The 268,637-nt window shown below is 42.9% G+C and overlaps 2 protein-coding genes across 4 annotated transcripts; one reads left to right on the top strand and one right to left on the bottom strand.

Moving 5' to 3' along the window:
* Positions 1 to 22,037: 22,037 nt before the first annotated feature.
* LOC129704700 (rab GDP dissociation inhibitor alpha) lies at positions 22,038 to 68,165 on the bottom strand. The gene is made up of 11 exons (XM_055647999.1): positions 67,779 to 68,165; positions 50,922 to 51,029; positions 49,144 to 49,243; positions 47,310 to 47,444; positions 43,616 to 43,814; positions 39,381 to 39,512; positions 36,337 to 36,436; positions 32,793 to 32,964; positions 29,633 to 29,777; positions 27,812 to 27,866; positions 22,038 to 26,646 (listed from the first exon to the last, which is right to left on the bottom strand). The coding sequence occupies exons 1-11, from the start codon at positions 67,821 to 67,823 to the stop codon at positions 26,497 to 26,499; spliced, it is 1,341 nt and encodes a 446-aa protein (XP_055503974.1). The 5' UTR covers positions 67,824 to 68,165; the 3' UTR covers positions 22,038 to 26,496.
* Positions 68,166 to 70,905: 2,740 nt separating this feature from the next.
* prkar2aa (protein kinase, cAMP-dependent, regulatory, type II, alpha A) lies at positions 70,906 to 263,578 on the top strand. Of its 3 annotated transcripts, XM_055648002.1 has the most exons (17): positions 71,038 to 71,197; positions 74,456 to 74,548; positions 84,599 to 84,726; positions 89,165 to 89,255; positions 91,420 to 91,537; positions 95,105 to 95,177; positions 125,692 to 125,939; positions 157,805 to 157,840; positions 193,400 to 193,455; positions 197,909 to 197,992; positions 213,558 to 213,664; positions 228,450 to 228,603; positions 243,536 to 243,637; positions 246,340 to 246,414; positions 249,842 to 249,907; positions 251,070 to 251,208; positions 256,061 to 263,578. In XM_055648002.1, the coding sequence occupies exons 1-17, from the start codon at positions 71,075 to 71,077 to the stop codon at positions 256,192 to 256,194; spliced, it is 1,827 nt and encodes a 608-aa protein (XP_055503977.1). In that variant the 5' UTR covers positions 71,038 to 71,074; the 3' UTR covers positions 256,195 to 263,578. The 3 variants fall into 3 exon arrangements, 2 of the variants coding, with proteins under 2 accessions (XP_055503976.1, XP_055503977.1); XR_008724761.1 differs by lacking the exons at positions 125,692 to 125,939; positions 157,805 to 157,840; positions 193,400 to 193,455; ... (6 more) ...; positions 251,070 to 251,208; positions 256,061 to 263,578 and adding exons at positions 96,509 to 96,618; positions 98,297 to 98,421; positions 99,806 to 99,921; positions 114,280 to 115,907 and having other exon boundaries at positions 70,906 to 71,197; XM_055648001.1 differs by lacking the exons at positions 125,692 to 125,939; positions 157,805 to 157,840; positions 193,400 to 193,455; ... (6 more) ...; positions 251,070 to 251,208; positions 256,061 to 263,578 and adding exons at positions 96,509 to 96,618; positions 98,297 to 98,421; positions 99,806 to 104,240 and having other exon boundaries at positions 70,907 to 71,197.
* Positions 263,579 to 268,637: the final 5,059 nt, after the last annotated feature.

The following is a 268,637-nucleotide window of genomic DNA, read 5'->3' as shown; positions in this document are numbered from 1 at the left end:
AATTAAGTATACATGTAACATTAATTTGTGGATCGGTAGTTCTTGCCATTTGCTGGAGCAAAGTTTGTTCAGTCATTGCAAATGCTCAAACACACTGTACTTATATTTTATGCTCAAGACGAAGCATAATTTCCATGTCTAATATGATTAGCCATTGAAGAGATCTTCCCAACTTTATTTTCCACTTCTCTCTCACCAGCATCTGATGTACAGATACAACACAAGGATGACATTTTCCACCATCCTCTTCCCTCTTTCCTGTACAACTTCTATTGAATTTGCCCATTTCCTATACCACTGTAGACAGAAAATAAACCATTGTTATCAGGGACGATATACTGACAAATAATTTTTGACTTTTATAACTCTTGTCCACTTGTACGGACACGTCAATTTTGGAATTGCAAAACATGTTTAAACGTTGTACTAGTGTAGCACCTCCAATAGTAAATAACAAATAAGAGCTTGAGTAACACAGGTTGGGAAAAGTCCCAGTTGAATCCCAAACAAATCCAAATAAAACTACTCATAGAGATTTTAAATTTGAGGAACAGACATTGCTTAAATTGCTACGTTTTTCCTGTGGTAAAAGTGATCTCAGAAGTGTGCATGGACCCCAACTATAATGCTTGTCCCAGCAAATGTAAGCTAATGATCAATGGTTAGACTTATGCCCAGAACGTATTGCTTTGGCAACGTACACAGACAGAGAAGATATTGATAGGGGATTAATCGAAGAGGGACAGACCTGAAGTGAAGGAAAGGAAAACTGTCCAGAAAACCAAATAATAGAAGCTGGATGGCACTTTAGTAGTTTTATGCTGAGATAACCAGATTAACAGCAAGTACTACAAGTACCCGTTTAAGTTTTATTTTATAACTCATGAACTAACAATCTTGTACCTCATGGCACATTTCTTACCTCAATATTTTTTTAATCAGAAGAATTACCAGCATGTAAATTCTCCAATTATATCTGTATAATACTTATCAGGCTGTTATCAGGCAACTGAACCATCCTATCACCAACTCAAGAGCGGTTCTGAGCTACCATCTATCTCAATGGAGACCCTCAGACTATCTTTCATTAGACTTTACTGGACATTATCTTGCACTAAACATTATATCCTTCATCCTGTATCTGTACACAGTGGACAGCTTGATTATAATCAAGTATATAGTCTTTCCGCTGACTGGTTAACAAGCAACAAAAGCTTTTCACTATACCTCGGTACACGTGACAATAAACTATACTACTGCGTAGCCCTGCGTAATGATATTTGGAGGCAAATTCTTTAACTCGCTCAATATCATTAAATGAGTGGTTGCAAACAAGAACTATCAGTGGAATGAGAGCTATGGCTATTCCCAAACTCAATTCTAAACTTCATCAAATGCAGTCCATTTGGTTTTAAGCTGGCTGATGTCTAGCAGAAATACAGACCTGAAATCAAGGCTTTGATCCCAATGATTAGAAGTTAGAGAAATTCAACTCAACAAGTGCAATACAATGAAGAATAGGCAACAAACTATTATTCCACCGGTTAATCAGCTGTAAGCAAGATATGGTTATATACTTTGTATGGGAGAGATAAGATACACAACTATACATGTTTCCTGTTCCTCTAAATTTCCAAACTGGTGTTGTTGTTTTGTATGTGTTTGTTTGTTTGTGTCGTCTGTGAAAACCCCACAAAGATCACTTTCATGAGAGAGGTACTCATTATCAGACATACGGCACCTCCAAACATCGTTCCGGGTTGCTACGTTTTTCTCACTCGCTGGATTATTTGGACATACTCGTCGGTGGGGCCGTGGCTGTGTTCAAGGTCTTGAGACGGAGGAGGAGAACCCGTGGGAAGCGCTCTGGAGCACTCACCCGAGTCTGGCGATGAGGATTACGTGCAATGCTCCAGAGTATATTCCATGCAAATCTACGTTCTCTCAACAAGTGGACGAACTGCAACTCCTGCGCCAGACAAACAAGGACTTCTCTCGTGCCGCTGCCCTGAGCTTCACGAGACCGGGCTGTGCGAGTCGACCCCGGACAATGCGCTGCAACTGACTGGCTTTCAACTACATAGAGCGGACCGCGAAGCAGAGGCAACGAGAAAATCAAGAGGCGGTGGAATATGCTTCTATACTAACCAGGACTGGTGCAGTGACATCACGGCACTATCAAACTTCTGTTCTCCCAATCTAGAATCTTTCTTTATAAACTGCAAACCCTTTTATTCTCCGAGGGAATTGACCTCTTTTATTCTCTCGCTGGAGTTTACAATTCCATGCCCCCCCCCCACCCCCCACAAACAGCTTGCGTACGTGAGGCGCAAATGCAACTCGCTGACCAGGTAATGAGGGTAGAGAGGGACTTCCCGGACTCCATGGTCATTATTTTGGGAAACTTGAATAAGGCTAACCTCAGCCAAGAGCTTCCTAAGTACAGACTTCATGTTACCTGCCCCTCCAGAGGGGAGAGAATACGCGATCACTGTTACACTTCAATCAAGAATGCATATCGCTCTGTTCCCCGGGCGACTCTGGGTCTCTCTGATCATTGTTTAGTTCATCATATTCCGACCAACAAACAGAAACTAAAATCTGCTAAGCCTGTGGTCAGAACAACGAAAAGGTGGACAACCGAGGGCATTGAAAACCTACAGTTCTGCTTTAACTACACTGATTGGAATGTGTTCAGCGAAGCAACCGCAAACCTCGATGAGTATACAGACACTGTGACATCATATGTCAGCTTTTGTGAGGACAGTTGCATTCCCACTGGGACCCGGATCTGGTTCAACAACGACAAGCCCTGGAAGCAGAACTCAGACAGCTCCGCCAGTCTAAAGATGAGGCCTACAGGAGCGGGGATGCAGACCTCTACAGACAGGCCAACTACAAGCTGAGAAGAGGAATCAGAGCTGCCAAGGAAAGGTACTTTGAGAAGTTGAGGAGCAAGTTCTCAGCTAATCAGAATCAAAGCCCTGTCCCACGGTACAAGTTCATTCCAAGAGCTTTCCCGAGTTAAAAAAAAATCCAACTCGTGGTAAGCACGGAGAATGAACGTAGCGGGTACGTCGGAGCTCTGGGATGTCACTTAGCGGCTCATAACGCTAACGGCAGGTACTCGGGAAGACTCGCTAATGGCAGGTAAGCACCGGAAGACTTGTGAAGATTTTTCAACATGTTGAAAAATGTCCACGAGAGCCCCGAGTACCGACGAGTGGCCATTACCGTAAATCTCCGAGTTCGAATCCGGGCAAACTCAGGAGAGCTCTTGGAATGAACTCGTACCGTGGGACAGGGATATCACACTTTATTCGCCAAGTATGTTTTGCAACATACGAGGAATTTCATTGGCCAGGTCAGTCATAAAATTAAAAGCAACTCCAAAACACATTTTAACACAGTGACTCCTACACATTCCTCACTGCGATGGAAGGCGAAATAAAGTTCAAGTCCTTCCTTTGTTCTTCCTCGGTCGTGGGCCTCGAAACCTCCATTGTTGAGACGATCTTGACTCCCGTAGCCAGCGGCATTCAGGCCCTCAGCATCGAGGCGATCTGCTCCTGCATCGGGGACTCTTCTTCAGTTTGAAGACCACTCCCTCCGTAACTCCCTGCTCAATTCTTCCCTTCCCACCCGCAAGGGCACTTTCCCTTGCAACCGCAGGAGATGCTACACATGTCGCTTTACCTCCCCCCTCAACTCCATTCAAGGACCCAAGCAGTCGTTCCAGGTATGACAGAGGTTCACCTGCATCTCCTCGAACCTCATCTATTGCATCCCCTGCTCTAGATGTCAGCTGATCTACATCGGTGAGACCAAGCGTAGGCTTGCCGATCGTTTTGCCGAACATCTCAGCTCGGTCCGCATCAACCAACCTGATCTCCCTGTGGTTCAGCACTTCAACTCCCCCTCCCATTCCGAATCCAACCTTTCTGTCCTGGGCCTCCTCCATGGCCAGAGTGAGCACCATCAGAAATTGGAGGAGGAGCACCTCATATTCCGCTTGGGCAGTCTGCACCCCAGAGGCATGAACATTGACTTCTCCAATTTCCGGTAGCCTTTGTTATCTACTCCCCTTCTCAGCTCTCCCTCAACCCTCTGGCTCCTCCTTTTCCTTTCTTCTTCCCCCCCCCCACCCGACATCAGTCTGAAGAATGGTTTTGGCCCGAAACGTTGCCCATTTCCTTCGCTCCATAGATGCTGCCACACCAGCTGAGTTTCTCCAGCACTTTTGTCTACCTTCTTCACTTTGGAAGGGCTTGTAAGAAATATCCAGCTACAAGAGGAAAATCCCCAGCTCCTTGGACAATCGTCAGCTGACCAACGACCTGAAAAAGTTCTACTGCAGGTTCGATAAACAGAAACTTAACCCTGGTACCTCCTCCCCTCCCCCACCAACATTTCACACCTACTTACAGCCTGACTCCAGTCTGCAAAAAACTGGGCTCTCATCCACTACCAGCCCCGTCATTGCTGCCCAACATCAATCTGGCCACTTCTCCGTCACCAACAATAGAAATTGAGGAGGTGGAGAGCCTATTCAGAAGACTGCAGAAATCTCCAGGATTGGACAATGTTTCCCCATCTTCCCTCAAGCTCTGTGCCGAACAACTGGCACCGGTCTACACGGACATTTTCAACCAGTCCCTGCAAACCTGTACTGTCCCTGCATGCTTCATAGTCTCCACTATTGTCCCTGTACCCAAAAAGACAAGGATTACTGGTCTTAATGACTACAGGCCTGTCGTACTGACCTCTGTGGTCATGAAGACCCTTGAAAGACATGCTGGCCAAGCTGAAAAATATCACGCACCCCATGCTGGACCCTCTGCAGTTTGCATACCGGGCCAATAGATCAGTGGATGACACAGTCAACCTAGGCCTGTACTTCATCCTCCAGCACCTAGACTGGAATAGGGGAGGAATCTGCCAACAGACAGGAAGTGGCACAGTTGGCCTTCTGGTGCCTTCATAACAACCTGGGGCTCAATGCCCTTAAGACTTTAGGAGAGCTCCCCCTCCCCTCCCCCCACTAACAATGAACAACATCTGTGGAGTCTTTTAAGTTCTTGGAACCATCATCTCCAAGGACCTGAAATGGGGGGGGGGGAGGGGGTCACCATTGACTCCACAGTCAAAAAGGCCGAACAGAGGACATACAATTCACCAACGAGTCGTCCCTCTTTTCTCCGGTCCTTCAGCCTTTGTGGGCCGGGAGTGCCTCTGGCGTGGGAGATTAAACACCTCCTCTTTGCTGGTCCTTTGTCCATCATATATTGTTAAACTATCTCCTCCTTCCAGTTCCCGGTCTTTGGGGTGAGTGGGAGCTGAGCCTTGGACTCACTCCAGTTGGGTTCCATGGCTGGCTGCCTGTCGGGATTTGGCAACTGTCCAAACGGACCCATGTCCCCCCTTGTCAGTGATTCGGGGCTGAGGTTGGAAGCGCTTCCCCTCGGCAGGCCATAGTCCGATGGTCTTTTGCTGTCCAGAAGTGCAACCCAATGATCCATTTCCGGAAACTCCTGAGTTTCTATGTTCTACTACACTCTGCAGAGCACCACCCAATTACTGTGCAAGACCTGGCCAAGTTTAGCTTACAAAACGCAACACCTTGCACTTACACAAGTTAAATTCTATCTGCCTTTTCTTGGTACACTTCACCATTTCATCTAAATACTGTTAAGGGCATAGAAAGAAGGTGAGAGGGGATAGGCTTAAAAAGGACACGATGGACAACTATCTATCCAGAGAAGATAGTGGGTATATGGAACAAGTTACCAGAGGGAGCAGTAGAGCTGTAACAATTAGTTTTAAAAGATTTTGGCAGTAGGAATAAAGGCGAAGACTATTTTCTAAGTGAGAAGAAAATCCAGAAATTGGAAGTGCAAAGGGACTTGGGAGTGCTGGTGCAAGATTCCCAAAAGGTTAATTTGGAAGTCGAATTGGTAGTAAGGAAGGCAAACACAATGCTAGCATTTATTTCAAGAGGGCAAGAATACAAAAACAGGGATGTAATGCTGAGGCTCCATAAGGCGCTGGTCAGGTCACATTTGTATTGCGAGCAATTATAGGCACCATATCAGAGGAAGGATGTACTGGCTCTAGAGAGGATCCAGAGGAGGTTAACAAAATGATCCCATGAATGAGTAGGTTAACACATGATGAGCATTTGAGAGCACTGGGCCTGTACTCACTGGAGTTTATAAGGATGAAGAGGGTCACTTATAAGGATGAAGAGGATCACTGAAACGTACCAATAGTGAAAGGCTCGGATAGAGTGGATGTGGAGAGGATGTTTCCACTAGTGGGAGCATGTAGGACTAGAGGTCATAGCCTCAGAATTAAAGGATGTTCCTTTAGGAAGGAGATGAGGAGGAATTTCTTTAGACAGAGGATGGTGAATCTGTGGATATCTTTGCCACAAAAGGCTGTGGTGGCAAAGTAAATGGATATTTTTAAGGTAGACATAGATAGATTCTTGATTAGTACGGGTGACAGGGGTTATGGGGAGAGGGCACGAGAATGGGATTTGAAGAGAGAGTTAGATCAGCCATGGTTGAATGGCGGAGTAGACTTGATGGGCCGAAGGCCTAATTCTGCACCTATCACATGACAGTATGACCTTATTTGAGCAGGTACAAGGATAGAAAGCATTTAGACGGATATGGGCCAAACATAGGCAGACAGAAATACCTCAGATAAACATCTTTGACAGCTGAAGAACTTGTTCCCATGCTGAATAACCATTATTTGAACCCAAATTATTCAATGCTCATGGACAATGGTCCCAGCCTGATTCATGTCAAGCCTTTCGCAGCACAACTCCCTCATTCCCCCCGACTTTCAAATTATACCATGATTGCTGGGCAAGGCAGAGCCATAATCTTGCCTCTGGTCCACACCCTCCTTACAACACAAAGTAAACACCTCAACTAATCACACCCCAAAGCAAAACCAACTGAATATTGTCAAACATGTCAAACATAGCTGGGCTGAGAATGCTCGGATTATTTAATGTTTTCAGTGAAATTAGCCGATTTTATAAAATAAAAAGAGGAAGAGATTGTGATATGAAGAATTCCAATCTCTAAATGTGGAAAAGGTGATGCAGAGATTGAGTGACTATATTTCTTCTGTTCAATATTAAGTTGGAGGCTGTACATTTTTTTCATGGCTGTCTGGCAAATTCCCATGTTCTGCACAAAGCAGTATGGATGACAGCAATTGTTGGCGATGAGGAACCAAGTCCTCAATGCTTTTATAAGCAAAGTGCTTGTCCATTTTCTAAGGTCATGATACAAATTAAGTCTGTAGGAAGGAACTACAGATGCTGGTTTAAATCAAAGGTAGACACAAAATGCTGCAGAAGAAAAGGTGACGTTTTGGGTCGAGACCCTTCATCAGACTGAAGGGTCTCGACCCGAAACGTCACACATTCCTTCTGCTCAGAGATGCTGCCTGTCCCTGAGTTATTCCAGCATTTTGTGTCTACATACAAATTAATTCAGTAATTCCATATTTAAGTTTCTTGCATCCAGAATTCAAGTCAAAAGCTGCTGCTCCGACAATTTTAAACAAAAGTCAGAAATTGCTGCAAATATTATTTCTAATCTGGTCACCAGAAAGGCATGTTTCAATACAACCCAGGAAGGAATGTGTACAAATTATCCTTGCATTGACCTTGGCTGGGAATCTGCCAAAGCTCCAGTGCAGACATGGGGACTGGAGATAATAAAAAATGTGCAAACATTAAGTTGAATTGTGACAGGGTAAAAAAATTGGCAGCGGTTGCAGGAAAAAAAACAATAATTGGGCAACACATATTTTACCTCAGAGGATCACCAACCCTCTGAGCACAAAATTCAAGACTAATGTACTGCAGTAAACTGATGGAAAAACCATCAACCCAAATCTTCATGTGTAGGGAGGAACTGCAAATGCTGGTTTATCCCAAAGATAGACACAAAGTGCATGAATAACTCAGCAGGCCAGGCAGCATCTCTGGAGAAAAGGAATTAGTGACATTTTTAGGGTGGAACCCTTCTTCAGACTGAAAGAAGGGGGGGGGTATTGTAGGGGTGAAAAGGCCAAAACAAATCAGGGCCGGCGACAGCAAGGGTGGAGCCCATTGTTGGGTAGGGGAGAGGCGATAACAAAGGGATGCATAGACGCAAACAATGAAACTGGTTGGATGACTAGGGTGGGGATTGGGGGAGGTGGGAGAGGGATTGCGAGAAATCATTGTTCATACCGCCAGGGTGGAAACTTCAAAAGCAAAATATGAGCTGCTGTCCCTCCGATCTGTGTGTGGCCTCACTGTGGCAGTGGAGGCAGCCCAGGTCAGAAAGCTCAGTAGGGAAATGGGAAGAGGAATTGAAATGTTTGGCAACTGGGAGATTGTGTAGACCAAGACCTGAGTGCATGTTCATCAAAACGATCGTCAAGACTGGGCCTGGTCTCGCCGATAAATAGGAGGCCACACCCTGAACAATGGATACAGTAGTTGAGGATGGAGGAGATGCAAGTGAGCCTCTGCCTCACCTGTAAGAAACATTTCAAATCCCCTTCAAGTTGTGCCCAGAGATATTGACAGTAGGTCATGACTGGTCTGATCAATTATTTGTCATGGGGTTAATCATCTGAAGGTGTCAGAAACATGGCTTAAGGAGGAGTTGGGTCATGCACTGGGATCAAGCAGAAACTGGAATTACAGCAGTCACCAGAGAATAGTGTGGACACAAAAAGCTGGAGTAACTCAGCGGGTCAGACAGTATTTCTGGAGAAAAGGAATAGGTGACCTTTCAGCTCGAGCCCTTTCTTCGGACTGAAGAATCTTTCTCAGCGAGTCTTTCTCAGTGCTGCTCTATGTGGTGCAGCTGTGGGCTCTGCATCTCCTAAGCAGCCTCACGGTTTACCTCAAAATCACATTTCTGTGGACACAATCTCTGGAGAGAAGAGGGGAAAATGGATCTAACATGGTCCTCTTTGCAAATGCTTCCAGTGCGTGCAGCTGAATCAAATTTTGCATAAATCCATGAATGCAATTAAGCCAAACTCAAGTACAAAAGGTAGAGCAAAAGGAAAGATATAGAGTACAGAGATCAGCATTGGTGAGATCACACTTGGGAGTATTGTGTATGGGAAGGATGTGATTAAGCAGAAAAGGCTGAAGAAAAGATTAATCAGGATGTTACTAGGACCTGAGCTATGAGAGACTGATACATTTTCTCCATGGAGCGTAGGAGGCCGAGGGTAACTTATAGAGGAATGCAAAGTCACAAGAGGTATTGATGAGTGGCCACAGTCATTTTCCCCAGGGTGGAGACATTTTACATTTTCAACACACAAGTATAATCTTTACTAACCCAATCAAAATTGAATCATGCTAAATAGTGATTCTAAAACTAGGATTGAAAATCTATTACGAATACAAAATACCCAAGAAAATGTTATATATCATTGCAGCACTTCATAAAGAAACCCAAAACATTACTGGCTCAGTTGATTAAAAAAAAAATGGATATTAGCTTGTAGTTTTGCTGCATTCTCTTAAGAAGAGGAGCGAGAAGCAATGTTTACAGTGCTTCAGCAAACCTGAAAACAACAAACTATTTGGCGCAATGTAGAAGGCCACAGACAGAAAATAAATCTTAGAACAAAGCACTTTTGCTCTTACCCTGCACAGAATGTGCCGAGTTAGAATAACTAATGATGTTGGGTCTTGCCACAGTTAATCCTTGTCTGTATTAATGCTGTTAATATTGTTTTTATTGCTGCAGTCACAATGCTTAAGGCATCAGAAATACTAACGAGTACGTTGGGTCTTTGGATAGTAGCAATAAGTTATTTCATCACAAGTCTTAATGTTGACACTACATTATTGGATTTAATGGATGGTATTTTTAAGCCTAGCATTGGTTCACATTAGTACTACATTGTTATACCTAGAATATTGTTTTAATTTCTGGTCAACATGCTATAGAAAGGATGTGATTAAACTGGAGTGTGCAGAAAAAATTCACCAAGAAGTTGCAAAGACTGTAGGACTTGTTATAAGGAGCAACAGGATAGGCCAAAATTGTTTTCCTTTCATAATATTCCATATCTACCGCTAGCGAGCATTACTATTACAGGTCCACCACCCATTTTCCAGCACCCTTGGGTCCAGAGCCTTTCCTGATTATCCATTTTACCAGACCAACAGAGGCCACAGCCTTGGGAGGCCGATACTGGCCTGTAAAGTAGGCCATGGGAACGGAGTTCCAGAGTCCTGGCCGCAGAGGGCAAATTTGACCCGCCAATCGGCTGGAGGTCTCGATGACGTTGAGATTGGCCGCCTCATCTGGCCTAGGCATCACATTTTCGAGGGCCTTCTGGGAGGAGGGGGCATGGATTTTGTCCGGATTAGAGGAGTGCCTGGACCATTAGTTGCTTGAAAATCGGTTGTGTTACATTGTGTTACACGATTCTGGCAGCAACAACAAGGACCCTTGGAACCTATCAAACGTGCATATGAAGAAATGTGAATAAAGCATTCGGTTTTCTAAATAAAATGCCAGATTGCTCAAGTTTACTTCCCTATCTTTTCCCCAATAATCCTTCATTCCCTTCCTAATTAGAAATCTTTCTCAACATCAAATATACCCAAGGTTTGCCCGCACAGGCATTTGTGGTAAGATGTTCCAAATACTCAGCCTTCAGCAATGTCTCTTTGTATCTTAAGTAGGCACCCATTTATTCTGAGACAACAGGACACAAAGTGTTGGAGTAACTCAGCAGGTCAGGCTGCATCTCTGGAGAAAGTGGATGTTTTGGATTTGGATCCTTCTTCAGATTGATTGCAGGAGGACAGGGTGGGGGGAGGAAGCTGGGAGAGAGCTTGGTTCTGGATTCTCTCAAGTGTGGAATATCGCAAACTCATGAATCTTAGGTTGCACGGTCAGATCACCTTTCAATTTTTTCTAAAATTCAATGATGACAGAACTCATTCAACCTTCCCTCGCCTGACAATTCCCTATATACCCAGGAGCCTCAATGTAATAATCATTCCTGATATAGAGGCCATTCCCTACACCTATAATGACTAATCACAGCATCGTACATGAGGGCTCACAACTGCCACACAGTTGAAGCAAGACTTCCTTAAGCCCCTGTCCCACTTACGTGTTCTTGGCTCGCTAATTACGCGACCCATGGTTGCGTTGAGGCGCGACGGTCCCCCGAAGGTCGCACGCGACTTCATGAGTCCGCACAGCCGCCTGGAGCGTGTGACGTCATTTGAAGATGGACACAAAATGCAGGAGTAACTCAGGGGGACCGGCAGCATCTCTGGAGAGAAGCAATGGGTGATGTTTCGGGTCGAGACCCTTCTTCAGTCTGAAAGAAGGGTCTTGATCCAAAACATCATCCATTCCTTCTCTCCAGAGGTGCTGCCGTCTCCGCTGAGTTACTCCAGCATTTTGTGTCTATCTTCAATTTCCTTGGGAGTAGAAGTGGGGGCGGATCCAGACCACAACGGCTGTGAGCCCCAGGTTGAGTTCGACGATCGTATGCCTGCTTCTGCTGCTGTTAGAGGTGAGACATTGCGTCGCGCCAGGGTCTTGGGCCTGTCCACTTTGGCCGTCAGTTACGCGACAGGCCGGTGGCGAGCGAAGATTTTGTTTGCTACAAAATTTCGGATAGCCACGCGATACCGCGCAAAACTCCATACCCCTCCGCGCTTCTCAGTGGGACCGGCCCCGCGCGCCCACATGATGCCTGTGTGCCTCAACGCGACGATGAGGTTGTGTAATTTGCGTGCCAAGGACACATAAGTGGGACCGGGCCTTTACTTTCACACTTCAACGTCATGAAATAAAGGCCAGCATTCCAAAGACCTCCCCAGCCCCCAGCTGCACTTATGCTATAGCTATCTGCAATTTTCTTTAATTGAAATAATACTATTCTTTTGTTCTACCTTTCAAAATGTACTAAACATTTCCCTCATTTGACTATTTGTCAAACTTTTGCCCACTCACATCACTGCAAACCTAAACTCTTAGTATCTTCTTGCTTTTTCTTTGTTCTAATTAAGATATGAAAATAGTTCACTCTTCTCTGATTAACAATGGACCCAGATATTGTTATTTTCGTTAAAAGTTGGAACTATTTGCTACATTGATTAGAGCAACTATTAACAATGCTGATACCCCAATTTATTCGTTCTCTGGCAGTATAAAGAAGGCCTCCTACCCAGAACATATTCTATTCATGTTCTCCAGAGATACTGCCTGACCCGCTAAGTTACTCCAGCACTTTGTGCCTTTTTATTCGTTATCCCTGGGTTTTTAAAGCTACCAGTATCTATCCTTCCAAGTGACAATTAATATTGTAGTTGATACAAATTTTAGTTGCTTAGGTTAGGCATAGTAGAGATGTTGTCAACACTTCTTATTCTGGTTAATCTTTATCAATAGTATTTCGGCGAGCAGTGTCACAGCTGATATGGCTGATGCCTCACAACACCAGATACTCGGGTTCAATCCTGACCTCCAGGTTCAATCCTGACCTTCTGGTCTGTGTGGAGTTTGCATGTTCTCCCTGTAACTGCGTGGGTTTCCATCAGGTGCTCCAGTTTCCTCCCACATCCAAATGACATGTGGGGTTGTAGGTTAATTGGTCCCTGTAAATTGCCCATAATGTGCAAGAGATGGATGTGTAGATGGAATAACATAGAGCGAGTGAACTGGCGTTCAATGGTCGGCATGGATTCAGTGGGCCAAAGGACCTGTTTCCATGCTGTATCTTTCAATCAATCAATGTTTCTGGTGCCTATTACTCTAATCAATACCCGATACATTATTGTTCTGCATATTAGCTGAACTAAGTATAAATCTGGTCCAATACAAGTTAGTAATTCTGCTCATAATAGAATATAGATACCAATAGAAATTTAGTCAACTCGAGTTAGTAATAAAAATTTGGTCAATGCAGGTTAGTAACAGAAATTTGGTCAACACGGGTTAGTAATGTATCTGGTAACAACAAATATATTTCAATAAAAATATGGTTAAGATAAATTAGTAATGTTGTTGGTGATAGAAAATATACACCAACCTGGTTAATCCTGGAAACATTAACTAGTTTAGATTGGGTTAAATGGTCACGTTTCTGGTGCCTTGTTTGATCCCGGGGAGGGGGAGGGGGAGGGGGTTAACTCGCTGCCTTTCGGCCTGCCTTTGGTGTTGCCCTAGTTAGTGATGGTGGCGCTGGCCTGGTTGCTGGTAACCAGCCTGCTCCCCTCTCCTCCACTCCGGGCCTCCCCCAGTGTGTGTGTGATCCGGGGAGACGCGGGGGCTGCACTTACCGAGCTGCGGCGTGGGCCTGCGGGCGGGCGGGGACGGGTCCGGGCTCCGACTCCACTCGTGCGGCCGCCCTGGAAACGCAGCGCGAGCGGAACTCGCCAGCTCTCCCTCTCCTCCTCCTCCTCCCCCACTCGCTCTCTCCCGTCACTTCCGGGGACCGCCGGCCGGAAGTGACACGCATGCGCGCACGCCGCGGGTCCATAATCTTTGTCCATGATCCACTCTTTGGATCCAAGTGCATGCCCGGTATCGCTGCAGGTGCTCCACGCATTCACCCCGGTTACACTGTAAGCATGCAGCACAAATTCACTGCAGGTCCATTGCTGCAGCCCAGTATCACTGTAAGCCCATTAGTGCAGCCTGGTCTCACTGCACGTCCATGCATGCCGCACAAATTCACTGCAGGCCCATGCATGCCGCACAAATTCACTGCAGGCCCATGCATGCCGCACAAATTCACTGCAGGCCCATGCATGCCGCACAGATTCACTGCAGGTACATGCATGCAGCACAAATTCACTGCAGGTCCATGCATGCAACACAAATTCACTGCAGGTCCATGCGTGCAGCACAAATTCACTGCAGGCATGCATGCATGCACAAATTCACTGCAGGTCCATGCATGCAGCACAGATTCACTGCAGGTCCATGCATGCAGCCTGGTCTCACTGCAGGTCCATGCATGCAGCATTTACTGGTCTCCCCTCATCCTCGAACACTCCAGAGAAAACAATCCAATTTTGGCCAACCTCTCCTTGTAGCTATACCCTCTAATCAAGGCAGTATTCTGATAATTATCTTCTACGCCCTCTGCAAAGCCTCCACATCCAATAATGCTGCGGCCAGAACTGCACATAATATTGCACCCGACTATATGTCAGGTCAGAATAATGCAACCAGTCCAGAAATAGTAAAGCAATGCATGCAGCTTCTTGCCAGTGATGCATGGGTATCAGTTGCACCGATTCATTCATCCCAGCTTCCCTTCCTCTCTAAGGCAAGAGAGGGAACTAGCACTCCCTCGACATCCAAGGCCTGCACAGTTCTTCCAGATCATGGTCATAGAGCGTGAAAGCAGGCCCTTCAGACAACTTGCCCAATCCGACCAACAAACCTCCATCCACACTACCACCTCCCTGCAATTTGGCCCATATCCGTCTAACTCAATCCATGTATCTGTCCAGATGTTTTTTTTAAATGTTGTGATAGTTACTGTCCCAACTACCTCCTCTGGCAGCTCGTTCCATATACCTAACACCCTGTGTAAAAAGTTGCCCCTCAGGTTGCGATTTAATCTTTCCCCTATGAAACCTATCTTAAACCTATATCCTCTGGCTCTTGATTCCCCTACTCTGGATAAAAGACTCAAAGCATTTTCCCTATCCCTATCATGATCTTATACATCTCCCATCGGGCAAAAGGTATAGAAGTGTGAAGACACACTCCTCCTGATCTAGAGTTAGTTTTTACCAGCTGTTATCAGACAACTGAACCATCCTACCACAACTAGTGAGCAGTTCAGATCTACTATCTACTCATTGGTAACCCTCAGACTATCGTTGTTCGGACTTTACTGGCTTTACCTTGCACTAAATGTTATTCCCTTTATCCTGTCAACTGTGGACATTTGTATAACTAGGACGACACAAAGTGCTGGAGTAAATCAGCAGATCAGAAAGCATTTCTTGAGAATTATGGATAGGCGACGTTTTGGGTCAGGACCCTTCTTCAGACAGTTACAAAGTGCTGGAGTAACTCAGTGGGTCAGGCAGCATTGCTGGAGAACATGGATAGTTGACATTTCGGGTCGGGACCCATCTTCAGACTATTTAAATGTGTGACCCCAAAGACAACCCCTGAGTGAAGTCTGAAGAAGGCTCCTGACCCGAAATGTCACCTATTCTTTTTCTCTAACAGTGCTGTCTGACCCACTGAGTTACTCCAGCAGTTTGAGTGTATTTCGGCATAAACCCGTATCTGCAGTTCCTTCCTAGTGAAAGATTTATTTGCTTCAGCTGGGGCTCAGCATTGGCCCGGACTAGTTGAGTCCACTGTCCCTGCCTGACTGGCTGATTGCTGGGAGGACTATCCGAAGGTCACTGTAATTCACTGTCCCAAATTGACTCTGATGGAATGCTGCTTGGTTGCATGCGTCACTGAGCTGCAGTTCAACAGGCACGTAACTAAGATGCATTGAAACGACTCTGGCACCGGAGTCGTCGTTGGGAAACACAGCTGTTGGAAGATGGTATCCCGACAACTGTGCCTGTTAAACTGCAGCTACACTTGATTACAATCGAGCTAACCACAGTGTACTGATACATGATAAAGGGAATAATGTGAATAACATTTAGTGCAAGGTAAAGTCCAATCAAAGGTAGTCCGAGGGTCTCCAATAAGGTAGGTAGAAGCTTAGAACTGCTCTCAAGTTGTTGGTAGGATGGTTCGGTTGGCTGATAACAGCTGGGAGGAATCTCTCCTTGAATCTGGAGGTGTGCGTTTTCACACTTCAATACCTCTTGTTCGATCGGAGAGAGGAGAAGAGGGAATGGCCAGGATGTGACTCGTCTGGTGGCCTCCACATATGCTGGTAACCTTGCCAAGGCAGCATGAGGTGTCAATGGAGTCCACAGTTCTCTGCGGTCTTGGGTGGAGCAGTTCCCAAACCATTTGGTGATGCATCCTGATAAAATGCTTTTTACTTGGTTCTTTGGCGTAAACCTTCATCGCCTAGGGCAGTGGGCTGATTGGTGGAGGATGTTGGTCTTGTGGGTGGTTTTTTTTCCTTAACAAGAAGCATTTATGACATATTCATAGTTTACAAAGTAATGCATTAATTAAAACTGCGATTCGTGCAGTTTGCAAACATCGACTGTCAGATGACAACATTGTTCACCATATCCACGATGCACTTGAGCCCCCGTGGTTTCCAGCATTCACAGAAGGCCCCCAATGTCCCCCTGAACAGTGCGTGCTCCCTCTCCAGAGACACTCAGCCAGGGACGTGGGCCCGGAAGAGGAGCTGGCAGTCAACTCAGGCAGAACCCTCGACTGCCCGCTGATTTGGACCTGTGAATGGCCATCTTACCCAGACCCAGGAGCAAACCAAGGTTTAGACAAGGATATGGATAGGAAAGGTCTAGAGCGATATGGGCCAAATGCGGGCAAATGGGAATAGATTAGATGGGGCTTTTGATCGGCATGGACAAGTTGGGCCACTGCATCTGATTCCGTGCTGTATGACTAAGTGCAAGGTGGTGCACTTTGCCATTAACTGACAATGGTAGGAGAAAGAATTGGAAGGTATGGGGAGCATACCTGAGAGAAGGGCCTCTATGTACAAAGTCACTGAGGTAGGATGCAGAAGGAAGCTGACATTTTATTGAATCGTTTTAATTCGTGAAATTCAATTACATTTGTAAAGCTGTGAATACTTTACGGCCAAACCCAGCTCCAATTCCATTGACAAGTTTGCAGATGACACGACCTTGGTGGGTTGAATCATGAACAACGACGAGACGGAGTACATGAAAGAGATAGAGAACTTAGTGACATGGTGTCATGACAACAAGCTTCCCCTCAATATCAGCAAAATGAAGGAGTTAGTTTTTGATATCAGGAAGTGTTGTGGAGCATACGCCCCAGTCAGCATCAATAGTGCGGAAATGGAAATGGGTGAGAACCAAGTTCCTTCGCGTTAATATTACCAATGATCTGTAATAGATTAACCATACTGATACGATTGCCAAGAAGGCTCACTAACGCCTTTACTTCCTGAGGAGACTGAGGAAATTCAGCTTCTCTCCAATGACTCAAACTTCAACAGATGCACCATAGACAGTTATGGTGTTGGGGTGCATCACAGCGAGGTTTGCAACAGCTCTGCCCAAGACCACAAGAAATTACAGAATGTTGTAGATGTAGCCCAGTCCATCACACACACCAGACTCCCCACCATCGACACCATCTACACTTCAAGCTGCCTCTGAAAAGTAGCCAAAATAATCAAAGACTTGTTCCAACCCCGTCATTCCTTCTTGAAAGTGCGCTCCACCAGACGTGGAAACAGCTTCTTCCTCTCTGTCTGTATGTTTTACCTGTGACTGTGTGGGTTTTTGCTGAGTGCTCTGGTTTCCTCTCACACTCCAAAGATGTATAGATTTGTAGGTTAATTTACTTTGGTAAATTTGTAAAATGATCCCTAGTATGTTGGATATTGCTTGTGCATGGGATGAACGCTGGTCGCACGGATTCAGTGGGCCAAAAGGCCTGTTGCTGTGCTGTATCTCTAAAGTCAAACTGATGCGGTATCATGCTGAGAACTATACCCTGCACACTATATCTTGGCAATACGCATTTCACTACACCAATTGGTGTATGTGACTAATAAAGAACCTTTGAACCTTTCCCTTTGCTCTATCTACTGTACTCAAATATGAATTGATTGTATTTATGTACGGCGTATCACCTTTGTTTGGATAGCATGCAAAATATAGCATGAATACCTTGGTACACATGACAATAATAAACCTAAACATTAATTTTCAACTGGGCAGAAGGAAGAGGCTATGCTGAAACAAGAACAGCTTGGGAGAGTGACGTCAGTGATAAGATGGGGAGAAACAGTGGGGGAAAGGCTGCAAAGAGGTGCAAGGGGGATGATATTTTATTCATTTGTTTTAAATAATGAAATTCAATTACATTTGTAAAGCTGTGAATACTTTAATTCATCAAACATTAATAAACTGTTTCCGTGCTCTATCTGTAAAACCAAACTAAAACAGACTGCAGATGATGGAATATTGAGCTGGGCCGAAGGGCCTGTCTCCATGTTGTTTAGTTTATGACTCTAATCACTTATCAGTCAGCTTCTGTGGCAATGCAGCATATATATTGCACTCTCCTGTCACGCAAGGTCAGGGTAAAGAAGGCATGTGCAAGGAAGCTCAATAAAAAAAACAAGCCCATGACAAATTAGCTGTCTTCATTGTCAGGGATGGCTGCTTGGCAAAACTTCTTGCAGCAACTATTTGAATAAGCAAGATGGTTCAGCTGCCTCGTCTAAAAATAAAATGACTGAGGAAGGCATTCAACGCAGCTGAGGTTTTAGCTCCTCAGAAACACGCCACTCGATAGGTCAGTGTGGCACTGAGGAATTTGAATTGTCACACTGGGGAAACCATTGTCACAGGTTTAAGATAAGGTAGCGTAAGTTGCAGGGCAGGAGCCAAGGAAAATCACTCTCTGGAACAAATCGATGGAATGCGCAGCTGAGAGGACAGATTGAGCAGCAGGTTTTATGCTGAAAACATACAAGGAGAGAAGCATCACCAACTAGAGAGCCGTCCTGACCTACTATCTTCCTCATTGGAGTCCCTCGGACTATCTCTAATCAGACTTTGTACGAAACATCATTCCCCTAATACTGTATCTGTACACTGTGGATGATTGCAATTGATTGTAATCATGTATAGTCTTTCCACTTACTAATAGCCTGCAACAAAAAAGCTTTTCACTGTACCTCGGTACACGTGACAATAAATTAAATTAAACATTGGGCCTTAGGGTGATGACTGGGACTCGTGGGAGTTTGTTTACAGGGATAACACTGTCATGATCGGTTGAATGGCTGCTGTGATTCTATCAAAGTTATTTATTTTATCGAATTTTGTGATCACTTTGCTCATGTATCAACTTCATGTTGGGAAAAACATCTATTTCTCACTAAGGTCAACAGCGACAGCAACACACTCCCCAATCTGAACGGCCAGAGACAACTTCACCTGTGGAAGGGTCTGCCTGTCAATGATAAGCCTCATCAGCCACAGCAGGAAAACAACCACAGATGAAATATTCCCCTCTCCAAGTAGGACAATGCCGCACCATCATTTCTCACGGATAGACAGATGCCAACCACAAATTAAGAACAAAGTTCGTCCAGTTGTGTGAAGATTTACCAGCTCATATCCCAACCAGGCCTATGTCCGTGCCCGCGTGTCCCTGGAGAGGGAACACGCGGTGTCCACGGGTCTCTGGAGGCCTTCCATGAATGCTGGTTGCCGCGGGAGGTCGAGTGCATTATTGATAAAGTTGGCGACATATCAATTTGATGACTGTTTGTTTGTAAACTGCCAATATAGGCAGCCTTTGATCGTGTTAACACTCTGTATGTTTGTTTTTGTTTTCTGAATAGAAGTATTTGTAAACAAAAGAACACCTCCAAGATGTCACGGGCAGCACAATGGCACAGTTGCTACCACACAGCACCAGGGACCCAAGTTCGATCCTGTCCTCTGTGTGGAGTTTGCACATTCTCCCTATGACTATGTGGAATTTCTTCAGGTGCTGCAGTTTCTTCCCACATCCCAAAGACATGCTCGTTTGTAGGTTAATTGGCTTCTGCAAAAAAAAAAGAAAAAAATTGTCCCTGGTGTTTAAGAATTAGTGTAAGAGTGCTCGCCGAAGGGCCTGTTTCCACGCTGTAACTCTAAATTAAATTCATGCTGCCACTGTATTCTGACAGGAAATTGGAGACAGGCCGCAGAAAGTGTTTTTGTAAGTAATCCTAGCTCAGGTGACCTCCTTGACTTCTCTTTCATTTCACCCAATTAATGCATCACTTTATGTAGGGTCCTGATGAGCATCTGGAATATTATGCACAGGTCTAGTATCTTCCTGTGACCGCATGGGTTTCCTCTCACACTCCAATGACGTACAGGCTTGTAAATTGTCCCTATAGTCTATAAGGTTATCAAATGTTATTTTTATTGGTCAGTGTAGTGAAATGGTTCTTGCCAATGCAGCACATAAAGAAAGAATACAGACATAACAGTAATAAAGAAATTTAAACATAAAAACATCCCCCCACAATGGTTCCCATTATGAGGGAAGGCACAAAGTCCAGTCCCCATCCCATGTCCACCCATAGTCGGGCCTATTGAGGCCTCCACAGTTGCCTTTTAGGAGGCCCGATGTTCCAGGCCGTTCTCGCCGGGTGATGGTGCTCCAGCGTCGGGAGAATCCTCTCAGCGGCTTGGGAACCCTGGAATGGCCGCTTCCCTTACCGGAAACCGCTGCTTCCGAAGCCAACAAGGCCACGCCGGATGGAGCTCCAACAATAATAATAGTGTGAGAGTACAGTACTCGCTGGTCGGTGTGGACGCATTAGGCTGAAGGGCCTGTTTCCGCATTGTACCTCCAAAGTCTAAAAGTTGAGAGTGTAAATAATAATAATCATAAATTTTATTTGTGTGCGCCTTTCAGACATCTCAAGGAATTCACCTTACACAGCTAAAGCGCGCCAGCGTCCACTCTCTCTTCAAGCCAGGACAAAGACTAAAAATGTTACAAAATACCTGAATCAGAATAAAGCTGTTTGGAGGGGGCGGGTAAATACTATAAAGACATCACATTAACGGAGAAAAGACCCGGTCAAAAGCTTAAAATAGTAGAGTTCGCAAGCTTCAGTCCAATAACAAAAAATCAAAAACACAATGTGAAGAGAGAGCAGCGGCAGCTAAAGCGCACCAGCGTCCGCTCTCTCTTCAAAGACCCTCTTCACGGAAGCCATCTTGGACAAAGACTAACAGGATTACGTTACAGACAAAAAATCATCCCCCCCACAATGGATACCACTGTGGGGGAAGGCACAATGTCCAGTCCCCAACCCGAAGTTCACCCAAGGTCAGGCCTATTGAGGCCACCGCAATGGCCTCTACGGAGGCCTGATGTTCCTGGCTGTTCTCACCGGGTGGTCTTGCCCCGGCGTCGGGAGAGTCCACTCAGCGGCTGGGCCACCTGGAACGGCCGCTTCCTGACTGGGGACCGCGGCTTCCGAAGCCAACAGGGCCTCGTCGGTTTGGAGCTCCCAGGCTCCCGATGTAGAAATCGGTGCCGCCCGCTCCGCTCCGCAGACCCACAGCCCGGTGTTGAACTCGGCGGTCTCAGCTCACCGGAGCTTCAGCGCGTCGATCCAGCGCGGCGACCCAGGCAAGGCATCGCCCGCTCCGCTCCACGATAGCGCTCCAGCGCTGTGCCGCCACCGAGGCCGAGGTGCTGGGCGGTCCCCGCCAGGAAACGGCGCTCCAAGCACGCTGGTAGGCCGCGAGGACGGGTCGACGGGCAGCCCGGAGAAAAAGCTGCCTCACCGACCAGGTAGGGACCTAGAAACAAAATTGCCCCCTACCCCCCACATTTAAAAGTCCATTTCTCCAAACGGACGAGACACAGGACTAACTAAAAACTTTAAAAAAAGCTAATTAAACGGACGGCTGCTGGTTAGCAGCCGTTCCCCAAGATGGCTCCTCCCCTTCAATGTAAAGAGGCACTGGATTGATTCCTGGGATGTAGGGTTTGCTGCGTGAGAGGAGACAAAGCCTTTAGAGTTTAGAAGAACAAGATGTACACTCATATTCTACTTGGGGTAGCTTACAACCCAACAGTATGAATATTCACTTATCCAATTTTAGGTAACATCTAACCACCAGCAACTGTCTGCAGCTATCAGGCAGCAACTGTCTGGTGCTATAAGACAGCAACTGTCTGGCGCTAAGGCACAACTCTCCTGCTGCGCCGCTGTGGACAAATTAATATGGAAATAGTGCTTTGTGTTAAGGCTTATTAGGAAGTGGAATGGTTTATTATCATCAGGTCAACACATTAACAGAAATTATAGAAACAGCTGACTTAGTTTTAAATACTTTTAATATTTGATAATTTAGATCGGGATAGGAGAACGTTCTCAGGTTTTTCTTACAACACAGTGTTTACAGTACAGAACAATACACAAGCCATCTAAGACTGGCATTTCTACATCAGAGAGCAACAGTGGACACACAGCAAGCATGTATTCCAACAGAACTGTTAGAGATGAATGTTAGAAGTTGGTCAATAGCTTTATCGTGTTTATAGCAGAACAATCTTTAAAATTAATGAACTACAAACTCATTGACTGGGCACAGTAATCACACAATTCTGGCCGTCGATGGTCTCACCCTAATGTTTCCTCTGCATCATCATGGTTAAGGGTCCCAATAAATCAATAGATATATGCACCACCGTCCACACAGCATCCAGCCACTCCAAGGAAATCCCAGACTTAAACACCAGTCCGTGTTTTTTACCAACTCGGGCGCAGCATTGGGAAGGTAAGGCGGGTGGAATGGTGGGGGGGGGGGGAAAGAGAGAATAGTGGTCCTCCGTTCATTATCTACATGGTCTCGGTTGCTACCTACTTCTTATGTTGTGTCAATATAGAGACATAAGTGACTGCAGAAGTTTACAGTAAATGACGCAAAGGTGCTGGAGTAACTCAGCTGGTCAGGCAACATCTCTGGAGGACATGGAAAGGTGACGTTTCAGGCTGGGATCGTTCTTCAGACTACAATCAGTCTAAAGAAAGGTCCCGACCCAAAGCGTCGCCTATTCATGTTCTCCAGATATGCTACCTGACCCGCTTAGTTACTCCAGCATCTTTGTGTCTCTTTCTGTGTCAATGTAGTTTTGCTCCCTTGTCAGACTGAAATGCAAGAGTAGGTTGCTCATACCAGCGTCAACTGAAAATTGAAATGGAGTGGGGGCATAGAAAAAGGGGACAGAGGCGTCATGGTCCAGAATTTATGCAGCAAGGAATTTCCTCCCAGTTAAGCAATGTTGTGAGAAGTACATCATTTCTGACACTGTTCTTTGGCCCTGTTTACATGGAATGTCTTTTAAGACCACAACATATCCCATCGATATTCCAGAAGCAATACATGAATTACTGAGGGAATCACTATTATATAGGCAAAACAAAACAGTTTGAGACACAAGCACAATCCCACAAAGAGTAAACTCACAAGTCACCAATGGATCAGATTTTCTTGTGATGGGACAGAACATCAGGAACTCCACAACTTGTCTCCAGGTTGGACTACAGGACTTTGACAATATTCTTTGACTACCCCATTATGTAGCTCCGGGAGATACATAATCACTCTGACAACCGGTTTAAAAAGTAGTTTTGTTACGTGTAACAATCTATTGGGTATTATTGTGAATTTGTAGTGGTGGTATATGGTAGATTTATTCTCAAACTCTCAGCAAGATTGGAATTAGTATAATTATGCTCCATAGAGAAATGCAAGATGTTCAGTGACATCCAGCCTTCAACGTGAAATTTCACCTGTTCTCTACTGGGGCTCGAGTCTCCAGAGGTGAAGATGAAGCAAGTCTTTGTCAGCAAAGCCTCAGGGTAGGGCAACTCAGGTATACGCAAGACTAGAGTGGTTAATAAAATTACTCAAGCAGTGATATTTTTGGCCTACTCAGTACGTTAACTGGAACAAATTTAGAACTAAATATCAACAAGATTTTTCACACTAACAGGATAAGAGGAATGAAAAATTAACTCTTTGGAAACAGTTGACATGCAACAAGTAAAGCCTTTGTCAGAATGGATAACCTTCCAAAAGGACAATCTCAGTCCATTCTGCCCACCAAGCCTGTGCTGACCATTGACCACTCATATACATTAATCCAATTTTTATTCTCCATTCTCATTAACCGCTTCCAGTATTCACCCAGTAACCCACACCCAGGGGGAAATTTACAGTGGCGAACTAACTACCGACATGCAAGTTTTTAGTACGTGGGAGGAAACCAGAGCACCCGAGCAAAACCCACATGGTCACAGGGAGAACGTGTAAACTCCACACAGACAGCACCCGAGGTCAGGATGGAATCCAGTCTCTGACACGGAGGTGCCATGGGTCTACCAGCTGCACCACGGTACTGCCCAGTATTTGGAATAGGTGTCAGGGAGTTGAGCTTTGTTGGTGTCTATCTGCACTGGTTGCATGTTTAACTTCGGGCAACTTCAATAAAATTGAGATCTCTTTCAACTTAGTCTTCAACCAATTCATTTTGCACTTTCATTGAAAAGTTACTCCTATGTGAAATACTTCTCAATGTCCAGTTAATGCATTTTGTTCAAGTCACTAGTTTCTCATCTGCCTTGTTAATGTGTCGTTCTTATTTTGGCATGATGCAAAAGTGACCATTTTGCGTTCAACTTCTGAATCCAAGTTACTGACAGGAAACAAATACTCCAAATCCTATTCTAACCCAGCTCCTTGGAAAAAGTATTCATCGTTTCTTCTCAGTCCATCAAAAAGAGGTCCCCAAGTTGCACGGACAAAGAAAAATATACAGTTTAGAATTTACAAGAATAAATCAGCCTAATCCTTTTCAATTAGGAAATCAAACAGAGAACCCTGCAACTAATCAAGACAGCTGACAAATAGTGGAGGAGGTGGATGATGATTCTGTCACAAGAATATTTCGGCTTGTATGTGTGCACAGATTCCAAGAGGACACAAACAAAGCAGAAATAGTTAAAGCTAACCGAAGGTCCTCTGGTTAGTAGACTGGTGTGTGGGCATAATTAAATAACTAGTCAAATGTCACTTCCAACTTGACACTACAGGAGATGCAAGGTAATGTATGTGCATGGAAGTCGGAGTATACACCGCAAGTAAAATGCAAGCTCTCAGCTATAAGGCAGTAACTCTCTCTAAAGGACGAGAGACTAAGGAGCTATATCCACACACAACTACTCAAATCCAGTTATATCACATAATAAACAAGATATTTTAGATCTTTTTAAATTAAACAAGTCTGCTTGCTCTTTCACATGAGAAAATGTTTCTGCCATTGCGTTACAAAAATTAGTCGATTTACAAACTTCTTTGGGATCTAGTTTCTGGAACCCCCAACAACTCTCAAGATTCTAGAGTCTTTTCATCCTGCCTGTTTGATTCAGTCAGACTAGCTTGGTAATGAACGGACTCGAAATTTCTAAATTAAAATTAAACCGTGCACAACCAGTGCTTAGCCAATTTGTTTTTAATAATATAAATAAATTAACAAAGAAAACAAAGAACAAAGTGTTTTTTTGACTCCTCTACTAGGACATAACCTATGGGCTATTTGCACACAAGGGCAGTCCAAATAAATATTTTTCAATCTATGACAAAAAGCAAAAGTAATATTAATAATCTAGCATTATATCGTTCAGTCCTGGTGTGTTGAGTTGCAGAGACTTGTGTAACTTCAGAAGAACACTGGAGCAAACTCCTTAAGAACTAAGAGCTTTCCAAACCTTCCTCAGTGCAATTCTCTCAGGCAGCTGCAACTTGCGTCCTGGCTCAAATTTGCTCAGGGAGGAGGAGGGGTGGGGGGGGGGGGGGGGGGGGGGGGGGGGGGGGGGGGGGGGGGGGGGGGGGGGGAGGGGGAGATGAAGAGGAGGGGGGGGGTGGAGTGGAAATGGAAGGGTTGGCCTTCCTTCTTGAACATTAAAATGACAGGAGAGAGCCACTATCAAACGACTGAAGAAATCCAAGCCCAATGCTTCAGAAAGTGCCCCTATAAGCAGCTTCCTTTGTTAACATTACTCTGCTTCTTTCTATCACCACGTGAAATCTGGGCAGAGGTGAAGGGGTCGGTTCTGACCTCCAAAGGTGATGTAAATTAGAGGTTTTTTGCAATAAATAAAAAAGTGACGCAGCACGGAAATGGTCCCTTCGGCTTACCGAGTCTATGTCGATTATCATTGAAACTAACGCAACAATGTTTTCTTCCACAAATTAGGCAAAGTCACAGAATGCCAATGGTTAATAGGATTCATCTGTGGAGTTACCCATGTGTTTGAAGCACAGGGGAAAAGGATGCCTGGTTTGTCAATTCATTTTCCATTGTGTGTTGTGCGTCAGGTTAGAGAAAACTTACGGCAACAGCATTCATTGGAAGGGATGAATTTTACACACAGGCAATTACCTTGCATTTAGTCAGTGAGAGACCTGAGCTTTGTATGGCTGGGTTTTAAGCCTGATTTCACTGTAATAGCATCACTGATATATGATACCCACAGATTATTTGAACAGGATTTCACTGGTCAGACTAAACTTGGAAGCTTGACTCATTTTCCCCTTGCCCCCCCACCCCCAACCTGAAAAGAAGAGGAAGATTTGAAAATCATCAAAGAGGCAGGAGATTCTTTGGACAACTGCACGTATCTCTAAATAGCAATCTAGCCCACTAATAGTTTGGTCAGTATTCTCATGTGAAAGTGCTGTTAAAGAAGAGAGCATGGCTTGGCGTACATGGATTACACATCCTCGCCGAACACGTCGTTCTGTTTGCGTTTCATATTCTCAAAGTCGAAGTCAGTGCCCGTCATGCGCTTGTAGATGCTCTTGATGTCATCGCAGGTCGTCTCGAAGTGGGTGGTTGCGTCGTAGGAATTAGAGATAAAAATCTGAAAGCAAAGTCAAAGGGCAAACATGAGATATTCATGCAGATGATGGAATCTGCAGCAAAAACAGAAACTGCTGAAGAAACACACTTTCTTTCTCAGGTTGCACATTCCCTTATGACGCACTAGAACATTTGGCCCATCGAGTCTATACTGGCTATCAGTGCAATCCCCAAGCTTCCCACTTATCCTTGTTAAGTATTCTCCCCACATTCACATCAATTTTACCTTGGTACTACCATTAAGCTACACACGAGTAGTAATTTACAGCTACCAGTTAACCAAACAGGTAGCTGCAACCTAATCAAGCCTAACGTACATCTTTAGGACATGGGAGGAAGCTGGAACACCCGGGGAAAATTCATGCGGTCAAAGGCAGAACAAGCAAATTCCACAGGGACAGCACTAGTTCTATCCTACACACCATGGACAATTTACAGAAGCCAATTACCCTACAAACCTGTATGTCTTTGGAGACAGAGAACCCGGAGAAAATCCACGTGGTCATAGGGAGAATGTACAAACGCCATACAGACGGCACCCAGAGACAGGATTGAGCCCAGGTCTCTGGGACTGAGGCAGCCACTGTACTGCCCCACAGTTGTAAGGAACTGTGCAAACTGTGGTGAGGTTGCTTTTGCAGACCTTCTAAACAGAAAGGAAAAGAAGAACAGGAAACATTGAGGGGATTTCAGTGCCCGGGATGACTGCAGAGAAGTCTTCATGATCAAACTGGTGGCTTCTCCACGGTAGAGGACAGGAGATGGGAGAGCCTTATCAACCAAGAAATACTTGCCGCTTCAGATAGCGGAACCTGGGTTTTCCAGTTCGACAACTGATTTTAACTCGTGTAAAAAGGATAAATTCCTGGCACCATTACAAAAGCTTCATCTAGACTAGGGAGTTCCAGCAAATTTGAGTTTAGTTTATTGTCACATGTACCAAGCTTTTTTGTTGAGTGCTATCCAGTCAACAGAAAGATTATGCATGATACAATCAAGCCGGCCGCAGTGTACAGATAAGGGACAAAGAGAATAACATTTAGTCAAGATAAAATCCAGTAAAGTCCGATTAAAGATAGTCCAAGGGACTCCAATGTGGTAGATGGTTAAATTAGTAAAATTATGGAAGAAACCCAATTTAATTTATGTAACTATCACCTCCTTACCTGACTTGATTTTCCATCATCTGTCGGCTGATACAAGTCACTGATTGAAACAAACCTGGAAAGATAAAACCCAAGCAGAGGTTTTGGATGTCAAATTAAACTAAACCTTACTCAAACAAAACATAGAGCAATCTAATGCCTTTAGCATACCAAAACAGTGTTTCAAGAACCATTAAAAAAACAAAATGTGTAATAAATCTTATTGGGGGACATTCGGACAGATGACCAAAAGATTCTAAGAGTTAAGCTGAGTTTAGTGTAGTTTATTGTCACGTGTGCCGAGGTGCAGCAAAAAGCTTTTCTGTAGCATGTTATCTAGTCAGCAGAAAGACTGTACATGATTATAATCAAGCTGTTGTGTACAGATACAGATACAGGTGAAAGGAAATAATGTTTAGTGCAAGATAAAGTCTTGTTAAGTCCGATTAAAGATAGTCCAAGGGTCTCCAATGAGGTAGATGGTAGCTCAGAATTGCTCTCTAGTTGGTGATAGGATGGTTCAGTTGCCAGATAACAGCTGGGATGAAACTGTCCCTGAATCTGGAGGTGTGTGTTTTCACACTTCTGTACCTCTTGCCTGATGGGATTGAGGAGAAGAGGGAGTGACTGGGATTTTAGTTCTTGTTAGGAGAAAAGAGGTGGAGATGGAGAACCTCGGTGCATATGTTATCGTCTCTTGTCATAGGGCAAACTTTTCATTGCTTGAATCTAGCTACTGTACCTGTACTGCAGAGTAAGCAAGTAAATCCTCTGTGAGGTCAAGTGACATGGTGCCCCACATGTGATCTTAAAGCACTGCACTTCCTCCGAGATTCCCTTGTTTTGGTACTTTAAAAAATCTGACAATTCCTGTACCTTTGCAATGAAAAAGCAATGCACTAATTAAATTTCTGAAGATGGGTCCCGACCCAAAATGTCACCTATTCATGTTCTCCAGAAATGCTGCCTGACTCACTGAGTTACTCCAGCACTCTGTGTCTATTTTGTAAACCAACATCGGCAGATCCTTGTGACTAGTTTAGTTTGGAGATACAGCTTGAGCACCCGGTGGAAACCCTCATGTCCCAGGGTGAACGTGCAGACTCCCATAATTTACTGCAACTGTCCATCTCACATTTTACTATATAATACATCTAAGTGTGAACTTCTTGCCCATTTACCCAATTGTCTACATTCCTCTGCCTCCATTTTACAGCTCACTCTCTTACCTCACTGTGTTGGTGGCGAGGCTTTAGCTGGAGTCATATAGTGTGGAACCGGGAACCTCGGCCCAACTTGCCTACACCGACCAACATATCCCATCTACACCAGTCCCACTTGCCTGCATTTGGCCCATATCCCTCTTAACCCGTCCTATCCATGTACGTATCTAATTACTTCTTAAATGTTGCGATAGTTCCTGCCACAACTACCTCCTCCGGCAACTCGTTCCATACACCCACCACCCTAATGGGAAAAGGTTATCCCTCAGATTCCTTTAGTTTAGTTTAGAGATTCACTTTATACCTATGCCCCCTGGTTCTCAATTCCCCTACTCTGGGCAAGAGACTCTGTACCTGATCTATTCCTCAATCTGGAGTCGACCTTGAGAGGTTGTTTTCACTCGTAGGGCGTTAAATTTAAAATTGTCAATCACAACTCCAATAACTATCGATGGCATCTCTTTGCCCAAAGGGTGGTGAAAATGTGTAGCCCATCCAACTAATTGTGAGGTCGAGCATAGTGCATTTAAAGGAGAGCACAAGGAACAGGTAGGAGAAATCCAAGGAATTGTGCAGAGATCTAAGGAATGCTGCCATCTCAGATAGAGAAGTGCCTTACGATTTGTCGATAGGTTCCAGAAGATCCAATGCTGGCTGAACCTCTTTCTCAGGGTTGTTGGTCTCCACAGTGGTGCTAACAATGGCAACATACTTCCCTTCAGCTGCCACGTTGTGTGTGTATGACATGAGGCAAACATAGATATCTGAAGGAAAAATAACTTGGTTAATAACTTTTCCTTATATTTCATGAAAACACAGAAGAAGCAAACAGCGATCATTCCCAACTTTTACTACATAGAGTGGATGTGGAGAGGATGTTCCCAAGAGTTCGAAACAGTGGCGTAGAGGGCAGCGCAATAGTTGAGTTGCTGTTTTACAGTGCCAGAGACCCAGGTGCGATCCTGACTACGGGTGCTGTCTGTACGGCGTTTGCACGCTCTCCCTGTGACCGTGTGGGTTTTCTCCGGGTGTTCCGGTTTCCTACCACACGCCAAAGGTTTGTAGGTTAATTGCCATTGGTAACATTGCAAATTGTCCCCGTGTAGGATAGTGTTAGTGTACGGGGTGATTGCTGGGCCAAAGGGCCTGTTTCCACACTGTATCTCAAGTCTTTATAGTCTAAAGTCTAGTGCGAGAGTCTAGGACCAGAGGGCAAAGCCTCAGAATAAAAGGACATGCCTTTCGAATGGAGACGAGGAGGAATTTCATTGGCCAGAGAGTGGCGAATCTGTGGAATTAATTGCCACAGACAGCGGTGGAGGCCAGGTAATTGGGTATTTTTAAAGCAGAGATTGAGAGGTTCTTGATTAGTAAGGGCATCAAAGATTATAGGGAGAAGGCAGGGTAATGGGGTTGCAAGAGACACACACAAACATATCACAAAGGCGGGGACCAGGGCAAGCGGGGGAGTGGTGTCTAAAAATGTCCCACAGTGCAAAGCCAAGACGCACACCGCGATGAACAGGAAGGTTGGCGCTGTAATTAAGACAGCTAAAGCACAGTGTATGGTAAGTCCTTTAAAAGAGAGGGGGAAAAAGGGGGGGGGGGGGTGGAGGAATGGAGACATCCTTTAAGAAGCCAGAGATACACGGCTGTGAAGTTCGATGGACTTAACATTACTGGTCAGTTCCTTGGTTCTGAAAACTACTGCTTACCTTTTTTTTCCCCAATGAGCCAATTAGGTCAGCACCGGTCCCAACCTACGAGAACCTCCGACCTCCTGGCAACCCACTAGGACCTCCTTGCGACCCACCTACGGCTCGAGAATTCACGATACTCTCCTTGGTCGGTGGGAGTGCTGCAAGACCGCTGCCCTGCCAGCAGCATGTTCGTTATTTCTACTTTTTTTGTTTTAAGTGCGTCCAAATGTTTTGTTTTAGTGTCTTGTGTGGGGGGGGGGGGGGGGGGGGGGGAAAAACCGCTTTCGGTCGCCTCCTCCACGGAGAGGCAACTTTTTCCATGCCGCCTCCCTCGCGGCCTAACGCTATGGATTGGAGCGGCCTTTCCCGGAGTCGGGCCCAGAGTTTCAGCGGCGGGCGCAGCATGGACTTTTCATCGCGGAGTGGGCGAGCCTTTACCGGGCTCGCCAGAAGGGAGTCCTCTGATCGGCGCAGACTGCTACATCCTGAAGCCGCGGTCTGCTGAGCTTCTCCCCGCGGGCGCGGCGTCCGGAGCCTGGGATCCCTCGTTGGGGAACTCTGGAGAAGAGCTTAGACCGCCGGCCCGCGGCCTATAACATCCTGAAGCCGTGGTCTGCGTGACTTCTAGCTGTGGGCGCGGCGTGGACTTACCATCCGGAGCGGGATCCTTTGCCGGGAATAGCCAGAGAAGAGCTCCGACCGCCAGCCTGCGGCCTACAACATCCTGAAGCCGCGGTCTCCTGTAAGAAACTGCCGATTCGGGACCTCCAAGCCGCGCAGTGTATTCGACCGTCCCGACAAGAGGGCCTGTAAATCCAGTGGCAACTGCGGAGGTTTATGGGCCCCAACCACTGGTGAACAATGAAGGAGGACTGACTGTACTTTGTGCCTTCCACCACAGTGAAGAGTGTTGTGGTGGAAGTTAAATCTTACTGTGTATTGTGGGTTCTTTTTTTAATTGTACCACTGCTGGCAAATTAATTTCACTGCACTTATATATGTATGTGACGAATAAAACTGACTATGGTGACTTCATTCTAGTCGCATCTAATTTTTCAACATGTTGAAAAATTCTCGGCGACCATAATGAGGCCCGACTAGTTCCCAAAATGTGGGAACTCCTCGCGACCATCAAGGCAACCACACGCGAACATGTGGCGACCGCCTAAAAAGTTGCCTAAGTGGGACAGGCCCATTAAGCAGGCACCAGTAATCCTGTGACTACCCAAGGTGGACGATCCTCATGTTTAAGCCAGGAGACAGAACATTCAATTGTGTGGAGTGAGAATTGGAGACAACTTAAATGGTGATGACTGATGACCCGCTAGGTCCCAGACTCTTCATCGTTATTCGCTCTCATTAACTCATGCAACGAGGATGAGACAGACTACCAGAAATTTCTCACTTTGGTGTGTGTGATATCTGAAAATTAAATCTTTCCTACTGCACCATTTACTCAATGTGATTTTACTGGGGCTTTCTACTTCAGTTTAATTTGGTATATAGAGCACAGAAACCGTCCTTTCAGCCCACAGTCATCTGTCATTACAATGACTATTGAAGGAATCTCTTTACCCAAAGAGTGGTCAGAAGGTAGAGTAGGTATGTGGATAGGTAAAGGTTCAGAAGGATATGGGCCAAACTTGGCCAGCTTGGAATGGGGCATCTTGGTCAGCATGGACAAAGAGCCTGTTTCTGTGCGGTATGACTGTATGAGCCCACGCCGACCATCCATTATCACCCATTTACACTAGTTCACCATGTTATCCCACTTTCTCATCCACTCCCTACACATAGGGGCAACTTTACATCAATCAATTAACCTACCAATCCTCACGTCTTTGGGATGTGGGACAAAACCGGGGCACCCAGAGTAAACCCACACGGTCATAGGGAGAACGTGCAAACTCCACACAGACAGCACCCGAGGTCAGGATCGAATCCTGGGTTGTGGTGCTGTGAGGCAGCAGCTCTACCAGCTGCGCCACTGTGTTGTTCTTCTGCCACAAAAATGGTGTCTAACTCATGCATATCCCTCTCCCTCACACCAGATGCAATTGATATTCTGTTAAACATTACCTGACTTCCTGTTGACCTGCATCTGTGGAATGATAATCTGACAGGAATTACAATCATTCGTGTTTTTGATCGGATGGCTGAGAATGCAGATGACCCTAATGACCTTTCCGACCTTCTTCACCAGCTTGGGTGCGTAGCTGGGATCACAGATCAGCTGCTTGCAACGAGCAACCTGACAATGTAAAAAGAAAGAAAAAGATTTGAAAAATCACATTCCCAAAATGAGTAACCTTGATATTAAAGCTTGAGCCAGCTGCCCTAGTACCGTGAAGAATGTTTATTCTCTTTAGACTTTAGAGATACAGTGCGGAAACAGACCCTTCAGCCCACCGAGTATGCGCCGACCAGCGATTACCCCTTACACCAACACTATCCTACACACTTGGTACAATTTTTACAACTCACCCAAGCCAACAACTAGAGAGCAATCCTGAGCTATTATCTACCTCATTGGAGATTCTTGGACTCTCTTTGATCAGACTTTATCTTGCACTAAACGTTATACAGCTGTACATGCTTTTCCCTTTATCATGTATCTATACATTGTGGATGTGTCAATTGTAATCATGTATGTCTTTCCGCTGACTGGTTAGCACACAAAAGGTTTTCACTGTACCTCGGTACATGTAACAATAAACCAAATTTACGGTATTTTCTGGCAACAAAGACGCTATTTTTTGGGGGGGTAAGTCTTCGACACAGGTGAGTCTTCATTGCCGGGAAATATGGTAAATCAATTAACCTTCAAACATGTACGACTTTGGAGTGTGGGAGATAACCGGAGCACCCAGAGAAAAACTACGCAGTCACAGGGAGAACGTACAGACTCTGTACAGACAGCACCCATAGTCTGGATTGAACCCAGATTCCTTGCACTGGTAGGTAGCAACTACCCCAACGCCACTGTGCCGCCCAAAATATACGTAATAAAGAAAGCATGAGAAGAGTTATCAGAGTGATTCAGCCTGAGCAGCTCCATAACAGAGGACTCTCCGATTTACGGGCTGCTCCGAGGGACACACTTGGAGATGGACATCAAGTGCTACTTCGTTCTTCACTGGCTCGTCTCCAGTTGGTTCAGAATGCTGCTGCTCGCCTTTTAACAGGGACTCGAAAGAGGGAGCACATATCGCCAATTCTGGCCTCCCTACACTGGCTCCCGGTGCACTTTCGGGTTCATTTTAAGTTACTGTTATTTGTTTTTAAATCTCTGAATGGGCTCGCCCCGCCTTACCTCTCTGAGCTGCTCCACCCATACACTCCTGCCCGGTCCCTCAGGTCAGCTGGTCAGCTGCTCCTGGAGGTACCGAGGTCTAGTCGGAGGCTCAGAGGGGATAGAGCCTTCTCTGTTGCTGCTCCGGCACTCTGGAACACCCTGCCGCTGCACATCAGACAGGCCCCCTCACTGTCCATCTTCAAATCCAGTGTTAAAACACATTTGTACTCCCTGGCTTTTGACCATGCCTGAGGCTTTGCTTCTGTTTGTGGTGTTTTTGATGTTTCTTTATTTTACATGTCTTTTCCTACTATTTCTTTTGATTGTTATTTTTGGTGTGTATTAACTTTTTTGTCAATGATTAGTGATGTACAGCACTTTGTTGCAGCTATGTTTGTTTTTAAAGTGCTCTATAAATAAAATTATTATTATATTATTACTGGACGATCATCAACTCGGTGAAAGACAGGTCCGCCCAAAACATGGTGGCCTTCCAACCACAGCGAGATGTCCGTCAGGGCGTATTGCCGACTGGCTCATTCCAGACTGCAGGAGTACATGCCGAGGGACTGTCGATCGGCTTTTGCATGTTAGCCGATTAGAGTGCTTGTTAGTAGTAGCCCTGCCTAGTACATGCTTTGTAACATTAAGAACTCGCCTACGTCAGGCAGTAGATGTAGCAGATCGGACATGTAACGTACTGCATATCCAATGCTGTAAGTGTTTAATAAAGATGTGTTGTATCTTTATATGTGTACGAGTCCGGTAATTACAGGACTTACTGAAGTTCTGTGCAGCAAACGTCAAGGTTCTGTGTAGTGTTCTTCTGCTGCTGAACACTGAGGGCCAGAGTCCAGTGGGGACACTCCTCACACAAAGGAAGGGATACATTCCCCAAGGGGCTACATGAGGCAAGGCTGATTTGTTTAAAGATCGGTTCAAACATGACAGTATTGAATGTATAGACACCGAGTATGTCTGAAGTGTTTTGCATAGTTTTTGTGCAAATATTTTTTATTCCGAATAAGGTTTATGGTTGGGAAAAAAACATTTGGAACTGTTGTGCTGAATTCATATTTACACATCTTCCTGGATATAACATCCACCTTCCTCTTCATACCCCTGGTCCCCTTTGGCCCACCTGGACTCACATCTATTTTTCCCCCACCTTCACCTACATTCCTTCCTCTAGCTTCACTATACACAACTCTTCAATCCTTTCTCTCACACCTTCTGTATTTTCATCTCTGATCTTTGTCCAACCATCTGCCTATCAAATGACCCTCCCTACCTGTGTGGGCCTATTGCCTGCTGTGCTTTGTCCTGCCTTCCGCTCTGCCAGCTTTTCTGCCCTCAGCACTTCCCTCTCCCTTCAATCAATCTGAAGAAGGGTCCTGAACCAAAATGTCACCTATCCACATTTTCCTAAGATGCAGCCTGACCCGCTGAGTTACTCCAGCACTTGTCTTGTTCACTTCTACATTAGAGTGACATTACTGACAACTGGTGAAAAGTATACTTATCTTTACTCAAATTCTTTAGACAAACATTGCTACGATGAGCCACACAACTCCATTATTTTATATCAGGTAACTATCAGATGGATTATAATTGTGTAAATAACTAATTTCTATATTTGCAGCAAACTTTGTAATTTGCTCAGTTTACAAAGTCCCCAAGAGGTTATATGCCAGCAATTGTCACGCTGTTGTTAAGGTTACACCAAGCACGTCAAAGAGAAAGGATCCACTGGAGAAAAAAAGTCCATCCACACTTGTTCTCACATATTTCACTGTAGCTGTGTGACAGGACGTCATCCCATGAAGGTTAAAAGCAATTTATATAAAAAGGTTAATATGCCAAAGACAAGATTCATGTTCTGCAAGAAAGTAGAAACAAGCACAGAAGACAGCTGCAAACAAGCGTAGTAAAAATAGACTTGGAAAGAGAGCAAAAGAAAAATGGCTGGAGAAATTCAATAGATTTTGACGTGTACGAAGGAACTGCAGATGCTGGTCTAACTCTCAGTCTGAAGCAGGGTCTTGACCCGAAATGTCGCCCATTCTTTTTCTCCAGAAATGCTGTCTGACCCGCCGAGTTACTCAAGCTTTTTGTGTCTATCTTCAATAGATTTTGCTGCAGTCTCGACTCAAAACGTGGAACATCCTTCTGCCTCTACAGATGCTGCATGACCTGCCGAATTTCTCCAGCAGTTTGTTTTTGCTTCAGATTGCAATATCTGCAGTCCCTTGCATCTCCGAATTTGAAAGTGGGTTTCAACTTTGTTGGGAAGAAGCAATTCTTGAACCTGGTGGTTACAACACTTACCTCCCCTTCAGACTTAACACCAACCACACGTCCCTTCTCGAACACAATCTCATCCACCAATTTGTTGAGCATGTACGTGCCCCCATAGATAGCGCTCAGTCTGTTTAAACAAAGCGTGAAACAAAGACACGTCGTAAGCAAACCTTCTGAGGGAAAGTAGTCGATAACTGAACATCAATTCATCTCTAAGTCGCGAGCACTGTAACAAGACTGGCGTTAGATAGTAAAATTATATGTTCCACCATCAACCAATGCTGAACAGTGACTAATCACCGATTTTCCAGCACCCTTAGTTCCAAAGCCTTGCTGTATTAGCTGTTTTGCCAGACCAACAGAGGTCACGGCCTTGAGGAGAATCATGATAACACCCTGCAAAGTCAGCCCTGGAAGTTGGCTATGGGAACGGAACTGCCGACTCTGGCCGGAATACCAAAGCCCCAGCTGCAGGCGGAATATTCGATCCGTTGATCGGCGCGGATCAATGAGGTCAAGATCAGCTGCCTTACTCGGCCTAGGCGCCAACATTTCAGGGGAACATTGGGGGGGGGGGCGCCAACATTTCAGGGGAACATTGGGGGGGGGGGGGGGGGGGGGGATTTCAAGTGAGCTCTGGTAATTCTTTCCGGATTAAAGGAGGTAGCGGACCACCAGTTGCTGCAAAAATCGGTGGTGGACCTGTATGTAGAAAAATAGCATGACAATGTACAAGTTCTGAAGAAGGGTCTCAATCCAGAACTTCATCTGTCCAGCACTTGGTTTCTTCACCACCCATACCACTCCCCTCCACTCCACAAAATTAGTTGATACAGCCCCACGTGATTATTGATCCATCTAGACTGAAAGAGCTCACAGCCGTACACATCTGGCCATGCCAAGTAATAACCTTGTAAATATTAATGTTACAGTGGAAAAATACAGGTTTTTCTGGAAGCTGTACACCGATACACGTTGTACAAACAGCTGGCGGAACTCAGCAGGTCAGGCAGCATCTGTGGAGGGAAATGGATCAGCGATGTTTCAGGTTGGGTCCGCTCTTCAGACAGATCCTTTGTCATAGACTTCAATCTGAAGAATCGTCCCGACCCAAACAGTCATCTATCTTTAATCGGACTTTACCTTGTACGAAACGTTATTCCCTTTATCATGCATCTGTACACTGTTGATGGCTCGACTGTAAACATGTATAGTCTTTCCGCTGCCCAGTTAGCATGCAACAAAAGCTTTTCACTGTACCTCGGTACATGTGACAATAAACTAAGCCTGACCAACTGAGTTCCTCTTCATATTTTGCACTTCATATTTTGCTCAAAAGTCCAGCATTTGCATGTTCATATATTTCCAATTACAAAGTTTGCCAAAACAGATGCAAGATGCACAGCGCAAAACTGGTTGCAGGAGCTCTAAAATTCCAATTTGCAGCAGAATTTTATCTATCTATACATAACTAAAACTCTGAACTTGTGCTTTTCCGGTTTGCAGGGTTTTTCTATTTGCGCAAATATGGCAAGGGAGAACGCTATGATTTTTCGCCAGGTTACTCACCGTTCTCCTGTGCTGCGAGTGCAACAAGTTTCGTTGCGATCGGTGGTATATTGTAAAAGTTAGAGGTTTAAAAATCTTAAAAACTGCACGTGCGCAGATTCCTTCAGTCAGCGCCATGCAGATTGGTCTCTTCTCTTGTCAGCCAATGCCACGGCCGAGGTGGCGATGGCCTGTCCCCCCTCACTCACAAACTCCTCTCTCCCCTCCTCACAATAACTTGTCTATATATAACTATACATGTTTACAGTCGTCTCCACCACCATCAGCGGAGGTCGCGGGGGGGGTGTTTCAGTGGAGGCCCTGGTCCCGTCTCTCTCTCTCTCTCTCTCTCTCTCTCTCACCCCCCTATCCCCCGCCCGCATTCTGCGGCAATGGTGGTCCCGTCTACCCGTCATTCTCGGGTCCGTCTCCTCTGCTGCCGCCGTTACGGTAACTCACCCTCACGGCCTTCTCGGAGGAGATGTTCTCCACCAGCTCATTGAAACACGTGGTGTCCACCGTGACAAACACAGACTCCATCCCCCCCCCCCCCCCCCCCCCCCCCCCCCCCCCCCCGGCAGCGAGCAGGGTTCCACTTCGTCTCCTTAAAATATTAAATTTTATTTTCAAAACAGATCACACACTGGCTTTGTTTATGGAAAAAAGAAACAACAGACATTGTGGGCTGAAAGGCCTGTTCCTATGCTGTACTATTCTATGCTCTGGCCTCCATGCATGGTTCTGATCGGAGTGGTTGCTGCTGTCCCCCCTCGACCGTCCAAGGACCCCAACAGTCTTTTCAGGTGAGGCAGAGGTTCACTTGCACCTCCTCCAACCTTATCTACTGTATTCGCTGTTCCAGGTGTGGACTCCTATATATCAGCAAGACCAAGGGCATGCTCGGCGATCGTGTCGTTGAACACCTCTGCTCAGTCCGCCTAAACCCACCTGATCTCCCGTTCGCTAAACTCTTTAATTCCCCCTCCCTTTCCCACCCTGACCCGTCTCTCACTCTGACAATGGAGGAGGCAAATTGGAGGAATAGCACCTCATATTTCGCTTGGGCATCGTACACCTGAGCGATATGAACATTGACTTCTCTGACTTCATGTAACCCTTGCTTTCCCTCTCTCTCCATCCTTCCCCCTTCTCTGACCAGTCTTACTGTCTCCGACTACATTTTATCTGTTTGCTTTGTCGTTAACTTCTCCCAGCTAACAATTCTAAATTTTCCTTGATCGTCATTCCCTTTATCCCATTTTCACACCTTATAGTTCTTTATCTATGTATCTCTCTCTCCCCTGACATCAGTCTGAAGAAGGGTCTCGACCCGAAACGTCACCCATTCCTCCTCTCCAGAGATGCTGCCTGTCCCGCTGAGTTACTCCAGCATTTTGTGTCTACGGTTGCTGCTGAAGGTCCACCTGGTGGCCTAAATCTGAATTGCAGAAATTTGTGTCATTACACTGTGGAACCCACGCCTAGACAACACATGTAACACATTCTACAGGTGCTGCAGTTACCTGGCAAAGCCTTGAGGCAGCTCTCCCAGTCCATAGAGTGGATAGAGGTAAGGACTCTTGCTGTACCGAGCCAGCGATTCACTGTACAATTTAATCCGATTGATAGTATCCAGGCATGGTTGGTCCATGTAACTAGGAATAAAAAGAACAAGGTCAAATAGCTTTCATGGCAAATATTAGAGCAATGACACAAAGTGTTGGAGTGACTCAGCGGGTCAGGCAGCATCTCTGGAGAACATGATTAGGTGACAAATTGACTGATTGTAAGGAAGGGGCGGGGGCGGGGGGGGGGGGAGAAAGGGGTGGATATTAAGAAATTTTGTTTTTGAAAATGAAGGTACATATTTCCTTGTTAAATTAGTGATGAAAGCACCAACGGCAGGGGGATTTTATCTGTGCATTATATGGGGAAATTTACAGATGATAATTAACCTACAAACCCGAACGTCTTAAGGATGTGGGAGGAAAAGGAGCACCAGGAGGAAACCCACGAGGTCACAGGGAGAATGTACAAACTCCACACAAACTGCATCCAAGGTCAGGATCAAACTATGGTTGCTGACAATGAGGCAGTGGCTCTATCACTTAGGTGACAGCAAATCTTTCCAACCCCAAGGACCATGGATGTAGTGTTGCCAAGTGTATTCAAGGCTCCAATTGATAAAGTTATGGGTATTTCAGAACAAATTAAATTAGCCGGTAAAATGGAACGGAGTCAGAGCATCAACTGTAGAATGTTAGAATAGAGTCATGGAATAGAGTCTCCTTCTAGACTTCTGTTGGATCTACTGAATCCCACGACAAAAAGCAAAGGACAAACGACACTTAGCTAAACCAGACACCTTGTGTCACGTTTATTCTGGAAGCCCCTTTTACGTACGTTCTCACCAATCATAACCAGTGTGCAGACAAGGCCAATTAGTGCGTCTAATCTTGGACTTGTTTTGAGCTCTTGTGGCTGGACCTTTTTGTGTGGCAGCTGGCGAGTCGCAAGCGGTGTCAGGCTGTATACAAAACAAACGTGGGCGTGAAGGTGCCACAGCTCCCCCCTCAGCCACAGAGTCATACAAGGTGGCGACTGCCTGGCTTTGTCCTGCCCCGTACCGGTCTGGCGGGTTGATTTTATGGCCCGATCTTGTTTGGTACTGCAGTGTGGGAGGTCTTTGACAGGATGTGTTGGGGTCTTGTACTTCGCCGGTTCGATGGATGAGGTAGTAGGTTGGTTTTCGTCGTATGCTGGCTAGTTGAAATAGATCTATCAGGTGTCCCTGCACCCGAGTAGGCATGCCGCAGAGAAACATCTGTTTCCAGACATTGCCGTCAATCTTTTCGTCTCCCGCTAACATGCTCCAACTCCGCAGCATTTGTGATGGCCTGATATCGCCGAGATTATCATCTCTCAGCAGCTCCGAAATGTGGGCTTGCTTCGAGGGCTGCGTTCAGATTGTTATAAATCTGAACAGATTTTAAAAAGTCAAACTCTAATAGCCAGAAAGAAAGTGTTCCAAATGGCCAGCAAATTTGTAAAAGTTACATCTTCAGCATAATGAATACATTTTACAATTACTTTTTTTCAACAGGATAGCGGATTTAAGCAGGTCGTATGGCGTCAATTCTTCAAGATTAAAGAGCACGTTGTCCACTTCCCATGCGATCTGCTCTGGAAGACGAGCAGCTAGGAACCCAATGTTGGCTCGTGACATTGAGGGTATTGAAAACCACGCTCTCACGTTGGTTGTAAAAAGAGTTGGGACGTCGAGTTTTACTTCCTCGACTGACACTGTCACTTTTATAGTCATTCATTTTATGAGTAAGTCGAAGTTTGCGTGTAGCAACGGAGTCACCAGTTGTAGGATCTACTGAGTCGAGTTCCACGACAAAAGCAAAGGACAAATGACGTTTAGCTGAGCCAGACACCTTGTCACGTTTATTCCAGAAACGCCTTTTACCTACATTCTCACCAATCATAACCAGTGTGCAGATAAGGCCAATTAGTGTGCCTGACCTTGGAGTTGTCATTGAGCTCTTGTGGCTGGACCTTCTCATGTGACAGCTGGTGAGTCGGCAGCGGTGTCAGGCTGTATGCAAAACCAACGTGGGCATGAAGGCGCCACACTTTGATGTGTGTGTGGTGGAATCTTTCATATCCATTGGAATTAGGAGTCATGTCCATTACCTAATATCTTATAATAGGAGTGGCTCAGCTGATAAAGCTGCCACCTCAACTCCAGAGACCCGGGTTCGATTCTGACCTCAAGAGCTGTCTGTATGGAGTTTTGCACGTTCTCTGTGACCTAATGGGTTTTCTCCCACATCTCAAAGATGTGCGACTAGGTTAATTGGCCTCCAAAATTGCCATTAGTATGTAGGGAGGGATCACTAAAGAGGGATAACATAGAACTAGTGATCGACGGTCACCATGGACCCGGTGGGCCGATGGGCTAGTTTCCATGTTGCATTTTTCAATCTTCTCCAGCTGTGCGGTGATGAGGTAATCAACGCTTCAGGTCGTTCTCAAGGAGGTTCAACTATTATGATGTACTCAGAATCCTGATAAATTATTCAACTTCATAACCTTCCATGTTTAAAAATGAATTGTACCACATTAATGGTGGTACAGTGGCAGAGTTGCTGCCTTACAGCGCCAGAGACTCAGGTTTGATCCTGACTACAGGTGCTGTATGTACGAAGTTTGTATGTTCTCCCTGTCACCGCGTGCGTTTTCTCTGGGTGCCCCAGTTTCTTCCTACACTCCAAAGACGTACAAGTTTGTAGATTAATTGGCTTTGGTTAAATTGTAAATTGTCCCTATGTGGTACAATCAATTTTTAAACATGGAAGGTTATGAAGTTGAATGTGTAGCATAATGCTAGGGAGTATGGGCTGGTCACTGCTCATCACTAATTCCGCTGTATCTCTAAAGTCTAAAGTAAAGTCTAAACCCAGAACAGATATAGTCACATCTCAACAACGTGAAGCATTTAAATGGAAAGGTGGCCCATTAGATACAGCCACCATAGTCACTTTGATGTTACTATCTTGACAGCCAGCAACAGATGTAGGCTTTGAAGCAAGTTCTTATTCCGATCCTCAATGGATGAAGAAATTTGACAAGTGAAGAAAAGGGCAGTCACTGTAACCTAGGAAGAATGTGTCTTTGCAGCTTCAATTTAATTGTCATACAACTTAATTTAATGTTACCAGCAACCTTGGCAGTGGATTATTCATACTGCACCCAAGTGTGTGTTCATTACTATATTGGAGTGCCTGCCAAATTGTTTAATCATTGAGATTAAGCACGAAATAAAGTCATCCAAACTATGACAGTGCTAGCTCTCCAGTGGAATTATTGACTCCAATCCAATTTCCTGTCCTTACCCCTTTCAACTTATTTGTGTATTCTAAGTTACCGAACCCTACTTTCAATGCCATTTTTCTGCCTCCAAGTAAAGTACTCCTTGTCCAAATGAAGGCTTGTCCAAATGAAGGGAACAAGGGCAACAAAAACTGCAGTTGCTGCCTCACAACACCAGAGACCCCTTGTTCGGTCCCGACCTCAGATGCTGCGCATGTGGAGTTTACACATTCTTCCTATGACCATGTGGCTTTCCTCCGGGTGCACTGGTTTCCGTCCACATCCCAAAGAGATGTGGTTTATAGGTTAATTGGCCTCTGTAAATTCCCCTTAGTGTGTAGAGTGGATGAGAAAGTGGGATAACTAATGTGGAACAGATGTGAATGGGTGATCAATGGCCGGTATAGACTCAGTGGGCCTAAAGGCCTGTCTCCATACTATATCCTTAAACTAAGTATGTCGAAATGATATTTACCGCAAGACCTCCAGTTTTAAAGCTGCTTTGAAACCACCCATTGTTTTAAGTAATACTTCGAGACTCATATGTCACTTAAAATGAGTGATAATATTGCCAGCAGATAATGAGTACCAGAACAGGAGAGGGGCAGACTCACATACTCTTAGAGTTGAAATAATTCCTCATTATCTACCCAATTTCTGACTCTCAGCTTCCTCATTTTGAATCTGTATCTCTTGGCTTTTCTGCATTTTACTACTCAAAGTGAATAATATAGATGCAACAACTTAATCAAACATCACACAGTTGGCAAATTCAATAGACTACCGTGTCTTTTTTTAAAGAGATAAGTGAGATGCAGAGAGAAGTGTTTTGGATAACTACATTTCCAGGAGTTATATATAAACATCAATGATAACGCACTCATCTGTTCTATAAAGAGCCAATGCATGTCCTGTGAAGTCAATGACATCTTGCCCCAGGTCAAATTTCTTGTAGACTTCTCGCATCGTGGTCTTCTTCGGCTCAATGCCTTGATGAGTTTTAGGGTCGTTCTCATCAAAGCCAACAACATATAACAAAAGTTTTCGGAAGCGACGTTTTTCAAACATGCCCATAAGATCTGAAGAGGAAAATAAAAATAGAGTCAATATTTATTGATACGATATACACTGTTTGATTACCCTGCTCTCTTCTCTCTCCCAAATCAGACAATAGACAATAGGTGCAGGAGTAGGCTATTCAGACCTTCGAGCCAGCACCGCCATTCAATGTGATCATGGCTGATCATCCCCAATCAGTACCCCGTTCCTGCCTTCTCCCCATATCCCCTGACTCCGCTATCTGACCGAGTCCTATTTAGCTCTCTCTTGAAATTATCCTGAGAATCGGCCTCCACCGGCTCTAAGGCAGAGAATTCTACAGACTCACAACTCTCTGTGAGAAAAAGTGTTTCCTTGTCTCAGTTTTAAATGGCTTACCCCTTATTCTTAAACTGTGGCCCCTGGTTCTGGAGTTCAAAGGGTTCTCGATGGTCATGGAAAGATGACAAGATAGCAAAGCAACAATTTATATACTTCAGAACTTTAATTAAGGGAGCATCATCCTTCTTGTTCACAAAGCTGGAACAAAATCAAACTGCAGATTCGCATTTGCCTCCGATGACGTAAACATCAGTGTTTTCACATTATTTACTTACTTTGCACACAGTAAAATTAGCAAGTCATAAATTATCTTAGAAATAAATGAAAACTTTATAAAATTATGTGGAATTCAGATCTGGACCCAAAAAAAACAAATAATACATTTCTCCCAAGGGCAAAACAGTAAAACCAGGTTCAATAAGCTTTCACATCAAGATTCTTTACTCTATTTTCTCCAATACACTCTCCTACGGGGCAGCATGGTAGCGCAGTGGTAGAGTTGCTGCCTTACAGTACCAGAGCCCCGGGTTCGACCCTGAGTACAGGTGTGCTCTGTATGGAGTTTGTAGGTTCCCGCCGTGACCGTGTGGGTTTTCTCTGGGTGTTCTGGTTTCCTCCCACATTCCAAAGATGTACAGGTTTGTAGGTCAATTGGCTTCAGTAAGAATTGTAAATTGTTACTAGTGTGTAGGATAGTACTAGTGTGTATTGGTGGTGTAGGTGAAACAGTACAGGATCAGCCCTTTCGACCCTCAATATCTTTGCCGAACATAATGCCAAGATAAACTAATCTCCTTAGCCTGCATGTGATCCATTTCCTTCCATTCTCTGCATATCCACATACCTATGTAAAAGCCTCTTAAAGACTGCTATCGTATCTGACTCCACCCCAGACAACATACTCCAGTCACCCACCAGCCACTGTAAAACAAAACCTTCTTCATACATCTCCTTTAAAGTTTGCCACTCTCACCTTAAAGCTATGCCTTTGCTATAGTGAGAATGGTTAAAGCTACAGCATAGAAATGAACTGAAGAAATAGCAACAGTCATGGCATAAGGGATGACTTTAAATGGGAACATTTAAAAAAAAACTAGAACACGAGATAAAAGAAAATTCCCATTTCTAGAAAAAGCAATTTTATTCGTGTAAGCAAGAAGCAATTAAGAGAAAACACTTAAATAAAATGGGGCGGGACAGTGGTACTGCTGGTAGAGCTGTGCCTTGCCTGTTCAATCTTGACCTCGAATGCTGTCTGTGTGGAGTTTGCACACTCTCCCTGCGACCATGTTGGTTTGCTCCCATGGGTTAATTTGCCTCTGATTAATTGGCCTCTGTAAATTGCCCCGAGTGTGTTGGGAGTGGATGCGAAAGTGGGATAATATAGAACTAGTGTGAACGGGTGATTGCTGGTCAGTGTGGACTCAGTGGACCGAAGGGCTCGTTCCAAGCTGAATCTCGAATGTAAACCAAAATAAAGGCAAAAATAATGTCAAGTGGTAAACAGCAAATTATAGGCACGTTTTCTATTCCCAAATGTAGCTGATCATGAACAAGGAGCATGCGAGTTGGTTATCACACTGCGCTGGAAATGAGAGTACAGAGATTGATCAGGATATTGCCTGGATCAGTTAAAAGGAGAGATTTTAGTATTGTTGAGAAATACAGCGCAGAAACAGGCCATTCGGTCCACCGTCCGAATCAGCATTCCATGCACTCTAACACATCCTACACACAATGGGGACAATTTAACCAAGCAAATTAGTCTCCAAACTTGTATATCTTTGGAATGTGGGAGGAAACCAGGGAAAGCCCATGCAAGTCACGGTTAGAACAAACTACAGACAGACACCACCCGTAGTCAGGATCAAGCCCATCTCTGGCGCTGCGCCATCGTGCCGCCCCTCTGCTAGGTGCTAGGCTTGATAGGCTAGGTTTGTTTATTCTGCAGCAGAAGGGTCTGAACGATGATCTGATGGAGCTATATAAAATGTTCCCCTCCAAGAGGATGAAGAGTGTCATTGATTAATTGCCACGATATCCAGTTATATAATATGCATCCTATGTTCCGTGCGCAGATAATCACACTCAGAGAAACTCATCGCCAGACACATGTCCAAAAGAAACAAGACTAAAAACAAAATGATTCGGGCAGCACAGTGGTAGAATTGCTGCCTTACAGTGCCAGAGACCCGACTTCATTCCCGACTACGGGTGCTGTCTGTATGGAAATCGCACGTTCTCCCAATGACGACGTGCATTTTCTCTGGGTGCTCTGGTTTCCTCCTACATCCCAAAGACGTGCAGGTTTGTAGGTTAACTGACTTCTGTAAAATTGCCCCTCGTGTGTAGGATAGAACTAGTGTACGGAGTGATCGCAGGTAGAAGCAGACTCAGTGGGACAAAGGGTCTGTTTCCACTCTGCAAGTCTAAACTAAAGTACTCAAAGATTCAGGAGGCATCATTGGAAAGAACTAACATTTTACAAAGGAAGAATTAAAAGCAGGCCATATTTCCAGCAGTTCAAAACAAAATGCATGCAACTGCAATCCAAAACTTTCACCTCCCAATAGACAGCACTCAGCTGACATCCCAGTATAGACTGGGTGCTGGTGACCCTGCATTCCTATGTTTGATCCCATGAGCAGCTTGTAACCTATCCCCAGGGTAAGACAGACAAGAGTGAGATTTCATTGTATTTCTGTTCAAATAGTTTGTCGGGACACAGCAAAACGCAAAGTGCTGGAAGAACTTTTCGGGACTGGACTCTTCTTCAGACTCATTCTGTAGGGAGACTGAGGCCGCTTAAGTAAGAACTATAATTTTAATACTTTGAAGACCATTTCAAATGAAAACCCACTACAAGGGGAAGGCGGGAAGCATGGTGACGCAGCAGTAGAGTTGCTGCTTTACAGCGCCACAGAGCCAGGTTCGATCCTGACTATGGGTGCTATCTGTACGGCGTTTGTACGTTCACCCTGTGCGGTTTCTCTGGGTGCTCCAGTTTCCTCCCACACTACAAAAACATACAGGTTTGTAGGTTAATTGGCTTCTGTAAATTTTCCCCTGTAAAATAGTGCTAGCGTGCAGGGTGATTGCTGGCCGGCGAGCACTTGGTGGGCTGTTTCTGCGCTGTATCTCTAAAGTCTAAATGGACAAATATAACAAACAAGTTATCATGTGCTATTACTCACCAGTAGCTAAAGCTTCAGTCTCCGTAGAAGGGACTTTGTGGATTTTCCCCATTTTGTAGACAAAACTTCCTTCTACCACTTTGAAGTCTAAGTAACGGGTGACCTCTGTATAAAGCAGCATCTTAACAAGCTGTCCTATAAAACATCAACCAGAAACTTCGTAGAATATGCAAGATAGCCGAGCAACAAACCGAATATCCAAACCAACTTCATGGTGATATGTACTCAAAGATTACATATTCAAAATGACCTTGCGGAGACAAATTAGGATTGGGAAATTTGGGCACCAAAGATAGAGCTGGCTCTCGGGACAGAGAATCAGAGTTAACTTTGCAGTCAATAACCTTTCAAACAACAGAACATCCAATGAAATGTCAGTCACATGAAACATGAATTTTTCTGATTTTATTTCAGGTATCTAGCATCTGCAATTGAAACAATGATCATTGTCCTCAATTCATTCACAAGGTAAGCAGTGAAGGCAACTGTGTAATTCCTCCTGGTATTCAGATTTCTTTGGGTTCTTGATAGGGTGGAGGTTCATCAGACACTTCCTCTCAAGAGAATACCAAATTAGGGTTCACTTCCCCAAAACATCATCCCTTTATGGCAAAGTTAAGGTAAAATATTTTCCCTCTCCCTTTGGAGAACAGGTCTCTTCCAGAAAGGGTAGAGGAAATAGAGTTAATATTTTTAAGGCAGGTGGATAAGCTTCCAAACAAGGACTAGTCTCACCCCGTCGCTCCCTCTTCTCCCCGGTCCCATCAGGTAAGAGATACAGAAATGTGAAAACGCACACCTCCAAATTCAAGGACAGTTTCTTCCCAGCTGTTATCAGGTAACTGAATCATCCCATCTTCAACTACAGAGCTGGCGTGACCTCCATCTACCTTATTGGAGCCCCTCGGACTATCTTTAATCATACTTTACTGGACTTTATCTTGCACTAAATATTATTCCCTTTATCCTGTATGTGTATGTTGTGACGGCTTGATTGTAATCATGTATAGTCTTCCTGCTGACTGGATAGACACAACAAAAAAAAGCTTTTCACTGGATCTCGATACACGACACAATAATAAATTAAACTAAACTAACCTAAAGTGAGGGGAGTGAAAGGTTACTGTGAGTTAACAGGATAGTAGAGTTGAGGTCACAATCAGATCAGCCATAACTTATTAAATAGAAAAAGATAGCAGGACTGCGTGGACTAATCATGCTCATAATTTGTCTGGTGGCTGCACTGAAGCTGAGACTGTTCCCTCTGCTGCTGCACTGTAATCTCGCAAATTATGGACAGATTTGTGACATGCACTCAAGACTACATTCTATTTTTGTCCCCAAATCACTTCAACGGAAAATAATGTCTTGTCCCACATTATAATGAATCCCACACCAGACACACATACATTCACAGGGGTTGTGTTCAACAGGGCGACACAGTGGCAGGGTTGCTGCCTCACAGCAGCAGAGACCTGGGTTCCATCCCGACTATGGCTGTTGAATTTGTACGTTCTCCCTGTGACCATGTGGGCTTTCTCCAGGTGCTTCAGTTTCTTGCAACAATCCAAAGATGTGCAGGTATGAAGGTTAATTGGCTTCAGTAAAATTGTAAATTAGCCCTCGTGTGTAGAAAAGTGTTAGTGTTCAGGTGATTGCTGGTTGGTGCAAACTGCCGAAGGGCCCGTTTCCACACTGTATCTCTAAATGGATTTAACCAGTTGTATCCCTGGCAGTATTTCAAATCAATGTGCCCTTCACTGATTTCCATACTAGAATGGTTTTTAAATGCAAGTTCTAAATGATGTTTAAAAACTTCAATAAAATGTATTACCATTTGCCATGAGGAACTTGGGTATCAAATCGACATTCCAGTCCCTGCCTCTTCCCATGGATTCTGGAGGACCACCAGCAACTTTGAACCTTTTGAAGAGCTAAAGGAAGAGAACATTTAGATTTGTTTATTTGGTAGCTTTTTACATCCAAAGGCCAGCTAGTTCAATTTGAGGTCTACCCTATAAATATATATTGAAGAATTAATGTTGCAACAACTTACAATTCACAAAATGCCTCATAATTAAACATAATCATGTTTGCAAAATTGGAAATGAAACATCTAATTTTGTTCATGGGATGGTGCCTCCAACAACAATTTGAAATACAAAGTTCACCTTTGTCTGAAGAAGGGTCTTGACCCACAACATCACCCATCCATGTACTCCAGAGGGGCTGTTTGATACGCTGGACTGCCAGCCAGACCAGGTCGTGGGATCAACCCAAAACCTTCCGCTGCTAAAGTGAAAGCATTATCGTTCAAAATTGTCTGTTACTGCAATGGAACCATGTCCTGTAACTTCAATCTTGCCATTGTGTGCATTTATCGAACAAAATGCCACACTCATGTCAATGGAAGAGGAAGATGAAGAAGAATAGCTCTTTCAAAAGCAGTTCCAGTTTAGCAAAGTGCAACTGGGATTCTTTTCTGCAAATGGTACTTCAAGCTGCATCAATAGAGTAAAGCAGGATGCCACTGGCTTCAGGAATGACCCTACCCAAAATGTTAAATCTTCCCTTTATAATTTCACTTTGCTTCCCACCTACCACTTATAGTCACGCCCTGCAACTCTTCATTCCGCTTAGAAGGTTTTGGTCAGTTACTGCAGCCTGTTCAACCTGAACATCACCCATCTCATCAGTTAGAGTGCACTCCTGACCTTCCATCTACCTCATTGGAGACCTTTGAGCTTTCTTTCATCAGACTACAATGTTACATCTGTGCACTAAATGTTGTACCCTTTATCCTTACACTGTAGATGGCTTGATTGTTTTCATGCATAGTCTTTTTCTGACTGGATAACACACAAACAAAAGCTTTTCACTACATTTTAGTACACATGGCAATGAAAAAAAAATTACTGCAAAAGAGAAAATCTTATCTCCCTTCTGCCTCTTTTGTCAACTACCTGATGTCTATATATTCTAATTATTAGCCTTGCTACCACCATCGATCTGTCATAACTTTAAATCATTCTATCAATTTTCTTAAATTTTCACTGCTATAAATGAGGAAGAAAACACCCCCAGCTTCCTCAGTCCTGCCAGATAACATAATACTCTTATCCCTGGTCTCTGGCACAATTCCTCTGCATCTTCTTCAATATTTTGGCATCTTTATGAAATGTGTTTGCCCAAAATCTATCCCTCGCTCTGTCCGAAACAAAGTTTTAATAAGATTTGGCACTTTGGATCCTGTGAGCTTAGGACCCCTTTCAATGTCCTGCCATCTTAATAGATTGTTCTCTGCTCCTCATCCTTGAGTAAATTGAGTTAAGATCCAAAAAAAACTATCATTATAGTCCACGGTCAGAAATGACCCACAATCTTAATGAATGGCAGTGACGTCTTAAAAAGTATTTAAATAGTCTATTTACATTTTCTTGGACACTTTTCTTTAAACTACATTACTAATTTCTATAATCTAAACAGCTGCAATGCAGGAATTGCCTGTACTGCTATACCACACATGCCTGGCATTAATATGGCAGTTGCTTGCCAGTTAACCACACAGACATTCCCATGTTTCTTATCAACCCTTTAAAAAAATGCACTTACTTCCTCCAAGGGCGTAATGGAAGCACTTTCCGCTCCATAGTAGGAATTTTGGTCCATATGCAACACCTTTTTCCCATTTACTGACATGATTCCAGATAAGATACATTCCTTCAAAACAGACAGATAAATTGGGATCAAACATTGGAAAATACGACCGCTTTTAAGTTAAATTGAGATAGGAGAGATAAAAGCAAAATAATAATTTAAAAAATTGGTTGTATCATACCTTTGCACAATGCAAATTACTTTACATTCAATTGGTCATTCAACTATAGGTATCTCTCCAGAGATGCTCCCTGTCCCGTTGAGTTACTCCAGCATTTTGTGTCTATCTTCGATTTAAACCAACATCTGCAGTTCTTTCCTGCACAACTACAGATATGTTCATTTGTGACTTTTACCCAACAAGCAAAGAAAGAAAACTTGTCGCGAGGAATGCATGAGACAACAGAGGTCTTACAACATCTTATATCTACTGGTTCCATTGTTCAAGGTGTGGACTCTAATACATCGGCGAGACCAAACGTAGACTGGGCGATCGTTTCATTGAACACCTTCGTCAGTCTGTTTGGACCTACCTGTTCTCCTGGTTGCCAAACACTTTAATTCCCCTTCTCATTCCCACGCTGACCTTTCTGCCCTGGGCCTCCTACATGGTCAGAGTGAGACCAAATGCAAATTGCAAACAGCACCTCATATTTTGCTCGGGCAGCTTACAACCCAGTAGTATTATATTGATTTCTCTAACTTCAGATAACCCTTGCATTCCCTCTCTCTCCATCCCTCCCTCACCCTTCGGACTAGCTTCAAAGTTATCTTGGTGAGTCTCATTGCCAGCAATTTGTTTTCACTTAGCCCACAGCTAATGACGGCCTGTTTCCTCTATATTACAGTCTATCTCTCATTTCTCTTTACCCTGACTGTCAGGCTGAAGGGCCTCGACCCAAAACGACACCCATTCCTTTTCTCCAAAGATGCTGTCTGACCCGCTGAGTTACACCAGCTTTCTGTGTCGATCTTACAACATTTGAGGCGAATTCAAACTTGCACTCCAAAAAAACGGAGCTGAAGGAAATATTCAATTAAAAAAAACCTAATTTGAGCTTTTACATTTGAAGATATTTGGAAGCACTACACTATTATATTTTCCACTAAATTAATTAGCATTCATTACCCACATCTCCAGGTGCGGTGGTGGAGGCAGATACGGTAGGTCATATCAGAGGAGCAGAATTAGGCTATTCAGCCCATCGCGTCTACTCCGCCATTCAATAGTAGCTGATCTATCTTTACTCTCAACCACATTCTCCTGCTTTTTCCCCCCATAACCCTCGACACCCTTACTAATCAAAAATCTGTCAATCTCTACCTCAAAAAAAATACCCAATGACTTCACCCCCACAGCCATCAGTGGCAATGAATTCCAGATTCACCACCACGTAGTAGCATTTAGGAGGCTTTTGGATAGGCACATGGATATGCAGGGAATGGAGGATTTGGATCATGCGCAGGCAGAGGAGATTAGTTTCCTTTGCATCATTTTTGGCCGAAGGACACATGGCTGAGTTGTGCTTTTCTATAAGAAGGGTCTCGACCCGAAATGTCACCCATGCCTTCTCTCCAGAGATGCTGCCTGTCCCGCTAAGTTACTCCAGCATGTTGTGCTTTTCCATGTCTTGTTATATCCATTACTTGGAAATGTGCTTAAAGCACATCGTGGACCTTCAGAAAAGGCAGACATGACCTTGAATTAATGTTTCAAATTAAGTAAGAAAATTAACGTCTGCCGGGATTGTTGTGCTGAGACTCAGCATGGACTCAGTGGGTGACCTTTGCATGTGTCATGTTAACTATGGTAAAATAAAATGGAGGAGTAGATGTGATGGGCCGAATGGCCTGCTTCTGCTCCTCTGACTCATGAACACAACAGAGCTAGCAGAAATCAATACGACACCTTCTTTGGATAAACAACAGTAATGTTGTGGAAATGGACAAATGTCTGTCTCCCTTCCAAAATGTTCATTCATTACTTTTCTGCTGCAGGCATGAAAGTTTCAATGCAATTTGCTGAAATAACCAACTTTTCTTCACTCTTTCACCCCTTCCACTCCTAGGGCCTTCTTTTAAGTCAATTAGGATCTGTCAAAACATTTTTTTTTAAACAATAAAATGGCTGAGAAATGGGTCATCCAAAATCTGAAACGGGCAGCACGGATATTTTACATTGGACTCACCACTGAACTAATTCTGGAACACCATATACTGTGTTGACAAATCCATTGTTTCAATGTTGACCCGTCCATTGTGTTCAAATACAATGGAAAAACAGTTTCAATAAAAACTTGCATCACTGCATGCCTTAAAATGATATTCAAATAGGTCACATGGTGGCACAATGCATTCGTCCTTCAACGTACTGCTTCTTGCCATTACATGATAATTGATCAGACTCAAAAGGTGACATTTTCACTGCCATGAAGAGCTCTAAGACAGTTGTGAAAGACACAACTTGTGAAACAAAAACTTTGGAAACATGGAACTGCAGATGCTGGTTTACGAAAAAAGTGGAGTAACTCAGCGGGTCAGGCAGCATCCCTGGAGAACATGGATAGTTGATGTTACACAAAAAAGCTGGAGAAACTCAGCGGGTGCAGCAGCATCTATGGAGCGAAGGAAATAGGCAACGTTTCGGGCCGAAACCCTTCTTCAGACTTGGATAGTTGATGTTATGGGTCAGAACCCTCTTCAGAATGAAGAGGGACCCCAATCCAAATCATCCCCTATCCATGTTCTACAGAGATGCTGCCTGACCTGCTGAATTACTCCAGCACTTTATCTCTATTTTTTTCCCCCCACTTTGTTGTTCTCTCTTTTCCGTCAGTGTTCAATCCAAGAGGCAGTATTTTGTTGTTATTCTGGCCACTGCCCTGGTCATTTGGCAAAAAAGAAGACAAGGGGAAGTGAACAGTGCTCGAGAGAGACACAGTTAATGCCCAGAATTAAATCAAATTTGTTTTAATAGCAGATTTCAGATTAATCAATTTGTGGAAGAGTATAGCAAACACGAACACATACAATGCAAAACCCCATTCGTCATAAAGATTTTATCTTACAGGCAAAAGTAGCAGATTCAAGTGACTTGCATGTCAGTGTATTTAGAAAATAGAAGCGGTCCTGAGAAGCGGCACAAACAAAAAGCTGATGTGATTATGATGCAGTTAATAACACCAGCTGTTTGTAGTGCTGACCTTTGCAACTCACTGAATGAAGAATAATCTGCCACCACTAAATTCCTTTCAAGAAAGTCACCAATTTCCAGTACACCAGATTACTTTACCCTAAAAGGAATTTTCCCCTTTTCTAGTGACTTTTTAAAAAGGTGCTGATTACTGGAGTGCACCCATTAACGGAGCAAACGCCTTCTGCCGTCTTTTTCAGCAATATAGGTGGCGCAGTAGTAGAGTTGTTGTCTAAAACTCGCCCCACGGTACAAATTCATTCCAAGAATTCTCCTGAGTTTGCCCCGATTCGAACTCGGAGATTTATGGTAAGAGCCACTCGTCGGTATTTGGGGCTCTCGTGGACAATTTTCATCATGTTGAAAAATCTTCAAGAGTCTTCCCGTGCTTACCTGCCGTTAGCAAGTTTTCCAGAGTACCTGACGTTAGCGCTAAGAGACGTCCCCAAGCTCCGACGTACCCGCTATTCTCCGTGCTTACCATGAGTTTGATTTATTTTAAACCCGAGAGAGCTCTTGGAATGAACTCATACCATGGGACAGGACTATTACAGCGCCAGAGACCAGAGTTCGATTCTGTCTATGGGTGCAGTCAGTATGGCATCTGTACAATCTCCTTGTGAACTTCATGGATTTTCTCCGAGTGCTCCGGTTTCCACGCGCATCCCAAAGATGTGCAGGTTTGGGGGTTAATCAGCCTCTGTAAATTGCCCCTAGTGTGTAGGATACAACTAGTGTGAATGAGTGATCGGTGGTCTGCATGGACTCGGTGGGCCGAAGGGCTTGTTTCCATGCTGTATCTCTAAACTAAATTAAATAGAGCACCTTAACAATGATGTTAAGATTAACAAGGATGTTAAGGTTCTGGAACCAGAAATGTTGGCACACTATTCGACTTCCAGGAGCATTATTACCCATTTGAATCCATTTGCAATATTTATTCATACAATTTCATAGATTCAAATTCTAGCAAAATGGTGACAGACAGTTCAACAGTGGTCATGACCCGAAACGTCACCAATTAGTTTTCTCCAGAGATGCTGCCCGACCTCCTAAGTTACTCCAGCACTTTGTGTCTATCTTCGATGTGAACCAGCATCTGCCATTCCTTCCTACACAAGACAATGACATTTCTTTAAACAAATGTCCTCATATCTTTGATACCCATAATCTACAGCTATTACAAGGGAACATGAAATGCATAAAACATATTTGCTGAGGGCCAAGCATACAATAGTAGTTCACACCCAAGACATTCCAGCACACTATTGATATATGTAAATACTCCTTTCATCAGTCAAGAATACAACAGCCAAAAACATTTTATGAGCGTCCAATTTTCTTGTTGACTGAATTGACCACAGACGCCAACATGGTTATAGGATCACAATAGGAGATGCATGCAAGATAATACAAGTACATGAAACATGATTTAGGACTGCCATGTTACAAGGAAACAACAGGGGAAGATTACAAAATATGAGCATCACAAGAGTACCGTTTTGCCATAGTGAAAACGTGGACACGCAACAGTTTGTGATACACATTCTGAAGGAAAGATGCCAAAAATGAAGTCTCATCCTTTTGGAACCCCCAATTGACTGGTAGGCTTTTAGCCAATTAGCTACAATTAACAGTAAGTCAATTTTTTTTTTAAAGCAAATGCTGGAAATTTTAAACTAAAAATCAGATAATGCTGGAAACTCAGCAGATCAGGCAGCATCTGGGTAAAGAGAAATAATTCACATTGAAACCAGTTGCTGGTTTAGCTGTCAAGAAGATTTCTTGAATCTTCCAATTTTTTTTTTGTACATTATCTGTAATCCAGCTTTAAATAATCTGCTCCCTCCACAACACAGCAGAGTTAATATCATGTACGTTCTACACAACTTACTACAGTGACTTACCAAGATGTTATTGACATCATGTCCAAAACCAGCAAGTTTCATTTTCCACCACCAAGCTGCCATTCAAGTCACACACACACATCAATGAATCTAACTTGCTGTTCCTTCAACTCCGGGTCAAAAATCTTGGAACTGCCTACCTTCCACACTGCAATCATAACAGCTTCTCACTGCCTCCTTCTCAAGAGGAATAAAATAAGAGCAATAATTACTCTCCTTACTGTCTTAAGGGTTCTTTTATCTTCTTTTCAATTCTGACAAAAAGTCTCCAACCTGAAATGGTGACTGCTTTCTCTTTCCTCACATGGCCACCTGGCCTGCGATTTATGACATTTTCTGCTTTTGTTTGTTTTCCAACATAGCGATAGAGTCATACAGTGTGGAAACAGGCCCTTTGGCCGAACTTGTCCACACTGACCAACATGTCCCATCTACACCAGTCCCACCTACCTGCGTTTGGCCCATATCTGTTTGTTTTTTTTGATTTTCAACAATAATTGTTGATCTTGATAAAGTTATGCAGTTTCTAAAATCAAGTAGTTATAACAAATTTCTGGCAGATACAAAAAATATAGGCTGCAGAAATCCTTTCCTTTATGGTTAAGCAGCAGGCATTCAAATGTGTCTGCCTTTTTTTTATATTTGTAAAAAAATATATATACGTGATCACAAGTTACATTGTTGGTACCAAAGATCCTTCATCTGGTTTAAGATCCTTTATGAGTGAACATGTTACTCCTTAGAATTCACTACCTCAGGGGCAGCTCAGTGGCACAGCAGTAGAGTTGCTACCTTACAGCGCAAGAGACCCGGGTTTGATCCTGACTACCGACGTTGTCTGTACGGAATTTGTACGTTTTCCCCACGACTGCATAGGTTTTCTCCCACACCCAAAGATGTACAGGTTTGTACGTTAATTGGCTTCGGTAAAATTATAAATTGCCCATCAAGTGTGTAGGATAGTGCTAGTGTACGGGGTGATCGTTGGTCGACATGGACTCAATGGGAAAAATGGCCTGTTTCTACGCTGCATCTCTAAAGCCTACAGTCAAGCAATTGAGAATTAGATAATGCGAAACATGCTGCCAGGAGGCGGTGGTTGAGGCAAAAATAATAGTGGCACTTAAGAAACTTTGCATAGGCACATGGATATACAGGGAATGGAGGAATATGGATTATGTGCAGGTTAACGAGACTTGGCCTTGGCATCATGTTTGACGCAGACATTCTGGGCCGAAGGGCCTGTTCTTGTGCTGTACTGCTCTGTGTTCTACGAAACAGATACTAATGAGTCAATTCTGACGCAGCAACCGATGTTATGAGGCAAACAAACAGTGAACTCCTGCCTAAATCTCATCGCCAAACAAGTTCCTTATGTCATACTGCAGAGCTTCGTGGCCATTTTCCTCTCTAAACTGTTGTACGAGATGTGGCAATCATGGTTGAATCTGGTCATTGGAAATTAATGCGGCCACAAAGATCTCGGTGACACAGCAGCTGGTACAACGTGGCCGCCAAATTCAGACAAAAATACCAATGGTTTCTTGACAACTCAAATTATGGCACATTTGTCCGAGACATGACTTCAATTAAAACGCTTACTTTGGAGGGAAAAAACTGGAATATCCAATAAAAAGGTTTAGGTTGTAAGACTTAAAACACCAGTAAAAAACATTTTTGAAATCTTATATAAATGCTAAATTTGTTTTGTTCAGATCCTTTGAAGTGGTGGTTGTGAATGGTATCCATTACAATAATGTGGAATGTAACTTTGCAGTTTGTAGCCCAAGCGTGCTTAATGTAAATACATTTTCCATCCCATTCTTACCATAACCCATCTGCCCTTTCCTTAAAAAAATATAAAAGGCTGCAGATACTAGAAATGTGAAAGCATAACAGAAAATGCTGGAAACACTCAGGTCAGCTAGCATAAATGGAAAGAGAAAGAGCCCATTGATTGTTTCAAGTCAGAGTATGTCCATCATTTTCTGATTCTTCCATTCCTCAACTTCTTTCTCACCATTTCATGGAATAATTGAGCAATTCATATTCACTTGCAGTTTGCACAGCAATTCCCACAAGTAATAAATACATTTTTCTTGCACTCTGCTGCTGCCAGTATTCCTGTCCTCCCACCCAGTTTTTCCATGCCCCATCACATCTGTTCAGACTTTCTATAATTGTCTCCATTCCCAGTGGCTGACGAGGCCCTCAACTATGTCCAATCCATTTCCCACACTCCCTTCCCTCTGATCCCACCAGACCCAGAAATGTATTTCTGTATTCAGCCCACAACCCAATAGCCTCCATATTCATCACATGGGCAGCACAGTGCCACAACAGTAAATTTGCTCCCTGACAGCACCAGAGACCAGGGCTTAATCCTGACTACACGTGCTGTCTGTACGGAGTTTGTACGTTCTCCCTGTAACCGCACGTGTTTTCTCCGGGTGCTCTGGTTTCCTCCCACACTCCAAAGACATGCAGGTTTGTAGGCCAATTGACTTCTGTAAATTGTCCTTAGTGTCCAGGCTTGAACTAGTGCACGGATGACCGTTGGTTGGCATGGTCCGGCACACCTCCAATGCCATGCCACCATGAGACGCATCTTCTCTCTTTCTTTTTCAATATTCTGAAGCGATTGGTACTTTCAGTAAGTTCAGATTCACTCTTCCATCTCAGACTTCCCGTACAACCACAGGTGATGAAATGACAAGGTCTCAACTCCACTCTTCTGACTACTTATGAGCCCAAATACATAGTGCTGAAGCTGCACTGAGAGCAATTTATATTACACTATTTATTGCTCATAATGTAAAGCCCTCTACAAAGGAGATCAAATACAGTTTTGCCGACAACTTTGCAGAACACATATTCAGTCCACAAGTGTGACCATTAGCTTCTGGTTGCTTTCACCTTGTTTCTCCATCCTCTCTAGTCTGACCTTGCAATTGCTGCCTATTTCACAATATGAAAAAGTCTCATGCAAGCTTTCTCAGTATCCAGCCAGGCACAGTTTAATCTTCTGAATTCAATGTTCAACATTTCAGACAGTGTTTCTAGCATTTAAAAAATTTTTCTTCAATTATTTTAGTGATAATTCCCTTTCCCATTTTCACACCTCATCCAGACTGACCTTTTGTTTGGGAAGGAATTGCAAACGGTGGTTTATACCAAAAATAGACACACAGTGCTGGAGTAACTCAGCTGGTCAGGCAACATCCCTGGAGAAAAAGGATGGTTGATATTTCGGATCAGAACAAGGGAGCCGACCTGAAACGTCACCTATCCTTTTTCTCCAGAGATGCTGCCTGACTTGCTGAGATACTCCAGCACATTGTGTCGATCTAACCTTTTGTTTCCTCACTTACATCTTTCATCTTTACCAGCATTCTTTTTGTAATTTAATCTCCGACCTTTCACTATCCTCACCATTTTCCCCTATTTCCTCTCTTTCTCTGCATTTGTTCATTGCCAGTTGTTCCCAACTTTAGAAAGAACCTTACTTTTAGACTAGAGATACTATGGAAACAGGCCCTTCGGCCCACCGAGTCCACGCTGAGCAGCGATCACCCCGTACAATCACACTATCCTACACACTAGAGACAATTTACAATTTTACCGAAGCCAATAAACCAACAAACCTCTATGTCTTGGAAACTGGAGCACCCAGAGAAAACCCATGCAGTCACTGGGAGAATGTACAAATTCCATACAGGTATCAGCCTTCGTCACGATTGAACCCAGATCTCTGGCACTGTAAGGCAGTACTTTACCGTTGCGCCACTGTGCCGCCCGAAGAAGTGATGATGAATCTGAATTATAAACGGTTCCTCTCTCACAAATACGTGACCTGCCAAGTACTTCCAGAACTTACTGTTGACAATTCTGCATTTACACTTTATCATCTACCGTAATTTATCGTCATTAAAACTTGACAAGAACCACCACATTAAGACTAAAGAGTAAAAGCATTATTAAAATAGGTTTTAAACACATTTTTAAAAAGCGGAATAAATGTGACCCAGATCTAAGGGAAGCAAATTGATGCTTTGAGCCTCGGTAGATTAAGAAATATTGTGGTAAATGTACTGGAAGGGATTGGTTGTCGGAAGGAATGGGAGCAAGATTTAAAACATTCTAGGAAGATTAAACACATACCCAAACGTAGCTTAACTAGGAACAAATACAGCTTGGTGTTGATGGACTAGCAGGTCTTGATGAGAGTTAGAATAAAGGACAGTTTTGTTGGCTTTTCAACAATGGAACGAAAGTGCCCAATAATGCAAAGTATTTTCAAAAGGTAACTGAGTTTTGGCACTAGAGCTGAAGCAGAGGCTGAGTCTGGTACAAAACTCAGCATTTTTTAAAGCCAATACATAGAGCTCACAATTCATTTGGCAGCCAGAAGTGATGAGGACTTCAAACTGCCGAAATGAGACTCTGTCAGCCACGAGACAAATGGGTGGAATGAGAAGTGTCGCATTGCCACTTTGGTCTTTCCAATATTTAATTGGAGGGAAATTTTACTTATTTGACAATTATACACACTTGAAAGAATGAAAGAAAAGGTGGTGACGGATCTACATGTCACCAACATACCAGGTGAGAAAAAAAGGAAAGGGGACAAGGATAGATCTTTAGGAAACACCAGAGGTAACATTAATAGAACAGGATTACAACATCAGTTTTGGCTTGCTGACATTGAGGGAGAGGTTATTGGCCTGACACTATGTCACAAATCACCCCGTTTCCTTCTTGTACTCTGCCTTGTCAATGTTGGTGGTCTGGCCCACCACAGTGGTGTCATCTGCAAACTTGTAGATGGAAATAGAGCAGAATTTGGCCATTCAATTGTGAATGTATATGAAGTTCAGTAGGGGACCGAGAACACATCCTCGTGGAGCACCGCTGTTGAGAATTATTTTGGAGGTGTTGTTGTCACGCATGCTCAGTGATTGTGGTCTATGGTTCAGAAAGTCAAGAATCTAGTGACAGAGTAGGGTAGTGAAGAATGTATTTGGCATACTGGTCTTCATCAGTCAGGGAATTGAGTATGTAAGTTAGGACATGTTGTTATTGTTGTAAAAGACTTTGGCAAAGCCTTACTTGGAGCATTGCATTCAATTTTGGTCATCCTATGAAAGGAGAAATGCCATTAAACTGGAAAGAATGCAGAGAACACTTCTGAGTATATTCCCAGGATTTGAAGGTCTGAGGTGTAGGGAGAGGGTAGGTAAGCCAGGATTGTATCCCTTGGAGTGCAAGAGGCTGAAAGGTGACATGATTGAAGTGTATAAAATCATGAGGTGGTGAATGCACAGTATTTTCCCCAGGGTTGGGAAAATCAAGAACCAGAGGTGAGAGGAGAAAAGATTTAATAGAAACCCAAGGGGGGGCAATACATACAGAGGATAGTGGATAAATGTCTCTTAAATGTTGTTATAATTTTTCTCAATTAATTTAAATTTGTTTTTAGATCCTTTTGTATTAAACCGATTTTATCATATCAGATGGAGCTTATTTTACGGGGAAAATGCTGATTTATTGTGACTTGTTTAGAGATGTTTTACTCTTGCTATAACTGCAACCCCTGTCAATGGGTTACACCTACAACTCTCACAATTGCGTGAGGTCAATGACGGCAAGAATTAATGGAATGCTTACACATGGGAGACTAGGAGGCACTTCCAGACCAGAGCATAAGAAAATCTTGTGTATAAATGGGATGCAAGAATTGCATAATGTCATCATTGTTCAGCAATCTTCAACGGTAACCAGGACTAATGTTCCTCAATACAATTCCAACATTTGAAACGCCCATTTGTGACACAGTCTGACGAGACAAGATTTTAAAAACAATCAATTTTTTCCAAGGATAGGAACCGCCTCAGTGGCAAGGAACAGCATCCCCAACTCAGTACCATGCTGAGCCATGTCACAGAACATTTAAAGCACAACAACATTGCTGCAGACTGCAGTCAAATATAGGCCACACAGAACAAGGACACTGCATTTCTTTCCTTAAAAATCAGCAAATTAAATTAATACAGTTAGTCTTACTGGGTGTGGGGAAAGCATCAAAAAGCATTTTTCCTGAGAAAGATGGGCATGGATTTGACCCGCTGTGACAGTTGTCATGTAGAACAGAAACATCGAGAGGTTGCAAATTAGGCCATTTGGTCCTTTGAACCTGCTCCACCATTCTATTCCTTATGTTAGCGCATGGTCAATAGTTGGCACCCCAAGAACCTCCCATTTAATCCCACTCAACATTTCCTGTCTGTCAAATAATTTTCAATCCATGCAGTTTACATTATCTCCAATGCCATATTTAAATCTGCACATTACCCTCTTATATTATTAATAAACATTTCATTGTTCCATTTCAGGGCATATGTTAATAAAACACTCTGATTCTCTTTTAAAGAACTTGATCAAAGGCCTTCCTAAATTTTAGCTATGTTGCATCAACTAGTTATCTCTTAAAAAAAACTCCAGTAGGTGTGCAAATGTTATTTCATAAATCCGTTCAACGACTTGAGAAGAAAAAAAACGATGGAGATGGGCAAAGGCATCAGCAATCCAGATGAATCTTACACCAACCCAGTTGTTTCACAATCGTCATTACTCACTGCTTTTTTTCCCTGGGTTAATAACCATTTTCCATTCACCAGCTCCCATGATGGAATTTGAACTCTTATCTCTGCATGATTAGTACTGTCCTCAGGAACACCAATTACGAAGTCACTATATTGTTGACTCATCATTCAAATTTGGCACATTGTGCAATCACTGCAAATTTAACTGGGATTATTTAAAACTGGCAACATTCTTACTAATTACACATGAGGAAGTCACTGCCAGAATATTTTAGCTGTGATAATTGACAGTAAAAAAAAGAAAATTCTGCTGTCCTCCTTTTATTCCTGAGAAGGTAAAAATATCACATGATTAACATTGCTCGACACGCATCCAGCTTTTTCCAGATTTAATTCCCTCCCTGTTTCAGGACAATAAAACCCAGAAGGAACGTAGCTTTGGTTGTTTATTTTCCACCACTCCCTAAGAGCAGAAAGCCCGGGACCCTACGACAGCTGACATGTCCACAGCAAACGTGGGATCAAGGAGGTCAAATTGATGAAAAAACCATCAAGCCTTCAAGACACGTTGTGAAACTAGAGAAGGGCAAATACGTGGGTGTGGTCAGTTTGTGGTTCTCTTTCTGGGCTACGTGACAATAGGACTCCATCAGCAGCAGCAAAATGGACATTTCTGCAGACAGCAACCTCATGGCTGATATATTCCCCATTCAAACATTACTATCAAACCTGGGTCAATAAAGAGTGAAGAAGTGGCTGACAGGCATAGCACCAGGCACAGTGAAGATCATGAGATGACAGCCTGGGGAAACTGCCAGGCAGAACCTTCCTCTGCTTGGGCAGTGACTCAGGAATGAAATGACGTTTTGCGAGTTCTGAAGTGGCTAACAAGGTAAATTTGTGAAATCCAGCCAATGGTGTAGGTGTAGGACACATGTCAGGTGTGTGGCCTGTTTGCGAGGTACTCCACTCCTTCTGCAGATCCTCAGTGTGCTCTCATAGATGGCCGCAGGTTGCTGACACCATCCCAAAGCACGTGGGAATACAAGACTACTCAATGCTAAACAACAAAAAACAGCACGCGATAGATGCAGCTATGCAATCCTACAATGAAGGATCACATCAAAGCTCAGTAGTCACACCACTCCTATCTTTTGAATGGTGGTAGGCAATAAAACAGCTAATGGGAGAATATAGCATGGAACAGGACCTATGTGAAATGAGCCAAACCAACCAAGGACGCCCATGTCAGGTGTGGCCTGTTTACTTATCCAATCCTTCCCAATTGCCTGGTTTGATCTCATATCCGTCCACAGGTTTCCTATCCACATCCCAAAGCAAAAGTCTTTTAAAAGATTGGTATAGCTCCTGCCTCAAACAGCTACTTGTGATGCAGCTTGTTACATCCTACAATGAATCCTCACATGAAAATCTGTAGTCCCTCAGGTCCTATCTTTTGAATCTTAAGGCCTCACATCTTAATCTATGCACTCAAGTTCTTCACTTCCCTACCCTTGAAGATAACCCCTCAATAACATCCTAGCCTTCCCAACCTTTCCCTATGACTCAGTTCCTCAAGTCTTGGTAGCATCTTCAAATCGTCTCTGTACTCTTTCCAGCTTAATGGCATCATTGCTATAGCTGGGTGACCAAAACTGAACACAATACTCCAAGATTAAATTTCATACAAAGTAAGATAAATCGAATGTGGCCAATTAATGCCCAATCAACCTACCCTCAATCATCAAAGTAGCAGTGTTATCAAGTGGGCACTGACTTTCCAATAGCTCATTCATTGATACCCTGTTTGGGTTTTCCTAGGAGCACCTAGCTCCAGAACTTCATCCGATCGCAGACCAAACAGGTGAATTAAGGAAGCATGGCAAGAGACTGCCTGGACATCTAGTTTAGTTTCATCAAATCTGGCATCAAGAAGTGTAGGGAAGAACTGCAGATGCTGGTTTAAATCAAAGGTAGACACAAAATGCTGGAGTAACTCAGCGAGACAGGCAGCATCGCTAGAGAGAAGGAATGGGTGATGTTTCGGGTTGAAACGTTACCCATTCCTTCTCTCCAGAGATGCTGCCTGTCCCTCTGAGTTACTCCAGCATTTTGTGTCTACCTGGCATCAAGGAGCCCTTGTAAAATTGAAGTCAATCAGTATCAGAAAGCACACCATGTTTGGCAGATGGCAGTCAGTCATCCTAGACCCACAACATCACTGCAGGAGTTCCTCAGAGCCGTGTCCTTAGCTCAGCCATCTTCTGCTGCTTTCTTCCACAAGGTGAGACATGTTTAGTTACAGTAAAGTTAAAGTGTTATGGTACATTAAAAAGCTTTTGTTGGCGTGCTGGCCAGTGAAAGAAGACTGTACATGATTACAATCAAGGTATCCGCAGTGTACAGTTAAAGAATAATGGCTACAACAAGATAATGTTGTTTGATGATGACTGCACCACATTCTATTCGATTCACAAATGTGCAACAAATGATGCAACACATGTGCATGGTAAGTAACATTCATGTAACTTAAGCGTCGGACAATGACGATGTCCAATCAGGGATAATCTAACCCATTTACCCCTGACTTTCAAAGACATTATGTTTAAGATGAAACTTCAGATGTTGGAAAATCGAAGGTAGACAAAAATGCTGGACAAACTCAGCGGGTGAGGCAGCATCTATGGAGCGAAGGAAATGGGTAACATTTCGGGTCGAGACCCTTCTTCAGACTTCAAGACCCTTCTTCAAAGACATTATGTTCAGTGGAGCAGCTGGTAGAGTTGCTGCCTCATGGCACCAGAGACCCTGACTTCAGTCCTGACTTTGAGTGCCTTCGATGTGGAGTTTGCATGTTCTCCCTTGACCAGGTGGGTTTATTTTCCAGGTGTTTCGGTTTCCTCCCACATCCCAATGATGTGTCAGTTTGTAGGTTAAATGGCCTCTGTAAATTGCCACTAGTGAGTAAGAAGTGGTTGCAAAAGTGGGATAACATGGGACTAGTGCAATGGTCGATGTGGATTTTGTGGGCTCAAAGGACTCTTTCCATGCTGTATGTCTAAACCATTTTCATCGCCATGTCCCCCACCGGGTGTCATCATTGACCAGCAACCCATGGACTAGCCATTCAAATACCATCGCCACAACAGCAGGTCAGAGACTTGGTATCCTTGACACAAAGCCTTTCCATCTGCAAAGCACGAATCAAAAGCATGATGGAATACTCTCCATTAACTTAAGTGACAACATGAACAACTCACAAGCTGCTCAAAACCCTGCAGGACGCAACATGGACTGATCATGGACTGCCCAGTCCATCACCGATACTGACCTTCCCACCATAGAAGGGATCTACAAGAGTCGCTGCTTCTAAAAGTCAGCCAACATAATCAGAGATCCGCGCCACCCTGGCCACACTCTCATTTCCTTCTTGCCATCGGGAAGAAGTTACAGGATCCTGAAAACTGCAACATCCTTCAGGAGCAGCTTCTTCCTAACAATCATCAGGCTATTAAACACCACAACCTCCAAATAGGCTTTGAACTACATAGACTGGGGGGGTTTATTTTTGACTTTGCACTATCATTGGATTGTTTATTTGTCTGTGTTAAATATAAATATTCAACTTGTTTTGTTATTTATTATGGGGGGGGGGGGGTTTAAACCAAATACAATGTTTATCTGTTGTGCTGCTGCAAGTAAGAATTTAATTGTTCCGTTTCAGGGCATATAACAATAAAATACTCTTGACATGAGTGACTCTTGAACAGTTTGTTGGATTTGCCATAATCATTTATTTATATAAATCTATAAATTTATTCCCTCCACCATTGGTCACATTGGCTTCAGTGTACATCATCTTCAAAATGCACTGCATTTATTTACCTAGGCTATTCTACCTGCACTTGCCAACCCACTCCCTCTACTGAAGAAGTAGAAAGGAGGAAAGTGTATAGGGACATTACCTCCTGGTATGAAGAAGGGTCCCAACCAAAGACATCAAATATCCATGTTCTCCAGAGAAGCTACTTGACCCACTGGGTTACTTTAGCATTTTGTGTCTCACCTCCTGTGAGTTCCTTCCAATTTTCACTTCAATCTCACTGAATATATCACCCACCCTTCATTATCGCTGGGGCTAGATCCTGGAATTGCCTCCTAAACAACAAGAATACCTCCAGCACAAACTTTAGATAATCATCATCAACTCCTCAAGGGCCATTAGGTTTGGGAGAATAAAAGTCAGAAATGCCTCGGGCAAGAAAGTGAATTTAATGCCAACTAAATGAATAATCCAATGCAGCATGATAGATATTATAAAACAAGGATGAAGACTTTAAAATTTAAGCACATGGAAAAAATTGATAATGATGAACAAATTTATTGAAGACTTGACAAAATTATTTTTCCTGAATATTTTGGTCACTGATCAATCAAAAGCAAAATAAGTATTCAGTGGTTTTATTTCTCAGATGTCATTGAATTATAATACCAAATACAAATAATAGTCTTGTTGATTTATGTGATAGGATAATCCAGTTTGATAGAAGCTTGCATAGTACAGTAAAAATGCTAATAATTTGAAGTTAAAAATTGTGAATTTTAAAACTGATATACAGATTATGAAAAAAAGTGATCCATCCTGTATAAAATGAGTATAATTCAGTATGTTTAACCTTTACATACTAAAGAAAAATATCAAATGTAAATAACTACGTAGATTTCTTAAATGTTTTTATAATTTACCACTGTAGGCAACACAATTCATTATAATATTGGGTTTCACATTCAATTTTGACTCAACAAACTGTTATCGCTCATCAGGCCTTAAAGCTTTTTATCCTCCCTTGTCACTATAATAATTTCAACCTTGGTAATATGATTATGAATGGCTAAAGCATTAAGATAATGTAATCCAGTTACATTTTTTTCTTAAACAATCCACAATAATAATGATTTTTCTTAAGCATCAGATTTTCTAGTGCTATTCTAAGCATCATTTTGCTTGCTCGCAGTACCCAGGCTATTTACAATCCTCCATACATCCCTGCATCTCCCCCACCCACCATCAAATATTAATACCAGTTTTAATTATTGACACAAAGCTTACCTTTAGTCCAGTCCCCAGGACAATCACATCATATTCTTCATCCATTGCTGTTCAGTGGTTTCTGAGTATTTATTTATTGCCAAAATACACTAATTTGATGTAAAGGCAAAGGCTCAACCTCCCCACTGACAGGTTGGAGCAGCTCACCACCGCAAGACCACTTTCAAAGGTACCATGTCTATGCGCCCCAGAAAAAAAGTTCTGCCCTCAACCACGTCGTTTCTACTGTTCTCAAAATCGATGATTTTATTTCCCGGGGCTCATCGATTTATATCGGAAGGATTTTCGAAGTTAAAGACTGAAGGAGATTCAGGGACCATGTCTAAACTAGCAATATCTCCCACCGCCTGACATCGGCGCAGTAGATAAAGTAGTGCCAACATGTCCTCCTCCATCAACTGCCAAGAACTGGAAAAATCGCATTGCGCATGCCTGGCGTCGTCAGGCATTCCGGGAGTTGTAGTCTAGCGAAAGAGTGAGTTTGCTGTCCGATTCTGCGCAGTGTACATTTGGGCTGCAATGCAGCATGGAAATTGTAGTCAGACGGGAAATTCAAGGGTTGAATACAATAAAGTGAAGTTATTATGATATTATTTGATAAAAGCAGAGGACTGCGTTGGAATCCTACTCTAGAACACGAATGCAAGCGGCTGAAGGAGTGCTATACTTGAAATATTAAACTACCACCCAGCTGGTCTCAGCTTAACATAGAAAACGCGTTGTTCTGAAGAACAGCAATTGGTGAAGGAGTGCTGGAGAAACTCAGCGGGTCAGACAGCATCCCTGGAGAACATGGGTCATAAATAACCCTTCTTCATGTACATATGACAATTCTAAACTGAATTAAACTATCCATGTTCTCCAGAGATGCTGTATGACCCGTTGAGTTACTCCAGCATTTTGTGTCTTTTTCGGTATAAATCAGCATCTGTAGTTCCTTGTTATTACAATAGGAATTGGTGTACTGATTAAAATGTATCCGACAAAGAACATTTCGAAATCCAACATTTCGAGTCGGGACCCTTCCAAGCTCTGCACATCCACTGGCAGCGTAAGTGAACAAATACCAACATTTTCTGCCATGCATAGAAATTTGTCCCCAGCATTGGGCTTGTCATTACACTCAGTTTTGATGAGCAGATCACATCATTTGAATGTTGGTTCTTATAATTTGAGGGGGTTATCACTCAAAGCAGACACTCTGAGTTCCAATATGTTAATAGGTCCCCCAATGGACAGAAGAAATGATGCAAAGGTGTTTTTAATACTTCTGTCCTACCCCATAATATTATGAGCATCTATCAAGTCACCGCTCCATCTCCCTCGCGCCAGTGAAAGCAAGCCCAGCTGATCGATATCTCGGCCTCCCAAGTCCGTGACCTCTGTTAGTGCGGTAAAAAGGATAATCTAGAAAGGCTCTAGAAACAAGGGTGCTGGAAAATCGGTGGTGGACCTGTAGAAGGAATAGAGTGAGCCAGAAGGGGGTTGTAACCTGAATGTTTCCAATGTCGGAGAACCAGACCCCCCTTTCACCACTCTTTCCACTCACCTACCCCTATCACCTAGTTCCTTTCACCTCCTACCCCTCCCTACACAGAGTTCTCCAATAAAACATCTGTACATGCTAAAAATCTAGCATTAAAACAGGAAATGCCAGATAGACTCACCAGGTCAGGCTGCATCTGTCCAAAGAGAAATTTTAAACAAACTTTTTCTAGTTTTTCTTTTGGAATATCAAATTTTAAAAACAATATAGTGCACAAAAATATCTTATTAATATAATGTTATGAACTGAAGACATACTGGTCTCATGACAATAATGCAATTTTGGAATTGCTATAAGATATTATTACATTTAGTTTACTTTTAGTTTCTTGACACGTGTACCAAGGTACAGCAAAAGCTTTTATCTTGTGTGCTACCCAGTTAGAGGAAAGACGATACATGATCACAATCAAGCCGCCTACAGATACAAGATAAAGGGAATAATGTTTAGTGCAAGATGAGGTCCAGTTCAGTCCAATTAAAGATAGTTCGAAAGTCTCCAATGAGGTAGATGGAAGGTCAGGACTGCTCTCGAGCTGGGAACAAACTGTCCCTGAATCTGGAAGTAAGTATATTTAAACTTCTGTACCTCCTGTCTGATGTGAGAGTGGAGAAGGGGAAATGACCGGGGTGAGACTTGATTATGCTGTGGCCTTGCTGAGGCGGTGTGGTGTAAATGGAGTCAATGGATGGGATGCGTGATGGTCTGGACTACATCTAAAATTATCTGCAATTTCTTGTGGTCTTGGATGGAGCTGTTTCCAAACCATGCAGACCATCCCAATGGAATGCTTTCTTCGGCACATCTGTACAAGTTGGTGAGAGTTGTTGGGGACATGCCGAACTTCCTAAGCCTTTTTGGGAACTACAGGTATTTGTGTGCTTTCTTGGCCAGTGCTTCACTACAGCTGGTCCAGGGCGTTGTTGGTGATATTTACTCCTATGAACGTGAAACTTTCAACCATCTCTACTTGGGCACCGTCATTACATACAAGGGTATATGTACCGCTTTGTTTCCTGACGTCAATCAAAATTAGCATAATTTATCAAAATTAATTACGATTGATTTCAACCAAGGGAATCTTGTTTCATAGGGACCTTGTGAATTAAAAAAAAGTTTAGAGCTGGAAAGGGTGCGAAGATTTACGAGGATGGTGCCAGGACTCAATGGCTTTTGCTAGAGGGAGCGGTTGAGCAGGCTAGGACTATTCCTTGGAGTGCAAGAGGATTGAGGGGTGATCTTATAGAGGTGTACAAAATCATGAGAGGAATAATAATTGTCTAAACGCACAGATTATCTTGTCCAGAGTAGGGGAACCAAGAACTTGAGGACAAAAGGTTAAGGTGAGGGAGGGGGAAATGGAGGGGCAACGGGTGGTGGGTATATGGGACGAGCTGCTGGAGGAAGTAGTTGAGGCAGGGACTATTTCAATGTTTACTAAACATCTAGACAGGTACATGGATAGGACCGGATTAGAAGGATATGGGTCAAACGCAGGCAGATTGGACTAGTGTAGATGGGGCCTGTTGTTCGGGGTGGGCAAGTTTGTCCAAAGGGCCTGCTTCCACGTTATAAGACTCCATGCGTCTAAAAGATCTTAAAATGTGAAATAGTGAGCCGAGGGGCGGCTGCCGCTGATCGGGGGAGGTATTGGAGGAGGGACGTGGGTTGACGTGACGGCGGGTGTTGCAGTGAGAGGTATCCGCCGCCCGAGGTGCTAAGGTCAGCTCCGTCAGCCCGTTCACCCACCATGTCGGCGCAGGACAAGCCCGGGTCCCGGCCACAGGCCGTCAACCCCATCAAAAACTTCTTCGCGGGCGGTTTCGGCGGCGTGTGCCTAGTGTTCGCCGGACACCCGCTAGACACCATCAAAGTGAGTCCGCTGGCGGGGATATTCCACTCCCCCCGACACTTCTCCCCTCTGACACTCCCCGTGTCCTCCACTCAGCCCATTCCTTTAGCCATGGCTCCCACCCCCTTCCTCCCGGTGCCCCCCACTATCCTCTCCCTCCTGGCGTCCCCTACTTTCCCCTTCCCCCTTGTATCCCAGTCTCCCTGTCCTGTTTTCCTCAACCCCTTCCCCTCCCTCGCACTTACCCCTCCTCCCGTATCCGCCACTCACCCATCCCCCACTCGCCCCACCCGTGTCGCCCACTCAACCCACTCCCTCGCCCCCCGTGTACCCCGTTCAACTCCCCTGTCCCCCACTAAACACCCCCTTTCCCCGAGTTCGCCAAATTCCTTCCAAAGAAGGATGCAAAGTACTGGAGTAATTCAGCGGGTCAGGCAACATCTCTGGAGATCTCTGGAGAACATCTCTGGTGATGTTTTCGCTCGGGATCCTACTTCAGACTCATTGCCTTCAGGTTTCAATCAGCCTGAAGAAGAGCCCTGACACGAAACATCTCCTATTCATGTTCTCCAGAGACGCCACTGTTACTCCAGCACTTTATATTCTTCTTTGTAAGCAAGCAGCTTACAGTGCCCTCCATAATGTTTGGGACAAAGACCCATCATTTATTTATTTGCTTTTGTACTCCACAATTTGAGATTTGGAATGGAAAAAAATCACATGTGGTTAAAGTGCACATTGTCAGATTTTATAAAGGCCACTTTTATACATTTTGGTTTCACCATGTAGAAATTTTAGCAGTGTTTATACATAGTCCCCCCATTTCATGGCACCATAATGTTTGGGACACAGCAATGTTATGTAAATGAAAGTAGTCCTGTTTAGTATTTTGTTACATATCCTTTGCATGCAATGACTGCTTGAAGTCTGCGATTCATGGACATCACCAGTTGCTGGGTGTCTTCTCTGGTGATGTTCTGCCAGGCCTGTATTGCAGCCATCTTTAGCTAATGCTTGTTTTGGGGTCTAGTGCCCTTCAGTTTTCTCTTCAGCATATAAAATACATGCTCAACTGGGTTCAGATCGGGTGATTGACTTGGCCACTCAAGAATTGACAATTTTTTAGCTTTGAAAAACTCCTTTGTTGCTTTTGCAGTATGGTTGGGATCATTGTCTTGCTGCAGAATGAACCGCCGGCCAGTTTTGAGGCGTTTGTTTGAACTTGAGCAGATAGGATGTCAAGTCCAGTCAAGAGAGTTTATTGTCATGTGTCCCAGATAGGACAATTAAATTCTTGCTTTGCTTCAGCACATCAGAATATAGTAGGCATGAATACAGAACATATCAGTGAGTTCATATACCATTATATAAATATATACACACATCAATAAATAGCAGATAAAGTGCAAATAAACAGATAATGTTCTATTAATGTTCAGAGATTTGTTTCAGTTGAGTTTAATAGCCTGATGGCTGTGGGGAAGTAGCTATTTCTGAATCTGGATGTTGCAGTCTTCAGGCTTCTGTACCTTCTACCTGAAGGTAGCAGGGAGATGAGTGTGTGGCCAGGATGGTGTGGGTCCTTTATGATACTGCCAGCCTTTTAGAGGCAGCGACTGTGATAGATCCCCTCGATGGTAGGGAGGTCAGTGCCTATGATGGACTGGGCAGTGTTTACTACTTTTTGTAGTCTTTTTCGCTCCTGGGTGCTCAAGTTGCCGAACCAAGCCACGATGCAACCGGTCAGCATGCTCTCTACTGTGCACCTGTAGAAGTTAGAGAGAGCTCTCCTTGACATACCGACTCTCCATAACCTTCTCAGGAAGTAGAGTTGCTGATGTGCTTTCTTAATTAATTGCATCAGTGTTCTCGGACCAGGAGAGATCTTCAGAAATATGTAAGCCCAGTAATTTGAAGCTCTTGACCCTCTCCACCATCGATCCGTTGATATAAACGGGACTGTGGGTCCCCATCCTACCCCTTCCCAAGTCCACAATCAGTTCCTTGGCTTTGCTGGTGTTGAGGGCCAGGTTATTGTGCTGGCACCATTTGGTCAGTCGGTCGATCTCACTTCTATACTCTGACAATACTCTATACTCTGTCTATACACTTCAGAATTCATTATGCTAATGCCATCAACAGTTGTATCATCAATGAAGATACGTGAGCCAGTACCTTCAGCAGCCATACATGCCCAGGCCAGAACACCCCACCACTGTGTTTCACAGATGAGGTGGTATGTTTTGGATTCTTCTCTCCTGCATACTTTGCTCTTGCCATCACTCTGATATGTTAATCTTCGTCTCATCTGTCCACAAGACCTTTTTCCAAAACTGTGGTCGCTATTTTAAGTACTTCTTGGCAAACAAACCTGGCCATCCTATTTTTACAGCTAATCAGTGGTTTGCATCTTGCTGTGTATTTTGTGTATCTTGCCTCCGTATTTCTGTTCATGAAATCTTCTGCAGACAGTGGTCATTGACAAATCCACACCCGACTCCTGAAGAATGTTTCTGATCTGCTGGACAGGTGTTTGGGAATTTTTCTTTACTATAAAGAGAATTCTTCTGTCTTTAGCTGTGGAGGTCTTCCTTGGCCTGCCAGTCACTTTCCGATTAGTAAGCTCACCAGTGCTCTCTTTCTTCTTAATGATGTTCCAAACAGTTGATTTTGGTAAGCCGAAGATTTGGCTGATGTCTCTTAACAGTTTTATTCTTGTTTCTCAGTCTCATAATGGGTTCTTTGACTTTCATTGGCACAACTTTGGTCCTCATGTTGATAAACAGCAATAAAAGTTTCCAAAGGTGATGGAAAGACTGGAGCTAAGAGCTCTCTTATACCTGTATTAAGGAGGCATTTAAACCCACCTGAGCAATTACAAACACCCGTGAAGTGTATACACAGAGTATAGACTGTTGTCAGAGTATAGAAGTGAGATCGACCGACTGACCAAATGGTGCCAGCACAACACCTGTGAAGCCATGTGTCCCAAATATTATGGTGCCCTGAAATGGGGGGAACTATGTATAAACACAGATGTAATTTTTACATGGTGAAACCAAAATGTGTAAAAATACCCTTTAACAAAATCTGACAATGTGCACTTTAACCACATGTGATTTTTTTTCTATTACATATCTCAAATTGTGGAGTACAGAGGCAAATAAATAAATGATGGGTCTTTGTCTCAAACATTATGGAGGGCACTTATGTCCCAAACATTATGAATTGCTTGTTTCCACTTATTCCTTTCTCATTTCTCAATCCCATTGTTGACAGGTGCGGTTACAGACGCAGCCGAAACCCTTACCTGGCCAATCTCCCAAATTCACAGGCACCTTTGACTGTTTCCGCAAGACCCTGGTTGGAGAGGTAACGTGTTGTGTTTCTAGCAAAGACAAATACACAAATAAAAACAGAAAGCATTGGGAGTAACTCTCAGGTCGGGCGGCATCAGGGAACTAAAGAGCTGTTAATGCTCTCAAAGGTAGACACAAAAATGCTGGAATAACTCTGGAGAAACTGGAGAGGTAATGTTTCTGGTTGGACTGTCTGAAGAAGGGACCCGACCCGAAAAGTCAACTGTACATTTTCTCCAGAGATGCTGCCTAACCCACTGAGTTCCTCCAGCATTTTGTGTCTGTCTTTGGTATGAACCAGCATCTGTAGTTCATTTTTATTGCTGTTAATGCTCTGGGTTGGTCATTTTTCATTCGAGCTATGGCAAGTTTTATAGACGTTGAGAGAGTGGGGATGGTAGGATAGAACAGAAAGAAGCAGTTCTTCATGTTCGGGATCCAGGCATCGCCAGCCCATGTCTGAAATGGTGGAAGATAAGAATGATGTTTCAATGATAAAATGATTCTGCATGGTAGGCTGCTCTGGAGGGTTAGGTTGCATGGGATCCAGGGAGAGTTAGCCGACTGGATGGAGAATTGGCTTCAAGGAAGGAAACAAAGTGTGTTGGTGGAAGGTTGTTTTTCAGACTGGAGGTCAGTGTCTCAGAGATCAGTGCTGGGCCCATTGCTGTTTGTGGTTTGTATCAATGATTTGGATGAGGTTCAAGGCACGATTAGTAAGATTGTGGATGACACTTAAGGGTGGTATTGTAGATGATGGAGATGGTTATCAAAAATTACAGAAGGATCTTGATCAGCAGGATGTGGGCTGAGGAATGGGTAGGGGAGACACTCTTGAAAAGTGGGGATGTTATGTTGCAGTTGTACAACACGTTGGCGAAGCAGCATTTGAAGAATTATGTTCATTTTTGGTCGCCCTGCTAAATGAAGGATGTCAATAAGGTGGAAATAGTGCAGAGATTAACGAGGATGTCGCCAAGACTTGATGGAATGTCATAAGGGATAGGAGTAGAATTGGGCCATTCGGCCCATCAAGTATACTCGGCCATTCAATCATGGCTGATATATCTTTCCCTCTCAACCCCATTCTCCTGCCTTCTCCCCATAACCTCGGACACCTTTACTAATCAAGAATCTATCTATCTCTGCTTTAAAAATATCCACTGACTTGGCCTCCACAGCCTTCTGTGGCAAAGAATTCCACAGATTCACCACCCACTGACTAAGGAAATTTCTCCTCATCTCCTTCGTAAAAGAATGAGCTATAGGGAGATGTTGGGCAGTCCAGGACTTAATTCCTTGCAACACAGGAGGCTGAGTTGATCTAATGGCGATGTATAAGATCATTAGTGGAATAGACAGGGTGAATGCACAGAATCTTTTATCCAGAGTAGGGGAATTGAGCTGAGGTTTAAGGTGAGCGTTGAAAGATTGAATAGGAACTTGTGGGGCAACTTTTGCATTCAGATGATGGTGAGTATATAGAATGAGCTACTCGAGGAGGTAGTTGAGGCAGGTAAAAGACATTTGGACAAGTATGTGGATGGGAAACATTTAGAGAGATATGGGCCAAAGGCAGGAAGGTGGGATTAGCGTAGATGGAGCATATTGATCGGCATGGTCATGTTGGGCCAAGAGGCCTGATTGCATGCTGTATGACTCTATAACATGATGTTGACGAGGGTTAGTTAGCAAATTGGATACAAATCAGGCTTGGTGTTGGAGGAAACAATTGGTGGTGGCTTGTTGTTCCAATTTGAGGCTTGCGACCAGTGGTGTGCTGTCGGGATTAGTGCTTGTTTGTCACATGTATTAACAATTTGGATTAGAATGGAGGTGGCTGGGTTGATAAATTTGCAGATGACCAAAGTTTGCGGGTGTGGTGAACACTGAAGATGATCTCGCAATGTGATACAGGTCAAGGTGAATTGCAGATGGAATTTAACTGTCATCATTCAAATTCAAGACAAGTTAACCTGCAAACTTGTATGTCTTTGCGATGTGAGAGGAAACCGAAACACCCAGAGGCAGCCCATGCGGTCACAGCGAGAACGTGTAAACTCCGTACTCGAGGTCAGGATCAAATATTAAGGACCCTTATCACCCATCACACCACATCGTCTCCATTCTGCCATCTGGGAAGAGGTACAGGAGCATCAGCTGCAGAACCAGCAGGATGATACACAGCTTCTTCCCACAGGCAATAAAACTGGTTAACGGACTGTGTCCCCTCCCCATACATCAACACACATCTAACCTCGCCCATACTTTGACTGCTAGACACCTGTCAAGGCAAAGCCACTGTTCGGTCTGAATGTCTGTTTTTAGTTCAATTTTGAGGTCTATTTTAGATATGTTAATTTTAAAGTCGTATGTATTTATTCTGCTTTTATTAACTGCACTGACAGGAACTGATGAGAAACAATTTTTTATTTCTTCTGTGTATGTAAGTACTCAATGAAATGACATTAAAGTAAATACTGAATACGAAATACTGATACTGAATAGGATCGAACCAGGGTATTGCACTGGGAGACAACAGCTCCAGTAGCTGTGCCAGTATGCTGCCCTATTTAGATGGATAGGCTGTGCCAGTTCTCCATGAAGTAAAGGAGCTGAAAAGTGTAAAATAAGTAAATAAAGAGGCAGAGTCAGGGTAGATAACCAGCATCTGTTTCCCATGGTAATTGTGTCTAAATGAGAGCATAGGTGTAAGGTGAGAGGGAGGAGGTTTAAAAGGGATCTGAGAGTTAAATGTTTCGCACTAAAGGGACTGCGAACATCAGTGACTGGCTCCCTAAAAACCGTCAAGTTGTATGACACTCCACGTCACCCGCCTTCACAACACAAGAAGGTTACACCGAAGTATAATAATCACTTTGGAAATTAATTTATCTACAATAAATCTAAGGACCAATACATTTTTAATGGGTAAGTCGGCGCTTTATATATCTGCGTCACCGGCCGTCACCGGCAGGACAGCATACGTCAGCGTGTGATAGGGCGCACAACATGATAAGACACCCAGATGTCGCCTGAAGATTTTGAACATTCCAAAATCCAGGGGCGATGGGGAGGCACCGCGCGTCACTACATGCTTCACCCCGACCACGCCGCGACAACCTCTTTTCAGGCCGACACTGAAAATGTCGTGCAAGTGGGGCAGGCTCTTAACTAATTGGTATCTGGAATGAGCTGCCAGAGGAGGTGGTGAAGGTAGAAACAGTAGCAACAATTTGGAGGCATCTGAGTAGGTACGTGAATGAGCCGGGTTTAGAGGGATGTGGAATTATTGCAGGCAAGTGGGATTGCATGAAACATAGAACAGGAGCAGCTCTTCAGGCCCACAATTTCCATGATGCCAAATTAAACTAACCTCTGCCTGCATGTGATCCAGATCAATTAGCATGATCCCGTATGATGGTTGGCAGGGATGTGGTGGGCCAAAGGGCCCGTTTCAATGCTGTGGAACTCTGACTCTAATTACTGTTGAAAATGGGAAACAAAAACTAAATACAGAAATTTTGAAAACAAAAGTGATGGAAATTAATTCCCTCAAGCCACAGGACGGATAGTAAAATCAGCTTTGCTTATGTTGACCGTATCCCAAAAACAATAATTAAAATGACAGTCTCCTGTACAGTGTTTCTTTACCCATTGAAAATGAGTCCCAATGGGTGCAATTCTTCTTTGGGTGTGTTTATTGCCAGCTCTCCCAGCTTTTGAACTATAGATCCAAACACTGAATGTTTGCAGAGCTGATTCTTGCACTTTAACTTTGAAATGCTGAGAGCCAGGAATCTTGATCCCAAGCTGAAGGTTAGGTGAGCCGTAATTCTCCATGAAAGTTCTGTTTAGTTTGCACTTCGTGCCAAGGTCTGAGGGAAGAAAAGTTGCTCCCTTGGCAGCAATGCCAGTTGCGGTGGGGTTGGTGGAAGTTGGGGAGGAGGGGTAAGTTTCCTGCTGATCGTGAGAAGGGGGTCTTGGTTACATCGGTAGTTATTTTCTAATTAGTAAGTGCTGAACGACAAAGATTTTGTTTTCATTAAAGCGTGAGTGCTGCCTGGCTTGCGCAAGTAAAAGTGAACGAGCTGCAATGTGGGTGAGAGGTTAAACCGCGAATGACACATTCTGCTGAGTCCTTGGAGCTCAAGAACAGAGTTAGCACAGCTTTATCGAGAAATGTGACCGGGGACAGATTTTGAAAACAGGAAAAAGGTGGAAGACTATTAGTGATGGAAAAACTGGCCAGTCTTGATTGTCATTGGACAGTGAAAAACCTGTGAGGAAGTATCGGCCACTTGGAACTTGTGGCTCGAGGTTTCAACCCACAGGGGAGCACAGTGGCACAGCGGCACAGCGGGAGCTGCTGCCCCATAGCGCTAGAGACCCGGTTTTGATCCTGACCTCTTGTGCTGTCTGTATGGAGTTTGCACGTTCTCCCTGTGATCCTGTGGGATTCCTCCGGGTGCTTTAGTTGCCTCCCACGTCCCAACGAGCTGGTTTGTGGGTTAATTGTCTCCCTGGAAATTGCCCCTGTTTTAAATGAGTGGATGACGAAAGTGGGATAATATTGAACGAGTGTGAATGGGTGATCGATAATCAGTGTAGTGGGCCGATGGGCCTGTTACAATGCTATATCTCTAAACTAAATTAAACTCTCCTTATACCCTAAGCCCTTTAAACCACATAATATTTTGTGAAGTGTGTAGAAAGGTACTGCAGATGCTGGTTTACCCCAAAGACAGAGACACAAAATGCTGGAATAGCTCAGAGGGACAGGAAGCATCTCCGGAAGGAATGGGTGACGTTTTGGGTCGAGCCTCCTGTCACCGAAACATCACCCATTCCTTCTCTCCACAGATGTTGCCTGTTACTCTAGCATTTTGTGTCTAAGATTATTATAACCTTTTCAACATCCTCTCCTGCTTGGTGGGCCCAAGGGCCTATTTCCATGCTGTATCTGTACCAACCAACCTCCCTTCCATTGACTCAATCTACACCATGCTGCCGCATCACGGCCACAAGCATAATCAAGGATCAGTCTAACCCCGATCACCCTCCTCTCCCCTCTCCCATCAGACAAGAGGTACAGAAGTTTGAAACCGCACACCTCCAGATTCAGAGACAGTTTCATCCAGCTGGTTATCAGGAAACTGAACCATCCTATCACCAACTAGAGAGCGGTCCTAAACTACCATCTACCTCGTTGGGGGCCCTCGGACAATGTTTAATCGGACCTAACTGGACTTCACCTTCTTTAGACGTTATACCCTTTATCCTGTATCTGTACACTGTGGATGGCTTGATTGTGATCATGTATAGTCTTTTCGCTGACTGGATAGCACATAATAAAAAAGCATTTCGCTGTACCTCGGTACACATGACAATAATAAAATTAACTATCAGGATCTTTTCATCAATCAATCACGACAAGCTCAATCACCATTATCTCTGATTCTTCCGTTACGATGCACCTCAATTCATGCTGTACAGAATCCTCTTGGTCTTCGGTGTTAGCCAACCAATATTACTATAAATACCCTTCATTAAAGCTGTCCTCGAAACTTTTCCACAGTTCGTGTGCTCCAAGGCTACTATTTACCTTGTATCAAATTATCTGTCTTTCACATCAGGTTATACAAACAATCAACTTGTACAGTACAGGTGTTACTGCTGTAACACGACCGTTGCATTCCTAGAAAAGGCAATTGTGTCAATGAGGATGGGGGGGGGGGGGGGTAATTTTTTGTCAATTTCAATGACCTCCCGCAGTGAAATTGACAGATTCTGTCCTCAAGACAAAACAATGTCTGATTGCTGCAGGGAGGTTACATGGTAACAGTTTTTTTTTCACTTGTAATGTTTAAATCCTTTTCTTCTTGTCAATTTGTAAGGTAACTTTTAAGTGTTTCTCTAGCTCTTGATCAAAATAATATTGATTGGACTGCGTAATGCTAGCTTACAGCATTATATGTACTAGTTTATATTAAAAAAAGACTTGTTTACATGTCCCTGGGAGCACTCAGCAGGTCAGGCAGCACCTGTGGAAGGTGACAGTTAATGTTTCACAGTTAAAGGAAAGACACAAAGTGCTTCGGAAACTTGGCGAGTCAGGCAGCATTTCTGGAGAACATGGATAGGCGGCTGATTATAGTAGTGGGGAGTAAGCTGGATGAGAGATGGGGGTGGGAAGTGATAGGTGAATGCTGATGAGTGAATGTGGGGGGTGATTGGTAGCTGATTGGACAAAGACCGGAGATGAAAAGGCAAAAAGTGTGAGATAAGGAGTGGCCTGAAAAGTAGTTGGGTGAAAGAGAGAAATGGGTTTCACATCCAGGTGGGGCACAAGGAAGAGAAGGCGAAAAAAAGTGTGCGAGGAAATAAGGACATTTTGCAGGTTACTCACTTCAAATTGGAGAATGCAATGTTCATGCTGTTGGGTTGTAAGCTACGCAAGTGGAATATGAAGTGCTGTTTCTTCAGTTTGGGTGAGGTCGCACTCTGGCATTGGAGGAGGCCCAGGACAGAAAGGTTGGTATTGGAAGGGGAGTTAAAGTGGTTAGAAACCGGGAGGCACAGCAGGCTTTGGCGTACTGAGCATAACTTTTCGCGAATCGGTCACCTCGTCTATACTTGGTCTTGCCAATGTAAAGCCCACATTGTAAATACTGAATGCCATGGATAGAAACATAGAAACATAGAAATTAGGTGCAGGAGTAGGCCATTCGGCCCTTCGAGCCTGCACCGCCATTCAATATGATCATGGCTGATCATCCAACTCAGTATCCCGTACCTGCCTTCTCTCCATACCCTCTGATCCCCTTAGCCACAAGGGCCACATCTAACTCCCTCTTAAATATAGCCAATTAACTGGCCTCAACTACCCTCTGTGGCAGAGAGTTCCAGAGATTCACTACTCTCTGTGTGAAAAAAGTTCTCCTCATCTTGGTTTTAAAGGATTTCCCCCTTATCCTTGAGCTGTGACCCCTTGTCCTGGACTTCCCCAACATCGGGAACAATCTTCCTGCATCTAGCCTGTCCAACCCCTTAAGAATTTTGTAAGTTTCTATAAGATCCCCTCTCAATCTCCTAAATTCTAGAGAGTATAAACCAAGTCTATCCAGTCTTTCTTCATAAGACAGTCCTGACATCCCAGGAATCAGTCTGGTGAACCTTCTCTGCACTTCCTCTATGGCAATAATGTCCTTCCTCAGATTTGGAGACCAAAACTGCACGCAATACTCCAGGTGTGGTCTCACCAAGACCCTGTACAACTGCAGTAGAACCTCCCTGCTCCTATAACTCAAATCCTCTTGCTATGAAAGCCAACATACCATTCGCTTTCTTTACTGCCTGCTGCACCTGCATGCCTACCTTCAATGACTGGTGTACCATGACACCCAGGTCTCGCTGCATCTCCCCCTTTCCCAATCGGCCACCATTTAGATAATAATCTGCTTTCCCGTTTTTGCCACCAAAATGGATAACCTCACATTTATCCACATTATACTGCATCTGCCAAACATTTGCCCACTCACCCAGCCTATCCGTCACCTTGCAGTCTCCTAGCATCCTCCTCACACCTAACACTGCCCCCCAGCTTAGTGTCATCCGCAAACTTGGAGATATTGCCTTCAATTCCCTCATCCAGATCATTAATATATATTGTAAATAGCTGGGGTCCCAGTACTGAGCCTTGCGGTACCCCACTAGTCACTGCCTGCCATTGTGAAAAGGACCCGTTTACTCCTACTCTTTGCTTCCTGTTTGCCAGCTAGTTCTCTATCCACATCAATACTGAACCCCCAATGCCATTTGCTTTAAGTTTGTATACTAATCTCTTATGTGGGACCTTGTCGAAAGCCTTCTGGAAGTCCAGATACACCACATCCACTGGTTCTCCCCTATCCACGCTACTAGTTACATCCTCGAAAAATTCTATAAGATTCGTCAGACATGATTTACCTTTCGTAAATCCATGCTGACTTTGTCCAATGATTTCACCACTTTCTAAATGTGCTGCTATCCCATCTTTAATAACTGACTCTAGCAGTTTCCCCACTACCGATGTTAGGCTAACTGGTCTGTAATTCCCCGTTTTCTCTCTCCCTCCCTTCTTAAAAAGTGGGGTTACGTTTGCTACCCGCCAATCCTCTGGAACTACTCCAGAATCTAAAGAGTTTTGAAAGATTATTACTAATGCATCCACTATTTCTGGAGCTACTTCCTTAAGTACTCTGGGATGCAGCCTATCTGGCCCTGGGGATTTATCGGCCTTTAATCCATTCAATTTACCCAACACCACTTCCCGACTAACCTGGATTTCACTCAATTCCTCCACCTCCTTTGACCCGCGGGCCCCTGCTATTTCCGGCAGATCATTTATGTCTTCCTTAGTGAAGACGGAACCAAAGTAGTTATTCAATTGGTCCGCCATATCCTGGTTCCCCATGATCAACTCACCTGTTTCTGACTGCAAGGGACCTACATTTGTTTTAACTAATCTCTTTCTTTTCACATATCTATAAAAACTTTTGCAGTCAGTTTTTATGTTCCCTGCCAGTTTTCTTTCATAATCCATTTTTCCTTTCCTAATTAAGCCCTTCGTCCTCCTCTGCTGGTCTCTGAATTTCTCCCAGTCCTCCGGTATGCTGCTTTTTCTGGCTAGTTTGTACGCATCATCCTTTGCTTTGATACTATCCCTGATTTCCCTTGTTATCCATGGATGCACTACCTTCCCTGATTTATTCTTTTGCCAAACTGGGATGAACAATTTTTGTAGTTCATCCATGCAGTCTTTAAATGCCTTCCATTGCATATCCACTGTCAACCCTTTTAGAATTAATTGCCAGTCAATCTTGGCCAATTCACGTCTCATACCCTCAAAGTTACCTTTCTTTAAGTTCAAAACCATTGTTTCTGAATTAACAATGTCACTCTCCATCCTAATGAAGAACTCAACCATATTATGGTCACTCTTGGGGTTAGAGGAGGTGTAAGTGAACCTCTGTCTCATCTGGAAAGGTTAATCCAAGGACCACTCGGGTCCTTGGATTAATGTGAGACGGGTGTTAACATCTCCTATGGCTGCCGAAGGAAATACCTGGGGCAGGCGTGGTTCATGTGGGAAGGATCTGTGGAGGGAGCTGTCTCTGCAAGAAGTGGAGGGAATGAAGGATCCTGACCCGAAAAGTTGCCGTCCATTCTTTCCACAGATGCTGCCTGACCCATTGAGTTATGCCAGCACTTTGTGTTTTGCTCAAAATTCTAGGATCTGCAGTTCCTTGTGTCTCCATTGTATGTGACAGACTGGGCGGCAGAGTGGTGTAACTGGTAGAGCTATTGCCTCACCGTGCCTTGGGTGCTGTCTGTGTGGAGTTTGCACCTCCACCCTCGGGGTGCTTCGGTTTCCTTTCACATCCCAAAGATGTGCAGATTTGCAGGTTAATTGGCCTCTGTAAAAAAACAAAATTTCCCCTTATGTGTAGGGAAAGGATAAGAAAGTGAGATAAACATACAACTATTATCAACGGGTGAAGAATGGTTGCCATGGACTCGGTGCGCCGAAGGTGCTGTTTCTGTGCTCTGTATCTAAACTAAATCTTCAACTGAAATTCCTGTATGGGGTAATTGAGAGTTTGCATTTGGGTGGATATTGACCAAGTCTTGATGAATTTAACCTAATTTTAACCAGTTAAAAGAAACCCATCCAGTCTTAGCACTAATTTCCAAATGTTTCAATTTTATGTAAAGTTGGCGAATATAATGGTAATCAAACGATGTCTGAGCTCACTTCACAATGTATGCAACTCATGAGTTACATCGTTATAGCAAGCTCTTTGCAGCCTCCATTTCCATGATAAAATAGTGATGTCATTAATACCCATATTGAATCCTGATATCAAATTGTGACCAAATCATGTTGCCCTTGTGAGAAATGTCTGTAGACAACTATGTGAATCCTCAATTGGAATTATAGTCGCAATTATCTTGAGTGACCTTAAACTTCAGTTGAAGTTGCAGCAGTGTGTGAACTATGTGCTCTTGTGTTTTCTTTCAGGGTGTGAAAGGGTTATACAAGGGAATGGCTGCCCCCATTATTGGTGTAGCGCCAATGTTTGCTGTCTGCTTCTTTGGCTTTGGCTTGGGCAAGAAACTGCAGCAGAAGCATCCTAATGACATCCTCACGTGAGTATGTTTTCAGAGCAGGGCGTGTTTTGTTTTAAATTGCCTTCACAGAATTGTATAGCATAGAAACAGGCCCTTTCAGTCTGTGGAAGGATCTCGACCTGAAATGTTACCAATTCCTTCTATCTTGAGATGCTGCCTGTCCCGCTGAGTTACTCCAGCATATTGTGTCCATATCTTCGTTTAAACCAGCATCTGCAGTTCCTTCCTCCATCTCATCCACACTGACCATGATGCCCATCTACACTAATCCCATTTGTGAAATTAATAGTACAGCATGGAAATGGGCCCTTGGACCCAACTTGCCCATGCCAACCAAGATGGCCCATCTACGCTAGTCTCTCCTGCCTGTGTTTGGCTCATATCCCTCGAAAGGCTAAAGGACACAAAGTGCATGAGTAACTCAACGGGTCAGGCAGCAAACTGGAGAACATGGATAGGTGACATTTCAGGTAGGGACCTTTATTCAGACCTGAAACGTCACCTATCCATGTTCTCTAGTGATGCCTGACCTGCTGAGTTACTCCAGCACTTGGTGTCCTTTTGTGTAAATCAGCATCTACAGTTCCTTGTTTTTACATTGCCCCACTGAACCTTTCTTATCTGTGTACCTGTCCAACCATTAAAGTAACAGAAATGGGCAAAATTAAACTCTAAAGGAAACTAAAAATGCTTTAAACCATGCAAGCGGAAGTCAAGTGTTAGGTGTTTCATTGACATATGTACTGAAACAGATAAATGAAAAATTTAAAATATTCGATACCCAGATGGTTGTTTGGAAGAAGCTGTTCCTGAACCTGTATTATTTGCCTTTGCCTTGATCCTGTGCTCTTGGCCTCTGGTCCTGCAAGATATTATCTCTAGTGGGGAGCTATTATTGGAGGACCATGTCAAATACTAGAAGGCAAAGCTTGATGGTGAGAGGGGCAAAATTTAAAGGAGATGTGTGGGGTAGGTTTTATTACACTGAGTGCCTGGAATGTGCTGTCAGGAGTCGGGATAGAGGCAGATGGGACAGTGGCGTTTAAGAAGTTTTTAGATATATACATGGAAATGCACAGATGGATGAATGTGGATCGCACGCAGGCAGTTATCTTCGCTTCATGTTCAGTGCGGACATTGTGGGCCGGTGGGCCTGTTCCTGTGTTGATGGTTCCATGTTCTGTTGAGCATAGGTTTCAGTTTCTTGAGGTGGGAAACGGTTTAGTCCCCAGTCATTGGAAGAGCCTCTCGTGTAAATGTGGACATTAAGATCAGTTGTTATAGGTCAAGCAATGGTTGCGAAAGTACTTCAACAAAAATCATTGTTTTTGACGGGAATTATGAGTTGAAAAGCATCTATTGGTGGGTTTCAGTGTTGTTGGACACGGCTCCAAGCTTTTAGACCTTCCAATGAAATAGACACAGGACGTTTGCTTATTAAGGGGCTATTTTTCCCACCAGCCTAACTGACTGGACCTTTAATGCACAGTGGGGCTTGTCGTCTTCATGTCTTTAGTGTTGCGACACATCAAATCGCCTCAAATGATAAACAACTGTAAAAGTGGGAGGCTGCCAGAGGAAATAAATCAAAAATGTTTTAGATTGAATCTATGTAAATCTTCCCCCTCCCCCATAAATGCATTGGCTGCTCTGATTTGTTGAACTCTTATCTGTTCCTGGACTTTGACAGTCATAGGCAAGCGGTCAAGTAATTATTTGATTGTTTAAAATAAGAGAATGGTTGAAGACTTTCTCGACTGGACGTGCACATAATGACCCATACTGGTTCTGATTCACTCCGAATGGGCTTTCAGTAAGGGATAAGTGTCTGTCTGTTTGCTCGTCATGTTTTGCGCATATCTCGCGCCAATGTTTTCCTTGCAAGGCTTACCGTTCCAAAGCATTGCTAAGCAACAGTGGACTGACGGCAACTGTGGCCCAAATTAACAACTAGATAACAAAGCAAGGTCTCAGTGGTACAAATCACGCCATCCTAACCTCCTACACAAAAAAATGCTATACCTAAATGGTGATTTGCAGCCACTTGGGTATTTAAATTATTTCTGACATTCCATCGTAAGCAAGACATTTTATTCTGTCTTTGTCTCATTTCTTCCACTGTTTAACATCCTTTCCTCGCCTTCCTCCAATCCCCTGTCTCTAGCTCCCACTGTCTTGCGACCACTCTGCTGCTCTCTAAACCCGTCTCTTCACATTCCTTTTTCAAGGTATTCATTTCTTGCTGGAGTACTGGTTTGGGAATAATTTTTTTTGCAAGTTACTGTGTACAATGACAATGTGTTAAACGTATTCATTGACAGTCTTAGGATCTAGTCATGTTTTACGCAAGAATGATATACAGGTCCACCACCGATTTTCTGGCACCTTTGGTTCCCAAACCTCTGTGGATTATCCATTTTGCCGGACCAACAGAGGTCATAGTCTCCGACAGGAGTCCAAAGGTACCAGAACGGTTCACCTAGGAGCCAGTATACTGGCCGGAAAATTCTGCCATGGAAGTCGGCTATGGGAACGGATCTGATGGCTTTGGCTGGGCCGGAGTTCCAGAGCTTTGGCCGCAGCGGGCAGAGTTGACCAGCCGATTGGCAAGGAAGTCCAGGCCTAGGCACCACATTTTCAGGTGAACTTCCAGCGGGATTTCAAGTGTGCTCTCGTAATTTTGTCCAGATGAAAGGAAGTGCCGGACCACCAGTTGCCGGAAAATCGGCGGTGGACCTGTACTTGAGAAGTTGCTTTCTTGATTTGAAAAGTCCAACACTGATCAAACCACTCTGAATTCCAAAGAATGCTTGAATCCCACCCACATGATACATCTTGCAGCCTGAGCGAAAATCTGCACGGATTTGTTAGCTGCAGCTACCTAAGTTCCAACATGTCACTCCCATAGCCTGCACCCTCAGTGACCTGTCTGTCAGTGGTTTCATTCAACTGCAGTGAATTTTAGGGGAGCCAAGACCCTCTGCAAGGATGTTGTCATCTATCCTTTGATCAGGTATCCAATGATGTTATCAGCTATTATCTTAAGCACTGATAGATTCATCGGGAAATTGAGGCGAGTGGTACAGAAGTTTGAAAACGCATACTTCCAAATTCAGGAACAGTTTCTTCACAGCTGTTATCAGGCAACTGAACGGTCCTGTCATCAGCTAGAGTGCGGTCCTGACCTCCCATCAACCTCATTGAGATCTTTGCTCTATTTTTAATCAGACTCCAATGTTTTATCTTGCACTGAATGTTGTGCCCTTTATCATTTGTATCTGTAGATGTCTTGATTTTACTCATGTATGGTCTTTTTTCTGACTGGATAGCTTGCAAACAAAATCTTTCCACTTTCCCTCGGTACACGTGACAATAATAAACTGAACTAAATGTACCCCTTCTGAGCTTGTCCCATTTTCTAGCATTTGGCCCAAACCCCTCTAAACCTTTATTATCCTTGTACCATTGGTGTCCAGAGATATCCCGTAGCTGAGGAAACAAAGGCTGGTGGCCTGTGGTGTTTTGGCGAGAGTTCTGTCGTTTTTTTTTGTTGTGAATTAAGCAGGCAGAATCAGCCTTCCATTCAGCACTGAGGAGCAAAGGTCCTCCAGTTACTTGACCCAAACAACTGTTGTTCATGTGAGGTCCTCGGCCTCGAGATGCAACATGTGCATCATGGGCAGCACGGTGATGCAGCAGATCGAGCGGCTGCCTCATTTTCCCTGTGACCGCGTGGGTTTCCTCCGGGTGCCCTGGTTTCCTCGCACATCCCAAAGACATGTGGGTTTGTCGGTTTATTGGCCTCTTCAGATTTCCCCTACTGTGTGTAAGGAGTGGATGAGAAAGTGGATAGCATTGAACTAGTGTGAACAGGTGACCAATGGTCGGTGTGGACTCGGTAGGCTGAAGGGCCTGTAGATGGATGGGAGAGGAGAGGGACATGAGTTTGCTGGTCAATTAAAACATCCAAGGAAGGCAGACACAAAACGCTGGAGTAACTCAGAGGGACAGACAGCATCTCTGGAGAGAAGGAATGGGTAACATTTCGGGTCGAGACCCTTCTTCAGACGGCGATGGCTGGAGGCCCGCTGCAGCCTGGGGCTTGCCTGGGACGGGCAACGCTCATAACAACGAGAGCGCAGATTGGACTTCGAAAATAGCGCCAAAACCTGGGACACCTTTCATGCGGACTCAGTGGACTATTTCTGTACACTTGTTAATCGGGAATGTGCTTGGGTATAGCAATACTCTGCTGGACTGTATGTAAGAAACTAATTTCAGTGCATGTGGCAATAAAAGCAGCATTGAACCATTTATGTGCTGAATCTCTAAACTGAACTAAATATGTCTTTCTAAACTCCCTGTATCAATGAACACATGGGAAATTTACTGTTTGTTATTTCTCAAGCAAATGGACAGGTTGACTGCCTCTCTCTGTTTGCATTGTCTTGCTCAGGTACCGCCAGCTGTTTGCTGCTGGGATGCTCTCTGGAGTCTTCACCACCGTGATCATGGCCCCAGGAGAACGGATCAAGTGTCTTTTGCAGGTAAAATTAGAGGATTTCTTCATCTGGTCACCAAGATGAAAGCCTAAAATATCTATTTTAGAATTGTTAGCGTTCTGTTGTTAGAGTGTCTGGTTGCAATGCGACGTTCCTTCTTGAGTTCCCTTTATCAGATCTAGTCAGTTCTACTGTAATATTAAATGTGCTTCTCCCTCTCTCTCTCTCTCCGCAGATGCTGTCTGACATGCTGGGCATTTCTTCTGTTTCCCATCTGTAAAATGAACACTTTCCCCAGACACCGCCTGATCTGCTGGTCATTCCCAGCAGACTTTTTGTTTTTTGTGTTGCATTTCATTGCTTTTATATCCCTGAATCTTAAATATCAGAAGCATTAGGCCAGCCTACCCTAGCCCAATCAGAGATATTTCCTTAGTCCTTCCATTCCCTCACCTATCCCCTGCCCCCGCACCTCCACCTGTAAATTTAAGATCTCGTGAGATGGGCAACGTTTAATAGGAATCTGAGGGACAACTTTTTCACTCAGAGGGTGATGGATGGGTATATGGAACAAGCTGACAGAGGAGGTAGTTTAGGCAAGTACTATAACAACATTTAAAAGATGGTACCCAGATAGGAAAGGTAAAGAGCAAAGTGGATCGAACCCGGGCAAAGTTTCGATGGGGTATCTTGGTTGGCATGGATGTTGGACCTATTTCCGTGCTGTATGACTCTAGAAATTGTTTTCTTTCTTTCTCCCAGTTCTTTTGAAAGGACCTGAAACATTAACTTTCTGTTTTCTCTTTCACCCAGATATTACCTGACCTTGTGTTTTCTTTAAGTTTCATTAAGTCTAGTGCTGCAACCAAAAATGAATTCTTGCATCTTCAGATGCCATCTAAGACGATGGTGAAATAGTGAAATGCGCAATTTGAAATGTTCTCTCTGCACCAGTGGTCGTTTGGTACAAGTGTTGTTGCTATTTTGCGTCTATGTATTTGTATGTGCGCTGTTAGATTAGGAGTTGGAACACACGCAAACTTGTGCTGCCTCGGCTTAATGACATTAAGGACAATTGTTATCGGTTGTCTGGCAACCTGGTGCAAACCAGCAATCAAACATGGGGCCCATCTGTTCAGAGCAACTCTCACATCCCTTTAGCAACTCTTACAGAGCAGGGATCTTTTAGTTTAGTTTAGATATACAGCACGGAAACGGGCCTTTCGGCCCACTGAGTCCACACCGACCAGCGGTCACCCATACGCTAGTTCTATCCAACACACTTGGGGCAATTTTTACAGAAGCCATTTAACCTACATACCTGCACGTCTTTGGGATGTGGGAGAAACCCAGTGAACATACAAACTCTGTACAGACAGCACCCATACTCAGGATCGAACCCGGGTCTCTGTTGCTTTAAGGCAGCAACTCTCCTTTTGTACCACTGTGACTTATTTGCCCTTTGTCTGCTTTGGATTAATTACCACCAGGGGGCGTTGATCGATGGGTGCCTCGTCTTTTTCCTTCTTTGTGTTTTGAGTTCGTTGTAAAATGTATGTTTTAGTTTATCTTTAGTTTTTTGTGTTATATGTAGGGCGGGGGAAACTTTAAAAAAATCTCTTTCCACAACAGAGATGCAACTTTTTCCATGTCGTATCTCCGCCAACACTGTGGCCTAACCTCGTGGAGCTGGCGGCCTCTTGCTGGGACCTCAGGAGCTCCAAACGCGGGCGCCTGCGGACTTAACATCTCGGAGCTGGCGATCCCTTTGCCAGGGATCGATCTCGGAATCTGCAGCTGCAGGAGCCTGCAAACTTTAACAACGTGGTGCTCGTGGTCCCTGGTTAGAGATCAACTTTGGGAGCTCCAGGCCGCGGGAGCTTCGACCGGCCCGATCGTGGAAACTTCCATCGCCGGCTGCGGGAGCTTCATTCGCCCTGACTAGATGGTTCGAACTCCCCCGACCGCGGGAGAAAAGGAGGAAAGAGGATTAAACTTTATTGCCTTCCATCACAGTGGGGAATGGGGAGGAGCCGCTGTGGTGGATGTTTATGTCAAATTTTTATGTAGTTGTGTGTCTTGTTGTTTTTTGGTATGACTGTATGCAAACCAAATTCCTCGTATGTTGCAAAACACACCTGGCTAATAAATTATGATTATGATGATTAATGTTTTCCTTATTTCCAATTTTTAATATACCTATTGTTAGATTCAAGCATCAACTGGTGCGACCAAGTATGCTGGCCCCTTGGATTGTGCAAGCCAAATCTACAGGACATCAGGCATTCGGGGCATCTACAAGGGGACTGCCCTCACCCTCATGAGAGGTAACTGAGAGTATTTGTATTACTTTCATGTTCATAAGTTCTAAAGCAGAATTAGGCCTATCATGTCTACTCAGCCATTCATCCATGGCTGATCTATCTTTCCTTCCTAACCCCATTCTCCCCATTACCCGCCCACACATGTACTAATCAAGAATCTGTCAATCTGCCTTAAAAATATCCATTGACTTTCAGACGATTGATTCCAGACAGCCGTCTGTGGCAATGAATTCCACAGATTCACCACCCTCTAACTAAAGAAATTCTACCGCATCTCCTTTCTAAACACCCTTTTATTCTGAGGCTATGGCCTCTGGTCCTGGACTCTCCCACTCGTGGAAACATCCTCTCCACATCCACTCTATCCAGACCTTTTACTGTTCCGTAAGTTTCAATGAGGTTCCCCTCCTCATCCGTCTAAACTACAGCGAGTACAAGCCCAGTGCCTTCAAACGCTCATCGTACGTTAACCCAATAATTCCTGGGATCATTGTCGTAAACTTCCTCTGGACCCTCTTCAACACCAGCACATCCTTCCTTGGATACGGGGCCCAAAACTGCTCACAAGTACTTCAGCTTATCCTTGTCTATTACTCAATCCAGATGTTACCATTTTCACTCTGAGACTATTTTATCTTAAATTAACCCTGATCCTGCCAGGGGTGTTGGAAGAGGCAGATTTGATTGTGGCATCAAAGAGGCTTTAGTCAGGTACATGGATGTGGCATATGTTGAGGTTTAGAGATGCAGCACGGAAACAGGCCCTTCGGCCCACTGAGTCCATGCTCACCATTGAGCACCTGTTCACACTTGTTCTATGCTATCCCACTTTCCCATCCACATATTAGGGGCAATTTTTAACAGGCCAATTGCCCTTCAAACCCACACATCCTTGGGTTGTGGGAGGAAACCCATGCAGTTACTGGAAGAACCTGTAAACTCCATACAGACAGCAGCCGAGGTCAGGATCGAACCCGGGTTCCTGGCGATGTGAGGCAGCAGCACTACCAGCTGTGTTGCCCAAATGCCCCTTCAATGAAATTGAAATTGTTACAAATGTTACTTCATGAATTTGTTTTGTTGTTGAACTTATTGTTCTATTTATCATTGTCATGTATGCTGTTTACTTTGAGTTTCATGTGAGCAAAGAATTTCATTGTATATGCCAGTAAACTCATCAGAATCTTTAGTAATTCCATCAGTTGCCTTATAGTTTAAATTTGGCCATTGGGCCCCATTGGGAGTATTGCATGCAGTTCTGGTCACCCCATTACAGAAGGATGTGGCTTTGGAGACGGTGCAAGAGAGATTTGCCAGGATGTTGCCTGGGTTAGAGAGTATCGGCTGTAAGTAGATATTCAACAAACTTGGATTGTTTTCTCTAGAGATTTGGAAACTGAGGGAAGTCCTGAGGAAGTTAATTAACTTAGCATCGCTATTGTATATTTCCCCAAGGTGGAAATGCCCAACACAAGAGGGCATATGCAGTTTTTACGTGAGAGGGGAAAGTTTAAAGGAAATGTATGAGGCAATATATATTTTTTAAACCCATAGAAAGGTTAGTGTCTTGGAATGAGCTGCCAGGGATTCATACCGCTACCCAAGTGAAATATGAGGTGTTTCTACAATTTGTGTGTGGCCTCATTCTGACAGAAAGCCCAGAGGCCTAGGACAGAAAGATCAGTATAAGAATGGAAGGGGAGTTAAAATAGTTACTGACTGGGAGATCCAGTCATCCATGGCAGCGAGCGCAAAGGTTCAACGAAACGGCCGCCGTGTCTACGCTTTGTGACGCCAATATATAGGAGCCCACATCGGGAACACCAGATGCAGTAGATAAGGCCGATGAGGTAAACACAAATCAATCGGACGAAGGGTCCCAACCCAAAAGGTCAGCTATCCATATTCTTCAGAGATACTGCCTGGCCCGCTGTTACTCCAGCACTTTGTGTCTTTTGTCGGTGAAATAATAATTATAGTTTTGATCAGTTCTTGCTAGTTGCTGCTGTTTTACGCAGATCGCTTCATTGTTAGCTTGCAGACAGATTGTAGGGCTTGCTGTTACCTTGGCAATCTCCATTGGAGTGATAGTTACATGATACAATCCATGCTGCTTTCTGGTATTTGGTCTGAACTTAAAAGGATTCCAGAATATATCTCGCGAAGCAAACACACCATCCATTAATAGACACAAAATGCTGGACTAACTCAGCGGGACATGCAGCATCTCTGGAGAGAAGGAATGGGTTCAATCTATTAACAATTTACGGGAAAAGGTACAATGCAGAATAAAACATACTTATGTTGTGGTTACGTTTAGAAAAAAAAAGTAACACGTTCTACCATGTTGATTCAACAAGAAGTAATTTGAAAAAAATTAAGAACTGAGACTTGCAACTTCTCTTGCTACTCGATTCCACTGTGCCGCCTTGTTGTCCGAGCAAAATCTTGTTCAATATGAGCAAAGCGTGCAAAGTGTTGGAGGAACTCGGTGGATCAGTCAGCATCTGTAGAGAGAATGGACAAACAAGGTTTCATCTCTCTGCCTTATCTCTCTCCGTCTCTCTATCTTTGTTGCTTCTTCTTATCGAGTCCACACACAAGATTAGAAGTTGTTCAGCCAGAACTGACCACACTTCTCGGCATCTGCATACAATGGTGTCTGACTTGTGCTTCTTGTGCGTGGTGGTGGAAAGATTGGTGAAAACAAGACCATGACGTGAACGCTCTTTCCTTGATCCCATCTTTGTTGCTGATCCCTGCCATCACTTAAGGGTGGACGAAAGCAGATCGTATGAAGCAAGAAAAATGTGGAAAGTTCAAAGAAGATACCAGTATTGAACAATGGAACATAAGAGACGGCAGATGCTGGAACCTTAAGCAAAACATAAAGTGGTGGAGTCAGGCAGCATCTAAAAGGAATGAACAGATGACATTTTGAGTTGGATCTGAAGAGTAGTCCTGACCCAAAATCTCATCTGTTCACAATGATCAGCAACAAAGATAGAGAGAAACAGAGAGAGAGATAAGGCAGAGAGATGAAATGGTGTTTGCCTTTCTATTCACAGATGCTGCCTGACTCGCTGCGTTCCTCTGACTCCTTTTATTTTGCTTGTAACAAAATGTTGCTAATATTGAACAAAGGGTTGGCAAAGTGGCACAGCTGGTAGAGATGTTGCCTTTGCACCAGAGACCCAGGTTTGACCTGACCGCTGGTTCCCGCTGTGTGGAGTTTGCACGCCCTCCCTGTGACTGCATGCGTTTCCTCTTAGTGCTCCGGTTCCCTCCCACGTATGGGTTTGTAGGTTAATTGGCCCTCTGTAAATTGCCCCTGGTGTGTAGGGAGTGAATGAGGAAGTGGGGTTACATAGAACAAATGTAATTGAGTGGTCGATAGTCGGTGCACTCGGTGGGCTGAAGGACACATTTCATTACTGTATCTTTCAATCGAACAATCAAGATAGTTATAGGCAGATAGAGTAGGTGATGGGTGATGTCGTGGGAGGTGTTGTTAAAATAACAGTTGCATCAAATGTCTCACTTTTAACTTTCAACCTTCTGTTCCATTAGATGTCCCAGCGAGTGGAATGTACTTCATGACATACGAGTGGCTAAAGTTTTCACTTACTCCTGAGGGACAGAGGTCAGTAACACTTTCACATTGCATTTCCATTCTAGGCCCGATTGAATTCCGAGTAGTGCTGGAGTAACTCAATGATTCAAAGAAACGTTATTGTCACATGTGCTTTGTTTTTGCATTGAACTGTGAGATCATACAGCAGACCTCACAGAGGCAGTACACAATTGTCATCACATTTTGCCACCGACAAAGTTACAAAAGTTCACCAAACAATCCTGCCTGCTGCCGCACGTGGCAGAAGACCTCCTCCCCACACCCACCTTACTTAATTCTCGGCGCCTCCACCCTCAACCTCCAGGTCCCCCTTCATTCTCTGAGACCCCTCACCCCGACCCATCTCGCTCTCCGCAAGTCAGGCAGCATCTTTGGAGAATGTGGATGGGTGACGTTTCTGATCGGGACCAGGGCCGGATTTAGATGAAGAGAGGCCCTAAGCTGTTCCACTTGTGAGGCCCCCTCCGCGTTGGTTTTCAGCGCTGGCGGCGAGGCAGCCATGGCGGCCAAATCTCCCACAATTCAAAGCGAGGGGGAAAGTGCCCAGCGCCGACCAGTTGCCGTTGCAGTGCGCATGCGCAGGGCGGCCGATGATGTGCTGGCCGTGGTTGTGCGCATGTGCAGGGGGGAGGACGTGCAGGCTGCAGCAATGCACATGTGCAAGGCGGCCTGCCGTGCCGGCGGATGAGGAGCGAGCGGAGCCCGGCGGCCCGGACACGGATTGCGGGGGGAGATGGAGATAGAGAGGGGGGCTCGAATGCTAGGTGTCCTGCCTTGGCCGGAGGCCCCCCCCCCCCCTAGACCTCGAGGCCCTAGGCTAAAGCTTGTCTAGCTGATAGGTAAATCCGGCCCTGATCAGGACCTTCCTTCAGACTGTTAAGCTTTAATTCCAAACACATAGCCACCCACCTTCCAGATTCCTAGTTCAGGAAAAGAACTCTTGGCGTGCCGATTGGATACTTTTGTTTTGTTCCCGAAGGGCACGCAGAAGTAAAGTATATTATTGTCGTTGGCAGTGTTTGTAACCACATTCTTGGAAAGGAATTGAAGACTAGTTGGAAAACTGCCCAGCACTGTTGTTAGATATTTACCACAGACTTGCTATATATGAACAGAAGGAGAGGTTTGTGGGGCTGATGCCTAATTCCCTCCTGAGCACTGTGTGAAAGGCAAGAATTAAGACGTGAACACAGTGGTGAGAAAATGGAATGGTTCCAAGGATCTAATTGCAGCATGTGGAGCCCACAAGGACACGACGGGCCAGGCAGTGGCCTTCTGTACCAGGTTAATTGAGTGATTCTAACTCCACAAATCCCTGTGGTTTTTCACCTTGGCTGCAGTGTGGCTGATCTTAGCGTTCCCCGGATCCTGTTTGCGGGTGGAATGGCTGGAATCTTCAACTGGGCAGTTGCAATTCCTGCGGATGTGCTCAAGTCCAGATTTCAGACAGGTCAGTTTCTTCTTCACTTCACTTCTGGTCACTTTGATGATTTGAGTTAAGAGTCATTGTGGATGGTGATGTTTTAGTTTCAGAGGCCCATGCTAACCATCGATCTCATGTTCATACTTGTTCTATGTTTAGCCACATTCCCATCCATACTCTACACAACTAGGAGCATTTTCAAAGGCCAATTAACCTACAAACCTGCACGTCCTTGGGATGTGGGAGGAAGGCGGAGAACGCGCACGCAGTTACAGGGAGAACATGCAAACTCCACACAGACACCCCTCGAGATCAGGATCGACAGCGGATCTCCTGTGTAAAGTGGCAGCAGTTCAACCAGCTGCGTCACTGCCACTGCGATGTGTTGGAAGCAGCCTGATGTTTGAATGTAAATCAAATTTAGGAGGCATAAATAGGGTAGATATTCCAATAGCCAATACTGGAGGGCAGAGCTTTATGGTGAGAGGGGAAAAGTTTAAAAGAAATGTGCAAAGCAAGTTTTCTTTTAATACAGAGGGAAGTGGGTGTCTGAAACACGCTGCCAGGTCTGGTGGTGGCGACAGCGGATCTTTTAAAAGGCTTTTAGGTAGGAGCATGGATATGGAATAAACGCAGGCAGAGGAAATTAATTTAACTTGGCAACTTGTTAGTCACAGACATTGTGGACTGAAGGGTCCATTCATGCACTTAACTGTTCTGTGTTTTATTAACCTCCGCTTGCATCACAATCCACTGATAGCCTCTGAGAAGCGAGTGCTTGTGTGTGCACAGCAGGGGAAGGCAGGATTCAGCTTTGCAATGTCCAGTCACCTCACTGACACTGATGGATTCTCCTCTGAGGTTCGGTCTTTGGAACAAAGCACAGGAAGGTTACTGGGACCTGTGAAACCGTGCATGATTTACCGCCTTGCTTGGAGTAGAACTGGAGAAATAAATGACCTTCTGGTTGTTTTATTTTCCTCTTTCAGCTCCAAAGAAAATTCTGCAGGCCAATGTAGGCAGGTTGAAATTAATGAGAGATGCAAGCAACAGTTTGGCACTGGAACAGCCCCTTCAACACACTGACAGTTTTAGTTTCAGAAATACAGCACAGAAACGGACCCTTCAGCCCACTGAGTCCATGCCAACCCGTTCACATTTGTCCTATGTTATCCCACTTTCCCATCCACTCCTTACACACTAGGGGCAATTTACAGACCCACACGTCACAGGGAGAACTTGCAAACTCTACACGAATAGCACCCGAGGTGAGGATCGAACCCGGGTCTTTGACGCTGTGAGGCAGAAACTCGGGCAGCGGCATCACTGTGCCTGTCTATACCGACCAACAAAAGACGCAAAGTGCGGGAGGAACTTAGCCGGTTAGGCAACATCCCTGTAGTTATATGGATACGTGACGTTTTAGGTTGGAACCCTTTTTCAATCTTTCCAAACTGAAGAATGGCCCAAACTTGAAATATCACCTATCCCATGATGCTGCCTGACCCGCTGAATTACTCCAGCATTTTACATACATTTTCATTCAAATTGTTTTTCTCTATATTGCAGGTACTGGAAGTCCAAGAATAGATCATATGATGGGTAATCAACAGTGTGGACCATTTGGGTGGAATGGCTTGTTTCTTTGCTCAAATAGCTCAAATTCCACTAACGGATAATTTTCCTTACTTTGCTAAACTCCTAGCTCCTGAAGGGCTGTATCCCAACGGCTTCCGTGATGTTCTCCGTGAGCTGATCAGGGAAGAGGGCATTGGCTCCCTGTACAAAGGCTTCACAGCTGTTATGATTCGAGCTTTCCCTGCTAATGCGGTGAGGACCAACTATATATCATTACAATGGGGGCAGAAGTTTTGTTTATCGTAACGTGTACCGAGGTACAGTGACAAGCTTTTTTGTTGCATGCTATCCAGTCAGCGGAAAGACTTTATATTACTACAATCAAGCTGTCCACAGTGTACAGATACAGGATACAGGGAATAATCTTTAGTGCAAGATAAAATCCAGTGCAGTCTGACTAAAGATAGTCTGAGGGTCTCCAATGAGATAGATGGTGGGTCAGTTGCTTGGTTATAGGATGGTTCAGTTGCCTGATAACAGCTGGGAAAACAATTGTCCCTGAATCTGTAATACCATATGTAGTTAGATAACTGAGAAATGTGTGGCAATCAAAGAGTGGGAAATATGTATCTTGTTTTATTGTTTTTAATTACCACGTGGTGTATGGCAGTGAGGTGAAGCACCTTTTATGATCTGTTGGATGTGCTACATTTACACAGCATTGTGAGCTTATTCCAGGCTTTTGCTTCGCTTTGGTCACAATAAAAATCTGCTAGTGGAAAATTGCCCTACCTTGCTGCTCCCCCTTGTTAGAATCGTACTTCAGGTCATTATGGGTTTGGGTTTATGATTGTCACATGAACGAGATACAATGAAAAGCTTTTTTTTTTGCCTGCTATCCAAACAGATCAGATATATACCATACAGAGATACAATCAAGTCAAGCTCAGGTAGAATCGATGAAGCAAAGGGAAAGATACAGAGTTCTCAGCATTGTAGCGCATCAATTGCATAGACAAAATCCAATGTCCCCGATGGGGTAGAGGTGAATCAGACAGTACCCTAGCTTAAGGAAGGACCATTCAGAAGCCTGTTAATGTAGGGGAAGAAGTCTGGTGGTGCACGACTGATGGGAGCCGGGAGAAGAAGGAATGAACAAGGTAGGACAAGTCCTTGATTATAGACACAAAATGCTGGAGTAACTCAGCAGGACAGGCAGTATCACTGGAGAGATGGAATGCGTGGAGTTTCGGGCCTCACTCAGCCACACCTGCAACGGACCCCAACTGCACTTCATTCAACGCTACAGGTTCCAGAAGTCCTTGATTATGTTGGCTGCTTCTCTGAGACAGCATAAAGTGTAGATGGAGTCAGTGTGGGAAGACTGATCGCATTGGATTTTATCGTTTGCCACCATCCCACTGTGAGCACAGGCCACAAGTGATGCTTGCATAGAGGTGGAGGGGAAGGATTAGTGTATTTTATACATTTAATAAATAAATGAATAAAATGGAATTAATATATTCTGACCACATGCTGAGATAGTTTGGGAGAGGTTTTCAAATTGGCTCTTCTGAAAATAAAACTATATTTCCAAATGTGCCAACGTTGTGTTTCTTTAATGCTCTACTTTCAGGCCTGTTTCCTTGGATTCGAGTTGGCCATGAAGTTTCTCAACTGGCTTGTACCTGACTCGTGAATGGGGAGCAATATTGGATTGTTGTTGAAATTGTGAAGCCGCTAATCAGAAAGGTGTGACCAATCTTCAACGAGCTGAATCAGGAATGGCATTTTATCATCTGATAATTACCGATTTAATATTTTATAATTTTCTTGAGGAATATACTATATATATATATATATAATGCATACACTTGCCTTAACAATGTTCAGCAGGTGACTGGGTTTGAAGTGAAGCCCTGGCATCCAGCTGGTTTTGAGCCATAATTTCCAAGCAACATGTACACTTGCAGGGGGATAGTATCTAGTTATGTTAGGCTTGCGGAAAAATGATCCCTGGTCAAAAATCTCATTGCCCAGGACTTTATTTGCACTGAAATCTATTGTCATTGTTAAACCTTTACCAGTACGCCACAAAACCTGATTTTGCAAACTCTATGGAAAATACTGGATGCATACAATGTCTGAAGGGAAATAATGGTTGATATTTTGCACATTGCCATTTATTAACAAAATTATTTTGAATGTGATTTAAGCATGATGTTAAACAGGGTATTTTTTTTAACATAACCAACCTTGTATATAGGTTTTAGACATCGACAGATTTGCACTAGGTAGAATACTGTGGCTGCACTGTTGGGACTGACAGTGGAGATGGGGCCTGTCTGCACCAGATTATTAAGTGAGCTTTACTCCCTGGCTCCTGTACTACAGTTTGTATGAGCATTGACATCTGCACAGAGTAGTCCTTTATCCATCTGGACCTGAACCAACCACCCCTCTATCTCTCAGGAGCAACACCCAACCTGGCCTTAACATGTACCTGCAAGTTCTAACCTTGTCTGAACCCACACGGATAAATGATACTTTATTCTTTTTAACTGCCACTTACACTAGAGTCAGTCGTGCTACTTCTCCATTTACGGATTCAGACCAGATGTTTCCATAACAGTTGTAGTTTTAAGTAGTGTTGAAATATTGTTACAATTTCATGTTGATTAACTAATTTAGTTTAGTTTCGAGATACAGAGTGGAAACAGACCCTTCGGCCCACCGAGTCCATGCCTACCAGCATACATGAGCACTATCCTTCACACTAGGGACAATTTACAATCTTCACTGAAGCCAATTAACCTATAAACCTGGTCGTCTTTTGTGTGTGGAAAGAAACCGGAGCACCCAGGGAAAACCCACGCGGTCACGAGGAGAATGTACAAACTCCGTCCAGACAGCACCCATAGTCAGGAATGAACCAGGGTGTCTGGTGCTGTAAGGCTGCAAATCTCCCACTGCACCACCGTGCACCTCCAGATGGCCGGAGTGAAATGATATCATGGCCAGGTGGTTTTTTCATTGCGATATTGTTCTCCTAGTGACAAATATCCTATGGGCATTAATGCACGAGATTTAACCTGCATTTGGTCCAGTAGGCACTGTGGATGATGGTGGTAATGCTGATGATGGCAGAATGGTGGTTGTACTGGGGCTGTGAAGAATGGTACTGTGATCTTGCCTGTGGAATCAAGCCATGTGAAATTGTTATTCCAGTTGTTAGCGGGCAGCCGAGAAAGGAAGCTTTCTTACAACCTCAGAAATGTTGGCCTGTGGCTTCCATTTTTGTTTGAATATGTGCCTTAAGTGTCAGGTAATGTCAGTGCCATTTGTGGAGGGAGGAGGGAGATTGCAACAGGATGAGAAAGTTGAAAGAAGCTACCCAACACAAATCACCTTCCACAGCAACACTGAGCATGTACACATCTCAAAATAGAGGCTGATACACTGAGTGCAGACACAAGGAACCACAGATGTTGGAATCAAATGTAGAACACAAAATGCTGGAGTGACTCAGCGGGTTGGGCAACATTTTTGAAGAACATGGATAGGTGAACTTTTGAGTCGGGACCCTTCTTCAGACTGAGAAACATCAACCGGAAACATCACCTATCCACATCCTCCAGAAATGTTGCTTGACCTGCTTAGTTACTCCAGCACTTTGTGTTCTGATACATTAAGTGTTTGCTTCCACAGATGGATGCTCCCTTTTCTGAGTATGTTACTTTCTCCCTGTGACGTGTGGGAGTTTTCCGGGTGCTCAAGTTGCTTCCCATACTCCAAAGCCGTAATGGTTTGATGGTTAATTGGCTTCAGTAAGTTGTAAATTGCCTTGGTGTTAGTCTACGAGGTGATCGCTGGTCAGCGCAGACCTGATGGGTCGAAAGGTCTGTTTCCGTGCTGTATATGTAAGATGAATTGATACTGAAATATTGGCTCGCTCGCTCGGTATCATTTCATGGTGGGCCGTTTCACCAAGTGGTGAATTACAGCTGAGCTTGGTTCGATGGCCACTTGCTGTATTCAGCTGGGTGATGGTTAAGGCAGGTAGTCGATCCCCAGCCTGCCTGATGACTTACTCCAGTTATCAACAAAGTGAGTTCTGACCAGGGATGAATGGTCCACATATATGGGCAATGCTTCAGTTACCAGCGGGGCTATTGATCGGCCCTGCAGACCTTTGAGGAGATCCTAATTACTTCTGCATGAGGTTGTGGGGGTGGGGCTGGGGCTGGTTTTGGTAGGGGGTGCTGGTTACAGTGTCGTGCAGGAAGTTGACAATGTGATTATGGGCAGAGATAGAAGAAGATGAACTTGTTCACACTTTTGCTTTTCAGAATTTTCCGAGTTCACTTGTGATTCTTTAATTCATGGCTCCAAATTGATGGTATGCCAAATTCAATTATGTTTTTAATCAAAACATAACATTGTTTTGAGAAGCACTTGGGCATTTACTGCCCCCCTCCCCTGAGATTTAATGTTCTGGGTTTGTATGCATTTGGCGACATAATTTGAAACTGATACCTGAATGTAATTTTCCTTAAAACTGCTTCAACATTTTAATGTGTGCCATTTTGTTTTTAAAATATTAGTCATAATTTGTGATTATGCAGACGAATCTCTGCATCTGCCTTACACTGTGGAATATTAATTATATTTTGTGGATTGCACTTGATTGAGGAAATGATAAAGGCTGTCGTGTTTGAGCAGAGATCTAGGTAATTAGCTTTATTGAAGCTAGGGATAAAGCCACTGAAGGTCAGGGGCTCAGGAGGAATAAAATAACCACTTGAATCAGCTGTTGTTCTTTAACGCCACTTTTTGAAATAGGATGAATTCTTGGGTCATTCTCAATTTGTTCTTGAGATGGTGTTTTCCAATGCCATTCCTTTGTTTCCATTGGAAATTTAGATACTGGTTTCCATTTAAAAACTGGTGGCCTTCGGAACAATCCTTCCTTGAGAGCATTTGTGTCCATTCGTGTTGTCTTTGTAAAAGACAAGTGCATGTTTTAAGCAATTATCAATTTTAGTTTGCACTTCTGTTATTTTGAGGGGAAAGGTTGATTCTGAAGCATCTCCATGCTAAATCATTGTCCAGGTTTATAGCTTCATTCAGCCAGTTGAGGAGGAAGCCTTAACTTTGCTTCATGGGCTTTACAGTTATCCCCTCAAAAGTCAGTGATTCAATGACTTGCTTATAAAGCCAGTCACTGTACCGTCCTTGAAAGTGAGTTGGGCGGTGTTACCTGTTAGATACAGCAATGAGTCTCACCTCTGTTCTTGTCCTCCCAATATCCCATAGGATGGACAGTAAAGTCTTGGCCATCCACCTGTTGGTGAAAGTGGACGTGAGCAGAGCCACAAAGATATAAAATGCATCAAACTCTACTGGCATTCCACCTTGATTCCGGTTTAATGCTGGCCAATGGTTAAATATACCAACAACTGACTGCTACTTATGAAAAGGGTTCAGATGTGTGTTTAGAAATTTGAGTCTAAAAGCACACAATTGTACCATATCAAAGTTAGATGGGCTTACTAACCCAAGCCTCAAACTAGTGAGTACTGCACAGTAAGAAATGTTGATCTTCAGATAAAAAGCACATTCAATTCCGTCTGTCCTCTCAGAGACGCACAGGTTTCCTAACAGCAGTGTTTATTCTTCTTGCTGTCCAAGACAATTTTATTCCTTTTATTCATAGTACAATAATAGGTTAGCTGCTGAAATCATTTCTGGTTTTGGGAACTTGTACGTTTCCTACAAAACAAAAGTGAAACGCTTCCTTTGGGATATTCTTTGACTGCAAAAGGTTCTTTATAAATGCCTTTTATTTTGACTGGGTGGTCGTAAGATTTTTGAAGCTGTTTGACAGTTGTACTAATGCCCTGTATAACACGGGTAAATGTTTAAGTTGGCAACGCTACCCTAGAATTACCTCTTGAAGTACAGATCCACAGTATTCTTTGTACGGAAACAAATTACCTCATCTATACTGAATTAATATGCCTCTGGTGTTTAATGTTCTTTCACACAACAATAAAGCTGATTTCATTGTACCTGTTGTGTGTGTGTGTTGGATAACTGAAGGTTTGGTGTCTTCACTGGAGAAGATGGAAGAACCTGTGCAGCTCGAGTTTTAGTTTAATGATGGAATTATTCGCTCACTCATGACATTGAGACAATGATGTTCATGCAGCAACCCCACTGGTTCATGCATGGTGCATCAATGCCAAATTCTCCAAACCATCCCTTTCCTGCCAGCTCACTCAGTCAGAGGATGTTTCCCCTCATGGTCGAGAGTCACGGTACATCAACGCAAGGTAAGAGTTGTTATTTGAAATGGAGAGAAGAAAAAATTACCTCACCAAAGGTTGTGAAACTCGACAGCTCGTAACCCCAAAGAACGATGGGCTCTGGCTCTTGCTGACTCCATCTGAAAGCTAGTCGGGCCAGACTTTGGTTTACCGACTTCTATAGATGTACTGTGGAAAACATCCTACTAAGTTACAGAACAGCTTGGTTTTGGAACAGCGTAGCCCAAGACAGCAACACATTACAGAGTTGTGGATTTAGCCAAGTCTTTTTTGCCTGTCATTCTGCTGGGCAGAAAATGCCAAGCTTGAAAGCATGTACCACCAGATTTTGGAACAGCTTCTTCCCCTCTGTTATCAGATTGTTGATCAGTCCTATAACCTAGGGTGCAACTGCCATTTTCACGCAAAAGGGATTTGTCTAATTTGGCATCATGTTTGGCGCAGACATATTCAGGGCCGGCCTTAAGCCGATTGGACCAATTGCTCCCAATTGGGCCCCGCGCCAGAATAATCTACTCTCAGCTCGGGTAGATCTACCCCGGGTGGAGGGGGGAGAGAGAGTAGAGGGGTGGAGGGGGAAGAAAGGGGTAGACCGGGAGGGGGGTGTGAGGGGGAATGGGAGAGGGGGAGGTGGGTCGTTCGCTCACGGCAGCGCACCTGCCCCTCCGGTCGCCGTGCTTCACGCACACAGCCCCGGCTCCCCCCTCTCTCTCCCAGGGGAGACGCGGTGAACAATACACGGAGGGCTGGGCCGGGGGTTGGAGCAACGTTTACAAACCTCAGCCACAGCTCACACGCGTCCGCCCCGGCATCTGCTCCCGCCGCCAGCCCTTTCCCTCCCTTCTCTCCTTCCCATCTTCTCTCCCTTCCTTCTCTCCGTCCCTCCCTCCTTCTCTCTCTTTTCCCTTCTCTCATTCGCTCCATCCTGTCTTTCTCTCCTTTCCCCCCCTCCTTTCTCTACTCCCCTCCCTCCCTTTTGTCCTTCCTCCCTTCTCTCCCTCCCTCCCCCTTCTCTCCTTCCCTCCCCCCCCCCCCACACACACACGTAACGCACAGACACGCACACACACACACACACACACACACACACACAGCACACACGCACACACACACACACACACACACACACACACACACACACACACACACACACACACACACCACACACACACACAGGATGGGTTAGGATGGGGTAGAAGGCCCGTATCATTGCTGTTCTATGTATCCTTGGCAGTTGTTTGCATTCCAGTTCCCCATCATTTATTGGGTATAAAATAACAATCATAATAAAAATATAAAAATCTTTTTCATTGCAGATTGCGTGAAAGGAGGCCATTCACTCCGTCCATACTAAAACTAAGATCAATCCTCTTCCCACGGTTCCACAAATTCTTTCCTTCCAGGTATTTAGCCAGCTCCCATTGTGCTGTTGCAGTTGAACTTGCCTTCACCGCTATCTCGTGTAGGAAGGAAGCGCAGATGCAGGTTTGCACCGAAGATAGACATATAATGTTGGAGTAACTCAGCGGGTCAGGCAGCATCTCTGGAGAAAAGGAATAGGTGACATTTCGGGTGGAAACCCTTCTTCAGACTGAGTTACACCAGCATTTTGTGTCCATCTTCACCACTATCTCGTTTGAGAGGGTTTTAGATTGGCACATGAAAATGAAGGGGTATGGATCTTGTGCAGGCAGAGATTAGTTTAACTTGGCATCATGTTTGGCACAGTCATTGCAGGGTGAAGGGTCTGTTCCTGTGCTGTTCTATGTTCTGTGCCCTCTCCTTTCAGGTCCTTATCTAGCTTATTTTGGAGTGTTGTTATTAAATCAACTAGAACCAGTTCCTCGCCACTGCTTTCCAGACCTATTCCATGTGCCATTTTTTATCTCCTTCTTTTCGTCTCAGAACTTGTCACCTTTGAGCTCAATAATGCCACTAGGTGCCAGTAAAGATAAGCAAACAAAAACATATCCCACATCTTTTGATGTTTTCCTAGCCTCGAAGACCAAGTGAAGTGCAAATAATTTTTTATGCCAGCCCAATGCATATTTCTTTATTAACAATCAACGCAGGTTGCATTGTATAACAGGTCTGTAAACAAAGTGCTTGTTGATAACACAATAAACAAAAAAAAAGTTCAATAAAGTAAAGAAAACAATCGTAGTGCAAAGAAAACTTGAAATTTCTAGTGGAACCAAGAAAGTTCATAGTTTGGTTGGTGCATGTAGTGTTCAACAGCCTGATGTTTGTTGGGAAGAAGCTGTTCCTCAAGCTGGGGGGTCACAGTTTTCTTGTATCCCTTCTTTCTGATGGCAGGAGCAAAATGAGAATGTGCCTGGCTAGGGTGGTGTAGCCTTTTTTTGAGGCAGTGCCTTCTATGGATCCCTTTGGTTGTGGGAAGGTCAGTACCAGGTTTATCTAAAGGTTTATCACCAGCTGACGTGGCTGCCTCTTGGTATTGGATATGACTTTCCCTCCTCAGTAATTCTACTGCAAAAGCTCTCACCTTGAGCATTCATTTTTGGTTGAAAGTCACATCCTGTTTTCTCAAGCACTGTTATTGTCATTTGACACTCTCCACTTCCTTCGTTCATGACCTGAACGTACTGGACTCGGCACCAAATAGCTTGAATGCAGTGGGCTTTGTCGCCTTTCAATGCACCTTTTTCCAAATCATTGCATTATTACAATGCTCATTTGGTTTATGTTATGCATTATGCTCGCACCTCATCACCTGGGAGTTAAGATCATTTCATACTCTTGCCTTAGAACATAGAACAATACATAGAATGTAGAACAGTACAGCACAGGTACAGGCACTTTGGCCCACAATGTCCATGCTGAACATGATGCCAAGTTAAACTAATCTCCTCTGCCTGCAAATAATCCATACCACTCCATTCCCCTCCATATCCATGTTTTGTTTAGTTTAGAAATACAGTGTGGAAACAGGCCCCTCGGCCCACCGAGTCTGCACCAACCAGCGATCGTTAACACTATCCTACACACACCAGGGACAATTTACAGGAGCCAATTAGCCTACAAACCTGTACGTCTTTGGAATATGGAAGGTAACCAGAGCTCCGGGAGAAAACTCACACAGGTCATGGGGAGTACGTACAAACTCCGTACAGACAGCACCCGTAGTCATGATCAAACCCAGGTCTCTGGTGCTGAGAGGTAGCAAATCTGCTGCTGTGCCAGCCAGTGTGTATCAAAAAATCTCTTAAACACCACTATCGTATCTGCCTCCACCAGCAGCCCTGGTAGCAAGTTCCAAACACCCACCACTCTCTGTGTTTTAAAAAAAAAGCTTGGTCTGCACATCTCTCCTTTAAACTTTGCCCCTCTCATCTTCAAATTATGTTGTCTGGTCTTTGATATTCCCACCCTGGGAACCAGGTTCTGACTGTTATCATTTTATACACTTCTATCAGGTTTCCCCTCCAGAGCAAACAATCCAAGTTGTCTGATCTCTCCGCATGGCGAATACCTTCTAATTCAAGCAACATTCTTGCTGTGTATAGTTTTGGGCAATGTTGTTGGGGTTTCTTCCAGGTTTAGAAAAAAACGGAAAAAGTGCATAATATACTGCTGAGGTTGCAGAGAAAGTGTAAATTTAAAAAAAAGTGCAGGTGCTTCAACGAGGTAGTTTGGAAGATCCTAAGCATATGAGGGATCTGTTCAAGACAACATCAGTGAAGAATTTAGTGTTTTCAAACTTTTGCGTCTTCTGCCTGACAGGAGAGGGGAAAAGAGAGAAAGATTTATTTTTCGTGAACAGTGCATAGGTGGAGGATTTTTCGCATTAGAGAAATGCCAATGGTATCACTCTACTGCCACTTTGCTGTATCTAGTGCTCTCAATCATTTCTTGATATCATGTGGAGTGAATCAAATTGGTTTCTGTGTTGATGGGGAGTGAAGTAGAAAGTTGACATGGATAAATAATGACATTTCTTTTATACTTTACTTTTACTTTACCAATGCGGGGGGTTGCGGGGGGCGGGAGGGGGGTGGCGGGGGCGGAGAGGGGGTGGGTGGCGGGTTAGGGGGAGGGCGATGAGAGTTCCCCAACCCCCCCCCCCCCCCCCCGATCAGCCCACCCCATTCCCTGCCTTGTGGCCAATCACTAGGATTGTGGGGCAGCAACCTCATTACCATAGGCAACGTCCCATTGTGATGTAATTGTGGCAGTCTGCAGCTGGAGAGCCCATTGTGATTGATGCAGCGTGAGTGGCATTGTGACATAATCACTGGAAGCTCCTGGAAAAAGGGTTGTCTGAGAAGGCAGTTTTGGCTTTAAAATTGTTTAATCATGAATAACTTTTGAAATATAGCATGAAATCTGAAGTGAACCTGATTACAGCGTGGAGGGGAATCAGAAGTTGAGGAGCAGCCCCTTCAGATATTAGTATAGTGGCAGCAGCCTCTATACCATTGGCTATGTCCCATTGTGATGTCATTTGTAAATTATATCCATTGTGATTGGACATCTGTGTGTGATGGCATTGTGACATCATCACTGGAAGGTGCTGCAAGAGCCTGCCACTGAAAAGCAGTTAATTATTTTCAAATTTGGCTTTTTTAAAACTTTAATCATGAATAACCTTTGAAATATAGCATGAAATCTTAAGTGAAGCTGAGTATGGTGTGGGACCAAAATGCAACCAGAACTTGAGGAGCAGCTCCTTCAGATATTGGTAGAGGGGCAGCAACCTCGTTTTCATTGGCAATGTCCCATTGTGATGTCATTGTGGCAGTCGGCACCCAGCTTGAGAGCCCATTGTGATTGAGGCATTGTGACATCACTGTGATCGCTGGAAGCTGTCTGTGAGAAGGTAGTTTTGGCTGTTTTTAAAATTTTAATGATTATTAACTTCGGAAACATAGGTGGAAATGCGACGGAAAGATGTTTATCGCTACCACGGGGAAAATGTAAGTAGGATGTGTGAAAATGGGAAGGCTGTGGCCTAGCATTTGGAAGAAGATAGGAAAACCAGATTGACACAGAAACACATTGTGGGCATAAACCAAATGAAGACTTTTAGTTATACAGAGATAGACACACCATACAAACAGGCCCTTCGGCCCACTGAGTCCGTGCCGACCGGCAATCACCCAGTACACTAACACTATCCTACACACTTGGGACAATTTACAATTTTTTATCAAAGCCAATTAACCAAAAACCTGTGTGTCATTGGAGTGTAGGAAAAAACCAGAGCACCCGGAGAAAACCCACACATTCACAAGGAGAACGTAAAAACTCAGACAGCACCCGTCGTCAGGATTGAACCCGGGCCTCTGGTGCTGCAAGGCAGCACCTTTATCGCTGTACCACCATGCCACCCGTTTTCATTTGTTTCTTTAACGTGTTGGGTCCCATTCTGGAGGGTCGGGGATGGTCTTGAAACCTCTACCTCAATTAGCTTATCCATCACCATTCACGGTTACATGTGGAAGTACTGCAGATAGCTTAGTTCTGATCTGTATGGGAGGATGTATTACTGAAGCTGAAGACATGATCACAGTTCCCACTACAGTGGACTGGCTATTTCAATGGACAACATTTTTAAAATCTGGAATTTCAATATCAATAATTAATTTATTACTTTTGTTGAAGGAAAGCAAGCAGCCTCATTATCTGATCTGGTCTGTACATAACTACAACCTAATATTGGTGACTGTAACTGGTCTTGGAAACTAAGTACAACCAGTAATCAACAATAAACACTGCCCTTGCAATCAAACGCAGGGAAATGGGTCTCTGCTACAAGTGTACATTAGAGAGTTGAGTGCACATTTGGCTGTTTGAATCAGAGCTGGTTCAGCAACTCGAATGCCCAGGAACAAAGTAAATTACAGAGTGATGGACATGGCCTAGTCTATTGAAGGTCCTGACCTCCCCACAATCAAAGGGATCTACAGGAGGCGCTGCCTCAAAAAGGCAACCAATACCAGCATCATCAAGGACCAACACTTTGTATAAGCAAAAAGCTATAGGAATCTGTAAACCGTGATCACCAGGTTCAAGAATAGCTTCTTCCCAATAACCATCCGGCTTTTGAACACTGTATAGAAATAACCTCAACTATCAACATTTTATGAACTGCACTAGTTTGCACTAAGAACTTTGGGGTTTTTCTGTTCTAGTGTTGTGTTATTAATTTATTGGATTTTGTTTATTATATATTATATATGTGTGATGTGTTTACAGGATTGTTATGGTGCTGTAATAAGAATGGTCTGTTGTTGGTACACATGACAATTAAACACTCTTGACTCCTCTCGACTTTTGACTCTTGCCTAAAACACCAAGATCCTGCAAATGGAAACGGAAAAACTCCACCTCAATACATCCCCATGTTCTGGGGCAGTGATTTAACATCGAACGTCCTCCCTTGAGAAGGGGCGTTCTTTTCAAAGCTAGCAAGTTTGTTGGCAGTTGTGTCTCTTCACACTACTGTGAGAAAGGTCCACATGATGGAGAAGAAAAATGGGCTTCAGTGGATAACATTTGGTCAATATTTTACAGCTTTCTACTAACCTTTCCCAAAGTCATAAAAGTCAACTTCAATTAAGACTTGGTTTGGAGTTTCGGACAAATTAACATGAAGAGAACTTTGAGTCTTCTCGGAAGTAATTCATTTACAGCTTCTTGTTGATTATTTTCATCCTTTTGTAGCCATGGAAAGTTGAAGATTATGGAGGAATGAATTTTGAGTACATGGCACAAATGAATGCAGAGGAGTTAAACATTTTCGGGTCAAGTTCAGTTCCAGTTTATAAGTTACATTGCAAAACTTCTATAAATCTGCATCTTAGCCATGTGTGCTGTTGGTCTTGTCGGAAACCCAAAGCCATTGTCGTTGAAGGGGCAATACATTATTACAAGTCTTCCCTTCTGGGACAAGGATTAGTTAGTGGCAACTGTATGCAGCATTGGCACTCCCATCAGGTAAGCAGTACAGAAGTGTGAAAACCTCCAGATTCAGGGACAGTGTCTTCTCAGCTGTTATCATGCAAGTGAACTATCCTATCAACAACTAGGGAACGGTTCTGAGCTACCATCTACCCCATTGGAGTCCCTTGGACTATCTTTAATCAGACTTTACTGGACTTTATCTTGTACTAAATGTTATTTATTTTATTGTGTACCTGTACACTGTGGATGGGTTGATTGTAATTGTGTATAGTCTTTCTACTGACCAAATAGCATGCAACAAAAAGCTTTTCCCTGTACCTCAGTATACATGACAATAAACTACACAAAACTAAACAAAACATTGGCTTTTTGTTTCCAGCTTTGGCCAGCACAGCAGAACAGCAGTAGAGTTGCTGCCTTACAGTGCCAGAGAATCGAGTGTGATCCTGAGTACGGGTGCTGGCTGTACGGAGTTTGTACGTTTTCCCTGTGACCATGTGGATTTTCTCCAGGTGCTCTGATTTCCTCCCATGTTGCAAAAACGTGAGGTTTGTAGGTTAATTGGCTTCCGTTAAAAAAAAATTGTCAATAGTGTGTCGGATAGTGCACGGGTGATCACTGCAGTCGGTGCGGAGTTAGTGGGCCGAGGGGGTTGTTTCAACTAAACTAAATTAAACAGCTAGACCTGCGCTCTGTATCTTCTCCTTTGCTTTATCAATTGTACTTGAGTTTGACGATTGTATTTCTGTATAGTATATCTGAGCTGCTTGGGTATCATGTAAAACAAAGCCTTTAACTGTACTTCGATACATGTGACAATAAACCAAAACCTTCCTTCTTGATCGGGTAAATGCGTGAAGTCCCTTACCCAGAGTAGGGGAATCAAGAACCAGAGGACATAGGTTTAAGATATGGGGGAAAAAAGATTTAATAGGAACATGAGGGGTAACCTTTTTACACAAATGGACTTTCACATTTGGCTGTAGTCGACAGAGATCTAGCTGGGACCAGCAACAGATGACTGAGTAAGAGGGTGCAGTTGACCGGGATCTGAAGTGGAGAAAACTGAGCTCTAGTTGGACCATTTGAGTCTGGCCTCCCGAAGAAGCTCCTGGTAAAAAACTAAGGTCACTCAGTCTGAGGTTGGCCTGGTTCCAGCCAAGACCCTCAGAAGAAGACACTGAAGGTAAGACCACTTGTGTAAAGGATTGGCTTGTGTATTGGAAATGAGTAAAGGATTGGCCACGGCAGACAATAAAGTTTTTGTCACTAATGTGTATTGGAAAGACGAAGTGTAATGTGTATTGGAAAGACGAGGTGTCTTGAAAAGAAGTGTATTGAAAAGACTATGTGTCTTGAGGAGACAAGAGATAGTAGTTAGATGGATTATGTCTGTAAAAGAGGAATTGAATTGTGGAATAAAGACAGAACTATTAAAAGAATGGAAAGTACTTCAGATGGAATGCCAGTGGGCAGAGGAATAGGAGATAAGGGTAGAGGCAGAGAAAGAAAGCACATAAGAGTTCGGAGAAAAAAACTCAGTACCAGTAAGTCTTCTCGAGGTCTTCTCGAGACCCTATGTCTGACACTGGTGACCCTGTCTATAGAAGAAGGGGGAGGTGGCCAATCACAATCTGGACCACTGTCCAATCACAGCTCAGATCACTCCTATTTTGAACTTTAGCCGCCCACCATTACATTGAACTACTGCCTTTGTTCATTTTACATTCTCACTCCAACAAAGAAGACGTAAACCTCCCAGTCCTAGTTCATAAAATCTGCCAGGGGAATTTCCTAGCTTGGTAATTCTGCAAATTGGTTCCCATAAAACAAAGATTATTTTAAACAGAACGGCTTTTGTCAGATAAGGGAGGAATATAAAATTAATACTGAGAGACGTCTCTAATGTTTTGCACAATTATTTTGGAAACAAGGGGGCTGCACCACTTTGGCTAACTCTTCTTGGATAAATTTGTGTAATTGATGTATATTTTACCTGTTTTTTATTTGTATTAGTTTTCCTTCAATGTTCGAAGGTTAGTATTTGTTAAAACCAAAAGCTCTCTAAAAAGGTATTTTAATAAGTTATTTCAAGTTGTCACTCATCCAAGTTCTGGCTCTTATCTGATTACTCAGATCTCCTTGTTCTTTCAAGTTGTCACATCCAAGTTCTGTCTCTTATCAGACTAGAGAAGTTCGGTGTTCTTTTCAAGACTATGCAACCAAGATACTAGCAGCTTCATTTTCCTGTGTTCAGAATTTTGCTATGTCTTTTTAATTTCTCCCAAAGCATTTCGGGATTCGATATCCAGTCCCAGGCTATATTTATATATTCATATATGTATACCCCTTTTGATGAAATGGTTCATGTCAGATGAAATAGGATGTCATTGAATGAGCTTGCAATCTATGAAAATTAATTGTTTATTCTTTGTTTTCTCTTAACTTGGTTGTTTTTTTTTCTATTTCTTACCTTTTGAATTGAGTTCAAACATAGACCTGAATTCCACAATGGCCACATGGCATTCAGGTGTTAGATGAGATTGGAGATGCCTTTAACTCAGAACAAAATCTGTTAATTTGAAATTGTAAATTTGGGGAGATAGATTGGAACAATTGGGAATATTTTTTAATTGTTTTTTTTATATAATAATCTATTTTTAAAGGGTCTGCCTGATAGGAAGTTAAAGAGTGATCTCACATCCCCCATCACCAGTAGAATTCTGGATTAGTGGAGGGAATGAATAGGACACTAAAGAGTGTGTAAATTAGTTATGACCTACAGGCCCACAGCAATTAATTAATTACATATGCACAGCAATTAAGCATAACCTTGTCGATTTTGCATTCACAGGGGTTGAAAAGGCAGAAGCCACTGCCAGTTGAACACAGACACAGTCCATACTACTGGGATTGGACAAAATTGGGACTATGTTGGAGGGGACTGTACCAGGTGCTACTACGACACCAACCGCCGTGAAGATTGAAGATTACCCCGTTGGAGACATCTGATACGATTGACTGTAAATGGAGGAGAACCAAGAAAGGACAATGGGGCTATTGACCCTAGTTTTTTTTTCCTGAGGTTAGCCCAAATGGGCTGGACCAAGATGTCCTGACTAAGGCTGACAACTGTCCTTACGTTTATAACACTGACCAAGATTGATCCATTACCACAGGTTCTTGAAGTAACCAGAAAAAGGTTGCAGCTTATCCCAGAGCTACAGACCGAGCTGAAACGGATGAGAAATGTGCTCACCAATGCCCAGTTTAAAAATGACTATCTCGCTTCCATCACACAGCAGCTGAAGGTGAGCAATCAGGTTGTGGAATTGAAAAGCCTTGATTTTGGAGTGCGACTCAGTTACAGAACTGGATTGAGGTAAATCCCAGCCGGGATTAAAGTGAAGAGCTGAGTTGGGATGGATTAGACAGTCAGTTGGCATTGATGGAGAAGGAAGAAGAATGCTGGTTTCACACGCTGATGGACAACTTGGGAGAAAGAACGAATCAATTTGTGAAAAGAAACTACATTTGTGATGAATGTGGACAGACTTTCAAACAGCAGAAACAACTGTCAGTTCAACATAATGCGCCATACTGGAGCAAAACCTTTGCAGTGTGAAATTTGTGGATTCCAGTGCAGACAAAGAGACATCCTTGAAATACCATATGACCAAGCACAAGGCAGAAGCTGAACTTGAATTTGCTTGTGACCAATGTGAGAAGCGGTTCGAGAAGGCTCACAATTTAAATGTTCATTTGTCCATGGTTCATCCCTTGACCCAGAGTACAGATAAAAACAAACCTATTGAAATTGAATCAAGTCAGCTAAGTATAGAAACATTAATTAAGCAGGAACCCAGTTAATAGTTATTCAATAGGTAAATGATGAGTCTTAAGAATCTTGCACCCTTTTTCAATGTCAGCAAGACACAAAGGATTAACATGACTAAATGTAATCAAGCCAGGCACACCTAAAATAGGTAGAGCAAGGTTAACGTGGAGAACATAGTTCTGAGCATTGTAGCGCAGCAGTTCCGGAGACAAAGTCCAATGTCTGCAATGGGGTAGAGGTGAATCAGGCAGAATCCTAGCAAATGGAAGGACTGTTCAGAACTCTGATAACAGAGGGCCACAGTTACATCCTGGACATGCATTCAAGTCGCAGCGTTGTTTTGAATGAGGGACAGTGCCCATCCAGTAGAAATAAGGACTCAATGGAGGAAGTTCTGGATGGTTCAATAACCCTTTCACTTCGGAATGGAACAGTGACTGAAAATGGTGAGGGTGATAATGTTGCGAAACATGAACCTGTCCCAGTGTTAGCAGACTTTCAGCCTAGTGCATACAGAGGAGCCACTTCGCGGTCAGTGGATGTGGACAAATGGGAATCTCCAATGAAGAAGGATATGTTCTTGTGCTCATATCTGTGAATGTAGATCGCCACTCCTGTCTGACGAATCAATTAAATATTGCCATGGCCTACCTTTAACAGTTTTAATTGCTATCTGCTTTTAAGAAACAAACTTTCACAATAGTATCCCAGTAAAACACAGAACACTAAAAAAAGTTCACTATGCATAAAAAAATCCAAATAGACAAATAAATAAACAATAATTGTCCAAAGTCAAAAATAATGCCCCCAAGTCTATTGGTTTGGAGCTTATTTGGAGGTTCTAGTGTTTAACAGCCTGATGGTTGTTGGGAAGAAGCTGCTTCTGAACTTGGGCGTTACAGTATTCAGGCTCCTATGCCATCTTGTTTTAAAGCTACAGTGCAGCAACAGGCCCTTAAGCCCACCAAGCCCACGCCGACCAGTGATCAAACCATGCAGTAGCACTATCCTATATACTAGGGACAATTTTTTACAATTTTACCTAAGCCAATTAATCTACAAACCTGTACATTTTTGGAGTGTAGGAGGAAAACAGAGCACCTGGAGAAAACCCACACGGTCACAGGGAGAACATACAAATTCCATACAGATAGCTCCCATAGTGAGGAACGAACCGGGTCTCTAGCGCTGTAATGGCCCTGTCTCACGGTGCGAGTCCACCCACGATTGATCCCGAGTTTAAAACAAATCAAACTCGTGGTAATCACGTAGAATTAACATAGCGGGAACGTCGGAACTCGTAACGCTAACAGCAGGTACTCGTGAAACTTGTTAACTCGTGAAAATCTTTCAACATGACGAAAGATTTCCACGAGTCAAATTTACTCTTGAAGTAAAAATGTTTAAATTTTAAACTTTTAAACTCGTTGTAAGAACGTAGATGCCCTGTGAGTTTACAATAGTCTACCGTGGACAATCATTACCAAAGTGTCTGCTCACACAGTCAGTACACCTCTCCTACACTTGTCTCCCATACTAAACTCACCCCAACCCCCCCCCCTCCCCCCCCCCCACCCCCCCCCCCCCCCCCCCCCCCCCCCTCCATCCCCTCCACCTTTCCCTCCCAACTCCAGTCCCGCCCCAACCCCCTGGGAAACTGAAGGCAGTGACAATCAACTGCCACGGATACAAATAATGTCATACACAAGAAAGGGCAGATGCTGGTTGACAAAAAGTGAACACACAGTGCTGGAGTAACACAAATACGCAGCAGAAGTTAGGAAACGTCATCCCGTCACCCATTCCTTCTCTCCAGAAATGCTGCCTGTCCCGCTGAGTTCCCACAGTAGACTCAGGAGTCACTACGGTAAACTCACGGGGCATCAACGTTCTTACAACGCGTTTAAAAGTTAAACATTTTCACTTCAAGAACAAATTGTGTTGTAAATGTTGAAAGATTTTCCAGAGTACCTGCCGTTAGCGTTACGAGTTCCGACGTTCCCGCTACGTTAATATTACGTGATTTCCACGAGTTTGATTTGTTTTTAAACTCGGGATCACTCGTGGGTGGAGTCACACCGTGAGACGGGTTTAAGGCAGCAACTACACCTTGGGCTACCGTGCTGCTCCTGATAGTAGGAGTGAAATGAGAGCGTGGCCAGGGTGCTGTGGGTCTCTGAAAATGGCAAATTCTAAATTAGTGGGAACTACAACTTGCATTAGGATTAGATAATTTCCATTCACATTGCACTCGTGTTACCACCAATTGTCTGGGACCTACACCTATTCTGCAGAGAAGAAATCATTCTCTGTGCCACTTTGTACCTTCTTTTGTTTTGTATTTAATTATCCAGCAATCCATTAACAAGAGCTCATTGTTATTGTGCAGACGGGCAAATGAACTGTTGTTGAAGACCAATGCACCAAGTCTGTGACCTCCTAAAGGTCAACATGACCCACTTGCAGCTGCAGGGCTATTTTGTTCGACAGCCCAAGTGTGATGTGCACCACATTTTAACTTAAAAAAAATTAGATCTTAAGGCCAAAAACGAGGCAGCAAATTATTCATCCCTTTCATAACTCAACCAATTTTTTCTGTGGTTGAAGGTTTACCTGCAGTCTTAAATTTCTGGACTTCTTTCAGGCGTCAGGCATGACACTCTTTATTGTCCATCCCAGAAGGCACCTTGCAAAGCAGTTGCAAAGGACATAGAACTACCAGCAACCCTTCCAGATGTGACAGAGGTTCACATACACCTCATCTAACCTCATCTCTTACATCTACTCTTAATGTGACCTTCTTTATATCAGCGACACTATGTTAAGACAATTTGCTTGGTCTGCCGAAGCCTGCTGGATCTCCTGGTTGCCAATTATTTTAACCTCCTCCCATTCCCATACTGTCCTTTCTGTCCTCCATTGCCAGAGTGAAGTCACATGCAAACTGGAAGCATAGCTCCTCATACACCCTGAGAAACATATGCCCTGCTCCAACCTCACATCTTCACAGATATATATCTGCTGCATCTCAATGCATTTTTGAAAAGTTCTGACTAAAGGATGTCAAGTTATATCTGGTGCCAGTGGCGTTGTGAAGAGCAAGAATGTTCCAGCGGGAAGTCTCAGAGAAAGGCTGTGAGAAAGGGTATAGAAAAAAGATCTAATTTTGTTGAATTCTACTCACACTCCCTTCCCCTCCCCATTTGCTCCCTTCCTCAATCCAGTCATTTAATCAGCTCCACAGTGTATCCCCCTTGAGATCACACCTTCTCAAGCCAACAATTGGGCGATCAGGGAACCACCCTGCCTGAGGTCATCTGTTGCTGGCCCTGATTTGACCTGGTCTCTTCAGTTCTTTCCCCCCCTCCCATGCTCTACTCCAGTCTGAAGAAGGGTCCTGACTCAAAGTCACCAATCCTTTTTCTCCAGAGATGCTGCCTGACCTGCTGAGTTCCTCCAGCACTTCGTGGCTTACCAGCATCTGCAGTTCTTTATTTCTAGAAAAAAGAATATGTAATAACAATGCTCTTAAGAGTTTTCGCATTCCTGGACGTAAACTGAACGCAATACCCTAACAATATCTAACAATACATTCATAACACAACTTTAGCACAATGCACCGTTATAGGGTTTAGTTTAGTTTCATTTAATTTTAAGATATAGTGAGGAAATAAGCCCTTCGGGCCACCGAGTCCATGCCGATCAGCGACCCCCGCACACTTACACTATCCTACACACATCAGGGACAATTTTACAATATTTACCTAAATCAAATTAACCTACAAACCTGCATGTCTTTGGAGAGTGGGAGTAAACCCACACAAGTCACGGGGGAAACGTATAAACTCTGTACAAACAGTACCTGTAGTCAGGATCAAACCCAGGTCTTTGGTGCTTTAAGGCAGGATCTCTACCACTGGTCACACCTTACATATTACATAGGAATATAATAAATTATAAATTATGTAAATGGACATCAAGTAACAAACTTGGTCAAAGAAGTAGGTTTTAAAGAGCATCTGCAAAGAGAGAAGTAGGAGAGAGACAGGAATGTCTAGGGATTGAACTCTGGAGAAGCCCAGCTGCTGAAGGCACTGGAAGCACCACACTGGGGAATAGGAGGTGGGAAATGAAGGAGTGCCTTTAGCCCAAAATGCTGGGAAGTTGTGTAGATGGCAAATCACCCCAGAATTCTCTCCTGTAACAATTTTGTGTTCCTTTTACTCTTAACCGGGAACCCACCCGAAGGCTCGGCAGACAGCGTAAACAGGAGGGAGCTGGAGACATCGGGTGCTAAGAATGGGTTGGCAAGAGGGTGGACTATAGTAATTCCTCCAGCGTCTTTAAGGTCGGCTGCAGGAGGCGTCCCCGGGACACGAAGATGGCCGGGTGTGGAGAGGAGAGGGATGTCAGTTGACAGGAACTGCTCCAGTACCATGAACGCATGGGCCGGCCGGACTTTGAATAACGTTGTCAAAATAGCAGCAGTTGCATATGTAGATATACAAAATGAATTCCACTGTGCAGTTGCATATGTGACAAACATTATTGAACATTACGCAGCTGATATTTTATTCTGCCATGAATCAGCTTTGATGAGCATTTCCATTATTAAAGCACACATTGATGACAAATGCACAACAGAAACTCAAGGAGTTTGGTTTTATTGGCAGTAGGACAATGAGAGATCCTTATGGATTTGTTTTTCTGCACAATTCTTGAGCAGAAAATTGCATTAAATGAGGTGGCATTGGTTTTACCAGCAGTGACATGAGAAGCTTTTTCCTGCCCCCAGCTTTCTCCCCATTACTACAATCAGTCTGAAGAGGATCCCAACTCAAGATGTCATCTATCCATGTTCTCCAGAGATGCTATCTGACCCGCTGAGTTATTCCAGCCCTTGCTGTCTTTTTTTGACAAACCACCACCTGCAATTCTTAGTGAATGCATGATATAAGTTCAAGCAGATCTAGTTTTCCTCATGCGTAGGCAGGAACAGCACAGATGCTGGTTTACACCGAAGATAGACACAAAATACTGGAGTAACTTCGAAGGTCAGGCAGCATCTCTGGAGAAATGGAATAGGTGACGCTTCGGATCGAAACCCTTCTACAGACGGGTTTAAAGAAAGGCTTTGACCCGAAACATCACCTATTCCTTTTCATAAGTTCATAAGTTATAGGAACAGATTTAAGCCATTCGGCCCATCAAGTCTACTCTGTCATTCAATCATGGCTGATATATCTTTCCTTCTCAATCACATTCTGCTGCCTTTTCCCCATAACCCGTGACACCTGTACTAATCAAGAATCTATCAATCTCTGCCTTAAAAATATCCTTTGACATGGACTCCCCAGCCATCTGTGGCAATTAATTCCACAGATTCACCACCCTCTGACTAAAGAAATTCCTTCTCATCTCCTTTCTAAACGTACATCCTTTTATTCTGACCTCTGTTCCAAGACTCTCCCATTAGTGGAAACATCCTCACCACATGCTCTCTATTCAGGCATTTAGGTAGGTACTATACCTAAATGCAATCAGTTCAAATCTAGTACAATAGAGGAAAGGGGAGGATACAACAAATAGTGGAGCCATTGAATAGACAATTCGTATTCTGTGTTGCTGATTTTGTGAAGTCTGGATAATGTACAGTCTGCTCCAATGGGATGTGCCCAGAAAACCAAAGTAAATAAATGAAAGAGAAAAAAATGTGTGTGTGTGCATTGGTAGTGAGAGGGACAGGAATGGCAAGCACTAATGGCCAGTCCTGATACAAAAGGAAAGAAAGACTAAGTCATGTGAAATGGAAGAATCCAATATTGAGTCCTGTAGGGCTACAACGTGCCCTGACAATAAATAGAGGTGTTGTTCCTCAAGCTTTCATTCAGTCTCCTTCTAATAGTACAGCTGAGAGAACAGAGAACAGTAAAGCAGAGGAACAGGCCCTTTGGCCCACTATGCCGATGAGGTTGATCTTATCGAGACAAATTTTAACCATCTCAAGCCCGAATGTGCTGATGTCTTTCCGCCTGGCTAACGTCTAGCAAAACAGCCAGAGAATCTTGCTTGCAGATTCCAGGTTATTTTAGTTTAGCATTATAGCAGCAACAATGTCATTCTTGCTCTGGCTAAATCTTCAAACTCCTTGCAGCCGAGTCAGGGCTACACAACCAACCAAGGACGTATCAATCCTTGATAGAACCTATCAATCACCACTTTAAAAATACCCAATGACTTGGCCTCCACCATCGGCTGTGGCAAAAAGGAATAGGTCCTTCTCCGCAAGAGGTAGTAATCAGTCAGTCCGGGGAATTGGCAATGTTAGGCAAAGAAGTGAAAAAAAGGCACAAAGTGCTGGAGTAACTCAGCAGGTCAGGCAGAATCCCTGGATAGGTGACGTTTCGGGTCGCGACCCTTCTTTAGATAAAGTGGCAACTGAATTAAACAGATATTTCGCAACACTTCGCTTAAAAAGGATGTGAGTAATGTTCTAGAAATAGTCTTATTTTTGTGAATTGGAAGGGAGGGAGAATTTAGCAAATGTATCATCAGCAGGGCAGAGGTAGTGAGCAATCTGCTGAAGCTGTAGGATGCCAAGTCTTTGGGGCCCAATAGGCTTCAGCCTTGGATCGTAGGAGAAGTGGCTGCTGAGATAGTTGAGGAAAAAAAGATAAACTGCTGGAGTAACTCAGCGGATCACCTGCTTTTCTTGTTTTTCACAAAACACAGTTCAATTTATATTTTGAGGAATTAGAAATCCCACTATCTTTTGCCAGTTCTCATGGTCTATTGCTGGGGGTAGGGAGCAAGGAAGGTGAGGCCCAGAGCAGGGCTCACACAGAACTGGTTCCCATCTCACCTGTTAGATTAATGTCCAAAGGTCAACTATTGTCCTCATACTTTTAGTGCTCAACACTTTCTTTCCCTTATGTTTCCCCCGAGAGTTATATGAAGAATTTGACTCTCATTAAAACCTACTGAATAATTAAGGGCTTTGATAGAGTGGATGTGGAGAGGATATTTCTAGTAGTGGAATAGTCTAGGACCAGGGAGCACAGCAGCAGACTAAACCTCCCATTCCACATCCAACCTTTCTGTCCTGTGCCTCCTCCATGGCCAGAGTGAGGCCCGCCATAAATTGGAGGAGCAGCGCCTCATATTTCACTTGGGTAGTTTACACCCCAGCGGTATGAACATTGATTTCTCCAATTTTAGGTAGTCCCCCTGCTTTCTCCTTCTTTCCCCTCCCCTTCCCAGCTCTCCCACAGCCCACTGTCTCCGCCTCATCCTTTCTTCTTCCCGCGCTCCCCACATCAGTCTGAAGATGTGGCCTCACATCTCGGCACCTCTACTTCCTGAGAAGATTACGGAGAGTCGGTTTGTCAAGGAGGACTCTCTCTAACTTCTACAGGTGCACAGTGGAGAGTATGCTGATTGGTTGCATCGTGGCTTGGTTTGGCAACTTGAGCGCCCTGGAGAGGAAAAGACTACAAAAAGCAGTAAACACTGCCCGGTTCTGACCTCCCTTCATCAGCTCTGACCTCCCTGCCATCGAGGGGATCTATCGCAGTCGCTGCCTCAAAAAGGCTGGCAGTATCATCACGGACCCCCACCATGCTGGCCACACACTGCTACCTTCAGGGAGAAGGTACAGGAGCCTGAAGACTACAACGACTAGGTTCAGGGATAGCTACTTTCCCACAGCCATCAGGCTATTAAACTTGGCTCGGACAAAACTCTGAACATTAAAGCCTATTATCTGTTATTTGCACTTTATCAGTTTATTTATTCATGTGTGTATATTTTATATAATGGTATATGGACACTCTGATCTGTTCTGTAGTTAATGCCTACTATGTTCTGTTGTGCTGAAGCAAAGCAAGAATTTCATTGTCCTATCAGGGACACATGACAATAAACTCACTTGAACTTGAACTTGAGTTTCGACTCGCAACGTCGCCTATTTCCTTCGCTCCATAGATGCTGCCTCACCCGCTGAGTTTTTCCAGCATTTTTGTCTACCTTTTGAATGGAGATGGGGAGGATTTATTTCGCCAGAGGGTGGTGAATCTGTGGAAGTCATTGCCACAGCCGATGGTGGGTATTTTTAAAGTGGTGATTGATAGATTCTTGTTTAGTAAGATTGTCAAAGGTTACGGGGAAAAAGTAACATAATGGGTTTGAGAGGGGTAAATAGATCAACCATGATTGAATAGCAGAGCGGGCACAATGGGGTGATTGGTCTAATTCCGCTCCTGTCTTATGAGCTGTGCGCTTCATTTCTGAATGTGAGGGAGCCAGTTTTCAATTATTTTGAATATAGCATCTGAAATAAATGCCTTTTACATTGTTTTTATTTGAAAATATGTCGTACAAATAGCACACAAGGCATCCTGTTTTTTTAAAAACAGTGATCTTATACCAGTTTTTTGTGTCTAATGTTGAACAAACACAGTTTCAGCATTTGCTTTTGTTTTTGACATTTCCACAGACTGCGTGGTGATTTCATTTTAAAGGAGATGCAAATATATCTGTCAAAGGGATTTGCAAAAGGATGTCCAAAGCAAGCGTTGTCTGCGAAGGGTGCTCAGCATCGCCAAGGACTGCTCTCACCCCAACCATGGACTGTTTACCCTCCTACCATCCGGGAGGCGCTACAGGTCTCTCCGTTGCCGGACCAGCAGGTCCAGGAACAGCTTCTTCCCTGCGGCTGTCACACTACTCAACACTGTACCTCGGTGACTACCAATCATCCCCCCCCGGACACTCCTCCCACAGGAAAAACACTATGACTGTATGCATGTAAATAGATTTATTTATTGAAATCATATTCTATGTCGCTCTTCCAGGGAGATGCTAACTGCATTTCGTTGTCTCTGTACTGTACACTGACAATGACAATTAAAGTTGAATCTGAATCTGAATCTTTGGGAATATCTTTGTTGAATCTTGCTGTTTTGTTTTGATATTTCAAATTGCATTGAAAAATAGAAACATAGAAAATAGGTGCAGGAGGAGGCCATTTGGCCCTTACGAGCCAGCACCGCCATTCACTGTGATCATGGCTGATCATCCACAATCAGTAATCCGTGCCTGCCTTCTCCCCATATCCCTTGATTCCACCAGCCCCTAGAGCTTTATCTCTTCTAAATTTATCCAGTGAATTGGCCTCTAATGAGAATTCCACAAATTCACAACTCTCTGGGTAAAAAAGTCTTCTCTCATCTCAGTTTTAATTGGCCTCCCCTTTATTCTTAGACTGTGGCCCCTGGTTCTGGACTCCCCCAACATTGGGGAAATGATTTCCTGCATCTAGCTTGTCCAGTCGTTTTATAATTTTATATATTTCTGTAAGATCCACTCCCATCCTTCTAAATTCCAGTGAATACAAGCCCAGTCTTTCCAATCTTTTCCTCATATGACAGTCCTGCCATCCTCGTGAACCTACACTGCACTGCCTCAATAGCAAGGATGTCCTTCCTCAAATTAGGAGACCAAAACTGCATGCAATACTCCAGATGTGGTCTTACCAGGGTCCTGGACAACTGCAGAATTACCTCTTTACTCCTAAACTCAAAATACATTTTGAGTACAGGTATAGCTTTATCATTATGGATAGATTTTAGACTCACCCCTTGATATTTAATAAAGAAGGATTTGCACAAGGATAGGTGTGTCTGATTTTTATTTCAGTCTGCAGGAATTCCCATTTTATTCTGCAAGGGATCCCCCTTGTTTTTTGAATAGCAGTCGCCCTAGCAACAGTGCAGGGTAAGCCAAACGCGCGGGCACTGACGTCAATGGCGAGGCCGCGCTGTGATTGGTCGCGGTGGCTGTCGGTCAATGGCGAAGAGGGGCGGGACAGGAAGACGGGGGCGGGTCGTGTTCGGCCAACCTAACTTGTTGCTGCGCGCAAGCCCCGCCCCTTTCCCAGCGCTGATTGGCCGCTGCTCAGCGCAGGCCGGCTCACCGACTGGCCAGCCTTCACGTCCATCATAGGTTGCCCCGGCCCACTTCCTGCCAACAAGTTTGATTGGGCGCCGTAACAGCACGGAGCGAGCGAGCGCCCAAGTGAGGCGAGGAGACGAGATTAAATAATATATTTATCTATGTATAAAATCACAAATCCAAATCAGTTTTCGTTTTCCTAAATGAAGCAATTGAAAGTTTACAAATAAAACACCATTTCAATGATTCGATAGCGTTTTTCTGGAGGTAAATGCAGACTAATCGGGAAGGTATCGGTTTGGTATTGGCGGCTTTCTTTGCTGGTTAATCGGCCGGTGTTGGAGTGAGTTTGCGGCGGGGTTGAGGAGGAGAAGGAGGAGGCGGCGAGGAGGCGGCGGCGGGGGCCGGGGTCCGTTAACTAATCGCTTGATTCTCCGATCGCCGACTGCTCGGCCAGCGAGAGGGGGAAAGAGAGAGGATGAACATCGAGATCCCGCCCGGCCTCACCGACCTGCTGCAGGGCTACACCGTGGAGGTGCTCCGCAACCAGCCCACGGACCTGGTCGACTTCGCTATCCAGTACTTCACCCGGCTCAAGGAGAAGGAGGAACAGCAACAGCGCATCGACAGCCGGCAGGACAGCGATGCCGACGCCATGCAGACCGAGTCCACCGAGGACAACGAAGAGAGCGGGACCGAGACTGATTCCGAGTCCGACTTCGAAGGTAAACTGACCCGGGGGCTGAGGAAGGAATGAGATGGGAGGGCAGTCGAAGAGGTAGGGGTGGCAGGGAGGCAGAGGTAGGGGTGGTCGGGGAGACTGAGCAACAGGATAAGGATGGGGAGTGGTGAGGGATGGGCTGGCTGTGAGGCAGAGATCACGGGGGAGGCGGGGGAGTAACAGGGTAGATAGGGGTAGAAGAATGGGTGGGAAGACAGCAGAGAAGGTAGGGGAGACCAGGGAGGATAGGGAAAGGAGAGGAACGCGGTGCCAGGGAAGCAGAGAAGGTGCAGGAGACTGAGGAGCAAGAAGGTGAGGATAGGGGAAGAGGAATGGGGTGGCAGAGCAGTACAGGTAGGAGAGGCTGGAGAGCAACAGGATGGGGGATAGGAGAGGAATGGGGAGGGAGGGCAGCAGTGAACATGCAGGATATTGGGCAGTAACAGGGTGAGAGGGTAGGGAAGATTGAGCAACAAAATTATGGGGAGTGGGATGGAAGTGGATTGGGTGAGAAGAATAAGATTGGAGGCCAGCACAGGGTGCAAGATGGGGATGAGAAGAAGAACGAGGTGGAAGCGCAGCAGAGAGGGTACAATGCTGGGGAGCAGCAGGATGAGGATCAGGGGGAGACAGATGAGAAAATTGCAATAATAGGGAAGGTGGGGAAACAAAGGAGGGGAAAGCAGGCAGTGTGTGTGGAGCTTTTATGGGGAGCAACAAGTTGAGGATGGGGAGGAGGGGAATGGGGTGAGAGGGTACAGGATACTTGGGAGCAACAGGATGAGGGGGGGGGATTAAAATCAGGCACTTGTCAGGAAGTGGGGAAAAGGAGGCGGAGTGTGGAAATTATGGGGAACAATAGGAGGAGGATGGGGAAAAGGCAAGTGGAAAGTACAGGGTAATAAGCTACAGGGGACAGTAAGGTTGGGGGGGGGGGCTAATGAAAGGAGGAGCAGACGATATCCACTGGTGGGATTTGAGGATGGGCAATTAAAGTGAGATCGATTTGTGGGGTGGCCGATGAGGAGATGACAGGAAATAAAGTTACAGAATACTGGGATGTCAGGATGATAGGTGGGATTGGCATAGTGTGTTTACTGAACAGCATCAGAAGGTATGGTTTGGAGGTGGAAAAGATGATATGAATTATCAGATTGGGAGAGGGCATTCATTGCAGGGCGATTAACATGATAAGGAGCATGCTTAGATGGTCAGAGAATCAGATTCTGTGGGGAAATGGGGAGGGGTAGAGCATGACAATGAGATAGTGGAAGCAAGTCAGATCTACTGATCAGTAGGAAGGAAAATGGGTGAGCAGTAAGAAAGGTATGGAGAAGGGAGACCACAGAAAATCTGAAGGATCATTGTTACCAAGATGAAGTTTGCGAGAAGGGAGAGCAAAAAGAGGAGAAATGGACTATTAGAACAGAACTGCGGGAACCAGGGCAAGAGAGAGTAATGGACAGAGTTCATATAAAATCTACAAAATATTTGGGGACCTGAGAAGGGTGGGTGAGAGGCAAACTGGCTATGAAAGAGAGGTGGGGAGGAATGCAAGTATTCAAAAGAATTAGGAGCAAGAGGAGGTAAATATGGGTGATTGGGAAGACAAAAAGAGAAAGTCTACATGATAGTTTGGAGTGTGGGGGTGGCAGAGAAGATGGGAAGAAAATAGAGGGTGAGATCTTCAGATGGAATGATAAACAAGCTCAGGTCAAGAAGGCAGGCATGAGGGATCTCTTGTGAGGGAATAGCATGGTATGCTGTTCGCCCAGGAAAGTGGCACTGAGATGGAAGACAAGCCATATATTTTTGAAAGATGACAGAGTTGTGAAGCATGGTGTGGTCTGCAACTGCTTTTATTTCTTATGACAAGATGAAAAATGGAGGCTATACATAATCATTTGGTGTGTTGGTGTCACTGACTGCACTCGTGCTTATTGCAAACTCCTAAATTACAAAATAACTATAAAATAAGAGGGTCGGAAGCACGAGAGGGTAATCGTTTTCAAAGAGATGACATTAATATTTGAAGATGTGTATTTGCAGGAAGATTAGGCTAACCACCTGAGACAGTAAATTGAATAAAGAACAAGATCAAATTTAAAAGTTTGAGAATTGTGTATTGTTGCTGTAAATGTTGTTTTTGTTTCATGCTTGTTTTAACTGTAAGGTGTCCTTGAGAGTCCTGAAAGGCGCCCTATAAATAAAATGTATTGTTGTTATTAAAATGTTGAAAAATTATTGGATTAAGAAATGCTACGAACTTTGCGGCTAAATGCAAATTTGGGTGTATTTTAGGTGTGGGATTTTCTACTTAAAATGTAGGGGGTAAAGTTCAGTGCATTGTACAGTTGCAAGAAGTTCAGTGGCATTAATTTCCACATTCTATTTAATCATCTTCCCAAGATAGAAAACAAACTGATTCATCCATCTGTCACGTGTTTCTTTGTCTAATTAAATGATGAGATTTTGAACAATATAATAAGATAATTGTTAGTTCCTGTAAAGTACCATGTCCGTTTCAAGAACGTGCTTTTTTTCAGAGATCGTTGGAATTGTAGGCTATTTTGTCACGGGATCATCATGTGCAAGTACAACTTTTGGAGTTGCGTCATTTCATTAGATGTTTGGCATAGCTTCTTTGTCAGTTTTTGATAAAGACTGAATCCCTTTTTAGGCTACACTGTCTCTTGCTGGAAATCACTTTGATGTTATCACAGTAGCTTGCATTTTACCACTAATCTTGCAAGAAGTAAAATGCATTATATTTGTGTTCTACTCTATTTGCTGGATTAGTCCTTTCATTCACTTACTTCAGAGGCTTTTGAAAACAATATCCTTTTAAATTGTTGCAAAAAAAGAAAAGCTCGTAAGTTGACAACTTGGTTTCATCTCCTTGTGTCACGGGTCTGCACTGAAAATTAGATTTATTTTTTCTACCATAATAAAAATTTGCAGTGCTATATCCACATCGTACATAGTACAACTAGTATGGGTTATTTATACCATGATCAATGCAAGTAGATTAATGTACAGATTGGGAAGATTGTTTTTATTTTGGAACCTATTAGATCTCTTGTTTTTTTTTAGTTCAATTGAGTCCTAACTAGCAAGTAGTGAAATGTCTTTAGAATTTTAACAGTGATAGCTAATTATTTATTGCTAGGCAACAAGTGATTATCATACTTGAATTGCTGAATATTTAAAATGGTTATCCTTCTTGTCTTTTTTTTGTTAGAAAGTCATTGCCCAAATACATTCAAATGGTAAATACAGGTAATGCTAAATATGGGCATAATTTTAATGAAAACTGGTCTGTTTCCCCCACCCCCACACTCACACTAACTCTCCCCCCCCCCCATGATATTATATTAATATTATTAATTTGCTCATTTTACCCCATAACGCCCTATCCACTGACGCATAGACCCCAACTCGCAGGCGTGTCTAGAGTAGGAGGGGGGGGGCAGAGAGAGAATGGGGAGAGAGACAGAAGGGCAAAAGAGCGAGGGAGACGGGGAGTGGAGGGGAGGAGGAGAGGGGGGGGGGTGGGTGAGGGGGAGGGGGGGAGCGAGAGATGGGAGGGGAGGGATGGGTGGAGGAAATGGGGTAGGGGAGGGGGGAAATGGGGTTTAAGAGAGGGTGGAGGAGGGTATGGGGGGGGGGGGAGAAGAGGGGGGAGGGAGGGGAGGGGCGGGGCGGGGCAGCAGCTCGCGTGGGCCCGAGCGAGGCAGAGAGCGATCTGAGGACGGTGAAAAGCAGCTGGGGGGACCAGCCGATTGTGGCTTCCGCTAAGGTAAGCACACCCACCAGCATGACAGAGCTGGGCCGAACCGGGGGGGTGGGTGGTGGACAGACCATCGGGCCTCCCTGGAGATGAGTTTGGCCTGTGATGGGTAGTGAGGAGATGGGAGAAAGGGAGGGAGGAGAGAGGGGAGGAGGTGAGAAGAGGAACGGGGGGGGGGGGGGGGGGTGTGGAGTGGAGCCGGAGTGTTAGCCGGGCGAGTTAGTGGGCTGCGATGACTCTCTGAAAAACGGCAGGCAAGTGAGCGGGGGGGCGTTGGCGTGCCTTCACAAGCTGCGCTGCTATAACGGAGCTGAGCTGTAGGGTCTTTGCTGCAGAACTTTCTCGATCTTTCTGCGACTTTTGTAGAACGAGGGGGGGGTAGGTGGGCTAACGTATCTCGTGGAAAACTGCACATGCGCGTTGACAGCAGCTGCATTAATCCAGAGCGGGGGGGGGGGGGGGGGGGGGGGGGGGGGGGGGGGGGGGGGGGCACGAGGAAAGGCATTGTGAGGTCAGCAGCTGGGCAACCATAATATTTTGTTAGTTTGGTTATAAATTTTAGTAAATATCTCGGGAAATAATTGACCAAATTTATAGAGGATTGGACTTTGGAAATCTTAAGAAAGAAAATTTCTACCAGAGGATGTAAAAATGTCACTGTTATTTGTAATGTCAGCAGCTGGGCAGAGGTCAGGTTTAAAAAAAAAAGAAAAAAAAAGGTCTGACTGGTTGGGAAAATAATGTACCAAATGTACAGAGGAGTGGATTTCTAAAATTACAAGGAAAATCTCGACTGAAATATGTAAATTTTTTACTGTTTCGGCGTCTGGTTTTCGAGGAGATACTTTTCACAGGCAAAATCACACACACACACACACACACACACACACACACACACACACACACACACACACACACACACACACACACACACACACACACACACACACACACACACACACACACACACACACACACACACACACACACACACACACACAGTTTTAATAGACCAAGTGCACGCTATATAGTTTATAATATTTTCATGCAGCCAAACTGTAAACAAAACAAAGTCACCAATTTCTATTTCTTCTGTTATGTGCATTCATATTCATGTAGACTATTGATATCAGTATTTTATTTTCCTGTAATGCCCTGATACTACTTGTGATAGAACTAAAATATAATATGCAAGACGTTCCTCTGCCATCTGATGAACAATCAATTGCTTCATTTTCTCCAAATCACTTGAATAAAAATGAAATATAAAGATAAGTGAATGGAATGAAACGCCAATATATTTTAAAAGTGAATTGACAGATCAGCGTGTTGACTTAAGGGCCTGTCCCACTTGCGCAAATTTTCAGCAACTGTCTCCGACCAGGATCGACCATCAGTGCGCGCGTGCACACACACATGCGTAAAACTTTTAAGCATGCTGAAAATTTTTCCTTGACCAAACCGAGTATGCGGAAACCTCTCACGAGCATGAAGGAGAGTAATGCCCCTGTCCCACTTAGGAAACCTGAACGGAAACCTCTGGAGACTAACAAGCAGTGACCTCCTAGGTACACGTGTCAACCATGCTGCGAGTTTGTGATGAATGCAAACTGTTCTGAACTCGCAAATTATGTCGCCATAGTGGGACAGGCCCTTAAGACAGATCTCTAAATGCTGTTGCGGTGAGGTGATTGTTAATAATAAAGACAAAATCTATGCTGGAGCCTGAGTTTATTGTTTTGCATCTTATGTCTGCAGAATATCAGTTGCTGTAAAATTATATTGGACAGTAAATGTTGATTGCTTGAGGCAAAACCCATTTTAAATGTATTTACAGTTGGACTAGCATCTTGAGTAAGAATTATTGCTGATTTCAACCTTCAACTTGAAAAGTATGTGATATTGACCACTTGTTTTGCTAATTTACCTTATTCTTGCACACAGCTTTATTTTGCTAAAAATAGTTGATCAGTTTGAGAGGAATAAAATTACTACATATTTTCCCTGGGGAGAATTTTTATGGAAATATTAAGACATTAAAAGTCTATTTTGAATATAAATGGCTAAATCAACATACTGCTTAGTACAGATCATTACTGTGGTTACTTAAATATAATGATATTCTTTGAATATCCAGCACTGTAAATCTCCAAGCATTGCTTTAGGGTGCTATGGACGGCTATGTCAATGTCACCTAAGACTTGGTTCTCTGGGATGTGCTTGGAAATAATTTAAAAAAAAATAATTTTGGAGCCACTTGATTTGTATCTTTTTAGATTAGGACTTTATTTAAAATAGTGGTGTGTGTTTGTAATCAAAGAAACATTTGGTCTCTTTGGATGCCTCATATTAGCAACATGTGTTGCTCATTTGTAACCACAGGCTCGACTACAGTGATAGCCATCATGATTTATTTTGTCACAACTGACAGCAAGACTAGTGCCGTAGTATCAAACTGTGTGACTGCGCTCTATTGCAAGTTAGTTCAATTTATTTGTTCCTTTCCAATGCTGAAATGAACTTTGGGTTCTTACCAGAATAAAACAGGAAACACTGAAATTTTTCAACAGGTACAGTAGTCTTTGGAAAGAGAAATGGAGTTAAGGCTTTGTGTACATGACTTAATTGGAACTCATTGGACCTTTGCAGGGTGTTTGAGTACCATTGCAACAGTTTTGCTGCTAATTTAATCAAACTGGAGGCATGCATTCTTGATGTCTATACCACAATTACTTTAATCGTTTCACCTGATCTGTCAGCAAGGTGGATTCTATTTTTCATCTTATGAGCGTTATACCTCTGCATTCCAACTTGCCTGTAACATTGATTAAATTATTAGTCACAGTCATATTTGGAGTATTTTGTGCAGGTTTGGTTGCTCTAATAAAGAAAAGATGTGGAGGCATTGGAAAGGGTGCAGACAAGGTATACCAGAATGATGCATTGATTATTTGGCATTGGCTACAAGGAGGTGTTGCACAGACTAGGATTGTTGTATCTGGAACACTGAGGGTTGTGGGAAGACCTGATAGAAATATACAACATTATGAGAGGCATAGATGGGACAGAGAGTCAGTCCATTTTTAACATGATTGAACTATCAAAGACTAGAGAGCATAGCTTTAAGGTTAAAGGAGATGTGCTGGGCAGGTGTTTTTTACACAGAGGGCGGTTGCTGTGGGTGGAGGCAGATACGATTGTGGCATTTAGGAAACCTTTGGACAGGTACATGGATATCAGGGGAAATGGAGAATGTGCAGGCAGATAATGGTTGATCTTAGCATTATGTTTGGCACCAACATTGTGTGCAGAAGGTCCTGGTCCTGTGCAGTACTATTTATGCTCAATTGTCCTAAAAAATGTGCAGTAGAACACTTGTTTAGGGAATCTGGTGTCAGGCATCGAAAGCTGGTTGAGTGTTGTCAGAACCTCAATGCTGGGGTTGTTGGCGTGGGAGAGGACATTGACATTGATTTGCATGTCCTATCTTTTGAGGATTTTGCAAGATCCTCACTTATGTCCTCTAGTATTAAACATGCTGCTTCAGAGCCTTGAGGACTCGAGCTAACTTTTGCACCAAACATTCCAAATCTCACCAAATCCACTGGTTCTATATATCCTTGTAAATCCCTCGTCTTGCTCCTTTTGCTGTATTATTAAAGACTGTTGATTTGGCATAGTCCAGACTTTAAATCTATCTAAAATTACATTCAGTTTATTTATTTTCACTGAATTTAAATGTTTATTTGCTATCTTTTCCTCAATTGTCATCAGATGTGTTTATTTGACAAACATTTCAGATACATGTCAATTTTGTTTTGCATTTAATTTGAGTTTAGAAATGTAACAACTATCAATGGAGCTGTGTACTTGTGGAGTTACTATTGTGTATTTTGTTTAGTGTTGGTCGTTTTCGGACAATTTTAACAGTGCAAATTCACTGATTCTAAACTTAGCTGGGATCTATACTCTTCTTTTATGTTAAATCATCTTCAGAATTGCTTTACTCTCTAACACACTCCCTTGGGGTTGAAGATGAATTGTTTCTGTTCCTTTTCTGTTGATAACGAGCAGATTGATGAGTCCTGTGTGTGATCTATAGTCACACGTGGTGCTTGACAGGGTGAATGGGTTGTTTGGAATATTGTGTACTCCCTTTGCTGTTCTTGGCTTCTGCATATGCCCTTTGTTGAAGTTCATGGTCGGCTCCTTTGTAGTTGCCTTTCCATTATATGCTTTCAAGAGTTTCCCGTGAATCAGCGAGGAGATAGTAAAATTTTAACGTACTTAAAATGCTTGCTTTATATTTTTGAAAACGTCATGTCTTGACAGAGTTTGTTGTATTTGTTTCATGAATCAAATGTTAGCCATCTGTACAATGTGAACTGCTCACTGTAGCTCGGCAATTGTGATTAGAGCTTCATTGCTGCAATGTGTCGGAAGGAACTTCAGATGCTGCTTTACACCAAAGATAGACACAAAATGCTGGAACAAGTCAGTGACTCAGGCAGCATCTCTTGAGAAAAGGAATAGGTTTCAGGTTGAAACCCTTCTTCAGACTAAGAGTCAGTGGGGAGGGAAACTTGAGGTATGAAAAGGTTTGTAACAAATCGGAGCTGGCACTGATGACCAAAGAAAGGTGGTGTCCACTCAGTGTTGCCATGTTGGCTTTGGCAAAGTGCAATGACATTGAGTTTGTCTCAAAATTGACCAATTTTGAGGATTTGGAGAAAGCTTGTTAAAAAATTAAATGCTCAAACTTTACAATTAGTTAGAATGAAAATTGTCTCAATAAGGGAAGTTAGTGATTGGATGCTTCAACAACTGGAAAACTTTAACCAGTGGAGTACCGCAGAGCCTAGTTCTTGTCCATTGCTTGTGTAATTTAGTTTGGACTTGAATGTGGGGAATGATAAAGAAGTTTCAGAATAGAAAAATTGGCATTGCAGTTAACTGAGGGGGGAAAAGCTTAACAAGAAGATAAACATGATGTGGATAATTGAAACAAAAGTGGCAAAAGGAAGTTAAATGCATTGCGATATTATGCATTCAGAGAGGTGCAAAGAAGAAGGAGAAACTGCAATAAATATATATATATATATATATACTAGACCAAGTGCAGACCCGTTGGGTCTGTTCCCCCAAAGTGCGGTTGTGGGGGGGGGGGGGGGCGGCATGCAGCGTCACACACTAACTACCCCTCCCCTCCCCGCACACGCTAATGGAAGGGAGAGAGAGGGGGGGGGGGGAAGGGAGGAAGGGGAAAGGAGGGGGAGGAGGAGGGGGGGTGGAGGGAAGGGGGTAGGGGTGTGTGGAGGGGAGGGGGGGTTAGGGGAGGGGATGGATGGGAGGGGGGGAGAGAAAAAAAGGGTAGAGAGAGAGGGGGGAAGAGGAGAGGGGGGTGGAGGTGGAGGGGGAGAGGGAGGGGGGAGGAGAGAGAGAGTGCCTTTTTACTTCAACCCAAACAACCATTTGCAGGCATGGCTTTTTTACCTCTAACCATATTTTCATTTTCAAACCAAATTAAGGGTACTCACAGTGCTGTAGACATTTGTCAGTGTCATTCAAAGCTCTAATTGAGGCACACCACTTGCAGAGACTGATGAGGCACGCCACTTGCAGAGACTGATTGAGGCACACCACTTCCTGGTTTTATGGTCCCTCCCCCCTTGCTGCCAGCGGGGGCAGCAGAGAGAATGGAGAATTTTGTAAAATCATTAATATCTCTGTCATATTTAATCGAAGGGAAAAATCCTCGGCACACATACAGCGGAGGGGGGCTCTGAGCGAGGTGGCCAAAAATGACGGCCGTAGGTGGCGTCATTCTCTCGGAAATCGCCAAAACCGGTCAAGAACAGAGTTTTAGTAATGTAGATATATATAATATGAAGATGTGTGAAGCAGGGTTCTCGAATGGGTCTTTGCAGGTATCAGGACATGCTAAAAAGTATATGGGATGCTTCATTTACCAGCACCTAGAAAGTAGGAGTGGATGAGATTATGTGAGGACTGCAAACAATACCTTTTAGATCACACGTTGTGTATTGACACCGTTCCAGTTGCATATTGAAATATGTGGTTGTAAGAATGAGAATGCAGTAGAGATTTAAGAGGATGTTGCCAGATATTTAATATTTTCGCTTTGAGGTAAGATAGAATGAATGGATTTTCTCCAGGGATGCAGCCTGTCCACTGGGTTGCTCCAACATTTCGTGCCTGTCTATCAGAAGAAATGGGTTTGTTTTCTTTTAAAATAATTGGTGAAAGATTGAGGGGAAATTAAACATAAATTCATCCAGACAGTGGTGGGAGATTGAAACATTATTCCTGAAAGGGAGGCTGAGGTAGATAATCTCCACATGTTTCAAATAAAATACCTTTGTTCTTGCAGCGCTTGACCGTCTGTGTTGATCCTTTTTTTCTAAAAATTGTGATAGGACATCTCTTGTTGACCTGCAGGAGCATGATGTATCCAATAGTTGTTGCTTTATAAAAGTTGATTCTTGGATTGCAGAATGTTGGTTGTAATTGTTGAAGGCTTTGAGATGCACTGATGTTGCCCGTGTGTCTAAAGCACGCAGGAAGATGGGGGATCACTGCTGCTTTCAATATGTCCAGTTTAATGTCAGGATTGAGAATCTTTGGTTGACTGAGAAAAAGTATGAAGACTGCAGGTGCTTTGGAGGCAATTATGACTTTAGTCATTGGTGTGAACCGTCATTGGGAGATGACTTCCAAGATAAAGAAAGTGATCCATGTTTTATCTGGCCTGGTCATGGATCTTGATCATTGCAGAAGTAGTTTTGTGGTAAATAAATAGAGAACCTTGATCATCCAGAAGTTTAGTATAAGGTCATTCTTTTCAATGCTTCATTGAAGGTACTGATCACTACTTGGAAGTCAGACCCAATGTGTGCTAACCGCTTTTGTTTTAAGTTTTTAAATTCCATTTGTCTTTCTCCCTAATTTCTAAATGTGTGCAGGTAGATTTGTTACTTTTTAATGTGGGAGCCATTCTGCAATGTATATAATTTTGAAAGATAACCAATCTCCATAAATGCCTCCTCAAACCTTTGGAGCATAAATCATTTGGTCATGAACTTTTATTGCTTTCAACCCGATTAATTCCTTAAGTACTGATTTTTTTTTTCTTCTTGTGCTTGATTCTTTCTGCCTCTCATTGATTCTAAACGTGTTGTTCTTCACTATTTCCAGTCGGTTTTCTGTTCTGCCTCACTCGGTCGTGCATGATCACAGATAAGCATGCATGCAGTATTTTCACATTAATTTCTTTACCCTTTCCTTACCCCCTTCATCATTTTTTCTATTGTAGTCTATAAATGACCCATATTCAACAGATTGACCATGGATGCAATCTAACTAGGTCTCCACAGTGCACTGGACCACTTGAACAACAAGAATGTACGTAATACTGTTCATAGAAACATAGAAAATAGGTTCAGGAGTAGGCCATTCGGCCCTTCGAGCCTGCACTGCCATTCGATATGATCATGGCTGATCATCCAACTCAGTATCCCATCCCTGACTTTTCTCCATACCCCCTGATCCCTTTAGCCACAAGGGCCACATCTAACTCCCTCTTAAATATAGCTGATGAACTGGCCTCAACTACCTTATGTGGCAGAGAATTCCACAGATACACCACTCTCTGTGTAAAAAATTATTTTCTCATCTCGGTCCTAAAAGACTTCCCTCTTATCCTTAAACTGTGACCCCTAGTTCTGGACTTCCCCAACATCGGGAATAATCTTCCTGCATCTAGCCTGTCCAACCCCTTAAGAATTTTGTATGTTTCTATAAGATCCCCCCCCTCAATCTTCTAAATTCTAGCGTGTCGTTCCTCAGATTAGGAGACCAAAACTGTACGCAATACTCCAGGTGTGGTCTCACCAAGACCCTGTACAACTGCAGTAGAACCTCCCTGCTCTTATACGCAAATCCTTTTGCTATGAATGCTAACATACCATTTGCTTTCTTCACTGCCTGCTGCACCTGCATTCCTACTTTCAATGACTGGTGTACCATGACACCAGATCTCGTTGCATCTCCCCTTTTCCTAACCGGCCACCATTCAGATAATAGTCTACTTTCCTGTTTTTGCTACCAAAGTGGATAACCTCACATTTATCCACATTATACTGCATCTGCCATGCATTTGCCCACTCACCCAACCTATCCAAGTCACCTTGCAGCCTCCTAGCATCCTCCTCACAGCTAACACTGCCCCCCAGCTTCGTGTCATCCGCAAACTTGGAGATGTTGCATTCAATTCCCTCATCCAGATCATTAATATATATTGTAAATAGCTGGGGTCCCGGCACTGAGCCTTGCGGTACCCCACTAGTCACTGCCTGCCACTCTGAAAAGGACCCGTTTACTCCTACTCTTTACTTCCTGTCTGCCAGCCAGTTCTCTATCCACATCAATACTGAACCCCCAATACCGTTCTATCGACTAAACCTCAATGTTCAGTACCATCACTTCCAAACTTTTTGTCAATCTCAGGGAACTGGGTCTCTGTTCCTCCCTGTGCCTTTGGATCCTTGACTTTCTCATCGGCAGAGTTCAATCAGAATAGATTGTTAACAATATCTCATCAGCATGGGCACCTTGGGGTTGCATGATCAGTCTCCTGCTCGATCCTTTCCAAGCCTATGACTAGACAATCCAGCTCCAACAGCATTTTTACGTTTGCTGACATTGCCACTGGCATTGGATGAACAATGGGTAATGACAAATCATGGTACAGGAGGATAATCTGGTTGAGTGGTGCTGCAACAACAATCTTGCTCTCAATGTTAGTTAGACCAAGGAGTTAATTGTTGACCAGGAAGTGAAAGTCGAGATATTTACCCGTCTTCAATGCGGTAGTGGAGGGAGTCAACAGCTTTAAGTTTCTGGGTATGCACATCTCTGACCATCTGTCCAGGGCCTTGCACATTGATGCAATGATAGTTCACCAATGCCTGTCCTTCTTCAGAAGTTTAAGAAGATTCAGCAATGCGTCAAATACTCTACAAGTGTACTGTTTGGATCGTGGCCAGGTTCAGAAACTCGAATGCTCAAGAATGAAGAAGGCTGCAGAAAGCGGTGGACATTGTCTGGTCAATGAGAGGTACTGACCTCGCCACTGTCGAAGGCATCTACAGGATGTGCTTTCTCAAGAAGGCAGTTAATATCATTAAAGACTCCAACTACTGACCACATTGTCTTCTCACTGCTACCATCACAAAGTCGAACAGGAACCAGTGAATCTACATTTGTAGAATTATATACTGGGTCATTTGGCCCACATCATCAGTGCCCATTGTAACAGCTATCTACACTCATTCTATGTCCTATATTCCTCTACTTATTTCCTATCCAAGTAGTTGTCAAGTGAATTTCAAACTCCATAATTATATCTGCCTCCAATACCTCTTCTGGCAGCGTATTCCAGATAACCACTACCCTCTGTATGGAAAAGCTTATCCCACAGATCTCCTTTAAATGTCTTCCCTCTCATTGTTGCCTGTGTCCTTTAGTTCCTGACTCTTCTGACCTGGGGAAAACATCTGTGTATCCTATCCATGTCCCTTGTATTGTTACCCATCAGCCTCCAACATTCCAATGAGAATAAACCCATCCTATCAAAATCTTTCCTTGTCACTACATCCCACCGTTAACTTGCTCGTCCCTTAACAAAGGCAACTGAAATTTTTAAATCAACATTGCAGGATAAAAACCCTACATGTGAACTGTTACTCATGACTATATTGCAAGTTTTGTTATGGGCGTAATAAAGCAGTGTTCCTGTTTGCACATCATTGTTGCAATTGCAAAGTTTGTAATAAGTAATGTTAGGTCAGATCGCTGTGGCAGTGCACAAATGCAGCAGCAGTTGTCAGATAACCTCTTTTCAGTGAGCTTTTATCTTTACTATTATTAATGTTCATTTTTAAGGTATTTATTGTTAAAAAGTAAAACTGTTTGAGCTGCACAGCAGTTCAAGCTAAGAATTTGAGAGATGCAGAAGTGATGTGACGCTCTGGTGGCACGAGAACTATTATGACAAGCAAAAGGCCCATCTGTAGTCATGAGTGTGACCAAGAATATGTGTGACAACGAGTGTGACCAAGAATATGAAAAATGGTGGAATACATCTAATTCTGATAGCACTACAGGTATATTGTTTTGTACTGTATATATGATTCTTTTTTTCCCCGAAGTTTATCAAGTGAAAATTTTATGTTATGCTGACAAAGCCCTCAATGGGCTTGCCCCCTCCTACATTAAAAGTCTTCTCACCCACCACTCCACCTCCAGGTCCCTCAGATCGGTGGACTTGGGGCTGCTGAATATCCCGCGGTCTAGGCATAAGCTTAGGGGCGACCGCACCTTTGCGGTTGCAGCTCGTAGACTTTGGAACAGCATCCCCCTTCAGATCAGAACTGCCCCCTCCGTCAACTCTTTAAGTCAAGACCACTTCATGAAGCACCAACATTTGTTGGCAGACAGATCCAATGAGTTGTTAAAAAGGCGTGTGCATTTTGGCCTTTATTTTGAAGGTGCGGTTGGTTTAAGAATAGGGAGGTATGAATTGCAGTTGGACAAGGTGTTAGCGAGATCACTTCTGGAATATTAGGCACAGTTTTGGTCTACTTATCTAAGAAGAACATTGGAAGCAGTCCAGCGGCGATTTACCAGGCTAATTCCGAGGACGAAAGGGTAGACCTATAAAGAGAGACTTGATATTTTGGGCCTGCATTTCTTGGAGATTAGAACAATGGAGGTGACCTTATTCAAACATCTAATACAGGGCTCTGTTTCCAGCCGGGCAACCAAGGCAGCTTTTTAGGTTGCCGAATGACAGTTTAGGTGGTCATTTAAGATTGCTTGCGTGACGCGTGCGATCATGTGCTCGGACGAAGTGCGTAATTACCAGTCGGAATTATGCTCAAATTTCTATTATTTCTTTCCACTTCCAAACAAAAATGTGGTTGGATTATTCAGCGTATGATCAACCTGTCAATAAATTCTGGACCATGGTAATATATATGCTTAACCATGCACACCACAGATTGATTGAAGCATGTTTTCTGTGAAGGACCGAAAATTATCATGACATGGCCATAGCATGGGTCTTTTCCTCTTGAATCTTCAATCATCAATCTCTGTTGTGCCCAGTCACAGCAAGGTAAATTGATAAAGAATTGAATCGATCTGTTTGACACCTTTGAAGGTAGGCACAGTAACAACATCAAGAGGAGAAAAATAGATACATAATACATTCCTTCTGCTCTAGGATTTTGTAATTTAAAATAAATAAAGAAATGGAAGTGTGCTTTTATTTTCTTTATCAGCCGACCTAAGGCTCAGCTGAACTTGCTGGTATGGTAAAGCCCCTGTCCCACTTTCACGACCTAATTGGTGACCTCTGCCGAGTTTGCCCTTGACTCGTACTCGCACCATGGTCGCCACGAGGTCGTAGAAGGTCTTCGTAACTCTACCTCGTGCTCGTGAGTAGTCACCGCGTACTCGTGACCTCAAGTAGGTCGCACCGTTTTTTCCAGCCTGATAAAAAATGTCCACAAGTAAAAAAAAAGGTCGGCATGGAAAAAATTGATACCTTTTACTCGTAGGTAGGTCACAATAGGTCGTGATGGTAGTCGTAGGTCGGTAACTAGCCCAAGAAAAAAAGTGCAAACATTACATCGTTTTATCATGTGATCATTTTCCACTCGTAGCTAGTCGTAGTTAGTCTTGGGTGTGGAAGACTGAGGTCGAGGGGGGGTCGTAGGAGGTCGTAGACATAGTCGTAGGAAGTTCGAGACATAGTCGTAGGAGGTCGTAGACATAGTCGTAGGAAGTCATTTACTGCTGCCAGTCAACACGACCTCGACATTTTTTTCAACTCGTCTAGGGTCTTCTAAACTCGTGGGTTAGGTCGTCCAAGTGGACAGGCCCTTAAGGACGAGGTCAAGAAGAGTGCAAATGTTGGGTAACTCTTCTGGTGTGGGACTTCAGGAACACCATGCTGTATCACAATGACCCTTTCAGCAACATGGCTGTTACTGGGCACTACACTGGAGTATTGGGGGTTAGCTTCAATGCCCAAATTTCGGGGTGGGTTTCTGATGAAAAAGTGGGGGCGGACTGGTAAACTAGAGATCGAGACACAGAGACAGAGAGAGAGAGGCAGAGACAGATAGACACAGATGGAGACAGAGACAGATAGAAACACAAGGACAGAGACAGGTACATGGATAGGGCAGGTTTGAAGGGATATGGACCAAATGCGGGCAGGTGGCTTTGCAGTTTCTCTCCCCTTCCCATGGAGTGAAGGATTTAAGGGCCTGTCCCACTTGGGTGACATTTTTGGCAACAGCCTGAAAAGAGGTCGGGTCGTGACACTTGGTGACGCGTGGTGTCCCTGTCGCCCCAGGATTTTGGGATGTTCAAAATCCAGGGGTGACATTTGGGTGTCTCATCATGTCATGTGCCGTGTCACATGCTGACGTATGCTGTCGTGTGGGTGACTCCCGGTTAGGGTTGGGGTTAAGGACCATAGAGGGACTGTAAAATATTCTTCCTTCAATACATGGATTTCAAACATTAATATATTCAAATTAATACAATAAAATCAATTGTGCAATTGAAAAGATGTCTGAATCGTTCAGTTTTATTGTATGTGTCTGTTTCCAGATCCAAATCAACGCCTCTAAATTTTCTCAGGGATGGATTCAGTGAGTGTAGGCTGAACTCCCCTCTTTCCCCCCCCTCCCACCCCCATTACCGCCGAAAAATTGTAAAGTGGGACAGGCCCTTTAAGGGAACAACAGCAACAGAACAATTTGTAGTGGTGTCGAGCGCCAATCCGCTGCCTGAGCCGCTGGTTCAAACAAACATCAACTCCACAGGGCAAGGCAGGAACAAGGATAAAGCAGGAGCTCTCTGGGAAACACCGACACAGTTTACATCAGGTCGTCCGCTGTCCACATCAGCCAAGCTTTCCTTCACTTGCCAAGTCGGGCAAAATGACATGGGATTTAGGTTGCCCGGCGGGACTTTAGGTGGCCATTGCCATCCTGGCAACCGTTAATTTCGAGCCCTGCTAATATCCTTGTGGGGGTGGGAGGGTTGTCTGGCCAGGACAGATGTTGATGTGTTTTCACTAGTGGGAGTGTCATTGAAATTGATAACCTAGAAAGTAGACTTAGCAAATGTCTGCTCTACCCTTAGCTCCAAACCAGCAAATTTTGGGTTATTCTCTTTTGTCTTGTTTACCTTGAGTGGTTTCCTACTCATCACCCTTCATGCGTCAGCTTGTTTTCTTTCTTTCCCTGAATATAGGCTTCCTGCAAAAATGGACTGTTTTTGCCTTCTTTACCCATGGTAACTTCAAATCTATCCCTTCTGCTAACTTTTTAAAGCTAATTGTTTTCTCTTCCCTGTTCCATAATGGTTCTTCAACCTGAAACACTGTTTCTCTTTCCATTGCTGCTTGCTGTGTTATTTTCAAAGTGTCTTTGACTTCTCTGCAATATCTTCTTCCCTCGGCGTCATAATTTCTCTCAAATAAATACTGATACTCCTTTCTTTTTTTCCATTGTCTTTTGTGAACACTTAGAATCCATAAATATCCAGTTCTACTCCCTTTTTTTAAAATCTCCCCACCATCATATTCCCTCGTGATTATTGGGGTCTGCAGTTCACCAACTTCATTTACCACATGGTGTTTTCACGTATTTGCATTTTAAACAAAATTCAGTTATATCGTTTTCATTTTCACTTAACCCAGTATGATCCTTATGTTGTGTAACCTTGTGAGAGCCTCGAGGTTAATTATTTAAGAAGGAACTGCAGATGCTGGAAAATCGAAGGTACACAAAATGCTGGAGAAGCTCAGCGGGTGCAGCAGCATCTATGGAGCGAAGGAAATAGGCAACGTTTCGGCCCGAAAAGTTGCCTATTTCCTTCACTCCATAGATGCTGCTGCACCCGCTGAGTTTCTCCAGCATTTTTGTGTACCCAGGAGATTAATTATGTTTGTTATTTTGAAACCCTTGCTAACATTGTTAATATGAATTTATATGACTCTGTTGTAATCTGTTTGTCTTTTTTTTTAATATACTGTATATGTCAAGCTATTCAAACAGGACGAATAAGGGGATTTGTATTTTACTATGTGTTATCCATCGGCGCTAAATTAATTCAAGTTGTTTATTGTTGTGTCTCAGCAATCTCAATGAGATCACTGGACTGTTGAGAACATGGACTGAATGAAGCAATATTATTAAGTACCTACCACTCAGGAGAATATGAACGATTATGGCAATGAGAGATCAACAAACTGGGGAAAAACAGTCAATGTTTGAGACCTCTTTAATCTTAGAAAGGTCTGTTTGGAAACTCATTTGAAAGACCCCCTTTTGAATTAGTCCAATTTGGCACATATTGCTCCAAACATTTCCGATCCATGTACATTTCTAAACATCTTTCAAAAATGTTGTTATTGTACCTGCCTATATCTCTTCCTCTGGCAGGCCATTCCATATTCCTACCATCCTCTGTTTGATAGGCTTACCACTAAATTCTCATTTTAATCTCTTGTCTTGCCTTAAGTTTATGTCAACTTGTATTAGACTCCCCTACCATGTGACTCTCTAGCCTGTTAATCACACTGCAATAAATGCTTTATAAGACAGTGTTGAGTAACCCAGCGGGTCAAGCAGCATCTCTTGAGAACATGGACAGGCAGTGTTTCAGGTTGATTGGAGTAGGGCTAGAGAATGCTGGAAGGAATTTGGGGGAAGAACAAAGTCTGGCAAGTGATAGGTGGATACAGGTGAGCACCCCACCACCCTCACCTGTATCCACCTCTCACTTGCCTGGCTTTGTCCTACTCCCCCCCCCCCCCCCACTAAAAATCAGTCTGAAGAAAGGTCCTGACCAAAAATGTTTCCTGTCGATGTTCTCCAGAGTTCAAGTTCAAGTTTACATTTATTGTCACATGCGCCAATTAAGGTGCAGTGAAATTTGAGTTACCATACAGCCTACAAGTAAAAAGAACACAATATACAGTTGAATTTAACATAAACATCCATCACAGTGGAATTGGCATTCACTGTAATGGGAGGCAATAAAGTTCAGTCATCTTCCTCTTTTTGTTCACCCGTGGTCGGGGCCTTGAACACTCCGCAGTCGCCGGTACAGACATTCAGGCCCTCTCGTTGGGGTGATCGAAAATCCAACGTCGGGACGGATCGGAACATCAGTTCTTGAATCGGCCGCTTCTTACCGGAGACTGTGGCTTCACGATGTTAATGTTCACAGGCCCCGCGGTCGGAGCTCCAACAGTGGCGATTCTCGGCAAAGGATGCCATCGCTTGCTCCGCGATAGTAAATCAGTGCCGTGCCGAACTCCGGTCTGGAGAGGCCGCACCAATCCAGTTGTTAGGCTACGAGCGGGGCGAAGATGCAACATGGGAAAAAGTTGCATCTCCGTCGTGGTAAGTCACTGGAAACAGTTTCCACTATTTCCCCACCCCACCCCACATCAAAACATACCGAGAAACATTAAAACATACATTTGAACACATTAAAATAACAAAAAAATCTATAAACACACGAGTTGCTGGCGAGGCTGCTGCCTGACCTGCTGAGCCACTCCAACTCTTTGCCTTTTTTTGTAAACCTGCGTCTGCAGTTCTTAGTTTACCTAATCAATGAGTTACTTTGTGTTTCCCAAGTGTGGATAATTATTTTGTTTAATGTATTGGTGTGAATTCTCTGATCATGTCTGTGTTGCAGATTTTCAACTCTGCACCTTTCTTGGCATATCCCCAAATTTCTCGGGGATTGCTACGTAATCTTGTTTTCTTTCCTCCTCGGTTGGTCAGTTCTTTTATCTGGTTTGCTTCATCTTGGCAGTGTAATTCAGAAATCCCTCCCTTTCGTTTACGTAGGTGTCTATAATTCCAGTTGAGCTAGTGTTTGCACACTATTCATTAATTTGCGTCAGGAACTCCTCCATTATGTAAGTCATTATCATATTAATGTTGCATGTATGTCAGTAACCGTTGCTGGAAAGTACATTTTAAAGATGTTGTGGGAGCTCATTTGTGAGTTCTTCCATCAGTCACTATAGATAACACTCGTTGCCAAAGCCTAATGTGCAGAAAGGTTAATTTGGCCAGATAATGGAAGTTTGCATTCAAGCATTGCATTGAAACCCAGTGCTTCAGTAGCTACAAATGTTGTGATTATTGATAAGAAATGTTCAGTGGTCTTTCCTTCAGAGTTTATAATATTTAGAGATATAGAGAAGCAAGATGATTTTGAATCCTCATCTTTTTGAACTGGTTAAAAAAAAAAGGATTTTATCAATCACACTTTTTTTCTCCGCTCTGGAATGAAATGTTGTTCCAATGCCACTGAGCTGTGCAGTCTCCAATTCTGTCCACAGGCTGGTGACTTCAGATTAAAGTCCAGGTGTTACTGATAACAATCATCGTTAGGAAAAAGTTACATGTCTTTTAAGGTTGATCGTATATGATTACCGCTGTTTTGTGCAGGTGCACTAGGTCATAAAAAATATTAATTTATGGATGTCAGTGAAATGTAAATCTGCCTTAAACATTAATGGAGGGAGAGGGAGATGGAGAGAGAAAAATATTGCCCCAAGGTGATTTATTTTCAGAAGGGTAAGCAGTTATCAAATAAGTGCTTCAAGGTTGAATAAACACGTTTAATCTTGGAACAATTTGTAATGCAATCAAAGTTATGACTAAGTGGGATTTAGCTTCAGTAAAATTTTCTTTCTACTTGGGAGTTTAAATCTGTGGTTTATGCCCAAGTGAAGTAAGCATTGAACCTCCAAGTTCTTTTGATTTGAGTTACCTTTGGATTTTCATTGGCAAATAACTAGATTCAGATTTATACTGACTATTAAGCAAAATTTTACTGTTCAAATTGGAGATATTTCTGAAGGATGATTCTGATGAAGTTCTGATATATATTTGTAATATAGGAAAGAATAATCGGTACTGACAACAAAACACTAGCGAAAGTGGAAAAAAAAGTTATTTGGATGAAAATCGAGTTCTAAGTTTAATATTGAGATTTTGTTGTTTATTTGGTTTATTTAACTAGGTGCCCAACAATATCTGTGTGATTACACCTCCAATGCATCAAAGTATACATTACTGAGACCAAGAACTAAAATGTTACACATTAATCAAAGGGAATGAAAGGAATAAAACTGTTGGAGCTGGAGATGTTTTTTGTTTACTCTGAGAGTCACTTTAGAGAGAGTGAAAAAAACAACTTGAAACCCTTTAAATGCTGATTAATCTGTCCTAATTTTTTCGACTGCTTTTCATTCTTGGGAAATTTGGTAAACTATCTCTGTACCCTTTTTATGTACCTGGACACATTATCACAATGTGCTTCCCAGAATCGTTCAACAGTTCTCTATCTGAAATAAGACTTGAATTAATTGCAAGCTATCTACTAATCTGCAAAATGTCCATTCACTGCAGCCCTTCCAACCACTGAGCAATTATTTTCCACCACATGTTTCAAATTAGAAGACCTGCATAATCTTGTACGGCCTTTAATGTACTTTATTGCACTACCTTGAACAAACGTTGTTATCTGATCAAAAGATAACATAAAGATAATCCTACAATCAGTTAGACATGATGTGCCTTCAAGCCCAAGCTGACTCTTCTCGATTATCCCATACATTTGCTAATGAAACTCTGTTTTGTGCTGAATAATGTATTTCAATAACTTCACTGCGTGATGTTAGATTGACTGGGTTATTAGTTTCCTGATTTAACCTATGCCACTTTTCTTAACAAATAGTGTAACATCAGCAGTGTTCCAGTCCTCCAGCATTATTACTGCATCTATTGAGAACTGAATGATGATGAACAAACCTGCTTTTGTAATTTCTTAAACAGTGAAAATGTACTAAATTTGCAATTAGCATTGTCAGAAATGTTTATTGATAAACTATTTAGTTTAAATCTACATTATTTTGCTATTATTTTCTATTCTTTGGTCTGTAGTTTGAAATAAGTGGTTCATTGTTTGGTTCTTCCTTTGCTTTCAGTTTATTCATTTGATGAATCGTATTCAGTGATGTATATTGTGAATTGACTTGCATTTTCTGGTATTGTCAAACCCAAAAACAATTTTATGTTCTCATCACGACACAAGTCTGCAGTTGCCGGAATCTTGAACAAAACTCAGTGCTGGAGGAACTCAGTGGGTTAAGCAATATCCGAGGAGGGAACAGAAAGGTGACGTCTGAAGAAGAGTGGTGACCTGAAATTACACTTACCCATTCTCTCCCCAGATGCTGCCTGACCCGCTGAGTGTCTCCTATACTTTGCTTTATCTTCTAATATCCTTATCATGTATTAAAGGCAGACCCTGCAATATCCTTTCTATGTTTCTTGGCTTTTTGACCATGAATTTGTTTAATTCCCAAGTTGTCATTTTCATTTTGCAAATCCTCCTCAAAACTCCCTTGTAATATTTTCAGTTAATATAATGGCACTAAAGTAAGAATCTTTCCCAGCTGCTGCAGCAAATACTTTCATGGGAAAATTGACAAGAGTTGCAAGGCAGCAGGAAGGAACACCGTTGCAATGTTGTGTTGAGATACAATTTGTGACATAATTAAATGTTCTGTGTGAGAAAAATTCAATTTTTTACATCTTCAACACAAATGTCAAATAAAATTGAATTCCAATTGGAACCCACCAGAATTAACTTTTTGGTCTTGTTGGTTTGAGGATGGAGCATATGTAATTGCAGATCTGAACTTGGATCAACTTGATAGTTTAAAAAGTAGAATTTGATTTACATCCTTTTCCATAATTTTGAGTAATGAGAAGAACAAACTCCGCGAACTACAATAAAAAACCAAGTGAAAAACAAAGCACTGAAGGATCCCAGCATGTCAGGGACATATCTGTGCATCAGCAGTTTTGGGTCAAGCCTTTCTTCAGTTTTGAGTGTCCGGACCCAAAATTTTGTGTGTCCATTTCCTCCACGGATGCCGCCTGACCCCGTTGAGTTCATTCAGCATTATGTTTAATGCTCAGATTTCAGTATTTACTGTCTTATGTCTCCAGGCAAGTTTTACTCTCAAGTTCAAATTGGCTGGAGTTGTAGTCCAGCAATCCGCCAGCAAATATGCGCATGTGTAATGGCAAACTTGGCCAGAGAAATTCAAATTTAGTTTGAAAGAGGGCTTGGGTTCGTATCTATGACAGAATCAGTTATTTTTCCAATATGCAGATTGCAAACTTAAGGGAATCGTCTTTACCAATTGGTAAAGTTCTTGCCTTTCGGCAGAGTTTATCTGTGTTAGAGAGTGTGGGGAGGGGAGGGGAGGGGAGGGTGAAGTGGCTTCAAAATTGAGAGGATCTGGAAAGTGTCAAAACTATCAGTGTTTGCACCTGGTACACAAAAACGTTCCTCAAGACAGACTTGAGTAATTTTTCTGCACCTGTTGGGAAGGAAGCCACATATGCTAGGATATGAAAGATGAAAGATAATTGCCCTACATAAAAATAAAGGATACAGGGCAGTGTGACAACTACAAAAATGTTTCTGCTGAGCATTGCTGGCAATTATAAGGGTCTTGCTGGAAAGACTCCAGGCTCTTACTGAAGAAATCCATCTTGAGAACCAGTATGAATTTGGCGACAAATTCGGCATGGCTGATTTATATTATGGGGAAAATGTATGGACAAGATCTCCCTGTTTGTGCATTTCCACGAGGAGTGGACAATCCATGATAATAGTGTGAAGCAAAGCAGTATCTCACCAATTGGTATTTTCAGAGGGTTATACACCACGGAAACAGGTCCTTCGGCCCAACTTGCCCACACGGCCAACGTGTTACATCTACACAAGCCCACCTGCCTGCGTTTGGCCCATATTCCTCTAAACCTATAATATCCATGTACCTGTCGAAATGTTTCTTGAACGTTGCAAGAGTTCCTGCCTCCACTATCTCCCCTGGCAGCTCGATGCCTACACCCACCACCTTTTGTGTGAAAAAAGTTACCCCTCGGGTTCCCATTACATTTTTGCCACCCTCACCTTAAACACATATCTTCTGATTCTTGATTCCCCTACTCTGGGCAAGAAATGTTTACCCAATTTATTCCTCGCAAGCTTTTGTACACCTCTATAAGATCACCCCTCATCCTCCTGCACACCAATGAATAGAGTTTTGGCCAGCTCAACCTTTCCCTGTAACTCAGTCCTCCAAGTGCTGCCAATATCCTTGTAAAACCTCCTGACCTTTTCTAGCCAGACAACATCTTTCTTATGACGTGGTGCCCAGAACTGAACACAATACTCTAAATGCAGCCCTACCAATGTCTTGTATAACTGCAACATGACATCTCAACTTTAATATGATTTTTCTTCATATTCTTCACAAACAGCTAATTCTATTGTGTTGAATTGTGGCAGGATAACAACTTGTTCAACAAAAGCGCAACTTATTTTCACCCATCTTACTATTTGAGATTTTTTACACCTGACACAGTTTTCAGCGAACTACTGAAGAATTGCAGATCATAGTTACCAAGTTCTTGCAATCAGTATTATGATAACGCTTGACTGCATATTTTGAAATCTGGACCAAAAGCAAACTGCTGGTGGAACTCAGTGGGTCAAGCAGCAGCACACAGATCGATGTTACGGATTTAGCTCCTGCATTCGGACTGAATATAAAGGAATATGGCTGGTATAAAGAGGAGGACTATGCATGAAAACTCATTTTGAAGGAAATCAACATGTCACAAAAGGACATAGGCCTTTTAGTCTTTTTATGTGGGGGATGGAGGGAAGGGGGTTTTCTCCAGTCCCTACCTGGGTGAGGATGCGTCCTTCCTCCAAGCCGCATCTTCGCCCGCTCCTCGCGGCCTACCACCTGGATTGGCGTGGCCTTTCCTGCCGGAGACTGGCCAGAGCTTCAAGCTGCAGCTTCAACGGCGGCGCAGCACTGAGGTACCATTGCGGAGCGGACGATGCCTTACCCGGGTCGCCGTGTTGGAGCTCTGGAGTGCTGGGCCTGCTGACTTCATATCGTGGAGCTGTGGTCTGCAGAGCGTCCAGCTGCGGGCGGCGCTGACTTTAAACACCACGGTGCCCTGGGATCTTTCCGCGAGGTCGCCAGTGGACTTCGGGAGCCGGTCTACGGTAGCAAGCGGCCGTTTCGGAACTCCAAGCCGCTGAGAGAGTTCTTCCGACGCCGGAGTTCCATGATTCCGGCGAGAGGGCCTGAAACATTGGGCCACCCTAGCGGCGACTGCGGAGGCCTCAAATAGCCCCCGATCACGGATGAACATGGAGGAAGTGGATTGAACTTTGTTGCCTTCCCTCACAGTGGGAAACTTTGATCCCACTGTGGGGGGATGTTTTGTATGTTAACGTTAAATTCTATAATGTTGTGTTTATTTTATTGGTGTGCTGCAATGGCAACTCAAATTTCACCACACCAATTGGTGTATGTGACCATAAATGTCCTTTGTCCTTAAACCTTTTATAAAACTCGATGATCCATCAAGCCCGATCATGATGTCTTGAACATTATGCCTAAACTTTTAAACCTTTAACTTTCCAACAATTACTGGATCTCCTGGGAAGGACATAGTTTAAAAAAGGGTCAACAAACAAAGAATACATTCGATAAATTCTCTCTTAACCCATCAAGAGATGTAAGTAATCAAGCAGATCATGCCATGCATAATCGAGCAATTAATTTTATTTCTGTACAATGATAAACAGAGGAAGAGTACACCATACAAGCTCCCCACCCCCACCCCACAAACTTGCTGTTCCATTCATATGATGCCTGGCTAAATTGATCCACATTATCTGATGCTTCATTGCTTATGCTGATTTCCTTCAAAATGAGTTTTCATGCGCAGTCCTCTTTATACCAGCCATATTCCTTAAAGCTCCATTTCTCTGTGGTTAGGCCTTGTACTTTCAATTGTATTTAGATTTTCAATTGTATTTAGAATAGTCTGGTCAAGCATTCTGTATACATACAAATGACGTTGCATAGTAGATAAGTCATCAAACAGGTTTCAATCATTGGCCAACATTCTTTCTTGTCGACTTTAAGCAGTTGTGAAATACTGAATGATTCTGTGGATAGTTGATTTACTGGGCCAAAAACCATGCTGTGTCTAAGGGAAATCATAAAGTGGATCCATAATTCCTGTTTTGGTGAATTAAATCCTCACCCAGCAGTCATAACGGGTGGCTACCAGTCCTTGACTTGTTATAAAACAGCATGGGGTGAATGAGGCTGGAGTTCATCACAATTTTGTTAAGCCAATTGTAAAGCAGAATCTAAAGAGTCCCATTGTGATGATGCATTGTGACTGTATTGGCATATTGAGTGGAATGTAATAGCATTGATGAAGGCTGACTGCCAATGTGATTTGTTATTTATGTGGGTAGATGTAATCCCTGGGAGGATAACTGGAGTTTATCATTAGAGCTCAAATTTTTTCAAGCCAATTGTAAACCAGAGTCTGGAATGCCATTGTGATGGTAAATTTTCAGTATATTAATATCTTAAATGCTATCAATTGGCACATGTATATCATTAAGCCACTACAAGAAACAGTACTGTTTCTTCAGAATTTCACCACTTTGCTCTGTTTGTTCCAGTTTGTTCAATCTGCCGCATCTTCAATCGAGGATGAAGGTATGTGCAGAACACCAACCAGATCAGGTCAACAGGTGCCTTTGAAACACTGCAATGTTATTATTGCTGATTGGTCTTCAAAGATGTTTGTGGAGAGAGAATCTTTTTTGGGGTTTTGTGTGATCACTCTAGGAAACGTACTTTTGGATTTATTTAATTTACTGTGCTGCATCTTAAATTCTGGCTACTTGCTGGCTGACTGTTACGGTGGTGTAATTCGGACCTTGCAATATCATGATGCAACTAAACAATTCTGTTTTGTGAGCCAAGATCAGTATAACCATAACTGAAACCAATACTAAATCTGGTTTGATGTCAGTCTGGTTTTGTAGCCTGTCCCTCCATTAGTAATATGCAGGGGGCGGAAAACCGGGGGGGGGGGGGGGGGGGCATGTTTTGAGAGGTAGGGGACGCGTCCCCCCCCCCCCCCCATGTTTTGAGAGGTAGGGGACATCCTCTCCAAGTTTTTGTCATCCAGATTTAAAAATCTACGTTTTCCGCAAGACAGTGGAGGTGGGACGGCTGATCGAGGGTGCCGATTGGACGAGAGAGACGACAGTCAGCAGGCATATCGGGGCGGGACATGATGATTCAGCGCGATGATTGGAGGAGGAGTAGGGAGGGTGGGACTGAGGATAGAGTGCAGTGATTGGAGGAGGGAGACGTGGCACAGACCTGTGCCTCATCCGCAGCCAGGATCGATCCCGGCCGGGTCTCCGGCGCTGTCCCGCCCCCCCCCCCCCCCCCACGGGTGGCCAGAGAGGTCGGGAGTCAGACGCGAGCTGTACCCCCAGGCCCACAGCCAGCGCAGAGAAGCAGCGCTAAGCCCAGCTCAACTCTGCCTGTCCCGTCAGGTTCGCATGCCTGGGCTTGCGGGAAATATGGCCAGCACTGCTGGTGTCCCGTCAGTCCAGTCAGGGCTTGTAGGTTAACCCGGTGAGACAGGCAGAGTTGAGCTGCATTTAGCGCTGGATTGAGCCTCCGAAGCCTCGCGCATGTGTGTGTGAGTGTGTGCATGCGCGCGCGGCCGCCAAAAAGTTGTGTCCCCCCTGTCCCCCGGTCCCCTCCATATTTTGATAGTGAGTTCCATGCTGGGTAATATGTAGAAGCAGTCAGATGGGCAATATGTTTGGTGCCCAATCCGATAGAAACTAGAAATTTACAGGAACAGGTTTCTAGTTAAGTCCAATTGGTATTGTGTTCATATGCCATGACATAAGAACACCAGGCGGTTGCATTTGATCAAACTGAGACAAATTCTCTTCCATGATTTTATTTTAAATCTATGAGCTGAATGAGCCAAACTATGCTCTACAGTGATGTATTTGTTTAATTAATTGAAGCTGACAATTTTTATAAGCAGCAATGTTGGCTCAAATAGAGGCAGTTTACAGCAGTATAGCATTGAAATACAGTCCTTGAGGTGTATTCATCTGTAGAGTTGGACCTTGAAGACGGTGTATGTTAATCTATAGTTAATAAATTGTGTGATGGCAATTACGCATGTTAATTAAGATAGAAGTAAAAATGGGATTTTGATTGTGAAAATCTTGGAACTTGGACATGCTATGATTCATGAAAGATTTGTTATTTAACCTTGTCCTATAGGAAATAGGACTACAAGTGAATGATGGTCACATATGATTTTTTAAAAAACTGTTAAAATGGAATAATATATCGGTAGTTAAAAAAAAAATTTAAACTTGTAAAACAAGCCATACTATTTTTATCTGCCAGCATGTAAAATTGTTTTCATGTGATCATTTTTTTAAATGGCACTTCCGAGTCGAACAGCATGGCAGCAGGTCATTTGGCCCACTGCGGGTGACCATGCGAGCCAGTGGCCATCTATCCATATTCAACCCATCTTCCAGCACTTGGCCCGTAGCCTTCTATCCCTTTCCCTGAATAAATCACCTAACTTAATTTAGCAGGCAAGTTAAGACAAAAGACATTTTGCAGTGCCAAAATTTATATACTGTTTTAATAAAATACTGTATTTTTTCTCTGTAGCTAATTACTTGACATTGCAATGGATATTTTATCAGACAAGCCACATTGACATATTTATTCCCCTTGGCCAGTTAAAAATCAACTATTGAAAAATTCTCGTCAATAGAACTGGTGTCTTATCGATGAAGATAGACCAATTTTTTTGGTATTGGTTGAAGTAAAACTCAAAGCTCCGTGTTACACATCAGCAGATGTTGAGTTTATATGCAGACCACGCAAAATCGTTGTGTTGGCATGAACCACTGCAGTTCATCTGGTCAATTTACTTCCATAGTGCTTTTGGGTAGGGGTTAGATCGAGATACAATGAAAGACTGAATTGTCTGGCACTTCTGTGATATGAATATTACATACTACGTAGCACCCCATGCCAAATGGTGTGAAGCGCTTGTTGCATGCAGGTGTGACTATTTCATTCTTTGACAAGTTACAAATGATATAATATAACTTAATGTTGCACAATCATTGGCAAACTTTCTCACTTCCAAACTTCTGATGGAAGGAAGGTCATTGATGGAAGGCCTGAAGGTAGTTGGGTTTTGGATTCTGCCGACATGTCTTGGAGTTGGAATGATTGACCTCTCAACAAACTCAACCATCTTCCTTTGTATTATGTATAACTCCAATGCTTGTAAAAGGTAGCTAACACATTAATAGCTACACTTAAATAATTAAATACTGTGAAGGGAAAATTATAAACTTGAACTTGTCCAGCAGGGTTTTTGTGGAGGAGAAAGAGTTTGGCATTACAAAATGTATAAATGATGCAATAAGTGAAGGGGCATTTTGGAAAAGCCCAGTTCATTTCAATTTTGAAGAAACCAATGTAGGACTGAAAACAGGCAGTGCTTCAGACATAAAAGTTGAGTTTTTGTGATGGAAAGGTTGTATGCTCTAATATTTTTTTATGATTGCACATGCCATTTTGATCATTGTGTTTCAAACCTTTTTCTGGCACTTGACTCTAATGATGGTGGGTAAATGGAACAAGCTGTCAGAGGAGATAGTTGAGGCAGGTACTATATCAACATTTTAAATATATTTGGGACGGATATATGGATAGATAAGGTTTAGAGAGATATTATACGAAGTGGGACCAGTTGGGCCCCGTTCCCCAGCGCAATATTCCATTACTCACCTGTTCCCCCAACGCAACCCGTTCCCCCATTCCACCACTCACCCATAGCCCCCAACTGCGTAGGCGCTTCCCTTCATCCCCCAACACTCCCCTCCTTTACACCCTCCGTCTTATCTTCCCCTCTTCTCCACCCCTCCTCCACTCACTCTCCCTCCCTCTCCTTTCCCCTACCCTCAGTCACTCCCTCCGTTTCCTCCCTCCATAACCCCTCTCCCCTCCCTACCCCCTCCTCTCCTCTCCCTTTATCTCCCTGCTCCCCCACTCCTCATCTCTCCCCTATCCCACTCCACTACTAAACACTGTTTAAATAACATTCTTCTCCTCCTCTCCTCCCCCACTCCCTCCCTCTCCTTACAACAATGTAACAAATCTCTCATTGCACTGGGTGGAACATTGTTGACCGGCAGTTTTGTAATTGAGATCCCATTGTGATGTTATACGCTGCTAACTGCCAGTGGAACACTGCTGTCAGGCAGTTTATGGAAATGAGATCCCATAGCTGCTGACTGTCAGTGCAGATGGAAGAAATCTTTCTCAAAGTAGGATTTTATAAAGTTAAATGTGAATAACTTGTAAAATATAACATTAATCTGAACAAAACCTGATACAACACACCACAGGCCAATGGTGATTACGGTGATCCAAAAATTGTAGCGCTATCATGTACCGTTTTGGTGTAATTCAGGGCATCAGGGCATGAGTCACAGACAGACAGGCAGACTCACAAACAAACAAGAGTTTTAGTAACACAGGCAGGTGGGACTGGTGTTGATGGGGCATCTTGGTCAGCATGAGCAAGTTGGGCTGAAGTGCCAATTTCCATGCTGTATAACTCTGACTCTAAATGGATCACGTATAGATTGAACAGGGTAACTATAAATTTCAAAAACTAAATTTTATATGTGTTTAATTTAATTGACAGTTTTATGCATGAGTTTAGACTAACAAGGGCAGAGGCAAGACATGCTGCAGACCTTTGCTCCCTGGATCTCTTTCTCCCATGCTTCACTCACGCACTTTGGGCCTGTCTCCTATGTGTTTTGAGTGATCCTTGGGTCCACTTTACTGACTTTTGTCATGCATTTTAGTGAGCCTTTTAGAACATTTTGTAACTCCCCACGGCAAACCAAAAATCCAGGTTAAAAACACCAGATAATTCAACCAGATGGAGAGCCAGTTGACGGATGTAATTGCCACTTAAGAAAGATTTAGTCTGAAGAGTTGCTGCAATATTAGTATTCTTTGAAAGAATACTAATATTGCAGCAACTCAGACTAAATCCTAGTGGTAATTGTTTTTGCTAAATGTGTCTACCTAGGGTAGAAGTCGCTCTCATCTACATCCATTTTATGGATTTAATAAAACTCAGCCTTGAGTTTCTTGGTAAGACTATCATGAATTGTGTGTTTGTAATTAGGTTTAGTATGGCAACTGCTTAACCCGAGACCGTAAGAAAATCCAGAGAATTGTGAATGCAACCCAGTCCATCACATAAACTTTGCTGGATAAAGGAAGTTAGAATTTCATGTTAATGACTTTTAACGAGAATGTTTCTGATTGGAAGTGCATCAGCGTGAAGTATTAACTCTTTTTCCAAAGGTGCTGCCTTATCTGATATTGAATTGAGTGGCTTTTTCAGAACTATTGCATACTCACAAATTTAATTGTACCAAGTTTATAACTAACTTCAGGAATTTATGCCAAGCATGAAATATTTATGGTGTTGAAATGAATTAACTGTTGAAGTGAACATTATACTGCTGTTAATAGGAAAAGGTGATTAACACTGGAATTATGTGGATTAAACGCACTGATTTGAAATAGATGCTGGTGTCACTTAAATGTATGGATTAAAAGATAGAAATTGTACTCTAAATCATTGCAATAATCACTGAATGTACCTGTAATTCAAATAGATATTCTTTTTTCCACTTTTTGGAGCTGAAGCAAGAATTGGCAAGTGGGCTAGAGTTTGCAGTATCCTTTGAAGTCATACGTTAAGTTTATTATTTGTGTTGAACTTGAGTTAAAATAAGCAGCAGCCAATGTTAATGTTTAATCTGTTCTTGGATGTTGTGCTGGCAATTGGAAGATTATTATATAATGTCAGTAAATTAATTTGCTGTTTATTTTGAGCAGAAACTAATTTTGTTTCCTTTACTTTTTACAGAACCAGTTATAAACAGATTAAACCGAAGGGTTTCAGGTAAGCCGCCTAGTGTTCTGAATATTTCAAACTGTTCATACCACACTTCATTTTTCTTGTATTAAACTTGTGAAATTCCTCATCCTTAATTGTCTGAATGCATAACTAGTTTAAACACTTGTAAGGAAGACCAGTGTTATTTGAATAGAGCAGGGAAATCATGCATTAATATTACGGCAAATAGAAGCCTTCATATGAATCTGCAGTGACTTTAAATCTTTATTGTGAAAGGTAATGTTCAAGCCATAGTTTGATTCACTGACTTGATAGTGGTGTCTTGTATTTGATGTGCATTTCTTTATGGTTTTATAGATATGTTACTGTAATTCTGAACTACTTTGTGTCGGTGTAGAAGTTTATATGGCAGACGTATTCTGATAATTTGAAAGCAGAAAATAATTAATTATAGAATACCATAGCAGGATAGCTGGCAATTGGTGTAATAACTGTTATTTTCTTTCAAGTAAGGATCTGAGTTCAAATGCCTGCTTCTTTTAAATTAAAAATCCTACTGACTTGTATCCAGAAGTGCATGTTTCATACGTGTCAGAGTTTCAAAAAGTGTTTTCCTCCGAGGCACTTCCATGCTCACTTAGAAATATATACTGGATCTAAATCCTGCAATTGGGTTTTCAAGAGTACGATGGGATTACTTTCATCAGAATTACTACAATAGCCCACCACTACCCAAAGCTATTATCGGTAGTAATGTTGATCTTGCCAGTGACACTTGGGTCTACAAAATATAATAAATATTTTGGAGAATATTTTTCGCTTTGCTCTTTTGAACCACTGCCCAGACATTATAGCTACAGTATCTGAAAGGCAAGTATCCCTTTAGATGAGTTAATTCTCCCAGGCTTGATAAATTTGGATGGAATGCACTATCATTATAAGTGATAGGAGCAGAATTAGGTCATTCGGCCCATCAAGTCTACTCCGCCATTCAAACATAGCTGATCTCACGCTTGCCCGCTCTCTATCTCTCTCTCTCTCCATCTCTATCTCTCGCTCTCTCTCCCTCACTCCATCCCTCCTTCACTCCATCTCCTCCGCTCTCTCTCCACCGCTCTCTCTCTCTCTCCATCTCTATCTCTCGCGCTCTCTCCATCTCTCTCCTGCCTTCTCCCCATAATCCCTGACAACTGTACTAATCAAGAATCTATCTATCTCTGCCTTAGATATATCCGCTTATGGCCTCCACAGCCGTTGATAGTGAATTCCACATTCACCACCCTCTGACTAAAGAAATTCCTCCTTATATCCTTCCTAAAAGATCGTCCTTTAATTCTGAGGCTATGACCTCTAGTCCTAGATTCTCCCATGAGTGGAAACATCCCCTCCACATCCACTCCATCCAGAATTCACTATTCTGTACGTTTCAATGAGCTCCCCCTCATTCTTCTAAACTGCAGCGGGTTCAAGCCGAGTGCCGTAAAACGCTCATCATATGTTAACCTATTCATTCCTGGTAGTCAAAAATGCTGGAGAAACTCAGTGGATGGGACAGCATCTATGGAGCTAAGGAATAGGCGAAGTTTCGGGTCAAAATCCTTCTTCAGACTGATGTGGGGGTGTGCGGGAAAAAGAAAGGAAGAGGCGGAGACAGTGGGCTGTGGGAGAGCTGGGAAGGAGGGAAGAAAGCAAGGACTACCTGAAATTGGAGAAGTCAATGTTCATACCGCTGGGGTGTAAACTACCCAAGCGAAATATGAGGTGCTGCTCCTCCAATTTGCAGAGGGACTCACTCTGGCCATGGAAGAGGCCCAGGACAGAAAGGTCGGATTCGGAATGGGAGGGGGAGTTGGAAGTGCTGAACCACAGGGAGATCAGGTTAGTTATTGCAAACTGAGAGGAGGTGTTGGGCGAAGCGATCGCCAAGCCTCCGCTTGGTCTCACCGATGTAGAGCAGTTGACACCTGGAGCAGCGGATGTTATAGATGAGGTTGGAGGAGGTGCAGATGAACCTCTGCCTCACCTGGAAAGACTGCTTGGGTCCTTGGATGGAGTTGAGGGGGAAAGTAAAGCGACAAGTGTAGCATTTCCTGCGGTTGCAAGGGAAAGTACCGGGGGAGGGGGTAGTTTGGGTGGGAAGGGATGAATTGACCAGGGAGTTACGGAGGGAACAGTCTCTGAGGAAAGCCGTAAGGGAAGGAGATGGGAAACTGTGGCCAGTGGTGGGATCCCATTGGAGGTTGCGAAAATGTTGGAGGATTATCTGTTGTATGTGATGGGTGGAAGGTGAGGACAAGGGAGACTCTGTCCTTGTTGCAAGTGGGGGGGATGGGGGAGTGAGAGCGGAGCTATGGCATAGAGAGGAGACCTTGATGAGAGCCTCATCTATAGTCAAAGAGAGGAACCCTTGTTCACTGAAGGATGAGGGCAAGTCCAATGAGAAGAAGTGTAGTCCAGATAGCCATGGAAGTCAGTGGGTTTGTAGTAGATGTCGGTCAGTAGTCTGTTACCTGTGATGGAGTTGGTGAGGTCTAGAAATGGTAGGGAGATGTCGGAAATGGTCCAGGTGAATTTGAGTGCCGGATGGAGGTTAGTGGTGAAATGGATGAAGTCAGTGAGTTCTGTATGGGTGCAGAAGATAGCACCAATGCAGTCGTAAATGAAGCAGAGGTAGAGTTTGGGGAAAGGGCCACGATTCGCCTCGAACAAGGATTGTTCGACGTACCCTACAAAGAAGCAGGCATAGCTGGGGCCCATGCATGTGCCCACAGCTACCCCTTGGATTTGGATTCCTGGGATCATTTTTGTAAACTTCCTCTGGACCCTCTCCAGAGCCAGCACATCCGTCCTTGGATATGGTGCCCAAAATTACTCACAATATTCCAAATGCGGCCTGACCAGCGCCTTGTAGAGGCCTCAGCATTATATTCTTGTTTTTGCATACAAGCCATCTCGAAATAAATGCTAGCATTGTGTTTGCTTTCTTTACTACCAATTCGACTTGCAGATTAACTTTTTGGGAATCCAGCACCAACATTCCCAGATCCCTTTGCACCTTCGATTTCTGGATTTTCCTCCCCATTTAGAAAATAATCTACACCTTTATTCCTACTACCAAAATGCATGACTCCACACTTAGCTACACTATTTTCCATCTGCCACTTCTCTGCCCACTCTCCCAACCTATCCAAGTCCTTCTGCACAGTCGCTGTTTTCTTACACTACCTGCCCCACCACCTATTTTCGTATCATCTGCAAACTTGGCCGCAAAGCCTTCAAACCCCTCATGCAAATCATTAATATAAAGCGAGAGAGGCCGCGGCCCCAGCACTGGGCCCTGCGGAACACCGCTAGTCACTGGCAGCCAATAGACTATAGGTACAGGAGTATGCCATTCAGCCCTTCGAGCCAGCACCGCCATTCTGTATGATCATGGCTGATCATCTACAATCAGTATGGGTTCCTGCCTTCTCCCCATACCTCCTGACTCCGCTATCTTTAAGAGCCAACCAGAACAAGCCCCCTTTACTGCCACTCTTTGCCTTCTGCCATCTAGCCAACCTGATATCCATGTTAATATCTGCCCTTTGATACCATGGACTCTCAGCTTCCTTAGCAGCCTCCCGTGTGGCACCTTATCAAAGGCTTTCTGAATCAAAGACTGCTAAAAAGAGGTCAAATACATTGAGAGGGTCAACATATCAATGTAATTACATGTTATATGTTCCACCCTATCAGTCACCTGTCATAAAATGGATTTGGGGAATATCTCTGGGAGTGGGGGTCGCTAGGGCTACCGTGGTAATATGTTTACACATTTGAAAAGAAACTGTATATAGTAATGGCAAATTCATCCATACTAATTGCAGAGATTTCTGTTAATTTCTCCCTATCCATTCTACAACTTGTAATTTGTTTTTGCTGTTCTGACAAAACGTCCATGGCCTCAAACATTAACACTGTTTCACTCAACGGATCCAGTGCCACTTGCTGTGTCAACAGCATTTTCTATTTTTTTTAGATCTTCAAAAACAAAATCTAATACATTTTGTTCTTAGTTGTGTGCTGAATTTCCCCCTGTAGTTAGTAATTTCCAGGATATTGGCCCAAACAGAAGTGAGGAAATGAAAAGGTGTTCAAATTCCAGGCAGATCAGCACTTGTATGTTTTTGCAAATGATTGGGAACATATTGTTGTATTTGGGGCTGTGCAAAATACACTTATTGTGATGCAATTCAGTAGGTGAAAAATAATTTAGAACTTTTTTTTTGGATGCACATCTTGCTCGGGGTGTTTCAGCCCTTAATGTTACTTGTGAAAATAGTGAATTACTTAATTTTGCTAAGAGTCAAGAGATGTTATGTTTTGTTTACGCTGCAAAGTTGAGCCTATAACATAGTCATACAGTGCCTTTAGCCCTACTTGCCCTCGCCGACCAACATACCACATCTACATGCGGCCCACCTGCCTCCTTTTGGCCCGTATCCCTTTAAACCTACCGTATCCATTTAGACATGCATCTGTCTAAATGTTTCTTAAACGTTGCATGTATTAAGAATATTGCCAAAGCACAAATTTAGACATGTAGACAATGTAGATGCTTCTAGTGATTGATCAGGTAACTTATTGCATTGGCTTTGTTATGGGTATTTTACAAATTACTTGCCATGAATTGGATTGATCCATTGTATAGTACTTTGCTTGTGTCATAGTTCCTTAATCCTGCCCAATGATGAATGCCATCAATAATCTGGCATGCTAGGTTCTTTGGTAGTGGATAAGCAGATTTTCCAGACTTATCTTAATTCCCCAACACACTATCAATTAGTTTTTATGATGCCAAAGATTATTATAATAAGACTTGTCAAATCCGATTTATTGTCACATGCATAAGTATGATGAGGCACAGGTGCAATGAAAACCTTGCCTGCAGCAACACCATAAGCACATAGACAACACACAAAAATGTAAATTATACCAAACTTGCACATAAATCTGCAAGATCGTAAAAAGAACAAAAAACAAAATCCAGAAGTGTGCTAAGTATTCTATCAAGTATAATAACCAGTTGCCCAGGACCTTTGGAGGACCTTGCAGTAGTGGGGGAGGGGAGGAGGGGGTGTAGGTACTCTTGAGACCTTGAGCGAGTGTGGAAACGGGAGCCTCTGAAGTTATTGGGGTGGGCTTGTGGTGGGAGAGTTCAGGCCCTGGCGTGTCTTGGGGAAGCATGGGAATCTGAAAGGTGTTTCGGGAACATGTGAAAGATTGGCTGGTGAACCAAATGTGTAGCCATCGTTATCGTAGATTATCTGAGTTTTACTGTAATCTGTTCTTTAATGCGGCTACCTCTACATAGCAGCAAGATGTTCGGCAGGGAGGAGAAATTAGGTTTAATCCAGGAAATAGTGAGGTGCCTCATTTTGGGAAGCCAGATGCAAGGGGAAAGTGTGCAGTTAATGGCAGGAACTTTCACAGAACTGATGTAAGGGATCTTGGGGTCTAAGTATGGATCATGAAAGTAGCAACAAAAATTGTGGTAAAGAAAGCGCTTGGGTTGTTTGCCTTAATCATTCAGAACATTGAGTATAAGAGTCAACAAGTCATATTGCAGCTTAATAAAACACTAGACCAGGTGGGACCCGTTGGGTCCCGTCCCAACAACGAGCGGCTGGGGAGGGGTGAGGGGGGGGGGGGGGCGGCCTTACACACACTACACACACACTAACCACCCCCCCCACACACATGCACACACCAACACCCCCCCCCTTTGATATTATATTAATATTATTCATTCGCTCCTTTTACCCCATCCCCTATACTCTCACGCGTACCCCCAACTGCACAGGCGCGGCTAGAGAGTGAGGGGGTGGCAAGGGAAGGGGGTAGAGAGGGAGAGATAGGGGGGTAGAGATTGAGGGGTGGAGGGTGGGGCCGTGGCGTCACAGGGTTCCCAAACGCAATATTCCACCACTCACCCATAGGTCCCAATATTCACTCCCTTGAGAGGGAGGGGAGGCAGAAAGGGAGGGGGACACAGGGGGAGGGGGTAGAGGCAGCACCTACCCAGGTCATAGTGCAGCAGCCTCCTCACCAGGCGCCGGGCCCGAGCAAGGCTGTGGGTGGGCGTGGACCCGAGCGCCATTGAACGGACCATTTTGTGTGCTTCTCAGCCAGATTGCTTTTATACTGAGTTAATGTTTTATTTGCTTTAGCAATCTTTGCACCACTTTCTGTTATAACATTGGGATACTAAAATTTAAGGAATACTTTAAAAAAAGATTTGTAGATTTTAAATCTTTCACAATTTGTATAAAGATTAATAAATTAATATAAAGATTAATAAAAAACAATTAATTAAGGTATTGAAGTGAATACAGAAAATGCTAGAAATATTCAGCAAGTCTTTGAAAAGATGCACAAAGTTAACATATCATGAATGTCCTTGCATTAAAAAGATTCTGAAGAAAGATCATCCACCTGAAAAGTTGTCTCAGTTTCCGTCTGCAAAGATGCTCCCTTACCAGAGTATTTCAACTAATTTCTGTTTGTATTTTATCGTTTGTTTTAGTTGTCAATGACTCTGAAATGTTTACAGAATACAAAGAACTGCTAGTTTCACAAAGTATAAAGCTCAGATGAGAGTGCACATAAAATATTGCTTTCAGTTCACCCTCTTAAGTCAGGAAGGATATTTGGGCCATGGAAAATACTAAAGGGGCTGTCCCCACTGCGGCGACCTAATCCGTGGATTCAGAAGAGTGTCTTCGACCTCCAAGCTCGAGGGCACTCGCCTGAAAAACCTCGAGCTGGATCGACTGTCAGCGATGAAACCGCGAGCTGGATTGACAGACCGCGCGCGCACACACACAAACACATCACGAAGATGGGGGCCAGGGAAAGCGGGGGAGCGCTCTCTGAAATTCACACCCGCGATGAAGAGGAAGGTAAAAGACGGCTGCACAGTGTATGGTAAGTCCTTTAGAGAGCGCGGAGGTGGGGGGGGTGGGGAACAAGGAATGGAGACACTTTTAAGAAGTCAGACAACGTTTAATGAAGTTTAGTGGGCATTTAACCTACCGGTCGGTTTTCCTTGGTCCTGAAAACTCCAATGAGCCAATTAAAATGCCCAGTCAGCGAAGGAGATTGCTTATGGCTGCCCTCGACTGCCTGTAACTACATAGCGACCCCACTCCACTGCACTACGAGTTAAAAAGAACCATGCCGACCAATTTTACTCGCGGAAAATCTTTCAACAAGCTGAAATATTTTCCGCGAACTAGCTGAGGTCGCGAGTATGCGGGAACTTCCCTCGAGCATGAAGGAGAGTTAAAGTTACCTCATAGGACCTCTTTAGACCATAATGACCAACATAGTTCAGACATGTGTTCATTTGAGTCATCTTGCTGGCATAAGTGACTGTAAATGCTGGTTTACAAAAAAAAGAAACAAAGTGTTGGAGTATCTCAATGAGCCAGGCAGCATCTCTGGAGAATACAGAGATGTGACGATTTGGGTCAGGGCCCTTTTTCAGATTGATCGTGGTGGAGGGTGAGGGAAGCTGGAAGAGAGGTGGGGGTGGGAATAGTCCAGTGATTGGTGGAGTTATTTTGCTTGTGAGATGATTAAGATTAGTATCCAAGACCTTAATGAAGGTTTTGGAAATTACTTTCTATCATTAGGACATCAGGACCAGTTACGACATGCATTGAAATTAGAACAAAGCTGTGTACTAATTAAGTCATGCAGCAGTTTTAAAAAAAAAGTGGTGGAAATCTGAAACTTTACCAAGCAAGCTGAGGTTGTGGGTCAAGTGATAAAATTGTGAATTTTGTTCTGTTAAGTGCATTAAGTGTTGTGGAGATAAGCTTGGGTCATGCAGTTGTTACATATCAGCTGCGTTTGGAAACATTCCAAGAGATCTGAACCACATTGTTAGTCTTATTGCCTAGCTGTAGTACATTCCGGCAGTCCCGTTTGTTTTGTGTTTTTTGTGTTGTTTATTTTGTTTTGGTTAGTCTAGTTTTTGGTTTTTAAGTTTGTGTTTTGGGGGGGGGTTGAAACGGTGTTTGCAGTCTCTCCCTGTGGGGGAATGCAACCTTTTTGTCGTATTCCCCTTCTCTGCCTCCGTCTGCGCTGAGGCCTAATGGAGCTGATGACCTCGAGGCTCCGGAGGCAGAGCCCGTCAGGACTCGCCCTGAGCTTGCTCCCGTGAGGGTGGTCCGGCTCAGGGCTGGAAGAGGTTGGGACGCTTTCGTGAGGGCGCCCAGCCCGAGGGTGGAACGAGGCTCCCGTCGGAGCGGCCGAGCTCGGGGAGGTGCGGCGCTCACAGCCCGAGGGAGGTTCGGCGCCCATGTCGGGGCGGCCCGGCCCGAGGGAGAAGCGACGCCCAAGTCGGGGCAGCCCGGCCCGGGGAAGAAGCGACGCCCAAGTCGGGCAGCCCGGCTAGAGGGAGAAGCGACGCCCAAGTCGGGGCAGCCCGGACAGAGGGAGAAGCGACGCCCAAGTTGGGGCGGCCCGGCCCGGGGAAGAAGCGACGCCCATGTCGGGGCGGCCCGGTCCGGGGGAGTTTCGGCGCCCATGTCGGGGCGGCCAGCCCGAGGCTGAAGATGGTGTGGTACTCACGTGAGGGTGGCTGGGACGGTGTTCTGGCGGTGGTGGCCTGAGTCCGGGGTTCGGCCGTGGGCCAGCGGCTGCACCTGCAGGACTGGTGGGCGGCAGCTTCAACCACCCCGGGCCGCGGTGTTTGAGCCGCGGGACTGATTTATAACATCGCCCGGGGGGTATCGCCTCAGCGCAGAGGGAGAAGAGGAGGGAAGAGACTGCAGACCTAAGACTTTTGCCTCCATCACAGTGAGGAAATGCTGGGTGGACTCACTGTGGTGGATGTTAATATGTGTTTATTGTTGTTTTTATTGTATTGTATGTATGACTGCTGCAATTTCGTTCAGACTTCGGTCTGAATGGCAATAAAGGCTGGCTATCTATCTATCTATCTATCTATCTATCTATCTATCTATCTAGTCCCTTTGATCTTCTATGTAAATTTATGGTGATTAATTTCTCACGTGCAAATACTATTCAAATTTGTACTGAAGACTCAGTTGGTATAATATACATGGATTTCATATATACAGGAGCAAATGAAGTTAAATGTGAGAAAAGACCACTGGACTGCCTGTCCCATGCAGATGCTGTGACTGTGGTGTCACCTGTTGGCTAATTGTAAAATGGCCTTTCTCTTGGGTTGAGGTAGTAAAAAATCTAGCATTTCATTCAAAACACAAGGAATTTGGTTATGAAGGTGTTCAAACAAACTTCAGGGCTTATGTGTAACAAGGTCTAAATCCCCGTCCGCTTGGGCCTGCGCAATCTACCGGTTGCCAAACACTTTAACTCCCCTCCCCATTCACACACTGACCTTTCTTTCCTGAGCCTCCTCCATTGTCAATGTGAGTCCAAATGCAAACTGGAGGAACAGCACCACATATTTTTGCTTGGGCAGCTAGAAGTGTCAATGGAGTTGATGTGCCAATGGAGACACCATTGTGTAATGGACTGGGCTACACCCACAACTCTGCAAATAGAGGCTTCTATATGATTGACTGTAGCTTCAATGTGTTGGTCCAGGAATAATTGTTGGTGAGATTTACGCATATGACCTTAACTCTCGACTATCTCCGCCTCAACACTATTGATGACAACAGGCATATACTCCACTGTACCCACTCCTGAAGCCATTAACTAGCTCTTTTGTCTCGTTAACATTGAAGAAGAGCTTGTTCTCTTGACACCATTGTACTGAGCTCTTAAATAACAAAATAATTTGTTCATATTTGGAATTGTTATGTTATGACTAGATTAATTTTTTGCTGTGGAACCGTACTTTCTTAATTCTGACTTTAGTTCACACAAAGCTTCAATGGAAGTTTAAAGTAATTGGTGTCATTAATTGAAATGTAATCAAACTGGAAGAGTACATTGCCCTTGAGTGTATTGGGTTAGTTTCAGCCACATGAGTTTCACAACCTATCGTGTATGCTATTGTCGTATGATGTGTTATTCTAGCATGAAAAAATTATGTCATTTAATAAACTTAAGGAAATTCTAGTTTGGGGTTTAAAGCATTTTGTTTCTTGGTAGGTTGCATTGGTATTATTTCCCACTGAAACAAAACAGGCTTCTATGTTCTCCACCTTTGCCAGCAACTTCTACCCTGCCCACAAATTCACCAGACTATTTATAACACTTTTCAGAATCTCTATCTCCAACTCAGCCAACAACACTATTCAGTCTGAAGAAGGATATTGACCCGAAACGTCACCTACTCCTTCTCTCCAGAGATGCTGTTTGACCCACTGAGCTGCTCCAGCATTTTGTGTCTTATATTTGGGGTAAACCACTAGCTGCTGTTCCTTCCTACACACTGTTAACCAATATTTATTGTAAAGTGAAGGACTCCCACAGCAACTTCAACTATACTTTCCTCTCACTTTGCATCCGATAAGGACTTCTTTCAGTTTCTCTGTCTCTCTCATATCTGCTCACAATATGAGGTTTCCCATTCTTGGACTTCTGAAATGTCCTCCTCCATCAGGAAATGTGGTTCTCCTCCTCTCCCCCCAGGTTGATAGGGTGCACGTATCCGTTTGCTCCATTTCCTGCACACCCAATCTCAATTTATCTTCTGCCTCCTCCACCCTCAGACATTAAAGATAGTTTTCCTGGCCCTCGCCATTCACTCCTGTAACTTCTGCAGCCTCAGTCAGCGTCAGTGGGATGTTACTACATGCCACGTCTCCCACCCCCAGTTCTGTTTTCTGCAAAGACCAGTCTCCATGACTTCTTGGTATGCTCATCTCATCCCTCCCTGTCCCTGGGACTTTACCCCGTAACTGTAGGAGATACTTCACCTGTCCTTGCAACACCTCCTTCACCACCATCCAGGGAAAAATTGCCCACGTAGCTAAGGCAGATCTCCTCCAACCTAGTCTTTTGCATTCAATGTTCACAATATGGCCTCCTCTATAGTTTTTAATTTGCATTGGAACTTTTTTTTTTTCTGAGACATTTTTATGGAACCCAATGAACTGTGATGTGAAATAACTATACCATAAGCAGTTTAGATCTTTGCTTTATGTATGTCGACATCAAAGCTTTGAGGGATAAGGAGGGACCTTTTGGTGAAAAATAACTTGTTTCCTCAAATTGTGGGCAAATTTGCAGACTTCTCGCCTATGTTAACTAGGGAGTGAATTGTTTTTTGTTGTAAATCAATTGAAGTTCTATGGTTCTGCAACTTCTAGTGGTTTGTCATTCAGGTGTAGAAAGTTGCTTTAAGAATATAAATTACTGTGACATTTTTTCCCCTCAACTTCATGTGAAGGTCTGAGTTATTAACTGAATGTAATTAAAGTTAAGTGTTAGTTTACACTGTAAATTACACTTGTACCATTTTGTCACAATAAATGCACTGATCTGTTACATGACAAATTAATTTCAATTGCACAATACTGCAGCAAGAACCTATGTTATTCACATGGCTTATTCTCCATATGCACAGTACTTCTAATCCCATCTGTTTGCTTTTTCACATTTTAATCCTTTAACTCTCTGTTATATCTCATTCTTACAATTTGATTTAAGTGTCTGCCTCAATCACTTGCTCTTGGGGAATTTCACAGCTTGCAACCTTATGTTTGCTGTCATAAATCTCTTGCTTTTAATCTGACATTTTGTTCTAGCTAGATTTATGTACTGATCCCACAGGATGAAGGATTAGGTTTGATATTGTGAATGGATTCAATGCTATTCTGGCATACACAGGACAACAAATTCCATTTGTGTTGAGTTTTTTACTTCCTCTTTTTGAGATGAATTCATAAATTGATGATAGGAATAAGGCATAGTAAGGCAATATGTTATTTTCTGTTAGCATGCTGTAGGTTAATCATCATATAGAATTTATTCTTGAGAGGATTTAAAAAAACACCGCCTTTCTCGTTTAATACACATTCAATACAAGGTAATGAAAGAAATGCCTTGTTTAGAAGAATGTGTACATCAAAAATTTTGTTTCCACCTGTGTGTGGAACACGCAAGGACTGTCCAAAAAGGCAGATATCTGGAAACATCTGTGAAAAGTTTGAGTCGTAGGTTTAAGTCCAACTCCAGAAGCTTGACTATAAAAAAAATCTTATTGTCATTCTTCATCAGTCTGATGAAGGGTCCTTACCCGAACCGTCACCGATCCAAGTTCTCCAGGGATGCTGCCTGATCCTCTGCTGAGTTACTCTAGCATTTTGTCTTTTTGGGGTAATTCTCAGGCAGATTCCAGAGTGTTGCGCTGTTGGCTGTACTATGTTGTGAAAGAGATGTTGCGGGTGGGGCGGCGGCCTGTGGTATCACACACACACTAACCATCCCCCACACACAAACCACTGCCCTTGATATTATATTAATATTATTTATTGGCTCCTTTTACCCCATCCCTGCCCTATCCACTATAGCCCCCACCTCGCATGCACGTTTAGAATTGGTGGGGGGGATAGAGGGGGGGGGGCAGAGACAGAGAGGGCAGAGACAGAGAGGGGCAGAGAAAGGGGGAGATGATGAGAGGAGGGGAGGGAGGGGGAGGGGGGGAGAGAGAGAGAGAGAGGGGGGAAGAGGAGGACTCGGAAGCCCAACCAAATTACTGTGCGCTTAGCGGCTTCAATCCAGAGCCCTGGGGGCAGCGAGCGGGGCGGACGACCGGCTGCGATCGATCGAGGCGCAACAAAATGACTGCGAGAGGGGGGGGGGGGGGGGGGGGGGGGGGGGTTAACATAACTCGTCAGCGGCTTCAAAACCAGAGCTCGGGTGGGGGGGGCGGTGGCTGGGCTGGGTTGCGGAGGGATGTACAGGACAGGACAGCCGGCCGAGTGCGAGTCGACCGAGTTTGGGGGGTGGGGGGGGGGGGGGGGTTAAAATACCTCGTAGCTTCGTGCAAAAAACAGTGCCCTGCAGGCTGCGCTTTGAAAACTCTGCGCAGCTGTCCGTGAGGAGCAGAGCCATTGTGACGCCATCAGCTTGTTAGCTTTAAAATGGATCTCAGATTTGCAAGCAATTTTAATTAAAAAACTCGGTAAATGATGAATCAAATTTTCAGATAAGGCGATTTTCGAGATCATGAGGTAAATCTCTATTGGAATATGTAAAAATTTCACCGTTAGCACATCGTGTTTTCGAGGAGATGTGAATTACAGAAAAACACACAAATATACACACAAATATACAAATGCATCCACATCCAAAATCAGAATGTATAGTTGGGGAAAAAATACGGGCATATTAGACTGAAGGGCCCATTTCTCAGTACAGGTATAAGTGTATGACCATTTTGAAGAACAAGAGCTACTGAGTACTGAGCAATTGTTGACTCTCAGCCAACGTCACAAGCCAAAGACCTGATTGTTAACTCATCGCTGTTAAAGGAGCTGGTCACTTTTGGTGCTTCAACAGTGGCTTATTTTAAAAGAGGTACTTGATACTTCTGAAAAGCATTGGACAACCTGAAAGGGACAGGTGCAAGTTTTTTCTCTGCTTTGCTGAAGATCACTTGGATTGAAGAAGGAAAGGCGCTATGTGATTGGTACTGAATAAACAACATATATGCAGTATCTCATTAGGTGTCGGAGTCGTGATCCAACAGAACAAACCCGTTTGATTTGCAGGATCTGAACACCTACTCAGAAGAGAAAGTGAGTGGTTCCCTATCGACACAAACAACCAACCAAGACCAGTGATTCTAAGTTGAGACGCAATAGCTGCCATTTGAAAAGAACTGAAGACTGTACTGGCAAGACCCACAAAAATTCAAACCTCTGTTAAAAGTGGGAAACTTTGTGGGGCTGGGGTGGGATTGAAAAGGCATTTGGTGCAGACGATTAATGGACTGCTGACCCAAAAGCAAAAGATGATACTATCTGGATTGGTGAGCAACAGTAACTCAATTTGCGAACCTGATGGCCTGAGCAGATCCTGTGATTTTATATCTTGAAATATTTATTTTGAGTAAAATTCTTAGGTGACAACAATGTGATTGGAAGCAGACTTTTTAGAGGTGCCCGATGATAAAGTATGATGCAATTCTTTTTTTAAACAATGACCAACTCTTCCACGATGTAATAGTTGTTTCGTGCAGCAGTAAATGATCCAGCTTTCTTGGTGTATGTTTCAAGCAACGTTTAAATAAATACATTTTCTAGCCTTTAATTTATTTAGTGCACATTTTCGCAACTGTGTTTCCATGCATTACAATGAAATACATTTCAGCAGTATCTCTGATTATAAAGCAGCTTGAACATCACACAATTGTAAACAAAAGTACGTTAAATACAAATGAAAAGAAACCGTGCACCATGGAAATCTGAAATTAAAACAAAATGCTGGGGAAAAGCTCAGCAGCTCAGGCCACATTTGTGTAAAGAAAAACAGTTAAGTTTCAGATCTGAGACTGTTCATCGCAACATGAAGTTCTACGTAAATAAACGTTCTTCTGTCCATTATATCACTGGGCGCTTGACTATTTTCTCATGAACGGTTTACTTAATGTTCAGTTGTTTCACCGCATATTAGTATTTGATTAGCATTGCCGATAGCTTCACATAACATTGATTTAGTTAACATATCAAAGGCTTCTGTGATGGGCATGATTTTCAATTTGTAATACACACACCAAGTTATGTTATTACTGATGCAATTGCAGTCATATTGCAATTCATATCTTACTTGCTTAAATACAGTGCTTAATATTGGTAAATGTTGTAATATAATAGTACTTTTCTCATGCCACTTATGGTCGTTGTATCTGTCACAAATCTAGCATTCAATCTTTCTCAATTTTTATCTATTGGCCAGTTAAATTTAATGCTAACCAATAATCATAATTATAACAGAATAAAGTGGCTCGGCGGCGCAGAGGTAGAGTTGCTGCTTTGCCGCGCCAGAGATCCGGGTTCAATCCTGGCTATGGGTGCTGTCGATGGACGGAGTTTGTATATTCTCCCCTTGACCATGTGGGGTTTCTCCCGATGCTCCGGTTTCCTCCCACACTCCAAAGATGTGCAGGTTTGTCGGCTAATTGGCATGGTATAATTGTAAATTATCTTTGTGTGGAGGATTATGTAAGTGTTTGAGAATTACTGGTCAGCACGGACAGTGGGACCTGTTTCCTTGCTCTATCTCTAAACTAAACTAAAGCATAAGAAGGTTTTGAAATGAATTACAGACAAGTTTTGATTTGTTTTGGCATGCACATTCCCCACAAAGGCGTGTGTGCATCTTTTTTTTTAAATTTAGTACTTAGCTGCAAAGTGCTAACAGGCCCTTTGACCCACCAAGTCACGCCGATCATCGATCACCCGTTCGTACTGGTTCGACACTTTCGCATCTACTCGCTACACACTTGTGGCAATTTACAGCAGCCAATTAACCTACTAACCTGTGCGTCTTTGGGATGTGGGAGGAAACCGGAGCGCCTAGAGGAAACCCACGCAGTGACTGAGGGAACGTGCAAACTCCACACAGACACCGCACAAGGTCACGATCAAACTCTGGCCTCTGGCATTGTCAGCTGCTCTACCAGCCACACCACTCTGCCAGCATAACAATAAATGGTCCTCTGGTGCAATACTACCTCAAATCGAAATGTAAGCATCCGTTCAACATGCTCCACTGTGTAATGCAGCTCCATACTGGTAGTTCTGCTATAATCATTTCCAAAGAAACTTTGCATTAGAGAAAATAGTTATTAAAACAATTATGTTAATGGGGAAAAGAGGATTAAGAGTGTTTCAAACTCTCAATAACAAAGTAATTAATGATGTCCAAAGTTTTGAAAAGCTTAAAGGCCCTGTCCCACTGTACGAGATAATTCAAGAGTTCTCTCGAGTTTTCCCCTGATTCGAACTCGGAGAATGTACGTAGCGGGTACGTAGGAGCTTGTGGATGTCTCGTAGCGGTTCGTAATGCTAACAGCAGGTACTCGGGGAAAATGGTAACTCGTGAAGTTTTTTCAACATTGTAAAAAAAATACTCATGATGAACGTACCACAAGTCTGATTTTTTTTTTAAACTTGAGAGAGCTCTTGGGTAAACTCGCATCGTGGGACAGGGGCTTAACTGAATTTCAAAAAGAGTTCAATGATGTGTAAGTCCATGATGTTTCTCCCTTTACTGATTGAAGAACACATTTTGGTTAATATACAGTAAAATTTTAGTGGGATTCACAAAGTTGCCTAAGGTAACTTTTGAAGATATTGTATTTGCAACCGAAATTGGACTTTTTCATTTAAAATTCCCTTTCAAAATGAATAAGTAATTTATTGAAGAAAAAAAAAACATGAATAAATAAATTAACATCCGGAGATTTGGGAATGTATTACTATTTCAATTTTGGTACCTTAAAATGGACGGGTACTCAATGAACGATGCCATAACTAAAAAAAAATTAACCTTTTGGTTAGTTGTTCTTCTGTACTTCCAAGTTATTTTTCTTCTGTTTTGTGGCTGTTGACTCTCTGTCTAATAATATGTGTGGCTTTTGTAAAAGATTTAAAAATGGCATGAAACATGTTGTAGCCTAACGTCATTCTCCCTCAAGTACATTAACAGTGTCGTAATCACTTTTTGTGCAATGTCTTGTCTATCCCTGGAGATATTTTGTATTTCTATTTGCTTCCTTCAACAAATCTGCCTTCTGTTGCCTTATGTCTCAGGTCAGTGATTAGCACAGGGATCTTCAATAGAAATAAGCCGATCTCTTAGATTGTGAAATAAATGTGTGATAGTTTTCCATTCTGAGGTGTACAGTTTTTTAAATTAAAACTAATATGACAGTTGAGCCATGATTGAAAGCTTGTGCATACAAATTCAGATAAAAGGATACATCACACTTTGTGGGTTGATTTTTATTCTGCTTTACGTCAGTCGAACTTCTTTTTGCTCCAGGCTGTCATGGAAACAGGAACACTTTGTTTAGTTGATATATAATGATCATTGTTACACGTCAATGATGGATCAGCTCGTGATATTTTCTGGGGTTTTTTTACACATTAATTCAGTGAGAGCAAATTTTATTACGTATCTCTACTTTTTGTGTAATGTTGTATGAATTCTGTAAAAACAAATTTTAGTTACCTTAAAGGCTGTAACAGGGGTTGCTCTTCTGACCCTGCAAATGATATAATGGGATAAAATAAAAGAATATATGGAAAGACTGCAAAATCTTTTGATTCATTGAAGATGAATAGCATTTCATTGGTGCAGCTCTCCATCCTCTCTTCCTCTTCTCCAAACCTTCCGAAGTCAAGTCTGTCACCAACATCATTGTTCCTATTCTCGCTCCATCCAGATCCTTTTTCTATCCCAAGGATCCATGATATCTCCTGTCACTTTGCATGTTTTCCCATATAATTGTGAGGCTCTTTTCCTGATGCTATTCCAGCAACTCTTTTCTGCCTCCATTCCAAAGGCCTTGACTTTGTTTTTAAAGAAGCTGCTTAGAATTGGATGCAATTGCAGCATGGAATTAAAGATTACCTTGTGATTGCTATGGTCGACTAATATTTCCTTGCTTTTGTTGATATGATCGTGTTTGTTAAAATTAAGGGTCCTTAATGAATTTTCAACACGTTAACCTTACCTTGAAAGTTGTTTCACAGTAAGTGTCGATCTGAAAGTTTAATTTATCTTGTGATTCAGCCAATACAAAATGCCTGAGCTTCAAATCTCATAGTCTCTAATGCTATCGGAATCTCCACTGTACCCAAAATGGAGGTTCACATGAGTATGTCACTTTGTTCCTATCTGTATCAAACAAACTTAATCTTCCAGTTTGTGTTCACAAGCAATCTGGTGCAATATGGTACGATAGTGAGAATAATAGTTTCACTTTTTGTGCTTCATGACTTTGGATGCTAAATCTAGACTTGCAACTAAAAGATTTAGTTAGTTTATTTTATTTTCACGTGTACCAAGGTACAGTAAAAAAACTTTTGTTGCGTGCTATCCAGTCAGCAGAAAGACAAATTTAAATTTCAGCAATGCTTCGGATGGTTGTATAGAGAGAAAACGTAGCCTATGAAGGATTTTTGTGTTCTACTTTACCTAATTTAAAAAATCACAACACTTGTATTTCTGATTTCAGTAATAAGTAATCTTAAAAGCCACGATAACATGTTATTGTTCCTTATTTGCTCAGCAATTCCATATATCATTCATTGTAGATTCAAGTGCACAATCTGGCTTAGGATAATTAAACCTGTGGTTGACGTTTAATTTGGTGTAATCTCATTATCTCCATAGCAACTGGTAAGACATTATTGAAACTGTTATAAAGTGGAGGGAAAAAAATGCTTAAGGGAAGTGATGTAAGGTCATCAATCTGAATCGTGAAATTTGTTTTGTTTCCGCAGATGAGGCCCAACTTGAGTAATTTGAAAAAGGTTGTAAATCTGAAATTAATAACAACTCAAAACATGCTAGACATACTCAGCAGGTCGGAGAGCAACTGTGGAGAGAGCAATCAAGTGTCTATGATCTTGCTTCAGGGCTGGATACATTTAGAAAATAGGCATAATTTCATTTGCAGTGAAATGGGAAGGTTGAGAGAGCCAAGAGAAAGTATGATATGATGGAGACCATGAAAGAATGGATGGCACAGATTGGCATTGCTTGTGAGAGTATTGTGAGAATACCTGAGTATTTTCGGTATTTTCACTTTATTATTTCAGATTTCTGACATTGATTTCTGGAACTGATGCAGCTTGAGCAACATCACGATTAAGTACATTCTACTAATGAAGACTTAGTGGATGTTATACATTTTAGTTTGAATGGTGATTATGAAAAAGGTTAAGGCTTATTATTGTTACGTGTACTGCGGTACAGTGAAAAGCTTTGTTTTGCTTGCGATCAAATCAGATTGGATAGTACTAAATATCAATACAATCATTGTTTTTTGAGTGTGTATGTATATATATGTGTGTGTGTATATGTAGGTGGATATATATGTGTACTTGTGGGGGTGTGTATATACTGTATACACATTGAACTTTTCTTTTTTTTTTTTCTCTCGTTTATTATATTATTTACAGTGTACTATCTTTACATATACTGTTGTGCTGCAACAAGTAAGAATTTCATTGTTCTATCTGGGTCATCTGACAATAAAACACTTGACTCGAGTCGAATTCAAATACAATAGGTACAGCAAAGCGGAAGATACAAGTGCAGAATATAGTTCTCAGCATTATAACGCAACAGTTCCAAAGGTTCTTTATTTGTCACATACACCAATTGGTGTAGTGAAATGCGGATTGCCATTGCAGCACATTAAAAAGAAAACAACAAAACAATAATAAAGACATTTAAACATGAAAACATCCCCCCACAATCGTGCCCATTATGAGGGAAGGCGCAAAGTCCAGTCCCCATCCCCATGTCGGGCCTATTGAAGCCTTCACTGTCGCCTTTACGGAGGCCCGATGTTCCAGGCCCTTCTCGCCGGATGATGGTGCTCCGGCGTCGGGAGAATCCTCACAGCGGCTTGGAATACCTGGAACGGCCGCTTCCTTACCCGAGACCACGGCTTCCGAGGGTAACAGGCCGCGCTGGACGGAGCTCCACCACTGGCGATTTCAGCGAAAGATCCCAGGCTCCTGGTGTAAAGTTCAGCGCTGCTGCCCGCAGCTGGCTGCTCCACAGACCCGCAGCTCCGCGATGTTTCCAGCGTGGCGACCCGGGCAAGGCATCGCCTGCTCCGCGATAGCACTCCAGCGCTGTGCCACTGCCGAGCGAGGTTCTGGCCAGTCCCCTCAGGAAACGCCGCTCCAGGCCCACGGGAAGTCGCCTCTCCAATCAGGTGAGGACCCTGAAAAGCAGTTCCCCCTCACCCCCCACATAAAAAAGACTAAACCTCCAAAAACAAAAACACTTTAACTCACTAAAACATTTTTAAAAAGTGAAAAAAAAAAGGACAGCTGTAGGCTGGGCTGCCATACCCATACAGGACGGCGCCCAGAGACATCTCCAGTGACAAATTCCAATGTCAACAGTGAGGTCGAGCTGAGTAGAACTTTGATTTGTCAGTGGTAATGCATCATTGTGCAGTATCCTTGGGCATTGAGTGTATGTAGTTGTCCATGACAATCCCAACATTTTTGTCAAGGTTGCATTGCTGTGGGGGTTTTTATGAACTATGTACATAAAAAAGTATTTATGAACTAGAGACATAAATAAAAAAAATGCCATAGTCACCTTGCATTTGGTCTGAGTTATCCAATTCCTTAACCAGAGAAGTGGTATGAAATTCCCAGGAAAAAAATAAAATTGCAATGGATTTTTAATATGTATATTTCTGATCATTTATTTTTGATCCTAATTTTTTTGCTCTGTTCCAATCTTTTCTTAGCATCTGATCAAATATTTGATTAATTTTCCTGTCATATTTTCTAGTGTGAATTGAAGATTGGAACTTTAATGTATTTTATTGGCTTTGATTTGATGCGATTATTTGCATTTATTTCAGCAATTTACTTGAACTGATTCTGGACACCATATGTTAGGAAAGAAGAAGCTGGACTCTGAGATTGCCTGCTCATTGTGGAGAGTTTAATGTCCAAACATCAATGTCAAATATTTGCAATTGTTATCCTCCATATGGTTTTCTCCTGATTTACTCCACTGAAGTGGTGCTAAACCATATGAAATCATTCTCAAAATTGAAACGAATGTCTTTAATGTGCATGGAGCACCTATTTTGTCTTATTTATAATCTGCAAATGCAAGAAGCCATAATAAAATGCCTTCAATTAATTAGCTAACATAATTTTATGAATGCATTAACCATGCGACTCCTGTGTTACAGCTGTTCAGAATTCACAAGCCAGTCCTAAAAACTTGAAATGTAGAATAAAATGAACTGGATTTAGGTGGGAGGAGGGGTTTGGGGTGGGAGGATGGGGTTTGGTTTGGGGAAATAAATAAATCAGCAAAGTGTATTCTCTTCAACTGGCTTTTATTGATACATGCTAAATGAGTCAGCGTTGTGTTACGGAAAATTGAGAAGTGGCCCATTTTCTAGAAAACCAACTTCCCTCCCTCGGTAATGTGGGGGTATCAGAGACATCCATGAAAGATTTTTGATAATTTTTTCCATCTTCATTGAAGCATTAATGTGTTTTACTTTGTGGTCCAGTTTTGTTTTAAGCGTTGTTTTAATATCTTGCAATTCAAGTAGATGAGATTGGTAAGCTTGTGCCTTAAATATAGCCTTTTGCTCAAATGTACTTAAGTGATTTGACATCACATTGACCTGGGCAATTGGCCAAGGTTTTTTATTGACAGGGTTATGAACTAAGTGCAAGTCAATATGCCTGTACACTGAAATCACTGCTACAGCCCATTGTCCTCCATGCCCATTTAGTGATTTGAAGCTGGACCAAAAATATTAGTTGTATAGGGTTGGTCGTCCAAATTGAAGTTGTATATTTTCCTCAATCAATGTAACATAAAAGGTTGTTGAAGTATTTATTCTTTACATAGGTCATGTAAATCATCACATTAGAACTTCAAAGCAGGTTATGCAAGGCAACAAGTAAATTGCAGAGTGACATAATGTGTAGATTAGTTATAGTCATATAACACGGAAACGTCAATTTGTCCTACTTGCCCAAGATGCTCTGTGTTCAGTAATTCCCTCTCCTGCGTTAGGCCCTTATCCCTCTGAAACATTCCTATCCATGTACCTGTATAAGGTTATGATTTTTTTTAAACTGCAGATGTTGGAAATTAAAAATGAAAACAGAAACAGCCATATTTGTGGGAAAAGAAACATTTAACATTTTAGATTGTAGATCTTTCATAAAAAGTGGGAAAGATAAAAACATTGGTTCAGCTGGAGGAAGGATGGGAGAAGTAGGAGAAATCTTTAGGGTAAAACCTGTGCGACCATTGGGAATTGCCGTAAACATGCTCAATGAGTGGAAAGGAGCAGTTAAGAAGTCAGGACGTAAACAAAGGAGCTAAAACAAAAGAATGAGGGAAATGCAAAATACAAAGTGGGAGGACATACCCAGCGGGTCTGACCAGGCACGTCCTCCACTTTCAGAGAAAGAAGAAAGTTTTTAATAGAGGAGGCCACGGACCAATGGGCTGCAGTGGGAGCATGGTGGGGAATTTACGTGGCAGATTTTTGCAGAACAGTCACCCGATCTGTATCTATTTTCTCCACTCGAGGACACCACATTGTGAACACTGCATGTGGTACACTAGATTGGATGAAGTGTAACTGAATCACTGCTTTACCTAGAAAGACTGTTTGGGTGTCTGGACAGTGGGAACAGGAGATGAAAGAAGTGTTGCCAAGTGCCATAAGAGGGAGTGTTTGGGGGAACAGAGGAATGGAACAGGAGTTACCAAGCAAACGGTTTCTGTGAAATGCCGACAGGGAAGGAGAGGGGAAGGTGACCCCATATTATAATTTTTTTAATTGAGTGAGAGGATAAACAGGAAACTGTAAACCTGTTAGCCGAAGATCAGTGGTTGTGAAAATGTAATGAAGCATGTGCTAACAGAACTTAGACAAAGGAGCGAAAACAAAAGAATGAGGGAAATGCAAAATACAAGAATGATAGTATTGAGCATGGATGGACTAATTCATGGATTTGTAGAAGTGAAATCCTATTTGACTAATTTACTGGAGTTCTCAAAGAATGTAAAGTAGAATTTTGTGGGAAGCAGAGGACATGGTGTTTTCAGATATTCAGAATGCAGTCGATAAGGACCACATTTGAGACTGGTCAACACGGTCAGAGTAATTGGGGTTATATGCTGACATAGATTGAGAGTTGATTGTTGAATGCAAAGAATGAGAATTTTTCTTAAGCATGCAAGCACAGCAAATAATTCAATGCAAATGGAATGTTGGTCTTTAAGGATTGTAGTACGAAGTTGAACATGGCCCATACAGTTACATAGTCTGTGGTTTGACTGAATGAGCATTTTTGATAGGTACGGTTTCTCTGATTAAATGTCCACGAAGAGATTGCAATGAAGATTGACTGGACCGATTCCAGGGATAATAGGAGAAATGGAATTGGCTGGGCCTTTCTCTAGATTTGAGAAGAATGGAATTCACATCTCCTTAAACCTGACGAGATAATATTGACATTTTTACATATTCCGGTAGAGATTTACCTCATGGTTTCGAAAACCCCCTCATCTGAAAATTCGATTCATTATTTCCTGAGTTTTACTAAAATTGTTTACCAATCTGACATTTTTTAAATCTAACGTGCTGAAGCGAGCTGGATGACGTCACAATGCCTTTGCTCCTCGCGCAAGCAGTCCTGCCTTCTCCAGTTTATCCACATAACTAAATTATCTATTCATGGATTAATTTTGCAGTCTCTTCTGCAGTTTCTTTGAAGCCTTTACTTTCCTGCAATTTGGCGCCCAGAATTGCACAAGTATTTGTGTCTGAACCAATGTTTTCTAATGGTTGATTGTGGCTTCCTTGCTTGTGTACTCCATGCCTCTCTTTATGGTTCCTTTTGGGTTTTCTTTTACCACTTTCTCAACACTTTTAGCTAATGTACATTGCTAGACTTCTGGTCTTGTATCTCTTTTGGAACACTTCTCTGTGTTTAATTGCCTCTCCTAATTTTTTTGACTAGAATGTCGTATATTTCACATTTTTGAGCGTTAAGTTCTGTCTGTCATTTATTTGCCAAATCTAACAGCATGTCTTTATTACTTTGATGTTTGTTGCTATCTTCAATTCATACCAACAAATGTTGTCATCTACAATCCAAACATTCCATTAATTTCATGGTCATCATTACTGACGCACGCAATTTACTCCGTTTTTAACCTCCTAGCTACACGGGTTTGAACATGTGTCTCTGAATCATAATTCCAAGCCAATAATTCAATTATTGAACTATTCTCTCACTGTACCCAATATATCCTGTAGACAGTCCCAGTATTTTCTTCCTTGAACTGTTATGCCATACTATATCAAAATGTCATATGTGATTATACTTGGAGACAAGACAAGCAGGGATTCTGCATTGAAACAGAAAGCCAAGAGAAAATCTGATGGATGTTTTGAAAATCAAGTTTTAATAGGGTAATTTAGGGGGAAAGTATTTCCACAGAACCGTGATACAAGGACTTGAATTTAATATAACCACAAAGCATGAAAGGAGGAATTTGGTGGTTTGCTGTCTGAATCTGTCACCAACAGAATCCATAATTATTTCAAAATCTAACTGGAGAAGAATTTGAATAATAAAAGCATTCATACATAGTTGGAAGAGAGGAGTGAAACAGGATGAAACGGTTGTGCTTGCAGACGTCACGTACACTGAAAATTTCAACACCTCCAACTGCATGCCAATCGTGTGTCCGAGAGTGGAAAGATGCGGGATTTTTAAGAAATGCATCAGGTTCTTACAGTTCTTTATTTGTGAATTGCTCGCTTTCCCGAAATAAATTGTTCAAGTTATATTCCCAAATGGACAAGATGAGAAAGCTTCGACTATGATTAAAAGTGGAGCTTAAGAGTGAGGAATGCATTGAGTCAATTTTCTTTTATTAAAGGCTATTGTGTGATAATACATTCTCCAGTTCAGGCAGCCGTCAGTCTTAAACACCATAAAAGGCAACGAAAAAAGGTCTTAAAAATTGAAAGGATAAGTGTCAGCAACATTTTAACTCTTTTTCTGATGCAGTACATTTACAATTTTTCCAGCACACTCAATGTTGCATTTAAGCAAACTAAATTTAGAAAATATTAGTGTTCTTTTTCTGTGACTATAAAAAAAATAATAATTTAGGATTCCAAAGGAGCTAAATGATATTAATTCTGCACCAGTACCATTAAGTTCAAATCTCACTGAGGCAAATTATAAAATTAAACAAACTGTCTAGAAAGAAAATGCCAGTACAATTTACCAGATTGGGGTTATTACTCAACATGATTCTCTCTGCAATTTAGTTCATTTGTGTGAATGAGAAAACTGTGGAAGAAAGCACTGCTATTGAAATATGAGTTTGGACTGTTTACACGAACGTTTTAGATATTATTTCTCTGCAACATTAACAGATCAGGCAGCATCTCAAATAGTGAATATTTTGAGTTAATGACCTCTCAGCTTTATTGTTTCTCCATAGGTCTTTGTAAACCGTGTTTCGTTGCTCTTGCGGGGTAAGCAATAAGACAAAATGACCAGATAATCTTTTTAGGAAGTGGAAGCTGTGGTATAAATATCAATTGAAAGACTGGGGGAGCTCCCCTGTTCAGATTTGATCATGTCAAAAAAACTTTAACGTCCCTTAAAGGGCTTTTAGTTGCTTGGTTTCGGCAGAAAACTAATACCATTGGCAATACCTCAGCAGCAACCCAATCTATGCACTTTGTACTGCCTAACAACATCACTGACAATGCATGGATGAACAAATCCTTCCCATAAAAAAACATTGGCAAAATCACTTTTTCCTCATTGTTTTGTACCCTTATTTATGATCTTTTTCTGACTGGTGAAATCTCCGTGTAATGGTGTGCACACAAGTCTTCTGTTCACTCTTGAGCTGAACTCCATTATCAACATCTACTTCCATTGCTGGAACTCTGATCTCCTTCCACATTATCTGCCATCGCTGAAATTGTTATCTGTGAATACTAATATGATGTTTAAGAAGGAACTGCAGATGCTGGAAAATCGAAGGTAGACAAAAATGCTGGAGAAACTCAGCGGGTGAGGCAGCATCTATGGAGCGAAGGAAATGGGCAACGTTTTGGGCCAAAACCCTTCTTCAGACTAATCTGATAATCTTTTTCAAATCCTTCCAAACTCTCCGCTGGAAAGTTTGGAAGTTATCCACCACTATTTCTTTAAAAAAATAAATATTCCTTTGTATTGATAGCAGAATTATAATCTGTTTTTCAGTGGGTTATTGATTTTTAGCAATCTAAATAGGTAGAATGGTCTAAGTGTGCAAACAAAAGATGCACCATAGTCCAAAGAGAAGGCATAAAATAGGTTTTCTTGTCTATATTGACAGAACTGTTATCTTGCCTTTATATATATCTAAGTAAGACAGTGGAGTTTTGCACGGGATTAAGCAGACTACCAGCATTTTTCATCATCAAACTGTGTTAGACAATTAAAAGACAGGGTGTAATCAGAGGTAAGGATTAAAGAGAACTGGGAGGTTGTCGAACAGGCTCCATCTAATTTGAAGAATTTTAACATTTTGGTATTTGACCAACAGTTATAACAGGCAAAACATTTTCTTCTCTCTTCAGAAAACAAATTCCTAGTTCGTTCAGGAATCTTAATTATTGACACTTCATTAGTTTAGGGCACATTTTTGTTTTTTTTATTTAGTGCTGATGTCAGAATGTTTAATGTTTACATTCTCACTCTTTGAGGTGGAGATAAGAGCCTGGAACAGACTAATTGAATTCAAGTTTCCTTTCTTTATCCATATTTAGTTATAACATGGAATAATAGGTTTTGTCACCATTAATCCAACTGAGGAGGTTGCTACAACACGACTGGACTGGCGTTGTTGATGCAAATATTTGAAGGCAATAACATTTGCGGGTCATGTAACTTTGAGGCTTATGCAGACAATGCAACAAGTATTGGAAGGATTTTCTGGGGAAGTACTGGGAAAGTGTGACTGTCCATTTACTTCAACTGGAACAGCGGAATGTTAATACAGGCTGTTAAATACAACATTTAACATTTGAAACAAGGTTACTGACCGTCACACCATCAAAGGGATTTTACTGGAGATGATGCTGCAAGAAGGCAGCTAATATCAGAGAGAATTTAACTTGGACAGGTACAAGTGTTGCATTCTATTTAGATAAGACAGGATAGGACTTGCACAGCAAATGGCAAGGCCATGGCGAGTATTGTAGAACAGAAATAACAATTGGGGTCCAAGTATACTTTTCCCGGAAGGTAGCAACGTGGGTGGACAGGATGGCAAAGAAGGCGTTTAGCATGTTTGGGCATCAGCCAGGGCCATTGAGTACAAAAGTCGTTGAAAGAGACAACTTATCCACAAGGAATGCCACGTAGAACTTCAGCTAATAGGAAACCTAGGACACTCGAACAATGGAAAGTTCCACATTTGTTTACAACTATGTGAAAAGTTTCCACTTTCTTCAATTAATTTCACCATCCTAGAGTTTAGGAGAAGAAATTAGAAACATAGAAACATAGAAAATAGGTGCAGGAGGAGGTCATTCTGCCCTTTGAGCCAGCACCGCCATTCATTGTGATCATGGCAGATCGTTCCTTATCAATAATCCGTGCCTGCCTTCTTCCCATATCCCTCGACTCCACCAGCCCCTAGAGCTCTATCTAACTCTATCTAACTCTCTCTTAAAAATTGGTATGATCTCTTTTCAACAATGTTTAATGAGTCAATATTATAGTGAATCCTATTAAAGAGACATGTGTCTGTTGTATAATTACCCTGTTGTGTATTTGAAAGGTGCAAAGATCTTATGAAAATCAAATGTGAGGAGTTATGTGCATGAACAAAGATGTAAAACAAAGTAAATTTAACATAAGATGAGAAGAATGGTTACTCTAATTTAATTTATGTGCAAATCATAAAGGTTTCCTACAACATTTTGTTCATTTGCTTTGGAATATATTTGGTCATGCTGCAGTTATGAAATGCATTTTTTGTGGTCATATTTGCCATTATTACCCATTAAATGTGTCATAACAACCATTGAAAATAAATGGTTGCTTAGTTTCAGGAACAGGAGTTGAAAGAGCGAGGCTGTACCTGAACACATGGTTCCTCTTTAGTTATCAATTTATAAGATTCCGGTGCACAAAATCACAATTGGTCCTTGCCATAAATTTTGCTTCTCATATTGAATCTTCAGCATTAATTAACGTTATCAAATTACAGCTATCTGGCCAGACATAGTGGAGAAAGCGGTGCCCATGTCGGGGCGGCCCGGCCCAAGGGAGGAGCGGCGCCCATGTCGGGGCGGCCTGGCGCGAAGCTGAACGGTACTTACGTGAGGGCGATCCGGCTCGGGGCTGGAACGGTGCTCCGGTGGCTGGGACGGCGTTTTGGCGGCGGTGACCTGAGTCCGGGGTTCGGCCGCGAGCCAGCGGCTGCGTCGGCAGGACTGGTGGACGGCGGCTTCGACCACCCCGGGCCGTGGTGATTGAGCCGCGGGACTGTTTTGACATCGCCCGGTGGGGTATCGCCTCAGCGCAGAGGGAGAAGAGGAGGGAAGAGACTGCAGACCTAAGACTTTTTGCCTCCATCACAGTGAGGAGGTGCTAGGTGGACTCACTGTGGTGGATGTTAATATGTGTTTATTGTTGTTTTTTATTGTATTGTATGTATGTATGACTGCAGGCACGAAATTTCGTTCAGACTTCGGTCTGAATGACAATAAAGGAAACCCTGTAACCCTGTAAAGCTCATGTGTGATATCATGTAGGTATGTTGCAAAGCCTACCTGAAGCGTCGCTGAAAATCTGTCGCTGCGGGTGTGCGCGATTTTGGCGCCGTTTAGAGGGGGGCGGGTTTAAAACGCGATTTTCCTAGGCTGTTCGGAGATGTTCAGCCTAGTTAATTATTAACGGAAAATCGCTGGAATATTCCGTCGCTTTAGCTATAGGGTGATTTCACGAAAGGTCACTGGAGCGTAGATCCTCACCCACGTACCCCAGTTGGATTTTGAGGTCACAAGCGTCACTTCCGGTACATGTTAGTGATGCTGAAAACACGCACTTTCACACCCGTTAAAAACTGCGAAAACTGCCCGTTTTTGAGCTGTAAATTACTGTGCCAGTCGGGGTTACCGTGAGGCACAGCTACCTAACGTTACAGTCCAGAAGAAAGATAAAAACTAAGGTAAATTCAAGAGGGAGCTGAAGGTGCAAAAACAGCGGAAGTGGTTAGCGGACATTTATCGTGGAGATAAAGATCGAAAATATCGGGAATTATCGCGTTTGCTCGCTGCATTTCATCAAAAGTAAGGCATCATTGACGTTTTATGTTTATTCATTTGTTATATGAAAAGTTTTAAAAGTGAAAAATCCGTCAGTAAAATTGCAAAATCGCCATGGTTCTCAGGTGGGTTTTAACATGCAAAATGAAAACGCTTCTGAAGATCCATTTACCATTTAAATAATCGTAAACGATCAAAGCGTTTTGAAATAAATTTTACTCGGATGCAAGCTAAGGAATGGGATAATCTGCTTTAATACTCTCTTCTTGTTGCACGTGCATGGCGTTCTTGTGCACATTGTTTATCCTGCTCACAGTGGGTGCCCAATCAGGATTGTTGACATCATTCCATGCTGCAGGCTTGTCTGTTATTAGATGATAAATAAATAAGTAGTTTGGGTGATTGTGCAGGCTTTAAACAAGAAACATTGAGAAATATATTTTGGCAAATAATAAAATGTCCTGATTTTGTCCAATTAACAGCTGACAATTATCCCATTCCTGGATAATGCAGCGAGCAAACGCGATAATTCACGATATTTTCGATCTTTATATCTCCACGGCAAATGTCCGCTAACCACTTCCGCTGTTTTTGCACCTTCAGCTCCCTCTTGAATTTACCTTAGTTTTTATCTTTCTTCTGGACTGTAAAGTTAGGTAGCTGTGCCTCACGGTCACCCCGACTGGCACAGTAATTTACAGCTCAAAAACTGGCCGTTTTCGCGGTTTTTAACGGGTGTGAAAGTGTGTGTTTTCAGCATCACTAACATGTACCGGAAGTGACGCTTGTACCCCAGTTAAATTTTGCGGTCACGTGGGTGAGGATCTACGCTCCAGTGACCTTTCGTGAAATCACCCTATTATTAGTTTTAAAGGCTTTATATAATTGTTTGTAGTAGTTTAAAAATTAACCTCTAAACCCGCGACCACTGGCAACCGGCAGGGTTTCATACAGCAGACAACAGAAGGTAGGCTGTTTATTTTGACATTAAAAAGGGCTTCTTAAGAATCCTTTATACAAAGTTTAAAGTTGCGAGTAGCTCATTTTGGGCCCATTATATCCCGCAGTATTTTTCTGGGCATTTGAGGGTACAAATCTAGTGCAATGTGAACGTTCTAAACCAGCGCGTTCACAGGAACCCATTAGAAAGCTGATTTAAATTTACTTTAATTTACAGCAATTGAACACTAAATTCCTTCCATTTGGCCTATAAATTAATGTAAATGAGATTTAAAAATCATGTTTTACAGGTGCACAACCTTTTATCCGAAAGCCTTGGGACCAGACACTTGTCGGATTTCGGACATTTTCGGATTTCAGAATGGAAGATTTTTAGCGTAGATTAGGTAGGTAGCGCGGGCGGCTTGAAAAGTCTGGAGCAGCTGCCTCCTCCCCGGAGACCGGGAGAATCATTGCATAAATGTTAGTCAGTTAGTTTGGAGGGATTTTATGTGTTGGTGGTGGTGGAGTCGGGGTGAAGGGGGAAACTTTAATTCTTAGTCCCCTACCTGGTCGGCGACTCCCAACCTCGCGGAGCTGGGGGCTCCGTCCGGCCGCGGGCGGCGCCGGTTGTAGCTCCGACCCCGGCAACTCTACCCCTGGCTGCGAGGCGCTCCAAATCCAGCGCCGCCCGCGGTCGGACGTCCCAGCTCCGGGAATGTCGGGAGTCGGCCGCGTCGCAGCGCTGGGATACCAGCGGGGAGCGGGCAATGCCTTACCGGGTCGCCGTGCGGCAAGCTCCGGAACGCTGTGGCCGCCGACACACAACATCGCGGAGCGTCGCTGGATTTGGAGCCGCGGAGCTGGGGGCTCCGTCCAGCCGCGGGCGGCGCCGGTTGGAGCTCCAACCCCGGCAACTCTACCCCTGGCTGCGCGGCTCCAAATCCAGCGACGCTCCGCGATGTTGTGTGTCGGCGGCCACAGCGCTCCGGAGCTTGCCGCACGGCGACCCGGTAAGGCGTTGCCCGCTCCCAGCGCTGCGACGCTGCCGACTCCCGACATTCGCGGAGCTGGGGCGTCCGGCCGCGGGCCGCGCTGGATTTGGAGCGCCTCGCAGCCAGGGGTAGAGTTGCCGGGGGTCGGAGCTACAACTGGCACCGCCCGCAGCCCCAACGGCCACAGCGCTGCGGAGCTTACTGCACGGCGACCCGGTAAGGCATTGACCGCTCCCCGCCTCTCCGACCAGGTAGGGGACTAAGAATTAAAGTTTACCCCTTCACCCCCCTTCACATAAAAGCCCTCCAAACTAACTGACTAACATTTAAGCAATGATTTACAGATGTTTAAGCGTCTCCCGGTCTCCAGGGAGGAGGCAGCCGCTACAGTAGTACAGACCTGGGTTGACCGTGGGTCGTTTTGGGTCAAGTTTGGCGCCAAACGCGAGCTTTGGTGCGCAGACGACATCTGGAAAAAATGGCCGGTTTTCGGAGCTTTTCGGTTTCTGGAACACCGGATAAAAGGTTGTGCACCTGTATTATGAATTATTTGTGAATATTATTTGGACACTTAGGCTATTTAAAAATGTTGATCATTTATTAAGAAATAGATAGATGTTTAGATCTAGTAATTGAAGTTTGAAATGAGCTCCAATTGGGTAACTAACTAATTATATGCTTTAATTTCAGGCCATCCAAGTAAGATTGATTTATATTTGTTTCCGAATGCTTCAATGTATGATAACTGAAAATTTCATTCAGTTCTCTTAATTTTTAAGAATGTTTAAGATGTCCACGATCACAGCTTTTTTGTTATGTCCATAGAAAATCAATGGGGAACAAGATGCTAATTTCCGAGTATGAAAATGGCCATACCTTTTAAATACTTGAGATATGAAAGTGAATTAGGTGTCAAATTAAACTTCTTTTTATGCTTTATCTGATGGGATAAATTGCAGACTTGATTTTTTAAATCTCAAAATTTTGTAACATTGCTATATCATGGTGTTCCACGTAACAAGCCTGACCAAAGCAACTTATCTGTTGAAATTCTTATAGGTATCTTAACATATTCTAACTTTAAGATTAAAATACCTACAAAATATAGATTTTCATCTGCTGTGTTGTAATATTCCAATATTTCCATATATAGGAGCTTTGGCAGCTCAGTACTTGTTGGTGGGAAGTCAGTGTCAATTACTGTGTGTGTAAAAAAAAAAGACCCAACATGTTTGAAGCAGTTTGGGTTATTGCTGTTTTGGATTTAAGTTTAATTCTCAGCTGATGTACAATTGTGACTAACTTTGTAAACGTTTTGCTTGCTGCTTCATAGTGATGCTTAGTTAAGCCATATCCAATTATGAGTTGTGTAAATCACTTGGTATTTGAGTAATGGAGAAACAAAGGAACTGCAGATACTGGTTTACATGAAAAGAGTAAGGCAAAGTGCCTTAACGAGTATCGACCTTGGTGATGAAGTGCTTTGAGAGGTTGATTATGGCGCACATTAACTCCTACATCAATAGGAACCTAGACTCACTACAATTTGCCTACCACCACAAAAGGGTCAACGGAGAATGTGATCTTGCTGTGTCTCCGCTCTGCACTGGACTACTTGGACAACAAAAACACGTACTGCTATTCAAAAACTGCAGCTCGGCATTCAACACCATTATAGCCTCCAGACTGGTTACCAGGCTCATTAAACCGTGCCTCTGTATATCCCTCTGCAAATAGATCCTTGGTTTCCTCATCAACAGACCACAATCTGTATGAATTGGTAGCACTTCCTCCTTGATAGCCATCAGCATAGGAACACCTCAAGGCTGCATGCTCAACCCCCTGCTCTATGCACTCTGTACTCATGACTATGCAGCCAGATACACCATGGCCTGCTTCAGCAATTTGAATGCATAGGAACAAAGAAGATTGCAAAATGTGGTGAACATTGCTCAGTCCATCACAGGTATAGATCTCCCCACCATCGAATGGATCTATAGGGGGATTGCACGTAAGGTCACCGGGTCATAGGGCTTGACGCACGGAGCTGCTCAATCCATCTGGAGGATATCGCAGCTTCCGGTATATGTTGTTAACACACGAAACGCGTACTTTCCTACCTGTTTAAAAACTGCCGAAATGGTCAATTTTTGCACTGTAAATAATTATGAAAATCGGGATAAGCGTGAGAGACATGTACCCAACTTCAAAATTCCAAAAGTGAAGCGAAATGAAGGTAAAGAGAAGCGAGAGCTGAAGGGACAACAACAGCGAAAGTACTTGGCGAACATTGGCCGTGCAGATATCGAAATAGAAAATATTGGAAATTTTCGTGTTTGCTCACTGTATTTCATCAACAGTAAGGCATTATTTGTGTTTTTTTCTTGATTCCTTTGGTTTCTAAAAAGTCTCAGAAGTGATAAAGGTGTGTAAAATTTTTTAATTGCCCATGGTTCTGAAGTGGGTTTTTACATGCAAAAACGTAACACTTCTGAAGCTAAATTTATCATTAAAAAAATCTACAGACTTACGAGTGGTGTGTGGAAAAGTAACTAGTCTTCTATCATTATGCTTTTGAGATGTATATTTTGGCAAATAATAAAATGTCCTGACAGCTTAAACACCCACTCCCTTTCAATAGGATATTGTCAATTTGTTGAGGTTGATTTTGTCTAATTAACAGCTAACAATTATGCCATTCCTTCGCTTGCATCTGAGTAAAATGTAATTCAAAACCCACGAATGGTTTGCGATTTTAAAAAATGATAAATTTTGCTTCAGAGGCGTTTTCTTTTTGTATGTAAAAACCCATGGGCGATTTAAAAATTTTACAGCCAGATTTATCACTTCTGAAACGTTTTAGATGCCAACGGAATCAAGAAAAAACACAAATAATGCCTTACTGTTGATGAAATGCAGTGAGCAAACGGCCAATATTCGTCAAGCACTTTGGGTGTTTTTGTCCCTTCAGCTCTCGCTTCTATCTACCGTCATTTCTCCTCACTTTTGGAATTCTGAAGTAGGATAAATGTCTCTCACGCTTACCCCAATTTTCATAATTATTTACAGTGCAAAAATTGACCCGCTACCTGCAGTTCATCGCATGTACTCCAGTTGGTGTAGCGTGGCAACAGCACGGGCCATGGGTCGTGACCCGACTGCCGTACAACCTCCCTATAGGAGTCGCTGCCTCAAAGGCAGCCATCATCATCAAAGTCCCACACCAACCTGGTTGCACTCATTTCACTCTGTCATCAGGAAGAAGATTTTGGAGCCTGAACACTAACGTCCAGGTTCAGGAGCAGCTTCTTCCCTGCAACCATCAGGCTATTAAACACTACATCTCCAAATAAACTCCAAACTACGTAGACTTTTGTCTTTGCACTATAATTCTTTGGGTTTTTATATATACTGAACATTTGTTTTGATAGAGTACTATGTTTTCATGCCTGTTGTGCTGCTGCAAGTAAGAATTCTGGGGACGTTTGACTATAATGTATTTACTGTCTGTTATACAGTATTTGTGTTATACAGTTAATATAATTCTGTAGAAGTACAGCAAGTAAATGGCAGATATAATTCATGTGTATGTTGAGATGTGCACAACTGAAAATTTAAGTAAAAATGTAATGTATCAACTACTAAGTAAATAAAAGAAACACAGTGCTGATCTTCTCTGAGGAAGGATCTCGACCCAAAACATTCCTTATCCACGTTCTCCTGGTTTCTACAAATTGTTATTTGAATGGTCTTGGGTAAACAGAGAAAAGATATCCAAACTTTCCACTGCATGTAGAAATAACTTGCATTCTTCACAGCTGATTGTTGGGAGGCTGAGAGATGCTGCCTGACCTACTGAGTTATTCCGGCACTTTGTTTCTAACAACTTGCATTATTTCATTGAGTAGGGCCTTTGAAGCAAAACTGTGACCATTCCCTTTATTTGTGCCTCATGATTTTGTCTACCTCCAAGGTTGCTCCTCAGCCTCCTACGTTTTGGGGAAATAGTCCCAGCTTATCCAGCCTCTCCTTATAGCCTTATAAGGTGAGAGCAGAAGGTTTAATGGAGTTGTGCAGGGCAATGTTTATTTACACAGAGTAGTGGGGTCCTGGAACACACCGCCACTGGTGATGGCCCTTGACTATTTAAATGCTGATAAATCCTATTCCTGAGAATCTTTGGCTGGTATCTGGAAAAAATGACACTTGTATCCCAACGACCTTTGGTGAATGCAAGTTTCCTGTCTTGAAATTGAAAGGACCAATGTTTTACTCTCAATAACTCACTTTGGAAATATTGATTGCTTTGCATAACTTTCAGTTTTTCTTTTTCTTTTGTGTCAAATGAGCTTTCCGTGTACTTTTTACAGTGTTGAAATTTATTTGCTGGACGCATAAATAATGATTTCAAAATAAAGTAATAAAGAGTGTGACGGAATCTTTAAAATAAGAACTGAAAAAAAATTAACTGAAACAACTTTGTTAATACTTAAATCTTTTTGTTTTGCTTTGATTACCAGTTAAATGGGAAAAAAATTATATAGCCCAGGGATAATTTTTCAATTAATGTTTGCTTATGAATTATGTTTCAATTGATTCATAGTTTGTTACATTCTATTACAGTTTGTGCAGAAGCATTCAACCCAGATGAAGATGATGACGAAGATATGGAACCCAGGGTAAGACCTTTAGCTGTGATGTCTGTTAATGTGGAATGAGTAAATGGCAATAGTTAGGTTACAAATATTAATTTTTATTCATATTGTCCCTTCTGAGACATTTGCAGAACTGTCAATGAAATAATGAATAGGATCATATTTGGTCAGTCTGTGCCTACTTATGATCAGGAGCTACTGGGGCAGTGTTGTGTTAGTCTTGTCCTGGGCTTCTTGCATCTGTTCAAAGGCATTTTATTGTATTGTCTACATAAGTACAGTGAACATTTTTTTTTATTTTTTTATTTTTATTTTTTGCATGATATTCGGTGACAATCCTACCATATATCAGTATTAGTCATATTAAGTATAAGAATGTAGGATAGTTGACCACTGTGTCAGTACACAAGTCACCACGTTTTAGGTGCCATCTTGTACCCTTCAAGTCCATTTACTTAAAAGTTTAAAAGTCTTAGTTTGGTCCAAGGCCTGTTGTCTTGGCGGCAACATTGGGTTGGAGTTGCAGGGGTCGGCCTGGCGAGACGGAGTGTCAATGTCCTCCAACGATGCTCGCGCACTTTGTGCTGCTGCAGGCTGCATCCATTCCGCTTGAAGCAGCACCCGATGTACTTGAGCCCCAGGCTGCTTCAGTGCCTTCAGCAAACCTGCCCGACGTCTCAACCACTCTGACAGCTCCTCGACATTGACCTGTCAGCGCACTGTCCTTTGCCTTCACTCAGCCTCCATGCCCCGACCCAAAGCGCTTCCGAGGCCCTCCAAGGGCACGGGAGTAAAGCCCCAAGCCCACTCAGTGACATTGTTATTTTCTGTCCGCTGCTGCCATCTAGGAGGGTTTCTCTATATCGAGGGCCAATTAATGCAAATGGAAAGCATTCTCGCTTAAAAACATTGAAGGGAAAAATGCTAAACAGTTTTGTTGAGAAATTGGAATTGGTTTCAGAGACCATTGACTTATGGGTAACTTTAATTTGTTGCTTTACAAGCTGAAAATAATTGCTACATTGAAAACATGATTACCAACGGGACCCACCACTTCAGTTCAAGACAAAGTTCTTTTTGCTGGATGTCTTGACAGACTTAAAAGATCTGGGCTTAATTATCACAATTTGTGGCGAATAATTTCAGTGAACTAGGCAAACAGCGTGCTAATTTTTAATTAATTACTGTGTGCAATTCTGTAAGTACCATTAGCTTGATTGATTGCTATTGCTGGAGGGGAGTCGTGCATGCGAGGTGTGGTTGAAGCGATTAATTCAGCATTATGTTCTTATTTTTGTTTTAAAAGTCACGTGAAAATGTTTTAATTAGATAAATTGAGCTGCTCCCCTGAGATTTTGATATAGATTATTTAATTATCCTAGAAGCCTACAATTCCTTAAGAGTACGACCTTTACAAAACAAATGGGAAAAAATATCGAGCAGGGATTTATATCCTGATTTTAGTTTTCTGCTTTATATCTGCATTTTATACATTTATTGGAGAATACATTGTTTGGCATATATTCTGTTAAAGCTCTGAATGTGAATTAAGCACTGGAGATTAATGCTTTAAATTTGCTCCCACTCGTAGTTATTAACATGAATAATTATTGCTGCTCTAGGGATAGATGGAGGAGGATGTAATTGATTAGTGGACACATTGGTGAGCTAGTTCCAATTATTGTTCTTCAGATTAGACTTCCTGCTGTGGTTTTTGTAGCTCAATTCTTTTTTTCATCTGAGAACTTCCCAGTAATGCAGCAGGGTGGATATAAAAGATGTATGTAATAACACAAAGGTCAGGTTATACAATGTGGAAACAGACCATCCGCGCCGATCAGCGGCCACCACACACCAACATTATCCCACACACACTAGCGACAATTTACAATTACACCAACCAATTAATCTGCAAAACTGTACATCTTTGGGATATGGGAGGAAACTGAAGACCCTGGAGAAAACCCATGCAGGCCATGGGGAGAACGAACAAACTCTGTGCAGTCAGCATCCTTAGTCGGAATCAAATCCGTGCCTCGAACTGCAAGACAGCAACTCTACCGCTGTGCCAACGAATGATGCTTACATTTGGAAACTTCTGTGGACGTAAAAGACATTAGGATATGGACATGGATAGGTACGGTTTAGAAGGATATAGGCTGGATGTGGGCAGGTGGGACCAGATATCTTAGTTGGCATGGACAGGTTGGGCGAAGGGCCTGCTTCCGGTCGGCATAACTATGATTTTGTGACTGACAAGGGAATGTTTTCTAGAGACAACTTTAGACTTCAGTGGTAGCTTAGCCAGCACTAGTTGAAGAAAGTTATAAAATAATATCAAAATTAAGTTTTATATTTATTTAAGAAAACTTTGATCAGACTACTTGACAACTGTAGGACTTGGAATCATACTTATCTCATCGATACATATTTCAAGCGTTTTTAACTGTTGTGATGTATCTAATTTACTATACGGATGCTGGGAGCTTGGTCATTCTAATATGATTTATATGAGGTCAAATTCAGATTAACGAGAGGTGTTACATTTTGGAAGTCAAACCAAAGCAGGACCTTCTCAGTGAGCAGTAGGACCCCGTGGAGTGTTGTACAGCTGAATGATCCAGAAATGCAGTGCCTGAAATCGGTGACAAAGGTGGATATGTTAACCTTTGAAGAAGGCTATTGGCACATTGGCCATCATCAGTCAAGGAGCTGAGTTTTGAAGTTAAGATGGTTAGTTGTACAAGACCATTGGTGAGAAACCACGGAGTATTGTTCAGTTTTGGTCACCCTGTATTAGGAAAGAAGTCATTAAGCTGGAAAGAGTGCAAAGAAAATGTACAAGGACGTTGCTAGGAATTGAGGGCCTTTGCTACAGTAAGAGGATGGGAAGGTTATAATTTATTTCCTTGGAACGAAGGAGGCTGAGGAATGGTGTTATAAAATCATGAGGGGAATAGATGGAGTAAATGTTCAGAAGTGTTTGGCCCATGATAAGGGAATCTAGAAGTCGAAGGTTTGAGGAGAGAGGGCGGAGATTTAATGGGGAGCTGAGGGACATTTTTCACACTTTAGTATAGTGGGCTTATGAAATATGCTGCCAAATAATGTCGTTGCGGCAGGTACCATGACATTTAAAAGACAATTGAACAGGTACATAAGTTGGAAAGGTTGGGAGGAATACGGGCTAAGTACAGGCAAATGAGATTGGAATGGATGGGGCATTTTGGTTGGCAGGGACGAGTTGGGCCAAAGCGTCTGTTTTTCTGCTGTATATATTACTACATTTTTTATGCCCTATTCACAAAACGATATCTACTTTCCAGGAAGGAAATTTCTCACGTCAGAAATATTGAAATGTAAAATTTATGGACTGTTTTTTTTTTTACAAAATATACCAGAAAGAAGTATGAAAAAGGGTTCTGAACCAAAACACCTGGAGGGCAAATACAAAATATTGCGTGTATGAAAGGGACAATAAAATTTGCTTCTACTTTTTATTCCTACGTTTTGCACAATTCCGTCCACTCTTGAAATAAACTTGGCCCAATCACAATTGATTCCTAGCCTGTTCAATGGTCACATAAATACTGAAATCAAAAATATTTATAAAGTTTCTGCCAAGGAAGCGCAGATGTATAGTTTAAATTGGTGTCATGGTCGGCACAGACACTGTGGGTGGAAGGGATGTTTGTGTGCTGCACTGTTCTGTGTTTGTCTCAGCACTAGTACTGCAAAAACAATTTTTATTTTTTGCTTAAGTGATATTTATTTCCATCTAATTACAGAAACTGAATGACTAAATCCAGATTTATACTGTATTTTTACCAGCAATAAAAATCACGAACCCTAAAAACACTGAATAAAGTAATTGATATTAAACTGCACATAGGAAAGATGATGCCAAACTGGACAGGGTGCAGTGAAGATTTACAAGAACGTTACCAGGACCAGAGGGCCTGGGCAACAGGGAGAGGTTGAACAGGCTCAAACTTTATTCCTTGGAGTGCAGGAGGATGAGGGGTGATCACAGGAGGCGCACAAAATCATGAGAAGAATAGATTGGGTAAAGGCAGAGTCTTTTGCTCAGAGTTGGGGAATCAAGAACCAGAGGACATAGGTTTAAGGTGAACAGGGGAAAGATTTAATTTGGAGCATGAGGGGGTAACACAAAGGGTGAAGGGTTAATGGAACGAGATGCCAGAGGAGTAGTTGAGGCAGGTACTATCGAAACGTTTAAGAAACATTTAAACAGGTATATGGATAGAATAGGTTTAGAGGGATATGGGCCAAGCATGGGCAGGTGGGACATGTAGATTGAGCATAAAAGTCAATGTTGGCAAGTTGGACCACTTGGCTTGTTTCTATGCTCTGACTCTATTAAACTGCTTTCTGGGATGTCCTCCGGCTACTTTTGCATGTGCGCCACTAAATTTAATTTGTTATTCACCTAAAAGCATTATTTATCCTATTCCAGGTGGTTTATCCAAAGTCAGATGATCAGCGAAATAGATTACAGGAAGCCTGTAAGGACATTATTCTGTTCAAAAATCTTGACCAGGTAAGATGATCATAATGTATTGTGGCTTGCTCTGGGCAATAGTTCAAGCTGTGCATAATTGTAAACTATTTATCCAATTGAAATTTGGAATGCATTTGGGATATTTTGCACATGACATTACTTCTTGGGTTAGCTGACTGTCATATGCAGATCATGAGCTACGGCACCAGAGCTTGAATTGGTACTTGGCAACTGAGGCATCCAGCTCTGTGACCCACATGTCCCTTCCCATGGCCATGGTTTTCACGGAAAAAGAACCAAACGTTGTCATGATTTAATTTTGCTTCAAATACATTTTAAAGATGTTGTATGGAAAATTGTTAAGTTCTTTGAAGATTATTGCAATATTAAGGAAATAACATTAAATTAAAATCTGAAGGAAAGTTGACAGGGCCGAAGGGCCTGTTTCGAAGTTGTATAACATGCAGATACAGCAAGCATTAAGGTAAGCTAAGTTAATTTTAGCTTTAATTGCAGGAGAATTTCGTAAAAACTAGACCGTGGGACCCATTGGGCCCCACCCCCCCAACACAATAATCCACCACTCACCCGCAACCTGTTCCCCTAACAGAATATTTCACCACTCACGCATAGCCTCCACGGGAGGCCTGGTCCCCCAACACAACCCATCAGCGCTCCCTGGCGCCAATCAATCCTGGGTCATGTCCCCTTGTTTGAATCTTCCCTACTCTCAGTGGGAAAAGCTTTTCCACGTCAATCTCACCAATACCCCCAGAATCCAATAGCATTTTGTATTTTCAGCATCCAGTTATCCAGTCCAATTTGTTCCCAATGAGTTTGTTAACTTGTTTTCTCCGCACAAAATAATTTGACCCAATAATTTGGCTTAAATCTATTCCAAGTTTGATATAGTGCTGTCCCTGCAGCTAAACATTGCAAATGTGCATCGCGTAGGTTAAATTCATGCCTGAAGCAGGTAATTTAGTTGAAACTTTCATCCTATACTGTCTTTTGATGAGACATGCTACAAATATCAGGATTCAACATTGAATTTAACAGTTTCCATTTTGTTTCATAACAAGCCAGTTCTGACAAAAATCACCAACCTTCTTTTTCTCCCTACATATATATATATATATTTTTTTAATTTCAGATTTCCAGCAAATGCTCTGTTTTGTGTATCTCAGGTTTATGCTGTATTTTTGCTCTTGATCATCTTCTGTTTAAATGTTTGTCAGCCTGATTTGACTCAACTAACAAATCTTCACAGCACTCTCTGAACTGGCATCACCATTACACGTTGTTCAATTTCACAGATATTGCATATGTTCTCGCCATCAAGAAAAGTCTCTAATAATTATCTTGAAAGCAAATTAAGGTAAATATTAGAATAGAATTTTAACTTCCATTTTGTGATATAAACATTTCTCTGAAACCCACGGTGAACTCTAAAAATCACTTTAACAGTTTTCACCGTCTCTCTCTGAGCTTCTGCCGGCCAATTGTGCTTTTATAGCAGTGGGGTAAAAACCGTAGTCTATTTGTCCTTGTCCTTGTGGATCTGATTATTTACATGTTTGTGTTTTTAACTTATTTAATTTTCAATGTAATTCATTTGTTCTTTTCAGAAGCTGTTTTAACTGTGTGTTCATTTACCATTTTGTCAAATTGTCTACGGCTTAACCTTTGGATGGCCTTATCAGACTGCATTGTCGTCACTTTAAACTAAACCGTAATAGTTATAGATGAAGGGCAATGGTAATCCTATTATTGTAAGCCTCCTTAATTACTTTTGAAGCTATGGCATTTCTCTTGTTCAGTACAGGACTAGGTGTTCAAGGATAGAAAAGTTGACTGTAAGAGCTAATAATTATCTTGCACAGAGAGCAAATTAAGCTGTGTAAAACTAATACAATGTGATGTGAAGGACCAGTTTTTCACACTTTCATGGTGTGAGTGCGAGGCCGGTAGTCGTTGAGGCTACTCAGGTGGAGGATTTCAGACATGATGGGCCAGAGACTGGTGACTTTGCGCATTTCTGACAAAACCAAATTGACCCGCAGGCTCAACCATGTGCTGTGATGTGGCCACTTTTGGCTGGTTCAGTTTGATGAGCTGTATAAAAGCCCTATCGCCATGGTTTGTGCAGTGAACTTATTGTAATTTGCTGACACATTCATAATTGTGACAGCTTGAGCAAAACCTCAAACCTTGTAAGCACTGTTGAATTATTTCTGCCATTTACCTCTTTAAGCAGATTATTTTACCGGTAAAATGTAGACACAAAATGCTGGAAACACTCAGCAGGTCAGTAGGTGAAGTTGTGAAAAATGCAGTTAACTTTACAGATGAACGACCTTTCAACAGAACTTGCCAGTTCTAATACAAACAGAAAGGTCTGGCTATTTGAAATTGTTTATATCGTTGGTGTGAGATCCAGATTTAGAATAGGATTCAGATGAGTTTGTCACATACATCAGGGTGCAATGAGATTCCTTGTTTACACGGTCGGTAAACAGTTTACGTAGAGTAATAAAAAAAAAATACATCAATAGATACGATAAGTGCAAATCAATGTGAAAAATCAGAGTAGTGCATAAGAATATTAAAGTACAATAACGGAATAACCAAATGAGGTAGAGATCAGAGCAAGAGGCATGTGGCAGCACTTCTGGGAAGGGAATGTAAATGAGGTGATTGGTTCAGGAGTCAGATAGCAGTGGGGAAGAAACAGTTCTTAATTCGGAGTATGTGAACTTTCAAGCTCAAATCTTCGCCCAGAAGATAATATGGAGTAAAGGAATGGCTAGGGTGACTTCTGTCATTAAGATAGATGGGGATGTGGAGATGTGTTGAGGTGGTTTTGTTTGCCTGTTCAAAATAGGCATAAAATGCCTTGTACTTTAAGATTCTCGCACTGAGCCTTTCCTCTGCTTGACTAACTAACTACAGTCTTGTCAGTTAGCAGGATTAACTAAGATATGTAAACTGTCAAGGCCCAGCATGCATCTTGAATCGTGCAAGCACGTTACATAGATACATAGAAAATAGGTACAGGAGTAGACCATTCGGCCCTTCGAGCCAACACCGCCATTCAATGTGATCATGGCTGATCATCCACAATCAGAACCCCGTTCCTGCCTTCTCCCCATATCCCTTGATTCCGCTAGCCCTAAGAGTTTTGAGAAAGCCTGAATAATTGTTTTATAGAATCTGGACCAGAAGGAGTTCTGACAAATGTCAATTTCCACAAAGCTTCTTCCAATGAGTTTGTGCTTGCTGTCATGATTCAGTGGTTACATGCTGTGCTCATCTTCCTGATGCCAATGTCATTTTGTGTCATTTTTGCAGAGGGAAAATGTTTCTGTTTTATGAAGGAGGATTAAGCATGAAGACAGCTTTGGCATTGGGATATGGGTGAGGTAGAGTGCTAGATCAGCAATGAGTTAAATCGCAGAAAGCAGTGTGGGTACAAAGGGGTCACTTCTAGATCAGTCAGGTGTAAGTGGTCAAATGGTGACCTGAAGGACAATTGAGTGTAAAATTGCCAAATTTGTCCATGACAGAGGGCTAGGAAAGCAGGTTGCATGGGGAAGCCAAAGAGTCCGCAAAGGGATATAAATTTTAAGATATTGAATATTAAGAGATTCATGAATTATGAGGTTAGTGCAAAAGTACAAGAGCAGGAAAGGTACCAGATCTGAGTCAAATGATTTGCTGTGATTTTGTTGAATGGTGGAATATGCAGCTGTGCTGAATGGTCTGCTGCTAATTCTTAATTTATTTGATCTTGAATTTAAAGGTTGCTTCTTTCTTCAGAAATTGTGGGGATCAGGCATGGGAAAATTAGTGAAGGTCAGAGGCACAGAAGTACCCGACCATATGTGTGGACTCAGATAGTCTTTCATGAATCATTGTTGCCAAGTGAGGTTGGCGATGTTGTTAACAAGCTATGAGATTATAATAGTTTTATTTCTGAAATTAAACAAAACGTGTCAGCAAAACTATTGAAAACAATTAGAAATTCTGTGAAGTAAACCATATGTAAGTTTACAACAATCTCCTTTTCACTCTGTTTCCAGGATTATCTTGGTTTTTTTCTCATGCAAGAGCCTGCCATTGCCTTAAGTGTCAAACGTCCACAGATTAATTCAGTGTAATCATACAAAGTATTGGAAACACAGTTGGTAGGACTAAATGTTTGTCAGTTGGTTTCAGCTGCGTGGAAGAGAAGAATATTGTATTGTTTCCTCAGCGGAGAAATAAGATTTCTGCTATGAATTGACTAGAAATTTCGCAGGAGTTAGTAAAGGGCCTGTCCCACTTGCGTGTCCTTGGCACGCAAATTACGCGACCTCGTGGTTGCGTTGAGGCGCACGGGCATCGTATGGCCGCGCAGGTCTGGTCCCACTGAGAAACGCGGAGGGGTATGTAGTTGTGCACCACATCGCGCGGCGCTCGGAAAATTTTGTAGCAAAGAAAATCTTTGCACGCCAACGGCCTGTCGCAGAACTGACGGCCAACGTGGGACAGGCCCAAGACCCTGGCGCGACGCAACGTCTCGCCTTCAACAGCAGCAGCAGCCGAGCTCGGCCTGGGGCTCAGGGTCGTTGTGGTCCGGATCCGCCCCCACTTCTACTCCCAGAGCGGGGCCAAGAAAAATGAGGATGGACACAAAATGCTGGAGTAACTCAGCGGGACCGGCAGCATCTCTGGAGAGAAGCAATGGGTGATGTTTTGGGTCGAGACCTTTCTTTTCAGACTGAAGAAGAGTCTCGACCCGAAACGTCACCCATTCCTTCTCTCCAGAGATGCTGCTGGTCCCGCTGAGTTACTCCAGCTTTGTGTCCATCTTCAAATGACGTCACACACTCCAGACGGCTGTGCGTACGCATGAAATCGCGCGGGACCGTCGCGGCTCAACGCGACCACGAGGTTGCGTAATTTGTGTGCCAAGGACACGCAAGTGGGACCGGCCCTTAAGATAACTGAATGTTGGTCAACACATGAAAGATTAACATAATTACACTGTATTCATGGAAGATGCTGGTGTCATGCATTATTGAGACTATTTATGCAAGCTAATTGTTTCAGTTAGTTATTGCAGTTAGCAACTAGAAGAAAAGGTTAATTTTATGTAGAATCTCACATCGTATCCTTTTAATTATTGATTTATCTAACTTCAAATAACCCTTGCATTCGATCCCTTCCCCCACCCAAGTCGTACCAGATTCAGTCGTCTTGTAGAGTCTCATTGTCTGTACTCGTTCTCACCTGGCACACACCTAACAATCGCATGTTTCCTTGCGTATCCGTCAGTCATTTGTTCTATATCTCTCCATCATTGTCTATATCCCTCGTTTCCCTTTCCCCTTACTCTTGGTCTGAAGAAGGGTGTATTCCCGAAATGTCACGTATTCCTTTTCTCCAGAGATGCCATCTGACCCGATAAGTTAATCCAGCTTTTTGTGCCTATTTTCGGTTTAAACCACCATCTGCAGTTCCTTCCTACACTTTTAATTTATTTTTCCTTTATTTCCACGTGCCTTTACTTTTATTAATGAAAATTGATTCCTGAATTCCTGGTCATTATGTCGACCCAAAATGTCACCTATTCCTTTTCTCCAGAGATGCTACCTGACCCTCTGAATTACTCCAGCAGTTGGTGTCTATCTTCCTGGTAATTATCTTGGTTTAAATATGAGGAATTGAAGTGCTGTAGGCAGCAAATCAGATTTAAGCAAAGAGCTAAATGACAAAGCTTTCTCTTTGATCCTCGGGTGCTTTCTTTGTCTTTCATCGGTTGCTTTATAAAACACATTTATATTTTCATCTCTGCACCATTTTAGAAAACATACCGAGCCCTCTTTCCCCACCGCTAAACCTTTTTCTCATGATTTTCAGGAAATGTTCACTGTTAATGATGGCACATCACCTGTGCTTGCTTGCATCAGGGTAAATAACTTGAAATGTCAACACAACATGAATTGCATGTTTCCATCTGAATGTCCAGTATTGGATTAGAATTAGGAAAAAATAAGATGACAGAGTTAGCAATAAAAACACGATCTATAAGAATTGTGCATGGTTCTTGAATTTTCCATTTTAACACGTGACTGGGGGCTAGTTGATTGGCCATCCCTGCACTTTGCTATGGGTGGGTAATTTGTTACTGTAAGTGTTGTCTAGATAAATGTATGAATAAAATCAGATTTGTTCTCATTGTTTTGTGTGGTTGGAAAAGGTAACCTTCCAAACAGGTTTTATGGAAATTGGAAATTTACCAAAGCCAAATTAGACATGCAGCTTTTAAACAGTTCTTGTGACTGTTCAGTATACTTGTAACCATCAGAAATGTAACACAATTCATCCTTTGTATGAAATGTGTTGTTCTGTTACCAAGCTGCACGTGGAAAATTATGACCGAGTGCTCAAAGTTATCTTCCTTTTTTTCCAAGGAACTGTAGGACTTGTTAAATCAATGGGAGCTTTTTTGTCATTGTTTAAATTCAACTATCAAGTGACATTTTGAAATCAGCAAATATTAGCGACATCCCAACATTTTCAATGTTAGAGTATGCAATGAAATCTTCCAAACTATCCTACTTAAATTTTCCATTATTTGAAGAATTTTTCTGTTTTTTCCACTTGGTGTGCTGTGATGAACATTAAACAGTTGAGCTGTTCGCTCTTCAGTTTTTAACTTTGTTCTTCAGAAATAACCCGAGAGATCATACAAACTTTGTACAGATGGCACCCTTAGTCAGGATCGAACCTGGCGCTCTGGCGATGTAAGGCGCTACTGTGCTGCCATAGGGTTTCTAAATTCAGTAAAGGAAGATCAAGACATTGGTTAGAATAGGGAAAGTGGAAAATGGGAGTAAGCTGGGGAGAAACTCAAAAACAGACAGGGCAAGGGGATAGATTGGCAAGATTTTTTGGCTCCCTTCGAGTTTGATGCCGGAGAAATTACATTGGAGAATAAGTCAATGTCACGAAAACATTTGGCAAATAGTGGGAATTGACAGGTCTGGAGCAGAAATAAATTATTGTTTGAAACAAAGAATTAGACATTAACATAACTGGTGACCCACACCCCAAGGTTTTGAAAGAGGTGGTAATGGAAGCAGCAACATGGCTTGTTGCCATCCAAAATTCAGATGTTGGAACTGTTGCTCAAGTTCTGGCATCTGGAGTTTCTTGTCTCCATGAAATTTCCATCACCTGATAAACTATCTTTAATGAATCTACTCAAAACTGTTTCTTGTCATATCAGTGTCTGATGCATGCCGGTTAGTAAACTCTTTTTTCACCACTGTTATGCATTTTTGGAATAGGGTCTTAAGTGCGATGGGAGCAAATCATTTGTTTAGCTTCTGGAGCCGACTCTGCCATTCATGTGGATCATGGCTGATCTGACAATTTTAAGGTAGACAAAAATGCTGGAGAAACTCAGCGGGTGAGGCAGCATCTATGGAGCGAAGGAAATGGGCAACGTTTTGGGTCGAAACCCTTCTTCAGACTAACAATTTTATGTTCACTATTTTGTTCTTTCCCCAAAACGTTAATTATTTTCAGTATACGGAAGGACTCTGCCTTGTTCAGCCTTTGTGGCAAGAATTTCCAAAAACACTTCCTCTATAGAGCCATTAAGACCCCAAGTAGAGATGAGCATTATTTACTGTTGGTGTTCCAGTTTGGAAAACACTGTGTGAAACGGTGGTGACAGTATTTGCACAAGGATAGTGGATGTAGAAAACTTGCAGGCTCCGATGTTAAAGGCTCTGCTGCTTCCAGATGATGTCCAACCCAGGCGACTATTTATGTGCTAGTCACAAAAGCAGAACTCTAATCGCACATTGTAATCGCTCCACTCTTTTAAATCGCTACTCCAACAGCAACATTTCTTACTTTAACTATGATCTTCTTAAACTCCTCTCAGATCTGTCACCATCCTACCAGAACTAGAGAGCAGTCCTGAACTACCATCTACCTCATTGGTGACCCTCGACTATCTTTGATCGGACTTTGCTGGCTTTATCTTACACTAAAAGTTATTCTCTTATCGTGTATCTATATACTGTGAATGGCGTGATTATAATCATGTGTTGTCTTTCCACCGACTTGTTAGCAAGCAATAAAAACTTTTCACTGTACCTTGGTACATGTGATAATAAACTAAACTCAACTGAAAAGTCTGTGGGACTCTGAAAGAGCTGGCGTGCACATATTGAACTGATTGCATTCATATGCTCTGTCTCTGTATTCTCTGTTTTTCTTAATCAGTATTCTATTTTATTGCACTTTGTAACAATCAGTGATGTCAGATATTCAATTACCAATTTGCAATTTTAAAAAGGGCTTGTAAAAATGGTATAATTAACATGACTCACTTCATGGAATGTTGTGCCAAAAATGCCGTTGAAAAGTCTAAGGTTACAATCAAATCACAAAGAATTTGATTGTGTAGGAAGGAACTGCAGATACTGGTTTAAACTGAAGTTGGACACAAAACGCTGGAGTAACACAGCGGGTCAAACAGCATCTCTGGAGAAAAGGAATAGGTGACATTTTGGGTTGAGACCCGCCTTCAGACTGGAGAAGGATCTGAAGGGTCTCGACCTGAAACGTCACCTACTCCTTTTCTCTCGAGATGCTGCTGACCCGCTGAGTTACTGCAGCTTTTTGTGTGTATCTTCAGGAAATTGATTGTGCTCTTTTGTGAGGTGACAGAAATCCTACTGCCTTTAGTATGAAAACCCTTGCATCTCAATGATACAGGGTCTCCCCAGGTTGCAAATGACCTGATTTACAAAAATCTGTTTAAAAAAAAAAAAAAAAAAAAAACATTTTTAAAGCACAATAAAGCTCATAATACTGTCTTTGATGGAGACACTTGCACAAAGTATTTGAGGAGATATTTGAAGTGTTTCTTTCAGTGAGCAATTGTAGCGTAACTGTCCTTGAAAAGCTTCTCTCCATTCTAGGCTGAGCAGATTGGGTACTTGTACATGTGAAGAATCTTAGCAAAAGATTGTGGTAGATGGGAAGGCTGCAAATCTTTCAGGAACCAGGAGTGAAAGACTGACAATCTAACCAGGAAGTAGAAAGTTGATTTTGATAGTGAGCCGGTAAGTAAAATCAAACAAGACCTTTGCATGTATAAAAAGGGCGAGAGTGGCTAGGTAAATGTGAGATCTGTGGAGGGAGAGACTGGCGGAGGAGTAACAGGAAAAAATAACTGATAACTTATTTAAATTGATATTTGTCATCAGCCTTCACATTGAGGGATATTGTACATATTGCACGGATAATAGATGTGCTAGCTTTGAATAGAATAGAAGAATTTGTAACCATCCTTATCACAAGATTGTTGGAAAAACAAAGGGATTAAAGGCTGTCAAGTCACCAGGATCCCGTGGCCTGCATACAACCATTTTAAAGGAAGTGACTGCAGAGAAGGGAGAAGTGATTGATCTTTTTCAAAACCAGCCAAGATCTAAGAGGATACTGATATATATAGTATGCTGCAAATTTGACTTGATTCTAATCAAAGATGTTCGAGAATGGAGGGAGTCAAATAACATCTGAAATCTAAAATCAAGGATGAGATAACCATTCATAGAAAATGCTAAATGCAATAAAAACAAGTCATTGCGGTATTAAGGAAGAAATTTGATTAATTAAATCGAATCAATGTAACAGAGTCCAATAAATCTGGTGTATTTTGATTTCCAGAAGCTTTGGAGAAGGTACCATGTATAAAAGACTGGCAAACGGGATAGGTGCTCATTGTACAGGGGGAAGTATTTTTACTTGAATTGAAGATTGTTTATCACATAGATGGCAGTGAGTCAGAATAAATGGACCTTTTACAGACTGGAAAGGCTAAACTCATGAAATGCTGCAAGAATCAGGCCACGTCCTCTATTATTTTCTGTCTATATTAATCACTTGGAAGAGGGAGCAGAGTGTAACTTATCCAAGCTTGCTGATAATATAAAAAATAATGGGAGAGCATGCTGTGATGAGAATATGTGGACTGCAATAAGATACAGATTGAGTGGGTGAAAACTGGAAGTGAACTGTAACGGAGGGAAATGCTGAGATCATGTACTTGGTTAGTTTTGAACCACTTTTTCCATCTCTGCTGCCACATCCTTTAAAATGGTTGGATGCAGGCTGCTGGGTCCTTGGGACTTGTTTGCCTTTCATCCCATTGTTTTCCAATAAGCGGAATCAAAAGGTACTTATCTAAATAGTGAGACTGCAAATGAGTGGACTACAGAGGGGTCAAGGCGCTCTTGTATGTCAAGCACAAAGTTAATAAACAGGTGGAACAAATAATTAAGAAATCAATCTTCATTACCAAAGTTTGAAATTTAAAAAATAGAGAAGCGTTGTTTCAATTGTGAGGGGGTGTTAGTGAGGTTGCATCTGGTTCGCCAAGATTTAATTTTCATTCCCTAATTTAGGAAAGTATATATTCGCATTGGAGGTCCACATGTGTTTCAGTGGGCTCATTCCTTGGATGAGAGTTTTATTCTATCATGAATAGCTCAAAGTTGATCTGTAGAGTTTAGAAGAAGGGGTGATATTAAAATGTACAAGATCCCAAAAGGGCATATTTCATTAGATGATGTGTTTCTATGAGTAGGAGAATGCACAATGAGGAGGAAGAGTTATGAGGTAAGCAGCAATTATTTAAAACTGAGGTCACAGGAATTTATGTTAGCAGCATTTCTGGAATCCTCTACCCCATTGGTTTGTGGAGGTTGAGTGACTTGCGGTGTTTAAAGAGGACGTAGATAAATATTGAAAGATCATGCAATAGAGGTGATATGTAACTGGCACAGAGGAGGAATTGAGGCTTGGGACAGATCAACCACTGTCATTTTGAATGATGGAGCAAGCTTAAGGAACCAGGTGACCTATTCTTGCTCCTATTTCCTAGTGTCCTCACATGTCATAGTTATTAGCTAGAGATTGGTTGTCCTGTTCTCTTTCCACCAATGATAGTTTTTTGGTTCACACGGTATTTTTGTTGGACTTGCTTCCGATGCCTGCAGATCTGCTTTCTGTCATTGAGTTGAATTCCAAGAAAATGAAGTTTTTATGATTTGTTACCTTATGATATCTTGGTCATTGTCATCAGTCTATTTTCTGGTGGAGAAACTGATTATTGTCACAGCTAACTGTGGTAGATTTAAGCGGGAAACAGATTATATGTTGACTTGTTGTTGTGGGTGTTTGAACAGAGCTTACTTTGCAGGTCTGAAGAAGGGTTTCGGCCCGAAACGTTGCCTATTTCCTTCGCTCCATAGATGCTGCTGCACCCGCTGAGTTTCTCCAGCTTTTCTGTGTAACCTTCGATTCTCCAGCATCTGCAGTTCCCTCTTAATTACTTTGCAGGGTGTTTGAGCCGATGATATTTTTCTGTTCAGAGCATTTCTGTTGCTCTAGCCGTTTAGGCCTAGGTTAATGGAGATGACAGCTGATTAGGCCCTGGGGAATTCATGGTTTTTTGTCATGGATGTACTTGTGTTCCCTTGCTTGACTTAATATTGCAGTAGGCAGTGACTGGATTGACGGTGTGGCTATCGGATCTTAGAATTATTATGATCACAATTCTGATGCCCGAAAAGTAATGGCATTCCCAAACCTTTTTGTCAGGAGGATGACTCCAATGGGTTTAGGTTTGCCCATCACATCTTTGAACATGTTTTCATTTTTCCCCAAGTGGTCTCTGTATTTGATACGATTAAATATAAAAACGATCTAGTACACAGTGTTTTAGTGCACAGGAATTTTCAGCTGTGGGGTTTAGTTTAGTTTAGAGATACAGCGCAGAAACATGCCTTTTGGCCCACTGAGCCCACGGCGACCAGCAATCCCTGCACATTAGCACTATCCTACACACTAGGGAAACTTTACAATTTTACCATAGTCAATTAACCTACCTGTACGTCTTTGGAGTTTGGGAAGAAACCAGAGGACCCGGAAAAAACCCACGCGGTCATGGGGAGAATGTACAAACTTCTTGCAGACAGCACCCGTAGTCAGAAGCGAACCTGGATCTCTGACATTGTAAGGCAGCAACTCTACCGCTGTGCCACTGTGCTTTGCTGATTTTTTTTTTTTTTTAGATTTAATCTGCTGTTAAACTGAATTTGTTTTGATAGATGATGGAAATGAGCACATTTGCTTTTCACTTTATGGCAAGGATGCTTTGTGCTGGATTGGGTAGGTGGGAACAGCTCTTTTACATTTGTGCCGGCTAAAATTAGTTCCATTCATTTTGCACATTTGTCGGTTTACTTGAAATTGGGAAAAGGAGAAGTCTTAGAATCATACACAGCTATGTGTCTATTTTATTTGCAAATTATTGGAAAAATTGATCATTTGAACCATGTTGGGGAAATGAGCAATTGAGTGACCCTATACTAGTGACCAACTTGAAGATCGTTGGCTTGTAAAGCAATGGAAATTTGGATTGTTGAGATTTCCATATGTAATTGAGACTCAGGCACTGTAGCAATCATGCTATGCTTGTATCTAAGATGTGTAAATCCATAGTCTAATGGATACAAGCAGAACAATGACAAGTTAATGGCAAGTTTTTAATTTTCATTTCACTGTTAGATTAGGTGTTTTCTTGAGTCTGTAGAAGTCTTAAGTGATGAAATATGGCAAGAACTTTGGCCTTCTCAACTGGTTGTGTTCTCTGCTTAGGATGTTGGCTTGAGAGAGGATATTAAAATTGGTGTATCTATCCAGCCATTGGATTTGGAGAAGTTTATAGAGTTCAAGAGCTTATGGGTTGCTTTACTGTTTTATCGAATCACTTAGAATTTTATGAGAGAGAAATTCAGGAACCCTGACAATCTTAGTGTAATTCCTAAAGTGGAATATGTATGGCTACAGGAAATGCCTCTGAAGAAGACAGCTGTACTTCTCTTGGTCTCAATGAAGCAATATTGCTTGTTACTATCCTCTAGTGAAGGCTTCTATTAGATAGCACAAATTTATAACAGATAGATGATGGATTAGTAGCCATGATTATTTTGTTAACGGTGTTCCAACATATTCTAAGGACTTTATCTGAGTGCTAATGTAACTTGACATTTGAAATTCACTTTCAAGTTTGTGTCCATATGTGGAAAAAGCAAAAAAAAACTCAAGCCTCTAATGTTGTCAGAGAAACTGAGAGTAATTGCCAGGAAACTGATATTTGTTCTCCGGAAAATGTACTAATATGGTTGATTAATTTGCTTCAACAGTACTGGCTGAAAGAAGTAGAAACCCTAACCTTTTAAGTCTGGCTTCACTCTTTTAGAACATTCCATTGTGATTTGTGATTTTCATTTAATTGTCTCTTTCGCTTCCCATTTAGAATGCCCAAAAATGTCTCATACATTGCAGTTTAGGGAAATAGTAGCCAATTTGCTCATGGCAATCCCACAACGATTAATGTGATGATAACCAAATCATTTGCTTTTTAGTGATCTTGGTTTTGTGATGAATGTTGTCCAGGAGTTGGGGGTAATTCTCCTGGTCCTCTTGAAGATGGTGGAAGGGAAGGTCAAGGAGAACTTTCTTATCTAACCACAGATTCATCCTTTGTGGTGTATCTTTCCACTCCGTTCTCCTTGTTTTTGATTTCCTTCAATTTAACTTCACACTTAACTTTCACCTGCTCAACAAACTGTGGCAGGAAGTGAATGTCTACACAAATTGAATAATCACAATGTAATGATTCTGTGTGGTGGATCAGATTTATTTGTGATTTTAAAGGAACTGTATAAATGTTCAAAGGTTAAAAGAGATTGCAGGTTTGTTGGGAAATGCCCAGGGAATGGGAGTGAAAGGATTTATCTATGATATGAAGAGTTAACTCGGACTCCATGGACTGGATGCCCAAGATTTGATTACCTAGTCAAGTTTGAGTTATGCTGATGCCAACCTTGTTTACATTTTAGGATTTGTCTTTTACTGGCAAAGGCATTGTTTATTACCCATATCTGATTGTCCTTCAACTGAGATGCTGCAAGGGCAACTAAAGGTCAACTGGATTACTCTGGCTCTGTGGTTGGATTGCAGAATAGGTATAGTGTGCTTGGAGCCTTTAAAGTATGCACTCTATTTAAGAGTCATCCAGCTAGAACTGAAGCTAGCTCCCCCGCTACCACCGGCAGTAATTCCATACCCCAATTAAAGAAAAACTGATAATCCACCCTCATTATTTTTATAGCTTGTTGGTTCAACATTTGGTGGTTCACTGGGGCCCTGTTTGCATGCTCTTGTTAAACTCACTTATTGAACTCATTTTATAAACGCTCCAATTAAACATGGCAATGATCTGTATCCCACACTTCCTTTAAATTTGCTGGGTTTTAATTCCTATACCCCTCTGAAAAAGGGCCCTGACTTGAAACGTTAACTATCCATGTTCTCCAGAAATGCTGTTTAACATGCTGAGTTTAGTTTTAGTTGAGAGAAACAGCGTGGAAACAGGTCCTTGGACCCACTGAGTACGACCAGCGAACTCCACACACCAAAGGGCCTGTCCCACCAGCATGCGATCGCATGCGTCTAGCGCGACCAAATGTGGTCGCTTGAGGCATATGGCCTCGCGGGGCCGGTCCCACTTCGATCGGCAGAGGCGTATGGAGTTGTGCGGGGCTGGTCCCAACATCGCGCGGGTCTCCAAAAATCTTGCACTGTCCGAAAATCCCGCGCGAAAACGGCCTGTCGGCCCGTAGCCGCATTGAGGCCGTACGCATCGCCTCGACGGGCTTACGCAGCGTCTTGACGTCGTAAGCAGCGTCTTGATGTCGTACGCAGTGTCTTAACGTCGTACGCCTAGCGTGTGGCGTTGCGCGATGACATCACCGCCCGGTGTGCCGTTGCGTGATGACATCACCACCCGACGCCGTGCGACGTCCAAATTCAATCGGCCCGCCTCCTGCCCAGCTGATTGGTGAGTATGGTGTCGGGACCAGTCCCGCACAACTCCATATGCCTCCGCGGTTCGAATCGGGACCGGCCCTGCGCGGCCGTACGCCTCAAGCGACAGGCCCTTAACACTATCGTCAGTTGCTCGAGTACTTTGTGCCTTTCTAGAAAATGTATTATACTCCTGTGTAACATCTGAAAGAAGATTAATTAAGCAATGGTTGTACTAGGAGTGATAACCAATAGTCTAGAACATCTGCCAATCCAGCACCACCAGAATCATAAGGTGCCTCATTATCAAAGGTCTCTTGTACTAGCTATAGATGAGAACATTAATTTCCTTAAGAATGTTTGTGAATAGATATGATTTGATTAAAGTTCATGGCTGGATTGTCGCCATTGCTGAAATAAGAATAGACTGAAAATTCAATTTTATTCAGGTGAAATTTCACTTTGCTTTAGCACGTTCTTGAAATGCTACAAGATATATATCTCACATTTACCAAGTTCCTAAAAGATGTTCATTCTGGTTATTTTCAAGTACAGTCATAAGGGAGTATGCAAATTTGGGTACTTCAAAAATTAAAGGAAGGGAATAAAAGCATTTAAAAAACACATACCAGTTCATGACTTGGCATTATTTTAACAGGAACAGATATATGAAATCCTTGATGCAATGTTTGAAAGGAAAGTTGAACCTTCAGAGCACGTCATTGACCAAGATGATGATGGAGACAATTTCTATGTAATTGAACGGTAAGCCATTTCAATCCTGCAGTGGTACAGTATTTATCTTTGACGCGTAATATTTTAGAGCGTAAATTAAGATCTCTTTTGTGATCCATGTTAGGTGGATTTCACCAGAAGGTAAAACGGAAGATTATTAAATGTATAAAACTATATACTTATTAATCTAAATAATATTTGGATATGATTACTTTCCAGGTTGGAATTTATTTTTGATGTTTAAAATTGAGTTTAAACCTTTGATGATTTTTCACATTTCTATTTCTGATAAAATGGGCTTTGTTCAGTTGTCTTTGCTTCTGAAGAATTAGTGATTACTGTTTATCTGTTCTTGTGCATTTCGTGTGCCTCCTTAAGCATTAAAGTACAAGATAATATTTAATCGGTATTTGGATGTTTATTTGCTAGGAAGTTTTGGTTTGCAGGTATCTATCTTTCTACCTATGTTCAGGGGTCACTCTACATCTGTCCAGGTTTGGGGCAAAACTAATCAATGTTCATAGAACAATATAACCCTTCTTTTTGACCGGCATGCCATTGCACCTTGGAAAAACCTGTTCCTATTTGTGTAAATAGATTTGCAGAACTCTCCAGCTCACAGTTTGGAATGTTTATTACGAAACCCCTTGGTTTCTCTCTACAGCCTGGGATTGAAATTCTGGTCATTTTAAGATTTTGACTGCAAGTGAAAAATAATTATCTTTATGTCGCTGCCTTTCACGCGTGAAGGAAATTTGAACATGGTAGTCGGTTACAAATGTCATTAGCAAAATAACACAGCATAATCAAATGCAAAGGTCTGGAAATTCCTGGAATTTTGATGTATATTCTAGCATGTTTATATCTAGTGAAATATAATGAACCAAATACCTTTTTCCTATTGCATTCACTATGCATAAATGGGACTTTATAGTGGTAACTGAAGTGAATGGGTCTTACTACTTTATTCCTTTAAAAAATATTGCCCCAAGCATATCTATACCAGTCACAGTAAATAGTCATTCTGTTTTAACTTATGGCTGGTATTTGCTGGGAAATGACAGTAGTTCTTTACCTTTCTCTGCAACTGTCAGGAAGCGTGGAGCACCTGTGTCCATGCCATCTCGATGTAGTCATCAATGTAAATTAAATTGCTGTGGTCCACTGCCAATCATAAAATGGGTGGAATTTCTTTTAAAATCCACTAGTTATTTCACGTCTACCCACATTCCCCCTCCCTCTCCTCTCTTCCATTGTCCCCTTCCTCCCCCCGAGTCATTTAACCAGTTCCTCAGTGCTCCACATTGTATCCCTCTTGATTTCGCACCATCCCCAGCTAACAATGGGCCCACCTATGCCCGATTGGAACTGATCTTTTCTCACCTCCACCTCTTCATCCTCCACCCTCTACTTTCAGTCTGAAGAAGGGTCCTGATCCAAAGGGTTGCCTATCCTTTTTCCACAGCAATGCTGCCTGACCTGGTCAGGTACACTGTAGTTCTCTGGCTTGTTCTTGTTGCCTATCTTAAATAACAGTACAACATTAGCCACCCATCAACCTTCAAAGATAGCCTCCAGTTATTTTTGTTGCCCTAACAATTTTCTGTGAAGATTTTCAGTCTCCCACACTGAACTTTATCTCCCATTCTGTATTAAGTTTACATATTCTGTTGTGCTGCATCAAGTGAGAATTTCATTGTTCTAATATAGAAACAAAGAAACATAGAAAATAGGTGCAGGAGTAGGCCATTCGGCCCTTCGAGCCTGCACCGCCATTCGATATGATCATGGCGGATCATCCAACTCAGTATCCCATCCCTGCCTTCTCACCATACCCCCTGATCCCTTTAGCCACAAGGGCCACATCTAACTCCCTCTTAAATATAGCCAATGAACTGCCTTCAACTACCTTCTGTGGCAAAGAATTCCACAGATTCACCACTCTTTGTGTAAAAAATGATTGTCTCATCTCGGTCCTAAAAGACCCCTCTTATCCTTAAACTATGACCCCTAGTTCTGGACCTCCCCAACATCGGGAATAATCTTCCTGCATCTAGCCTGTCCAAGCCCTTAAGAATTTAGTACGTTTCTATAAGATCCCCTATCAACCCCCCCCCCATCTGTGATGCATGACAATAAAACTCTCTTGATTCTTGACTAGAATGTCATTCTTTCATCCTAGAACGATTAACTCCACCTCTTTATACTTCCAGATTTGTTTACCTACCTGCTCTTGGGTTTTCTCGCATCTTGCTCCTCCCTCACATCTGGTTGTAGTTTTTAAAGCCGATTCTCTTTGGTGAGGTTATCTTGCTCTTCTTCCTCTTTCACTCCGGATACCTCGAAGTCGAGAGGTACTGCCTACTCTGGGGTACTGTTTACATCATGATACAATTTAGATCTCATATTATCCTTTTTCATTCTGCATGAACTGCATTTGCTCAAGGCTCCCTGTGAAAAATGCCTTAAGTTACTAGCAGTATATATATATATATTTTTTGAAATTTTAAACAAGTCATAGACAGCAGTTCTTTAGCAACAAGGCAACAACCATATTGGACTGAACTATCAAGAATGTTTTACATCAGTCCTTGGTTTACAAATATCCCTTTAAGATTCTTAAGAAAATCAGTTATATCTTTATTCTTGATAAATTAGATGACTAAGACTGACTGGGCAGGTCATTGCAAGCCTGCAAGAATTGCTTTGGTGGAAGACAATTACATGCTGAGTGATGATAATATTCACAGAATCACTTCAACCTGTTACTTTATTTAGATTGCAGTTGAAAAGAATATTCCAGTACATCGATAAAATAAGTTGTGCCACAGGAGTATAACATTTTTCTTTCATAGTTCATTGGCATAAAATAAATTATGCATTTATTGCCTATATTGCCTGCATTTTATCTAGTGATGTTTACTTGGCATGGTATAAAATTTACTGTCAGTAGCTGCTGCCTTACGCAAAATGTGACATTCAGTTATTTTGAGATAGATATTTTCCTGAGATTAAAATACATGATAGTTAATTTGAGCTACGCATCATGTAGATTCAAATGAATAATATTGTTTTAGGCAACTGATTTTTTTTGACAAATGAGCATGAACTTTATTTGACAATCTTGCCTGCCGTGTGGCCAAAACACATCAATCAAAGTTATGAGTTTGTACAGAGTGGGTGAATATTGTTCATTGGAAATCACAGCAAACCAATTGCGCCAGTGTGTAGATTGAACAGCTTACATTTTTCACAACTGATTCCAGTACACTATCATAATAATGGTTTGGATATCAGCGAACATAACCAGCATCTTACAAATAGCAAGTATCCATCAATGAAGAACTTGCAAGGATAATCAGATTGGCCGATTTTCATTTTGGCTAATGTTGGTTGGAATACTGGGGAATGTTGTTTTCAAGTATTGCTGGGGATTTTAGCACTGGAAGATAAAATTATTGTTCAAGCAATCCATAAAACCAAACAGCTCCAGCAATGTGCCAAGCCCACATGAAGTAAATGGGTTAGCTTCTCAGCACATTTAGTTCATCTTTTATAGAAGAGTGCCATTTTCAAAAGCGGTTGTAAATTTGCAGTTTTTCCGCACAAATTGCCATTGAGAGATTTTTCCCAATAAGCAGAATCAACAAAGCCAGTGCCTTCCTATGTTTTCTGTTGCAGCTAGTGTTTTTTTTATTTTATTTAGAGGACATTTGACTTGGGTGCGTCTCATTTATCCTTCAGTAAAACGACTGAACTGCTAAGAGAAACAAAGAAGGTATTAGGAAAGTGTTAGGAAAAAAAAGAACAGTCTGAAGAAAAGAGAATGCTAAAAGTGACCTATTATTGGTATTCAAAATTGCCAATCAGGTTAGGTTGGATAGATTACGGGAAGACACTTTCACATGTGGGAGAGATGAGATTCACAGATGATCATAAATACCCACTAATTATTCCAGGATAGTTTGCGTTGTGCTCTGCTATTCATGCTAAAGTAGACTGCTTATGGGAATCCTCATCAACTACCCACAAAATATTCATTTACCCCAATTAATTGCATTTATTGGTGCAGTTAATTGTTTGAGCTATCCAAAAGCATCAGCCAAACCTGCAGCCTCAATTACAAAGAACAAGGGCAGCAAGCAAGTGGGAGCACAGACACATGTGGGTCTGCTTCCAAGTTGTACACCATGTAAACTTGGAATCACCAGTCCTACGTTGTCACTGGGGATAAATCCTGTTTATCTCTACACAAAATCACAGCGGGACCTTCACCAGCAAGACTTCAGCAGTTTAATTAGGTAGCTCACCACCACTTTCTTGAGGGCAATTAAGAATGAGTTTAGATCTATAATCATAATCGTACTTTATCAGCCGAGTATGTTTTGCAACATACGAGGAATTTGATTTGCCATACAGTCATATCAATAAAAAGCAACAAGACACACAAAATACATTTTAACATAAACATCCACCACAGTGACTCTTCCACATTCCTCACTGTGATGGAAGGCAAAAAAAAAGTTCAATCTCTTCTCTTCCCTTTGGTCTCCCGCAGTCGGGGGCCTCGAGCCTTCCGTTGACGGGACGATCTTGGCTCCCGTAGCCAGAGGTCAGGTCCTCCACGTCAGGGCGATCAAGCTCCTGCATCGGGGGGGATGTCAGCTCCCGTAACCAGGCGATCGACTCGGGGTCGGGGCTGGTCGAACCTTCTGCGACTGGAGCTTCCCGACATTGGTCTCTACCCGAGACTGAGCTCCTCGATGGTGAAAACTGCAGGCCGCGGTTGGAGCGTCAATCCCAGGCAACGGATCGGCTCTGATGGTAAGTCCACGGCCCCACGGTGGGGCTCAAAGTCAGTCCCGGACAAGCACGCCAGCTCCATGATGTTAGGTCGCAAAGCGACTGGAGATACGAACCGGAAAACAATCGCATCTCCAGCAAGGTAAGAGATTGGAAAAAAAAGTGTCCCCTGACCCCCTCCCCCACCCTCCCACATAAAACAGCCCAGAGAGCATTAACACAAACTTTAAAAACACACTAAAAATAACAAAATGGACAAAATGCCGGACAGACCGTTGGCGAGGCTGCCATCGCTGCCATCGGTGGAAATTGAATATATTTTTTAAAAAGTAACTTCCTTCCTCAAAACTAGTTGAGCTGAAATAGAATGTGTGGATTTAAGGGGATGCTACATTAATTTATAAAGGAAAAAGTAGGAAACAGCAATGAAATATGAGGCAACTCCTATTTTGCAGTATACACATTATGAATGACGCATTACGCCAAGGACTTAATTTCTGCCTATGTGAGATAAGAGACCAACCCGTTGATGACCTGACTAGATTTAGATTAGCCTGCTAGAGGAAGCTTGCTTCGCTGTAAAAATGGGGATGTGATCATGGAATCTTGTAAATGTATCGAATGGATGGTTGAAATTGTTACTTAGTGCAATTATAGAATTGAACAACCTAATATTATTTTGTTGATACAGTAGTTCATTGTGTTTGCAAATAAATTGCAAATGCAACCATTGTTGAGATGAATGGCCAACTGAGTTCTTTGGGTTTCTGGAAGAAAATGGCCGAGTTATCTTACGATAAAGAAGGCTTGAGTATTCTGCCGATAGAGTGAAAATAGTATGAAAGTTCTATTTCAACATATTAATGAAGAATGTTACGGCAAATAATTTTTAAATGTTGTAAAAATTGACGTATGGGAGCAAACCAATTAAGTGTGATACTACATAATGCTTTGATGAAACTAAGACAATCTATAGAAGGTACTGATGAAAAGTTATGCTGTCCTATAGGATATTATATATATTTCCAAATTCTTTTGAAGTGCTGTGTTAATTGAAATCTTCAGGTTGAATTAGGATTAGAAATGATGTCTTTAAGAATTAATTTAGGAAGTGAAAGCAAAATGCAATGAATACAAATTTATTCGAGCTGCTGAGCCATTCAATGTTAATCCAATGGATTTGATCGATAAGAGGTGTAATATTGAATTAAGCAGTCAGATAATGGAGTGATCTAATAACAAAAGGAATAAGAAGGGTCCCGACCTGAAATGTCACCAATTCGCATTCTCCAGGGATGCTCCCTCACCTGCTGAGTTATTCCAGTGTTGTCTTTTTTGAAAATAAATCATTCATAATCTCTAAAATATACATGCCTGTAATTTTACCTTGTAATCACTTAATTTATTTTGAGCTAATTGTTTGTTGGTTTATCATCTAAAGTTCATTGGGTCATTAGTTTTAATGAGTCACAGGTTCCCACTGTAGTGTTGTAAACTGCAGTGTATATCTCAACGCGGCTGGAGGCCTTTATTGAAGCGCCGCGGTCTCGATCGTCGATGACGAGAAAGATATTGCATCATTTGTGAAATGTTATTTTAGTCAAAGGCTATAAATAGGTACTGAATGAAAGCTGTCAGTTTTTCATGTCCATTTCCACCTCTGATTTTAGCACATAATTCTGCTTTTAACATTTAATCACCATAATTTTAAGTTCCCTATAGAAGCTTAAAAAAAGGCATCTACGTAGAACAAAGTGCAAACAGTACAGCACAGGGGACAGACTTACCACGCCAGAGAACCGTGTTCAATCCTGACTATGGGTGCTGTCTGTGCAAAGTTTGTACGTTCTCCCCGTGACCTCGTGGGTTTTCCCCGGGTGCTCCTGTTTCCTCACACTCTAAAGACGTACAGGTTTGTAGGGTAATTGGCTTTAGTAAAGGTTGCAAATTGTCCCTAGTATGTAGGATAGTGCTCGTGCATGGGGATCGCTTGTCGGCACAGACACGGTGGGCTGAAGGGCCCGTTTCAAAGCTGTATCTCTAAACTAAACCAGGAGCTTTTGACCCCACCAAGTCTGCATCAACCACAATACCAATCTAACTAATCTGATCTGCCGTAGGAAGGAAGTGCAGATGGTGGTTTAAACCAAAGATAGACGCAAAATGCCAGAGTAACTCAATGGGACAGGCAGCATCTAAAATACTGCCTGTTCAGAGATGCTGCCTGTCCCACTGAGTTACTACAGCATTTTGTGTCTGTAATCCCATCTGGCTGCGAGTGGAACCTATCCTTCTATTCGCTGCCTGTTCAAAAAAACTATTTAAATGCCTCTTAAACATTGCTTTCATATCTGGTTCTCCCACTTGCTGTGGCAGTGTGTTTCAGGCACCTGGCACTGTGTTTAAAAAAAAACGTGTCTCCCTTGTCTACTTCAAACTGTCCACCTCTCACCTTAAAGCTCTGCACTAGTCTCTGATGTGTCCACCCTGTGGAGGGGGGGGGGGGGGATTTTCTGGAATCTGAAAATTTACTAAGCAGACTGCCTATATTTTCATCCAAGTTACACAATATTTGTCTGTATATTACAATCAATAAAGGTCCCAGTACTGCTCTTTATGGAACACCACTGTCCATAGATATCCAGTCCAAAAAAAAACATCACGACTGTTGGACAAAAGCAATCTTGTATCCTATTTACCTATGGATCCCATGTGATTTAATCTTCTGGATTTGCTCGCCACGAGGGACCTAGTTAATGCTTCATTAAAGTGCAAAGCATTCGCCAAGGTTCCGCACAGTAGGGTGGTCTAGAACGTTTGATCGCATGGGATCCAAGGAGAGAGAGTTGAATGGATAGAACATTTGCTTCGCGGAAGGAAGAAGAGGGTGATGTTGGAAGGTTGTTTCTCGGACTGGAGGCCTGTGACTAGTGGTGTGCCTCAGGGTTCGGGGGAGCGCTAGGCCCGTACTGTTTGTCATCTATTTCAATGATTTGGATGAGAACATACATGGCAAGATAAGCAAGTTTGCAGATGATACTATAGTGGGTGGTTTTACAGATAGTGAAAATGGTTGTGAAAAATTGCAGCAGGATCTTGATCGATTGGCCAGTTGGGCTGAGGAATGGTTGATGGGATTTAATACAGAGAAATGTGAGGTGTTGCATGTTGCATAACATGGGCAGGTCCTACCCAGTCCTACTCTCCCTCCAATTCTGAATCTGACCTTTCTGTCCTGGGTCTCCTCCATGGCCAGAGTGAGGCCCACTGTAAATTGGAGGAGCAGCACCTCATATTTTGCTTGGGCAGTTTGCACCCCAGCGGTATGAACATTGACTTCGCCAATTTCCGGTAGTCCCTACTTCCTCCTTCCCTTCTCAACATTCCCTCAGCCCACTGTCTCCATCTCTTCTTTTCTTCTTCCCACCCTCACATCAGTCTGAAGAAGGGTCTCGATCCGAAACGTTGCATATTTCCTTCACTCCATAGATGCTGCCTCACCTGCTGAGCTTCTCCAGCATTTTTGTCTACCTTCAATTTTCTAGCATCTGCAGTTACTTCTTAAACAAAGAAGATTTACAAGGATGTTGCCAGGGCTAGAGGGTCTGAGCTATAGGGAGAAGTTGAGTAGCCTGGGACTCTATTCCTTGGGGTGCAGGAGGATGAGGGGTGATCTGATTGAGGTGTATAAAATCGTGAGGAATAGATCGAGTAGATGCACAGGTAAATTGAGGACCAGAGGGCATAGGTTTAAGGTGAAGGGGAAAAACTGTAATAGGAATCTGAGGGATCACCTTTTTCACACAAAAGGTAGTGGGTATGGAACAAGCTGCCAGAGGAGGTGGTTGAGGCAGGGACTATCCCAACATATAAGAAACGGTTAGAAAGGTAAATGGATAGGACCTGTTTGGAGGGATAAATACAAAACGTGAGCTAGTGGGACTGGAGTAGCTGGGACATGTTGGCCGGTGTGGGCAAGTTGGGCCAAAGGGCGTGTTTCCACACTGTATCACTCTAAGACTCTAAAATGTATGTAAACAATATCCTCATCACCCTACCCATCAATCATCTTTGTCACCTTCTCAAATAAACTCAATCAAATAGGTGAGACATGACCTCTCCCAAACAAAGCTTTGCTGACTATCCTTAATAAATGCATGCTTTACTAAATGCGAGTAAATCCTGTCTCTTGCAATCGTCAGTAAATTCCCTGCCACTGATACAAGGCTCACTGACCTATAATTTGCAGGATTATCTCTGTTGTCCTTCTTAAAAATAGCAACAAGGGAGGAGCTTTCATGGGGCACTTTTTAAAATATTCTTTTGGTAAAGTTTAGAAAGTGCTGGCAATTCTCTCCCCCTTGTAAATCCTCATCTAGAACAGAGGAGCTCTTGAAGAAGAATCAGAAATATTTAATTGTCATATGCACCGGCAAAATAAAAATAAAATTATTTCTTGCGCAAAACACAAATTGCTGGAGAAGCTCAGCAGATCAGACAACTTCTGTGGAGGGGGATGGTATCTGTCCATTCATTCCACAGATACTGTTTGTCTTGCTAGGTTCTTCCATCATTTTGTTTTACTCAAGATTCCAAGATCTGCAGTTCCTTGTGTATAAATTCTTGCTGCTTAATTGTAATCGCATATAGTCTTCCCGCTGACTGGACAGCATGCAACGATAAAGTTTTTCACTGTACCTTGGTACACGTGACAATAAACTAAACTTAAAAAAAATGTCATTCATGGCTATAGTGAGTGGTATGACGCTTGTGATATCTCAACGGGGTTAGGTTAGGTAAGGGGGAGGGACAGCGAGACCAGGGTGTCCTTGTACACTGGTCATTGAAAGTTGGCGTGCAGGTACAGCAGGCAGTGAAGAAAGCTAATGGATTGTTGGCCTTCATAACAAGAGGATTTCAGTATAGGAGTAGAGAAGTTCTTCTGCAGTTGTATAGGGCTCTGGTAAGACCACATTGTCATCACATCAGATTTAAGAGAGAGTTAGATAGAGCTCTCGGGGCTAGTGCAGGGCTCTCACAACTTTTTTCCATGTTGCCAGCCGGGCAACTTAGGCAGCTTTTTAGGTTGCCAAATGACAGTTTAGGTGGTCAATTTAAGACGGCTTGCATGACACGTGCGATAATGTGCTCAAACGAAGTGCGTAGTTACCAGTCGGAATTATGCTCAATTAAGGTCAAGAAAACACCAAAAAAAGAAAAAACAGACGGACTGCAGGCGAGCCGCAGCTGCCAAGGCAGCGCCGCCACGGCAGCGCCGCCACTCCAACCTGTCAAACGTGTATCTGTGGATGTATGTGGATGGATGTATGTGTGGATGGATGTATGTGGGAATGGATGTGTGTGTGGATGTATGTGTGTGGATGTGTATGTGTGCATGGATGTGTACATGTATATCTGCGTGTGGGTGGATGTATGTGTGCATGTATGTCTGCGTTCGGATGGATGTGTGCATGCATGCATGGAAGTGTGCGTACGGATGGATGTGTGTGTATGTATGTATGGGTGGGTGGACTGTCGCACTGTCATTCCCCAGCACGCCATTATCATAAGTAATTCACTCATTGCTGTTGACATGAGCATCTTCCTTTCCCTGCACTTGATTTCTCACTTTTTTTTTTCTTGCATGAACAGTATGTTAATTCTAGCAAGGTGCTTGGAGCTGGAGGCAGATCACCCCAATCAATGTCCAATTCACCACCTACAATTTTCCACCCATTGTCCCTTTGGACTGGGAATTTGTGGAAACTGTTCCAGACATTTTGAATGTATAGCAGCCTGGTAATTTGTTCTCAGGACATGCTTTCTGAGCGAGTCTGCGGAGGGTGGAAGACGAGCCTCTGATTTTGTTAACATAAGGAACAGGTTGTATCTAGCTTCATCTACTTTCTCACAGCCCTGCCCATACAACTTGCAAACAATTTTTTCTACACCTCTCACCAATTCATCACTGACTGTGAATGAGCTTCCTATTTCATGAAAGGTGGCCTGGGTAGCTGTGTCACTTGAAGGCATTGGATTTGGATTTTCCATGAAATGAGCTAACTGAATCGCAGTCTGTGAAACAATGCAAAGATATCAGAGCTTTGGTGACAGCTGGTTCCAGATATGAGCTAATCTTTGATAGACTCATACTCCTTCTACTGTTGCCTTTTCAGTGTGCAATAATAAGTCTGCTCCAATATGTTGTGACACAGTGACTTCAAACACAAACACATCTGTGTCAGGACTCGTGATTAGGATTGGGTATCTAGCTTTATCTGCTGAAGTTGATGGTCGATGACTATCAGCATACTGACAATGAAGGAAAAGACGAGTGTCTGCTTCTTCATGGTTGCACTCTATCTCTGGTACCAAGCAAGCATTCATTTGCCCATTGTCATCTGTCAACTCGTGACACTCCCCATCATGAGCAACAGTAACTGACACATTCTTCAGGCATGCAGATGGTTTGTTCTGCCAAGTCTGAAAAAGGAACATGATAAGCTCTGATTTGTTGTCACCACGTGCAAGAATTTTGTTCCATTGGTGACGTACTTGCTGGTCTCCACTGTAGATTTTGGTGATTCAGCTTCCAGCAACGGAGGGTCTCCCTCTCTCAGCATTCTTGATGCTATCTTTCCTGTAAGTATCAACAACAAAGTGGATAACATTACTCTGGACACCGAGAGCCAACTCAACCAGTTGTTTCAGAAGGTGATCAGCTAGCTTGTCAAATGTTGATGGAATACTTCTCATGGACAGTTCTTGCACCATAGCCATGCCTTCTACAATCCAGATGGTCCCTGGCAGAATGTCAATTTGTGGAGATGGTTGTCCTAATAATAGAAGATAAAATGTGTCGGGGAGTATTTTACATCTTTTCATGTTTTATATTATGTAAGACAAATCTACATATCAATGAGGAAATTAAACATGTACGCATGTCCAGCTAGATGGGATGGTAAGTCTGCAAATTATCAAATTAGTGTTCATTATGGCACAGTGTATGTCCACACAAAACACTTTTGTGTGGACAGGCTCTGAAGAGTGGAGGGGCAGAAGCTGCAGGAAAAAAAATCTCATAGTACTTAGGTCTGCATGGACTTCAATTCATAAAATGTTAATCTCATCTTAATGTCAATGAGACTTACACTGTCATAGATAAGTTAGTTCAAGTTTAAGTGGAGGGGCAGAGGCTGCAGAATAGCTAGAGAAAGAAACATCTCATAGTAATTAGGTCTGCATGGACTTCAATTCATAAAATGTCAACCTCTTCTTAATGCCACTGAGACTTGCACTGTAATTTACCACCATTGATAAGTTAGTTCCAGTTCAAGTGGAGGGTCAGGCAGAGGCTACAGAAACCCCCCCATCTCATAGTCATTAAGTCTGCATGGACTTCAATTTATAAAATTTCAACTTCTTAATGTTAATGAGAATAACACTAAGTTACTACCATAGATAAATTAGTTCAAGTTCACATACACCAATTCATTTCTACATAAACATCAACCATTTCTGACAATTTCTCACTCCAATGGAAGCCTATATAGTGCAGTCAATATCCCTCCGTTTTTCTCCCGTGGCCCCGGAGAACTTAAAGCTCTTGACCGTCTCCACTTCAGCACCGTTGTCATAGAGTCATGGAGTGATACAGCGTGGAAACAGGCCCTTCGGCCCAACATGCCCACATGTCCGAGCTACACAAGTCCCACTTGCCTGTGCTTGGTCTATATCCCTCCAAAAAACCTGTCCTATCCATGTACTGTTTAACTGTTTCTTAAATGATGGGATAGTCCCAGCCTCAACTACCTCCTAGAAACATATAAACATAGACAATAAGTGCAGGAGGAGGCCATTCGGTCCTCTGGCAGCTTGTTCCATACACCCACCACTCTTTGCGAAAAAGTTACCGCTTAGATTCCTATTAAATCTTTTCCCCTTCAACTTGAACCAATGTCCTCTGGTCTTCTATTCCACTACTCTGGGAAAGAGACTCTGTGCATCTACCCGATCTATTCCTCTCATGAATTTGTACACCTCTATAAGATCACCCCTCATCCTCCTGCACTCCAAGGAATAGAGACCCAGCCTACTCAACCTCTCCGTATAGCTCACACCCTCTAGTCCTTGCATCATCTTCGTAAATCTTTTCTAAAACCTTTCAAGCTTGACAATACCTTTTCTATAACATGGCGCCCAGAATTGAACACAATATTCAAAATGCGGTCTCACCAACGTCTTATACAACTGCAACATGACCTCCCAACTTCTATACTCTGATTGATGAAGGCCAATGTGCCAAAATACTTTTGACCACCTTATCTCTCTGCGACTCGACCTTCAAGGAACCATGCACCGGCACTTCTAGACCTCGTCCTGCCCTTGTTAGACGTCCCAAAAAGCAACACCTCGCACTTCTCTGTATTAAATTCCATCAACCATTCCTCAGCCCACCTGGCCAATAGATCCAGATCCTGATCTTTCCCAACCATCTTCACTATCTGCAAACCCACTCACTTTTGTATTTTTATTTTTCCTTCTGAAATTCAACCATCTTTTGACTTAAATGTGATACATAATTAGGTTTGTTTTATTTAGCCTCAATGTTGCCCTTTAGGTTTGAGCAAAATAAACCTGTTTTAAAGTTTCAATAAAGTGTCTAATTCTCGACTCTCAGGTGTGTAAGATCCCTGATAATCACTTGAATAATACTGTGGAAACCAGATAAAGGAACGTAACCCAATTGGCCGCCAGGTTGTTTAAATGGTGTCAATCTGTCAAATGGCCTGAGGGAAAAGCAGCTTTTCTTTCTGCTAATCATTGGCAATGCTTGCCACAACTCATGTGAAATTAGAAATTAGTCAAGGTGTTACCTTTTCGTTTCCAAGAGTAGTCTGAAAGAGAGCTTCTAATTTAATGCCTTCATGTCACTAAATTGGCATTGACATCTAGCATCTGCAGTTCCTTCTTAGAGATAATCTGTGATGACCTTATATGTGCAAAGTCTCCTGTTCCTAAAACTGGATGAACTTGGAGACAATGATATCTTCTAGAATAGAGTTTTAATTCAGTGCCTTAATTATGTCAGATTATGTGAAATTGTACATCCTGTTTAATCCTGAGCTAAGTATCACATCTGTTCAGCATCAAGCCTGATTATTCAACCTCCACAGCATTTCCTGCTGTTGACCCTATTTGAATGTTTGTTGATGCTTTGTTACCTACAAACTCAACAGGGTTGAAATTTACCTTCCATTTCCAGTCATACATTGTACAGCAGAGAAACCGATCCTTTGAGCCACCACATCAATGCCAGCCATCCTGCCTATCAATACTAGTTTCACTTGCAAGCATTAAGTCCATATCCCTCAATGCCCTGCTCATTTAAGTGCCTGTCCATGTGCCTCTAAAATATTGTTACTCTTCCTGCTTCCACCACTCTTTCTGAATAGCACTAATCCTGTGAAAAATATACTCCTCAGATCCTCTTTAGACTGTTTCCCTCTCACCCTGAATCTTAGCCCTATAGTTTTACATACCCCTACTATGGGAAGCACTACCACACTCTCATTTTGCTACTATCATCAGAAAGAAGATACAGGAGCCTCCACCAGATCTTTGATTGTGGAGAGGTTAGTCGTTGTGATGGACTGGGTAGTGTCCACTGGTCTGTCATCTCCATAGTTTCTAGGTGTTTGAGTTGTTGAATCATTTTGTGATTTTTACCAAGTCAGTAGGCTCACTACTATACACCTGTCGATGTTTGATAGAATATTTGTCAATATATTAAATATCTTCAATCTTCAAAGGAAATAGAGGTGTTGATGCAAGTCCCCAATCATAGTAATAGTCCCTGAAAATGTTTGTGGAGATAAAAGTACCTGCAAAAGCAGGTATTGGACACTTACAAATGACTGAATATTGGAATGTTTAGGCCAAAGAACGAAATATGCAAGTCATGAGTTTGTCAAAAGGCTCAATGCTTTTTCTTTTGCATTTTTTTTGACAGGGGTACATATGATATATATGTAACAAAGGGTGGGCAGCCTCTGCTCGTTGGCAAATATGACAATCACGGCAGCTTCGGTGAGCTGGCACTGATGTACAACACTCCAAGGGCTGCTACCATCGTTGCTACCACAGAAGGAGCTCTTTGGGGGCTGGTAAGTAACATTAAACCAGCAAAAAAAAACTTGTGGAGGCCTGCCAAATATTTGTTTATTATTGAAAGTACTGTTTCTTATCAGATTAAACAGTTTTTGTATTCACTTCTTTAAAAGATCTGAATTTTGAAAATTGATTTTTTAAATAATACTGAAGTATTGCTCAAATATTAATTCTTAAATATTAATCATGGCTGAGTATTTTGCGACCTGTGACATCTGGCGCTGCATCAGTAATGGTGTTTAGAAAGGTACGGTATGGGTAGGACTACTTTCTAACATGAAGCCTAAGGAAGAAGAAATACAAGGACTTAAGTGCAGCTAACATGATTAGAAAGAAAACACAAGGCTGCATAAGAAGATCCAGGCTGTCCGTCAAGGCTTTATTCTGTAATCGTTTCCCTGTCTGGATAGAATTGGTATCGTGGAAACCAAAGATCCTATAGCAAGCAAGATAGTCCGCTCGACGAAAAAGACGTAGTTTGGTCATGGGCAAATTCATGGGTAATTTTCGGCCCCATTTCCGTAACCGGCTTCCGTCTCCGCACCAAAGATTCCATAGCGGAGCAAAGATACTAGTGCGGAGACGGCAGCCGATTACGGAATCATCCTCGTAAAAATAAAAGTTATTTGGTAAAAATCTTCTCATTTTCAGAATTATAATTTATTAACACAAACTGTTCCCCCGCAACGTTGATTACACTGCGGGTCGGGTCGGGTTACTGAAGTGGATGAAAAAAAGGCCCACGTTCCGCTCCGTTGCGTACTATACATCAGCCCATTGCATTTAGCAGGAGTGGTCTATCTATAGGATCTTTGGTGGAAACTAGTTGGGAAAGAGCTGCTAGGTCAGATACAGGTGACCCCTGCGTGGTTGGGATGGGGTGCAGTGGTGATGCATCCTCTGCGAACAGTTTGTATCCTGAATATTTCGTAACTTGAAGCTGTGTCATCTGCACATGCGTCAAGAAATGCCAGCTGAAAAAATAATTTCAGTCTGAAGAAAGGCCGCGACCCGAAACGTCACCCATTGCTTTTCTCCAGAGATGCTGCCTGTCCCGCTGAGTTACTCCAGCATTTTGTGTCTACCTGAAAAATAATTGTTTATGTGAAAAAAGTAAATACATTTTCTAAAAATGCTGAGAGTGAATTTTTATTCTACACCCCAGGTTGTTTTGGTAGTAATTTGTGAATTCCAAAAGGACAAATTTCTGTTACCTATACTGTCATAATGCGGGGTCATCCTGTAGTTAAGATATTGCGGAACTTGTTGGAAGTTGTTTCAGGACAAGTTAGAAATGAGGTTCACACAAGGATTTGTTTTTGTTTTGGAACATCCTTAATGTGGGGAAAATGTTCCAAGAAACAATTTGCAGAGTTTAATCAGACAAAAACACCTTGCATCTTTGGCTGCTTGTTGATATTAATGCAGGAATTAAATTAACAAAGTATTAAATTGAATTGCAATTAATAATGTGGGTGCCTGGCAACGGTTGCCAGGGTTGTGGTGGATGCAGATTGTGATATTTAGGAGGCTTTAAGATAGGCATCGTTATTCAGATAATAGAGGGATATGGATCATATGCAGGCAGATGGGATTAGTTTATCTTGGCAGCAAACATTGCCAAGGGCCAGTTCCTGCGCTGCATTGTTCTATGTTCCAGTATTACTTATTGAAGTAAAATACTGATTGTTATCTTGTTACCAGTTAAATATTAGAAATGCTGCACAAAAAGGAAAAAGAGAGGAAAACAAAACGTGGTAAACTACAGGACTGTTTGGAGTTTGTAGAATGGGCAATGTTCAGGGACTCGGCAATGGACCAGAACGAATACGCCATAGTCGTTACAGACTTCATAAAGAAATGGGTGGAGGACTGCATCCCAACAAAAACCTTCCAAGTGTTTCTCAATCAGAAGCCTTGGATGAACTTTGAGAGCAACACTCTTCTGAAGACCAAACATCGGGCATTCATGTCTGATGATAGTAGTCTACAAGAAGTCCAGATTCGACCTTGGTAAAGCCATCAAAAAGGCCAAAAGGGACTTCTGCTCTAAACTGGAGGATGAGACAGATGTTCGGCAATCACCTCCTACAAGGCGAGATCAGGAGGTAGCTCGAATGTCGACGAAACATGACTCCCTGACGAGCTCAATGCGTTTTACACACGCTTTGATAGGGAGAACGCTGATGTGCCTTCTCGAGCCCCCATTCGCCGTGATGGTATTTCAGTCAGTCACAGAGGCCGACGTCAAAAAATCCTTCAGAGGGATGAACCCCCGGAAAGCTTCTGGACCTGATGGCAGGTTCTAAAAACCTGTGCGGACCAACTGGCTGGACATTTTTATGGACATTTTCAACCTCTCACGTCTGAGGTCTGAGGTTCCCACCTGCTTTAAAAGGGCATCAATTATACCGGTGCCCAAGAAGAGTAAGGTGACGTGCCTCAATGACTATCGACCAGTGGCACTAACGTCTGTGGTGATGAGGTGCTTTGAGAGGTTGATCATGGCGCAAATCATCTCCTACCTTGACAAAAACATGGACCCTCTGAAGTTCGCTTACCGCCACAACGTATCAACGGTGGCTGCGATCTCGCTGGCCCTCCACTCCGATCTGGACCACTTGGACAACAAAAACTCATATGTCAGGCTGTTATTTATTGATTACAGCTCGGTTTTTAATACAATCATCCCCTCCAATCTGGTTACCAAACTCGCAGAACTGGGTCTCTGCGCATCCCTCTGTAATTGGATCCTCGACTTCCTCATTCACAGACCACAGTCAGTTCGTATTGGTGGAAATGTGTCAGCCTCGATAACAATCAGCACGGGAGCACCTCAAGGCTGCGTGCTTAGCCCCCTGCTGTACTCACTCTATACCCATGACTGCGTAGCCGGTCATAGTGCGAATTTCATCATCAAGTTCGCTGACGATACCACTGTTGTGGGACGTATCACTGATGGGGACGAGTCCGAGCACAGAAGTGGGATTGACCAAATGGTGCCAGCACAATAACCTGGCTCTCAACACCAGCAAAACCAAAGAACTGATTGTGGACTTTGGAAGGGGTAGGATGGGGACCCATAGTCCTGTTTATATTAATGGGTCGATGGTGGAAAGGGTCAAGAGCTTCAAATTCCTGGCCGTGCATATCTCTGAAGATCTTTCCTGGTCCGAGAACACTGATGCAATCATAAAGAAAGCACATCAGCGCCTCTACTTCCTGAGAAGATTACGGATAGACGGTATGTCAAGGAGGACTCTCTAACTTCTACAGGTGCACAGTAGAGAGCAGGCTGACCGGTTGCATCGTGGCTTCGTTCGGAAACTTCAGCGCCCAGGAATGGAAAAGACTACAAAAAGTAGTAAACACTGCCCAGTCCATCATCGGCTCTGACCTCCCTTCCTTCGAGGGGATCTATCACAGTCGCTGCCTCAGAAAGGCTGGCAGCATCATCAAGAACCCACGCCATCCGGGCCACATACTCATCTCCCCACTACCTTCAGGTAGAAGGTACAGGAGCCTGAAGACTGCAACGACCAGGTTCAGGAATAGCTGCTTCCCCACAGCCATCAGGCTATTAAACTCGGCTCGGACAAAACTCTGAACATTAATAGCCCATAATCTGTTTATTTGCACTTCATCAGTTTATGTGTGTATTTATTTATACAGTGGTATAGGGACACACTGATCTGTTCTGTATTCGTTCCTACTATGTTCTGGTGTGCTAAAGCAAAGCAAGAATTTCATTGTTCTATCAGGGACACATGACAATAAACTCTCTTGAAATTGAACCACATATCCACCGGGTGGCGCCGTGTGCGGCAGCCTCGCCAGCAGCTCGTTTTTTAAATTTTTAGTGTGTCTAAATGTATGTTCTAATGTTTCTCGGTAGGTTTGATATGGGTGGGGAGGGGGTTAGGGGGAATCCGTTTCCACCTCGACAGAGATGCGACTTTTATCCGTGTCGCATTTTCGCCCCCCCCTCGAGGCCTAACAACTGGTTTGGTGTGGCCTTTCCAGACCGGAGACCGGCCCAGAGTTTCAAGCAACAAGCACAGAGCCTGGGATCCTTTGCCGAGGATCGTCAGTGTTGGAGCTCCGACCGCGGGTGCCTGTTGACTTTAACATCGTGGTGCCGTGATTCTTAGCCGAGGATCGCCAGTGTTGGAGGTCCGACCACGGGGCCTATGGACTTTAACATCTTAAAGCGGCCGATTTGGGAACTCTAAGCGTGTGTTCTGATCCGTCCCGACGTCGGAGTTTCGATCATTCATCCCGACAAGATCTGAACATCTGTAGCGGTGACTGCGGAGGAAGATGACTGAAACTTTATTGCCTTCCATCTCAGTGAAGAATGCTGATTGCACTGTGGTGGATGTTTATGTTAAATTCTATTGTGTATTGTGTTTTTTTTCCTTGTATGGTAACTCAAATATCACTGTACCTTAATTGGTACATGTGACAAGAAATGTGAACTTGAACTTGTTAATGGATGCATTGCTAACTAATTATATGATAAGAGGGAACTTGCTCATTGTGTTGTTTTTGGCCAATTTTATGTTTCATTGTGTCCACTAGTAAGGTGCATAATTTTGGTGCAAACTTTCAAGCAATACAGGGACAAATAAATCTTGTCAATGTATTTAACGAAGCTGGAAGTTCTTTAAAGAAGTTTTATGATTTGAAGTTGGCTTTTTTCTAACTGTTGATTAAGTTATTTTAGTGTGTAATGTAAGGTTGTTTCAGATCTGATAGTTCAATAAGATGGTTCAAATGAATTTCCTTTTTTTGCAAACAGTTCAGTAAAGATATGCTAGATGATTGAGGGGGTAGCCATATACAACGCCTTTGATGAGTAATGGAATTGACTACTACTACTTGTATCCATCCACCAACATCTTTCTATAATGCAAAAACTGCGAGTTACCTCAGAAAGATCCCAAACTGGATCTTCCTTGCAGAGAACTATATGGTCAGCCTCTCACAGCATGTGCATCTATTGACAATTGTTGTCCAATGACCCCAAAGTGAGCTTTTAGATCAACAGAGGATCTGTTGATATCACTGTCAGTAAGTTGGATTTAGGTGGAACATGTCTGAGTTGAAATCAAGAATTGGAAAAAGAAGCAATGTTTTAAGACTTTTTGTCCTTTTGCCCCACTGGAAACTGTAATCAGTAGCAATGTGACAAAGCGGCGCTCAAATAATTGGAGAAAAATATTGTGTAGGAAGAAACTACAGATGCTGGTTTACACCGATAATAGGCACAAAATGCTGGTGTAACTCAGCGGGTCAGGCAGCATTTCTGGAGAAAAGGAATAAGTGACGTTTCGGGTCGAGGCCCTTCCTCAGATTGGGTCTGAGGAAGGGTCTTCACCCAAAACGTCAACTATTCCTTATCTCCAGATATTCTGCCTGACCCGCTGAGTCACTGCAGCATTTTGTGTCTATGGAGAAAAATGTTGCTTGTGAGAATGTGCTAAATCTAGATGCGCACACTTACACTCGCAATGGAAGTCAGTGGTAATGCTTGAGAGTAAAGCTGTCCTTGATCTGTTATGGACAGCTACAGAGCAACTTTGCCCCTTTGCAGATATCCAATAATGAGTGTAAAACTTCAAGATATCTTTGAGCTAGTCAGATTGCTAATATTGTTTCCTTGCAAGGTCTGCTGTCATTGTACTGCAGTATACAGTTGAAGACCGAATACTTATCTGGCTTCTTCATTTTATCAGTACCTCATTTCCAATTGAAATTAGGTGACATGCTTTGATGAAACTAGAAATCCTCTCCAACAGCATCAACTGCTGGACATTTTTAAGTATTGTGCCAATTAATTTTGATATGAGCACGTTGAAAAACTAGGAGGCCGAGTTTCTACATGTCTTTTGAAGTACAAATGTTTATAAATCACCTTTTTTAAACTAATCGGTGTTGTGTTTTCAAATGTCAATCCTTGAGATTGCTCTTGCAATCTGAGCACAGACAGTTGTGGATGCTTCCTTTAATAGAATACAAGACAGACTGTGAAGATGTTAATCATTTATGCCAGAGCTTACCAATTCAAACGCCTCTGCAGATGGATATGGGTTCTGTGTGTCTAGACAGTGTAGAAATGGATGTCACAGAATATGAATGGAAAATATGGCTGAGTGCAATTCAAATGTGTCTTACATAATTAGTTTAAGTTTGAGATACAGCATGGAAACAAGCCTTTGGCCCAGCGAATCCATGCCAACCATTGATCACCCATTCACACTAGATCTATGGTATCCGACTTTCTCATCCACTCCCCACACAAAGAGAGCTGAGGGAATGCTCTGTGTTCTGTTTCACAGACACATGGCTCACCCCCAGCTCCCCAGACTCAGCGGTCCAGCCTGAAGGTTCCTCTATCCACAGTGTGGACCGTACGCAGGCATCTGGGAAAGGGAGAGGAGGGGGCGTCTGCCTCATGGTCAACTCTTTGTGATGCTCAGACGTGGCAGTCCTACGTGACTTGACTATCTAACTCCTGCTCTCCGCACCTGGAAAACCTGGCTGTGAAGTGCTATCTCTTCTACCTACCGAGGGAATTCACCTCCATCATCCTGAATGTGGTCTACATCCCACCCCACTGTCAGGAATTATCATTACCATTAAAAGCAGCCCAGAGATGTTAATAGATATTTTCATGATTAAGGACTTCAGGTTATGTTAATCATGTTAATTTTGCATTCAGTTATTTCCGCTATTCTGGTTTACATGTACATCCATTATGTAGATTTTGAACTTGGGTGAAAGCATGATCATTTTGAGTTACTTCCCCACCCCCCCATCCTCCCAAACATCCCCAATAATCAGCCTCAAGGGACCCGACCCGAAATGTCACCTGTGTTCTTCAGAGGCACCCGCTGTGTTACTACAGCGCTCTGTGCCGTCGTCTGTTTGAGATTCCTTATTTCATATAATTTGTCAATCTACCATAGTCATGCCATGATTTCATAGTTTTCCTTATTTGCATTGAAGACCTTGGATTCAGAATGTTTGATTTTTATTTGTAATTCCACAATATTGTGATTAGTATCTTTTAGAGCTCTTAATGCCATCATCAGGTCATCAATTAACCTTTCCCTATTATTATTAATAAGCAGATCTAAAATTGTCAACTTCATTGTTGGCTCCTCCACGCGTTGATCTTGAAGACATCTCTTGTACAATCAATAAATACATTCTATACACCATTACTGTTAATTTTGTTTTCCCACTCGATATGTTAATTAACTTGTCTGTTATAAAAAGCTTGCTCTATGGGAGGTGTTTCTTGGCTTTTCAGGCCTTTATGCTGGGAGATGCAAAGCTGTGGTCTGTAGTACCACCACTGGCTGAATGATAGAATTACATGATCTGGCATTAAGAATTTATAATAGACCAGACCAGGTGCGGACCCGTTGGGTCTGTCCCCCAAGGCAATATTCCCTCACTCACCCATAGCCCCCAACTGCACAGGCACGGCTGACGGGTTCCCGTTGTGACGCCAGAGATCCCCGTTGTGACACGAGTCACGGCAACCGGACCCCAACTGCGTAGGCGCGGCCGGCAAGTGGGAATTACTGCAACGTTTTTGAAGTTCAAATTGGCAATAACCTGTAAAATATAAGATCAATGTGAACACATCTCATTCTCCCCTACTACCCTCCTCCTTTATCCTCCCTCTCCCCACCTTCCACCTACCCTCCTGCTTCCTCCCCTCTTCCCCCTCCCCATCTCCATTACCTCGCCATCCCTCTTCCTACCTCAATCCTCCTCCATTCCTCATCCCCAGCACTCCCTCCCCCACCTCTTCACCCTCCCTCTACTTTCACCTCTCCTCCCCTCTCCCACACTCTCCTTCACCTCTCCCACCTTCTCCTTTCCCCTACCTTCAGTCATTCCCTCCCTCCATAACCCCTCTTCGCTCCCCCTACCCCCCTCTTCTCCCTCTATCCCGATGCTCCCCCACTCCTCACCTCCACCCATCCCGCCCCCCTCTCTCCTCACCTCCTCCACTGCCCTCCTCTCCCTCTATCCCCCCCCCCTCTCGCCACTCTCCCTCCTCACCTCCCGCACTCTCCCTCCTCACCTCCCCCACTTTCCCTATCTCCCTCTATCCCCCACACCTCACCTCCCCCCTATCCCACCCCCCACAATGAAAATCGCAATGTTCTTTCAAATAACCTAAACACAATGTTAGCTGTTAATGAAAATGGAAGAACGATTTTTTTTAGAATAAAATCAATGTAAATGAAAATCCCATTGTGACGTCATGCGTTGCTGACGGGCAGGGCAAGTGGAAAAGTGATTTTTGTACGTTTAAAATGTGAATAGTGTAAAATATTACATCAATCTGAACGAAACTTGGTAGTGCACATCCCAAGACAATGGTGAGTAAGGTGGGCCAAATATTGTAGCGCTATCGTGTACCGTAGTGGATCACATACCGTAGTGGTTTCGGGATCACATGCACGCGCGCATATAAACAAATTAGATGAGAGTATATATGTATATGTGTGGGTGTGTGTGCATCAATTAAAACTCTCATCTTCTGTCACACACACACGCACGCACGCGCACACACACACACTCACTCACAAATTAGACCGAGTGAGACACATTGGGGCCCTGTCACATGGTCCCCAAACACAATATTCCACCACTTACCCATAGACCCCAACTGCACAGGCGTGGCTGACGGGTTCCCGTTGTGACGCGAGTCACGGCAACCCTCCCCAAATGCGCCTCGCCATCCCTCTTCCTACTTCAGTACTTCATTCTCCCTCATCCCCTGCAATACCTCTCCTCCTATTCACTCTCCATCATCTTTCCCCTCTCCTCCCCTCCCCACTCGCTCCCTCACATCTCCCTCTCTCTAATTTCCCTTACCCTCAGTCACTCCTTCGCTCCGTAACCCCTCCCCTCCCTACCCCCCTTGACATTATTGTGAGGTGGAAGCTAGTGTGTTTCTTAAAACAGTTTTTTAAAATGTAAATGAGGTCCCATTGTGATGTCATTGTGAGATGGAACACTGCAGACGGGCAGTTTATGTAAATGAGATCCCATTGTGACGTCATACGCTACAAACTGCCTGTGCAGATGGAAGAGATTTTTTGTCAAATTGGTTATTGTAAAGTTTAAAATGTGAATAACATGGAAGATATACCATCAATCTGAACAAAACTTGATACACCACACACCAGGACAATGCTGATTAAGGTGGGCCAAAATTGTAGTACCAACATGTACCGTTTTGCCGTAAATTCAGGATCACACCGCAGAGACAGACAGACATAGAAACAAACTAGATGAGAGTTTTAGTAATATACTAGACCAATGGCAGACCCGTTGGGTCTGCTCCCCCAACGCAGCCGTTCCCTACCTGTAGCCGTTCCCTACCCGCATCCCCCACGGGAGACGTAGTCGTCGAAGTCGGGTCCCGGCCGTTTTAAAATAGCGTCTCTTGAAGTAGGCGAAGTCGCGTCCGTTTTGCCAACGCGCGATTGGGGGGGGGGGCGGCGGCGGCATCACACACACCAACCACCCATGCACACACAGTTTGAAAAGAATAACCCCCCAGCCGTTTCTTACCTGGAGCCCCCACTGGAGACGTGGTCCTCGAACTGAAGCCGTTCTTGAAAGGCCAAATTAAATGGCGTCTCTTGAGGTTGAAATGCGGGCGCCAGCAGCCGTTATGGTCGCTGGCCAGCAGGAGGCGACAAAATGAGTGAGTGGGGGGGGGGGGGGGGGGTAGAAGGATTTGATTAAAAACGTGTACTTAAAGGCGACGAAATGTAATGAGGAGCGGATACTTAGAAAGAAAAGCGAAATCTCCACCGAAATGGAAAAGACCTGGGAGATTGAGCGTCTGGATTTGGCGTGGCAGTGAATCAAAGGAAGAAAGTAAAAGGATCCATTCCGATTGGACATTCTGCGAGCATCGGCCGTTCCGATTGGACATCTGCGAGTATTGGGCATGAATCAAAAGGCAGAAAGGCAGCCAGTCGTCAGGCACAGAGTTTTAAAGATAGATAGATATAGACTTAGTAATAGACTTAGTAATATACTAGACTGAGTGCAGACCCGTTGGGTCTGACTGCTCCCCCAACTGTGTGCATTGGGGAGCTGATTACGCTGTTTTTAAAATTAGGCCCTGCCCCTGACGTCGTTGTGGGAGCATTGTGACGTCACTGGAAGCTGGTGTTTTAAAAGGTGGTTTTGGCTTTTTTTTTCTCTTTAATCATGAATAACCCGGGGGTGGGGGTGTGAATAACCTGGAGGAAAAGGGGAGGGGCGCGGGAGCCCATTTTGATTATCATTATCACTGGAAGCTCCTGGAAAAAAAGGTTGTCTGTGAGAAGCTGCGGTTACCGTTGGCAACGTCCCATTGTGATGTCATTGTGGCACTCGGCAGCTTGAGAGCCCATTGTGATTTGTGTGCTGAGAGTGGCATTGTGACATCATCAGTGGAAAGTCCCGGAAAAAGGCTATGTGAGAACTGTTTTTTGCCTTTTTTTCAAAACTTGAATTGTCAATAACTTGTGACATGGGATTAAATCTTTCATGAACCTGATTACTGTGTGGAGGGGAAAAATGTGAGTCAGAATATATAAAAACGTAAGCGCTACCGCATAAAGTTTTGGCGAAGATACAAAAACACACACATACACACACACAAGACGAGACTTTCAATAATACATATATGGATATTTAAATCTACCATTTGTAGATTATGTAAAATAATTATAATTTAAATTAAGACTTATACAACATGAAACAAACCTTTCAGCATAATTTGTCCATGCTGACCAAGATGCCCATCTAAGCTTGTGCCATTTGCCTGCGTTTAATCTTCTTAACTACTTCCTCTGCAGTTTATTCCATATACCATATACCCGCAGTTTATTCCTTATACCCGCCACCACGCTCTACAGATTCCTATTAAATCTTCCCCTCACATCTTAAACCTAAGCCTCTCGTTCTTGATTTTCCCACCCTGGTAGTTTTTTTTTTTTTGTTGCACATGAAGCTGCTCTAGCTTTACAACGGTGGATTTCATGTAGTTTTGCTCGTGCTGTATCTGAGGCTTTGCCATTTTAATATCATAAACCTGTTACTGCATTGCACAAGACTTATCAAACCAGATCATTTTGCAGTGATTGAATGTTATATTCAATCAAATTGTTTGTTGTGATCTACTGGCATTCTAAAATAATTTTACAATTAGTTGAATGGCAGAGCCCCTGGGAGTGTTGTAGAGCAGTGGGATCTTAGAGTGCAGGTACATAGTTCCTTGAAAGTTACATCATCAGTCAGGGTATTTAGTATAGAAGTTGAAATGTTATGTCACAGTTGTACAGATGTTGGTGTGACCGCATTTGGATTATCCGTGAACACTACTATTGGAAAGATGGTATTAAGCTGGAAAGAGTGCACCCATTACCACCGGGTGAGTCCGTACGATGGCAACCTCGTCAACAGTCTGTCTCGTCCTTTTCTTTTGTTGTTTTTGGTCTGTTATTAAATGTATGTTGTTAAGTGTATCTTTAGTCTTGTATATTATGTGGGGGAAACTTAAAATCTCTTACCGCGATGGAGATGCGACTTTTTCTGTATTGTATATCCGTCCGCACTGCGGCCTAACATCGTGGAGCTGGTGGTCCATTTGCTGGGGATCGACTTCCGGAGCTCCAACCACGGGAGCATGCGGACTTAACATCGTGGAGCTCGCGTTCCCTTAGTTAGGGATCGACTTCGGGAGCTCCAACTGCAGGAGCTGTGATCGCCCTGACTGCAGGAGCTTTGATTGCCGGCTGCAGGAGCTCCGATCTCCACGACTGCGTTTGTTTCGACTGCCCTAACCATGGGAGAAAAGGATGGAAGAAGATAATATGTTATGGCCTTCCATCAGTGTGCTGTGGTGGATCTTTATATATTTTTTTATATAGTTATGTGCCTTGTTGCTTTTTTGGTAGGACTATGGAAAATCAAATTCTTTGTATGTTTTTACATACTTGGCTTATAAATTAATTACAGTTACAGAAGATTTACAAGGATGTTGCCTGGACTTGGGGACCTGAGCTGTAGGGAGAGGTTAAGCAGGCTGGGATGATTCCGAGTTGTTTGTCTTTTGCACAAAAGTCCGCGAGCATTGCCACTTTCATTTCACTGCATATCTCGTATGTGTATGTGACAAATAAACTTGACTTGACTTGACTTGGAGTGAGGAGGGTGGAAGGTGTTCTTATAGAGATGAATAAGATCATGAAGGAAATAGATAGGGTAAATGCACAGAGTCTTTTACCGAGAGCGGGAGAATCAAGAACCAGAGGACAAAGATTTAATGTCAAGGGGGAAGATTTGATAGAAACCTGAGGGGTAACTTTTTCATGCAGACGGTAGTGGGCCAAATGGACAGGTGACATTGGTGGAGTCCGTGACAAAGGCTCGTGATGAAAAGGAATAAAAAATCTACAGTTTTTGCCTTGACTGCACTGATTGGAATGTGTTCAGGGAAGCAACCACAAGCCTCGATGAATATACGGACACTGTGACATCATATGTCAGCGTTTGTGAGGACAGTTGCATTCCCACTGGGACCCAGATCAGGTTCAACAACAACTACAAGCCCTGGTGTACAGCGGATAGTGCCACTCTAAAGATAAGGCCTACAGGAGCGGGGATGCAGACCTCTACAGGCAGGCCAAGTAGAACATGAGAAGAGGAATTGGAGCTGCCAAAGAAAGGTACTCTGGGAAGTTGAAGAGCAAGTTCTCAGCCATTGACTCATCTTCAGTGTGGAAGGGCTTGCAAGAAATCATCAGCTGCAAGAGGAAAACCTTGGACAATCGTCAGCTGACCAACGACCTGAACAAGTTCTCCTGCAGGTTTGATAGACAGAAACTTAACCCCGGTACTCCCTCCCCCCTCACTCCTCCACCTCACTCTTCCCCAATCACCACTTCATACCTTCTTACATACCTTCTTTGCAAAGACTGGGCCCTCCTCCACTACCCGCCCACTCCTTGCTGTCCAACATCAGTCTGGCCACTTTTCCATCACTAACAATAGAAATTGAGGAGGTGGAAAAGCTATTTGGGAGAAAGAAAAGCCAGAAATCTCTAGGAGCGGACAGTTTCCCACTCTACCCTCAAGCTCTGGCACCAGTCTACACAGACATTTTCAACCAGTTCCTGCAAACCTGCACTGATCCTGCCTGCTTCAAAGCTTCCACTATTGTTCCTGTACCCAAGAAGCCAAGGATTACTAGTCTTAATGAATACAGGCATGTTGCACTGACCTCTGTAATCATGAAAAACCTTGAAAAACATGCCGGCAGACCTGAACAATACCACAAACCCCCTGCTGGATATCCTGCAGTTTGCATACCAGGCCAATAGATCAATGGATTATGCAGTCAACCTAGGCCTGCACTTCATCCTCCAGCACCTTGACCACCAGAGGACCTATGCAAGGATTGTGTTTATGGATTTTAGCTCATTATGCATTCAACACCATTGTGCCAGAGCTACTACACTCCAACTCTCCCAGTTGACTGTGCCTGAACCAGGAATATAAAAAAGGGATTGCAACATTGCACGACTGAGTCTCCCGGGATTGCAGCATTGTAGCTGGTAGGGTTACAATCCCATTGTGCATTTTTACCTGCAGAGGGAAGATTTATTTCTCAAATTTGTTTTTTTCCCCCCAATTAAAAAATGTGAATAACTTGTGAAATATAACATTAATCTGAACGAAACTTGACACAAACCACCACAGGACAATGGTGAGTAAGATGGTGCAAAAAGAAAAGCACTATCAAGTACCGTTTTGGCGTAGTTCCGGGATCACATACACGCAGATGGATGGATGGGAGTTTTAATTATTTATAAGATGATAAGATAGATAGATGAATGAAAGATATGCAAACAAGTAAAAATGATAAAAGGAAACAGGTCATTGTTAGCTGTAGCTAGGTGAGAAAGGTCAGCGTGGGAATGGGAATTAAAGTGTTTAGCAACCGGGAGATCAGGTAGGTCCAGGTGGACTGAGCGAAGGTGTTCAGCGAAACGATCGCCCTGGGTACGTTTGGTCTCGCCGATGTATAAGAGTCCACATCTTGAACAGCGGATACAGTAGATGTAACAGGCTACAGTCATTGTTGTCTAACAAAGGGGCAATCTTGTACTTTCAATTTGACTGTACATGGGTTTAACTGCATATGATAGTATTCCTTGAATTCTGTTGCTAGAATTGGGAGGCAATGATTGTAAGTAGAATCCTGAAGTGTGTCTCATTTGCAGTGTTTTTGATTGAATTTGTGGACAGTGCTGAGGGTGAAGGAGTGTGTTGAGTTAGTGATATTTGGCGTCTGTGCAGTGTATTTGTAACCATAGGGGAAGGAAAGGCCTTGTGGAAATGCGGAGAACAAAGTTGCAAACTGAATGCACTATATTTCAGTGAGGCCAGAATGAGGGTCAGGTGCATGAACAACCTTAGTCCAATTGAATGGTCTAAAAAGCCAGGCAAATTGAATGGCCTACTTCCATATTGCTAATCCTGCTAACTATTTTGTTGAACGTATTTGAATTTTTGTTTTAATTTTACACACAATTCTTTGTTTTTAATTTTATGCCCTGCCCACTCAAAAACCACCAGAAGCAGTCTAGATGGCAACCCTTAGGACTAAGATTTTAATACTTACAAAAGCTGGAGAAGACGAAACAATAGTATCTCTCAGCCTGCACCACATACATAATTTTATTGGAGTTTTTTTTGGATGTGCCAGGACAAAATAAAAACGAGTTATTTGAGATGTGTGGGGGCTGTAACCTGAAGAATTCTATACTTTCCAAAAATGTGTTCCCTTGGTTAAGATTTCTATTGGTTAATTTTCCTTTTTCTTCTTTGCAGGACCGTGTTACATTTCGGAGAATAATTGTGAAAAACAATGCAAAGAAGAGGAAGGCGTATGAAATATTCATTGAATCAGTTCCTCTGTTGAAATCACTGGAGGTAGCAATGTTACAAAATTTTGAGATTTTAAAAATCAAGTCTGCAATTTATCCCATCAGATAAAGCATAACAATAAGTTTAATTTGACACCAATTTCACTTTCATATCTCAAGTATTAAAAACGTTATGGCCATTTTCATACTCGGAAATTAGCATCTTGTTCCCTATTGATTTTCAATGGACATTACAAAAAAGCTGTGATCTTGGATAGTCAAAAAACCCATTTCTTAAGGAAAGATTAACATTTTTAAATAGCCTAAGTGTCCAAAGATTATTCACAAATAATTCACAATATAACATGATTTTTATATCTAATTTACATTAATTTATAGGCCAAATGGAAGGAATTTAGTGTTCAATTGCTGTAAATAAATGCCCATTTAAATCGGCTTTCTAGTGGGTTCCTGTGGAACGCGCTGGTTTAGAATGTTGACATCGCGCTGGATTAGTGCCCTCAAATGCCGAGAAAAATACTGCGGGATATAAAAAGCCCAAAATGAACTACTCGCTATAGATAACTTGATATACAGGGTTATATATATGCCCCATTTAATGTAAAAATAAGGTACATAACTTTAATTGTTTGCTTTATAAAACCCTGGGGCTGCGAGAGGTTGCGGAATAGGACAGTAATTTTAAAACTATTAGAACTATATTATCGAGGCCTATAAAACTAATAATACCTTTTGCGACCGGGTCTTGCAGCGATTTTTCGTTAATGATTTACTAGGCTGAACATCTGCGATTAGTACAGCCTAGTAAAAATCGCGTTTTAAACCCGCCCCCTCCAAACAGCGCCAAAATCGCGGACATGGCTGAGGGCAGCTTCCCAATGACGATTCAGGTAGGTTTTGTAACATACCTACTGGAGGTATAGTTGTTTTCGTGTACACCCTGTACACTAGCATTATCCTACACACCAGGGACAATTTACAATTTTTACCGAAGCCAATTAACATACAAATTTGTATGGCTTTGGACGACCTACAGATTTGTATAGTTAATTGGCTTCGGTATAAATTGTAAGCTGTTTCTGCTGTGTAGGAAAACGGAGCACTCGGAGAAAACCCATGCGGTCACAGGGAGAATGTACAAATTCCATACAGACATCACCCATAGATCTGGATCAAACCAGAGTCTCTGGTGCTGTAAGGCAGCAACTCTAGCACTGTACCAATTAGAGAACAAAGAAGATTTAGTTGGCAAGAGGATCCATCTTGGAGGAACGGCTGCTAACCAGCAGCCGTCCGTTAAACTCCCTTTTTTAAAAGTTTTTCAGTTAGTCCTGTCTCGTCCGTTTGGAGAGATGGACTTTTTAATGTGGGGGGTAGGGGGCAATTTTATTTCTAGGTCCCTACCTGGTCGGTGAGGCAGCTTTTTCTCCGGGCTGCCCGTCGACGCGGCCTACCAGCGTGCTTGGAGCGCCGTTTCCTGGCGAGGACTGCCCAGCACCTCGGCCTCGGTGGCGGCACAGCGCTGGAGCGCTATCGTGGAGCGGAGCGGGCGATGCCCTGCCTGGGTCGCCGCGCTGGAGCGACGCGCTGGAGCTCCGGTGAGCTGGACCACCGAGAGCAACACCTCCGGGCTGCGGGTCTGCAGAGCGGAGCGGGCGGCGCCGATTTCAACATCGGGAGCCTGGGAGCTCCAAACCGGCGCGGCCTTGTCGGCTCCGGAAGCCGCGGTCTACAGCTTGGAAGCGGCCGTTCCAGGTGGCCCAGCCACTGAGAGGACTCTCCCGATGCCGGGGCAAGACCACCCGGTGAGAATGGCCAGGAACATCGGGCCTCCGTAGAGGCAACTGCGGTGGCAGGCCTGACTTTGGGTGAACTTGGGGTTGGGGACTTGACATTGTGCCTTCCCCCACAGTGGTATCCATTGTGGGGGGATGATTTTCTGTCTCTACGTAATCCTGTTAGTCTTTGTCCAAGATGGCTGCCATGAAGGGAGAGTGGACGCTAGCGCGCTGTGGCTGCCGCTGCTCTCTCTTCACATTGTGTTTTTGATTTTCTGTTTTTGGACTGAATTCTGTTTTTAGTTTGTGTCTCTGTGATGTCTTTATTATTTATTTTACTCTGATTATATTTTTATATTCCTGTTAATCTATGTAAGGTGTCCTTGAGATGTCTGAAAGGCGCCCAACAAATAAAATTTATTATTATTATTATTATAACACTCTGAAACATATTGGTGTTATCAGGTGGAATTTCATGTTGGCTGTATGAGCAAATGATGAGCAAATTGGCAACACGGCCTGATTTTGTTTCAGGTTGAATTCCCATCTGTGCCCTTTTAAGTTCATTTAAGGCAAGAAATGAGAATTCATTTGGAAGTGATTGAAGTTGTGGGCTGGTATTGTTTTTGGTTCATTTTTATGGTCATCTTGAAGATAATTGATTTGGGTTTCTGCTGATAGCTAAAAGTAAAGTTTTACACTACTGAGGTTGCACTGCATTCTTTGGCTTGCACTATCAAGGCCTAGTTTTCTAGAATAGGTACAAGTCCCTCCACAGATTGTCATTTTTGTCCTTAATGAGTCCAATTCCTTCTCTTATTACCCTCTAGCTGTTAATATACCAAAATAAAATGCTTGGGATTTTCCTTAAGCATGCTGACATTGATTTATATGAATTGGTGTTTATTGAACTACACTAAAGTCATCAAATATTTCCAACGTTCCCTTTAATATCTAATTACGGTTTCAGCTTGCAGAGAGAATGAAGATCGTTGATGTAATAGGAGAGCGATCATATCAAGACAATGAACTTATCATTAGGCAGGTAAGAAGTCGACTTCATGAGATGTACAACCTTAATGACATTTCTTTTTCATTTTAACAATTACGTAAAAACTTGTAATAACATTTTCTTTACTTTGGACTTTGCTTTAAAGATACAGTGTGGAAGCAGGCCCTTCGACCCACTGAGTCCGCGATGACCAGTGATCACCCCGTACACTAATACTATCCTACACACTTTGGACAATTTACAATTTTACCTAAGCCAATTAATCTACATACCTGCATGTCTTTGGAGTGTGGGAATATGTGTGCTTATGCAAGCAATATCATGGAGTTGGAGAGAGACTGCATGAGCATAGAAATGCCCTCAGGTCCACCAGTGACTTTAAATTAGATCGCCAAATATGCGCGGTGGTTAAGTCCAGCTTCTTTCACCTAAGGAAGCTGGCGAAGGTGAAGCCCATTCTCGAGCGGCAGCATTTTGAGACAGTAATCCATGCCTTTATTACATCTAGGCTGGATTACTGTAACGCGCTCTATTTTGGTGTTGCTCGTTCTTCACTGGCTCGTCTCCAGTTGGTTCAGAATGCTGCTGCTCGCCTTTTAACAGGGACTCAAAAGAGGGAGCACATATCGCCAATTCTGGCCTCCCTACACTGGCTCCCGGTGCACTTTCGAGTTCATTTTAAGATACTGTTATTTGTTTTTAAATCTCTGATGGGCTCGCACCTCTCTGAGCTGCTCCACCCATACGCTCCTGCCCGGTCCCCCAGGTCAGCTGCTCCTGGAGGTACCGAGGTCTAGTCGGAGGCTCAGAGGGGATAGAGCCTTCTCTGTTGCTGCTCCGGCACTCTGGAACACCCTGCCGTTGCACATCAGACAGGCCCCCTCACTGTCCATCTTCAAATCCAGTGTTAAAACACATTTGTACTCCCTGGCTTTTGACCATGCCTGAGGCTTTGCTTCTGTTTGTGGTGTTTTTGATGTTTCTTTATTTTACATGTCTTTTCCTACTATTTCTTTTGATTGTTATTTTTGGTGTGTATTAACTTTTTTGTCAATGATTAGTGATGTACAGCACTTTGTTGCAGCTATGTTTGTTTTTAAAGTGCTCTATAAATAAAATTATTATTATTATTATTATTAATTCTGCGCTGACCATCAAACACCCATTTGCAGTCCACCTTCCCATCAACACCCACCAGATTTGAAGTACACATCCCCTTCTGTGTGGGGAATAAAGTTGTCCTATGGGTCCCTTTTAAATCGTCCCTGTTCACCTTAAGGATGCCACTCGTACGTCACCAGCTTATGTACAGGGAAAAGTTCATGTCAGAGGGGCAGACTCAGACCATTCAGCCTTATTGAGTCTATAGGTGACAATGTAGTCATTGATGGGAGCCGAGGGAGTATATAGTAAATTGGAAACTGAATCATATCCATCAGTTTCCCAATTGTTCTCCCTTGCGCCTTATGTCCATTGTTGATTACGCTGGATCCAGGTTTGGATGGTTACGTACATTTTCTCTGCAAAACAATGGGTGGTTGAACCTGATAGGGTGGTCAGTACCCTGGATAGATGGGAAACCATAGGGTGCCGGAATCAGTAGGGGAAATGGCCGGGCCACGGCCCACCAAAACTGAATCCGTCTGCGATTTTTCCGAAGCACCCTAACTAATGAGGCATGGGTGGGAAAAGCATAAGCACCAAACTTTCCCCAATCTAACGGAAAGCGGTCTACACAGGGATTTGAACATGGCGATGGCAGTGGCCTTCAAACCAAAAAGGAATGTCAAACTCTCTAACGTATTTATCAGTTCAATATTTAAACTTTGACCATTATCTCTAGCAGAACCAAAATGAAGCCGAGCTAACTTTCTGAAGAAAAGTCTCAACCCAAAACGTCCACCTATTCCTTTTCTCCAGAGATGCTGCCTGACCCGCTGAGTTACTCTAGCATTTTGTGTCTATCTTTTCCACAGGCAATTTATTATGTAGGAATTGAGAGAGAGTTGCTTTTGGTGTGCTGAAGGACTAAGCCCTTGTCCTGTGAAAACTTAGCACAGTAGCATGGGCACCTTTTGAGAACCTGTGATATTTGGAAAAGTATTCCTTTGAGCCATTTCAGTGCTTTATTTTACTACTGTTTACTAATCCGAGTAGTAGCGCCATCGAGTGTGGCAGCCTCGCCAGCAGCTGTCTGTCCTTTCATCCTTTTTAGCTATTTTTAGTCTGTCTTAAAGTTTGTTTTTGGAGGTCTTTTAATATTTTTTATGTGGGGGGGGAAGGGGGAAACCGTTTTTCTCAGTCACTACCTGGTCGAGGATGCATCTTTCCTCCGAGCTGCATCTTCGCCCCCTCCTTGCGGCCTACCATCTGGATTGGCGCGGCCTTTCATGCCGGAGACCGGCCAGAACTTCAGCAGCGGCGCAGCACTGGATTCCATCGCGGAGTGGAACGATGCCTTACCGGGATCGCCGTGTTGGAGCTTCAGAATGCTGGGTCTGCCAACTTAAACACCGTGGAGCTGTGGTCTGCTGAGCTTCCAGCCGTGGGCGGCGCTGACTTTAACATCGCGGAGCCTGGGATCGTTGCTGGTGTCGCCAGCGTTGAATCTCCACCCAGCTCGGCCTGTGGACTTCGGGAGCCGCGGTTGCTGAGAGTGTTCTTCTGTTCGAGGACCCCAAACATCGGGCCGCCGTTGCGGCGACTGCGGAGGCCTCAATAGGAACCGACCACTGGTGAACGTGCGGAAGAGGACTGAACTTTGTTGCCTTCCCTCACAGTGGGAAATGTTGATTCCGCTGTGGGGAGATGTTTTTATGTTTTATGTTAAATTCTGTAGTATTGTGTTTATCTTATTTGTGTGCTGCATGGTAACTCAAATTTCACTGCACCAATTGGTGTATGTGACAATAAATGTCCTTTGTCGTTTGTCCTTTGTTTGCTTGTCACCTTTCCAATTATGTGATCCCTTGACCACTGAAAAATCTCTCACAGACTGGCAATTTTTGTGACTTCGAGTCTGTTCCCTTTAGGAATGGATTTCCTTTGAATTCCCTCAAATTTTACTCTTTAGCCTAGCTCCAACTTTTCATGATCTTAATCATGCCCTCTGTACCTGAAGAACTGAAAATCAAAAGTACTCCATTATCCAGCTCCCCTACAATTTTTTTTTGCACACCAAAACTTTCTTTTAAAAAAAAACCAGATTATTTTTTCAAGCTCCAGCTCCTGGATTCTTCAAGGCACTTTTCTATAAAAAGCCACTCCAGTGTTTTCCCCGTGGGAGGAAAAAACGCTCACAGAATTAGTTTTATAATGAGCGCAACATGCCGATGGAAGTAATTCTTAGCACACATAGGGGAAGTCAAACTGATTAAATTATTGATTTGGATGTATGTCAAAGCAAGTTGCTTTCAACTTGCACTTTTCAAATCTGAAATATTTCTCTGTTGTTCTGCAGGGAGATAAAGCAGACTGTTTCTACATCGTACAATCAGGAGAAGTGAAGATCATGATCAAGAGCAAGGTAAGAGATTCACTGACGGAAGCATGAGCTGATCACAAACCGAAGCAAAATAGAACTGATGCGGAAACTATAACAATAGTTAAGTGCTGTAAATGTTGCTGTCTAAAGAAAGAAATAGGCAATATTTTGGGATGTAAATCTTTCAATGTAGTTGTATTTTTTTAAGCAACTGGAGTGTCAGGGAAAATTAGTGAGGTAGGGTTGTTTAGTTGAAGGGAAGGGGTGATTAAATGACATTATTGATGTTTATACAAAGGTTAAATTAGTTAAGAGGTGAATGGCAGAACCATTATCAGCATGTGAGGTCAAAAATCTGTCAAGGAGTAGCAGATATGATTTAAGTTTATCAATCTAATTGCGCAGAACAGAATGCTGTAAAATACTGAATCAAACAATGAGATTCTTCCCTTGAACTTGGAGTCGGGAGTGGAGAATTAAGATGGCAAGCTAATAGAAAGATTGAACAACTTTAGGTAAATTGTGGCAGCAGGGGAAAAAAAGTGGAATGATTGAAGTTGCGATTTAGACTGAGTCTGGTGGTGCGCATTTCCAAGCTTCTGCAGCCTCTGCCAGACAGGAACCGGGAGAAGGAGGAATTACTGGGGTGGAACAAGTCTTTGATTATATTGACTGCAGTGCAAAGTGTCCATGGAGTCAATGGTGGGAAGTCTGGTTTCTGTGATGATCTGTACTCTCTGCAATTTCTTGTGGTCTTGGGCAGAGCTGTTCCCAAACAGGTTAACTCCTAACATTTAAAATACTTTTTATTGGCAAATGCATTGATGATACTCCTAAATTTTCAATGAACAGTTTCCAAACAATAGGCTTTTTTTTTTTAAAACTGCAGATGCTAGAAAAATAAAATAGAAACACCATTTTCTGTTTAAATTTCAACTAATAGGATTGTGATTTTAGGGTGTGATTAAAATTTCCTTTTAGTTTCTGTATCTTCGAACATCAGTTTTGTAAAAGTGTTTGTTGTGATTTCAGTAGTCATGGAGCAGGGAAAAATGTGAATTTAGGCCCCCGTATGCTGAATTTGGAGAACCCTGATGAAGCACCATAATTTAAATGCTTTCTTTTAACTTGCTGAATTGAAATTGATTCAATGCTGTACTGTTCATTATCATTAAAACCAAGCATTTGTATTTTCTTTGCTTAGACACTGGCAGACCAAGAGGACAATGCAGAGGTGGAAATTACCAGATATAGCAAGGGCCATTATTTTGGGGAATTGGCACTGGTTACCAACAAACCTAGAGCAGCTTCAGCATATGCAATTGGACCCGTTAAATGCTTAGGCAAGTATACAATTGAATTGAGCATAACATAAGTATAAACTGGAATCCATCACAATGTCATGGCTGATCTTGCACTAAATGCAACTTTCCTGCTCTAACCCACTTCCCTTGACTCCCCTAATATCAAAATTTATTTCAACGAATTGAATGTGCTTGGTGACAAAGTGTCCGCAGCTCTCTTGCATAGATAATTCCAATGATCACTGGCCTTTGAGTGAAGATACTTCTTGTCTCAGTGTTGAGTGACCATACCACCATTTTGAGACTGTAACCCTCTTTTGACACCTCAACAAAAGAAAATATCATTATAACATCAACAATACTCCAACCCAGAACAAATTCGTGTGCTTCAATGAACTTACTTCTCTCAAAGTCCAGAAACTGTAGAACCTGTCTGCTTATTCTATCCTCGATGGACAATCCCTTCCAACCCCAGACCAGGAAACTATCTGGTGTACCTTTGTTGCACTCCCTTTCTCACAAGTACATCATACCTTGAGTAGGAAGGCCAGACCTATACAAACTATTCCAAATGAAATCTCACCAGAATTCTAAATGATTGTAATAAAATATTAACCCCTCTTTTTGATAATGGCCAGCATTACATTTTACCTTCCTAACTGCTTATTATATCTCCACATCAAATGTGAAAGAACATGCAGGTCCCTCTGAACCCCAACTCTTCCTCATTACAAAATGCTGATCTGAAATTATCTTTTACCTAGGTAATTATTTAACATAGTCAGTTCTTGCACTGTTATTGCTAATTTGCTTTGTCCAGTCTATTTGTCTATCTTGTAACATGCTATATACTTTCAGTTAAAGTTCCTTCGTTTTTATCTTTTTACAATTTTTTACTACTTCAATCCTATTTGGAGGTACATGTGCACAACCTTTTATCCGAAAGCCTTGGGACCAAACACTTTTCGTAATTCGGAATTTTTCAGGTTTCGGAATGGAAGATTTATAGCATAGATTTTAACGGCTGGCTCAGTGGTAGAGTGCTCGGCTCATAAGTCGCGAGTTTGCGCCTCGATCCCGGCAGTTACTCGATCGCGAGTTTGAGTCTTCAATGTAGTTTTTTCTTGCAGAATAGGAGAGAATAGGGAGGGTTAGGCTGGGATCATTCTCTGCGAGATGATCTTAGTGCGGGAGACAAGTGTAGGAGAGGTGTACTGACTGTGTGGGCAGAACTTTGGAAGTAATTGCCCACCATTCTCAAAATCCGCTGTGTCTCCCTGTCCCTGGGATAGCAGGGGGCGATCAAACAGCACAATACCCCCCTCCCCCTCCAACTCCAGAGGAATCCGCTCCCCGATGTGCCGCTACGGTGACAAGTGGCAGTTCGCCCACAGCCCGAGCTGCGCCACCCCAAGAACAAGACGTACCTTGCACACCATCAGCTTCTGCCCCTACGGGGAGCGTGTTCCTCTGGAGTTGGAGCGGGGCTGGGCTGGAATTGCTGATCTGGGATCTCTGTGCTTGCAGTGGGCCTGGGGGTCAGTGTCCCGATGAGGGAGCGCAGCTCGGGCTGTGGGCGAACTGCCACTTGTTGCCGTAGCGGCCCATCGGGGAGCGGCTTCTGGTGGTCCTGACGTCTCCGGCCACCCCCCTGTACAGGAGCTGAGACTGGGAATTGTACCGCCCTTGCAGGTGAGTAGGAGAGTGGGGTTGTTTGCAGTTGCAGAGGGAGGGGGCAAGGGCGGTACAGTTCCCAGTCTCAGCTCCTGTCCAGGGGGGTGGCCGGGGGTGTCAGGACCAACAGGAACCTGCTCCCCGATGGGCCGCTACATTGACAAGTGGCAGTTCGCTCACAGCCCGAGCTGCGCCCCTCATCCGCAACCCGGGTTCCTCTGGAGTTGGAACGGGGCTGGGCTAGAGTTGCTGCTGGCTGTGAGTCTCTGGGATCTCCGTGCTTGCAGTCGGTGTCCCGTTGGTCCTGACGTCTCCGGCCACCCCCCTGGACAGGAGCTGAGTGAGAACTGACAGTTCCCAGTCTCAGCTCCTGTACAGGGGGTGGCCGGAGACGTCACAGCCCGAGCTGCGCCCCCTCATCCGCTCCCCAAGAACATGACGTACCTTGCACACCATCAGCTTCTGTCCCTACGGGGAGCGTGTTCCTCTGGAGTTGGAACGGGGCTGGACTGCTGCTGGCTGTGGGTCTCTGGGATCTCCGTGCTTGCAGTGGGCCTGGGGGTCGGTGTCCCGTTGGTCCTGACGTCTCCAGTGACTGGCACTGACCTGCTGGCATCGCGGACGTGAAGACAGTGCAAAGCCTCCGTGCCGGTGCAATGGGCGGGGAGCTGGAGAGGGGAGGGAAGGGGTCACACACATGGCCGGGAAGCAGGGGGGTGTAGGTGGGGTGAAACTGAAGGGAGCGACAATCTGCTGCTGCCTGCCCGCTGAGTTAAAAAGTTCCCATGCAAGACTCATGATACACTGTGTATCGTGAGTCTACAGTGGGAACTTTTTAACTCAGCGGGCAGGCAGCAGCAGATTGTCAATTATTAACCCTCCCGCACAATATACCCTCACCTTCTCTTTTATGAATGGGGATTTAGTTCCCCTTTCTTCGAGGACTGACCGGAGGTTCCGCTGTCACCTCTGCGGGCCGCCCTCGGTGAACGTCTTCAAGGACCGAAAAAATGTTCGCTATTCGGAGCTTTTCGTTATTTGGAATTTCGGATAAAAGGTTGTGCACCTGTATATGTTCTGTCCCTCCATAATAGACTTAGGCAATTATTACCCATTTCACAACCCCACTTTATTACCTCATCCATTCCACTCTTTACCCAAACTCCATTCAACTGAACCTGCCTCGCACTATTTAGTTTAAAGCCCCATCTGCAGTTCATCATTTGATTAGGACATTGAGTTCAATAAACCCCATTCCATCTCTTCACCTCTGCCTATCCTTAGCCCCACGTCCCCCTCCCTTTTCATCTGTGCATTAATTGCCTCATATTGTGTTTTGAATTGTATTCTGTCTTTACTTTGTGTACTAGTCATGTCTCTACTATTTATTTCATTCCCCTTACATGTTTTTCCTCTACCTGCTAAATTTTTGTAAGGTGTCCTTGAGACTCTTGAAAGGCGCCCATAAATAAAATTTATTATTATTATTATTATTAATAGTTCCCACAATCCTGAATCCTAGTGCCAATGACCCATGAATTGATCCCATTTCTGTCTTTGAGCCACTGGGATAAAGGTACTAAAGAGCAGATCTTTGATTATTTTGTTGTGCCAATCTTTTGTGGCTCCAGAGATGATCATCTTTGTGGTTCTATTTTTTAATTTAGTCCCCTTGGGTGCTGTTACTTGAAAATTTACCTCGTGTTTCTACATCAGGTTCCTGCACAGACCATATAACTTTTTTTCTTTCTAATTCAGTTCCCCTCTATTTCTGAGAAGGATATCCCTCCGTTGGCACTTTAGGCAGTACAGTTTTTAGACTTGTGCTTGTAGTTGTATCTATCTTCCTGACTCTTCATTCCCCAAATACTGTATTCCCTCTATTCTCCCGTTATTATAACATTCTTCTTTACCCCCACCCCGTCTGAAATGACCTTCCGGAGACCTCTAATCTCATTCACAAAAGCAGCAAGAATTTCATGTTTTAGAAATGCCAGGGCTGAGGCAAATGTCTGTGCTCAAAACCTGCCTTTTCTATTTGTTTAGCATTTGAATATTTTCCAATTTATGTACCTTAATCCTGGAGTCATAGATGGTCATTGAATCATGGATCAAGTGTGTGCTGACCAAGATCACGCTTAAATTACTCTCCCCACATTCCCATCAACCCCTCCCTTCTCCCCCAATTCTACTGCTCATGGAACATTAAATATTACAGCACAGGAGCAGGCCTTTTGGCCCACGAGGTCTGAGTTGAACATGATGCCAAGTTAAACTAATCTCTGCCTGCAAGTGATCCGTCCCTCTATTCCCTGCATATCTATGTGCCTATCTAAAGGTTGTGCAATGCCACAATCATATCTGCCTCCACCACTACTCTGTGTAAAAAGAACTTGGCCCGCACATCTTCTTTGAATTTTGCCCCTCACATTCAAGCTATGCCCTCTGGTCTTTGGCATTTTCAACACAGTAGGGACAATTTACAGTGACCAAATAATCTACCAACCTGCAGGGCAGCACAGTGGCACTGTAGTAGAGTTGCTGCCTTACAGTGCCAGAGACACCCGTTCAATCCTGTCTACAGGTGATATCTGTATGGAGTTTGTACATTCTCTCCAGGTCCTCCAGTTTCCACCCAGACACCAAAGATGTACAGGTTTATAGGTTAATTTGCTTCTGTAAATTGTAAAAATTGTCCCTTGTGTGTAGGATAGTGCTAGTATATGGGGTGATCACTGGTCAGTGGGCTGAAGGGCTTGTTTCCATTTTGTATCTAAATGATGTCGAGGAAACACACATGCAAACTCCACACAGCACTGGAGGGCAGGATTGAACCTAGGTCACCAAAGCTACAAGGCAGCAGGTCTGCTGGCTGTGCTGCTGTGCCGTCATAATGTTCTTGGCCCAAAGTACCTAGTTAGATTCCGGATACTAGTTTGAAGATCTACTGGTGAATTGTAGACAAAATCACACTTAAGAACATGGTGCAAGACTAATTAAAAAAATCTCCAAATGTGTGCGGTTACTTTCTAGTGTAAATAATTATCTGACAAAGACTCGGCTGATATTTCAGTACCACATTGGAAAAATATTTCATTTCAATGCAATGCAGTAACCTTTCTTGAAGCTTTTTCCTCAAACATGTCACTTGCATTTTAATGTGCAAAATAACTTGCTGTTGAACAAAGGTTTTAAATGATTGCTTTCTTCTTTGCAGTGATGGATATCCAGGCATTTGAAAGGTTGTTAGGCCCTTGTATGGACATCATGAAGAGAAATATAGTGAATTATGAAGAGCAACTTGTCTCCTTGTTTGGTACCAGTTTGGACTTGGAGAATCCTGGTTTATAGGCACAATATTATTTAGTGCCTTTTCAGTTTGATGGAAACAAAGTGAAAAAACACCCATAAACACAAAAAAAACTCCCCACTGAAGAAAACAAAATAGCAGTAAATGAGCAAAACTGCATTTTCTGCCTTTTTCCACGTAATGGGGGCAACCACTAAGCGGATGAGATACATTACCACCCAGCCAGGGATGAGAAAAAGTGTGGCATATGTTCTGTTTTTTTTTTTTGTTATCTGCCTTCTTGGTTTAAAAAACACACATTCTGTACCTTGGGTTGATTTTCTTCCAAAAACAGGAAAGAAATGTTGATTTATGAATTATCAAACTGAACCACAAAGACAAATACTAAATGTAATTTTTGATAAGATGAAATGAGCAGATTCTGTGTTTCTTTGTTACTTATATAAGTAGGTGACCAGTTCTTGCCAAACAAAAACCTAAAAAGAAAATGTTTGGCTGTTGTAAAGCTTTGATTGCTTCTATGGTTTCACCACTGGGTGTTTGAAAAGTATCTGGATAGGTTTTAATGTTTCATATAAAACTGGTTTCTTTAAAGCTTCCCTGAATTGTGTTGAACATAGACTACCAAAGTTGCTTCAAATCAATAGTTTTCTAAGATGGAAAGTTGTGCATCTGTAGTGGGTTTTCAGTATAATACCATTTCACAGTATGAAACAATGCGCAAGTCAGATGAAATGCGTTGGTCTGTAGGATAGGGGTGTACAAAAGGCACTTGCGCATTTCTAACAGTTTAATTGTATGGCAGATCTCCAGTTTACTACTCTGTGCAGTACCAAACAGACATTGGAACAAAACTGCTGTTCCTCTAAATGTCAAATTGTTACATAAATGTCACTTACCATATCTCTCCCCCTTTGTTGTGGTTTTGTAATTTACTTGAGTTGAAATATATGCATTTTTTAAAAACCATTTGAACCTTCTCGGGTTCACAGTGTGCTTGCTACATGGGCAGTGGTTTATGTTACTTGTCGAGACTACTACCAAAAACAAGATGTGAAAATTTGTTTCTTTTTTGTTCCTTTGTTACCATCTTGGGTTTTTTTCCCCTCCTCCACCACTGTTCAGATCAGGACTCGCTTGAAGATACTCAGCTCAGTTGCGTGTTCAGGAATTGGCAGGCATGTGCGAGCCTTGCTTCTCTGCCCAGACATTGTGCCACCAATTGTTTGCATCACCACCAGCAAACCCACTGCCACTCCAAGTCTAAAACGCTCCTCGACATGCCTGCTCCCTTCAGAGAAGTGTTGAGCAGATTGATTGAATATTGCATTTGAGGTGTCTCAGATCTTCACTGAAAGCTTGGCACTCATTCAGTATTTGAGAGAGATGTCATGATCAACTACAATAAAAGTTGGCAATTTGATGTATGACTGGATTCACTGAGAATTTTGTCCTACACCATTGATGCATCAGTAGTCACTGAATCATGAAGTTGACCTTAGCGTAAGAACTTTATAATCAATGTGGTGTAAGGAGTTACAATGAAGTGATTAAAGTCGCCATTTAATCCTGACCACAATGATAACCCAAAAATCTCAGGCTGACAAATCCCCAAGTCCAAAGGTGTAGAAATATTTGATTAAGGGCATTTTTTATGTTTAGTGTATATTTCCTTCCATAAATATGTGGTGCACCCTTCAATAAATTGAACGTACAATAATTTGAGTTTTTCTTACTGGACCACATAAATGGTAGATGTAGTTGATTATTGTCTGAACAGAAATGCTGGTAAGTATACATAAAGCTGGTACAGACATTTACCAATGTCACAGAAAGAAATTCTTGAATCCTTTCTTACTTAGCAAGTCATTGGTTTGTCTGAGTGGCCCCGGGGTTTGTGATGCAGTCCGTGCTGAACTAGCTCTTCTGAGACACCTTGTGTAATATGCTAGTGAGGGGCTCAACACCTCTTGATTCCCACATGATTGTTCTGTTGAGAATGGAACTGCAGTTGAAGGCAGGATCACACTGAGTTGGTACAGAAATCCTGTTGGCTTTTGCTCTCCCGCGACAGAAGGGACAGAAGAATGTGGTGCCTGCAAAATGGTGACAAAGGGGTACGAATTATCAGGAAATGTTAGAAGAGGATTTCGGTTTACCTTTGTCAAAAACTATTTTTGTATTTCTCAGTTTTGAGATGCCATTATTTCAACAAAGTGTGCACCTGCTGTATTAAATTGATGGAATATCACCAGGACTTGCATGCTGCCCTTCAGCCAAACGTAGGCCATCGTGGACGTTGGAAGATCAGTTATCTGGCATTGCGTTTCTTTGATCTTCACACTCTGCATGCTTTACTGTGCGGGATGCTTGGTGATTTGAAGTTAGCATTCTTTTTTGCAAAAATAACTGGATGGGTTTTGATACCTTATCTTGAAGGTCGGGTTTGTTTCTCAGGTGAACGGTTGGCACAAGGTAGTTTGTATGCATAACAAAGTGTGTGTGCTTCCCAAAGCCGATGGTCAATAGGACTCGGTGGGCCAAAGGCCCTGTTTACATGCTGTATCAATCAATCACAGTTTGCCGAGACCACTTAGGAAGAACTAAATTCCTGAATAAGTAACTAACGTTGAAGAATTTCAGTTCTATTTAATCAAGCAAGTCCCTTAAATAAATCTCACAAGAGTGTGTGGCTGGAGAATGTGAACACCATTTTACCCACTCCCCTCACCTCAGCACACTGTCACAATGAACTGCATAGCTTGACATTTGGTTCCCAGGTCATGTTCTGTTCAACCTTTGATCCATGATTATCCCTGGGATCATCGTGGTTTAGATGCTGCATTGAATCCGGCTGCTATCATTGCGTATGCACTACTTGGGCTGTTTCCTTCCTTAACTTAATTGCTGGCTCAGTGTGTGGTCTAGTTCATTTTTTTTACTACTTGTACAAACCTCGATATTCAGACCTCAAAAAAAAACAGAAAGGTGCCAGTTTTGAATGTGTACAAATCCATATTATATTCAAGCCAGTACAATGGTTTGATTTTTTAAACTTGTAACTAAGTATTGAATAACATTCTAACACAGAATTCTTAGAGCACTAATTTAATGAGAGTTGAATGGGTTAGTTACCTTTTGAAAGACAAACTCTTCTGCATGAAGATTATTTTTACAACCTTTCAGTAACTTTTAAGGGCTGGGATTTTCTGTGGCTGTACAACCATTTTGGATGAAGCCTGTTCTACTCGCATGTCACAACCATTTTGGATGAAGCCTGTCCTACTTGCATGTCCTGAGGTACATATTCAGCTGCATTAGACTCCTGGAACGCGTCTTAAGTGAGCCCTGATGGTGAGTATTGGTTTGGTTGACCAGAAGGGTGTGGAATGCATCACTTTTGAGCAGAATCTTGCCTTCCATTAATCCACAGGAGCACAGAATCTGACAAGAATGACTATTCCTCATCAACAGTAGTAACTTGGGCAAAAAATATTTCTTTTTGCACCTGCAAACTTGGTCTAGTTCTAGTGTTGCAGTTTAGGTTTAGAAATGCAGTGTAGAAACAGGCCCTTCGGCCCACCGAGTCCACCCATACACTAGTTCTATCCTACACACTCGGGACAGTTTACAGAAGGCAATTAACTCACTAACCTGCATGACTTTGTAATGTGGGAGGAAGCCGGAGCACAGTTACAGGGAAAACGTACTTATTGCAGACAACACCCATAGCCAGGATTGACCCTGGGTCTCTAGCGCTGTAAGGCAGCAAATGTACCGCTGCGCCACTGCCGCCAACAAACTAAAACCAAAGATTAAAACTAGTAATGCAATTGATCTATCTGCTAAGAATTGGCATTTATAATAATTTAGCTCACTGACAGAGAATGAATCTGAAGCATAAAGGAAAGCTGTATTAAATACCTTGAGCTAAGGTGAGATGCTGCACGGTAGTTATTGATATGTGCTTCATTTCCTGCCTAATGCCTGTAATATTGTACACTGAGAGGAAAATATACAAAACCTGCAGCACTGACAGGAATAGTTATTCACAATAGCAAATGTGATCAGAGTGAGTGGTAAAATTGGCGCACTGGACTTCTGATTCATGCATTTTTTTTATCTTACAAATTTTGAGTGCGATCTTTACATTCCGCATGTGGTGTTCCAGCTTTACACAACATTTGGCATGATTTTACCCAATTTCATATTAGCAGATTTCAAAATGCTTACCTACCTTTATTAAGGCTAAGTACCAATGTAACAAAAGGGGTGCAGCATAGCATTGGTGCCCACAGTCCACTGATCACACGCAAACCTGTCATCTCTCCATGTTACAGCACATCACGAACATCCATTCAGTTTGCCATGAGTCGCATATAATTCCAAATGCTTTTTTTATAATCCATATTTAGCAAAGATTTCCTTTATTCTCAATAAACCATCTTAAAATTCCATGATTAGTGAGCCATTGGCCTTTTTCAGAAATGTGTCTGTTCCAAATTAACCTGCTTCGTCTGAGTGTTTAGCCATATTTTGTAATGTTGCTTATCAATAACAACTCTGAAAAACGTTGTCAGTGCAAAAGCCACTCAGTAATCTGTATCAATGAACACCACCTGTATATGGTACAAAAACTCATAACATGATTAGAAGCATTTGATCTCATTTACCATTATTTGTTCATGCGTGGGATTTGCTGATAGATTAAGGCAATCATTTGACCTGACCTGCTTGATGAGATTACTGCCTTGTTGTCATGTTTAGTGATCAATTACTTTTACTCCAGATACCTGATTGGGCAGGGCATAAAAAGAGGGATTTATATTGATTGCAGTGTTTTCACAGTAAAACCTTATACTCTATTTCTCGACAGATTTAAACTTTTTCACTTGATAATCTTTGGTCAAATATTATTGCCTGATTGTAGAGAACACCATGTTAACTTGGACAAATTGGCTCAATCTGTAAAATGATTATTACTGTTTAAAATAATTCAATGGTGGTACATAGGAAAGTATTGGTAAAGGGCAAATGTTTGCTAATATAACCTGTTTGCTGTTCTGTTAGATAGCGGCTGATCTGTATTGCACTTCAGAAACTCAGGCACTGGTGGAAGAAAATAACACAGCAGCGTGGCACAGCGCTAGAGTGCCTCACAATGCCAGAGATCCAGGTTCGATCCTGACTACGAGTGCTGTCTGTATGGAATTTGTTCGTTCTCTGCAAGGGTTTTCTCCGGGTGCCCCGGTTTCCTCCCATATTCCAAAGATGTACAGGTTTGCAGGTTAATTGGCTTCAGTAAAATGTAAATTTCCCCTAATGTGTAGGATAGTGCTAGTGTACGGTGTGATCGTTGGTCGGCACGGACTCGTTGGACCGATGAGCCTGTTTCCACGCTGTATCCCTTAAAAAAGAAATGGAGGTTCGCATCTCAGATGAAGCACTTCATTGATATTGTTGCTTGAATCTTGCATTTTACTAGTTCAGTTATTGTTGGCAGGTGATGCATTCCATGGAGGGTAAAACCAAGTTTATAATGTACATCGATAAACCTAGAGGCAATAGCCTTGAACAGACTCCACATTGTCAGTGGAGACACAAGGAATTGTAGTTGCTGAAAACCTGCATCGAACACACAGTTCTGGAGTAACTCAGTGGGCCAGACAGCATCTCCGGAGGACATCTACCCATCACTTGCCAGGCTTTGTCCTGCCTCCATCTCTTATCCAGCTTTCTCTCCCCCCTCCTCCATCAGTCTAAAGAAGGGTATCCCCCTGGAACGTCGCCTATCCATGTCATCTAGAGATGTTACCTGATTCGCAGAGTTACTCCAGCACTTTGTCTCCTTCTAGACCCTACACCCAAGAGGGAGACCTAGACTCGAGTGAAGGTGAGTGGGTGGAGAGATGTGAAGGATAAACATCAACGCAGACTAGATACTTTATGGAAAGTTATCAAGTGTGCTAAATGCTGCCATTGTAACCAGGGTTACAAATAAAGCATTGTGTGTGTTGCGCTTTTCTGAATATCCACCTCTTGGTCGCTTTGCTGTCCATGACATGAGACAGACGGTGGCTGTAGGTGTGATTAAGGCAGTTACTAAGAAAGAACTTGCTGTCAAAGCCACCAGGGCTGCTCGGAAAATAATAAACAAGAAGTGAATATTTCTGACACCACCAAAATGTAGATACCAAAAAGCAAAATAGTGTTCTACTCCAAGTTGTTTACTCTGTGCCAGTTGTCCATTTCCACCTCTTCAGAGCTGCTATGTCTGATTGCTATTGTCACTTTGATTGTTACATGTTACCATATTCCTCCACATACATCTGGGGTATAGGAACAACAAAATAATCAGAGATTGTGTAGAATCGCATGAGGGGAGTTTACACTGAGAAATAATATCCTCTGTTTTATAGAGGTACCTCATTCCTGGTTATACAATATGTATTTAACAGACCGACCGACCGACCGACGCACGTTCTGCTCTGTTTGGAAAGAAAGTAAATAGTGTAAAAGCACAGGGAATTGTCCATCTATGGAATGATGCCTCTGCTGTGTTGCTTGCTTCAACGTTCCTGATGATTCAAACAAACAGGACGGATTCACAGATTTCCTAAATATTTGATATACTATTCTGTTCACAGTGGGGGGGAAATAACTTTCAATCTTCTCCCCAAAGAAGAAAGGCAATCACTTCTAATGCATGCAAAAACCAGGCAACTTTGTCATAATTTTAATTCTGCAAGTAGATCTTTTTTTTTTTTAATCCATTGATAAAATGTGACTTAGAAATTCAATTTTCAGGTGACCTCCATCAAATTATCTTTTGGAAAAGGGAAGGTCTGATCACAATGTGTTGACAACTATTCTGTTTAAATTCTGACCCTCCACCACCTCTCGGAGGTCTGTTGCATGTTGACTTAGTTGGCTCCTTCGTGTGTATGCTGGCGTTTCGGGCATCTTTCTTTGCCGCCCAGTGTTTCTGCCTCTGAGATCTACGGGCATGTGAGATGGTTCTTGTTCTCCTGCTCCAAGCATTGACCTCCCTCTATTCAAGGAATGTGTACTGTTCATTAAAGCAAACCTTTCTTCCCATTGAAGCACCCTCCTAGACTTTTTGAGAATTGAAAAATTGTTCTTTACTGAGACTATTCGAATGAAAATAAAAAAAACAAACTTCTATCAATGTTTTTCATTTGGAATAAAATTTGCTTTTCGCAAGTCGATTCTCTTGTTATTTTAATGACGGATCTGTTTTATATTCAGCTAAACCTGTCAAATTTGTGATATATTGGGATGATCTTTCCCTGAAAATGAACTCTTATTAATGGTGCATGTTATTATTTTATTTAAGCCAGCAGGGCTCAATGTTTCAACATTTGATATAAGCTGTGAATTTACTAAAATCTGCTATTGCCAACAGTCGCGCTCTTAGTCCTTGCTGTTATTTTTTGGGATAAGACAGTGCTGGAGTAACTCAGTGAGTCCATGAGCATCATCTCTGGAGAACAAGGATAGGCGATGCTTCGGGTTAGATCCCTTCTTCACACTGGTTGTAGCTGGAGGGGGGGGGTCCGATATTTGGAAGGGAGTTAGGGGGTAGAACAAAGCCTGGCAAGTGATAGGTGGGTACAGATAAGGGGAGGGAGGGGGGGTTGATTGGCAGATAGTTGGACAAAGGCCAGAGATGAAAAGACAAAATATGTGAGGTAAGGAGAGAGAATGGAGAATGTGTGAAATATGAAGCCAGAGGAAGGAATGTAGGAGGTGGAAAGGGAGAAATGGGAGTGAGAGGGGGCGAAGTGCGGGGAAGAAGAAGTCTTCCATTTTTCTTAATCTGGTGTTTTCTGAGTATCTTTTCAGCTTTAGTCTCTCAGGTGAACTCGATATGTTATTGGAGATGCACATGTTGGAATCTGATTCAAAATGACAAATGGACGGAGGAACTCTGAGGTCGGGCAGCATCTGTAAAGGGACGAATTACATTTTGGATCAAGAAACATTGACTATTGTCTCCATAGATGCTGCTTGATCCACTGAGTTCCTCCAGCAGTTATTTTTATATACAGCATTAGATTCACCAGTTATCAACTTGTATCCAAAGCACTGAAGGATATAGGAAATCTCTCTGGGATTTTGAGATATCCCACCAAAATCTAACAAATTGTACAAGTGCTTTGGTGGCCAGTCTCAGATGAATAATTTTATAGGAAACTAGACCAAGTGCAGACCCGTTGGGTCTGCTCCCCCAACGCAGCCATTCCCTACCCGTAGTCCCCACGGGAGACGTGGTCCTCCAACTCAAGTGGCACAGGAATCAGCTGTGCGGCTGTTTTTAAATGGCGTCTTTGAGGCGAGATGCGATCGCCAGCAGCCGTTATGGTTGCTGGCCAGCAGGAGGCGACAAAATGAGTGAGTGGGGTGGTGGGGGGGGGGGGGGGGGGGAAGGATTTGATTAAAAATGTGTACATAAACACGACAAAATTTAATGAGGAGTGGATACTTGGAATGAAAAGTGAAATGTCTACCGAAATGGAAAAAATCAGGGCGGTTGTGGGTCGGGTGTTGGCGTGGCAACGAATCAAAGGCTGGCAGCCACAAGTCAGAAACACACACAGCCAGACACACACAGAGTTTTAAATATAGATAGATGGGAGGATTTACTCACTACAACATAAGGAAGTATATTAGAAACATTACTTCCTAACATGAGTGGCAATTTATAGAGGGTAATTAACCTACAAACCTGCACATCTTTGGAAGGTGGGAGGAAACCGGAGAAGTGGGAGGAAAATCGTGGTCATAGGGAGAATGTGTAGGGTTCACACACACAGCACCAGAGGTCATCATTGAACCTGGGTTCGGATGTGGTGAGGCAACAACTCTACTGGCTGCACCATTGTGCCTCCCATACCGGAATGCATTGGTGTGTGTAATGAGTAATTGTCCTCTTCAAAAAATAAAGACACAAAGTGCTGGAGTAACACAGCGTTCTATGAAGCATTCCTGGTGAATGTGGATCAGTGACATTTCCTTTTCAGGACCCTACTTCATAGTCCGAGCTTGGGTTGAACTGTTCTAACCTGAGACTTCATCGCTTTTATAAATAGCTCTTGGTCTGTGTAATCTGGAGTACTTCCAGTGGCATGAGGTGCTATCAGAGGCATTTTGCAGAGCACTTTTCCCTGTCATTGCTTTGGTTTCTTTTTCCCTTCCCCTGGAGATTAGGTTACAGCGGGTGGGGCGGGGTGGGGGGGTGGGGGAAGGAACCAGCAGTATAGAAGTGATTCTTCATTATGCTCAGGAGATTATCATGTCAAACAGTTTGGGTGAGCCAGTGGGTAGACACAAAATGCTGCAGTAACTCAGCGGGACATCTCTGGAGAGAAGGAACGGGTGACTTTTGGGTCGAGGCTCTTCTTCAGACTGATCTGAGCCAATGGGTCTTTTGCTGCCCAACATCCTGTTGGTTCAGTAGATATTCCTCTTCAGCGACATCATCCTTGGAGCACAGGAGGCTGATATTATATACTATGATAGAGTATAAAATTATAAGGGGAATAGATAGGGTGAATGCACAGTCTTTTACCCCGAGTATGGAAGTCAAGAACCGGAGGACATAAGTTTAAGGTGAGAGGGGAAAGATTTACCAGTAACTTGAGTGACAGTTTTTTCACAAAGAAGGTGGTGGGTATATAGAACAAGCTGCCAGAGGAGGTAGTTGAGACAGATACAATACCACATTCAAAAGACATTTGGACAGGTAAACACAAAGTGCTCGAGTAACTCAGCGGGTCAGGCAGCATCTCTGCATCCTTCATCTGACTACAAGATAGGAAAGGTTTAGAAGGATATGGGCCAAACGAGAATAAATGGCAGTGGTATAGATGAGGCATCTTGGTCAGCATAGATAAGTTGGGGCGATGGGCCTGTTTCCGTGCTGTATCTTGTGTCGGGTCTCAAATGTACGCTGATGATGTGACACCGTGCCTTCACCTCCTGACCTTTTTGCAAGTATTACCAGACTTTCGCAAGTCTGCTTGTCTGACATCCACTGTTTCGATCAGCCAAAGTTTTCTCTGGATAAACGCTGGAAGATTAGTGCCATCCATCACAAATTCCATTCAGTCAACACCAACTCCTTGGCTTCCTGTTGGATCTGGAGCTGAACTGGCAAGGCCTTGATTGTTGGTTCCACCTCAAGTCTCTGACCTGTTTCGAGTCCAACCTTCATGCCTAGATAAGGCAAACAGCCAGAACCTTTTTCCCAGGGTGGATAGGTCAAAGACTAGAGGGTACAGCATTAAGGTGAGAGTGGAGAAGTTTAAAGGAGATATGTGGGGCAAGTTGTTTACACAGCGTGGTGGGTGCCTGGAATGTGCTGCTGAGGTTAGTAGTGGAGGCAGATACAATAGTGACATTTAAGAGGCTTTTGATAAGCATATGCATTTGGAGGGATTTGGATCATGTGCAGGCAGATAAGAGTTGGCCTTGACATCATGTTAGGCATAGACATTGTGGGCCGAAGGGCCTTTTTTGGTGCTGTACTGTTCTATATTCTAACCTCTGCCCATCTATTGTTGATGGCCTCAAATCTTCCCATCTCCAACTTCAACCACGCCAATTCACCTGCGATTCTTGCTTCATTCTTTATGTGACATGAAGAGATTTCAAAGCACTGCAGCTTGCATTCTATTGCATCCCAGTTACTGCCAATCCTGTAGAGGATATTGCAGAAGATAGACACAAAATGTTGGAGTAATTCAATGGGTCAGGCAGCATTGCTGGAGAAAAGGAATAGATAACATTTTGGGTGGAGACCCTTCATCAGACCGAGCGTCAGAGAGCGGGAAACTAGACATATGGGAAGGTACACAACAAAGCAGAGCCTGCATCGATGACTCAGGACAGATGGAGCCCACAATGGTTTGTTGTTGGCTGGGGATGAGATGACAACGAAGGGACACAAATGGTGAAATTAGCAAGTGGACAGGCGTGGGGAGGGATAGGGAGAGAGGGAATGCAAGAGCTACTTTTGAAGTTGGAGAAATCAATGTCCATGCCAATGTGTTGTAAGCTGCCCGAGTGGAATATGAGGTGAGTTGTAGATGTAGCCCAGTCCATCACACAGGCCAGACTCCCCACCATCAACACTTCACATTGCCTCAGAAAACCAGCCAACATAATCAAACACTTCTCCCCGCTCCTGTCAGGCAGAAGGTACACATGATTGAGAGTCTGCACCACCAGACCCAGGAACAGCTTCTTCCCCTCTGTTATCAGGGTTCTGAATGGTCCTTCCATAACCTAGCGTACTGCCCGATTCACCTCGACCCCATTGCGGACATTAAACTTTGTCTGTGTTACTGATGCACTACAATGATGAGAACTATATTCTATACTCTGTATCTTCTCTTTTGCTCTATTTATTGTACTTGATTTGACTTGATTCCATTGATGTCTAGTGTTAGTGTTATATGATCTGATTGGTGATCATGCAAAACATAGCTTTTCACTGCTTCCCCGGTACACGTGATAATAAAATTAAACCTGGCAGCACAGTGACGCAGCTCGTTAAGTTGATGCTTTTACTTTACAGCACCAGAGACCTGGGTTTGTTCCAGACCTTGGATGGTGTTTGTGTGGAATTTGCACGTTCTGCAAGACATGGGGGTTTGTCGGTTAATTGGGCTCTTTAAAATTCCCCCTTGTGTTTCGGGAGTAAATGAGAAAGTAGGATAACATGAAATCAGTACGAACAGATGATTGGTGGTCAGTGTGAACTCGGTGAGCCAAAGGTTCTGCTTCCATTGCTATTATCACAAGACAAATCCCAATTATCGGCATTTGATTCTAGTCTTCATATAGTCGCAGGTAAAGATTCTTACTTTTATGTGTAAATTTCTCTGCTTTTTTGACCTACACTTCTTCCAGCGTGTTGTTCAACACCATCAATCCAAAATGACCCCTTCCACTCTCGTCATTGTTCCACTGTCAAGCTGGTATCCTTTGCCCCATCGACGGTACATCGTTTTTTAGACACCTATGCTGCACTCTGTTGCACCGATTGCAACTTGTCTAAGACCCACTGGGTGTTGTTCCAATCCAGCAACATTCTTGGCTTCCGTTGGCTAGCGTTACATATCTCGTTTCCACCAGCATACTTCTCAGCTGTTGCTTGTCTCCACCAGAACTGTGATACTTAAATGCCTTCAGTTGCCCCTGGCTTTCTCCCAGACACCTGCTGTTGATTTTCAAACCCCTCTCCAGTCTCGGAGCTTCTCCAGCTTGTATACCATTCTGAATAAACAGCAGGGGTACTGACCTCAAACCTGTTGGGAAAATTGGTGAGGAAGTGAAGCGCTGGAGGAGTAATTGTTGATCGTTCCACTCAAGAGGCTCTCCTTTGAGGCTTTTATTTGTATCTGCCAACCACGGCCCCTCCATTAGTGATCCTCCGAATTTGACTAAGTTATAGGGT

Source organism: Leucoraja erinacea, chromosome 16, assembly GCF_028641065.1.
Source record: "Leucoraja erinacea ecotype New England chromosome 16, Leri_hhj_1, whole genome shotgun sequence".
Taxonomy (NCBI): domain Eukaryota; kingdom Metazoa; phylum Chordata; class Chondrichthyes; order Rajiformes; family Rajidae; genus Leucoraja; species Leucoraja erinaceus.
The sequence above is the reverse complement of the archived record's forward strand: the minus strand, read 5'-3'. Positions and strand labels throughout refer to the sequence as shown.

What these genes read in the sequence shown, in the direction of transcription:
- prkar2aa (XM_055648002.1), top strand. Translation starts at nt 71,075, where the DNA reads ATGTCGGCGCAGGACAAGCCCGGGTCCCGGCCACAGGCCGTCAACCCC. An exon ending in AATTTCTATGTAATTGAACG is followed by an intron (nt 213,665 to 228,449) that starts GTAAGCCATTTC and finishes TTTTTTTGACAG; the next exon opens with GGGTACATATGATATATATG. An exon ending in AGATCATGATCAAGAGCAAG is followed by an intron (nt 249,908 to 251,069) that starts GTAAGAGATTCA and finishes TTCTTTGCTTAG; the next exon opens with ACACTGGCAGACCAAGAGGA.
- LOC129704700 (XM_055647999.1), bottom strand. Translation starts at nt 67,823, where the DNA reads ATGGATGAAGAATATGATGTGATTGTCCTGGGGACTGGACTAAAG. An exon ending in TCCTGGGGACTGGACTAAAG is followed by an intron (nt 51,030 to 67,778) that starts GTAAGCTTTGTG and finishes TCTGTTTTGAAG; the next exon opens with GAATGTATCTTATCTGGAAT. An exon ending in ATGATGGAAAATCAAGTCAG is followed by an intron (nt 26,647 to 27,811) that starts GTAAGGAGGTGA and finishes CTTTGCTTTCAG; the next exon opens with ATTTTTATCTCTAATTCCTA.